Source organism: Apteryx mantelli, chromosome 7, assembly GCF_036417845.1.
Source record: "Apteryx mantelli isolate bAptMan1 chromosome 7, bAptMan1.hap1, whole genome shotgun sequence".
Classification (NCBI taxonomy): domain Eukaryota; kingdom Metazoa; phylum Chordata; class Aves; order Apterygiformes; family Apterygidae; genus Apteryx; species Apteryx mantelli.
Window position 1 is genome coordinate 21,662,695 of NC_089984.1, and position 288,358 is coordinate 21,951,052.

The following is a 288,358-nucleotide window of genomic DNA, read 5'->3' on the forward strand; positions in this document are numbered from 1 at the left end:
CCCCTGGGTGATATAGGAATATGTTGAGTAGTGTACAAAACCACCGAGCTCTATGGTGGGAGGAAAGGAAGGTGCAAACCAAGCCAGGACTGGGATATGGTCTGACAGCAGCGGCACTGGGGGTGAGATGGTAGTACTTCGCCCCCGAAACACCTCTGGCTGCTGACTGTGCTACTGAACTCATGCTCAGGCACCTGTAAATGACCTTTCAGCTGCTCTAATAATTCAGCACTCCGGCAGCATCGCTTTATCCTGGAAAGACCTAACATGCCCAAAACCTCTCGCCATATGAAATCTGGCACCGTTTGCCATGTGGGGCCAAAGAATGGCCTTTGGGAAATTTGCTAGAAATACAGAAGAGCACCAGATGCTTTATAAGCCATTGAGCTCTTCCTTTGCCACTCTCTTTTGAGTACTCCAGACCAGTTCATTAGCCACATCCATCCACAGCTCCTCAAAAGTAATGGCCTGTCTTCACTTGTTCCTATAAAATGGTCTCTAATCTAGGAGCACCCCAGGGTAGGACAGAAAGGAGGTTATCAAGGACAGGCCTAGCTCTACCCCTCCCCCAAACCACCTCGGCTGCGGCCGTTCCAGCTATTTGACCCAAGTGGCCCCTGCCCATGTGTGGGAGCGGGGCTTGGGCCTGGGGACGGCTGTGCCGTTCGCTGGGGACATACCAGGAAGCAACAGGGTGACGAGAGAGTGGGGAAAAGCAGCTGTGTGCCGGGGTGGGGTGTGCAGTGGGTCACCCCTTCCCTGGCCTGGGACTGACTCAGCATGAGAAACAGGGACCTCCTTCCCTGAGGGAATTTACGGGCTCCCATTCCTGCTGGCCCTGGGCACAACCCTCTTTGGCTTTCCCACAAACACAGGAGCAGGCGCTGGGTGCCCACTGAGCGCCTCGAGGGCTGCAAGGGTAGCGTTTCGGTGCTGCCCACAGACACGTTGTCCCACCGCAGCAGGAGGCAATGGGGACGGCACAATAAATCTCCCAGCACAGGAAGGAAGGATGCCTTCTGTTGGATGACAAGAGTTTAGGAACAAAAAAATAATAATTATATAGGAGAGCAACTGTGGGGGGGGGGAAGGGGCCAGTTAAATCGTTTGTTTTTAAACTGTAGCTGGTGCAAATTGGCAAGCTGCAGGGACTTGTACCAGGAGAAGTCAATTTGTCCCAGTGGATATCTGGCCTGTGGTGTTTGGTTCAGAGGTGTGGGACAAGAACCAGCATCCGGGTGAGCAGAGCTAGGGGCAGCTGGGCTGGATCTCCTCTGACAGCTCCCCTCCTGCCTGGTTTTCTCATGAATTTGTAGCAGGGCTAGATCGCTCTCGGGCCAGCTCTGAACAGATCCGACCCTGGGCAGCACCCACAGCCGGTCTGTGGTCTCCTCCGGGCCCCTGGTCCTGCGGACAGCTGAAGCCCATAGAGCTGGGCTGGTTTAACCAGCGGAGCAGCACATTTTCTCCTGACAGTGCTGAAGTCAGCAGGAGTCTGGATGGGAGACACGCAGGGACTGGCAATCTCTTGGCAAACAGACCGAGAGATCCCAGATAGGCTATCGGGCTGTGGGTTGGAGGGGGGTTGTATTGCTTAAACCTAGCCTGAGGGGCATTTCTTACCCACATGTGGAGAAGCACGTACACAGAGCATGGGCACAGCCAGCTCGCGGCACGGCACGGCCCCGGTGAGCGAGGCCATGGGCATGCCAGAGCCCTTCGTGCCTGGCCTGCGTGTTTACAGCTCACTCCAGCGGGGCAGCACCACAAACTTGCCCATGGGAGCTTGCGTTCAGCACAGTCCTGCCAGTTGCCCCTCACCCTTCTTACCCATAGCCTGCAGCCCCATTACAACCAAGGCAGAGTTTTACATTGCAAACACATTACTTGGGATTTAAATAGAGAAAGAAAGAAAGAAAAATCATTGCTCCACGCTCTCTCCTCCCCACCCAAAACATTCCAGCCTTTCCTTTCCTGCCACTTGAGAGGGGGGCTGTTTATTGACATTATGCAAGTGCTGAAATATTTTTCTTTTTCTTCGCGCCTGCCTTTTCTCTCTCTCTCTCTCAGGGGGTTGCAAAGGTAGTGCAAACCCCTCCCGTCATCCCATCTTATCAGCCGAAGGAGACGCATTCCTCAGCGCTGCTCCCTCCGCAGGTCCCGCTGGCCGGGCGCCCGCCGCCGCCTCCCGCCCGCCCGTGCCCCGGCGCCGCCCAGAGACGCCCGCCCGGGCGGGCAGCGGCGCGGGGCCGCCGCGATGGCCGCGCCGCCGCCGCGCCGCTGAGGGCGGCCGCCGCGATGCTGCCCCGGCGCAGGACCTTCGCCCTGGCGGCGCCCCGCGCCCGAGGTGAGTCCCGCCGCCGCCGCCGCCGCCCCGGGCCGCCCCCGCGGCGCTGCCCGCTCCCGCTCCCGCTCCCGGTCCCCTCCCCGCGGCCGCGGCCGCGCCCCCGCCGGGGCAGGGCTGCCGGCGCACAGGCTCCGCACCAGCCGGCAGGCAGCAGGGCACCGCTCCGCGCCCGCCCGCTTCAATGCTGCGCTCGCTGCTCGCCGGCTGCCTTTGTCCGCACCCAGGTAAGGGCTGGGCGGGCGGGACGGCGCTCCGCCGGCTGCCCGGGGCCGCTCGCCTAAGGCTTCGCTGTCGGCTCGTGCGCCTGGGGGGGCTGGCGGGCCGCGGGGGGAAAGGAGCGCGCGTTGCGAGGCGGGTTGCTTTCTCTTGAGAACAGGCTTGCTTTGCGTTAGTAAAAGTGGAAGGGCTTGGGAGAGAACGGCCGGAAAGACGGCAGCTCTGCGACTCCGAGCAATCTCTGTCTACGCGTGAAGGCAGGCAGACTATCTAGGATGAAAGCTTTAGGGGATTAGCACCTGAGCAGATGTCAATACAGTACCCACACTCACTGTCTCCCAGGGTATTGTCCTGGTTTTGACTAACGTGAGGCAGATCAGGCCTGTCCCTCAATGCTGCAATTTTGTCACTGTACGGGCAAGGATATAATACCACATTCCCTAGGCTGGTACATCCCCAACAAACAGAAATTATCCAGAGTTTGAGAGGTTTTAGTTTCTCTCCCTCCTGTTCAGTGAAGTTGAGGTGACCAAGGCAGGGAAGACAACTTTGAACCTGCAGCAGAATAGATGTAACTTTGGAAGTTTGTCATCAAAACAACCGGTGTGGCCCCACCTGTTTGGGTCTTTGCCGAGTCTGCCCTTTTCAGTTCTGATGAGTTTGGTATGTCTTATACCTTAACAAGTTCTGCAGGCTTCAAGACAGCAAGATCCAGGTAGCAGAACCCCCTTGTCAGCCTTGTTTTCCAGCAGCTTGGCTTGTACATAGGTCTGCGGTTTCTGTTCCTGTTGACAGCATTGCGCTGGATCAGTTTGCTTGGCCCAGAGGTGGCTACAGACGGAGTTTGCCAGGCTCTAAGTAGATTGGGCTGGGCAACAGTGGTATGGCTAAGATGCTGCAAAACATCTGCTGGAGCGATTTGTGCTGCCCAGGGTCTCAACTTCCTACCTGTAAGCTGACCCCTGTGTCTCTGGACTGTCGCAGTGCAGGCAGCTCCTTGGGCTGCCACAGGCTGCCGTGTCCATGGGCATGTGCTCAGTCACTCACTGCTGGGAGCACTCTTCCAGGCTCTTCCACTCAGGAGGTTTGGGGGAAGCTCAGTGTGAGCTAAAGTGTCTTACGTGCCCTCGTGGGTGACTACTGGGTGCTCTGCTAGCAAGGGTTGCTGAAGCTCATGGCTGTGCCTGGGTTTAGTTTGGAGACTGCATTTACCAACAGTACAAAGGGCTGGCTTGAAAAGCCACTCTAATGCGATGCTGCCAGGAGAGCACTCCAACCTTGCTGTAAGATGTGGAGTGTGTTTGAAGAGACGCTACCTTACAATATGGTGGGGAGAGCCTTTTTCTTTTTTCCTCCTCCTGGGGATAACCTGTCTCTGAACTTGTTTTCCCCCAGGCTATACAGCCTTACAGCAGGGTCAGACAGGAGGGGAGAGGAAGCTTGCTGTGCCACATGGCCGTGTCCCTCAGCACCCGGACAGAGTTACAGCCATAGGTGGAGGCTGTGGCAGGAGAATAAACACATCACACAGGGCATTAAAGAATCAGAAGAGAGAAATTAAGCGAGAGTTTCTCCAAGTAGGAGACCGGCAGGGAGCTTCGTAATCATCTTAGCTGCAAGAAGACATCAAATACTGTGTCCTGGCTTGGGCCATATCTTGGACTCAGAAAGAGCCAAGAACTTGCTTTTTCTTGCAAGTCTTGTGGCAAGGACTTTGAAGCTGCACCTCCAAATGCAGCTTGGGAGGGAGAATGCAAACCAGATGCTTCCTTAGCTCCTTGTGTCATCACTGCTTTGCTAATGAGCAACTCAGTAGCCAGGCACTGCAGGCTGAGAGGAAGCAAATGAGGAATGACGAGACGGAGAGACAGAGAGGGGAATGCAGCCCAGCAGCACAGGGGGAGAATCAAGTACTGAAGAGAGACAGAAAGGAAATTTGAAGGCTAAAACAGAAAGAGCAAAAGCAGGTACCCATGTGTTCCCCCTTACCCCCGTCTATCTCCTATCATGGGAGATCTAAGGAGGCCCTAGAGAATAGATACGGACTGGTCCAGCAATACTAGTGACCCCCTTCAAGTGGATATCATCAATGGCAAAACGGCTACCGCATAGCAAATGAACATTTTTGGAGTGGCAGATTTTAGTCACGGGTGTAGGCTGGATCTGGCCCTGTTTTCTACAACAGTTGTTGGAACAGAGGGTGTTGGGGTGGCAGGACACCTTGCTTCAGCAAGTTCAGTCTACTGCAGCAGCAGAGCTCTGCATCACCTACCCCTCCTTGTCATCCTACCGAGCACCTTGTATGACCCTAGGGAGGGCCATGAAGACAAGAATCCTCCCTGCTCTCATGGCCACCGTGAACAATTTCAGACCTACCCTCTGGGGAACTCCACCTGCCCACTGCCACCCTGTGCGACCTGAAGGCTCTCCAGGGTTTTGCCTGGGGACAGCAAAGACCGCATATAACAGGTTAACGGCTTGAGTGACCTCTCTGAAAGGATTCATGAGTTCCTTTGACTTCAGCAGAAGCACTGGGGTCTTAACTGCTTCAGTCTGTGGGGCTATAGGACAACTGTTTATCCAAGCTTATTATAGGCAATAAAACCTGAATTACTACATAGCTGTCATCCCTGGGGGGCAAGTTCCATCCCTGCTAAGTGCCTCCTGTCTGCTAATAAATTTCTGACTGAATGCTCCTGTGTGATATGACATGGCTTGCAAATCAGACCATCAAGGAAAGATCTTCTAAACTTGACAGTTTTGCTAAGGTGTGGAATATTTATTTCCATCACTTTCTGCTCAGGTGCATTAGCAAGCTGTGTACCAAGTGACCTCTGTGCTTTTGTACAGGGCTGATCATGAATTATGGAGAGAGAAATAACTATATAGATTCCTGCTGTAAAGATACCAGCTTACGTTTCTTTCTGCCACAGTCCCATGTAAAGGGGTGTATCAGCAGTTGTCACGGGTCTTCGAAATCAATGGGACAAAGGTAGTGACAACCAGTAAAGATCTCTCCCCTAGATTATAATACTTGGGGAAAATGCTGCCAAATACCCGATTCCTCTGTGGCACTTCATCCTTCCCGAGTTCTCTGTAAGCCAAAGGGAGTCCAGTGTTCTCCCGGTGAGTGCAGGTCTGTCCCCTCTCCAGCTCCGAGATGGCTTGTGGACAGAGACAGGGATCTCTCTAGAAGAGTTCCTGATCCATCTGCACAGGTCCAAGCATCAGCTGAGGTATGGAGTGACCTCAAGAACATGAAGTCTTGACCCATGCCTGTCTTCCCATGCCTGATGGGCTGAGTTCACCTTTCATGCTCAAAAAGGCCAAAGGAGGAGATTCCCCTGCTTGGAAGGGTTTGTGGGCAACACAGGTGGGGTTTCTGAATTCACTGACAGCTAACCTGCTTGTGTTTCCATAAAGGGAGGGCAACAACAGCACTGTGAGAAAAGTTCTAGGTAAAGGTTTATTTCTGTAGTATTCCCAGGCAAGGAGGCCAAAACACTTTTGCAAGTCTATTTCTTGTCATTTCATCTGGAAAGAGCTACTACCATCTCTGAACTTGCGATTATCCCAGCAGATCCTTGGGGGGGGGGGGGCAGTGCAGTGGCAAGGGCAACAACAACTCAGTCACCATTTCCTTTATTTAAGATTTTGAACCTTTCCCCTGAAGGAACATACAGGAATTACTTCCACAGAGAATGATTGTGAAGGACTTTAGTGAGAACCGTCATCTCTGGCAGTCTTAAAAAGAAGCATGGCAGGTGCCTGGCATAGCTGACGCTCCTGGGAACAGTTGTGTTGCAAAGTAGCCAGGACTTAGGTGCAATCCTAGTGTGCTGCAATGGCCCTTGGTCATGTTTTCCTTCTTAGTTATATATCTAAAGAAATAAGTTGCACAGTAGGTGCAGAAGGGAGTTGGTGCAGTTCTTTAGCTAGTGCTATGCACAGGGTCAGATGCTGGCTTTAAAACTGGTGACTGCCAGCATGCATAAGTAACTCAGATAAACCAGGTGATCTGTGGGGACCTGCTGTGCCCCAGGACTTTCTGCCAGAGGTCACTAATCTATCAGACCTGTCGCTCTGTTTCAAAAGCTTCACAGGTCACTTAGACTGAATGGAAGCAAGCTGTAAAAAATGTCAAGTGGCCTCTCTACTTGGAAAACCATTTCCTCTTTAGTTCACCCAACTATATCCATTTGTAAACAATCAATCTCCCTGTCATCCACTCATTGCTGCTAAAATGCCTGAAAACAGCTATCACTATCTCCTCTTCTAAAACGTACATATTTAAGCAATGAATGACTCTTCAGAGAGAGTCCTTGAACTCAGTTATCATTTGCTCAGCACCTATTTTATATGGATTTATCATTGCCTACTGCAGCTGTAAGGGGTCTATGGCATTTCTGGTCCCATTATATTATCAAACTATCATCCATAGGAACTTCACGCATTTACCAGTAGGAAGACTGGAAAGCACCTTGTAGCCAAAGGACCTGAGAACTTTGTGCTTTCTGTTTAAGGACCGTATGAGATTAAAGCTTTGTCATAATTATTCCTTTTCATTCAACATTTCAGTGATTCAAGCCATCTATGTACTCCCATGAAGTCCATGTGTTTTTCAGTTTCCTATCTGGAAAAATTGAAATTCTGAGAATCAGGTCTCTTGTGTAAATATTCACAGCCTCCACATGGGAGTGTGTTCCTCTACAAAAGTGAGGTTTAAAGTGACAGTTCCAGTAAACCCCATTTCTAGGACAGTGATTTTCACGTCTTCAAGTTTCTGCCCTTGTAGATGGAGGCTGTAACTTGTGCATTGAGAAGGGGCCATGAGACCCTTCCATAATGTCCCACAAAAACATATTGGGCTCAAAGTTGTCCTGACTGTTTAGGAGAAGTCCTTGCTCAGATGGGGCAGCTCAAGAGCCCCTGTATGCTGGGGCAGATTGGCATGGCTTTGGGAAAGCAGCCTGTCTGCAGAGCCTCGGTGCCAGCCAAGCAGCCTCCCAGCATCACCAGCGCCAGGTCTTCAGCAGGCCCATGAAACATCAGGAGACAGGGAAATCCTCATCCCATGCAAGTCAATGGCAAAGCTCTGTGGAGCTAGATTTCCTTCCCAGAGGAGCAGTCAGAGGGGTGGTTGCTGGTTTATTCGATGACATAAGAGTGATTTGATTCTCCCAAGTATTGGGGGTCCTGTCCATACAGCAACTCCCTGTGCCCATGGGACTATGCAAGGCACAACCATTGCCCCCCTAAGAAAACAACACAGCTCCTGCACACTGCATCAGGGCAGGTGATGGGCTAGCGCTGAGAACGAGGTGCTAACACAGCTCCATAACCCAGCCACACCTCTCAGCACATATGGTGGAAGAGTCAGCAGCAAAAAATGCCTATTGTTTCAGAAAGGAAGTGACCCTCTTTCTCTTAAATGGTGGGAAATTGAGACCTCATCATTGGCAAGAAAAATAATCCCCTCTTTTCAGTGAAAGGGAAATACCACCTGAGCTGTATTGCTGACAGTGTTAGAGAACACTTAGCAGGCGACAGAAATAAGGAGAGATGCTTTGTAAAGGAAGGAAGGAAAATGAGAGAATGCGAGGACTGAATGGCGGAGGCAGTCTTTCACTTCTAGGTCATCAGCTTGACTCCAGCATCCTAGTCACTGCTGCCTAATAATGCTTCAAAAGCCTATATAGGATGATCATCTTAATGTGCTCAATCCCATCACAGAACCTGTCCTGACAGCATAGGATTGAATCCTTAACACAACTGGAGCCGGGCAGGGTATGCCAGTCCTCTGCAGGGTCCCGAAAAACACCTTCTGGTGCTTAGCTAATGCATCTTGCTCCCATGCTCAAGATGAAGCATACTAGTAGGAACGAAGGGTTTGACTTGTCTTCCTTTGCAGGCAGCTGCACTTGCCTAGACATTCTCGTCTAGCAAAGTCACTGGTACTGCAGTGATGCAAGTCATCAGTGATACCCGCTCTCTTGTGCTCTGCCCCTGTGCCACACTACAGTTGTAGAGTACTGGAGTTAAGTTCAGAGGGTGCTGCATCTCCTGTGCTGCGCAGGAGCAGGGAGAGGAATGGGCTCTCTGAGCATCTTTGGACTGCTCACCTTGCGCCTCTGCCTGGGACTGCAGCCCTCGATAACCCTGCTGGCACCACACGCCATGGACAGGTTTGCTGCACACACGAACCTTGCAGCAGCCCTGGCGAAAAGCAGAGGGCTGCAACAGCTCCAATGCTTCCATCACACACTGGTATCACAAAGGCAGATAGAGACAAGCAGAGGTTTGGCTCTAACTGTGCCAGCCACTGTGCACACATTTGACACATACTTCCCATGCCAAACCACCTACAAATCAGGATGAACATTTTGAGAAAACAGGTGGACACATGGGACCGAAGCAGGGAGAGCAGCACAGGACAGCATTATTGCTGACATGATTAGCAGCATTTGTACTACACCAGCTGCTCACAAAGTACTGTGCTGCCACCGGCAGTGCCCATCATCCCGCTGCCAGCCTGGCCCCTTCCCATCAGCAGTACTGCCATTAGCCAGATACATCTAAATGCCCTGTGCAGTGATACACCCTCAAGTCAGTGTATCAGAGGCCAAGGCCCGCTCTTGGGAATCTAGCGGAGCTTAACAGGGCTTGCACAGAAAGAACAGCCAGTGAAATGCTGCTTAAGGCCTCTTCCCTCCCTCCTCACCAGGCATAGTTATGAAAGAAGAAGCTGGGCCTGGTTTTTGAATGCTCTGGAGCTTGGGGAATTGAATACAGGCCTTGGCTCCCTTCACTGGAAGGGTGGGAGCTTTTGCAGGAATTGGACCTGGGCAGGACTGGGAATGCCTGGGAGCTTGTTCAAGTGTCTCTTGCATAGAGCTTATTTGGAAGAAAGAAACTGCTTGAAAACAGTTTCATGCTTTTGACAACCATCCTCCTTCCTTAGGTCAGCAATCTCTCTATTAATGCACTAGGGTCTGCTCTGGCAGCTGCTGGTTACTGTGTAACAGGAAAAAGTGCACTTAGAAAAGGACATTTGAGATTTTAAAACAAGACTCCAAGGACAGGGAGGGAAGCCGTGGGACAGCAGCTGATGTGAGGATATCCACCTTTGAAATACTTAAGTGTCTCTGCCAGGCTTTGCTAACTGCCACCAGAGAAGCATCCTAGAAAGCAGTTTGGAAGTAAAGCAAAGAGAGGTTCTGGAGATTTAGCTGGGACACATCTATTACTTTCACTCCTTATTTGTTACCTTCAGCTATTAGCTAGGGCCCTGTTACCACCTCCCCATGAGATGGGAGGCAGTCTTACCCTCCAACACTACAGACACAGGAAGGCCAGCAACTTGCCCAAGGTTACACACATCCGTCACTGTCTGTTAGAGGCTTGCATTACAGCCCAGGGAGCCCTGTTTCTCTCTGCTGTGATTACAGAGCCATATAACCCCTTGAGACAGCTACTAAGCAAGTAGCACAAGTCAAACTGCAACAACACATGGCCTGGGCATGCATTTCCAGAGATACTGCAGGAAGCAACAGTGGTTCCTAAGCACGCACACACAGCTCCACTCCCTCCAGCACTGCCACACCAAGGTCCCAGCCAGCTGTTAGAAAGCTGCATCTTTTAGGTTTTTTTTTTTTTTTTTTTTTTTAAACAAAGCAAGAAAGATGTGGAAAGCCAACTCAGGAGAAGGGGTGGGGGGAAGGGGAGCCCTGGCTGATTTCCCAGGGAGCAGCAGTGTCAAACCTGGCTAGCCTCCAGCACAAGTAAATACATTCTACCAACCTTAATGCCACCCTTCAGCTCACTGAAGCTCTTCTTCACACCTTCTTTCAGAAGCCTCCACGCAGCACTGTAACCTTACCTCTGCAAGACACTCACTCCCACCCCACCTTTCCTGTTTTGCTATAAGCCCTCCAGTGTTGTTGTGCAAAGCACTTACAGGCCTATATCAGCTAGCATTAGCCAACACAACTCTAGTGGGTTCCCTGGAAATGAACTAATTTATAGCAGCTGAGGGCCTGGTCTGGCCCACTTGTTTTTGTAGCTGCACAGATGAGCTTTAATTGCACCCTTCTGGTGCTTGTTGGCAATGTGCTTGAAAGAGCGCTTGTGTGTGCCTGTTTTGAGATCTGTAACAGAACCGATCTGCTTGTTGGAAGAACCATGGTTTAGAGTCCATAACCCAGTTGATAAGAAGGAAGAAGAGACTATTCTTTTAGTGAGGTGAAACAAGAAGAACTTGTGTTTCAAGTCACTACCTTAATCATTGGAGGTCTCTCAGCTATAGTATAGGTGACCTCATTCACCATGGGAAAGTATCATTGAATGAATGAGATTGAGGTGCCTAAATGTGTTGCAAAACTCTGCTGTCCTTCGTGTCAATTCCAAACCTGTGGTAGGGGGATGATAATGTTTTGCATTATCACAGGGATCTGGGAGGATAAATCCCCAGAAATGCTCAAACACTGTGGTTACCAGGACCCGTCACTACCTCGGTCCATGGGTTGCAGCCTGTAACTGATGAGCAACCAACTACCGCGAAAGCATTCTGTGTTGCTAGTGGCCAAGGAGGTTGGGAGAGTGAAGGACCATGATTTCACAGCACAAAACTTTCTCAGTGCTGGAGTCAGTGGCATTTGGGGAACCCTCACATGAAGGGCCAGAGACTACATCTCCTCGTCTGTTTATTTTTCCTCCTCCCACCAAACTTTCTGGTACACATCTTGGCTTTTGTAGTCATCAAAAATATGAATTAAGGCACCTCACATCTCCTTCTGTAACCAGTGAGACCTCATTTTAATATGTCGCTTCCTGATTTCAGACAAAGAAATATTTGTGTAGGCCAAGGTGAAACCGGTTAAGCAAGAAAAAAAGGGGCAGATTGAAAGACAGTGAGAGAATCTCCAATGAAATGCAAGCATGGCATGATTAATAAATGAAGGCAATCAGATGTCTGTGGGAAAGGACTACCACTGCATATAGTAATTTCTGGTGAGAATGGCAGCTGCATCATTTGTTCTTAAAAAGAAAATGCAGCACAACAGCTGATTTCTAGCTGACTCCCAGTGGTTTTTTTAGTTTTATTGTGCCATTTGGGGTGGTGAGGCCATCAGAATAGCCTGTTAGGGTTTTATTTTTTCACGCAATTATGATGCTTTGTCTCTAGCTGCAGAGGTGTTGGAGGAGGTGTTTGAGGCTGGGGAGGTGACCCTTTTCACGCCAAATCAGTAAAAATGCCTCTCCACCTCCTCCCCCAGGCCCCTGGCATCACTGATGGTGTTTTGCTGTGCGGGAAGCAGCAAGCCCAGGCTCCTGATTGCTTGTCCACAGCTCAGGGACCAGCACCTTCATCCCAAGAGGACAAAGAGGGGCTGCCCAGCCCAGCGCAGGCAGCTCCTGACGAGTTTTCCCTGGCATTTCCACAGGGCAGTCTTTCTCTTGTCCTCATCACAGCTGTGCACTGCCATAGTGTTGCTACCTGCTGGCACTGACTGTCCCAAACATGGCTCCTCACAGTGGAGAGACACCTGCAGATGCTGCCAAGGGAAGCGGGCACAATTCTTTAAGTTGATAGAGGATGAAAAGCAGTATATATCCAAGTCTCATCAAAAGCCCATCAGATAGGATTCTTTATCTCCCTCAGCCCCTTTGCAAATCCAGTATAAAAGGCTAAACCTATGGCTGCCTATGAATGGTGAAGGGCATCTTTCAATGGTATCCTAAGAAGGTCTTAACATAAGATAGAAGGAATTTAAATGAAGGAGAAAATGGTTGTAATAGCTTGGCGACAGAGTCAGAAAATCTCCCTTGGCTGTGAACATTGCCATGAGTTAAAAATCTGGAGGAAGGAAGGCAGAGAAAGGGGTTATTTCAGAAATGGAGTTTTGTGGATTCAGCAAAAGGGGGCTGCACAACGGAGCTCCCTTTGCTTTACTTCCAGCTGCAGGTCCCCTCTCTACTGACTTGCAAACGGTTACATTTCCAGGAATGAATTTCCGAAGCAGCTGCTCATTTGATGTCAGGCAAAAAGGAAGGAAGGTAGGAGGAAGGGAATGAAAGGAAATAAAGAAGGAAGTAAGATATCCCAAAAAGCGAATGCACTGTAGCCCTTTGATGTGCTTTGGGTCAGGCAGTGAGGAAGGGAAAGATATTAGAGCAACAGAAGTTTTGTATAGCAGCAATTCGTGGTCCCAAGTCCTTGAACAGGTGGATTTGGATCTGAGATTTGCATTTTGCTAAGGAATGGATGCAAAGCTTTCACACTGGCTCTCTGTGAACCAGAAGTCTGGGCTGTGAAATGCTGGATTCAAAAAAAAAAAAAACCACTAAGGAAACCTGAGGTCTGATCTTCAACTCATGTAAATCAACCTTTCATCCAGAGACTGTTCTACAGATCATCCACATCATCACTGTGTGAAACAACTGTGATGGGGAAAAAAATTTACTTTGTCCATATGCAAAAAACCTCATGTACAAAGCTGCTCCCTTATCCTTTCTCTTTACAAGGAAGGTAGGACTTCATTTAAAGAAATGATTTCATAGTTAAAACCATACAGGCAGTAAAAAAGATCTACAGTGCCTGGTTTAATTTTCCTATGAGTACCTGCTTTTCATCACCTGCCTGTGTGCAGTGAACACTGCTAACTAAACAGTTTGCAAATTACTTGGTGCAACCCAAAATTTGCTTAAGTCTGCAGAAATCCAGGTTTAGTTTTGCCCTTTTCTGCTGTTTCACAATAAATTTAATCAGAGGAAATATTTTAGACTTAAATTAATGTTTATCAGGCTGAAACACCATGTGCCCCTCTGCATCTGTACACATGAAATCACTGAAAAGTCATTTGAATACATGTGTTGTTTTCTACCTATCTACTAAATCAGAACTCCTTGTGCGTTTATGCCTCCCTCTGAAGCAGTCTGGGTCTATGAAACACAACATTTCTGTTGTAGCACTTCTGTTGGTCTATAAGTTAGCTTCATATAGCTCAAGAAAAACAGATCAGGACTGCCCCCCCCTCCTACTTCCCTAGTATGGACAGTTTTACCTTTCACTATAGGACTGGCACTGTAGCACTATAGAATAGACTGAGTTTTGCAGTCTCTTGTGACTATTTGTTTCTTTTTAAACAGGTAAGAAGAGCCCACCTGCTGAGGACACTGTAGTGCTAACACATATGAAAATACTGAGCAATGAAGGAATTCAAAATCCAGGGTTAATACCCGAGCCTCCAGCTGAGACAGATGGCACAGAAAAATCCCATCTCCCTGGCGTCAACCTCCCACCAGCCTGCCACGGAAACCTGAATGCAGCAGCCACACCAGCAAATCCAGATTATGCAGATACTCCAGCGAGCACAGACTATGTAGCCACACTGCCTGACCTCAGCACCTTTGAGTCCAAATGCCGACTTCACAGATTCTCCAAATTTGAATCAGAGGACTCGGGGGTTGAACTGCCTAGTGGGGCTAATTCTCCATCAACGCCAACGGGTTCAGAGAAGAGCTTTGTGCTTCACAGCAGAGACTCATTTTGTGACTCTGGAGTGCTTAGCACCTCCTCTTCTCCAGAAATTGACCATCTGATAATAAGAACATGTAAAGAGCGGGCCAGAAAAGCTAGCCACCATGGCCCAGAGAGTGAAAAGCAAGCTGAGTACTACAGCCAGGAGGTAGACGCTGTGCAGGTTCCTACAGCTTCCCCTGGAGACTTCAATGTCCCTCAGGAAGGAGGAAGTCCCAAACAACATTTTGACCAAAGCAAAAGGCAATCTCTGGAAAAGCAACCTACCCAAGAGACGGACCTTCCCAGGGAAAACACACTTCCTACCCCCGCTCCTGTAGAAGAGATAAAGACAATTGCTGACCATTACCCAGAGACCTTTGGCAGCATGCAAGACCTTCAGATCCATGAACATCAGCTGAAGAAGTACCCCACAAGTGACAGTCTGGATGAATACATGGATGAATGCTGTAGACTGAGCGAGGTAAGAAAGGCACATAAACTGAATCTTATAGCTAGGCTTGTCCAAATAACTCACTCAGGTTCTATTGTCTGTCAGCAAATTAGGACGCATCTGAGTTATTCAAAAAATCTCCCCTGAAACTATTACTGAGCAGTAAATGGTTGCAATTGATTTTAAGAGCTCTTTTCATGGCAGTGAAATTCTGAAGTAATTCACATTTATTGTACTGGACGAGGATGACTAACAGCTCATGAGGATCTGATGTTTCATAGAGCCTTAGATTAGAGGATATAATTGCTTCTGCTGTTAAACACAAAGGTTGTGAAGTTAGTCATCTTGCAGAGTCACAGCATCTCTGATACATGGGATGGGGATCAGAACGTAGTGCCTTTTTTAAGGCCAAGTTATTCCTGTTCCTGGGAACAGCTGGAGAGTTGTTGGGGCTCAGAAGTTTGGAAGAACTTGTCTAAGGGCTAGCTCATTCCTGTTCCAGCCTGGAGTTGGCTCAAGGGCCTCTCTCTTGAATAGTGAGTAAGCAGGGAATTTATGCGCAAACTCCTATCTTTGCTGTGCTGGAGATGGAGATCCCATTTTAAATCACCCACACAACCGTGGTGGAAATCTGTATATTTTGAGGCTGACAAACAGAGGCTTTGCGTAACTGCAAAGACGTATCATTTTCAGCAGCTTGTCCTACTCTGAACTCTGTTTCCCCATTGCTGGGTGCACTGTGCAGCTGCTGAATCTGCCATGCAGCTACAGAATCGCTTCAGTCACTGACAGGCAAATGAAAAGCCCGTCTGTGCACCTGCTCCCATACTGAATGCTGGCAAACGCTCACTCCAGTATTTGCCTGAAGCCCCACACCGACTTGCTGACAGATTGCTGACTTGCTTACCTGCTGCCACGGCTTCCAAGAACCAGCAATGAAAAGATCTAACTGGGGAATTAATTCTTGAGAGAGAGGGAGACAGACAGACCAAAGAGCCCCATGAGCAAGGGGAAAGGACGGGGCAGGCTAGGTGAAGAGCTGTCACACAGACACACCAAACACATCGAGCAGTGCATAACGGGCAGTTCTTTTCAATAGACGCAGTGTGCTACTTTTCTCTCTGTTGTTCATCTCTCTAGTCATCAGAGCAGCAGGGCCTGCCACTCACATTCTCTTTTTTTCTTTAAGAGGGAAGAAAGAGGTCAGAAAGATGAGTGTATTGAAGTCTTGTATCTTAAAGACATTTATTTAGGCATCCTAGTTACTCCCTGTTTTAGAAGGAATTAAATGCCTGCACCTTTTACAGAGGTACTTCTGCTAACATTTCCTGAGTTTTGGGGAACTGTGGATTCTGATGGCTCAACATGAAATGTGCTACAGGGACGAGTTACCAGAAAGTGCTGGCCCCAAGACTCCTGAAAAGCAGGACCCTTCAAAGGTGCCACAGAGGGAATCACCTCAAATCACTGATCAGGTCTGGGAAAGAGCAGCCTAAAGTTATCAGTCTTTGGGGCTGTTTTGCCATCACATTCCCAGCCATCACTTCCCACTCGAGCCTTCATTGCTGTGATAGTGATGAATTAGGATGGGAGTCAGGGAGGAAGCCAAGTGACAAGTGCTGTGTGCTGTCCATAAAATAAACACGCTTCACTGTGACCTCTCCATCCGGCCCTGAGCCACCGAGCAATGGCCTTCTCCTCCAGCAGCCAAACCCTCCCGAGCAGCAAGGAAGGTCAAAGATGGACCCTGTAGGTCAGGCCCATCTCTGTTAATGTTATATATCTAGACAGAACAAACACTGTATGATCAAACTGAGCAGCCTCCTCCTCCTCAGAGCCATCTTGCACATGCCAGAAGTAAGACACGTTTTGGGCAATGGTTCCCAGAGAGACAGCGACCTAGCCTTTTGGCAGATAGCTGGGAAAAGGACTGGAGCAAGAGAGTTTGGACACAAGGAGACTTTATAAGAAGTTACCTAAATTCCATGTTGTGCTCTGGGGGGTTTGCAGCCAGGCTGACCTTGCCTGGCAGCTCCGGCTGCCTGACATTTCTTTAAATCCTTTGTGAAATGGAGTCTCAGTTTCCCAAAGCAAAGCATTTAAATAAACAAGAGAATAAATTAGAAAGAAGCTGAAGAGGAAATGAAGCTCTCAGTTGCTTATCTCCCCTTCTTTTTAATATCCTCACTGAGTGCTAAAGCTCTGTGCCCCAGAGCACTTTTCTTTGTTTGTTTTTCGAACCGTATAAATACAGCTGTGGCCTAGACGCTGGGGAAGTCTGCCCCTCTTAACAGAGCGTCTTCAGGCTGCCATATCTCAAGAGCAGCACTTTTCAGACTGCTGTGATGCCAGCTTATGCCCAAGCTGGCTGGAGTGACAAACACCTGTGGCTGCTGCACAGCCCTGTGGCTGCTCCATCCTACATGCCTGAGAGCGCAGGTACTGCTTATTGCAGCCCCAGAGCCTTGTCCCCTTGCTAAACCTGCACAAGTGTCCTCAGTGTCATAGAGCAGGGGCAGGACAGGGTGCAACCCTTTCAGAAACTGTGGCCCAGACAACCATCCAACCCTACAGCTGATGGATGCATCTTGGTTCACCTCAGCTGAGGTTCTGCTCCACACTTACATTGTGGTTTTCACATTTTCCTGAAACCTGTCCCAGATATAACATGGTCCTTAGGAGCCAATCTCTTGTCTGGCCTGATGTGGTCTCAGGGACTCAGATATCTCCCAAAATGCAATCAATGTTGTTTGAAAAACAGCAGGCCAATTCAGCATATTCCTGCTCTGTTTGGATAGCACGGCAAACCCAAACTGCCTCATCAAATTAATTCCTCTTGCATTAATGTCATGCTGATATAAACCAAAGTAGGCACTCTTGTAACTCTATTTAATGCCAGGATAAGCATATTATGGCTGATAGCAGCTTCCTCCATTCTGTTGCTGTCTTTGGAAGTACAGTTTTCAAATAACAGGAGGGCAGCTGGGTTTTCCCAGCCTGGCTGGCTGCGGTGCAGCTGCCGGCGCTGCACTTGCTGGCACACTGGCAGCTGAGGGGGATTCAGCCGCTGGATGGGGACAGACCTTGACGTCCTCCCAGTCACCTTCACTGATGAGGCCATGTCCTAGAGAACAGGAGGCTGTCAGAAAAACAAATGCTGAAAAAGAGAGTCTGGAAGGACCAAATGTTTGGACAATCTGGATTCATTTGGTGAAGGCTTTGGCTGAAAATATACATCACGTCATTTCAGTCTGGCATTTCTTAAACAAAACTTTTTGATCTTTTGTTTTGAACTGGCATTATTTTGAAATTCACCTACAGTTAAAAAGATGAAAGACAGTGGAAGCTGTTAACACATGAAAGATCTTTGAAGCCTAAAATAAAAGCATTTCCTTTTAAGCCACATTAAATGTTTTGGGTCAGTTTGAAGATATATAGTTTTTGATGCTTTTGCTTTGCAAACCCCTCCTCACCCTCCATAAAGTTTACATTTAAACTCAGCCCAAACCCCTAGAATAAGGAAGAGGGCGGGAGCAGCGTTGCCGTTAAATGAAAAAAATCATTATTCACACAGTGCTAATTACCCTTGCCCAAAGCAGTCAAAATACTTCTCTACAGAGAGTGCTAGGGTTCGGGGGAAGTACATGGCAACCTGTGACACTGTGCCTGTAGCCTGTGCGTGCCACTCGGAGGAAACTGGAAGTTATCAGCCAGCACGGCCATTCCTGGACAGCAGGGTGGAGCAGAAATTCAGAAATACGCAGCACGATCCCTCTCTTTCCTGTTATTCACAAGCCTTTTGGTGCTGTCAGCTTCCACTGAAAAATGTTTCCCACTCAGCCCATGACATCACTGATCAATTATTCCAAGCCCATGATGTGCGGAGTGTAGTTACGTCCCTCGGCTGTTGGCAGGGTTATTGCACTGCCTCCTCCCTGGCTGTGCAATAAGGCGACAGGAGCAAGCAGTGAGGGATTTATCTGAGCGTGGAGCATTGTATAACTCAATGCTATCCACAAGAGAAAGTGAAAAGCACGGCAAGAAGCGTGGCAACCTAAGTCACTGCAAGGAGCATAGGAGAGCTCTAGTCTGAATGAAGCAGAGCTTTGCCTCCAAACTAACTCTGCCTGCTGTCCTCGGCTCCTGCTGCCACATCCAGCCTGGAGTTTTCTAGTGAGCCCAACTGAAGAAAAGCCCATCATGTGCATCAAAGTAATAGCTTACAATTTAAATCTGGCAGGACAGAATGCTGGATAGATGATAAGAAATGCAGATTTTGATTATACCTCAATTGGGCAAGAGACCTGAAAATGACTGTCCTTGCAGCTCCCACTGAACTTTGAACCTTTGTAGCACTCAGACACTGCAGCAAGCACTGTTATACACGCACAGGGCCTGAGGGACAGATTCCCAGGTCTGCAACCCTGGTGATTTCAGAGGAAAAACATGATTTTACACCAGCCAAAATATTGACTAAAGGGCTCTAGATAAGAGGTAAATTCCCAGTGCAGATGTTGGTCCTGCATTTTTAGGCTGCCTAAGAAACCAATGGGACAGCAAAACTGAGCTGATTTATTGCTATCTGAGCTGGGCTCAGATGAGCTGGGCTACGTGCACTGAAAATCCGTCCCCAAAATTTAATCAGGTGAGCACTCACACAGGCAGAGATCTCTTCTCAGTTACACTGATGTAAAACCAGCTTAGTGCCCCTTAACACCACAGGGTCAAAACTTCAGTGGTGTAACTCAGCACAGTAGAGATGAAGACCCTGGCATCCTTTTTTTTTTTTCCGGCTGCAGGTCTGGTTCAATCATCTGATGTATCTGAAAGCAAAATCTGGCAGCTATTTATACATCAGGTTGTTACATTCTTACTGCAACTTTAACAGTCTGTTCTAAAATTGTGTGCCTGATCCTCTGCATCTCCACCTTCAAAACAGTGGATGAGATGCTTTTCCTGCTTTGTTGGTATCATCAGCTCAAAAATGGGTACATGGCTTTTGTTCCACACTATTCAACTATCTTCACATGGGGAACAGGAAAAATTTCAGTCCCATGGGTGAATGTTTTGAGAAGCTTCAATTGGGAGGACAGGGACTGGAAGGGCCTCATCATGGAAAATGTTTGTAGTTTTCCTATGGTTGCTACCCCCTCAACTGCTAGCAAAAAACTCTCTTAGGCGCTGAGAGGAAAATATTTAGACCAGAATGTCACAGAGCAGGTTCTACGCTGCATGTGGCATGAAGCATAAGATAGTGAATGCTGTTTAAATATTTCCAGTCTATTGAAAAGAAATTCCTGGAAGGGCCCCTGGAGAGGCACTCTCTGAGCAATCATCTGGGAGGCAACCTGCTGGATTACACAAGCTTTCTGTATTGGATGCCTGCCATCTCTGAGCAAAGCTGACCCTAATGGGCCTTGCGGCAGGGAGAGCAAGGTGAAGCATCCCCCTTAAAATCTCTTACCCTTGCATGTTGACCCCAGAGATGGCTGGCCCTGCAGGGCTGGGCAGGCACTGAAGACCTTGCCTGATTTGCCTTTTGCTCATTTGTCCTCACTAGGACTACTACAACAAAATGGAAATTAAGTCCCTATCAAATAGCTCAAACTGCCTGCCCTGAGCAGCCTCTGAAGGACGGCTGTCAAATGGGGACCTCCAGCGTACCAGTTATACTAGGTCCAGCCTGCAGTGTGCTTTAGGCTCTCCACAGGAGTAAATTCTCCTTGCCCCATGGCCTGGAGCAACTGCTCTACACCTTTTCCCTCTTCTCTTCTAGGGAGCTGTGTTCATTCTTAGTAGCTTGAATTTCTCTCTAACTTTTGATAAAAGCCAGATTTTCTCCATGGCTGCCCAAAACGTGCCTTTGCTTCCAAGAGCCTGCAGCCCTAGGTACAGACCATTGGAAATCAGAGCTACCTTCTGTTCTCCTCCACCTGCCTTTTTCACCCTATAAACCTAGCAGCCATGAATACAAAGTAGCATCTTACAGTAATAGGTGCTGGACAAACATGAAACAAAAAGGCAATCCCTGCCCAAAAGTCACAGTCAAATGTTTCATGTTTTCTCCCCATTCCTGAGATTATAGCCAAACATTTTAATGTATTCTTTTTTACAAGAACTCGCCCACCCCTTGTGGTCTTCTCTTGTGTTTCCACAGCTATCCAAGGGTCAGGTTTGTCTCTCTATAGGGCAGTATAGACCTGCAAGGCATCAGTGACTGCAATAGCAAACTGGCAGAACAGCGATTTGCTAAATGCGCAAAAAGAGGGAATAGAGTGGCAGAAAGCCTACATTTTCAAGGGGAATGAGGAATTTCTGACTGCCCATTTTGGGACAGCTTAGAAAGACCTGATTTTCAGAAGCTGTTACTCAGGTACTTTCTGAAAATCATGTTTCTGAAGCTAGACACACCAAAATCGCTAGCTGCTTTTGGACGTGTTGGCTGTAGTGCACAGATCCCAGCTCTTCCCAGCAGGCACCACTTGGGCTCTGCTCTCCCAGTGGGTCCTGGGGCTGTGCCCCCTCCTGCTGTACAGACACAGTAAGGAATCTTTTTTTTAATGGCTGAATAATCTTTATCCTGCCACCACTTCTACAGGCTCTGCCCAAGAAGAAAATAAAAACCATGAATGTGAATGACTGATTGGCGTGGAGTCATCATAATTTTTCATATGATTTCATGTGACCTATGTCCCAACCTCAGGCACAAAAGCATCTGGACATAATAATACCTATTTATAAATAACACTGTATCATCATTTGTTTAAAAAGAAGTAAATCCTAATGTTGATTATTTTTGAACACACCATGAGCTTTCTGACATAATGAAAAGACAGGAAGAGTCCCAAAGCTGGCATTTCCCCAAAAATGTCGATTGTTGTGGGAAAGGAGACAAAGTAAGCTTCCTGCTTTTGTGGAGGGAACTTATTTTTTGAAGTAAGATAAACTTAGAGCACTGCTTTTGTAAAGATTTAGGTTTATTTTACTTACTGATATCACATGCACATCAGCAGGCAGCGCCAAGGTGGAAGTGAGCTTCTGTAGGTATTTGTTAGCTGTGCGTTCCACTGAGTCCATTCACAGTGGAGAGAGGAGCACGCTTGTAACATGCATGGGAACATCCTGAGGCCAGAAACTGCGAGGCGCAGAGCAGGAGACTGGAAACACTGTTGTCCTTCCTCTGGTGCAGGATAACTGCTCTGCCTTGGCTGGGCAGCACAGCGGCGAGACTCTGCAGGGCCTGGATAGGGAGAGATCAGCAGTACAGTCTGGTCACAGCCCAAGTTATTTTGCTGATACATAAATACTGGGGGCACTTGTTCACAGGTAGCACAAAGGCAGTCCAAAAATCACATCATCTCCTAGTGCCCATTTCCCAAGTAGCTACTGTGTCTTGAGCACAACCTCCAAGCAGATGGATAAAGCTGAGAGCAAACCTTTTTCAAATGAGCAACACATGGTCTCAAAGAACCACTGCACAGTAAAACTCACAGCAATACAACATTTTCACCCTGTAGTGACTGTCTGTTCCCATGCTCCGAATAAAGGCATTTTAAGGTGATTTGTTGCTGCACTTGCACTTTCCTGACATAGCCAGACAGCAGGCTTGATCCTGCAGACTTTCTTCAAGTGTTTCTTGATGACTGAGAAAGTAGCAGCAGGGACTTAAGCTGGGATCTACTAAAGACCAATGGAAAAATGCTCTTTCACTTCAGCAGCTTGGTTGAGGTGCACATCCCTCCCACTGTCCCACTGGTGATGTGGCTCTAAGTTCAGGTGTGCCATAACTGTTGCACATTGCGAAAGGTAGACAAAATTTATCCCCAAGTTGGTCACAAAGTGGCAAATCACTGTAACCTGCATATATATGCCGTTGGGTATGAGCCAAACTCATCCCCAATACAAATTGTCTTACCTTGTACTGAAGGCTATGGGCTAAGTGAGTCACGGTGGGACTCCACTACTCCCAGCCACCTATACCATAGAGGGATACTATATGTGTTTGTAGGGATGCTGTAGCTGGTAACAATTGGAGTCCTATCTCCATGTCAGTAGACACCCAGCCAGATGCTGTAAATAGTATTTTGCAGGATGAGCATTACAAGGCTGGCTGAACCCACCTGATTGCTGTATTACTCCTTTTGCTTACCTCAGGCCCAGCAGGTGGAACTAGAAACAGGCTTTCATGAGGTTTTCCTTTGCTCCAGCTTGTGATCAGGCAGAAGAGTCCTTCTGATGGAGCATCTTGCTGGGTGATTTCAGAAAACAGCTGTGAGCAGAGAAGTTCTAGCTTGATTCCGGTTATAACCAAAGCCCCTCGTGAGAGGAAGCCTTGGTGGCTTTACTACAGCCCATGGCACTGTAAGGGGCAGGCTGGGTTCCAGCTGCTAGTAAGGATTGCTCTGCTCTCACTCTCTCGTCTAAGCTTTACTATCATTGCAGGTGAACCAAGGGAACAGCAAAGCCCTGGGATCTGGCCTGGGATACCTGGAACACATTTGCCAACTGATTGAGAAGATTGGGCAGCTACAGGAGCACAACCTGCGGCTCCAAAAGCAAGTGTGCAGCTTGCAGAAAGAGCAGAAGATGAGCCGAATAAAGGAGGTAAGCAGACACCATCGTATCTTTCATTAAATGATATATATACTCAAGGCCCAAGTGGAAAGGTCAAAGTGTTTCAGGCAGGGAAGATGAGAATTTACTTGACCCCATACCCACCAGGACTGGGTGTTCTGGTCTTCAGGGAGCCCTTGTCCAGCACAGCAGCCTCAGCTTCCCTTAGGGTGGGTTTGAGTTTCTATTCTTATTCAATTTTGTTTCCCAAATGTCCTAATTACCACGTGTTTGCTTCTGTGGATTTGAAAAGGGTCCCTCTCACCTTGTGAGAGAGATGGCCAGCTCAGAATCAGGAGCTTTGACTTGTCTGCAGTTGAAGATTTTCCCAACAACACATCTACCTTCGTCAATGTTATCAAAACAAAACATTTCCATGAACACCCCCCGAAGGCAGTTCTATTTTGAACTGAAGTCCATTTTGAGGCAAGTTGAAAGCTCTTTCTTTCCCTTCTGGTTCCAAACTATCAAAATCCCAGAATTTCCGCAAAAGAGACGAATGGGGAAAAGAAGCTGTGGTACAACTACCCAGTTCTCATTTTTCTCCTTCTCTTCCTGCCTTTCTGAAGTGAGCTGCCAAATGAAGAATCTCTAAAATGAAACATCTCAGTGTTCCCATTTGCCTTTCTTTATCAGCCAGTGCTAGCCGTGGAATTTGACTCAAATTTGCAATTCATTTCAGCTTCCTTTCAAACAGCATTTTTTAGCCTCTACATGTTTTGCTCAGCTCTACCCAACCTCTGGTTCTCAGGTTCTTTTCTTTGGCTACCACACCAGGTTTTCAGCTCTTTTCTTCCCCTCCCTTTCTCCTGTCTTCTTTTTATTTATTTATCACCCCCAAAGGAACAGAAGAGGTTTGTCACACTCAGCTGTTTTTTCTCAACCATGCTGTGGCGAGTCTTTTATTTTCCTGACAGCATCATCCCCCCCACCTGGTGCTGCTCTCCCACCTGCTGGGACTGGATCTGCAGTAGGTGACTGACTCCTTCTCAGAGCCAAAGCCAAGTTGTGAGTCAGGTTGCAAAGCAGCATAGCCCATCATTTCCATGTACCCATCCCTCACACTCAGAGGAATGCAGCCTCCTACACAGAGCCTGGGAATTGTTAACACATTTCCTGAAGCTCTACAACTGTGAGTCATTGCTCAAAGTAACTCTTCCAAGCTACAATCTCAGGGTCAAATCCTCATCTGGTGTATGTGCCCCCTCCTCCCTGGCTCCCACTGAAATGAAAGGCACTGTGCCTTCATTTAAATGTTTAAAACTTTGATCTTTTTGGTATTTTTCAAGAAGTCTCAGCAGAGCCTTTTCAGCTGCATGTCTCACACTGTTCAGTGGGGAATCCAACCCCCAGCTATAACATTCAGCACTCAGCACTTCCAGCACACTCTGCAAAACTGGGTGCTTCTCTCAGGTATGGCTGTGGTGCCTGTACCTCCTGTATCAGAACCTTCAGTCTCACAGCCCCTCTGTATACAAGAGAAACACTACTCCCCGTTTGCCAAGAGATATGGAGGGTATGGTCCACATGGCACCTTGGAGGGTGTCCTAAGGCTGCTTTCCAGACCGCATGCACTCTCCAAGCAGACCATGAGCGTGGAAAGATTTCCATGTCCCAGACACGGCTAGGGAACACACAACCCCCAGAGCAGAGAAGGTGTAGTTTGACGTTGCTCGTCAGAGCAGTACAGATGTCCCCATGAGGAATGATAACATTTCTGCAAGCACTCAGGTAATACAGGTTGCTGAAGACGATAGAGTTCTACTGATTGATTCCATACGGCCCCAGGCAGTTCACATCACAAGAAGCTGAACACACACCATAACTTACAGGACTGGCCTTACCCAAGCAGGATGATTGAAAACTTTGAACATTTGGGAAGCCTTCTTTTATCATAATTCTTCTAAGCAAGTCTTCCCCAGAGAAGTATTTAATCTTTGGCAAAATGTTGTGCTGTTGCAGAGCCCAGCTTTTGCCAGAGGGAGCACGGATTCCCCCCCACAAAAGTGAGGGACATATCCTTGCCTTCACTGCCTTTGCTGTGAATCTCATTGTCTTAATGACCTCCATCCTTATGAAGAGACCTCCCAGACATAACCACAGAAGGTGCTGCTGCATATGGTGTTGATCCTGGGACACATGAGGGACATGGTTACTCCACATCTGCTGCCTTGCAAGGAGATCTTTAATGACCAGGGCCAAAAGTATCACCTGTCATCAGATTTTCAAAGCACCCCCCAAAGCTATAGGTACTGCAAAGTGCCATGTTCATCATATTCAGATGAGATGTTACATTGAAACTGTCATTGCTTGTGGGTCTCCAAAGACGCTAAAATGGTGTTTGCCTGTCCTGGCTCCAACACCAATGAAGAGTTTGATTCCCTTTCCACTTCTGCTGGATAAGCCTTCCTTGCTCCCTGCCTTCCTAAACTCTTGTGCAACATGGTTGTACAAGGTAGAAAATTCCCCCCTCATCATGCCAGTTACAGGAGAAATGAACCATATTGTACTGAAATAAGAGAACTGCTCTTTAATAAACCCTAAAGAATGGAGAGATTTTTCAAAATGTAAAATCTTCATTGAATTCCAAATGCCCTTACACTGATAGATGAAACATCTTCATGTAAAGCCATTTAAAAGACACCAAAACATCACTGCTCTGGCAAATGACTGAAGTACCACATACAGTGTATCTGTTTGATAACATGTAAGCAGACTATGGCATCCCATCAATAAAAATACAAGATACTATTGTCTGTGCACGTTCCTAAACAAATAATATTATCTTAAAATGTGAGTCACTGTTATAACAGTTCTGTTTATTTACACAAATGCCTCAGTTGAGCAGCTGTGTGTTTAGAAACTTGTATTCAACTCCTTCTGGGAAGCAAATCCAAAAGATGCTGAGTATCAGGCAATTTAATTTAAACACCTAGGGGTTTTTAGCATGTCACTGATGCATGGAACATTAGTCGCTGCTCTCTGTGCTTCAGCTTCCCAGCCTTTAGCAGAAACCACAAGCTTCAGAGCACCCAGTGCAGTCTCCACCCTTTAGGGACCAGCTGGCTAACAAACTTATTTATTGAGGAAAGCCATTTTAGGGGTGCAGAACCCCAAATATATGAAATCATAACCCCCCAGATGACTGTTATAACTTGGCTATAAATGGTCAATGTAAACTAACATCTTCCAATTGAGATTGGTAGAGCTACTCCTATTTCTACTGGCCAAGGACCTCAATGTCCAAAGTTGGCACTTACAAAACCATCCCTGACTGAGAGGCACATCAGTGTCAGTGTTGTAAAGACAGTGTAGAATTCACCTCAAGCAGAAAAGGGACCAAAGAATCACATACAGAAACTATCAAGCTAAGACAGGAATTCACTAAAACACAGAAGCAGATGGGAAACAAAACAATTCATGTTTGCAGCAGTGGATTTAGAAGCTGAGAAAAACCTGGTCTCTCTTGAATTTTGGGGGTTACTACAGAAATGCTGAAATTACTGCTTGGTTCAAACTACAGCACTTGGATTTCATATATGGCATTCATTCGTGTTTGAGTTGCCCCACTGGAAAGAAATGCCTCATTTGTCAGATTCAATTTGATTGGAAACTCTTCTGATGTCTGGGCCTGCTTGCACACAGAGATTTGCTTCTGGCTCATTTCTGTTTGAATGCATCATCTGGGAACACTAGTGCCAGATTCTCAGTTGCTCTCAAAAGTTGGATGCAATCATTGATTTTTCTGATATCAGCAGAGCTCCAGAGTGCCACAATTACAAGGACTGCTATATGATCAGGCAGAGAATTCACACAGGCTCAAGACAACACGGAACTCAGCTTGTTAAATGTTTTCCTCTGCTGAATAGCTATTGCATGGTAAACAAGGAACTGCTTTACTACGTTCCTGCTCTAGCTTTATAGCTTTAAGAAAACTCTTTTGTTGCTGAAAACTTGCCCTTTGATTCTTGCTTAAAAAACTGAAAATGAACCAATGGAAAATCTACATTGCCACCTCCAGGCTGCTTGGCCATTTACAGAGTTAAATTATTTGTCTGGGTCCTGACAGGTCTTGGGATAAGGCTGGACATCCCTGGGCTGGAATGCTTGTAATCTGTCTGCACTGTCATACTGCCCAGTTACCTTGGGCTGTTGCAGCCTAACAGTCTGCATACTTTCTTCTTGTTTGGTGTAGGAGTATCTTTTGCAGCATTGCTCCTGTGGAGCTGCCAACGTCTTCCTCAACTCGTACCAAGAGGTGAAGACATTTTTTACTGGGAGGAGCAGACCTCACAGCCTCTTGGTTCAGACTGGAAATGCTTCAGATCTTTCCATCATCCCAGAAATAGGAGCGAACACTGAAAAGCTGAGCAGCTGCAGTGGTGAGTTTAAATACCTCCAGCCTGCCCTCATGCTTGTCACCAACTGGTGAAATAAGCTGACCAGCAACTTCATTTTCCCTAGGAAAGACAGATGGAAACAAAGCAAGGTGTTAGTTTCCCAGCTAAGGTTTAATTCCACTGAGAGATGCATTTTAAAATGCTTTAGCTATACTAGGATTTTAACACTTGCTTCTTTGCACATGTGAAGCAGGCCTTTTTGCCCAGTGAAGATGTGGCTACAGAGATTAGGACAAATGCATTATCAAACGTGTCTGTCTGGTGGAAACTTGGCATGGCTGAATGAGTGCATTAGCACAGCTCCTCCATGGGGCTTTGAGATCCCCCCAATCAAGATATGATTTGATCTAAGATGGAAAGCCTTAAGCCCATTATTAGTCTCCTACCATCTCAAGCAGGCAGAGAGCACATTCCTAGAGAATGACTTATTCTATAGACCAAGTGGAAATAAGCTCCAGCTGCAAAGCTTGGATCCAGAGACCAACTTTTCCAGAAAGCTGAGAAGGACTGGGCTCAGCCTGCTGATAATAAAGCCATCTGAAAAGTCTGGATCCAATTTTAGATGTGAACTAGCCCACTAAATGAGGCTGATTAGTTTATTTTGAACCTTGGGTCTGGGCCTGCCTCTAATACCTGGTGAAACGCACAGCAGCATCACACCTCCTGGTAGGATTCAGAGTGTAATAGCCTTTAGGATCTCTAGTGCAGAGGCTCAGAAATGCTCTTTCCTTTCCCTGCCACCTTTCCTGACAATTTCAGAACAGGCCTAGAAGAAAAATAAGATCATGAGGAAGCCATTAGAAAGTTTGCCCTCGTCAGACACTTGCTTGGGCCATTTGTCTTCTGCAGCAAAGCAAGGTAGAACCAGAGTGCAGTGTGGGGACACCCATCCTTAGGGGCCTCATCCCATCTGGAGTCACAGCTTGCTGGTGGCACTGCCCAGAGGCCATCCTAGCAGGCCACTGCCGAGAAATGTGAGCAAGCCCTTGCATTTCATTGCAGGAAATGAGAGATACCTGGAATCAGGAAACAGCCATCTGATGATAGGGCTCAGGAAGTCATCGAACAATAGGAGCAACAAGGAGAATGAGTTCAGAGAAGCCTGTGGCATGGCTGAGGGACAAGCTTTTCCATCAAAGGACTCCGCAGTAAAAAAGGTGAGTGACAAGCTTGAAGCCAGACAGAGTGGGATCTGTGGAATAAGCAGGGAGAAGTTCTGCTCAGGCAAATGTGGAGAGCGCGAAGCAGGGCTCCCAGGAGAACAAACTGGCCCTGTTTGCTACTGAGCAGGGCAGGAGTAGTGAGGGCAGGGGTAGCCTGTGCCTCCCTGGCCACCCTTAAATGAAGATGATGGCTATGTCTATGAGACAAGAAAGGTAACCATAGCACATGCCTGGCACAGGGGAGAACAGCATTGCAGACAGCAGTATTGGCTTTATCCCTTGCTAACTCCAGATACTTGATGCGTAAAGTGTCTTCACTACTGCTGCTAGTGAGATTAAAGCAAGGATACATTTATTAGCAGATGTGAACATCTTAGTGGGTTGACCCTTAGCTGGGAATACTTGCTGCTAGACTGGCAGTGTGTCAGTGTAATTAACTTCAACCCCCAAAGCCTGTTTCAGAGAAACCCTATCAATGAAATCCAAGGAAGCCAGGGTGAATGCTTTTCCTCTCCCTTTCCCATTGTTTGTGGCTGCCTCAGCACTTTCAGGTTCCTGTGGGGATCAGAAGTGCTGAAATACCAGGGCAGAGGCTGTAATCAGAGTATTCCCAGCCTTACAGGAAAGAGGAAGGAGTAGGTCTCTCACGGGAAAGACCTTCTCATGAAATTTCCACCCCGAAGTTGCAAATGGGTAGCAAGCATTTGGATGAACTTCAGAGACCCAATCAAGGCTGAATCCTGAAAGGTGCTTAGTGCTCTGGCTTGCATCCAGCAAAGTTCTTGAGTATGAGCATTATTTTAAGCACATGGGGAGCCCTGATGACTTCACAGGACTGCAGAATCAAGCTCCATACTCTTTAACCTAGATCCTAGTGCTCTCTTATTATACCACACCTTAGTACTGTCAGTCCTTCACTCTGTACTGTGAGCATGAAATATCCCATTTACTTTTACAACTGCAGGTACTGTATGGGAGTCCTGCCACACTAGTCCCTGGGTTACTAAGTGCTATATATGTGAACTGGCAGTCTAAATACAAAAGAAAGGCAAAAGGTGGAGGAAAGAGGGAATTATCATCCACATGTGAAAGACTTAACCATAAAGGGATATAGGATTTGACCAAGGCTGTGGGTGAACTCCAAGGCAAAGCTGAGAACAGAGCCCAGTCTGTTCCCAGCACTGTGAGATGGTCTCACTGGCATGTTATTTATCAGTTTATTTGTCTTTGTTTTTAGGGTCTGGACACCAGTAAGAACATTTCGGTAGGTACTACCTTGATGAATGTTTTTAATTTATATCTGCATTGTCATGGACCAAGCCCCTATAGTGCATTATACATGAATAAAAGAGGATCACTGACCCCCAAAGCTTACTGTCAAAGTAACAGCCCCACATATGTTCTTCTTATTATGCCTGACTGCATTTGACCCAATGTTCTCCCATCCTCACTGCAGACAACAGCTTGCTGGCTTACAGAAGCAAGCAACCACTCAGGCTTTCTGTGATATTAACAGTGTTTGCTTTTCTGGGGCAACCCCAGCAGAGTGAAGGACTAACTTTGTTGAGGCCTTCAAAACCTGTCTGCAGCATGCATTATTCTTAGTAATAAAAACAAAGGTTTGATATTTTCATGATTAAACAGTCTCACTTAAGAGCAATTAACTCAATAGCACTGAAACTAGTATTGCAGTTTTCAGCTGAGCCCATGACCTCATCTGAAGTTTTCAATTGAAAACTTAGTGGAGCTTAAAGAAGAATTACCACAGTACGTTCTCCCTGGGTTGGTGTGTGAGTTGCTGGGCAGCCGCCAGGTTCTGCTCCCAAGGTGGCCACAATTCACAGAGTGATCCCTTTGCTGCGTGGTGCAGTGGGGAAGGCACCTTGGGAGACGCAGAACAATGCTGCAAACGTGACGATGGTTCTGAGAACTTCACTAACACAGGCATCATTTCTGCCCATTAAGTTAGCCCTGGGAAATGTTCTTTTCGTTCAGCCATTACTTTAGGAAATTTATAACAATGTGGCAAAAAACATGACTTTTTTCTTTTTTAAACATGACTCCTTTGAACTCACCAGGATGAGTTCAGTCCTGGAGGAAACATTAGAGAAGGCCTTATGGGACTTCCTGATCTCCTGAAAATCACTATTAGCATTTCAAATGTAAGCGCCCAGTAGCTGTGGCTTACAGACATGATGGGGAAACAAAGTCTTGATCTTTTTTAATTCAGGGTCTACAAAATGCTGCCACCTTGAAAAGGGCTGATATCAACACACTTATGCCTGTCAGAAAGAAAAAGGGAGTTAAACTGCTTTTTTGGGTTGTTTTTGTTGTAAATGGCCCCTTGTGTGGATGTAAGTAGGTAGGAAACCAAATCATGCTCTTTTCTTTTCCTGTAATACGGTATAACAATAAGGTAAAATGTGCCTTTAGGCAGCTACTCAGCACTCACCAGCAAAGTGCTTTCATTCTCTGAAACATTAACTCAGAAAGAACAGCAGGGTCCTGGACATTGAAATGTTACCAGAGGCAAAATACAAAAGAGAAGGTGTTACTGATAGTCGATCCAGCCCATCTTACTGTGTAACTAAAAACAAAGTCCTCCCCATCTGCCCAAAACAAAAAACTCAAAGCAACAATTGGCATCATATGGGCTGGGGAGCTGCAAGGGAGTGGGGGAGTCACGGTCCTGTATTAGCTCTACCAGGAGTGAAGCTCTTGCTAGGACAGTATTTTGAGTGGAAAGCGCCTGTCTTCCCATCATCCTGGAGTACCCAAAGTGTCATATGCTGGCCAGGTGAGGTCTGCCAGTAACCAGCTTCTGGCCCTGCAAGTTGTGGTTTGGTTTTGCTCCCTAGGGTGAAAGCCATGCTTGGGGAAGAATGAGAGATCTTATGAGGAAGACACGGCTGAGAAACCAGAGCAAGCTGGGGCTGTCCTCTGCTGCTCTGAAGAGCTCCTGCCCACAGCTGTACAGGTAATGGAGAACTGTGGGAGGCTTTTACTTAGCATTGGGAGGAGGTGTTGAGAGATTTACCTGTGGTTGCTGCTGAGTCAAAAGACCCCTCCTTACTTACTTCCCATTGCATACTGGTGCTCCTGGCCAGCACTGCCTTTTGCTTCCTTAGTGTCCAGGTGCTTTAAGATCCCAAGAGGATAATGTTACCTGTGTGAGAAATAATGGAAAAACTAAGGTTCTTCCCTGCAAAGAAGGCATTCACACCCAGTAGGGCCAAGGGAAGTTCACGACCACCCAGAGCCATTCCATACCCCAACATTTTTTTCTTTTCAATCCCTCCTAAGCATTCCAGTCAAGTTTAATGCTCTTCCCCATCCTCCTTCACACCTTTCATCCAGGGGAATGGTAACCCATATTGCATCTGATGCATGACAGGGTGGGGCAGTCAGAATTGGCTGGAAGGTTTCCTCTCAGAGGAAGGGGAGATATGGTTTGCTGGGCATGTGCTCTTGAGTGGGTCCTGCTTGTTGCTATGGATGAATGGGGAAAGCACCAGGTCTCACTTCCATTCGGAGGCCTGTGCTGGTCCCTTGGATTAGTTTGTCTACCAGGCCAGTTCCAGCCTGGCCTATACCTGAGCTATCCTGTGCAGTGCACGTCTCTTCCCAAGGTGACGGCAGCACTGCCAGCTGCCCATTGCACAGGTATTCTCCACGTGCTTGCCCAGTGCTCACAGCTGGCCTGCTGAATTTGTGGTGGTTATGTATATAACAAGGTAATAGGAAGAGCCTGGGTATCTTACTCACTGGAGCAAGAGTATCACATGGAGCTGGGTACCTCCCTGTGTTTTTTCAGCTATGATCTTAGTAATCTTGACTGGAATAGCTCAAATGTGCTTAAGCCCTTCGCAGGTTTTAGTGTGGGTGATGGCTGGGAAACGGCAGTTGTTTAAGCACTCAGGAATGTCTCAGTTCCCCTTAGGTAGCCTGTACCTACATTACAAAATGCAAAAGGGAATGAGGAATCTTGTAGTTACAGCTGGAAAAACCTCTATAATTCACAGAGTGATTTTTCCAGCTGGGAAGAGCTTGGTTGGGGCCCAAACACACGTAACAGGCAAGCTTCCTCCCATTGTTTGGGAAACTGAAAGAAACACAAAGCAGAAAGAGATCAAACAGTCCCAGCTAAAATAGATGGTGAAGCAGCTGGGGAAAAAATACAAACTCTTGTGAACCTCCCTGCTAAATCTGAATAGACCCAAGCATTATTTGGGCTTCAGAAAAGTCCTGTCTCTGTAACCTCCTGCTTGGCCTTTTCTCTGTAGCACTAAGGATACTGCCAGTGCACCCTGCGTGAGAATTACAGGCTAGATCCTCATCTAGTTAAATCAGTGCAGCTCCACTGAAGGGCCAGCCCAATAGCTCCTAACAGAAATAGCTTTGCTACTTTTGTGTGGGTATTGGACCCAGCTACAACTGTCATGGAAATGTTGGAGAACAAGACCCTAGAGGGACAATTTCTGACCTGGCTGGAAGTGGAGAGCCCCAGAAATCTCACATGATGATTTTTCCAGACTGCTTTCTGTAGCTGCTAAAATGTCTTTCTCTTTCTCCACTAATGCTCTTCCTCCCACATATCTGCATACACCCCTTGCCCCTACCCATGCCCCATAACTCCCTCCAGTCTTCCTTCTCCCACTTCCTAGCTCTTGTTCCCCAGTCCTACCTCTATTTGCTCTCGCTCTCTTTACCCCACCTCCCTAGGTAACATTACATTGACATCGTCTTTTCACTGGTGCCTAGAAAAGCTGGGCACCCTACTCCTATGGCACTTTGGGCACCTAACTGCCTTCAGGCTCCTTTGAAATAAAAAGTTTGGCCTTAGGGATCAGTGAAAGCCCTGCAAATGCTGCTGGACAGAAAGCCAGGCTCTCCCCACAGCAGTACCATGATGGTAAAACAAGAAACTCTTGCTTGGCTGCAGTTCTTGACATGAGGAAACATTAAAGCTCTCAGCACTTAAAGCCACTGTCTTTGTTATAGTTTTTGAAACATGTTTGCCCTGACTGCTGGTCCCATTCATACATGCAGCATATGGGATTGGCTGGCTTTTGCTTAACCAGGCTTCCTTGGGCTCTGAGATCTCTCCCAAGGTCTTGAACTGAAACAGGCTGGAGCTGGCTGTCCTGTATTAACATATAACTCTGAAGGAAGCATGGATTTCTTGCTTTTGACATCCAGTCCCACTTGAGTCATTTGGGCAATTTGTTTTTGTAACTAGGTCAAAGCAAATCCCCTTTCATGCTCCCACTCTGCATACGATGAATGATCTGCTCCAGGGTGGTTGTTTTGTTTTTCTTTTTTGACTTTTTTTTTTTTAAAACAACCACAAAAGAATTCTCAGAGTAGAGAGAACTTGGTGCTTCCAGAAGGAGAAATGGGGGCCTGCCAAGGTAAACACACGGCACAAGACTCAGTGGTTTGTCATACATTGTTCTCAACAGGCTGAGTTTTTCATTTCATTTTCTTCTTCCTGGTAGTGCTTTTACTCCCACAAAGGAAAGTCTATTTCGTGCAAAGGGCCAGTACAGGCCAATGAATGAGTTGATTGCAGTGTTATGAACTTAAGCAGCACATGGACCTGGATCTGACCTATGGCAGAAAAGTAGATTTCTTCCCCAAATCACTGGGGAACGATCCCTCTGCCCAGAGCAAGGAACACCTCCAAGATGGCCCACAAGACAAGACCTTTTTGCCATTCCACTTTGACTTGGTTTTAGTGACTGAAAATTGTTCTCAAATGATAGCTGAACATCAAAAGGTCAAATATTTGCCCTAGATAAACAAATAAACAGTCTGATGCTAGTTTGAATAGTATGGAGAGAATCCAGTCTAGCCTGTGAAAGCTGGGCTGCAAATTCTGCAGGAATTTGCCTTAATAAAGTTATTGCCCATATATTGCCAGCCTGTCTGACATGATAAAATACATGGGAAGACATATCTGGCTAGATTGGTGTTGCTGCCTCCAAAACTCCAGGGTCAAGTAGGAGTGCAGAGCACCTTTTGTGTCGTTTTCCCTTATTCTTCTCCCGCTCCCTAGAGGACAAGCAGAACGGGATCACGGGCAGCCACTGCTTTCTGTGGCTGCTGTGGGGAAGCAGCCCTGCCCAGCAGTTGTTCTGGTGCTGGTAGAGATATAGAGGCAGCCATACCTGTGAAAGCAGCTGTACACAGGCGCTTTTCTGAAGCTATCCCCAACTCTTTCCTGGGGCAGGAGCTGAACGGGGAAGCTTTGGACAATCACAGCCTGGCATTCCTGCTCAGGCGCAGCTACCTACATATCTATGAGAGCTGCAGCTTTAATGTAGCTGTGTGGGAATAAGCTAACGTAAAGTTAGGGCATCTTTCATTGCTAGGCTGTTAGTTTCAATTTGACAGCTGCATGAAAGCTGGCTGCTGTATGATGGCTATGTTCTGGCTGGGGTGAAGTAAGTTAGGCAGGACAGTGCAGTTCCAGCACGGCAAAAGCCACGCTCAGAACAGTCTCGCACAAAGGCTGAGAAGTGCCCCAGAAGCAGAGCCCAAGAGCTTATGGACAGCCCAGAGTTTATGCAGCTCCGAATGCTGCACTTCATTGGGAAGCTACTACCAAGGGACATCTCCATTTGCCAGAGCTGTGGGGTAGCCAAAGAATTAGAGAATAGAAGTCCAGGCAGAAGTTTGATTATTTCATTGCATAAGCTGATGAAACAAAAATCATGCAACACTGAAATTAAAAAGAAAACCAAATAGTGGTTAGAAGAGAAAAAACAAGTCTGCACCACATCAAACATGGCTTCGATTTGAAAGTGTTATCAGTAGCTTTGAAATACTGCATTTTTTGAGAAAAACAGCTTTCCTTTTTTAAACAGCAACTGTTTAAAAAGATGTTCCAAAAGATTCTTCTGTCATTAGTCTGGAGGCCTGACCTAACAAAGCCATTAAAACCACACAGGACACACTACACTAATTTCAAATGGGGGTAATAAGCAGTGAACAAAAAAAAAATTAAGCTAGATATAGTCCAGAGCAGCTAGTTTAGTCTTGTTCTTCACAATGTCTCATTTCCTACTTACTGCTTCAGCCAGAATTTTAAACTTCCTCATGACGTTTATCCACTAGCCTGTCCCCCACCCTCACTTCCAGCTAGGCAGAAAATACTGGTTGTTCTCAACAGATGAACACAAATTTCATTTTCTTATGTTATGACTCCATGCCAAGTGATGAATTTTATAGCTCCATTTTTTGGATGCTGCCACAAATATTTGGACAGCATCTGTTTTGGAATTTCAGACTGGAGAGGAGGGAAATTATTACTCTGGGTGCAGCTTGGATGTTGGGTACATTTGCACAGCACATCAATGCTAAAAACAGCCATATATTCTGACCACTGTCAACTTTATTGCATTTTTCTATTTGTTAAGGCCAGATATAATGTCTTCGGAGCTGAGGAAAACTGAGAGGAACTCCATGATTGTTCTGGGGCAAAATACAAAGAATGAAAACATATGGCCTTTCTGATAACTCAAGTCAAATGGAACAAGGTAAAATAATTAAAGAACTGTATTTTGCTTGTTTCTTTTGCCTGCTCTCAGAACAGAAGTGACACAATCCTGTTCCTTCATCCAGACATGCTCCAACACGCAAAGACAGGAATAGGTCAGATTTTTGATGTTCAAATTATATGGGCTTTTGCCAGCTGAGGAGTGGCCCATACACTTCTTTTATTTTAGTAAGCCTCCTCTCCCCATCCCCTCCCCCCCCTTTTTTTTTTAAAAACACAGTTAATTTAAGGCCTCTGATCATTAAGGCTTCATCACACAGGCCATTTGCTTTGCACTCAGGAAGTGCAGCAGCAAATTCAGTTATCTGTGGTTTTAGTCAAAAGACTCTAAATAACAAGCCAACCATATACCTTGGGAGTAGACAGTTTGCCCATAATCAAAGCTAAGAGAAAAAACAGACTTAGCCTAATCTTCCATCTTTTCCAAGGTAAAAACCTCAGGCTGCTGGTTAAATGCAAAGAATCCCTTTCTAATCTCACATTCACTGTATGGTCTCGTTTCAGAAAGAAAAGAGCAGGAACACCAATGGACACAGAACTGGAAACGCCAGGGTTTCTTTGTGCAACCTGCATCCTACAGCTGTCAACAAGGCAACTCTGATTTGGTGTTGAAAGAGAAAGAGGGAGCAGGGAGGTTGAGAGAGGTTTGTGGAAAGATGTGTGCTCAGCTGTGCATGGCTTCACTCCCAACTCTGAAGAATACTTACAAAACCAAACCACATGAAAACTATAGTCAGTGTTTCAGCAACATAACCAATAGGGACTTTTAAATAAGATTTGGTAAATCTTTCTCTGCTCTGGGTTAGGAACAGAACTACCTGAAGTACTGAAGCTTTTAAATTATCATTGCTTTCTGGGGATCTTCTCCAGCTGAAAGAAGCTTAAGACTTACAGCAGACAGCAGTACCTGGAAAAGTGCCAAAGACTCCTTGTCTGGGGCAGCAAGAGTTGATGGGGAGAACAGCTTCCTCCCTCTAGGGAGGTTTGAGTTGCAGTCTGCTCACACCTACAGCAACTCCTGCCCTCAGAGCTGCTCCCAGCCAATGATGCAGGCTTGGTGGCATCCAACAGAAGAACCAAGTCTATGAAGCAAAGATATCCTAAGAGGCTGTTCCCAAATCCACCCTTCTCTTCTAATTCTGCAGGGGTGCTTCTTCTGTGAAGGCCCCTTGACTTCAGTACTGCCCCATGCAAAAATTGGGTTCAGTGTGGGCTCATTGCAGCAAGCAGAGCAAGGGGCACCATGGGAATCAATCTTTTGAGAGACCTGAGGGTGCATCGAAGACAGTACCCAGCTCTCTGGCAGGCTGACCTGTTAATCTCTCAGGGGACCAGGCTTGAATTCCCACTTTTAAGTTACAAGTTAAGGACCCCTGGAGGCTGCAGTGGCCACCTGATGGCGCATGCTGGACCTGCACTCCCTCTGCTAGAAAAGAGCACAGGGGAGAGCAAGACTGCAAGGAAGAGTTATTCAGCTATATGCATCCTTTCAAAGCTGCCTCTCTTCCCTCTTAAGGGTTATTCTTTCGGGTCTTAACTTCATAAAACTAGGGCCATATTTGGTGGCTGCCTTATTGTCCTGTGTTCACTAGTTTCAGACTCAGGCTACAGGCAGCATGTGCTTCTAGAAGTCCCATAGCTGCTTTGGTCTCTGCACACCAGCTCTTATTGGTACTAGCATTCATGCAAATGGAGTTAGAATTTAGACAAACCATCTTTGCCTCTTGTTATAAGGCTATTCTACCCATTAAACTATGATTTAATTGTATTAAAAAAAAAAGTCAAGTAACTGCAGTTTACCACCTCCCCCCCCCCCCCCCCCCAAGCACACACAAACATCCTTGCTTGCTTGGGAACTGAGATTTAAGAAGCCAGCAGGAACAGGCCAGCTTTAGCAGGCTCAGCTTTTGAGTAACAGATGCCTCCCCTATGCTCACCCAGATCAGCTGGAGACCCTGGAGTCCACAAACCAGGAGAACAGAATCTGAGATTCAGAATATCCCAATCCAGGAAGGTTGGGTTGATCTCAGTTCCAGTAACAAGCAACAGTGTGAGGTGAAAGAGCTACTATTGTTTGGAATGATGGGCCACACTGCCAGCATGGCTGCAGGCTCTGGGGGGTGACTGGAGGCAGCCCAGACCTCTTTCTCCAAGCGCAAGTGCTCAGAATGCTTTCAGGGAGGTTAAATATGACTGTTATTAACATCTCAGTGTTTGTGCTGATTCAGAGTTAGCACCTTGATGTAGGTGCTGTGTTCAGTATTTCAGTTGTCATTAGTTTTAGCTGCTGCAGGATTCAGATATACACTGTATATCTTGCTAGCTTCATCAAAAGCTAGAGATTTATAACTTGATTATTCTGTGAATAGTCAGCCTATCTCCATAAATACAGGGGGCTAAAATCCTACATTATCTTACACCCTCCATTAACCCTCCAGCTTTACAGGGACTGTAAGGAGTGTGAATCAGTGCAGGACTTAAAGTATTGTAAGACATAGCATCATAAACTGGTATTTTTATAACTACATTCCCCTTATATACAGATTTTTAAACTAGAATGAACTAGCATTCTTTTTTTACTACAGCATTATATGAAGTATATTCATGTATTTCCAGAAATATATTTATAACATGTAACATATTGTATAGTTCTTTACTCCAGGATGCATTGTAATACAAGCATAAAATTTAATAAAAAGCATCACTATTATGAAATAAATTTCCTTTGGAGGTTTATTAACAAACACCTATGCTGGGATATTGTAAGTGCTACACATCTAAAGGTTTCAGGTGAGCACAGCTAGTCAAGAAGAAAATTGTTGCCTCCAAACTTTTAAAGTACTTTAGCTCTGCAAAGAAGCAGATTTGTTCCTTTGAGACTGGTGCTGTTCTTGCTGTCCTCCCAGAGGGACAGGAGAGCCTTCAGAAAGGTCATTAGCGATGCCTGACAGTGGCTGTTTCTTTTGGACAGCTCTGTCTCTGGGAGCTGTTCCTGGACTTTGTTGTCTGCCCACTCTGCAGCTTTGCGCTGAGGGGCAACAGACAGCACTTGAGAAGGGTGAAGGCACCAGGCACACAGAATTAAGGGGTGTTTCCTGAAAGCCTGGATTCATTAGCAGTACTGCACAACAGCCCTTTCTACAAGAGGCTAAGATAGGGGACCCAACATTTGGGTGACTGATTTGGCAGATAGCAGTAGGTGCCCTATTCTGTGAGTTATCATCTCACTCCTAGACCCCTACCTCCCAAACCCAGCACCAGCCCCAGAGCCCATAAGCAGCCACAGCATGGCCCGAGCACAGCTGCCACATACATGCTGCTGCTCCCCAGTCTCTCCTGTCTGTATTCAGCTTTCTCCTGAGAGCTTCTGCAGACTTGTACAACCCCTTTAAAAATCTATTTCTCCCCAGGACTCCCAAAATGGCAAACAGGAGTTTGACATCACTGCTGCCTAGATTATCAGGGGAATTTGGCACTGCTGAACCTACACTTCCTACTGGCCCAGCTATACAGCCAAACTACAGGTGCTGTGGGTTGCTGTCAACATCAGTTTAGACTCCTTCAGGTGGAGGAAAGCTGCATGGTTCAGAAGGGTGGCATGGGCTGTAAATGAAGGAGAGGCTAAGGAAAAGCAGCCCTGAGACCAGCCAGTACGCGCATGTCATCCCATTAACAAGAAGCTAAAGATACTGACACAGGAGAAAACATGCACTCAAACCAGAAAACGGTAGAGGAGAAGGAGGTCAGTGAGACCATCTAAGGAGAGGAAAGGCCTGGGAGAAAGGCCAGGAATTTGCCTGGGAACATGGCAGGGGAAGATAGCCTTTTGCAGGAGGGAGGACTGCAGTGCAAAGAGGCAGTGAAAGGCACTAGCACACCCTAATGGAGGGAGGAGAGCAGACAGTCTGTGGGAAGAGGGGGGGATGAGGTGGCGCAGGAGGAAACCTCGGGGTTGCCAGCTTTTGCCAGAGGCAGTGCTTCACAGGGACAACTTGGCCCCACTGCTGTGCATGCCCTTCCCCTCCTGCTAGGTGCCAAGTAGCTGTCCTGTAAATATAGAAGGTTTCCCAGATAGGGGAAAAGGGAATTCAGTTTGCTTCCTTGCTCCCCCACCTCCACTTATCACAGTATGCACCTTATGTCCAGCAGCAGTCTGTTATCAAGAGCCAGCTCAGCACAGGAAGTGAGGGTCCCTGCAGGGATCTAGTGGGTCCCTGAGAACTGGCTGAATGGCAGAGCTCAGAGGGTTGTGATCAGTAGCACAGAGTCTAGTTGGAAGCCTGTAGCTAGCGGTGTCCCCCAGGGGTCAGTACTGGGTCCAGTCTTGTTCAACTTCTTCATCAATGACCTGGATGAGGGGACAGAGTGCACCCTCAGCAAGTTTGCTGACGATGCAAAACTGGGAGGAGTGGTGGATATGCCAGAGGGCTGTGCTGCCATTCAGAGGGACCTGGACAGGCTGGAGAGGTGGGCAGAGAGGAACCTCATGAAGTTCAACAAAGGGAAGTGCAGAGTCCTGCACCTAGGGAGGAATAACCCCATGCACCAGTACAGGTTGGGGGTTGACCTGCTGGAAAGCAGCTCTGCGGAGAAGGACCTGGGAGTGCTGGTGGACACCAAGTTAAGCATGAGGCAGCAATGTGCCCTTGTGGCCAAGAAGGCCAATGGTATCCTGGGGTGCATCAGGAAGAGTGTTGCCAGCAGGTCGAGGGAGGTGATTCTCCCCCTCTACTCAGCCCTGGTGAGGCCACATCTGGAGTACTGCATCCAGTTCTGGGCTCCCCAGTACAAGAGGGATGTGGCACTACTGCAGCAAGTCCAGCGAAGGGCCACAAAGATGATTAGGGGACTGGAGCATCTCTCTTATGAGGAAAGGCTGAGAGAGCTGGGCCTGTTTAGCCTGGAAAAGAGAAGGCTGAGAGGAGATCTTATCAATGTGTACAAGTATCTGAAGGGAGGGTGTCGAGAGGATGGGACCAGACTCTTTTCAGTGGTGCCGAGCGACAGGACACGAGGCAACGGGCACAAACTGAAACACAGACACTTCCATCTGAACATGAGGAAATACTTTTTCACTGTGAGGGTGACAGAGCACTGGAACAGGTTGCCCAGAGAGGTTGTGGAGCCTCCTTCTCTGGAGATATTCAAAATGCGCCTGGATGCAATCCTGTGCAATGTGCTCTAGGTGACCCTGCTTGAGCAGGGGGGTTGGACTAGATGATCTCCTGAGGTCCCTTCCAACCTCAGCGATTCTGTGATTCTGAGACTATGGCCCAGAGCTCCCCACTGCTTAGGGCTGCTGGGCAGCCTTGTCAGCAGGGACTCTGCCCTGGCCACGTCACCATACACACAAGTGGCTAACCTTTGTAGGTAGATATCTGTCTGCTTTACAAAAGCATGGGAAGGCTCCAGCAGCCATCCCTGAAATTTGTTGGAATAAGAAAAAAATTAAAAAGCAGTTTCTACCACCTGGAAACACCAATTTCACACAGTATGGCAGAAGCCAATTAAACTACACAATATCTGCTATATCAAGCAAGTTAGTATTCAGTTTGCTTTTAAGAATATAGCAGTTGTTCTCCCCCTTAAAAGGGAGATAAGCAGTATATTTAAAGAGATTCCCCTGCCTTTTTGCAGGGGGGGTTTCTAATCAGGCCTGTGAAAACAGCAAGTATTTTTCCTCCCCTCATAAGTCCTTGCTCAAGAATTACATCAATTAAAAAAAAAATTCTGAAGTACAAGAACCACAGCTCCTCAAGCCTGAAAAGGAAGGGGAACAGAGGCATCTGGTTTCCCTTCCAGGAAGGAGGTTTGCTAGACAATTTTGCCCAGGACATCAGGAAGTTTGGAATGATCCAGACATGAAGTTACTGTCCATCTGCTCAGCTGCTGTAACTGAGCACACCACAGAGAGACCTGCCCCTGCCAGTGCTCAAAGTTAGTTATTTCTCATCTCAAAAGCACCTTCATGAACTGTTATGCCAGTAGTGGTATCAAATAAGCTCCAATTTGAGAGCTTTGAGGACTACTCCTAACTGTCTGCTCATGAACTCATGTTCTCTGCTGAACATGAAGGTTCAGAGTTGGTCCTTAAACCCAATTTGAATCTGTTTCTGAAGTTCAGATCACCTAAGCCCTTTGATTCTCTTTGATTCTTTGTCAGCCGGGTTTGTTTCCCTTTTCTCTGCCTCAAGAAGTTTTTCACCTGCCCTGAAGAATGCAGGGCAGGAGAGGCAGGTTCACATACAACATCACTAGGTAGACCCAGCTGCAGAGTGCTTTGCTATCCCAACCTCTGAGTCTTGCCACAAGAGCACAGCCCCTGTTGCACTCAGGTGCTCTGGGTCAGGTAGAGGGACCCCCACAGACAAGGTAGGTTTAGGAGCCACTTTATTGCAGTACATTGATTTCATGTATTACAGGTGCCTTCCTTTGCCACAGCACAGCAGCCAAAAGCACCGCACACAGAAGTGCCCCGGTTGCCACTGCAGCAAAACCCAGAGCCCAAGGGGCTGCAGCATGCACAGCTGCTCCTGTGGGAGAGAGAGGCCTCAGTTAGGACTCCCTGGCCCTGAGGTTCTCTCTTTCCATAGGAAAGACTTATACAAACTCCTTTCCCCAGCCTGGATACAGTGGGCCTATACACTTACCAAGGCCATCCATGGCAGTTTCCCGTCTTAGCTGATCCTGGAGGAGAATCACAGGGCCTTTGCTGGCGACATGGGAGATGCCCTCCTGAAGGTGATGTTCAGCACTCCTTTTACCCCCTACAGAACAGCAGGAATTTTAGGTGAGATGTGTGGTCCTGAATATTATGTTAGGGAGAGACACCCTTGCCAACACCTGCTCTGGCACAGGGAGAAGACGCTCTGTATTCCCATTGCATGCCACATTTTGCCCAACTCAGCTTCTCAGACAGTCAAAACTTCAAAGCAGGTAAGAACAGGATTAAGAGCCTATGAAGGCCTCTGCTTCCTTGGCATGAGGGCAAGGAACCTTCCTCAGCAGAAAGGAGTGGAAAGTGCCCCCATAGAGCACTGTCAGCAGAACTAGTCAGTAGGATCTGTGTCCTCATCTCCCTTCCCTCCCCCCCCCCCCCCCCCCAGTTGGAGACCAGACCCTTGTTGTCCCTTTGGGTAGGGGAGCAGCAAGGACAGGGCACCTACTGGCTCCAGCAGGACAGGTGGTGGTGCAGGATTCCTTTATCGACTGGTGGCACATTGAGGCACTGCAGTGCAGGTACACCTAGAAAGAAGGGGCCATGGACTTGAATCAGAGATGTCTGTGGACAGGTGATGTGCTGGTCTCAAAAATGAGAAGGCAGTAAGACTGCTGTGGATTGCTTCACCTATGGGCTTTAGCCTGGGAACCCTCTGTTACCTGCTACCAGACAGCTTTGATACCTCTACCATAAAGACTTCAAACTAGGGTCAGCTCTGGAGTTACAGCACTTCTCCCTGACACCTGGGATTAGCACAGCTGTCCAAAAGCCACTACACTGACCACTGCCTAGGCAGAGCTGGAACCACCTTTAAGTACTGATCCCAGCAGCTCTGAGCAAGCAAGGAATGCATGGTGAACTTCATATGACTCCTGCTCAGAAGTTCCCAAGATTCAGAGCCCAGATGCTTCCTAGGTTCCAAGAGCTACTTCTAAAGAATTTTGGCCAAGAAATTGTTTAGAGAATACTTAGTGTGGCTAGACCATGCACCTTAAGCCAGTTCAACAGAACAGCTTAGGCAGGCAGCAATCTAGTACTTGTTCAGTCAGAGCCACCCTTTCAGTAGTTTCATTTTCTGCCACGCTCCTCTAAAAAGGCATCTTACCACTACTGCATTCATCTCAGATGAGTGAGAAGTTTTACATTAACCTCTGCCCCTTCCATTTCAAAAGGGGATCTTCCAAACCTTTAGGAGCCCCTAGAAGGCCAAGAGTCTCACAGGTAGAAAGCAGTTCTCATTGCTCACACTTGTTATTTGATCTCAAGAACATACTAGGCTCCCAGGACAGGATCTTACCAGCCCAGAGAGCATCTGTTGGGAAGTAGAGTCCACAAATGTGAATGTGTAGATGGTGAAACGCTGGTAATGAGAGGGGAACTGTAGTCCTGAGGCAGTACTGAGAGGCACCAGCTGTGTCTGGTAGTTGTCCCCTTTATAGGGGCACCTGGGAAGAAGAGACCAGCAGTGAAGAGGTGTCAGGTATTCTCCTAACCCAAAACTATCTACAAATCACTCACCCATCCACCAAAACTGGCCACTGTGGCTGTTGATGGGGGTGAATACTTGGAGTGGCCCAGCAGTGGTGCAGAACAAGAACCAGGTCTGGGTCCATCCTCTGGAGGATCTGCACCTCTGCATAGATGGGGTCTCTCAGAGCCTTCACCACAGGATAATCACTGTCAGTATAGTAGGATCTGTAGCTTTCATCTGGATCAAAAGAAATACACAAAAGTAATTTTAGATCAGGAATAGCAGTTAGAGACAGCCATGCCAGCAAGTCCCCAATGTGGCAGGTGAGAAGCAGTGCTAGAATTTGCCCATCAAGACTCCATTATCACCAGATAAGGAGACCAGAGCTCTGCCCCAAGAGTTGGTAGCAAGTCATGTGGCCCTCCTACCCAAGGCAATGCGCATCTCCAAGGATAGAGGACCAGGCTGGGACACAGCAGGAAGTGGTGGCAGTGTGAAGACCTGAACACTCAAGGGGATGAAGTTCCCACTGATGGAGTAACTACAGCGTACATGTAACCTGGTGAGACAAGAGAAGCCCAAGTCAGGCAGATGAGCCAAGGTCACTGACATCCCTTTTTCCAGCACCACAACCCACAATCTTCTTTGATTAGTCATATTGCTACAGCATTTCCAACACATGCTTTTAACTACTTGAACTTCTCTCCAGAGTGCAGACTTGCTGATCAGTTACACTTTGCAGACTCACCAGCTTTATTCACATTACCTGGAGATACACCAGTCCCTAGCCTATTCTAGTACCCCTGCTGCAAGTTCACAACTTGTGACAAGCAGGAATTCCTCCAGAGATGCTGGGCACAGTGGCATCTGGCAACACCAGCGCCAGAATATTACCTGAAAGTGCTGTCCCTAGTGATGGAGCCAAGGTTCCCAGTCTTCACATCTCTAGATGCCACCAACTCATTCTCATATATGCCCTGATCTCCAGCTACCTGCAATGACAAACCAGTCATTGAGGCTCCAGTAGAGTCAAGTTGAAGTACAGTGTTTGGCCTCTGGAAGTCTATAGGGTATCTGGAAGTTTCCAAGTTGTGGCACTAAATAGCCAAAGCAACTGTAGGTTGTTCCAGGTCTGCAAGCTCCTGCTATTCCAGCCTAGTGACCACTGTAGCTCTTACCTGAAAAGTAGTGCCACAGGCAGAGAGCGGGAATCGGTACACAACAAACACATTGTTCCTCACTACAGGAATGCAGCCAGTACCGTGTCCACTGGCCAGATGCACAGACTCCAGAATAATGGGTGGCAGAGTTACATCCCGAGAGACTGCAATGGAGAACTGGCCATCTGGCGTGCAGTGGGCTGTAACTGGAGGAAAATAGACAATTCAGTCTTGAGCTCAGGAAAAGAGCGGAAAGGAGGTTAGGTCTCAAGCACTGCAGGAAAGACAAAGGCAACAAGTATCTGCAAGTTCTCCTGCCCATAACCCCTAGAGCATGTGCTGTGCACAGCATGATATAGATGCAGCCAACTCTGACTCACATCCAGTAGTAACACTGTTGATTCTGGCCATAAACCCAGGTCTACTGCAATACAGGTTAAGAGGCTGTACATTTCAATGGGGCAGAGTATTCTCTACACCCAAAAATGCAGCCCTAAACCACCTGCATGACTGGTACACACCAGCCCTGCTCCACCAGGGAAGTGAGGTATTCCAGTCATCAGCTTCTCCAGGATGCTATTAGGATAATTACTCACAAACACTTACCTGTGTTACCATAGTAACAAGGCTTCACCCTGTCCCTAGGATTGTAACAACAGCCTCGCTCTTCACACTCTCCCCAGCTTATAGGCATGGAAGCACAGGGCAGCCGGTCTTGGCTGTCAACAGCAGAACAGACACTACTGCTTGGAGCATCTAGGGCTGGAAGAGACAGCAGGAGCTTACAGTAAGAGCACAGGAGTAGAGGAAGAAAGACACAGGGGACTTTGGGTGGAAAAGCATCCTGATGACTCTGCATACAAAGTAAGGAAAGGTTCATACACTCAGGTGAGGGGTCAAACTCATGGCATGGAGCTGGCCTGGAAGCCCACTGAGAGGCTACAGACTGGAGCATCATCTCCTCAGAAGCGACCCGCATTTCTCTGGAATAGGGAATCACCCTATAGTCATGTACAGGAGACATGACTTCAGGGCTCAGCCAAGAGAAGATGTTCTTGACTAACTGTGGTAGCTGGGAAAAGGACATTCTAGTACCTACAGCCTAATGGCTCAATCCATGGCCTTGCAGAGACTCCTGTGGTCAGAATATGTCCAGAAGATATCCACTTGCTCAGCCTGCAAGGTAAGCACAAGTCCCCAGCAAGCTGGTGGCTCCTATGTCTGAATACTTCTGAGGAGTCTTCTGTGCAGTACTAAGTCCTCTTTCCTTCCAACCTCCCCACTGTCTGTCTAGGAACAGCCACCCAAAGGGAAGGGCATTCACAGCCACCAGAAACAGACAGGTGACTAAAGAGATATGAGAGCCTTACCAGGAAGGTCCACAGGGCACCTGAGCAGCTTCTCTTCATGGAGAACCTTTTGCCCAGCAGCATCTGTCCCTTCAATACCAACCAGCATGAAGTAATTGCCTTCCTGGGGGAGAACCACAAAGGTCAGGTCAGTCAGAGCAGCAGTAGCTGCAGCCCCAGCAGGACTCCTAAGGTCACTCACCCATTCAAAGACATAACAGCCAGTATAGGAGATGAACACTTTCCTGGAGCCATCTGGTGTCCCAGATACCCAGAGACCACAGCTGGAGTCATTCTGCACAGCATGTGCCTTCCCCTCTGTATCTAGGGGTAGAAGAAACAGCAGGAAGGGCCTAAACATCCCACAGAGAGGACAGAAACAGCTACAGCCCCACCTTTCTGTAGAAGACAGGGTCCCAGCTAGCACTAGGGTCTGTGCCAGCAGAGAACTGTAAAGGAACAAGGCTTCCAAGACCATCCAGATGCAACACTCCACCCAGATGCTTGACTGCTGGGTCATATAGGCAGCCCCCAGTTACACAAGCACAGAAGCTGTTAGACAGCACTTCCCAGCAAAACCAGCCCCTTTCTCCTCATTTCAGCTATAGCTGGCACTATGCAAATATACAGCAATAAGAAAGTCTCTTGACATCATCCTCACTCACCCCAAGTCATCAGTACAAGGGAAGCATTTTTCTCCCAGCCTGGGGGCAGAGTGAGCTGTAGGTTTCCTTGACCACAAGCCAGCATGGTGGGATCAGCAAAAAAGCCACCCTGAACCTCCATGACCAAAGCAAGGGGGCCAAGCAACCCCCAGAAGAATACAGCACTAAACAAGGTCCCAGCCTGCCCTACTACACCCATCCTGCTTTCCTGCTAAGGACCATAAAGCATCTCTTCTTAGCCTAGCCCTTTTAAATTGTGGGGCCACCTGGCATCAGAAAGAGCCAAGGTAGAAAATCCTGAAGTGGCCAGGTGGACCCAGCCCAGCATTTTAACACCTCCATTGCCTTCACCTGGGCCTGGACCCATCACAGTCCTCTTGCATCCTTTAGAGAAAACCACAGATAAGAGCTGCGCTTATGTCAAGAGATGGGTCCATATTCATATCATAGAGATGAAAGGAGCTGTAGAAGGGACTTCAAGCCTTTTTTTCTGACTCAGAGTTCTCCCCATCTATGGCCCATCCAGGAGATCCACTTGCTTTTTCCCCATGCACCCTACTGGCTGCTCTGACTGCTCAGGAGGTGGCATGAGTGCAAAAAGCTGTGTGTCCATGTAAGATGTGGTGAGAGGAGAAGGGAAGGACAAAAGCACAAAAGGGAATGTGCTCCCCTCTGAAAGATACACTACATGTTCTTTATCTCTTTTTAAAGGTGCCACTGCTTCAAATGGTGCACAGAGTGCTATCACAGCTACCCCTCCACACCCCCATGTAAACTAGGGGACTCAGGGGGCTTTGCACAGGTAAAAGAAGGTGATTCCTATTAAACACTTCAGGTTGTGGACTACAAGCCTATTTGCAGTACAGGTTGCGTGGGGATAGCCACAGGGGCGCTGTTTCTCAACTTTTGCAGGCCTGGCTGTTAGGGATACGATCACATGCTCTGTGGGACTCTATTCTCCAAAAGCCTTTTGTGGCTGGTGTTTGAGCAGAGCTCATGAAGCAAATATGCTTTCCCCACTTCCCTCCTGGGCACCAGGCAGCCATGGTGGAGAGGTGCTGGGGAAAAACATTTGGACTCTGGCAGGGAGGCTCCATGTCTGTAGAAACTGAGAGCTGTGTCAGGAAAGATTGCTCAAATCTCACAGCCACTGTTAGACACTAAATGCTTTCTTTGACTCACTGCTACGTGTTGTTTATTGGGTAAAGAAAAACAAATAAATTAAGTACTTTGGAGTCTTTTTAGAGAGAGAGTTTACACTTTAACCTAGCAATTAACCTTTGCTTCTGCTGATAGGAAGAATGTCTACAAATACCAGAAGAATAACTGTGAAACAACATTGGGAGTGGTGCAGATTGACGACAGCAATACCTGTACTGACAAGTGTTTCATATAAGTGCTCTTTCTTCTCTACACACACACTTGACAGCTATGTTGGATGATGTGGAGATGGGAGGCAAGTGAAACGAGCCTGAAATTCATGAAGCTGAAATACTCTGTCTGGAAGAAACTGTTGTTAGAGGCAGTGGAAAGCAGCTTGGCTGAGAGGAAACATGCAGGCCTCTCTTTCTGACAAACCTTTTCCTTGTCCGTTTGTTAGTTATCACACATTACAATAATGACTGAATTGTAAGCATCAATTTAACTAGCACTCAAGACTACCACAAATAGAACATATACAGGATGAAGGCAGGCAGGCAAATATCTGTGTAGGCCACTAATCTGAAGCTGACCAAGGCTGCAACAAGCTAAAATCTTCCTGAGATGTCTATCAGGAAAATCCTCTCCTCCTAACAATTTTTTTCTTCAAAGCAATGAAAAGGGGTGAAAGAATATTGCCATAGTATTCATCACCATGGGGCCTCTGCCCAAGAAAGCCTTTGGGAACTCTCCCATTGCAGCTGAAAGAGAGGTTCACAATGCTGCCATATCCCCATGGTTTGAGAAACCAAGTCCCAGAGATAATCTCCTCACCTTCACTCTGAATAAGAGTCTTCCCCCAATCTCTTTGAAGACCGGAGCCAAGGTGGCTGAACAGGCCCAGCTCTCTCAGTCTTTCCTCATAGAAGAGATGCTCCAGTCCCCTCATCATCTTAGTAGCCCTCCGCTGGACTTGCTCCAGTAGTGCCATATCTCTCTTATACTGGGGAGCCCAGAATTGGACACAGTACTCAAATTATGGCCTCACCAGGGCTGAGCAGAGGGGGAGAATCACCTCCCTTGACCTACTGGCAATGCTCTGCCTAACACAGCCCAGGATACCATTGGCTGTCTTTGCCATGAGGGTACATTGTTGGCTCATGGTCAACTTGTTGTCCACCAGGATTCCCAGGTCCTTCTCCGCAGAGCTGCTTTCCAGCAGGTCAACCCCCAACCTGTACTGGTGCATGGGGTTATTCCTCCCTAGGTACAGGACTCTGCACTTCCCTTTGTTGAACTTCATGAGGTTCCTCTCCGCCCACCTCTCCAGCCTGTCCAGGTCTCTCTGAATGGCAGCACAGCCCTCTGGTGTATCAGCCACTCCTCCCAGTTTTGTATCGTCAGCAAATTTGCTGAGGGTGCACTCTAACCCTTCATCCAGGTCATTGATGAAGAAGTTGAACAAGACTGGACCCAGTACTGACCCTTGGGGGACACCACTAGCTACAGGCCTCCAACTAGACTCTGTGCCACTGATCACAACCCTCTGAGCTCTGCCATTCAGCCATTTCTCAGTCCACCTCACTGTCCACTCATCTAACCCACACTTCCTGAGCTTGTCTATGAGGATGCTATGGGAGACTGTGGAGGGTCATGACAGGGTTAAGTTGGAGGAAAGTTGCACACCATGGGAAAAGGGGAACAGGGGAAACTGTTGCTAGCTCGAACAAAGAAGGGTCTGAACAGGGGCAAGTATACCCAAGGACACCAGTGCAGCTGGGAATGATACATCTTGAGAAAGTACAGATAAACCAGCAAAAGCCAGTGGGAACCAAGGCTAAGAACAAGTCAGCGTTTCTCCAACAAAGAAGCAAACAAGACATGATCGCTGCGTGCGTGATCAGTGTAATGATTGGCTACTTGTGACATAATCTGCATAATGATTGGCTTAGCAAAGTGTATCTGTGAGTTGCTGAAGTAGCTAACTTTTTAGTATAAATATGTGTCAGAATAAACAATAAATGTCTCAGGACGCAAACCCTCCTGAGTCCGTGCCATTCATCCGCCACAGGAGACAGTGTCAAAAGCCTTGCTGAAGTCAAGGTAGACAACATCCACTGCTCTCCCCTCATCTACCCAGGCAGTCATTCCATCATAGAAGGCTATCAGATTGGTTAAGCATGATTTCCCCTTGGTGAATCCATGCTGACTACTCTTGATCACCTTCTTATCCTTCAAATGCTTGGAATTGGTATCCAAGATTATCTGCTACATCACCTTTCCAGGGATGGAGGTGAGGCTGACTGGCCTGTGGTTCTCTGGGGCCTCCTTCTTGCCCTTTTTGAAGACTGGAGTGACATTTGCTTTCTTCCAGTCCTCAGGCACCTCTCCTGATCTCCATAACCTTTCAAAGATGATTAAGAGTGGGCTTGCAATGGTATCTGCCACCTCCCTCAGCACTTGTGGGTGTATCCTATCAGGGTCCATGGACCTGTGTATGTCCAGTTTGCTTAAGTGATCCCTAACCCGATCCTCCACCACCAAGGGAAAGTGTTCCTTACTCCAAACTTTCTCCCTGGTACTTATCTATTACAAGTGAGTAATAACATGTATGGAGACCTTTCTGTCCTCACCAGGTGGATATTTAATGCTTTCCTCTCTTGTGAGGCCACACATCCCAAGAGAGAGAGACTGAGGCAATTGCTGTGCACACAGGACAACATACTAGTATATTCAGCCCATCGCAAATGGTGTGAACATCAGTAACAGTGTCAGAAGGACTTCAGGAACAATCAAGGATGGCTCACCCCACTGAATATATTATTCAGTATTGATCATATCAGTTCTCAGTGGGGTGAGTGGTCTTTGATTGTTCCTGAAGTCCTTCTGAACAATCAAGGATGACTCACCCCTCTGAAAACTGATACGATCAGTATTGAAGAACAGAAAATCCAAATGGCACTGAAGTATGTGGAAGATATTTCAACACCACTGAATTTTTTGAGAGCCCTTGGTAACTGGAATGCTGATCTCAAACTATGAACTCTTTAACCATGGCCTTTTCATGAAATAAATATACTCTGTTTTTTATATTTTATGAAGTCACTCAGTTCTCAACCTCTATTGACCTCTGCAATTGCTTGATACAAGGAACAGCTTTAATGACCAGTAAACACTTGAGAAAAGTTCAGTCCTGGTTTCATAACACAGGGCAAGCTAGCAAATAATTGACTCATAATATTGACTAACTCAGCCTGGTGTTAACACAGAATTCTTCAGTATATAAGCTCTGCAACCAGACTCACTCATTCCTGAGCCTCAGAAACCCTCCTCCACCTGGCAAATGGAGCTCCTGGGAGCATCAAGTGCTGTCCTCCTGGTTTGCATTGCTTGCCTGCTCTCCTTCACAGCATGGAGAAAGAGGTCTGGAAAGGGGAAGATGCCTCCTGGACCAGTTCCCCTTCCAATTCTAGGGAACATGCTGCAGGTGAAGCCAAAGGACTTGGCCAGAACCCTCCAGAAGGTAAGGCCACTTTCTTTTGCTCACTCACTTTCTTCTGCAGGCAGGAAACATGTGAACCCAGTGCACTGGGAGAACCAGTGGCCATAGCCTGATGAATGCTAACCCCAGAGGGGGAGAAAAGCTCTGGGTATCTCAGCTGCCACCCCATAGTGCTGTGACCCTTGTTTTTGAGTGCCTGATGGCTGCAAAACCTTTCCATACCCATATTTGTCATGGAAGGGCCAGATCTTGATATTCCTGGTCTCTGAGAACACATTGCCTGCAGAGGGATATGACAGCAAGGCCACTTTCTGACTCCTCCTGTCCACCTGCTCCATGGCCATGTTCTCTTTTGTGTTTTGACAGCTCAGTGAAAAGTATGGGCCAGTGTTCACAGTGTACCTGGGCTCAGAGCCTGTGGTGGTGCTCCAGGGACGTGATGTGGTGAAAGAAGCCTTGATTGATCGTGCGGACGAGTTTGCTGCCAGAGGACGCATGCCAATAGGAGACAGGGCTAACAATGGATTAGGTATATTTACTGGCCAAGTTCCTTTGGAGGAGAAGGGAAGGGCTGAGGACAAGACAGGCAGAGACAGGGGCTGGAGTGAACTGTGCACAAGGGGTGACTGAGGGAACTGGCTGGGTCTAGCCTGGGGAAGGAAAGGCAGAGTGAGGAGTAATTGCTGGCTTCCACTGCTTAGGGAGGGTAACAGAGAAATAGAGTCAGACTCCTCTGAGTGATGCACAGTGATAGAGCAAGGCAACAGCCACAGGTTGCAGCAAGGGAAAGTCTGTATGGTTACAAGGAATGACATGTTCACAATGAGGGTGGGTATGTGATGGAAAAGGTCAAAAACAGGAGGTTGAACCACATGACCTCCAGAGATCTCCTCCACACTGAAGTACTCTATGATGCTACTCTGTAGGCACTCTCCTGGAAGACAGGATTCACTGTCACTGTGAGCCTCAGTTCATCTCACGTCCAGCACACCCAGCCAGGCCTTCCCTCTTCCTTCTTCTTCTGTAGGCATTATTTTCAGCAACAACGAGGAGTGGTTACAAGTCCGGCGATTTGCTCTCAGCACTCTACGCAACTTTGGGATGGGGAAGAGGAGCATTGAGGAGAGGATCCAAGAGGAAGCTGAGTACTTGCTGGAAGAGATCGCCAAAACAAAGAGTACAGTTTATTCTTAATATACCTTATGTTTGCTAAGAAGGACTGCATTAAGCGAGCATTGCTGGTGCACAGTCAAATGCAGGAATTAAGGTTACTTATGTTCTTAGCTTGGAATTCAGGTTCCCATGCATTTGGTCCATGTAAGAAAGGCCCCTCATTGTAAAGAAACAAATAATTCCATGATTACTTACTACTGTTTTTGGAGGACCATTCTGTGTCACTCAGACTGTGATCTGATATTTCTGCTAACCCCCAGAGCTCAGGTTATCCACAGAAGCCATAGTTTTTGCTTTTTTATTTTTTGTAACTTTTGTGAACTCGTAGGAATGCCATTTGACCCGACCTCCATGCTGAGCTGTTCTGTCTCCAATGTCATATGCTCCATCATCTTTGGGAACCGATACGACTATAAAGACAAGAAGTTCCTGGCCCTGATGAGCAACATGAACAACATCTTTGAGATGATGAACTCCCACTGGGGACAGGTACATTCAGCAGCCATTTCACAGTGGTGGTATACTTCCAGGGGAGCAGGAGGCTTCTTTCCCAGTGAAGTCCCATTTAAGTCTTCAAACTAGGACCCAACAGTGCACACACCTTCTTTGCTCTACTGCACAGGAGGGAATTCACTCTAGAGCAAGAAGAGCCCTCACCAACCAAGCTGGCTTTGCCAGCTAGGTGCAGCCTATCCCTAGTCCTGACCACCCTTCTTTTCCAGTTCTGAGATTCCTACTAGTATTAAGCAAGCCCCCATCTCTCTGTCAGACTGCCCAGGCCTCACTACCCCTCTGACTGGCTCAGTTGAGAGGGTTGTGGCCTTTTGCTAATTCCAAATGATGGGGAAATGGTCACACTGAGTATCTTCCTGCTCTTTTCAGCTCTACCAGATGTTCCCAGAGATCCTGGATTACTTGCCTGGACCTCACAACAAAATATTCACAGAATTTGATACTCTAAAAGCCTTTGTGTCAGAGGAGGTGGAGAAGCACCAAGCTTCCCTAGATCCCAGCTCCCCTCAGGATTTTATTGACTGCTTCCTCAGCAAAATGCAGGAGGTAAGGAGACAGCATGCAGCCCAGTCTGATCCCCAAGCACACCTACACTGACCCCCTTTCCTCTCTCAAGTCACATAGACATTGGACTGACCCCTTCCCTGTGCTGGGCCCTGAAAGCTGGTCTGTGCACTGGGAAAACACCAACAACATCCCAGATGTCACCTCTGTTAGAGCACAGAGCTCTGGGTCTGCCCACTCACTGGCCACTACCTGCAGCTCCTTGGACATCAAGTCCCACATCTGCTTTCACCAAAGCACAGAGACATTTGCAGGCTGGTCTTGCAGTTCTTTGGCTGGAAAGCATTTGGCACAGTAAGGGCAAGTGGGCAGCTAGCTGTCACACGGTGCACGGCTTGAAAAAAGGCTGCTCTGGGGGTCTAGGTCACTACACAGAGACAGCACTGTAATGTTCCAGCTGACTGCTGCACCTCAGTAGAGAAACACAACAGCTCTGGGTGGAAAAGAAGGCCTGGACTGATACAAGAAAGAGCCATATTTCTCAGCTCAGCCAAAGAAACAGCCCAACCTTTTTCCTAGGAGAAGGAGCGTGCCAATTCCCATTTCCACTTGAAGAACCTGATAACCAGCACCTTTGACTTGTTCATTGCTGGAACTGAGACAACTAGCACCACCATAAGATATGGACTTCTGCTTCTTCTCAAAAACCCCAAAATACAAGGTACCAGTCTGTGACCTGCTCCCTTCCAGCCATTGCTCTGGGCTGGGCTCAGGTCTAACACCACTTTCTTCTCCACACTTTTCTCCTCTCTCTTTCATTCTCCACCCAAACAGGGAAAGTCCTTGCACCCTCATTCCCCAGGGTGGGCCTTAGTGGACCTCTCAGCTTCCCTGGCATCAACAGCAGCAGCACCCTTGGAGAGCCTGAGACTTGGTTCCATCCACATCTTTATCTTCCAGCACTCCTATTTAGCTGAGTCACCAGGAGGCCACTCTTTGCAATAGGCTGCAATGGAGCTGCATTGTGGGCAACACCAAAACCAATAACAGTGCTTCTGGGGGCTGTGATGTCCTAGTAAAGCAGTGGGGATCTGGACAACTTGGGGCAATCTCTTTGGCTGGGCTTGGTTTTATTCACCCATCTTATAGTCTGTGCCTTTCATGACAGAAAAAGTTCAGGAAGAAATCGACCGGGTGGTGGGACGATCACGAAAACCCTGTGTGGCTGACCGGACCCAGATGCCCTACACAGATGCTGTGGTCCATGAAATCCAGCGCTTCATCTCCCTCATCCCCTTGGGTCTTCCTCATACTGTGACCAAAGACACCCACCTCAGAGAGTATGTAATTCCTAAGGTTAGTTGATATGCTCCTTCTGGTTCCACAACAAGCTGGCAGCACACGCTCGCTCTCAGGCTGTCAGTTATGAGTCAGAAGATAGAAATAACATGGCCTGATCTTGTCCTCACCCAGACCTTCATGAAGGTATTACCCTAGGGCTCATGCAGCTGGCCTGAAATTCCTTGTTGCCACTCCCTGGATGATCTTGTATGAACACCTTTCAGTAGTTATAAAACAGAAACCAGGACCTCATGGACTGCTCTTCCATTAAGTGTGACAGGGAGCTAAAGGTTGCAGCACCAGCTCTGCTCAACACCTTTGCTCACTTACTCTGCAGATTGACCTACCAGTGGAAACATGGCAGGTTCACAATAAACCCAGAGCTGTGTTTCTTCACACAACATGCAGCAAAGTCACAGAACTGCTTGCCACTATCCAGTAGAGCCTGACCAAATCCTTGGAAGCAAAATCTGTTAGTTATTAAGCACAGAGAGAAACACTCAGATAGTCCCTGAGCCACAAAGTGCTGGAAACCAGGTTTGCATTCAAGAGAAAGAGTAAACCTGTTTGCACTATTCTTACTCACATCTCGAGGCAGTCACTGCTGGCCACTGCCAGAAGTAAGCTAATGGGCTACAGGAACCCATGGCCTGGCCTGGCCTGCTACAGTAGAGCTCATGGTATGTTACATCTTCTGGGTGACTGTACAGCAGGCAAAGAGCAACACACATGCTGTGAGGTGCTTTGATTTTCAGCTATCTGTGTAAAATGAAAAGGTAGGACTCAGGGAACTACTCAACTTTTAGCAGAGGGCTCTGTGTGATCAGCTCTGACTTATCCCACCCTGTTCAGAAAGGAGGAAGGAAGAGGATCATGGCAGGAGAAATTTGTCAGGAAAGAGGAAAAGCTTCATTTCCACAACTGTGTGGGCTTTTGCTTTTGGGGGCTGACAGAAAGGAAGGAACATAATCATTTGCAAGCTCATTATGGTGAAACACTAAGAAAGAGGAAGAAATAGGTGGGGTGGCCCAAAAGGTCAAGAGCTAGGAGAGCATACAAGGGATGAAACAGAGAGGGAATATTCCGGAAGAGCAGTCAGAACAACTGCCTTTGCTGAGAGATCTAGTAGACCATCCCTAAATCTGACCCAGGAGATGCTTGAAGGGAAATTGAAGGCATCGATAGCAATGTGTTGGAAATTTCATCCTTAACTGGGCAGGCAATCAGATTACAAGATGTAACTCACCTCCCCTTTACGTTCTGTTCTTCTTGTGTTACCGCAGGGGACCACAGTCTACCCCCTTCTCAGTTCTGTCCTCTACGACAGTAAAGAGTTTGCAAACCCAGAAGAGTTTAATCCTGGACATTTCTTGAATGAGAACGGCACCTTTAGGAAGAGCGAGTTCTTCATGCCATTCTCAGCAGGTAAAGCACATGCTTTCTCTTCTGATTCCTCTCTCAGAAGCTGCCAACCTCCTCCTCTGGGAATCAGCCTGCCTTTCCTCACACACGCACACTCCTTCCTCTCTCTCAGATTGGTCCCTCCAGAGCTTCCTCAGGACTCAAACCTTTCTGGATAACTCCTGGCTGCTCCCTTCCCCAGGTGCATCTCTCATCTTGCAGAGGGCCCAGTGGCTTCTCAAACCTCGCCCTGGGAGCTCCTGGTGTAATGATGTGAATGGTACACATTCCCACTTCTTAAAAAAAACTGTGTGCTACACAACCACTAACCTCTTTCTTGATCAATCTTTCTTTCTACGGTAACTCCACTTTTCCCAGCCCATCTTAAACACCTCTCAGGCTATATGCAACCACTCACCAATATCTCCAGCCCTCTGCTTTCTCACCTGCTCTTTATGTCACCTTGTTCCCTCTCATCCTGCCTCCTACAATGCCTCCTTTGAGCTCAAGGCTTCTCCTGCTCAGGTTCTTCTTTCACACACCCAAGCAAACTACCAGCTGGGGTCTAGTTTTTCTCCAACAAACTGTTCCCTTGCAAAAGTTCTCTGTAATCCTCACAGTCACATCGCCACCATGGCTGTATCTGATAAACAATGCTGTGTAACACATCTGCATAGTACAAACTCCAATCCACTCTGCAACATCTGTTCAGCAATACTTGTTGTTTCACTTCCAGGGAAGCGAATATGCCCTGGAGAGGGCCTGGCACGCATGGAGATATTCTTACTCATAGCCATCATCTTGCAGAACTTTACCTTGAAGCCTGTTGTCGATCCCCAGGAACTCAACATAACTCCAACACTGAGCGGAACAGGAAACGTACCTCCTGTTTACCAGCTCTGTGCTTTCCCTCGCTGAAGGATTCAAAACCTCTCTCCACTGTGTCCTGAGCTTGGCTATTCCCTTACATCTCCCTTACTAAAACCAATGGTAGGAACATTGGAACACCTTTCCAAAGCCTCCAGGAAGGTAACCCACAGATAAAATACCAGATAGTTCAAATACAAGTGCATGCACAGAATATACAGATGCTTTTAAAGACTCCTGGGATTACTCTAACACATCACAGGGAGGCTCCAGGCAACATTAGAGCCTATTGCAACAACGCACTGTCCACTTGCTCACTGAACACAGTGGCCACATCGAATAGCTGATTTGTTCAAGAATGTAGTTTCTGTGGCTGGCCATGACCTGCTTCTCCTGCAATATGTGTCCAACGAAGAGCAGTGTGCCCTGTAGACAGACGGTTCAACATCTGCTGTGCACATTAATGACTAAATAAAAAAAAATTCTCCTTGACAGGATTCAAGAGAGTACTTTCTTTGGGTTGGGGTGGCCCCTGCAGCTGCTGCTCCACTGTGGAGTGAGCCCATAGCTCCTGTGGCCAGAGCAATCCCCTAGTGTGCTGCAGGAAGGATTGTCACTCCCTCGGCAAGGGCCCTGCCTGGTTCAGCCACTGTGCCTACTGCTGCTGCCGGTAAGGAGCCCCCAGCCTGGTGCAGGGCACTACCATTCAGGTAGGCTCACAGTGTGCAAGGGGAAGGCTCTCCTGAGGCAAACTACCCTGGGGGCTTTTGGCAGCCTTGGCTGCCATCTTTGCGGCTAGCAGCATTTTGGGGCTGCAACTGCCGTTCCTGCTGCCCTTGGCCAGATGAACGATGGCTGCAGCCACCTCTCCTGGAGGAGAGCACTCCTTCCCAGTTCGGTGGCTGGAGCTCTGGTTCCCTTCAGTACTGCCTGCCTCAGTGGGACCTCAGGCTGCTCTTGGGGGCTGCTCTCATTTCTTGGGTGCTCTGTACCCCTAGTCTTTCCACAAATCCTGAGCACATTCCCTATTGCTTCTCTCCATCCTCCTCCCACCATCTCCTCTGTGCCTTCTGCTCTCGCTGAAGCATTTGCCAAAACAATCCTGCCTGTCACAGTGGCCACTCAGCACCTCCATATGAATCAACATGTGTGCTAGGACACGAAACCCTCAGCAACCAGTCTGTCACTGCAGCGACTCAAGGTGACCTCCTCAAAGCCAACATTTATTCATCTCCTGGAGAACAGTGCACTACCTCCCAAATGGGCACCAGCTCTCTCTCATCTTACCAAGGCATCTATCCTGATTCTTGGTCACTTCAGGTTCACACCTGGTGCCCCAAAGGAATGCCTTCCTGAGACTGCAGAGGTCATTTCTCTGGATAGTGTCTCTGCCAAAATCAAAAGAGGGTACTCCTACCCCACCTCACAGCTGAGATAGCTTTTATAGGGCACAGAGGAAAGAACAGCGTAAGTGAGAGACCTTTGTGGATAAAGAACAAGAGCTGAGGACTAAGGAGAACGGACATCACTATGGTTAAGGTCAGAAGGTGGAGTTTTATTCCTCCTCCATTTTTCTTGAGCATATCAGTTCATCTCAGCTGTGGTCTAGTCTCCATCTGTCAAATGAAAACAAGAAGCAGGCAGAAACAGTATCTGTGACTGCTTTTTTCTACCACTAGTTTCACTGCAAAGATTTACCTGCTCTTTATTAGATTGAATTAACCTAAATTTACTAGGACAGCAAAACCATCTCTCTGAGTTTCGGTACTCCTGGGGAGTCTCATTTTGCTTTTGTATCTCAAAGGCATCAGTTCAAACAGGTTCCTTCTTCATCCAATGTCTCTTTGTCCTGTCTTTTGTAGAAACACATGTATGCACAAAAAGAAAACTCTTTTGTCCATAAAATGCAGCCATGTGACCCTTGGTGACCAAGGAAATATTTCTGCCTGCTGTTTTTGTTCCCGGCCACTCCTTGGTGCTTTTCTTTCAGTTATAAGGTAGACGATTTTCATAAAAGGATTCCACTACAGGTGGTTCTCCTCTGGGCTTATTCATCCTTGTGAGTTTCGCTTGTGTTTGGATGTCTGTTTTGATATATTTTTCTTGATCTTCATTTACATAGATATTTGTTGTCCCCTCCATCATGGTTATATAAAAGTCCTAGAAGCAAAACATCATTTGGATGATGAACTAGGCTGATTGTCACAAAGTACTCTGGCTGCAAGAATTTCCTCCTCTCTTTGCAAACATTTTGCAGTATTTTGAAGAAAATAACACATTTGCTCACACAGCAGGTTCATCCCTCCTTCTCCCTCCATTTCTGCCCCTGCAGGATGCAGGTCTAATGTCTGTGTACTCTGAAACAATGGTAATCCATTGTTGGCCTCTCCCAGTCATCCGGGACTGCGGTCAAAAGGCAGACATACAACTAGAGACAGTAGTAATGTAGGAGCCACAAGCAAGTGTGGACTCTCTATTACTAGCCCAGCATTACCCTTAAATCCAGGCCTGTGTTTAGTAACTTACTCAGCAGCATGTGTGTTACATTAAAGATCAGTTAATAGATGACTTACTTCTGAAGGTCTGGGAGGGGATGATTCATATTCATGTTGTTCTTGCACATTGGGACTTTGGCTCTTCTGAAGCAGTAAACAAAACAGTGACACACAACACATGTTACAATTTACCAACAGCTGCATGAGAAGCACAGAGCACTGAGAAAATGTTCTGTTATTAAACAGTTTCAGAGCTGAGGACACACCCAAGGTATAAATAACCATGCAAGATGTGATATCCAACATATTCTAAGCCAGATCCCAAAATGTTCTTTCATTTGGCACAGTCCCAGAGGTCACTTGATGCCTGCCCAAGGGAATGATCTTGCAGAAGGGAAACCTCAATGCCTGAAAGTCACCTTCACTAGAACAACCAAAATCATCTGCTCCTTTAACACAGCAGAAAACCTTTACTTGCACATTTACATTCAGAAAAAATCCTGATGTTAACATGCAACAGCCAAAGGGAAATTACCTTTCCCAGTATGATTACAGAGGTAAGAAAATATAAAGACCCATGAAAGTACTAGAGGTGGTTAAAAACATCTGTGAAGTGGCAGGGAGGGAGAGGACTGTTTTACATAGAACCATTCACATTTTGCTGCCATGACACTTCACATTTTCTTCCTCCATGGGCAGGTTGACTCCCTCTTCAGTGATGTGAGTGCTTTTTCACCCAGAGGAAGGAAGTGAGGATAAATAAATAAATAAATGATAAATAAATCCACTAAAGAACAGTGGTGATATAATTTTTTGATTTTCTGCTAGTTAATAGCCCACTTGGGCCTGTTCCTCCTTATTTTCACATGAATTTCTCTTTTATCTTTATGGTCCTGTAAATCCTAAGCTGAGGTCCAGCCTTTCAGAGACTGAGCAGAGAGAGTTCAAGTGCCTCCAGATGTGGATCTGAACTTCCCGAGAGCTCCAGAGAGTTATGGATCAGGCTTCTGATGTGAAGGTCTATGCATGGAAATGAAAAGGTGCCCAGAAAATGAGAGGTAGTCACCTGCTTCCAGCTGCAGTTCGTCCCCTGGTGAACACAGACCAGTACCAAGATGACTACAAGGATGAAGACCAGTAAGGTTGGTATCCCTGCGGCAACTCCAACCACCCAGGGCTCATACTAACTCATAAAGAAAGAGAGCCAGGTCAAACACATGCAGTGGGATCCTTTAATTCTATACTTAGTAGCTGAGTGAGGGACTAGCATACAGCAAGAATAGCTAGTGCGCATATATCCTGTGAGGGACAAAAGCACAGCCTTGGATCACAGCAACGGCATCCAGCCCAGCAGTACTGCACACAGGGATGGATGGGGGAAGCAGAGATTTGATTTCAGAGGGAAAATGCTCTATAAGTGAGACTGTAATCAATCAGATTAAGTAACAAAACAAGCTCTCACCCCATAAGAACAATCTGCCTGAATGGTTGTGGCTCCAGATGTATTTGCGGAAGTCTAGAAATAAGACAGTTACGGATCATTTACAAAACATATTTTCTATAAAGCAAGGAAGGACAGAGGCTAGGTGAGCAGTTGCAATGCGTCTACAACAGCATGCCGTAGGTAACAAACAGAGCACCCAGCTGCACTCTAAGGTAGCTGTACTTGTTCGTTATAAGCAAGAACCTAAACTCTGATCCTTCCAACAGGAGCTCTGATCGAGTGGAAAGAATATACATTCTTCCTCAAAAAGGGGCTTGAGGCTGGGAGAAAACATACAGAAGAGAAAAGTACAAATGTATGCCAGAGAAAGCTGGATTCAGAAGGAAAAGCAGCACAAAGAGAGTGGGATGCCCCAAGGAAAGATGTGCTCTTACAACAGCTTGCACCTGCTCCCTGTCCTTGCCCTGATGCTGGAGACAGCTGCCTGCACTGCCTTGCCTGGAAGATCAATCAGCAGAGAGTGCCTTAGCTCATGCACAGAGTGCAGGGCATTGGCAAACCTGGCGCATCCCAAACCAGAACCATCTAGCTTTTTCTAGCCATTACAAGCTGTCACATCCAGCCCCAAATGACAAGGGAGCTGAGAAAGTCAATCACGTAAGCAGTGATGGCAGCACTTGTTATCCTCTCTCCCAGGCTGACCGACTACCTCAAGCCTGCAGCTCTCGCGCTGACATCCCCTCTGGCAGAGGGCCACAGGCTCCAGTGTCCATCCCAGAGGGCTGTGGGAGGGGCTTTGGGAACAGGCCACAGCGCAAGAGCTGTACATAGCTTCTCAAAGGTGACAGGTTGGCCATTTCTCCTCTGGTCCCTACAACTAGTAGATGCTCTGTTTATACAAGAAAAAAACCACAGAACAATACCCAAATCTATATTCATCTTTCAGTAACTAAGTAGCCATAAAAATTGCCCTTCCCTGAGGTAAGTTGTAGCTGGACTGATTGTCCTCAATACCTATAATTCAGCAGTAAAATGCATTTGATCCCTGACTGGATAATCCAGCAGTAAAATGCAAAACAACAAAGAGACTGCATGTTAGAACAGAGACCATGTTTTGAAGTACAGCAAGTGGGAAGACAAGCTTATAAAGGCCACATCTTTGCATGCCCAGAATCTTTTTTATGGGAAAGGAGAAGAAACACATGTCTTTTGGCTAAGAATTAGCATTGGTGTGCACTCTTATTGGGTGTCAGGACATTTAAAGAACCCTCTTATAACTGTTGTGATGGCTAATGGCCTGCTCCAGTCTTCATCTCCTTTCTCATCACAGGACAGAAATGACATTCAGGTTCCCTTTAGGAGCAGGAAGAAAGTTCAAGTGTATTATGGGCTTAGCAAACACACCTCATACTGCGTTTCTATATAAATGGGAAAACAGGCACAAAAAAAAAGAAAAGAAAAAAAATCTGGGTACTGTAAGCATCTCACTTGTCCTTAATGATACCATATAATATCGGTGGCATTAGGACAGTCTGTCACACAGGATCTCTATCAGCCAACCATCCATGAAACCAGCTTTTTCTATTCCAGAATCATGCACTCAGCTTCCACAGATAATATGATAGTGAGCAATCAGTTGATCTTAGCCCTATGCAGTGCACTTACCAAATTTACAGCTTTGTTGTAAAGAAGTGACAAAGAGGGTGTTGTCACCTGCAAAGAAAAAAAATAAAGAAAAACAGAACTGAGTATTAGCAATTGCAATGTGCTACTGGCCAAGGATGCAAGTGGGGAGGGATGTCTCTGAAGTGTCTGGAGATGGTGGCAGAAGAATATACCAGTTTGATCTCAACACAGAAGGCATGCTAGTTACTCCAGGGAAAACACAGAATATACCATCCTATTATTTAAGAAAATGATATAAGGCAGTATGGACTCATTTGCCTGAATTGCTTACACCATTCAGAGCATCTGAGCAGTCAGGGCCTTATCATTTAATGAATTTACCCTGACATCTCCCAGGTGAGAAGGGGCAGGCTGTTTATTCCCACTATGGCTTGGGAGCTAAAGGACAGAGGTGGCTTGTAAGATAGCAAAGATTTGCACCTGCAACCTTTGAGCCCCAAACTATCACACATGCCTGCTCCTGTTGGTTCAAGGGCAGCTGAAAATGATCTAGACACATTAACTCTTTCCTGACTGAATTGTTTACAGACACAGGAGGGGAAGTATCCAAAAGAGCTTCTGCTAGACACACTGTCTGCTCTGGATGCTGTGCTCTCTGTTTGTGGAGCAGCTGGATACATGGGCTTTGCCATCCTGGGAGGAATGAGGAAAGAGTTTGGAGGGAGTTAAAAACTTTCTGCCCCCTCAGAGTTTGCTTTCTTTCAGTATTATTTCCCAGTTATGGCACACACACACTCTAACCAGGGGCTGTGCAGAAATGCAGCATACGCTACCCAGGAGCTCTGGCTGCAATTACTCAGACCCGACTCTTAACTTCTATGCTGGTGTAGGTCTTACTGCTGGAAGCAATATTGGGTTCATCAAATGGCGAGCCCTGTGAACAGCTTGGGCTGCCTGTAGAGACTGGTGCTAGTGACTGCATTGGGAATAGCACTACAGAGAGGCTTAGCTTCAGAGGTAGCTAATCAGGAGAAGAGATGCAGTCCCCTCCCCTGTCCTATAATGCAGGGTCAAGTAGTACATATCTCTGTATGAAACAGCTCTTTTAAGACAGTTGGGTTCAGTGTGAATCCTGAACCTGAGCCAGTGCCAGGAACATGCAGGAATTAAATAAATGGGAGTGAAAGAGCAAAGCTGCTGAAGTCTCCATTTGAACTGAAACTCTGGTTAGGTGGCAGGTGACAGGAAAAGGCTGAAAGAGAGCATCACTTTGCACCCACAAAGAATCAGTAGAGAGAGAGACAGCAGACTCCCTCCCCAGACTTTTTCTGACTACAGTAGGTTCTGCTGCCATGCGCTGAATAAGGCCTGGTTATTGTAGCACAAGGAGGTCAGTGCAGAGAAAGCAAGTTGACAGAAGTCTGGATATTGCAGGTTATGGAGAAGGAGGGCTCATAAAGCTAGCAAGCTGTGAGAGATTTAGCTCTTCAGGCTTAGCTCAGTCTAAGTCCTGCAGTCTTAGAGAGGGGAATATCACTGGGTGTCAAAGATCAGAATCCAGAACAAAATCAAAGAGGAGAAGAGATTTTTGGAAGGTACAGAATTTATCCTCCCATCACAGACACCAACTGGAGGCTTGTTCAGAAGTGCTGCCTTTATATGCAAGCTGTGGACACTGTACTGGGAGTGTAACCTTTAGCTTAAAAGACAACAGATGTTGGGAAAAGCCTCTGAGCATGCAGATACATTTAGCGATTGGTCACTGAGTAAAAAGGATCTCTTTCAAACTCCCAAGGGGCACAGGTATTGCTGAACCCAGGCTACCTGCTGGGAATGAAATACAGTAGAGACATTTCTCACTTGAGTTTTCTACTGTGCATTCCTTGAACTTCCTGAATGAAACACGCCTTTCTGAACAGCTGACCTGTTAATGTTTACATTTTTATTTTCATATTTGCCTCTTCTCTGAAGCTGTAAATTTATTTTATTCCCTTCTTTTTGGTGCATGCAGGTTAAATAAAAGTCTAAATAAAAGGAACAACATAAACAACATGTGTTCACCTGTCTGTGCTCAAGTTATTCAGGAAACTATGTGATTTGTATGTGCAATTAAGTATTTACAACTATAAGTTACCAGCTAGGAACAGGTTTGTCTATTACTTGCAAATAACCCAATTGGTAGCTCTTGATTTGGGTAGAAACGTTTTTCCTAACTAATGTAATCTCCCTTCCAAACCATAAGTATTAAATTTCTTAAGGTGGTGCACTAGAGGACAGACTATATAAAGTAGGCCCTTATTTAAAGGAAAAGCCTGGTTCTGTACTTGAATCTCTAACAGGTGACTTGCAGGGCACTAGGCATTCATGCTCTTCTCTGAGCTGCCTTGACTTCCAAAAAGCAGGATTCAGTACATCTTACAGTCATATTTGGAAACTGAGGTCCCTAACCTCTTCTCAAGCACATACAGAAAGATGTAGCAACACATATAAAAATAGGTGTCTCATAGTCATACAGTAGTTTAAAACCACTGTCTCAAGCCACTTGCAAAAGTGGATCAGTATGGCTTGCAAATTTGTACATTGTACATTGTCAGGAGAGATAAGAATGGTCTCTTATGTAAACTATTATTAACTTCCTATTTGTTTACTTCAAAAATGAAAGAAGAGGATTCTTCTAATCCTCGTGGTTGAAACTCCTGCTCCCCCTGCCTCCATTTCTAAAATGGAAGTGAGTACAATTCAATATTGTGATGTCTTTCTTGATCCTCAGACAAATGTCTGCAGAGCCCCAGCTCTTCCTCATAGATTGCCCAAACTACTCCAAAGTGATGTCTGGAGCTGTGAGTGTCAATGATCCTGATGGGGGTCAGGTAGGTTTCCCAGCAGAATTAAGCACCACACTTACTACTGTCTGGGAAGAGCACATCTTGGAAGGGAGAAAGTCTTATACTGCAGCTGAAATCAAAAAAAAGTTGCACCCTTTCCATCTCCCTTTTCCCCATAACTCATAGCAGCCAACAGATGCAGAAACTGAAAGAGAGACCACAAGGAGACAGCCCTCTTTCCTCTCCAAAGTCAGCCTCACTGGGCCCCCGCAGCTCTGTACAGGAGAGCTGCTTGGTGAAGGGAGCAGAAGGGAGATGGACAAATGCAATCAACACACAAAACCAGGAATCAGATGCTCTGGATTTACTTTATAGCTCTACCATAGACACCTCCACCTCTCAGCATCAGCTCTCCAACATGTGGGTAATATTCCTTTCCTCCCAGCATTTCTCGAACTTGTTCAAATTGTGATTGTGCATGGGCAGGGACCATCTCCTCTTCCGTGCTTACACAGTCCCAGCTGTAACACCTGGCTGCCTCTTGGACAGAGCCAGCACAGACTACATCCCACTCATTGGGTAGGGCTGGGATTATTCCTGTAGAAGAGACACAGATGGAGATCCCACAGGGACCAATACAGGCACAGTGAAAAAGATCAACAAAGGTTAGAGAGAGTACAAATCTATCATTTCAGTTTGTGTGCAGTTAACAAGTAACTCTGTACTGTGCTCCATCAGTTCTGCAGTTGCTCCAAGATCCTTTGAGAACATACTTTCAGTGAATAGTCATGGAATTAATTCACTACTAAATTTCACAAGAGAATGTTGCTTTAGCCTTAGAACCAGCTAGCTGCCGGGAAAGAAATTTTCACTCCCAGCCATTCTCACCCATCCATTTCTAAATAGATGCTGTATGTGTTTCAACAGATCCAGCCTCACAGGACAGTAAATCTTCTCAAGATCTGTTATAAACATCCAGGGCACAATTTTCCTCTTTGCTGCAACCCCTTTAAGACCAGGTAGTACCTTCAGGACATAAAAGCTGGGATACGCACTAACATCAAAGTAGAAGTCTGAGGCCATTGGTTGCATTGCAGAGAAATGCAGAACTAACGAAAGGGCCAGTTTGATTGATTTGGTCAGGGCAGAGAATGGGAGGGTTGAACATTCACAGGGAGCATTTAATCTAACAGCTAAGTACTCCCATGGCCTCCCCTCTCTTGCACTCTGACTTCTCCCCTCCACTTCCATCCAAACAAGACTAAAGAGAGACACAACTCCCACTCACCATTTTGCTCTGCTTCCCAAGAAATCCTTGCACGTATTCACAGCTGACCAGCTGACTTCAGAGTTAGCGCTCCTCTTAGAATGAGTTTCTCTTTGTGTTAAAACACAAATTGCAGACCCACAAGAGGAAGAGACAATGACATTTCTCTCAGGGTGACTCAGACAACCTGGCTGGGTCCCAGCACACCTAATAGAGCAGTTCCTCAAACAGGATCCTGCCAGGGGCAGAGTTTGGCAAGTGCATGGAAAACTGGACTTCAGGGTACAAAGGACTCTGCCTCTTTCATATCTGCTTCATGTCAAATAAAATTGCTCCTGGCTCTGAGTATGTGTTTAATATACGCCACAGCTCAACGTTAGGTAAATTCTGCTTTCAGTTTCTAGGGCTGATGCCTTGACTACCAGAGCATGTTTACTGGGAATGCCAAGACAAAGTGGAGGATATCTACTGGCCTCTTTCATGCTTGATGCAGAGACCAATGGGCCTGCCACTAGGTACTCATGCTTTTAAACGTCAAAGAATCTCCTCTCAAACAACTAAAATCCCCTCCAGCATTTCATGCGCAAAGACTGGAAGGTCCTGGGGCACTCTCTGGAAAATTAAATACCGTTTCTAGCAATAGGCAGAGAAAATGAGAAACAGCCAAGTCACACAGCACTGGTGGCAGGCAACATTGAAAGAAATTAAGGGCAGAGGCTATTTGGGCAGCAGGGAAGATGTAAGCCTGTGAGAGATCTTTATAGATACAACAGGTAGATCCTGCACACAGCGAGAACTTGTCTTGCTGCTACCGCAAATGTCTGCGTATTTCTCTAACAGCTGTGACTCTTTCTTGTTCACATTCCATCTTCTATTTTACCTCCTATTTCCTGCTGGCTTCACTTGGGCTGCAACATTTCTAAAGTTTCAGCATCAGCTTGGAACATAACTCTAAGTAAGATTGGAGGCTTTCTGGCCCTCCATTTCAGAAATTATGTCCACCAAGTGACCCAACTGCCAGCTTCTGTGCTTATTCTAAGGTCATATTAGGCAATAACACTCTGGTGCAGGAAGCAGCATGGCGGCTGTGTGCTTATTCCTTCCTTCGGCTCTGTTGCTGCTTGTCTTTGGGAGCAGCTGGAAGAAAATTCTGTCACCGTGAAGTTTTGAGTGGCTATGACAAACAGCACAGGAACAGTACGGGTGGCAGGAGATGCACAAACTGTGTGTGTGTGGGCAGGGGGAAGGACACAGACATGATCCTTAAGAAGTGGGATAGGCATCAAGCAGAGAACAGAAAGAGGAAAAAAAGCATTTTAGATGCTGCCTGGCTACTAAACATTTGCTGCCACAGCGACAGTGCAGAGCACAAGGTTGCAGTAAGAACCCTCTCACTTTTAAAGGCTAAAACATAAGTTTCATGGAGCTCTGTATCAGACTGTCACAGATGCTTCAGGTTTGCATTGCTACTTTTCCTAGGAAATGGCTGTATGAATAGAAAAATTCTGCCTCACATTCATATCGCTGTCCTGCTTTGCATGGGAGTTTCATGTCCTGAGGTCTTTGCAACCCACTGCTGAAGGCCATATTCTGTAGTGCAGTAAATTGCCCCCCTCTTCTGAAGTCCACTTATGGACTAATTCCCAGATCTATGATGTTTATTGCTGTAGATCTGCATCTCAGCCAATTAAGGGATCAGTGCAGAACGAGACACAATGGTGTAGACCTTTTGGCTGACCATGCCATTCCTCTGCCCTATTTCCTAAACATGCTCTGGATTCTAAAATCCAAGGCAAAGGCACATGTGAAGGTCATTTTCTGCAGAGAGTAAATCCCAACTGGCATTAGTAGCAGACACAAACAATGGATGGCAGAACAAGCAATGTATTAAGAAATTTCCTCCCCTTGAAGAAACAGTAAATGCATGCATACAACAGAACGTGCAACTGAATCCACAGCCTTTAATGAATGCAGAGACTCGTTCTGGTCATAGGTACATTTGGGATTGCCCCCACATCCTCCTCTCTTCCCCCTCTTAAAAAATGATTTTATTCAGTGAAATGTAAAACCACAGAAAGACTGGAATATGGAGGCACACCTTAAAGAGCCTGACAATTTTTTCTTTTTTTTTTTAAGAAACTTTCACACATTCGAATTATTGACTGTTAAGCCTAGCCGGTACAGCAGAAATGTTCTACATAGATCATTGGTTGAAATGTAGAGTACAACAGTTGTGAATACACTGTCACGAGACATCTGTTTGAATGCTAACAAATGTAGCAGATCTGTCAAACCACATTGCAAGCATCTGCAGCGAACCAGAGTATACAATCCAAAGACCAAGCAAGATGAGAAATTATCAGAACATGAAACAAAGATGTTAAAGTACACAGGAAGCTTCTGAAGTAACTTCTCTCCAGAGTAATTACTCCCATTAGAGAGCCAGGAAATCTGAACGCTGCTTGCCAGTGAAACTTTCCTTCAGTTTCACAGGGAACATGAATGTCTTGATTCTATTTCTGGCCCTCTGTTACTCGGATTTTGCTTGAATGGGGGCAAGTAAGAGAGGGACAAAAGCAGACCCCATTTAGCAGAGCTCACTTCCTCAGACCTGTGTTGTCAAACAGCAAAAGATCAAAAGCCTTGCCAATAAAATGAAGGCTATAAAATTTTAAAAGAGAAACAAAACAGAACTAAAAAAAACCCAAGAAGTAATATGGTTTTGTACAGCCTGCAATAAAGCCATGGTCAGTGGTACAGTACTGTTCACATGACACTTATTAAGGCTTTGACTACTGGTCTTCTACATGCAGATTTTATATACATGTAATTTTGTGTGTGTGTGTGTGTGCGCGCGCACACACGTACATAAATTATTTTTCTTTTCTTGTTCTAAGCAAGAAAATATTTTCATGCATTTGCTTCCCCTAGTATTCACAATAATTGGATCATATTCTGTTTAAGGACTTGTGGAAAGGGCTGGGGTCTATTTATTAACCGTCCAGAAATGCCCTCATCTCTAAAAATGTCATTTGTACCTGACACTGGTGCTGCCCCACATTTTCCCACAGTCATACACTAGAGGAGGAGGTGTCACCCTGGGGCCTGACAGTACATTGGTTATGTAAACATAGTAATCCTTGAATTATAAATACTTTATTAAAGCTAACATACCTCAGCTTTTAGCTCATAATTGCCCATGAGTGCCTTAATGAAATGCCATTCAGAATAAAGCCTTTTTTTTTCTTTTTTTTCTTCCCATAACCAACAGCACAATTACAACAGTTCCCCAAAAGGTGCAGTTTCCCCTACTTTTTCCCCAAAGAAGTGCCAAGATAGCTGATAATTTTGCAAGCCCATGGCTTGGTAGCTTCCACATACATAAATAACTGTAACATACAGCATGTCTCAGCCTTAAAGCTCAAAGTGCTTAAGTCACCACCTTGCTTGCACATCTGGGTTACAGACTTGCAATCATGTCAAGAGACTGGGCCATGGCTCAGCAAAGACTGGGGAGAAAGCAGAAACCAGTGGAGCTCTCCTGTTCCTAGTCCCATGCCTTGGGCATGCACATGCTCAGCAGGTTCCCAGAGCTCACCAGAACTGACCTCTAGCACAGCCTGTGTCCCTCTACCTGAGGAACAGCCAGCAACACAGTGCTGAGATATTTTGACTAACTCTGACCTGGCATTTCCTTCTGCGAGATGCTCTGCTAGCTGATGTGGCAGAGAGCTCTGTGGTTGCTGTGGGGAACTCTGGGAAGAGCAGCTCAGGCAAGAGAAGGGAGGACTTAGGAGAGGTAGCACTAGGGAACAACAGAAGGGCGGGAAGGAAGGAGCATAAAGTAGGCTGGGAAAGCAAAGAGGGTGGAGTGATGAGGGAAGATTTTTTATTTAAGATAAGGCCTGGACTGTTGCCACAGTCATCTGAGCTGCCTTGTCGTGGCAGAGTAATGGGACCAGACTGTGAGTGCTCCAGTGGCTAAGTGTGCCCTGACCCCACCACAGCACTTCCCCATCATCCACAGCCTTTCCCTTGGCCACTGCATTGAAATGCTTCCATTCAACACCATGTACCATGACAATTACTGCAGATCAGGCACTGGGCACTTCTTGTTGATCCTGGTCCAAAGTAGACAGCAGCCCTAAAGAGACCCTCCCCATGTCCCTGCCTACCTGTCTACACACACAATAACCAAGACAATAAATAGATGGGACAGAAGGAGTCATGGAATCTGGAGTCACAGCCATCTGGTTGCTGACTTATTGCATGGAGTATTTTGGGCTGGTAGGGTACAGTGGGTGGCCCCAAAGATTCACCAAGAAAATCCTACTGGGTGGCTGCCCACATCATCTGCTCCAGAAGATGTGTTCAGACAGCTCATGTGTACAGGATGCTTAGGAAATGTCACCTAGAAATAGGATATGCACGAAACTAAGGCTTTTTTTCAGTTCAAACTCAGTCTTCACTCAGCCCATGGCAAGCTGTGCAAAATACAAAATTTATGCCCTGGCAGGTGTGATTAGAAGACAATTTTTGGTCCTGGGTATGTTAGCAAGAGAAAGGTCACACTAATTTTTTCAGAGGCAAACCATTGAACTGGATTTAGTTTTAGTTACAGAAAATACTGCACACTGCTTTTGGTCAGGTGTACAGGAGCTTTAAAAAAAAAAAAAAGATAAAGATCACAGTTCAATGTCTCAGTCTTCAGATGGGGAATGTCTGTGAGGAGCAGTCAAACTACTTTCTCATGTGCAGTGCATCCTGAAATTTGGTACTTATGTATCGGGCGTGAAAGCCTTTCTTGTTGATGGTGTCATCTGTGTGGAATCGAATCATGATGGAATCCCCTGCAGAGTAGATTTCTTCCAAAGGCTGCAGGAAAGAAAATAAGACAGCACAAAGTGGTGAAGTCTGCTTGCTAAATAGTTGTCTGCACAATGATGGCAAGGTTTAAGCTCACAGTGAAGACAGACTGGCCAGGAAACACGAATACTGAGCGTTCAGTATGTCCTGCCCTGCTTTGACTTCTTGAGCACATCACAAAGTAGAAGACCTCTTGTCAGGAAATCATGGTGCTAGGCACCAGATTTCTGTCAACTGTGGTTCAGGTCAAACTGATCCTCCCCCAGGGCTGGGACAGAGAAGATGACCTCGTGCATCCCCCTCCAGTCCTACTGCTTTCTGTGACTGCTCAAGAGGTCAATCAACCACTGTATCAATTCACCAGGTTGGCAGAGAGAAGCAGGGAAGCTTATGCAACCCTTGCCTTCATGCAGGGATTCTTTTGCTCTCCCAGAGCTCAGCAGTTGTTGATGCTTTTACTCCATACAGGTTGAGTACCTTGGTTAGAATCAAGCAGAAATAGAAGTGCTACCTTCAGACAAATTCAGTCCTACTGCTCTGGGCAGGTTGGCAGCAGCAGGCCTCCTAGAAAACAGGGCTGGAAGGCTCCCCAAGAAATCCTCCTCCTGCCCCAAAACAAGATCAGACTCACCAAAAACATTACTATCAGATGACTGCCCAACATGCTTTAAAAGTCACTTGCCATGGAGATCCTTCGTCTCCCAGACATCCATTCCAATGCTTTCCCATCCCCACCATCAGGAAGTTCTTCCTCACATATAACCTGGATCTCTCTTGCTGCAAATTTAAGCCCATTACTTCTCCGAACAATCCCTGTCCCAACTCAGTGGACACAGAGAACAGCTTGTTCCCTTGATCTTTACATGCTGGCATTTTATGTTTGAAGATCGATGCCAGTCCACTCTACAATCCCAGTTCTACCAATTGTTCTTTGTAAGTCACATTCATTGAACTCCTTGGTTATTCTTTTTCCAGTCTTCTGAGCTTGCTTTAAATGATTCTACTATTTTCAGGAAATGACACAATCCAAACTGGACCCTGTTTTGCAGCTGAGGCCCTCCCAGGGTCAAATAGTGGCAGAATAACTTACTGTATCTTACATGCAAAACTCCTGTTCTCTCCCCCACTGCTGAGTTGTGACCTGCTACAACCTGCGTGTGCTTCTCTGCAGAACTGATGCTTTCCCAGCCAATCTCCTTTTCATCCTTGTACTGGTGGATGATTTCTATCCTCTGCCCTGAACTTCTTCACATTGAGCTGCTCTGCCTCTGTTTATTTTCCAGACCATTTCCCCAGTTTGCCAGGACTGTTTCAACACTCTTTCTGCCTGGTTGTGTCTTTTAAAATTCAATAAGCATCTTCTCCATTTCAATACTGAAGTCTTAGGTAAATCAAACAGAGAACCTCTGGTTTTAAATACCACTCATTATTGCCTGCATTAACAGAATCACCTCTATTAATCAGGACATAGATAATGGTTTAGGAGACAACACACCACCCTGGAGCCAACAAGCAACTCTGCAAGTCTCTCCACAGCACGGCTGCAATGTCACCTTGCTTCAGGAAGAAAGCGACTAAGGATTAAACCGGCCTTTGGAAGCTGAGTTTCCCACAGTTACACAATGTTCTAACTGCAGTGCTGGGGCACAGCAGCAGGGCAGTGCCATGCTGCTTCTCACGGCTCTGAGCCAACAAGGGAAAGTCAATTGGCAAGGTTTCCAAACCAACTCTGCGTATCAAATAAAGTGGCTGTGATGTCTGGCCATAGGGGAGTAAGCAAAAATCAGCTACAAAAAGCATTCTCATCACCAGTTTGTGTCAGTTGCCCTCTCCAAAAAGAATATAAGAATACCCTTCTTTGCCACTTCCAGTTACCCCTAAGAAATCATCACCACCATGGCTTACCCCTGAGCCACAGAAACGTCCCAGGCGGGGTGCGGTGCTGTCGTAACCATCGTAGATCTCCATGTAGTCATACCCACAGTCAGCCTCCTCCTCGATCTCAAATGTCTGGAATATCAGCTCCACCCCATACCCATCTTCAGCTACAATCACCCAGTCACAGTTGGACTGTCCTGGGTAGTTGTTGTCCCCAAACTGAGCATGGGAATACAGCTCCTTAGTTTGTACTTCAGCCTTTAAGAGGCCACCACACTCTGAAGGAAAAAGAGGGTACATAATACAGTTTCCCCAGAGGCCCCACCTCACAACAGTGCTTGTATAAAACACATGCACTTTGGTGCAGAGTTTACCTGCAGCCAACCAGGAAGATGCCTCCTCAACAATCTACTCACACATACTCTACCACTCTTAGAATTTGTTTCATTTGTTTGCAGTTGCAGAGATTTCAGAAAACTGAACCTTGGGTAAAACTAAGGTTTCCAAGACCAGTCTGGGCTGCCACAAATAAAAGATTAAGCTTGTGTCTGCCCACAGCACATCTCTGCTTCCACCATAACCCATTTAATATGGACCTTTTCTGTGTGTGGGCCTATACACCTGAGAGGCAATCCCTTGTTGGGCTATGTGATATCACCTCATATTCTGATGACTGCTGAGGGAACAGAAGTGAGCTGCTCCTCAATCAAGCATCTCCAATTTAAATATGAGAAGATGAGCAGGAATGTCTGATATGAAGAGACTCCTCAGCTGAGAAGGAAACTGGCATGAATGGTATGGTGCAAACAACGCTCTGAAAGCTGATAGCACTATTTACAACCAGTTAAAACTCAAGCTACGCTCATTTTGGAGAAAAATCTGTCTGGTTTTGCCTGGCAAACACTACAATGAGAAACCTGATGACACCTCATCACACTGGGGTATTGTCAGGAAACACAGCTTACCTGTGCTGTGCTTTGCCTCGAAGCCTTTTCTTTGTACAGAAGCATCAGAGTAAAACCTGAGGAACATCTTGTTTGTAGAAGCCACCACAGGGTCTGGTTTCTTGCTGCCACAGAAACGGCCAAGGATAGGTGACTTGCTGTTGGGCCCATCATACATTTCTAAGTGGTCATAGGCACATTCCTGGTGCTGTTCAATCTCAAACTCATTGAAGGTCTGCAATAAGAATAGAATAAGGAGAATTAAGAAAGACACCTGTAAATCTGAGTAGCTGTTTAGCAGAGGATGAAATGCCCAGAAAGAAACAGGTCAGACAATATGTCTGTCCAACTCCTCACACACAAAAAAACCCAGAACCACTTGCTTTCAGATGAGACTGATCTCAGACTGGTGGAGCTCAGTTCATAAGTATGTCCTGTGTAGCCTTAGCTCTACTGCCTTGGATGCATGCATGACAATGGTCTTCAATTACAAGCCTTATACACTCTTATTTTGCTGCTGGGAATCCTGCCTAATGCACCGAATGGGCAATTGTTCCATATTACTTCCTCCAAGGACCCCTTTGGATCCAGGCATTATTTCCCCCAAGGGCATGGACTAGCTGCATAGCTTTGGGCATGTCCTGCCATATGTATCAGTCTGCACCATAAAATGGGGCTAATGCATCCTCCCCACAGGGGCTGAGAACTGGCACTGCCCTCACCTTATGTGAAGGTGGTCCCAACAGAGTGGCTCGCAAGGAGGGATAGGGAGGAGAGGGCATGATCCCAAGTGCCTGTTATACCTTCTGTTAACAGAGCAGGCAGTGCTCCACAGGCATCACCTCCTGGAGTCTCCTCTAAGCTGCTTCATCTTCTCATGTGCCTCTGAGACTTTCTGCCCATTCCTAGCCCAGAGGCAGCCTCCTGGGACCCCCTCCACCTAGCATCTCACATAGGGCCTGTGTGGATTAACCTTTCCTCTCACATGATGGCAGGGAGATATCACTTCAGCATGGCATTATCCAGCCTGCTTCTCCCCTCTCGCTCTTTGTTACTCACTACTTTCACTCGGTGGCCAGGTGTTGCAGAGATATTCCAGGTGCACTCTTTCCGGCTAGGGTACTTGTCAGGCCAGTTTGGACTGCTCATCATTCCCTCTGCGCTGCTCAGTTTGTGCTCGCAACCAGCTTGAGAGAGAGAGATCACAAGATGGAGGCATCGAGGCAGGTCTCACAAGGGAACTGTGTTGCTGTATTGTCCTACATGCTCCTCCCTGCCCACTGAAACCCTCAACAGGGCAGAAACAGGGAAGGTTTCAATCACTGAATACAGTCTTTTAGGATTACTGCATAGTTCTGGGTGGGTCTGTCCCTAGAAAGGTCTATACTTCTGATACCCCAGAGTGCAGCCAGACTAGGTGGTTGAGCTAATCAGAGAGCTGGTGAAATAGGTCATCTTACTTTCCTCTTCCTCCTCTCCTGTTCCTCCATCTCTTCTCCCCTGCTCCCAGTGACATGGTCTCCACTGTGTTGACTCTGGTGCTATCTGAGCCCTGTCTGAGCTGTTTGTTTTGCTGGCTCAGCAAGTTGAATCAGCTCATGAAGAAATCAGGCAAGCAGAGACCATACAAAGGCAGGCCATGGAAGCACATAGCCAGGGGTGGGGTGTAAAAAGAAAGAAATTTTTGAAAGCAGCGAACTGTTAGATCAGCTCAGTCTCTCTCTTCTGACTGAATCTAAGGCTTAAATGATAACAGGAGCAACAAGTCAACAACAAGGTGATGTTTCTGGTGTGCTTAATGGCTTCTTTTGCTAGCCCAGCTTCTTACTCCCACCCTGTCCATCCCCATGGCCATGTGGAGGGCCAGACTGGGGAACAGATCCAGCTAAAAAAAAACCCTCTTTTTGCTTTTGCTGGAGAGTTTTTCAGCTAAATCAGTGCTCCAGCCTGGTACACCACCCAGCTGTACAAACATGCTTCCAACATGGGGCAGGAAGCACTCTGGATCAAGAAGTGTTTGAGAATAAAGACAGCTTAACTTGCCTGGATGTAAGGAGTGGGGGTCTTACCTTCTTTGCAATCATGGCCGTTTTCATGCAACATGAACCCATTTCTGCAATGGCATACATAGCTCCCAAAAGTGTTCATACATTCGTGCTGGCAGCCACCATTATCTTTGGAGCATTCGTCCTTGTCTGGGCAGGATCAAACCAACAAATACTGAGTTGCCAGTGAGGGACAGGCTACTGCAGTTGCCAGCTGTGAGTCCCATATCCAAACTGGCAGATACCAAAGCAAACCTTAAATGTCTGCTGCTGGATTAGTCCAGTCACATTTTTAGCCTCAGGTACAATTCTTTCCAATTGTCTTTCATTCCATAAAATGCATCACAAATGTGTTTTATTAAATATTGTAGGCTTTGAATGATTAAATAGTCCTATCATTAACAGAAACCTAAGAGCAATGCCTCATTATTTTAGAATAGGGTTCAGGAGAAATATCACACAAATTTACCTGCCTAGGCAAAAAATCCACTGGCCCATCTTTAAATTTTCAAGTTCCTATATACTCTGATGAGCCCTCATCTTTAAATAGCTTTGTCTGAAAGCACAAGGAACCACACAGAAAAGAGGTTCTAAGGTATGAGCTGTTCTCTGAAGCTGCAATATGTCCCAGTGGATTTTCACTCCTCTGTGTTCAGCTCTATGCAGAAGCTACAGGGCCAAAGAAGGGCCTGTTTTTTTCACCCTTACGGGACAGTGGCACATGTAGGTAGCAGAGAAAAGGGAAGATCAGACACTTCTATTCCACCTTTTCCATGAGCAAATACAAGCAGTTTGGCTTAGAAAAATTCAGGCTTACAGTACAGGGAAAGGATCCAGAAAGCACAGTGAAAGTCACTTACTGTGGTTAGCACCCTCCCACTATCTACAGTTCCCTTCACAAACTGATCCAGCTGAAAAAAAAGTGGGATTTTGTCCCTACTGCTCTTCATGGCAGGTGTTCCTGAATCTCACTGCTCTGAGCATAGAATCTGTTCTCAATTTCCAGTCCAGTTTCATTTATGACCAGCTTATCTCCATTTTCTCTTGTGCCAGTGCTCTCCCTGGACTGCATTACCTTCCTCTGTCTCTTCACCCCCAAACATATTTCTAGATAAAACATACCCTACCTCATCCTTCCTCTTGTTAGACTTAATAAGCCAGTCCTCTTGCTCTGATTCTCCTCTGCATCTGCCTTAATTTGAGGTCATTTTGCCTGAGTAGCTGTAGATTGCTCTACTCAAAAATATTAATACTGATCTGCTTCTGCTGAAAATACAGCATGGAACTGAAATTCCACTTTCACATAATCTCTGTAAATGCCTGCCACAAGGTGCATCACTGAAGCAAAGAGCTATGAATGGTTCAGACCAGGGGATTAGAAACCTCCAATAGCATGCAAAGCTTAGAAGGAAGGATTGCAGTACAGAAGACTTCTGGAAATTTTCTAGCTCTTCTAGTTTCAGAGAGAAAGCTAGTCTCTAATGACTCCTGAGGCAGAAAGAACTTCTGGGATCAGGTTTCCCATTGCTTCCTACTGCAAGGGTCTGGGAGCATTGATGAAATCCATACACCTTTCTGACACCACACTGTGAAACTGGACCATACACTGTGCTGAGAAACAAAGATGAAAAAAGACACAGCACAGAACAACCATACTTTTTAGACGTAAATTACCATGTAATCCATTGCCTAATTTAACAGGAGCTTGAAGAAAATTCACCAAAAACAAGAGTTTCAGTCAGAGAAGACAGCCAAGCAACGGAGAGAAAACAGCCACATACCAGAGAAGAAGTGAACTTTGAACCCTTTCTTGGAGACTGTGTTGTCTGATTTGAACTCAAGCCTCATGTTGTTGCCGTATGATGTGATTACTTCAGGTTTCTCCGACCCACAGAATTTGCCGTGCAGTTTGGAGTCAGAAGCCAACCCACTGCGAACCTCAACATAGTCATATTTACAGACCTGTCAAGAAAGGAGGAGGTTTCTCAGCTCAATGGAGTCAGAACAGAGCATTTCAGAGGAAGGGGACAGAGGCTTGAGTGACAACGAAAGGAAACACCCTTATACTCAAGCATGCTCCTAATTTCCCCAAATTTTGTTCTGAGTGTCCTCACCCCCTTCCCTTGCCGCCCCAGTCTTACAGCATGGGTGTGTTTGTCAGAATAGCAGGGGTTCCATTTAATTTAGCTAAAATAATTACTTCCTCCTTATCTGAAAGCTTGACAGCCTTGACTGAACTTCAGCAGCCTGTTGAATTAGAGAAGAGCCACTGCTCCCATCTACAGTGGGGGAAGCAAGACCTGAATGCTTTGTTCAGAATCCACCCTTGGCAGGGCAGAGAACTCTATTTTATTTTGTTTATCCTGGACCAATGGAACTACCTCATTGTTCATTTCCAATGACCTCCCTACAAAAGCAGCCCAGGGGGGAAAACACCAAATAGGAAAACACCTACATTCAAAACTAGAGAGAAGATAGAGAAAAGAAGCCCATTTATAATAAAACAGCTTCAGTCCTTCCACTCGCTAGGGAAAACAGATCCAGACTTCAAGGAAAACAATTACTGCTAATGGCTCTCAATGGCTGGGAAACAACCAGAAGCTCCATCAGTGGGACACATAGTCTCTAATTCCTTGTACCCCAAAGACTTATTCAGTTCTGGGTTATCTAACAATTACACCTCCGAGACACAGGGACTGGTTACGTACATCATTGCCTTCCAGCTCAAACACTTCGAACTGCAGAGAGATCCGGTACTGGGCTGGAGCTACCACCTGCCAGACGCAGTTTTTGTTAGTAGGATATTCCTTGGGCCATCCAGGGCTAGTGATGGTCCCATTGAGCTTGGTGATGAAGCCCCCACAGGCAGCTGGAGAGGCAATAAATGAACACAAGGTTTACTTGGTTCTGTTCAGACAGAGTTTGGGCCACATTGTTAGCTAGAAAATGAATCAGACCCTGGTTGGTGACACATTTCAAATCCCAGCCTTCAGAACAACTGTTAAAATGGGGGGAGCTATGGAGAAGACAGAAACTTTACTTGCTATAAATTACAAATGAAGCACATACAGCCAGTCCATGGCCCTAAGAGCCACTTTAACTGTGTAAGATTGGTCTCCATTATACTCTGTGGCCTTGGGTTTACTGTGAATCAGCAGACTTGACGTACACAACACAGCTGGGAAGGCCAGCTTAGTAAGTTTACCCATATCTCTGATAGAATTCAAATGCCTGACCTTTGTACCCTCAAGCAAACAGTTGTAGCCCCAATCAAAAGCATGGAGAATGATGACACTGTCCTACCAACCTTTGAAGTTCACCAGCAATTGATTAACTAGAAGATAATGGAATCCTAGGGAAGACACCTTTGTCAGCTCTTTGGTAGCTTGTTACACGTGGGCAGCATCTTCACTAGGGAAAACTGATGACAGGGGAGAGACAGCTCTATTCTCCCATTTCCTTTAAAAATTCAAGACATTTCAGCTTCATCCTCCTGAGGGAGGACATGGCTTTTACATCAAAGGAATCAACCTCAGTTTGCTCTTTTGATGCAAAATTCTACCTGCGATGAAGCATTTTTTTCCTTGCTGTTTCCTGGTGGTAACGAGATAAGGCCAGATCCTCAAAATTCACAGCAATAAAATCTTCCTGTGTCTTGGTCCCAGTATCATTTTGCATTAAGAGAACTAACTAAAGCAGCGGGTGATTGTTGTGGGGGACTCCCTGCTACAGGGGACGGAGGCATCTATCTGTCGACCTGACCTCTTGTCTAGAGAGGTTTGTGGCCTGCCAGGGGCTCGTGTGAGAGATGTCATGCAAAGACTGCCTAGGCTCGTCCATTCTTCGGACTATTACCCACTGCTGCTCTTCCATGTGGGCGCCAATGACACCAAGGGCAAACTGGAGACCATCAAGCAGGATTTCAGAGCTCTGGGGATGGTGGTCAAGGGTCTGGGAGTCCAGGTCATCTTCTCCTCAATCCTGCCAGTGAGGGGGATGGATGAGAGGAGGAGGAGACGGACTTTCCAGGTTAACGACTGGCTGCGCCGCTGGTGTCAGCAACAGGGTTTTGGTTTCTACGACCATGGGACCCTGTTTGAAGATCGACAACTGATGGCGAGAGATGGGATCCACCTCACGAAGCGGGGCACGCGGGTCTTTGCCAACAGGTTGGCCAACCTGGTAAGGAGGGCTTTAAACTAGGAAAGATGGGGGAAGGGGAGAGTTATAGTGACAGGGTAGTTGGCAAAAGACTGCTCAAGTCAGGATGCCTCCAACAGGTGAATGCAGCCAGGGAAGTGCGCATGGGATGTGGCTATGGAGGACCCTCTTTTACCCCTCCTGGGAAACCTGCATGCTCGATCACCTCCCTGAAATGCCTGTACACCAATGCACACAGCATGGGGAACAAACAGGAAGAACTAGAGATGTGTGTGCAGTCGCAGGGCCATGATCTCATTGCCATTACAGAGACATGGTGGGATAGCTCGCATGACTGGAGTGCTGTCATGGATGGCTACGTGCTTTTTAGGAAAGACAGGCCAGGAAAGCGAGGTGGTGGAGTTGCTCTTTATGTGAGAGAGCAACTGGAATGTATTGAGCTGTGCCTAGGGGTGGATGAAGAGCGAGTCGAGAGCTTATGGGTAAGGATCAAAGGGCAGGCTAGCATGGGTGACACTGTTGTGGGTGTTTACTACAGGCCACCTGATCAGGATGAGGAAGTCGATGAGGCCTTCTACAGACAACTGGAAGTAGCCTCACGATCCCAGGCCCTGGTTCTCATGGGGGACTTCAACCACCCCGATATCTGCTGGAAAGACAACACAGCTAGGCACAAACAGTCCTGGAGGTTCCTGCAGAGCATTGGTGACAACTTCTTGACACAGGTGGTGGAGGAGCCAACAAGGAGAGGTGTGCTGCTGGACCTCGTACTAACAAACAAAGAAGGACTGGTGGAAGATGTGAAGGTCGGGGGCTGCCTTGGCTGCAGTGACCATGAGATGGTGGAGTTCAGGATCCTGCGAGGAGGCAGCAGGACACCAAGTAGGATCGCAACCCTGGACTTCAGGAGAGCAAACTTTGGCCTCTTCAGGGACCTACTTGGAGTAATCCCATGGGTGAGGGCCCTAGAAGGAAGGAGTGTTCAAGAGAGCTGGTTAATATTCAAACATCACTTCCTCCAGGCTCAAGAGCGGTGCATCCCTATGAGTAGGAAGTCAAGCAAAGGAGGCAGGAGACCTGCATGGATGAGCAAGGAGCTCCTGGCAAAACTCAACCAGAAGAAGGAAGTCTACAGAAAGTGGAAAGGGGGACAGGCCACTTGGGAGGAATATAGGAACGTTGTCAGAGTATGCAGGGATGCAACGAGGAAGGCTAAGGCCCGTTTGGAATTAAATCTGGCAAGGCATGTCAAGGACAGCAAGAATGGCTTCTTCAAATACGTCAGTAGCAAGAGGAAGACTAGGGAAAATGTGGGCCCTTTGCTGAATGGGGTGGGTGCCCTGGTGACGAAGGATACGGAGAAGGCAGAGTTACTGAATGACTTCTTGCTTCAGTCTTTACTGCTCAGGCCAGCCCTCAGGAACCCCAGATCCTGGAGGCAAGAGAGAAAGTCTGGAGAGAGGAAGACTTTCCCTTGGTGGAGGAGGAGTGGGTTAGAGATCATTTAAGCAAACTTGACACCCACAAATCCATGGGCCCTGATGGGATGCACCCACGAGTGCTGAGGGAGCTGGCGGACATTATTGCTAAGCCACTCTCCATCATCTTTGAAAGGTCATGGAGGACAGGAGAGGTGCCTGAAGACTGGAAGAAAGCCAATGTCACCCCAGTCTTTAAAAAGGGCAAGAAGGAGGACCCAGGGAACTACAGGCCAGTCAGCCTCACCTCCATCCCTGGAAAGGTGATGGAGCAGCTCATCCTGGAAGCCATCTCCAAGCATGTGGAGGAAAAGAAGGTGATCAGGAGTAGTCAGCATAGCTTCACCAAGGGGAAATCATGCCTAACCAATCTGATAGCCTTCTATGATGGAATGACTGGCTGGGTAGATGAGGGGAGAGCAGTGGATGTTGTCTACCTAGACTTCAGCAAGGCTTTTGACACTGTCTCCCATAGCATCCTCGTAGACAAGCTCAGGAAGTGTGGGTTAGATGAGTGGACAGTGAGGTGGATTGAGAACTGGCTGAATGGCAGAGCTCAGAGAGCTGTGATCAGTGGCACAGAGTCTAGTTGGAGGCCTGTAGCTAGCGGTGTCCCCCAGGGGTCAGTACTGGGTCCAGTCTTGTTCAACTTCTTCATCAATGACCTGGATGAAGGCACAGAGTGCACCCTCAGCAAGTTTGCTGACGATACAAAACTGGGAGGAGTGGCTGATACACCAGAGGGCTGTGCTGCCATTCAGAGGGACCTGGACAGGCTGGAGAGGTGGGCGGAGAGGAACCTCATGAAGTTCAACAAAGGGAAGTGCAGGGTCCTGCACCTAGGAAGGAATAACCCCATGCACCAGGACAGGTTGGGGGTTGACCTGCTGGAAAGCAGCTCTGCGGAGAAGGACCTGGGAATCCTGGTGGACAACAAGTCGACCATGAGCCAACAATGTACCCTCATGGCAAAGACAGCCAATGGTATGCTGGGGTGCATCAGAAAGAGTGTTGCCAGCAGGTCGAGGGAGGTGATTCTCCCCCTCTACTCAGCCCTGGTGAGGCCACATCTGGAGTACTGCGTCCAGTTCTGGGCTCCCCAGTACAAGAGGCATGTGGCACTACTGCAGCAAGTCCAGCAAAGGGCTACAAAGATGATTAGGGGACTGGAGCATCTCTCTTATGAGGAAAGGCTGAGAGAGCTTGGCCTGTTTAGCTTGGAGAAGAGAAGGCTGAGAGGAGATCTTATCAATGTGTACAAGTATCTGAAGGGAGGGTGTCGAGAGGATGGGACCAGACTCTTTTCAGTGGTGCCGAGCGACAGGACACGAGGCAACGGGCACAAACTGAAACACAGACACTTCCATCTGAACATGAGAAAAAACTTCTTCACTGTGAGGGTGACAGAGCACTGGAACAGGTTGCCCAGAGAGGTTGTGGAGTCTCCTTCTCTGGAGATATTCAAAACGCGCCTGGATGCAATCCTGTGCAATGTGCTCTAGGTGACCCTGCTTGAGCAGGGGGGTTGGACTAGATGATCTCCAGAGGTCCCTTCCAACCTCAGCGATTCTGTGATTTAAATAAATTTCTGTGAAACCCAAAGGAGCAGCTTCAACGCAAAAAGTGCAGTGAAGCTGCTTATTAACCACAAGTGTTTTAGGGCTGTGTTAAAGCACAAAGGGAAACATGACACCAAGGGTGTTGATGGTAGAGTCAAACAAAACAGACAAATGAAAACTGCACAAAGCATTTTGATTTTCACCCAAACTTTCCAATCCATTTGCTTATTACCTTTAGCACTTCACTAGTTTTACCAGAGCAAGAACAACCATTTCCTCCAGCGGGGCCTAGCTTTTATCTGAGAGACCAGATGGCTAAACTTACATCCCCCTGCATCAGGGTGAGCACAGCTGTCTGGGTTGGGGATTATTCAGCTATATGGACCATCCCTGTGTCACATGAGAGTAGGCAGCAGCAACACAAAGGGGAGTCACACAGTCCTTACCACAGATCTGTACCTCTAGCTGTCTGCTCAGTAACATAGACCTGCTCTATGCTGAAAAGGCAGGAGAGCACTAGATCTCCATCCTAAGGTATCAGACCAGGAGCTTTAGCCCCTTCATTCTTAGTCTGTGTCTCAAAGGAAGAAATTTTCCTGCAGTTTCCAGTGTAGGCCCCAAAACTAAAAATTGTGTCTGTGGCGTGCTCTCAGTATCCAGATGTAGTGCATTTTATCTTCACTATGCTGTTGCCTATTGCATTACATTTTGTATAGTAACACCTGGAGGAGCAAAAGCAATCAACTTTGATGTGCATCACTACAATTTCAAAGGCTACTCTCTCTGTACTGCCCACAAATGGAGTTTGAAATAGGAGGTTAAGAGTGAAGTCCAGAAAATGCCTGCCAGGTTACACCAACTGACTTGCTCGGAACTTCAAGAAATTATTTAAAAAATAAGGTATGGCTTCCAAAGGTCTTTTGCATGCACCTAATTGCTCCCACAAAGTCAACGTCACCTTTGCTCAACAGATTGGCAAAAGCAGAAGCCAGGGCAAACCAGGTCACTTTGAGAGTCCCGTTCACAGTGTGTGGAGTTCCCTAAACTATCTCAGCTGTCGGGGAAAAACTAAGAGATAAGACCAATGTGTGGATTTCACAACACTGGTAGCTGTACTGTTTGCGGAAGTAAACACTTGTTGCAAGAGACTGGTTGTATAACTACAGTGCTGACGGAAACAGCTTCTATCAAACAAGAAGGCTTTTTTCTTATCAAAAGACTGGAATTGACTCATTACCCATTTTGCATGGGTAAACATTGATATTTTAGTCTACAGTAAGAAGTACTTTAAAATTTTTCAGCCTTGGATTGAAATACTTTGATTCTGTAGTGCTGCTGTCATGCCATCTGGTAGTCAGAGTTACTGTCTTCTACTGGTTTCTCATCTGAGATTCACCTCCCAGGACACACTTGGACCACTCAACTGTCACAAGTTAATGGCCCCTCTCTATAGTGCATTTTGGGAGCTCTAATCAGACCATGGATCCCAGACCATAAAGGACAACAGGTTTAAGAGGGATTTAGGCAGCAGAGAATCAGAGTATTTTCAGTTCTTCGCTCCAAACCCGATTTAAATGGGAAATGTTGACAAAAGAAAATACTTAGTAGGGCAGGTACACAGAAACAAAGAAGATGGAGGGGAAAGGAAAATCATCTCCAAGCTAGTTCAATTTCATTATTAGCTGTAGTACCCATCCTAAAGACAGATGCCTCAATTTGTAGGCTACTCACCTTCACAGCTCTTCTTATCGGCAGTCAGCTCATAGCCAGGCTCACAGGTACACTTGTAGCTGCCCAGTGTATTCTCACAGAGCTGCTCACACCCACCATTGTCTGGCAGAGAACATTCATCCATTTCTGCCAGGAGAAAACAGAACAAGTCACACTTTCCAAGAACTCAAATCCCCTCACATTTTCTTAGGCAACACTTCTGGACAGAAAGACCAGAGCCCTGACTGACAAGTAGAGCCCATGGACCAGGCACTGCAGCAAACCTGACAAGTGCTAAAGCATTCCTGCCACCAAAAACTCAAAGGCTAAAAATTATTGTCATCAGCTGCAGGGTCCAACAGTGTTTTTTCTAGACAGAAGCAGGAAAACATGGTCTCCTGTAAAGACTTCACTGTATTTTGTTCTCATTTGCCTTTGTTTTTGTGTTTGTTTGTTTGTTTTTATTTTTTATTCCTCATGCTCTTGAGTGACTTGACGTATCAAAAACCAGCTCATTATAGTGCCCATGATAATGGAGCTGTGGATGGGAAGTCATACCCCACTGAAAAAAGCACAGCAAAGGAGCTGGGAGGACATGCAAATTGTTCTTCCTGTTTGTAGACATATTAGTTGCTATCCTTGACTTTGCAGTCAGGTTCTCCCAATCAGATCTCAACAATCCAAGCTGACATTTTAATATATAGCCAGCCAGATTTACTAGCTTCTCACCCTGGCTCCTGATCCCATGTGCATTCCTTAACAGACAGTTTTATGAACATGCTCCAGTAAAAGTTAATGCTATGTAGACCAAACGGGAACAGTCCTGATAGCACTGTCTTCCTCAAAGCCTTCCTACAGTCAGGAACTCTCTGCTGTAACAGTTCCAGTCCAAACAGATTTCATTCTCCTGTTTCTATTTGTGGACTTACTATTAAGAAAGCATTGCTTTGCTGCTCCATGCTTGGGCACATTACAATAGCTTCTAATATGGCTGTTGAATCATTTGCCAAGAGAAAAGAGAGGCTGCAGCTTCTACAATCATCAAAACCCCCCATCTTCACGAAGGTCTTCACCAAAAGAGGGACATAAATGCTGGTGTCCTGGCCTTGGGCAGTTATATTTTACAAAGTATTTTCTTTCCTCTAACATTTGCCATCAAGAAGAAAGGTACAATGTGAGTGTAAGACAAGCACATCACTAACATTTCAACCATATAGAGATCAGGCTTCAGTGATACAAACTATCTGTCACTAAAATTAAGATAAGTAATGAAGAATAGTCTTAGAGCTTTCTCTTGAGATATACATAGCAGGAGCGACATCAGATAATTGCTCCTCTTATCTTCATGACACTGTCGTCTTGGATCTGACCAAAGACTTACCCTCTGTGATCTGGCTGTTTGCAGGTTTATTTTCACTGAAAAGCTAGAAGTTAGCACTGCATGTTCTCACAGGGCACTAATTTCAGTTTGATCCTTAACTCTGTTTTCTTTAAGCTATTTTCTTTCCCAACATTGTAAGACATGTAATTGTAGCTCTGTACACAATTCATTAAGGCAAAGCTGCATCAATGCTCAGTCAGCTGAGGATGGCAGTCTGCAGGCTGCCTGCAGAGCCATCTAATTTGTTCATTTACTTCATTTATGGAGCAGCTGCCAGGCACAATCCCTCTGGATACAGCAGACTTCAGGTTCCAACTTGAAACTCCACATGGAGCGTGCAGGTATGTCTACACAGTTTTTGCAAATCGACATCAATAAGCTCTGCCCACAAGGCAACCTGGCTAGAAGCTGCATAGCTACAGCTACTGTGGTGCTTGGCCCAAGTGAATACACTTTGCCCCTCAGCTGGACTTACTAGCATGGACTCAGCAACACCATAAACATCCATGAGCTACAGCTGTGTGTCTGACCAGACGCTGCAAGATCTAGTCTGCCAGCAAAAACTGCATAGACAATACCTTTGTCTGATATTGCACTAGCAGTGCATGTTTATGCATTCCCCCCTCCCCCCCTCCCAAAAAAAATCAAAATCTATTTCTGGGCATCTTTATCCCAAGGAAACATCCCAGAGGCAGGTGTACTCTACAAACTTGCAGGAAAGCCTCATATTATACAAACTGACTTGCTACAGGCCAAGAAGTCTCTGGCTAGTGCTAGTCCCCAGAAGATGTCTGTGCCACACAGTCAGTCTTTCAGAGCTCCTGAAAGAGGCCAACACATCTTTGGGAAGAAGTACTAACTGTGTCTTTACGGAATCTGAGAAATTTAAAGAGGGGAATCCAAGCACTGTGAGAGCTGTCCAGCATCTGGAATGAAACATTACAGTATTTGCCAGTGATCTTTTAATCACCCTAAATGGAAGACAAAAGTTAAAGTAGAAGTAAAGAAAGGACTTATATAATCCAAATACTGGCATTGCAACTATTAGGTTCAGACACAGGTGTACAGAAATAAGAGAGAAACATGATTCTATCCACCTCACAGCAGCTCCAGCAAGTATTTTCCAAAGCAGCTAGATACTTGCTTCTTGCCTCTATTAAGCCACCAGAATGCTTGGAAAGGTCCAGCTCTTAAGCAAAACCTTTGTCTTGGCTCACATCTTACTGAAGAGGATCTCTGTTTAGGAACACATTTGTCTCCTAAAGCTCTCAAATTTTCCCTGGTATTCTACATGCATTCAAATTTTCCCTCTCTCCAAAGTTTTCTTTTGGCATATAACTTTAGACAGCTGTTTTCAACACTTTTTGTATAGTACTAGTAACCTTCTTTGAAAACGTCAGTGTCCCCTGGCATGGATAAATGGGGGTCACATGCTGTTCAGCTTTGAAATACAAGGTGTTAGTGCCTGTGCAGCTACTTACCTATAGATGAATTGCTAACATTTTTTGAGGCAGGCACTCTGTCTCATCAGGGAGGCAGTGTTCATGCCTCAGCATCAACCCCGTATACACTCTCAAAGCACTCTGCCTGTAAATTTGACATTGGCAGTTGTACAGACAAGACTAATAACTTTCAACTAAAAATAGATATAATGGTAACCAATCGCTTTGGTATGACAGTAGGTTAAGCAATGAATGATCCCTAACTTTGATCTTGAGAGGTACCAGATCACATACCTTTAAAGAAATTTGCTGCAAAGCCTGCTTTATTGATGGTTGCATCTGATGCAAACTTCATCCACACTTTATTTGAGCTGGATTTGACATCTTCTGGCTTCTCATAGCCACAGAAGTGGCCGATCAACGGGCTGTATTCAGTGAGGCCATCTCGAATCTCCAGGTAGTCATAAGAACATGCGTCATGCCATTCGATCTGCAAAGGGAAAGGGCTGTGCCTGTACCTCACTAGTATGAGTGCTCTGAGTCCTAGCTACTCAGACTTTGCTCACCAACCAGCTTCCAAAGAAGCATCCCAAACAACTGATCACAACTAGGCCCTTGCATCATGGTGTCATTGAACATTCCTGCAGCTGAAACCACATTCAAGCACAGGCACATGTCAGTTCTACTGCCATTTCATGGCTATCCCCCCATGAAACTTGATCCCTGACTATCTACAGGCTGCTTTGCCATAAGAAGCTGTAAGGGACAGAGTAGAACAACTACAAACAAAAAGGCTCAAGGAATAGCCCTGAAGTCACAGCTAGGAGGTAGTGGTGTCAGTCCTCTCCTGGACTGTACACAAGCCATAGTGTCCTGTGGGCTAGATGGGACTTACATATCAACCCAGATCCTGTCCACTCCTGTCTATGACTTATACATTAGTAGTCAGCAAACAGATCATAGGGCTTCTGGCCAAGGGTCTAATACATCCTATAAATTGCTGGCCTGAACCATGATGTTTCTTTGGAGAGTCACAAATATGCTGAAATATGCCAAGCCCCAGTGAGAGCAACAGCAATTTTTTGCCTGGGTTACAATCATTCAACTTCATTTGACCAGAGTGAAAGGACAGGGATTCATGCTCCCCTACTTAACACGATCAACTATTTTGTGCCCCTTCTAATTCCTCCTGTCTAGAGTAAAATTTTTCAAAAACTCATCATATTTTAACCTTGGCTTGAAAATCTCTGAGAAATCTTCTGGTGAGGAGAAATAATGTTCTGAACTATTCAGAAGACTTCTTTAAGCAAAACATGCTATTATTTAAATCACTTCCTTTTTAATTTTAAAGGACCTATAGAGCTGTAATAACCATTCAAGAGCTTACAATGACCCTTCTCACCTCAAAGGCTTGAAATGTGATTCCTATGTGAAAGCCTTCAGAAACTATGATCTTCCAGATGCACTCTTTGGAAGGTCTGTAGTCGTCTGGGTAATTGGGAGATTGGATTTGGCCAGCATCTTTGTGAATTTCTCCACCACAAATAGCTTCATAAAAAACAAACAGCAAAAACACAAGATTACAGGCTTTTCCTTAGCTAAAGCCTGCTCCAAACATGGCCGCCTTCTTCATTCAAATCTATATTGATAGCGCTTATTTCATAAAGGGAATACACAAGCCATGGAAGTTTTTACAAATCTAACGTTTTATCTTAGTGACTGTGTCTTCTGTTTTGCTGTACCAACCTCCTTAGAAGGTGAACAAATGGGGACAGAGAAGATTTATGTATTTGTGTGTTTCACAGCGCTGGTCACCTTCATAACTACTTAACACCTGGTATCAGCACTAAGGACCAAGAAAAGATGTAAAATAACAAATCAAAAAAAGTTGCAAATCTAATCCAGCCACACGATGGCAATATTAACAAGCACGAAGAGAGCGGTTCACCAGGAGACCATCAGGCTGGCTGCTGGGAATGAAAACTTAAGCTTTGTGGTAAATGCAGAAATTAATAGGTTTAAAGGCCAAGAACAGATAACTAAATATAAAATCTAGCTTAATACAAGAGTAGCAGAGACCTCAAAGACAATATCAGTTCTGCAGGACTGTATAACAGGTTAATACCTGTGTTACTCCACGGTCAAAGACACACACACACACACACAGAGTTAAAGGTGGCAAATGAATGTTTTGGCTGTGCTTAAAATCAAGCAAATGCAAACCACTGACGGAAAGTACAAGAGAAATGACCTTGCAATGGCACCTGTTGAACATCAGTCTCCCTCACACTCAGGATCTCCCCACAATGCATTATGTTAGCAGTTCAGCTGAGGGTCTCCCTACAATGTCCCAAAGAGTGCTTGTGTGAGGTTATGCTGTCTTGGTTTTGCCTGGTGAATTACTAACATTTAACAGTTACCTATTTAAAAGCACTCTTTTGCTGAGGCAGCGCTGATTTTTTTGCTGTAGAATACAGTGCTAAGGCCAAACACCATGAAATACCTTTAACTAAAATTTAGCTGCAGAACACAGTTTAGATTGTAGTTCAAGTTTATATATTCAGAGCTAGAAGTGGTGCCAAAAAAGAGCCACTGGGGGACTGTGCAAGGAACTGTCATGCCCACCTAACAGAAAGAGGACTACCAAAGCAAAGTAGAAGACAATTGTTTAACAGTCACAAAACTGTCAGCCAGCACACAGTATTTTCTCTATTCATTGCAGTAGCTCACACTGAAATTCAGCTGAGTAGCTAAAATACCAGAAGAATTTTACTGCAAAATGGAAATAACATCTGCTAACAGAGCCTGAGAAGCCAATAACCCTGACAAATTCAGGGTGTCTGGGCTTGTTGGCAGACCCCACTTCTGGACTTCAGAGCAGCTTCCGGAGACAGGTAATAGCAGCCCAGAGCAGAGCTATTTCCTACCGGCAGTGCTGCAAGGTAATACCACCAGCAATTTCTCCATCAAGTCATGAAATAAAGAGGAAAAGATTTTCTTGAATCTCATGAAAGAAAAGGAACAATATGACTGAACAGTGAGGACACTTTCACTATATTAATTTTCTGTTATTTAGTATCAAATAATCCTCCCATGATGGGGCTACTTGCTTCCACCTCTTTCCTCCCACCTATTTGAAACTTTAGGGTCAAGAACTGAAGAAAGCCACCCCAAAGATCAGTCCACATCCCAGAGGTCACAACAAAGTTCAGATGCACAGGAGTTTACACGCACTCTTGGTAAAGCAAAGGAAAGAGAAGTGGTAAAACCCATGTTTGCTTTTTAACACGTGAGGGAGAAGAGTTCTAAAGAAAAAGGGGAACTAACAGGAACACAGAGAGCTTTTGGACAAAAATCAATAGGTAGTTAAAGATTTCAGGATAGTCCCTCTTGGAAATAAAAGTTACCCTTATTGCTTGGACACAGAAGTCATTCAGCAGCTGAGAAAACTACCTGAAAATGAGGAAAGAAACAAGCCATTAACAGAGCTTGAATCAGAGGGAAATAGAGATTAAGAAAGATTTTTGGAAACACTCCCACTTCAGCAAACAAAATATTTAGAGAAATACAGATAATCTTAATAACTGCCCCTCCAACAAGAGGAGGCAGAGTTGTGAAAAGAGCTATGAAATGGGCTGTCACTGTTTCTTGGCACAAACTGGCTTCCATTAGTAACTCTCTGTGCTTGCTGTCAGGCTTAGCAATATATTTTATTAATATATATATATTTTTTTTTTCCCAAAGGGAAGCTTCTTGAGGGAAAGGGTTATGTAAAAAGCAAAAGCCTTGAAGAGGCAGGAAAATATGAACAGGGGGATGCAAAGTTCAACCACTAGATGCACAGTCCACTTCCATTTGCTCTCCTTGACAGTCAAGTGAAGCAAGTATGGCTCATTTTTACTGAACGTTTAGGGATCATTTATTAATCAACAGGAAATATGGAAAATTATCCAGAGAAAACAAAGTTTTGCAAACTGACTTTGGCACACAGCTAACGTCAAATAAATTTTCTTTCAGTATCATTTATCAATATGAAGCAAGATGCTATATTATCACACATGATGAAGAACAGAGAACTTGCTTTCCAAGAATATTCCTCAGCTTGCTTTTTTTTCTTTTTTTCCCCTCCCCAAAGTTAGACCAGATATCACTGGAGGGTAACCTACCGTAAAAATTAAGCTGAGTAGCCAACAGAAGCAACAAGCCAAAATAAAACAGTACAGACTATTACAGACACACTACTTTTGTCACTTATAATTCCAGCAAACTACCATAAAAGGGGCGTTACAAACAACATGGTCCAGGCAGCAGCTCCTTCTCTGGAGAGACATAAAAAATAAGGCAAGCTACCTCTGTCTCTGGGGTAACAATTCCTTTTGAAATCATATTTTTCTTGTAAGAAGGATTTGCTAGCCCTACACTGTCATAAAATCCTTGTATGTTTTATTTGCACTTCCCTAACAGTACTGTGTTTTCTTCACTTCCCTCTCTTAGTTTCATTATTCATGAGTATATTGGACATTCAGCATTGGGTTTCCAATGTCATGCTTGTCCTTGTGGCTGCAGAAAGATGTATCATTGGAACTAATACAGTCAACCTCAACACTGTTGACAACACTGGTACTTCTAAGAAAATGCTTCTTGCCCAGAGAACAACAAAGGCTTTTAATACGTTTTAGAACCATTATTGTCAAAACTAGGCATATCTGCAAAAGGGGTATTACTGATTCATAGTCACTTGGGCAGCACTGCTCCTCGTCTGAAGCAGTCTCAGCCTCCCAGTGCCATGCAAGCTTCTGAAGCATCTGAGAGGCAGAAGAAGTTACATGCTAATTTCCAAACTTCTGTAAGTAACCCACACAAGAGAGAAACCAAAGAAAAATCTTCTGCATTTGAATTAAGCAAACAACCCAAAATAAGATGCATTAAATGATATAAAATCTATGATCCCAAACAGAGCCTTGTCTGTTATGTTACTAACAGTAATCCTGTCTACACACAGCACTGCTGCTTGCAGGACCAGTTAGGGCAAACAACAGAACCATGGCCTATGAATGGAAGCCATTGCCCTGTGCTGCCAACCTATTCCTGAAAGCAAATGTGATGATCTAGTTTGTAGATCCAGGTCACGTCCCCTGAAACAGCCTGCAAATTCTGCCAGTTCCCTTCAGAACAAGAGTGGGGGCCATGTCTAACCACATGGTGAAGCAGAACTACTGACCCCATAAATCCCTGCATCCAGTTCTGAGTGTTCCATGCAATACGACAGAGTCCTTCTACCTAAGGGCCATACCTTCATAGACCACAAAGAAGCCTTTGCCTAGGATGTTACTGCTGCTCCGGAACTCGATCCACAGCCTGCTGTCTGTGGAAATAACCGGTTCGGGGATCTTGTCGCCACAAAATCTACCTAGAAGGCAGGAAAAAGACAATCAAGATTTCCCAGCTGACTGGCAGCACAGTGTAGCAGGCCCTGTGGTCCAAGAAGTGAAGAAAATATGTGGTTAAAGGAGCGGTGTTTGTGTAAAACATGCTTTCACTCCCACCATTCATGTTTTTGAATCATTTTCTCTTTTTTCACCCTTAATTCATATTCTCCTAAATTATTAAATTAATAAAGTTTTTTTTCCACCTGGGACCAGAATCCAGTATTCACAAATGCAGCCTCCATTGCCATGGTAAATTCAACAGGGCTCTTGTTTTGACCACTTGATTGGGCAGATGATGTGACAAGGGTAGGGAATCATTCCCTGCCCTCCTTGAGATGTGCCATTCTGATGAGAAAGAGGGTTACGCAGATTCCTCAGACCACCATCTAACACAGCTCATCCTATAACGAGTGCTACAGACCCTTTATCTCTTCTGCTCTTCCTCCCCCAGTAAATCTACCTCTTCCTAGTTAAGCCTCTGCAGTCATTCAATCTCTTAATCCTCAATAGCTTTGTGACCAAGGGCCCTTTTGCTCTATGGTTCAGCCAGCAAAGAGCTCTCTGGCATGCATCAGCACTGGTAAATATCTGAATCCTGTTAGCAAGGGAGAATCCTGAAACAGAGCAGCTGCAAACAGCAACTGCCAGAGTAGCCAGGACAACTGCAATAACCCTAATTCAGCCCTGGTTTTCCTCTACCTGTTCCAGCCAGAAGTTCCTCAGAGCACAAAGCAAACACTTCAGTATGTACTGAGAGCACGCAGTACAAACATGGTTCTTCCCTTCAGCTGACACCAGCAGGGCTGAATTCCACAAGGCCTGGGCACCTTGTCCAATTGAATCACCAGACCAGAGTCTTCTTCAAACAACCTCCACTAGGTAAAACTCCATTAATGCCTTACCTGCAAGACAGCACCTTAGTTCTCAGAAGCAGGCTGCATTAGTGACTCCCTACACTGGAAAAGGAGACAGACAGCTCAAGGCCTGCTGACTGTCAGGCAGAGAAGGCTGTTGTTTTTCCTATGTATGGGGGCAGAGGGGTTGGCATGAGTCCTGTGCATTAAAAGCCTAGAGCTCCCCTGCCTAGTCAGCTGCCCCCAAACACCTTTTTTCTCTGCCTTCCCCCTTTTTTCCTCTGTTGAACCCCCCATCCAAATATTAGTCCAGACCCTAGCTCTACTTGCCTCCTCCATTCTGAGTTCCTTGTACTCCAAAGCTGCCCAGCACTGCTTGGGCAGTGTGACAGGCCCACAGTGTAACAGCAGCATCTCCCATCTCCCCTTCCGAAAGGGATGCTAACAAATAGCATCAGCACTGCAAAGCTCCTTCCTCTAGGGTCACTGAGCAACTGCCTCCTGGATTTAGACTTGGAGGTTAACAAGGACGTCAGGGAGAGGAAATGCAGATGAGGAATTAGAATGAGCAAAATCCTCAGAGTATGATAAAGGGCCCATTCATAAAAAGTTATATGCCATTTAAAGGCTGGGTTTCCACACACTTCCCTGGGAAAATATGCAGTGCACATGTATTTTTTTTTTTCTCCACAAGAAGTCCATGCTTTCACAATTCACACTAATCCCCCTCCCCGCCCTCTGCTGAACTGCTGCCTGTCTGCCTCTTCCAAGCTAATTTCATGGGCTCAGCCCCTTGTGGGAGCTGTGGCCACTCATGCAGTCTCTCATTCCAGATGGAAACGCTCACAAGTCCACCTGCATTAGGGGGACAGAGAGGTGCTTCGCTTTTGAAATACCTTCCAATTACTTGGCAGAGAAACTAAATAATGAGGATGTAAGTTACAGCCGCTGGAGCAATGTTACCTGCTGCATGTGCTGCAGAAACCAGCAACAGCTTCTGCCAACCCTAAAGCAGGCAGGAAGCAGTAAAAACTGCTGCCAACTCCTGTATAGAAATACAGGCCCACAGAAGCCTCTAGAGAGCAGCACAGCTCCAACCTAAGAACTTCATCTGGCATTAAGGTTGGAATTTCCAAAGGGGCCAAGGTGAGCTGCGCACCTCTGTAGCCCCACTGACCATGCTGTCTGACTAGCCCAGATCTGTGCTGCAGCATCAGGCACAGCATCCCTAACACAGCTGGTGATGCTACACAAGCTGATTGTTGCCATCTTCCTTACCTTTTGGGGGGAGGGGCTGTTTGCACCATTTTACATACAGGGACATGTGAGATTAGGAGACAGGGTCAAGATCAGAGCCAGTAGCAAAGCTAGAAAAAGAAGCCAGGAATCCTCACTGCCCGCTCTGAGCTCTCCTTTCCCCATGGTCATGGGGAACTCACCAACTGCTGCACAGTCTAAGGGTACTGCCAGGTGTCTCGCAAGCTACCCCTGGCTCTCTGGACCAAGGTGGAGTCAGCAGCAGTGCAGGGTGGGAGAAGACTTGCAGTCTTCTGATAGCAGGAGGTGGAGGAATAGAGAGGACACCGAGGAGGAGCTGCATTTTCTTGAGATCTTTGGGAGCAGTAGTATGGTAGAGCCCTTGCACAATTGGCATCCTTGGCATGATCAGTAATCTCCTTGCCCAGAGGCAAGTTCCCAGATGGAAGTGCAGAGGCCCAAAGTACAAACTGCTCTGTATTTGTATTCTCAAGGAGAAATAATGGCAGGCCTTTGGGCGAGAAGGTGTACGGCTGCTTCATCCTGACTGCCTGACAGTTCCACTCAGGCCTTGTGGAAAAGTGGTTAAAGTGGTTAAAACTCCACAGACCACCTTTTTAATCCCAGCTATGCCCCTGACTCACTTTCCTTTGTGCCTCAGTTCTCAAGCTGGAAAAGGAAGGAATAAAGCTTTTGCTACTAAAGGACTTGGAGCTTGAATCATTTGGTACAAATACAACACTCTGACATCTCTAGGTGGAGACATTAACGGACACCAGAGCACTGGCTGGACATAGGCCCCTTAAAGGTAAAGGAAGGTTTTTGCAATAGGCCTCAAGAAGAACACACAAAATGCAAGTAAAACGAAATAGCCACTTACCCAGTAATGGAGCCTTCCTCCAGTAGCCATCACGCACCTCAACATAATCATACCAACAAAGGCGACTTTTAAACAGGTCCATCGATGTGAAGTTTAACATAATCTGCAAAGAGAAAGGACACAATTTGCAAAGGGAGCTACTTCAAAGAGAAGGCTCTACAGATTATGTACTTTATCTCTGCTATTATGCTACATAAGGGAGCGCACAGTAGAAGACAGCTGGACAGCTGGTTGGATTTTTTTAATCACCTTTCACCAAAAATAAAGGCTTCTCAAGGAGTTTTAACAGAACAATATAGTACATGATAGCAGATAGTACAAGTAACTTTATTGTCCATTCTGTAACTCACACAGTCACTGCTCCTCAATTAGTAAAAGGCTACTAAAAAAAAGCCCAATTTTGTTTCTTCAATTAAAAAATAGAATCCTTGGTTTTGATTAACATCAATAATATAGAGAAACACATTGCCCCAAACCACAGGTGTCTGGGGCTTATTCCTTACATAAATGACACTTCTTGCAAGAAATAGCTAATTTTGCTGACACATTTCCACATTCTGACAATTATGTTTGTGTGATTACTGTGATTCAACAGCGTTCAGTGGCTTTACAGAGCAGTATTTAGCTTGAAAATTTTATCCCTTTGGTCTCCTTCTTCCATAACAAGGATTATGGGCCTTGCTCTGGGCCTATGGAAGTCACTGCATGGCATATACTTGTGGCATTATGTTCTTGCAAGATTTGACCCATATAGTACATCTACTCCTTGCCAAAAGAATATTATTAGGTTAAAATAGATATTCTCTTCCCAAAGCAAAGTACCGGACCTGGCAGGATGTACAGAATGCTGGTAATGATGTCACTTACTTTGTTCAGACTTTTGCAATTCTCTGACTTTGGACAACAAAAGGAGATTCATCTGTTTCTATACAGATGAACACTACAACCAATATCTGTTCTGAGCTAGCGCCATTGCTGTGATACCACAATGTACCAATTACTGCATTTGTTTAAACATGGCAAAATAAGTAGAAGCACCTAATCTGAACTCGATCTATTTATTTTTTTTAATACTAGTGTTTCAGCATTTAGATGCTGGGTCATATCTGATGTAACTCTTCTAAAGAGGCTGAGGGACAAAGGGAGAAATTACAGTAGTTGAAGTAACATTTATACTGTAAAAGCCACACTGCAATTATTTCAGAGCCTGGACTATTCATGATATCTCTTCCCCTTGCAAAGCTCTCCCTGAAGTTAATGGTAGGGGTTCAGCACTGTATAGGACTGGGCCTGCAGGCAACAGAACTGAGTCCAAGAGCAAGATGACTGATGAAAAACAAGTGAACTCTGCCTTTCTTTCTTTGTTTGAGTCAGAGTCTTAAATGCTTCTCAAGGGTGGGCCTCAATGAAGTTGCTCTGCTGAGAAGCTCCAAAGCCAGGCTGCAATATGAAGAGTCTAAAGGGCTGGTATTAATGAATTAAGGAAAGATTTTATTTCTACAGGAGGATCAATAAAGCAAAAGGAGCTAGAAAGCAAGTGGATGGAATGGCTGATTGATCTGCACTAGGGCTCAGCATGACTCCCCTGACAGGGACGTTCTGCCTGTGTGACAGTGGCAAGTCACCAGTGTCACTCGACTCCTCCAGCTCTCTCCAGGACCCCATCTTGTTGGCACATTTTATGCAACTCATCTGACTGACAGCAGGCTTTGAAAGGTCACTTCCTCAGCTCTCAGCTCAGTCAGCTAGCACGTGGCAAGCTGAGTATGTGAGGAAACTATCCAGGAAGGGTTTTGCCTTGAACTGAGAGGAGTGAGTTCAGAGATCAACACATGGTCGCAAACTGTAGGGGGTTTCTACTCCCACATTACCTCTCCTGTCCTCAGGAACAAGTATTCCTGACCCCTGGGACTCTTTCCCTGAAGGCAGGTGAGTCTCTGGGAGGACAAAGATGTTGCTCAGGAGTGTTTTCAGGCTCCCACTCTGCACTCTAGACATGCAGAGGTCTAGAGCATGCTGCCAGCTGCTAACACTGTTGTCACAGGCAAAGATACTTGTCAGGGAAATGCAGAGCACACCTTGAGCTGGTGTCACGCCTACCTTCTCCCCTGGGGTCACTGAGATTCTCCAGACACAGTGGGAATAGGAGGGGTAACCGTTTGGAAAGCCAGGGGCTGAGAAATTCCCTGTTGTGTCCTGCAAGGTCTCACCACAAGCTGCAAGAGAAGAAAAAAAGACAGCAGCAAGGAGTTACCCTCTGAAAGGCATCAGGGTCTGTTAAAGTGTTTGCATCTGGCTGCCGTATGCAGGTTGGTGGCTTGTACTCTAAGGATGCTCATTCAGTCTCGCCTGGCAGTGGCCAAAGGCGCCATTTACCATCTGAGACCTCACCAAAGGGGGTGATGTGAAACTTGCCAGGATTACCAGGTAAAAGTTTATAAGCTCAAGGACAGGGAAACAGCCTCTGAAAAAGGCACCCTTCTCCCTCTCCCCTCCTTCCACATGCCAGCACATTTAGGTTTTAACCCTGTTGAGGAATATCTTATCCATTGATCAAATACAAAATATTAATCCCTCCACAACCACAAGACTGCTGCCAGCAAATTTGTTTTCCCTTTATTACATGCTGCTCAATAAAGTTCTCCTTAGTTACCATTGTTAATTGCCCTTTTTTGGTTAAAACAATGTAACCAAAGCAGGGCAAGCTCTCTTGTGCCTAGGCTCTGGCTGTCCAGCATCCACCCTGCTTTCCCACTGCGCAGGGTAAAATGTGAACGCTACAGCTTCCTCTGCTCTCCACCTTGCCTTTTTTGTGGCCAGCTGCAGTTGATGAAAGGTAAAACCCAGAATGACTTTTGGGAAGCAAATAATATGCGCAAGCACATGTTTCTTTAGGGAATGGCAGCTTCCAACATCTGGGAAAGCAGCCACTACTGTAGTTCCTGTTCTCTGAGCCAGGAGGACTGAGCTGGAACAAGGAAAGAGTATGCACATGTGCAGAGCAGCTGACTGGCTAGGTCAGAGGATCACACATATCAAAGCTCCCATTTCCTTGAGAACGCTCACCAGACACATGCAAATACCCATCCCACGGAGCAGGGACCTTGGCTCTCTTGCTTTCCAGTTGTTTTTTTAATTTCATAAACCACTGATGTTATAAAGCTGCCCTTGACCTGCAACTTGGTTTCCTCAGTGACAGCAAGGCAGCCCCCAAAAATCCCTCATTAAGCAGCAGTGCTTTGAAAGATCTGACAAGACCGAACATCTGGCTCCCTTTCTCATGGAAATGCCAGTGGATGCTCCTCTACCTGATGCTATCACACACTCATTAATTTTTCAGCCATGGTCACATTTAGATTCACAGGTCGGAAGTTGGAGGTGAAAAGAGACCAGTCCCATTCAAGAAGTTTAATATCTTCCAAAAGGGGAGAGGGAGTCACCTAGGACAGAAATTCTTAACTTCCCTGAAGTACTTTGACCCACAGCTTGACAGGTCAGACAAGATGAACAATAGGCAGGGACACAAAAAAAGGGTTTTGCTCAACCAAACAGCTCCTAGGGGTGCTCTGGAAGGTGGAGTCACTACAAGGAATGAGTTGCACATATTTCAAGGCACAGCTCAGCACAGACTCTGGCAAAGTGATTCCTGCCAGGAAAGGCAAAGGTATTTAAAAACTGCTAGAAAGAAGCACCACTGAACAAAACAGGTAGGAGAATGCATGCACCTGCCCTAGAGGTGTAAAGCAAAAAATTAGAGTTTAAAACCTCCACGCTGCTCCCTCCTTCTCAAAGGAACAGTTTTGAGCCCTGAGAACACCCCTTACCATTATGCAACTACAAAGGAGCATTGCACAGGAAGTTTTAGTATCTGCAGAAACAGCCAATCTCCAGCCTCTCCCAACATGTTTGGCAGGTGATGATGTCTGTATTCTTCACATTGGCAGAGAGAGGTGCTGGTAAAAGGTGATGGCCTGCACATACTGGAAAAGAAGCCTGAAGACTACTATCACAGAACAAATACACTTTATTCCTTTCCACCTCTTGCAAAGATGCCTTGACTTGTTATCTGTGGTACAATCTGTTAGGATAATTCCAGCTTCACAATGCAGGATGCTCCTAGGACCCTCAACCAGGAAATGCATGGGGCCCAGCAGATGAACACTGCAAAGAAGCTGAATCCCAGCCGTACTTATTCTGAGGGCAGTAAGCCATTTTTCAGCCGCTTCTCTGGCATCACCATAGGCAATGCAAGGTCTGGAGTGGCCATCGGCCTAGGATGACTCTAGGAATGCAGGCATGTGGCAAGGTGTCCTAGTAGAGAGGGGATTCCAATCTATAACTTGCCAAAGTATATGAACATTCTCTTTCTTTGCTCAAAAATCTATGTGAATGAAGCTGCCCCCATGAAACGATAAGGAAAGCCTAAATCACTGGGAACACATACTACATCACCACAGTTACACAGGATAAAGAGCATTACTGCTCTCCACTGAACCACAGTGCCAGTTACGGACAGCCCAGATCTAATTCTCCTAAGTGTAATTACACAGTAATCGGCAAGACTTTATAATAATGGAGCAGGTACTAAGGCATCTAACAGCAAAAACTACTCTGCTAAAATGTCAGAAAGGAGACCTGCAAAGGAAACTCTACTATAAGGATCCGTCTGGCTTTTCATAGTTGAAGAGAGTGATTGCCTGCATGTGCAGAGGGTAACAGGATATTAACGAGCAATGCATGTGCACTTGTAGAGCACAATCTCTCACAGCACATCAGTATGCAATACAAATGTACTCCACTTAGTAGCAAGGCAGTCAACAGGTCTAGTGAGAAGAGTGTTTGGTGCTTCTGGGGTCCAAGAGACTGAACCGAGGTGGTCTTGGCACACGGTGAAGAAGCTGCTGCACACTTAAGCTGCTGGAAAGGAACAGAAGTGAAAATCAAGGCAGAAGAAGCAATAAATGCTTCAGAAGTCATTTTCAAGTGATGTAGCTGAGGGACAGGCATTTACTATTCATCAGTTGGTTACCTATATGTTACACTGTGTCAAAACTGCACTGGGTACTGGATGGGATGACATAATGCAGGACCACTCCCAATTTAAAGTTTAACTATTCCTGCGCAGTTAGCACTGCCATGCAGGCCTCTTAGCTTTTGCACAGCACAAGAGAATGCGACAAACCATTTTAAAGTCTTTTGCAGAGACTATACCCATCAAATCATCAACCATGTAGCCACATCAAATCTAGCATTTACCACTATGCAGCAGAAGGCATCTCGCCTTCCAAAAAGTCCTTCAGCAAATTTCATCTGGCTTCTCCTGGCTTGGCACTAACTTTTACCCAGCAGGTGTAAGCTTTGGGGAATTAAGAGCAGTTTAAAACAGCAGGGTTTTAGAACAGAAAAGCTAAGGCACAAAAGCTCCAGTCTAATGACTTGGAGAGTCCTGTCTCTTACAACAAATACAGCAGTCATTCTGGCAAGCACCAACACACACTAACTCATCTTCCATCACACTGTCTTGCAGGAGGATTCTCAGGCACTCTCAGATGGGCAGTCTCTTTCAAAAAGGGAAACCATCTGCCATTCAACTTCTGGAATATGTTGCTGTGCTTTTTAAAAATTCACAGCTTGACTACTGAACAAAGTTGTCCTCAATCAAAGGTTTCATTCAAACTCTGCTTTGAACAGATAACTAATGTCCCTTGGTCTTGAACTCCTAAGCTTTGCATTTTGGAGAAGTTGTTACAGGCCTTTTTCAAAACTACAGATTCAAATAGCAGCTGCAAATGTCCAAGTCATTAAATATATTGCACCTTTTCTCCTCAAATGCAGCCTGTATATAAATTTTCATGGAAAGCAAAAACCAAAACCAAATAATAGATATTGAAAAAATCTGGTTTAGTAGGCTCAGAGCTCTGATCATTCTGCTGTTAAGTGTTCTGAAGTGGAATAATCTCTGCTAAAGCTTTGTGGCATAAACAAGGAGTAGAGAAGTTCTACTGGGCAAGTAGAAAACCTGAGACTCAGAAGAGTCCTCATTTTAAAGAAAATTGCTTTGTAGCTTTTAATTTGCCTTTAACCTCAGATCAATATTGGCTTTTTAGCTCACCTTGAGAAATCTGAAGCTTTAGTGGAATGTTTCCAGCTAAGTGAATGGAAAGTCTGATTGGATTAACTCTGGCTCAAACAAAAATATGGTGCAAGACATTCTTTTTTTTTTTTTTTTTTGAGTATCCAAATGACTCAATCCCTAAAAAATCTGTGAGATAATTTTCCAAGAGCCACATCTTGTATGAGGCCAGATAAGGCAGATTTCAATGAAAAAGGAGTTTGTTCGAGAAGATTACAAGTAATTAAAAGACAAAATTGTTAGGACTTGCACATCTAAGAAAGTGATACCAATATATGCTAAAGCAGTGATCCCCAAATATCATGGACCCTGAAGTGCTGCTCATCCTCACAATTTATCCTGGACCATTATGAACCCAAACTGTCTGACCTGTAGCTGGATACCCAGAAGGGTATTTGCACACCAGCTATGGACCATTTTCCACAGCCTCATGAATGGTTCACAGACCAGTGCTAGCCAGTCACTGAGTTAATATGTGACTCTCTGTATACTGATAAAACCTACCTCTCCTCCCCACTTTCTCCCCTCTCCCTGTTATGTGCTTATTCCAAGTGGATTGGGCCTTTGTCCTGTTTAGCAAACGCTGATTCAGGAAAGGTTTAAGATCAATCAAAGACACTCTTAACTGGACCAATATGCTGGCCAGACCAACTGATTTAGATAAACCATTGGGCCATGACTGCACAAGTCCTTTTTTTATTTTCTGCACTATTACTAATGTTACAAAGTCATTCTGCAAAATCAGGGAAACTCCCTCATTCTCTGGTATCTTCCTATGGATGTTTCACTACCAGCAGAAATGCAGCAAAGCTTGTTAAACTTTCTCCCTCCCAGCATCACATCTTCCCTACTATCTCCCTTCTTGGTTGCTGCAGTCCATGCCACAGTCCCCAGACTGGGTGCCGTCTTCACTTGAGGTTTTTCTTTACATCCTCACAGTCAAACTCCCCTTAAATCTGGTAGATTCCTTATCTGAAATCTGGTTTTCCCTATTAATCTAGTCAGCTAAAACTATTGCACAAACTTTTCCTGATATCTCCATTTTAATGGGATCTTTTTGCTCTGATGGGTAAATTTATTTTTTTCCCAATCATATCTGTGACCCTGAAGCTCTTTTTGTGAACCTTTGCAAACTCTGGATAGGGCAGGAATCAGACTAACGGTCTTTAGTATGTCACACATATGTAGATGGGATCTCTTTCAAAGCTCTTTCCAATCTATCACTCCTTTAGCAGCAAAAGGAGTGATGCAAACCTCCTCTGAACAGCCCAACGCACCATCTTCCAGCTCCTGGTTGTTTTACAAATCACCATCTTTGAGCTTTATTCCATGTTACCCTCCCAAGCCTCAGCACAGCACACCAGAACCATTCATGGAGACACCCCATGGGTCTCCCTAAGGCTCTCCCTTGGGACAATGTCTATAGAAATAACTCAAGAGAAGTTTGATGGCTGGTGTGCAAAGACCCCCACCACTGTCATCCTTCTGCCACTTTGCTAACTCCTCGTCCCCACCCTGTCCATGGTCTTGTATGTCATTTCTATGCTCTGTAAACAGAGCCTACACCCCTAGTTCTATTTTGGACAGTGTATTTATACAAAAACAACAAAATACAAGTCATATCCTAACCCCTCTCCTCAGCCTGCTCTCCAGCTCCTCTTACTTGGTTTCACAAGAGTCTAGATAACTTAAACCCTAAAACAAACAGGAATACTGGCAAAGTACTAATAAGAGACACATGTTAGGCAAGTTCAGTTCTCCCACAGCTCCATCTTGAAGCATTTAATGGTCTATATTTCCTGAGTCATCTCATCAAAGGGATCGTTAAGGTGCTCTGGAACTCCAGTGCCTTCCAGATAAACCATGCACCTAGCATAAAGCTGGAATCATCTCCACAAGCCATATTTACCTGGGCACTTGTACAACTTCCTCGCCTGAGCGATGTCTCCCTGACTCAGGCGAATACGCTGACCAATAGTTGGCCGGACCCCGTTATCATCACGACGGGGGAGGATGGTGTCGAGGAAAACCCCTCTAAAGGGAAGAACAGAGAAAAAGAGCAGTGAAGTAGGGAAAGTGGCATGATGCACAGAGAGTCATCTTGGTAAAAGACGGGCCTCCCACACCATCCCCTTGATCATGTATCCCATGCTAACACGTAAGGGTAAAGCAGTCTGTGATAACTGTATGTCTTGAGGTACCCATCTCCCTATAGCAGATAGCTTCCAAATGTACAGGCAAATCTGCCAAGCCAGTAAATTTTGCTTTGGATCTATCAATCAGGATTGCTGTCTCTGTTTCAGCATAGACACATTCCTTGCCATAAATCAGAAAAAGCAAAAATATATCCTTGCAGAAGGTTCATGGCACATCTGGCTCAGCAGGAGTGCAGATTGGACACTTAGGCCAAATGAGCAGAGGGGAGGGGAGTTTGTTCAGCAGCAGATGAGGTTGGGCTGGCAGTTTCCACAGACAAGAGAAAAAGATCCAGCACTCTACCTTTGTTCTGCATGACTTTCCAGTCTGTCTCTGCCTCTTTCTTGTGCTACTTTTTCTTCCATGTGGTCCCTAATACTCGGGAGTTCTCTACTGCACTTCTGATCTCACTCCAGTAAAGGATTTAAGCTCAGGCCTCACTTCCAGCAAAATGCAAAGTCAGTGCATCCAAGTGCAAGAGTTCGCATGCAAAAGAGACCCAAAGGCAGCATTAAGACTGCAGAGCTAAAGTAGGAGGAAGGAATCAGAAAACAGAACTCCAGGTTGTCAAAAACCGTGCTCTTGTAGCCAGGCTATCAAGTCCATAGGAATCATTTCACTCTATCCCAGAGTGTCTTACTGACATCATGCTGCAAATCCTAATTGTGAGGTTAAAACTTGGGCATCAGCTCTGTGAGGCAGACTCTTCTTTTTGAAGGGAACAATACAGCTGTGTGTAGAGTCTGAAGGGAAAGTCAGGGCAGAGGCAATAATTTCAGTGCTGCCTAGACCTGATACAAGAGTCTTTAAGTCTGGGTTAAACATTAAGAATACAAGTAATTCTGTTCATAGGGCTACTCAGGTGTGTAAGAGCCTTGGAAAGGAGTCTGAGAGAGATTTTGCTTTCATTCAATTTTAAATAAATACTGTAAGCAGAGTATTTGGAACAGAGCTGGCCAGAGATGCAGTCAGTGTTCTTGAACAGAAAATATAATTTGATTAAATGTATTTTGTGGGAAAAATTCTCTTGTAAATATTCAAATTAAAGGAAGAAATGGAGGAGGAGGAGTAGAATCTGTTTAAGAACCTAGAATCAACTCCTGCAGAGAAGACATTTTGGTCAATTTCGGTGGGTGGAAAATTCCTGATCAGCACTAAAATCAATTCTTACAAGTTCTGAGGTAAGTCCATCAAACCTTGATTGACAAATTCAGGCTGGCATTCTCCATGCCAGCTGCATGCCTGGGGCTGAATTTATGTAAGAGGTTTGATCAAAAATAGATTCTCCATGTCCAGAAACAACATGAACAGAGTAACAGGTCGTTTTGCTGGCAGTAAATTTTCAAGCCTCCTTGGGAATTCAAGGAATAACTTTGCATTTGGCAGGGAGATACTTCTGTGGACAGTGAAATGTTTTTTGCTGATCTCCAGGCTCAGCAAACAGGGACAAATGACAAAATTTAATAGAGAAACCACCATTTGCACATGCTAACCCTTTATTCTTTTGACCAACCCAATCCTCACAACCATGTACTCCTAATCTCAAACCTCCCCCACACAGTACACATTTAAGGCATTGCCCAAACAATGCAAATGACCCACAACACAGAATTACTTTGTGCTGCCTTATTACCTGCTAAGTATATTTTCTTCTACAAGGATGTGCCCAAGGTTGGGGCAGTGAGATTTCTGTTCTCGCTTTTTCCACTAATTGAATTGTGTACTCCCTTCACAAGCTTTGCTAAAGAAGGCTCCATATTGCGCTAAGTATAGTTTCTCTCATTTTACAAGTAAAGGAACTGAGAAGGGAGGAGAGTCTTCCTGGCTGAAATCACAGGTCCCACACGAATCATGCTGCCCACCCAATCACCATTCTCTAAGCAACACTGATGATGTTATGTGTTATGCATGTTTGGTGAGCGTCTATACTTCAGCTCACAAATTAATAAACATCGAGCAGACATCATTAAACAGAGAAGCTCAGGCACTCTAACACCAGACCTGTTCTTGAACAAGAGACCTAACCTCTCCTCCCAGAAGTAGGAAGAAAACCCAAGAATCCTGGATGCTCTATTTTTCTGCTGTCCAGGGATGGGCAGAGCATGCATTGCCTGCCCAATGCAGTGGTAAGTGGTCAAGCACAACAACCCACTGTTGCCACCAGCTAACAATGACTGAGTTTGAGCAGAGATGCTCTCAGGAGTCATTAGCATCTTCACAGTGCTCTGAATGTGTGAAGTGTTTTGCAAACATTTCCAATTCAAACAATTTTCAAAAGAACCCGTGGAAGCAATTGCCATTGCTAGGACACAATGTGTCTCTGAAAAACTGTCCCCTTCTGTTCTGGGCACAAAGTTTAGAATAAAAAGGGCCTAGGGTGTGCAGCAGTATTTGACCATGGCAAACACCATATGATTTGCTATCATCAGTATGCACCAGGAGTAACAAGGAACAAGGTTGTGCTGAGTGCTACATAGGAGCTGCTTGAAGACAACAAGTCACAAACACAGCTCTAGAGCCTCTTGTGCCAGATGATTCATAATTTCTCCATCTTTCCTCACTCACAACCAGGCAGCCAGAGGGATTCAGAGGAAGCAAAGTTATTAGCATGAACAAGGCAAGTAGTAAACAAGGCTATACACCCATCTGCTCTTTTTTGTGTAACACCCTGTAGTTCCTGGGAGGTTAGTGTGCCACCAACCCAAGGGGTTAAATCTTTCACTCATCTGGCAAAGATATAGAGGTGCACAGAGCAAGAGGGAGATATCCACTGACAATATCCTTTCAACAGCTAGATCCATCTGGACTGTGGTCAGCCAAGGCTGGGACACAGACTGATGGAGCTTTGAGTTCACCCTGATCTCAAGGGAACACAGTCATATGAATACAAAGCTCAAACAATAAATAGTCTATTAAAAAATTACACCTGTGCATCATTTTGGAAGGGAATAAACCAAATGCCAGACAAGTAGAACAGACACAGAAACTTTGTGCATACTTCACAGATACCCATGCAAATGGTGTGGCTGCATGAAAACCTACTAGCTAGAACAAGCTCAAAAATACAGGGAGGTATCTGAAATGAAGATATGAAAAATAGCAGAGAATCCACAACAGGAATCACTCTGGCCACAACTAAGACAAAGACACATCCAGTGAGAAGTGGGACAACTTTCCTGTCATGCAGAACAGCACCAGATGACACCTATGGGCAGGATGAGATCAGGGAATCCAAATCAGAATGGAGAGGAGAGACAGAGGTGCAGGAGGCACTTATGTATCCTGGAAGAGGTTCAGTGCACCAGCCCCAGCACATATTCTTGAAAACAATGCAGTCCTGGCACTCCACTGGGTCTGGTCCAACACTACAGCATAAGCAGGGGCCAGATAATCCACTGAAGCAGGCCACGGTCTCCAGATGGGGATGGTGCTTTACCACTCCATGCCTGGAGTGCCAACCTGCAGGCAAGAGGCAAGATCCACTTTGCCACCACTGCCCCATCAATACCAGTCTTGGCAGAGAATCAGCTGGCCAGGCTTAGTGCTGAATAGCAAGCAGCTCCCAAAGCCCAGTTACCTGAGGAATCTCATTTCATGGCTGGATTCTCTGATGTTACCCAAGCTACACACTGTATCTCCACTGGTGGGGTGCTCATACCATCCTTTTTCTGTGTGGTCTTTCTGGAGTCTGAGAATGTATTAACTCACTTGCTGCAGCCTTTCCATTAGCAGGGTCACTCAGGAACTCTCTCCCATACCTGGCCACTAATCTTCATGAAACTCGTAGGAACTTATTACCTTCAAGGGCTCTATGTCTCTGTCAGTTTGGGTTGTAATTGGCCAGCAGGTACAAAACTCCATAAGGTGGGAAAGATGTGTGCACACATTCGCAAATTTACATTCATGCAGACCAGTCACCTAAGTCTCATTCCCTTAGGGAAACAGACCAAGACACGTCTTGATAAAGTAAGTCTGTTCCCAGTGCTGCTTACTTACAGTGAGAGCACAGTCAACCCACAGAGGCACTTAGTGCTCAGTTCATTTACTGCACAAAGACTGCTGCTGGGGTGAGGGTGGGTCACAGACACAAAAGGCTTAAAGAAAACAGATTTTAAAATCCTATTAAGCACCGATTTAAATGTAGAAAAACTCTTGCCATTTTTATCCCTTTTTGGCCTAGCAGTGCTCTGAAGAATCCTGGTTTTCAAGACAGACTCAAAGGCATCTGCAATGTAAACGGAGGTAATAACTTAATCCTGCTTTTGTGCACAGCAATTCCAACCATTAGAGTCCAGCAATACTGGAAGGACCTAACAGATGCCCCAAAGGAAGAAAAATTCTCTGCTTTGGGTATCTGATCCAAACACATCTCTGAAGGCTGCAAAGCAACCTTGCCCACCCTACCACCTCTCTCTGCCAGGGCAACCAGCACTCCAATAAACCTGATAATTTTCCCCTAGTTGATGTGAACAGAAACAAAAGAGAAAAACAATAGGCTTTGCACTCCCACACAACTGGGGAGAAGGAAAATAAAAATAACCCCCAAAACATATTTAATTTTAGCAACAAAGTTCCTCAAAACGTGCATACCTACAGTATGTAGTGATGAAAGCTCTTAGGAGGGAGCAGTAGTGGGATTTATAGAAGAACTTTCAAATAATGCAGAAAGACAGAGCTGGTCATCCAGCAACTCTCATCCCAAATCTGGAACATAAATAACTATGCCCATTTCACCTCTCTAAAAGTGCCTGTCCAGTAGAGCTCTCTGCTCAGAAAATGAGCTCCAGCTGGAGGGCTAAGATGGGAGTCAAGGGCATATGGCCCACACAAAGATCAGCCAGTTAACTAGGACAGCAACAGGACTGAAAACTTCTCCATGAAGAACCCAACCACAGAGAATCACAAGGCTGCAGAGACTGCAATTTAGAGCACATGCACAGATGATTAAAAAAACAATCAAACAAAAAAAACCCAAAAAGCAACAAGCAAGAATCCTTAAGATCATGATCTAGAGTTTCAAGTCTCCTTGGCAGAGTGGCTGGGGACTGTGAAGGCAATATTTTGATTCCAAAGAATGAGCTGGACAACCAAGATACTCAAAGCTTATCTTAGTATTACTCCCCTTGCAGGTAGGCAGATACATACATACATACATACATGCTGGCTGGGAAGGAGCAGAGCATGCTAACATGGCTTTGGAAGGTCCCTGAGGTATATTCACCCCATGCTCGGTGGAGGGGAAAACAGGAGTCCATCACACTTCTCTTCACTCATCTTGCTTTTGCAAATATTTTCCAGGCTCTGCAATGCATTAGAGCTCAATGCAACTGCCACATACCTCTGCAATAGACCATGGGTCTCCTTTTAGGTTCCACGTACCATATGGAGCCAACCACAACTGCTGAATGTAGCTCTAAGGAGATGTGACCTGGCATTCTCACCTTGAGAACGTGTTCCTAGCATAGTGCATGATGCTGTCAAAGTCATAGGTCTCTCCCAGAGAATTCACTTCCCCAGCTTCCATCTTTAAAAAGTTGTATTCCTGACCTGTGATGCAAGACACAATTAAACAGAAAAAACAAATCTCTCTCTCTCTCTGTCAACCCTCCCCCCCCCCCAAAACATGGTATGAAAGGGCCATGATCCTACCTTCCAACAATTCCAGTTGCACGTCCAAATCTCTGTTCACCCAACTATTTCGGCCCTTTCTTTAGGCAAGGACTAGCAATATTTTTTCTTTTTCATATTAGATCACAGACCGCAAGGAAGATTTCCACCCACCCAAAAGCAGGTGGAGTAAGCTCAAGGGCTATTTTACCTTGCTGTATGTTCTCTCTGATGATTGTGACATGCTGGTCCCTGTCAGGCCGTGTGTGCTCATGCCAGAAACCAACCACGTGACCCAGCTCATGAGCCACAATACCAAACTTGTCACAGTTCTTTCCAATGGATATGGCCTGAGGGCCCCCTCCTCGGCGACCCACATACGAGCAGCATCTGAAAAAAAAAAAACTCATGCAGCACATCAGAAAATTGGATAAGTCTGAGGCACAGGGACAGGGGATTGCAACTGGAAGGGTCTGGGACAGGTCAGAAAGTACATACCTTATGTTCTTTAAAAAATATATATATATATATATGCATTTGGATTTATACATATATACACATATATAAGTTTATATACAGTATATATACGTATACGTGTGTGTGTGCATGTATGTGTGTGTCTACGCATAAAAATATATATAAGTTTGTGTATATAAAAAATGCATATATACACTTAAGTGTTATCCCTACAAAAGAGCCCAGAAAGGCCTGGCATCCTCTTGTGAGCTCATACTAAATTATCCTGGCAATCCTTACAGGAAGTGACCAGAGGTGTCTCAGCAACAGATCTCCCATGTGACTATTAGCTTATTCTGAGCAGAGGTAGATTTACAATGCCATTTATCAATGACAGGAATGTCTGCAACACAGCTAGCTGCAGAGGGTGTGTGTATCACTTACCCACATGTTCTGTACGTGAATACAATGAAACTCTCTTCATCAGTTCTCTCCACAAATGTCACACAGGTGTGCTTCTCCCAGTGCCTCATAGCTTGCTTAAAGATAGCTCTTTGGATTCCTGAAAAAGAAACCCAAGAAGAGCAAACAGGGAAGGCGTGGCTTTCAGGAAGATCTCTATTGGGCTTCATCTGGAGAGGGGGACAGTCAAGCCCTCCAACAATTGACCCTGTATCTGAAGACAATCTGGGGCCTACTTCCTACTACAGCACTGATTTACTGTATCATGCTTTACTCTCTTTACACTTGATGAATTAATTGCTCTACTTAAACAGACAACTTCTGCATATAAGAAAAACCACCCCACCAGGCAGAGTTCATTCTGGCAGAGTTGCTGGGTGCCCTGATCTGTGCACCAGTTACTCAGTGTTGTGCCACATTTGCTCTCATGCTACAACATAACATGACCACAGAGTTTTCAAGGAGCAGGAATCTCACATTAGTGCTACACATGTGCTCCTCCAAGCTAAGGCAAAACTGTTGCCAGATAGTTGTCTTTGATATTAGAAGCAAAAACTGCACAGCAGCTAGAGAGAGTGGTCTCAGGGCAGTGTTAGAAGGTGCAGAGATTCACTGCTGCTCTGTGCTTGACCCAAGGGACAGTTCAGAGCCTGAACAGAGAGACACCTGAAAAGTAGGGGATTATTCCTGGCTCACTCCAGAAAGAAGACAGGCCATAGGACTTTGCTTCCTCAGGGAGCCGGCTGTCTGCAGTGCTCACTCTGCAGTAAGAATAGCCCTAAAGACAGCTGGAAAGTGATGCCCCGGAGTGGTACATGGCTCCAGAAAGACTCCCTCCAGTACTGCCTTTCCAATATACCCTGTGACACACACAGGGCGGCAGAGCAAGCTGCCACACTGAAGAGGGACTAGAGAGGGAGAAAAGGCCAGAAGTACTTCAGTGAGGCACAAGGAATACAGAGAGGAGCTCCAGGATGGGATTAAGCTGGGGTAAAACACCAAGCTGAATGCAAGAGAAAAACTGCGCTATAGCAAGAGCTGCTTCTCACATGGTCACCCCAAATGGAGGGATGATGTTATGTAGTCTGGACTAGGCAGGGCTGTGGAGCACACATCATATAGAGGAGACTCTCATCAGACCGTGAGGAATAGGGATGGCTGTTCTCCGACGAATGCCCAGGGCAGCTGTGGCTGGCAGACTGCTCAATATGCTGCAAGGTTGCATGAGCCTCTCTGTTCATAGGAGGTGAATGGACCCTTCCACTGGGGCTTCACAGGCTCCTGGCAGCACCGCAGGTGACAGGATGAGACAGGGTCTGAGTGAACATGTTAAAGAGGTCTTGAGGATTACTGGCATGGGAGGCAGGACCAGGGAGGAAAACCTACACTCCAGAGGAATGGTTCCCAAACTACCTTTTGTTGCTCGGACAAAGTACATCACAGTCTAACATAGACCCCAGGGAACAGGGTTTGCTGGATCCAAGTGACAGATTGTGGCTGTCTGAGGGAGATAGGGAACAGGAAGGAGCTAGCTCCAGCAAGCACAGAACATTTCTCCTCCAAGACTCAGCCATGACTCAACCCCATGGGGAACTACTCAGCTAGAGAGAGGTGGCCTCAGAGCAAGTTGGCTGTCTGCTCTGCAAGAGAGACTTGCAAGAGATCCGCTCCCCCCAGAGATGTTTTAGTTTGGGCATTGCCCAAGAGATGCTATATAGGATGCTTTGAAGAGCTCCTCACCCACCAAGGGATCCAGCTCCCTATTTGTTCCCTTCCCACACCCAGAGGAGACTCTGAAGTTTGGTGCCCAAAAAACAGCAGATCAGGAAGCAGAGAGCACAGGGAAAGTTCCCTGAATGGTAATTCAGAAAGCAACCCAGAACACTTCTGCTCCTGTTCTTCTAGCAGCAGAGAGGATCCCTTTCTGTAAATGCAAGGTGTGAGTCAGCTTGCAGGTGCTGATCCATGAAGCAACCAAGAGCCACATGATATTGCTTGAACTTCAAGAGAAGCACCATCTCTCCTCACACTTCAGGCTTCGGCTTCCACAGTGCACAGTTCCTTGTGCAACCATATGCCCATCCCACCTCAGGAGAGAGGCTCCCAAAGATCTGAATCACGTGTGGGAAAACTCTGCTCCTGAGATCTCCCGCACATTCTGAGACACTCCCCCAAGCAACAAACAGGGAGCAATGTCTTCACTACTGACCAGTGAAATTTCCTCCGATCACATAGGGGATGACCCCCCCTGGCCAGATCCTCTCAGCCCTGGATGTGGTTGCCCTGCGTACTCTGGGAGAGGAGCGTGTATCCATTCCAGACTCATCATTATACTCCTTCTTCTTCGGTCTCCTCACAAGCGTTGCATTCTGCCTGCCGTCTGCAAGACAGAGTGGCAACACTGTTTAAATCCTCTTTGGCTCCATGTGCAGCCCTTGGGTAATAACCTGGAGCCTCGGAGAAAGCAAAACAGAACAAGGCAAGATGTTAATCTGAACCAGAAATCACAGCCAGATCTACAAGTGGATTATTCGGGACTTGCAGACAGTTAATCTGTAGCAACCTGGCCCTTCTTGTCTTTAATTTTCCCTTTGCCCTGTGCCAAACCTTCTCTGCTAGCAAGGTGGAGAGGTACAGCCCCTCTGTCTCTATTCACCCACTGTCTCAAACAGCAACTTTATAGACAGGGACACAGTATTTAAACAAGGAGAATGGGAGATGGGAGGTTGAACAACCCCAAACTTCACTGTGATGTGTATTTTAAACCCACACAGCTCATCTAGATCTGGAGAGAGAGTTTTATCCTGCCAGGGCTAGCTTCACAAGGGGAAGAATAACTCATCTGAGCTAGCCTTGGAAGCAGAGGACAGGCCCCTTAGACTGAAACCTACACTCAAGGCTGAGAAGTATAATGTATAAGTGTTTTCGCATGTCAGCTCTCAGGTGGTTTGGAAACATCTACATATCAGACAACTTCTGCTGGAGGAGGGAGGTTCAGGGTGGAAAGCTGAGACATGCCATACTTAGCACAAATCTCCATGCTGAATCTCTTTATTTTAATGAAAAGAAGCAAAAAATGTAAAAGGAAAAACAGAACATGTACCCCCTTTCTTGCTAAATAGGCAGTCATATTTTTCCGGAGACTGTCAACTCTGACCCAGGCCACTCCTGCCAAGGAAGGGCAGGCTCACATTGACTCCTGCAGCCCACATAGACCTATCTCACCTGTCCACAGGCTGAAGGTCTATTAGCAGAGGACCCCTAGCTGTGTGGTGCTCCATGCTGGCCATGAAACCTGCCTGAGGATTCGTTCAGGCTCCCAGGCAGGCCCTACAACTTGCCCTGCACCTGTGCTGCTGCAGCTGCACTTAGATACTGGTTTTGCCTACAAGAATTGCACTTTTAATGCGGTATGGGTCTGACCCAGTTGAAAATTTCCTCTATTCAGAGTTTTCTGGCTGTTCACCTCCTATTTGTTGTGTCATTTGTAGCCCCAATCTTCAAGGCAGTCTTATTCCAGTTGTGTTTTTTTCTGTTAGTATGTGTAAGCGCTGTGTGGGCCTATGTTCTCACATAAGCTGCCTGTATCGCAGAGCCAAGCCATTAGCTAGGCTTGGGCAAAGGAGTAACAGAGTACAGGACTCACTACACTGGTAGAGAGCAGAGCCTGAAGGGATGCACATAAGGGAACTCCCTTCTCACATCAAGAGGTAACACTGCTGGCAGTGGCTCCTCAGTGCCGGCAGGCCTCTCTGAAACTCCAAGATGAGGCCTCTAAGCTCTATTTGCAGTGTTGCGATTCATATGGAAATCAGAGTAAGGCTGGTTACAGCTTTGCTTCCCAAGTCAGGGGCATGGGCTGGACATTTAAAGCTCAGTTATGAAAAAAATGCAAGCCTCACTGAGCCCTTCCTCTTGAGATCAGAGGTGCTGCTGAGAGCCTCCTCTCCCATTCATCCCTCCAGCGGAAGCACAGGCAAGCAAACCACTATTGTCAAGGCTGAGGGGACCAAAACAATGGGAAGGAAATTAAGACAGCCTATAGAGGGATGGAAGGAATGAACTTTAAACCTTCTCTCCTGCTTCATCAGATCCAGCCCTTCCAGCTGGAGGCCCTGCTCTGAGCTGCAGGCCCAGCTGCAGGACAAAGCCTGGAATTTGCCTTTTGTTCCATTTTGTCCTGAGCAGCTCCCCAGCAAAGCCAGGTGTGCCAGGCATTTCAGAAGCTGCCTCATCCCCAAATCAGCTGCCAGATCCTGCAGTCAAATGCCCTAATGTTGGGGGGTTCCCACAATGAAATATGAACTACCCTCACCCTCTTTGCATACTTCCATCCCACAAAGGTACCACTGGAGCATTAGAATGGCCACAGCTGGAAGAAGGGAGAGACTTTTGAGAGAGAAGCAGCCTTATGGATATCTGCCTCCACACTCTACTCCTGGGGCTGCTAAAAAAACTCTGAATTTACAGACAGACAACTCCTGCCAGCAAAGCTGAATGAGGATTCCTCTGACCCGTGCTCTTCTGCTCCAGCACCTGGTGCAGTAGTAGCTCTGCACAGGGGATCCCAGACCCACACTTCTGCTCCATGAACACTTCCATTCCTCACTGCCAACACACCTTCTCGGGCAAGTTCTTGGCAATAGTCCCAGAACATCTCTTGGCCCCTCCATGCTAAGATTTTCTGCCTTGACAACTTACATTTGCAGCAGGCCCTCAGAGAGGCCTGACGCTTCCTTCCAAACAGCAGCGAAACTAAGGGAAAGCAGGTAGCAGAAGCAACATAACCAGGGGATACAAAAAATCTGGATGGAATGTTTTAAAAAAAGACTTCACTTAACCTCCCTCACACACTGACTAGTACTAGTGCTAAGCCTGGAACAATCGTGATCCTTTCTAGAACCCCCCTTCTTCTGTGCTGAGGAGCACCAACCTGGGAGGTTTCCACACACCAGCCGTGAGTGGGACACTCCTTACACTGTCCACAGCCCAGGCAGCATCCTAGATCTGGGACATGCTGCGTAACAGTCCCTGCCACTCTCTGAAACTCACTCAGGGGTCTCCCAGACTCATCTGGCCAGCAGAGATAGCTCAGCTTTACCCCAGACAGCAGCACCAGCCCATCTCTAAGGGGAAGCAGGCAGAGAGAGGCACCAACACAGTTTTGCAAACAGGAGCATCATCCTCAACCTCTCCTGCCCACTGCTAGCAGGTCTGAGGTAGCGGAGCAGTTCAGAAGATATGGGCAGCTCCGATGAGGGAACACAGCACTGGGCTATGAACCAGGCAGTCACAAGTACAAATGTCCCCCCCCATAGCCTGATGTGCTATGTGGTCTCTCTGCCTCAGCAACTCCATCCGTAAAGGAGAAACAACAGTCCCTCCTGCACACAGGGGCTGCAAATGCCTTGCACAGAGCAGGGAAATCCTGTGAAAATGCCCATACGATTGTAGGCCTGGATGGATCCTATAAGCAGTACCTTACCTACATGGGTAGGAGGAACCAACTGCTGAACTCAGCATGGGTGATAGCCCTGCTTCAGGGGAACAGAACCTTAAACTGGCTCAGCTGTAACATCTCCAGCAGGAAGGGGCCAGCTAGCATTATACTCTCTGCTTTAGGGCAAAATGCTGTTGCTGTCCCAGTGACACCTACAAGTAAACTATACAAGGCAAACATATCCTTGCAGAGAGTCCACCAAGGGCAACAAATGCAGATGTCAGGGCAAGGCTGGTCTCCTAGGCATGGAGACACACACACACACACACGGATACACAGGACAAAACATTCTTTTACAAGGCATAAAAGAATAAATAAAAGATACCCAAAGGTCTGGGTGGGGTACCACATTACCCTTTTTAACTGCTTTGCTACTACGATCCATGGAAGTGGTGTTCTCACTTGGCACAAGAGACTGCTCTCCCAGACCTCCTGCAAAGGAAGAAGAGCAGAAACTCCTGGTGAGTAGGCTGGCAGAGCTCTATTACAGGAAGGACAGTGGCTGTCAATGATGCTGTTTGTGGGACTGCTGGCCACAGAAACTGCCTGCTCCCTTTGCACAGAGAGCAGGGACTGAGAGCCTGATAAAACTGGGCTTTTCCTGGATCTGTTCCTAGCCTACGGTGGCACCTCACAACCTGCATTACTGCCCTGGGCTTTAGTTCCCCCATATACTGAATAAGCAGAAAGTCTCTTCAAGAGAAGGCTAGTTCCACTGATATTTACCGAGGATAGGAGCTATACAAGGAGGGTGGTAGCAATTATAAGTACCACTATTAAATCTCAAGTTAAAAAAGGCACACTGTCAAGACAAAGAATCATCTACATTCAGATCAAGATACTCTATCAAGTCATATCCATCTGGCCTGAATTCAGCTTCATCTGAAAATAAAAGTCCCTCTCTGCGCTGCTAATGCCCGCTGGCTATCAGAGCAGGAAGAACTGTACAGTGTTAGCTCCTGGGTATTTCTTGTGCTTCATCCAGTGCCAGCTGCCCCTCCCTCTTGGTACAGCACTGCCAGGCACAGAGAGGTCCCAACCTTGGCCTGGGAGGTGGCTCCCTCCAGCTCAGGCACCAAAAGAAAACTGACTGGTCCCGCTCAGGACTTCTCCCTGCCTGGCTTTCCTATTTCCACCAGGGAAAATGTGACTCATGATGTTCCAGTTATGGGCAAGACACCAACCCAAAAGGGGAGGGTGATTTGGCTGCTTGATATCGCAGTTATTTAACACTGAAACTACAGCAGTACCATGGTATCTTGGTACCAGTCCAGTGCCTAACTCCTTGCTTTCCTCCAGACAGCACTGCTGCTTCCTCTTCCCACCCGAGTGCTATAGCGGAGCTTTCCTGGCAGCGGGGTGCAGGGGCTGCAAAAAGCAACTCCACCAGGTTAGGACATCCTGCACACAAAGGGGGCTGAGGAGGCCCAGTACACCCAACACCCTCTACTGTAAGATGAAAACTCTCAGGGAGACATCCTAGCTCCCCAGAATGGTCACATCACTGGGGAATGGAGAGAGACTCCTGTTGGTAACCCCTATAAAGCCTCACTGGTCTCTTACCCAAAAGATTTTAAGGTACCATGATACTTGGCTGTAGCCTACTACTTGATTTTAGCTTCACTGAGGTATGACATAAAATAGGATCTTCCCTCAGTATTAGGCCCATACTGCCACAAAAAAAGATTTAAAATGTCACCCAGTACCAGAAAGTGATATAAAACAAAGACTAACAAGCTGTAGGGTGCTTTACACTTCTACTTCAGACAACTTCAGAATAGTTCGGCTCACTATAAAGGGAAATCTCAGCCTTGCAAACTTGCCTGTACTGCAGGAGCCAGAATGGTATCTCCCTCTCTTACATAATGAGAGATTAAAATCTGATTCTATAAGTACAGTTATGTCCACCCTGATACCTACAACCGTGAGGCTCACAGACAACCCTCCCACGAGCAGTAGGTGAAAGACAATTATAACCAAGTAATACAGGAGGAGGAATGAGATCCATTTTATGCTCACAGATAACTCATGGATAAGTGTTTCAATCAAAGCAGTTTTCAGAGCATTGGAAAGCCCCTGGATTGTGCATCTTCTTTCTTGATTTTCAAATTAGCTTCTTCTGTTCACAAGATATTTTCTAATCTTTCTCCTCCCACCACCATCTTCAACTTTAGTTTCCCCTAAAAAGCCTATTTCTAGATAACTCTCCCAACACTAGCTGGTAAAGTCAAAAAAATTCAGAGAGGCCAAAAATTTCAAAATGGGCAAAGAAGCAGAGGCGTTTTCTCAATGTTGTTTTTCTATAGTATTTTTCAGCTTCTTAAAAATGTGTAAAGGAAAAAGAAATTCAGAGTACCTAATGATTTTGCATCCTACCATAAAATCTACACAGAGATTTGATTTTCCCATCAAGTGTGCATGTGTGGTGGGGGAGGGAATCGCCATTGTAATGTGCACCATTCGGTGTACTCCAAAGGCATTCAGGCTTGTTTGGATGTCTCCAGTCTGTGTGCAAAATAATAGATTTGATTTTCCAAAATCAGCACGTAGATATTTCAGTATATGAAAATCTTTACAGTTTAAACCAGAATGTTGCAAGGAAGGGGTTTGGGATGTTTCACACTGACTCAGTGTACCTGCATCAGCCTCCTGTTACATTAGTTATCTGAGATATGTCAAATCCAATCTTCCAGGATGCATTTAAAGTTCCCGGGATAGTTTTCAGGTTCTGGTCATCTATCAAGCAGGCTGGCAAACAATCATACAGTCTTGTGATGTGAATAGTATATAGTACCAGCAGCTGCTAAATGCTAAGAGAGAGGGAGCAGCAAGAGATCACCCAGTAGCAAGAGAACCTTCAGGAGAGAGACAAGGGAAGAAAAATGTAGTGAAGGGGACAGAAAAATGAGAATGGGGGAGAGGGAGGAACAAAGGTCCTCTGTAGCTGTCTGTCTTCCAGGTTTCCCAGCCTTCCCATTCTGCAAGGTCCAACTTGGGAACATCACAGAAGCCAAAGAGCATCTATACGGACACTAGAAACCTGTGCAGTGAGCCACTGAACAGTCAATAGTCTCAATACAGAAAACCCACCCAGCACCTCTTTGGCAGAAAAGCTCTCCACAGCGACTGGAGCAGGAGGGTATGTGGAGCGAGAGAGAGCAAGACATGCAAGACAGCAAGATGTATAACGGATAAATAAAACATGCTTTGGGACTACATTCACAGCCTTAAGAAGGTGGTTGTGACACTATCATCCCCCACCCGAAAGTCTGGTTTTTCAGGTCCCCTGTGAGCAGAAGGGAGGCTGAATGGGCTGATCTCTGAAGAGGTATTATAAAGAGCAAGTCTGCACAGTCTGGGTGGCAAGGTAAAGCAGGAAGAGCATGATCTACCACCTTATGCAGAGACAGAGATACTGTTAGTCATACAGCAGTGCTGGATGCTGTGTGGACGCCTCAGGAGAGAAGCTCCACTTCTGAGAGTGCTGGACATCTTCCAGCGCTTGAAACAGTCTTGCTTTGCCAGCTGGAAAACTCCCCTTTCTCCCTGGGGCTGGCTTCTCCTTGCAAACCCTCCTCCAGCCTCTCCAAGGTGGCAAGGGGGGGGAGGGAGGAGAAAAGGTACATCGCTGACACGGTGGAGGAGGGCAGAGAGGATGGTGTCAAATTTCTCCTCTCAACTGTTATAATACGAAAACTAATTAGAATACCAGGAAGGAGGTGATGGAAAACAGCAATAAAATGAACCAGAAGAGAATAAAATACCCAAACCCTCAGCTGACTACAGGTTAAAGCTTCCTGGTCCAAGAGACGCATTAAATCAGGGAATTGTCTCCCAAAGGAAGTGCCATAATTTAACAGAGCTTGACTGGACAAAAGCCACTAGATGTGTGAACAGGAACAAGCCTGATTCAACAAGATGGATTGCCCTGAACTCCATCACTCTTTTCCAGCCCCAGTGTCCCATCCTAAAATTTCCCTTTGTTTTCTTTCATCCTCAGTCCTCGTCACTTCCTTAAGCCAAAGCTCAACAAAAGTTCCTCTTCTCAGTTAAATATTACAGCCCCAGGACTTTTCATCCTCCCAAAGTCTGCTATTCTTCACAGAACATCCCATTCCATTTAAAGGAAATCCCAATCAGCCATTCACTACCAGAGTTATTAAGGCATGTGGTCTTTGCTGTAGCAAAGAATAATTTTGTATTTCTAAATAAATGCAGCTTGCTTCCAGTCACAAACAGATTGCTTCTTAATTGAACTTGGGAGGCGAATTATATGGTGAATTAGGAAAAAAGAACAACTCTGCATTTAGTGAATTGTTCCCCTAAAAGGGGACTGTATGGGATTGAATTGCAAATGACGGCACCAACCCTACAGTCGGGCCCCTTCTCCCGCACCCAGGCTGGTGACCTCTGCCGTGTTGCTGTGTCATTTGCACAGACTGCTTTTCCAAGCCGTGAGCACATTCTTTCCCAGAGATCAGTGCAAGCCTAGGTTTCTTATGCAAAGGAGATGTTTGAATAAAGTAGTGTGACTAATGAAATCTACAACATCTTTGCATATTTTGTCTCATTGTAGCCCATGAAAAGGGGGAGCATGATACAAAAGCCAGATACGGGTATGCAGATATACTGGATATTTTCAAACTTTACTAATCTTGCTAGTACACACAGGGAACACCCACCCCCTTCTCTCCCACAAGGGTTTTCTCGAATCATACATGAGAATTTTGGAAGATCTTGTTCTGATACACTTGAGCTTTTAGACTTTGCCTATCCTTATGAGACCTAGATACATCCAAAAGATTAAAACAGCTTGACAGACATCTAGTGCTCCCTCCCAATTCCTCCCAAGAGAAGGATAATGCATGATTCCAGGAAGACAAAGAAAGGTAACTGAAGTGCTTTTATCAATAAATAAGAAGGCCAAGAAATGCACCTTGCATTTGGAACCAGCTGCACAAAGACTGTAACAATTTTCAGGTCGTCTGGTCTCTTCTACAAGTCCCCTGAGTTGTACCTTTCTGTTGGACTATCCTGTTACATCAGAGAGCAGAGTGGATTACAGCTGTTACTTCTCCAGAGCATAACATGCTCACTTAATTAGAAACACTGAACAGGATAGTAAAGATTTTCAGTTTGACACAATGCTCTGTGGGAAGCCAATGTAGCAATAAGAAGGCAGCCTTGATGTACTTACAGTTATCTGTAATGAAAAGAGCAAAGCAGAACTGATTTTTCTGTTTTTAATGTATATCCAAAAGTTAACAAGCCCTTCAGAATCACTTTGACCCTCAGTACTTTCCACCTGCTGCTGTGCCAGATCAGCCATCACCTTTTTCTAGCCTGATTTTTTAAGATTTGTCTGCTCTCCCATAACCAGGGATGATGTAGGTGTGTTTGATGGCACCTCTGTGCAAGGAGCTCGACTAGATCTCCTAAGGTCTTTCCACTCCCACATTTTTATGAACCTATCCTGCTTGGGAATTTGTGGTATTTAACAGCTACAGCCACAGCAGGGCATTGCTGGACTGCTGTGCTAGATAACTTGCGTTTCTGTGTGCAGCCTGACAGAGAACACACAAAAGATTCTCCACCAAGTCGGGGTTTGTAAAATATCCTCACCAAGAGCACACTTGTACAGCTCATTTTTCTGTTCCCCACAGCCCAGCACTGCCAAGGGACTTTGGCTAACTGAAAGCAACTTCCAGTAGCTTAAATGCACCATAAATCTGGGCTAAATCCACCATGCTTGCAGCCCTGGCTGAAGAACAGGTATCTAAATTGTCTGCAGAAACTACAGAGGGAGCCTGGAGTGATATGTAAGGGCCCAGTGAAGCAGAAAGCTCTGTCATTGGTGGGAAGAAAGCAGTTTCTCCCTCTCTTCCAGCAGAGGAAAATCAAAACCCAATTTTGTTAAAAGAATGTCCAAGTTGCTCAGCTGGGACCAAAAGAAAAGGTAGCAGATTAAGAGAGAGAGAGAGCACGAAGTATGCCAAGAGTCAGAACAAAACTGTACTGTTTGCAGTTCCCTTGTGCCACTAGTGTAGGTTAAGAGATGTGTAACCTGAGGGAAGAGTGGGAAGCAGAATCCTTATAGTACCCATAATTCCTACAAGATAGGGTGGAACAAGGAGAGGAACACCTTAGTAATTTATAGAACCTGTAAATTTGTATTCTACAAAATGCAAGTTAAGGTGGAGGGTATTTATTGTTGTGTGTGATGTGCTTTTTTTTTTTTTTTTTTTAAAACCCAAATAGTCTGAACTACCAAAGAGGTGGCAATCAAATAGCTTACTAAATAAAATTTCTGTGCATGCTTCCACTTGATTACAAACACTAGGGACTTCTTATCTAAAAAAGAGAAAAAAACAGGCAAAGCAGCTAAGCAGTCTGTCAGTGACTTGGGACACATGTATTGGACCTGGAAATGCACCCTCCTGTCGCCACCCTCTGACACTGAGTAAGGTCCCATAACACCGCAGAACTGTTTGAGAGGCAGCTGACTTCTAAAACACCATAAAAGCACTTGTTTTCTAGTTTTTACCTGAAATCACTACTCTGAGGCCAGATGAGTTACCACTTGAAAGCAAAGGAGAAACATCACTCTATCCTGAGATACTTCAAGCTCAATTTGCAGACTATGCCTATCTGAAATTTAAGTCCAAATTCAACTATTGCCAATAAGAGTTGCAGGTGTCTGAAAATCTGATCTGACAAAAGTCTAGTCAACAAAAATCTGACCTGACAAGTCTACAAAATCTGAGGAGAAAATCCCCAGAAAACTGAGAACACAAAATATTCCTACATGGGAAGTTGTCTGGGATGAAGTTTGCAACATCTCGTTCTCCTCCGAGGTGGAAGAACAGATGACATGAAAATCAAAACCTTCCATCTTCGGTGTGATTCCAAGTCAGGATAATTTTCCCTCTCCAGGTCAATGAATGTCCTTTCCACATTTGCTGGACCTCCTGTTCCTGGTTGCTGCTTGCACAGGAGAAGGTCTCCACAGCTGAACTTGGAAGGTGGCTCCAACCACTGCACTTGTCACCTTCCTTGAAGACCAAGGAGTCCCCAGTGGGCCCTGGGGACTTTCCTAGGTTCTCCTATTTGTAATTCAGCAGGGAATGGCTTGACTACACACATAATTAGCTGGTCTTACATGGATCAAACCTCATCAAGACCTTTTCTTATGTTTTATGGTGAAGGGAAGTGCATTTCAGAGCTAGGATACAGCCAGAGAAAAAAGCATCTGAAAATAAATTGCAAAAATGATTAACCATTCCATATTCCCTGCCCATGCTTTAAAATACCTCACTTAAATAGTTTCATTCTATATACATGCTAGTCACATGCCACAGTTCAGAGATCTGATTTCAAACAGAGGCTACAATGAAGGATCAACAAAAACATGAAATACAGGTAAGACTAAACACCCATCACTGTTCATTGTGTCAGTTCAGGTAAACTCTATCATATTATGTCCATCAAAGAAGCTTCTGGAAGGACAGTATAAGTCAAACTTGATGTTACATACTGCTTTTTAATTTCCCTAATAAACAGTGATCAACAACTTTTTAGGGTAGAGAAAAGACTTCCTTGTACCAGATTTTCCAACCACAGGGAAAGTGATGATTTTATTAAAACAAGCTCTACTGGGAAAATGCAGTCAGAAAGGGGAACAGATGTTTCCCAGAGTTAGTGGAGAGTCTACAGCAAAAACCTTGCATAAACCCCATCGCCCTGGAGATCTGACTAAATGATTTGAGACAGATCCTTTAGCATTTCCTGTCAGTGGAATAGCTGAAGTCCCCTCAAATTACTTAAAGAAAAATATACTAAAAAGGAGGTGAATTCTGAACTCCAAGTTCCCTCCCAGAATCTGTTTTTCATATTCAGAGTAAGCTGGCTAGCTGCAGTAACTCAGAAGAGTCCTAGGGTCCAGATTAGTAGGAAAAAAAAAAAAAAAAAGACAGGCTGCTTGACAAGCAGACGTGTCATCTCCACATCAGCTCTGCAAATGCTTGGGCAGGAATCGAACACTGGCATCCCAGGAAAGTTCACAAGAAGAGGAAGGTGAACACAGCTAAGCAAATACAGACCTGTCACAGATGTGAGCTGCAAAGCACTTAATACACCTTCTGCTGGCCTCTGTGGCATGTTTGTACCAGCAGAACTGTAGGCAACACCATTCCCCAACACCCTGCATTTTCCTTGGGCACTCCCCAGTTTTCCAGAAGTGGCTGTGTCACTTCTGTACTGTGATGAAGCTTCTATTTAAGGAAGCTGTTGCAAAAAATTGGGAGAACCTGACCCAACCTCTCCACCAGTCTTTTGATGGGGAGTCAGTGATTAAGGGAGCAATACTCTCTGAAGACAGGCAAGGACTGAGAAGACTGGAAAATAGCCTGCAGGGCAAGGCCCTCAACAACCACCTCTGTCCTGGGAGGAAGAGACCAAGGGGAGGAAGGGAGGAAGGGAAAGGAGGGAGGGGAGGAGAGGGAGGGAGAGAGGGGAGGAAAGCTACTGACAACTTGTGTCATGTTACTGGTTTCTTCCAGTGAGAAAGAGATCTGTTAACACCCTGGCTTATACTGCTTTTACTCAGGCAAATGCCAGCTAAAAGCTAAAACGAGTCCACAAGTACTCTGACTATGTGTTTATCTTTGCTGTATGGCCAGGTTCCCACACACAGTGTGAGACTTCTCCTCTTCCAGTACATCAAAGCAGTAACATGTAACACCCACTACTCCTGTTTTGCACTAGATTCCCCGTGAACCCAACAGGTCAAAATCTAGTTCTAACAGCATGTCTGCCTCTCTCTCACACACCCCTCTTAATTCACAATAATCCTCCCCCTTCCCAGTCTCTCCTTTGAAAGGAAGAAAAAACAGAAAAGAAATGAATTTTCAGGTGATAATGAAACTGTAAGAGCTGGATTGGGTTCATCCACTGCTGTTCTAGCAGGCAATACAAACCTTCCTGGCCCCCCTCGGCTAACATCCCCTGCTTTTGACCTGCCAAGTCTAATTGCTTCAGCCTCAGTCTACTCTGGGGCCTCTCCAGGCACAGCTATGCACAGCTTACTGTGCTACCTTGCAGCATTCCCCTGCTCCATTCCAGCTCTGGGCTCCCAGGCATGGCTGGCCAACTCCATGCAGCCTGGCCAGACCACTCCTCCCACTGAGCCTTTCTAATCCCTTTGTTTTCCTCTTCCCTCATTTATAGTGGATAAAAATTAACACAAATGAAAACATTACACTGGAAGCTAAATTATGTTTGGATGCAATTAAACTCCTTCCATGGGGAGTGCATGGTGCCAGCATGGAGACCTTTCTTCCAATTTGCTTTTGACTGGATTTTCAGACACTTCCATCCTTTGGAAGGGAGAACCTGGAGCCTCTTGAGAGTTTTGGTGCCTTCTCACTCCCTAGGAGCCTGTGCCATGTTTGACAGCCAGGTGAACATCCCAAGTAGACACAGCAGAGACATCCCATCTGCCCTGTTAACTGCCAGCTCTACCACAGCTCATTTAAAGGACACCCCAACTGACTACTAACAACACAGGCTAACATCAGGGAAACTAAGGCAAGAGCTAGCACTGAGGTGACAGAGGCAAGTGGGGCCTAGCGCGGGGCTTAAAAAGCCTTTGGGAGCAGAAGCCAAATCTGGTCACGGCTGGGATTACCTCAGGGCAACTCCAGCCCCAAGGCCCAGGAGGCCCCTGCCTCCACACCTTCTGTGAGGTGTGGTGGCCGAGACCTGCTCAGCCACGACAGCCACTCAGCCCTCCCACTGTGCATGCTGGGAGGCCCTGCAGTTGGCCAAGGGCAACAAAACCATGGCAGGCAGCAAGCAGAGCACTGGGGCAATGCAGAAGCTAGCAATACCATCCCAGTTCCCAGGGTGTTGGAGGGGATCCAGAGCAGATGGTTCAAGTTTCAGCTATTGCCATTGAGAGCCTTTCCCTCTAGGCTCCCAAAGGGAAGGCAGGGGTCTTTAACTGCACATGGGTTAAACCATGCCTCAGCACATCAAACACCTCCCCTTCCTCACAGAGAGCCATGACAAAGCAGGTGGTCACCCCTCACCCTCCAGGAGAAGGTAACAGGACTCCACACAACAGACTCCTTCCTCCCAGCATCAGTTCTCCTCCTGCTTTTTCCCAGGGCACTCCCCAAATCACTCCCTGGACAAGTGTCATGGAGATAAACAAGCCCAACCAAGGTCTGGACCTGAGCAAGAGCTTCCCTGAGCATATGGCTAGCTAGGAGGGCGGTGATGGAGGCATGGGTTTCTGTTGTAGTCACAGGGCTGGGAGCCGGGATTGCAGCAGGTCACAGTCCAGCCAGCCCTGAGATAGCCAACAGCCAGTGAGGACACAGAGCACTGGAGAAGGCGGCTCTGCTTGGGAGCAGAAGCCTTCAGTTCCACAGTGGACCAGTGCTCCAGCATGATGCCACCCTGCTCCAGGTGCCATCTCTCAGCTCCTTAGCCAAACAGATGCCTGAATCATTTGCAGTCATTAAAGAAACAGCAGGGGAGTTGCAGTATGAGTGGCAGAGCGAGCTTTCTTCACTACAGTTAACTGCTTCTCTGAGAGTTCCTGGCAGAGAAGCTGCCCGATCCAACCCAGGCACAGCTGCAATTCAGTCGGGGAGTTTTTTTCAGTGGAAAAGGAAATCTCAAACCTTATCTCTGCCACAAACTGACTCTAGGATTCAGCAACACCATCAATTTCAAGAATAGTGCAGCTAATTACCCCACAGACACAGCTTTATAAATCTCACACTATCTTCTCTGTAGGACATCTCTAGGAAGTGAAACAGCAAAATAATTTGAATATTTCCTTTTGCTCCTGATCTTTGCCCCGGAGAAACTTCCCCAGGGCTGTCCAAGTCACCATCTGGCCCCAAAACTACAGCAGCAAACACAATATGGCATTTCAGCCTAAAACTAATTTGCTTTCTTTCCCCACTTGACAGCTGAATAAATACTTTGTCCTTGCCATTTTGAAAGGGGGAGCTGCAGTGAAGTTTTTTTTTGTCCACTGTAGCTACAAATGTCAGCCCTCTTTCCAAATTAGGCTTGAACAAGCAACTCGAAGTGAACACATTTATTCCACAAATGTAACCCCTTTCTGTTCACAATTGACCGTGAGCGGTTTACAACTTTAACTTATTTGTTGTTTGCCATTATTCACCAAGTCATTTTGGCCACTGATTGTTTCTTGGACCTGCAAACACTTTACTGCCAGCCACCAGCTATTTCACTGAATGAGGTAAGCAACTTTTATTTTGTGGGCACAGTAACATCCCTGCTTGAAAGGAGAGCCTGAAGATCAAGGCATCCAAGGCAAGCCTCCCAGAGTTACCATCCTGCAATAACTGCTCTCATAGCTTATTAGATCTTGCTCTTTCACTGATCATTTCTGCTTCCAAATTCATTTGCTAAAACACTCTCGGAAATGAAAAGGCAGCCTACACAGTTGAGGCAAATTCAATTTTTCATTTAAGCAAGTATTCAAGGAAATTAGGCATTTGTCCAGCTCTGAAACAAATGCATGATTTAGGCAATTCCACACTTATTGGCTAAGCACTGCCGAATTTTACAATTAGGGTAATGGATTTAACTTCTGATGTAATTTCCATATGGATAAACTGATCTCCTCAAGTACATTTGCCCATGCACTCCTTGCATCACAGTTAATTAATATAAAGCTATTTAATAACCTCCACTTAAACACAAAAGACTATTCAGACACTTCTGGCATCAGTAAAAGGAACAGCCTCCCAGTGTGTCACACCAGCTGTAGATGAGAGCTAAAGAAAATTTAATTAAGAGCGATCAAGAACAAGACAGTTGCAAACAGGAATCAGATGCTATAAGTGTTCTACACGCTGACTACCTTAGCTTGTTGAAGGGTTAATAATGCCATTTTGCACCATCTTCTAGGTGACTGAGATCTATCCAAAAGAATAATTTAGGGATGGGGGAAAGCAGTGTGGCTGGGAGCCAAAGGCAGGCAAAGCCAAGCAGGGAGCAACAGGGATTCAGCTTGCACTGTCTGTGCAGCCACTGTGCTGCTGCAACCACTGCTCTAATTTGCAGCTGCGCCCAAGTCTGATGATGGCACCATGTTGAGTAAGAAGCAGCTATAGAAACCGGCTGTTTGTAAGCAGCTTGGACTGTGGCATCAACGTATACAAGTTTTTGCAGTTGTCTTCAGATGCTTAAAGAAAGTTAATTGCTCATTACCAAAATCCAAGCAGATTAATCTCTAATGTGCACCATTTGACAAAAATGATACGAAGTTATTATCTTCCCATTTTATTTCCAAAAGAAGTATATGAATTGGACTCCTAGGATAAACACCAGTAAGTTTCCACTAAGAATGGATAGATGGCAAAGTGTGAAATAGCTGGGAATTTTTGTTACAATGGAGAAAGTTTTATTGCTTGTGTGGATTAACTTGAGCAATACTGCAGAGCTCATAAAATCACTAAAGGAAAAACTACCTAAGGCTGAATATTGGCTGCAAAGGAGAAATAAAACCACTTATTTTGACAGGCAGAAGACCACCACCTAGAAAACTTGATTTCAGAGAACAGTGTGTTTCCAGAACAAACTTTGCAGTGCACGTGACCAGCTTCCATTGGAAACCCAGGCAGAAGAAAAAAAACACATCTTACTCCAAGGGGAACACAGAAGAAGTAGCAGGGTTGTGTCATTCACTCTGTGCTCTGGCAAGGGCCAAATGGTGCATTCACCTATTGCTTGGAGCTTTCTTTCACCTGCGCTGCAAGGATATTTATCACGAACAAAGGTGAGAGAGGAAATGGACTTATTTCTCTCACGGTGAGTGAAGCATTTCTCTGCTGATCACAAGCTAAATTTGGAACACCACATCCCACTGCATCAGGGAAAACTGCAAGCTCCACTGGTCCCAATGGGTTTTGGAGCAATATACCATACTGGAAAGTCCCTAGTCAAAAGAAAACCAGAGCCTGCGTACCTTTTGGTGTGACAGGTGGAGAAAAGACTGGCACCTCCTGTTACTGCTTACACACATCACAAGTGGCAACTCACTGCCTGGGGAGGCAGTGGACAGTCTTCCATTAACATCTGATGTCGACTCAAATGTTATTCTAGCACTCAAGGACCACTCTCTCTCCCCCATTATACTTCAAGGTCACATGTGCTAGGGGCTGTACAAAATGGTCTAAAAGCAGAGCAAAGATAGGAACAAAAAACACACTGGGAAGCAGGTGTAAGAAAACAGCAAGACTGTATTCGTCAGCATGTGACACCGCTCTCCATAGGTATCACATGAGGGAGAGTTCTGAGAAGGCAACTAAAGAGAAGAATGACTTGTCTTAGGTGAATACAGGAAGGGAGAAATGGTTGGACACACAGAACCCTCACTGGGAAGGGAGGAAGGTGAAACTGCCTCCTAAGGGAGGAGAATACAGCACTCAGGGCAAAGATGGAATGGGTTATGGGGAACTCAAGGAAAACAGGGAATCTCTAAAGCAGGACAGATGAGTGTGCAACACACAGGAGGTGATGGAGTGAGGAAATCAAAAGGATCCCTAGCACATTCAAAGGCGAGAGCAAAGAAACAAGCTGCTGCTCTGCATCTCTCTCGTGCTCCCACATTAAACAACTAGTGGAAGTCTTTCTTGCTGGAAACAAGCAGCGTAGAAAGAGCAAAACAGCACAGCCAAAAGCACAAAGCTGGCCAGTGCTGTGCATTTGGAGGTGTAAGCTGCAATGCCTTCCACTGCAGAACACCTGCCTGTGAACTGAGCTGCAGCTCACTTGCCAGGCAAGCACATTTGCCATGCAGCATATACCCAGGCTCTGGACCCAGAGCCTGTGGGATCACCCTGCACACGCTGTCAGACCTAGGCAAAGCCTCAAGGAATCCAGTAAGTGGTGGTAGTGGCAGAACATACAGTGGGCAGCAGAGAAGGGGCAACACAAGCCTGACAAATGGAGTTCCCAGCCATTGGCAGCCATGGAACAGGGTGATTCAGGGCTCTATTTCCAATCCGGCAAGGGAGCCTCTCTAGGGTATCCGGCCTCTTTGCACATATATACACCTCCCACACTTCTGCTCCCTGGCTTGATCCCCTTCTCCTCTCCACATTACTGTTAGGCACAAGACAGGCAGACTCTGTTCCTGTGAACAGCAGAAGGGAATCCCTAAGAGCAGCAATTACAGAGAAAAATCCCTCTCAACATGTCCCTGAAGGGACTTAAAGCTGGCACTCAGGAATCAAAGAAAAAGGAAAAGCATTTGGAGTTAAAATAGCAGCCTTAAAGATCAGCATTTGCTGACAGGACAGCCTTAACTGCAGGAGGATTTAGAGGGTTCCTCAGCAACCTGCAGGGGTCATGGGCTTTCTGGGCGATTATCTTGACACTGGAGAAAATCAGGCAGGTCTGACAAGACTGCAATAGGAGGACTGCAAGACTCTGAGCTGGAAGGAAAAAACACAATGTCTGCCTTTCTGCAAAGAGAGGACCACTGGCTTATTGCACAGAAATGTGAAAGTGGGAAAGGGGGTAATCAAAAAAAAAAAAGTCTGAAGAAGAGCGCTCTGAGTCCTAGACCACTTATCCAGTACTTCCAAAAGGGACCACTTGCCTTGCCTTAGTAAGCTACAGAACTACGGGAAATTCATTTCATGGTTGTCTGCTTTGGTAAAACCCCTGACTGAATGGATACAAAAAGGTAAACATTGGGGCTGGTCCTGGGAAAATCATTTGATGCAGCTAAACACACTTCACCACCAGACCAAGTGTCTGGGCATTTGGCACCTGCCTCCCTGCAGAATGGGCTGAGGCTCCTCTTCCTGTAAAGAGCTTACACGGACTGCAAAGAGAAAACCCTAGAGCGCGCATCAGGTGTTATAACAAACTGACAAGAGTTATGCAAACAGACATATAAAGCCGTCAGACTGGCCTCTTGGAACAATGATGTTCTTTCATCCACACTGGAGGAAGCAACATTCACTAAAGATTTCCCAGAGGAAGAGCAGACCTCTGTACAGAGTTCACAAATGCAGGTTGTTTTACAACATGTATGTAGTGATCTGCCCTGCTCCTGGCCAGTCATGATCAGCACCACTCAGAATAAGTTAGCATGGCCCATAGAAACGCTCTAAGCCTAAGTGAAGTACAGCTTGTGCCCTGGGCAGCTCTGAATCCAGCAGTACAATGTTGAACTCCACCCATTCTACCCTGAACCAAGCACCACTGCAGCTGAGCACCAAACATGAGTCACATGGGAAAAACAGCTCTGAGCTTGGCTTACTTGTGTCAAATCAGCTGAATTTAACTGGCTCTCCTTCAAATCCATAAATCAGATCTTCCCTGGAATCTTAGTCAACCATGTCCTAAAATCCCTTTTTGGAATTTTTTGGAAGGACATCTTGCACTATTCAAAGTTTCACTAGAAACACACCAGTAGCATCAAAGAGGACTTGAAAGTAATGTGAAGCATTACGACTGGCCACAGCTCCTGGACTGTGAAATCTCCCCCAAAGTGAAGCAGCAGAAGCTCTGCTTGTGACTGCTTCAAGCAGCTTAAGCAGTCAAAAGGTCTTACTCTCCAGCCTGAGGCTAGACAATACAGCTCTGAGCAAGAGAGCCACAGTCTAGCAATCTGTCCTGCAAGCAATCCCAGCTCATGTGAGGGTTAATGTCTTACTTCAGTAATGTAACCAGAGAGCAGTGGAACGTGTTTTAGGGGCTGAGAGCCCACCAGAGCTGCCATGCAATTCGATAAGCACTGTGGTCATACCCTCTGCACCAGACAGACTTTCCAGACATGCACTCGCACAGTAGTGCATATTCTTCTGTTCCCTTCCAGATCTCTTCAAGGTTTGCCTCAACACCCCAAAGCATCTAAATCAGTGATTCTGGGCTGTCATGCTGCAAAAAAAGCTGTGAGCAAGCTCTGAAACAGGAAGAGTCCTGTGAAACAGTGACCAAGGGCACCTCAAAACAACAAAAAGAAAAACAGGTTGCTGTAATCATGGGCCTTGTGCAGTCCCAGTGAACCAGCAGAATAGCTGCCTGCCTTTTCCCAACATGCTTGAGATCAGTGGAGTTGTGCAAGAAGGCTCCCATGTGCCAACAAACCAACTCCCTGCTCTTATTGAGGGAAGGTTTAATGCAGAACTCCTCTCTGCTCTATTTGCCAGAGAATGACTGGCTTCCATTACGCTAATGAATCTGATGCCATATCTGGCAGCCTCTGTCCCCACATCAGCTGTTAAATACCTAATGTGGTTCAAAACCGTTTCTCATTCACATTTCAGTAGAAACCCTGAGATCAAACGTAACATAAAGTTCTAACTGCACTGATATCTGTAGAATTACTTCCTCTAGCTAGTCAGGATACTCTGCAAACCCTTCCTGCCATTGATCTCTTCAAGTGTGAAAGACTTGTCAAGGTCTTCAGGCCACGAGCCTAAAACCCCTCAGTATCAAAGGAAAATAAAACCCATTCTGAGTGTTCTTGAAAAGCATTCTTGGCTGCAGTGGGACACAGAGTCACTACCTCAGCAGCAAGTCCAACACAGCATGGTTTCAGTAAGGGCAGTCAGACTCCTGTGTCTTCTGATCTGCTGAAGCCAAAGCCAGAACACATGAGACAAACTTACAAACTTGTTTTTCTTACTCAGAGATGCCTTCCAGGACTGGAAACCGTCTCAACTATACAAAAATCAGGAAAAGTAGTAATATTTCAGAAAATTCCTCCTAATCTCCAAGCTGTCTGACAAAACTTAAATGAAGCCCTTTAGGATTAAATATGCATATTCTTCATACAGGCACAGTAAGAAAAGAAAAGGCCTTCCTTCCTTCTTCCTCTGTGGCTCATGCTTCAGTAAACGAAGCAATAAAGCAAAGACAGTTACCTTGCACCGCTGGACCCAGGGGCTGCTCCTCACTTAGGTCCAACAGAAAAGTGACACTAGGCAGTTTCACAGCCTCCTGGTGGATCTTCTCGTCTCCCCACATTTCCAGGTTGTCAGGGGGATCTCAGCAGCACAGGAATTTTCAGAGCTTTGTCTCAAGCTTCTTCCAAAAAAGAGATATTTTGTAAAAGCACATATTTTCAATAAACTTTAAAAAAAAATCTATGAGAAACCTTTGAAAAATGTAAGTTTTTTTTCAAAGAACTTTTATCAAAGTGACTAGGAGTTGGCTAAGAGTTGCCTTACTGAGGATAGCACTCACTGACAGATCTCTGGGTATCTGATTTGTCTCATCATGTTTTGAACCACTATTGTAACTATACTGGGCCAAATCCTAAGGGTATCCACTTCAGCACTGCTTCATGAGAATGACTGATTTGCATCAAAACCTCAAAACCTGATCTCACAAAAATGATTTGAGAGAGAAAGAGAGAGAGAGAGAGAGAGAGAGAGAATGGAAGCTAACTCAAACATTTTAAATGCAAAGCACTTTCATTTTAATAACATGTCTTATTGTTTTTCCCCGCTAGCTGTACAACACTGAGGGGGAGGGGGGCATTTCCTCTTTGGCAGAATTTTAGATGGCATTGCAGATGGTAATAATAGGATGAGAGGGTGAGATGGAGGGTATAATTTGGCCTGCAGAATCTCTACTAATATAAAAAGCAGCAAACAAAAAGAACACAGGCAATTCTCAGAGCACAGCACACAGGTTCAAAGAGCAGCAACTAATGAGTAAAAAGGCAAGCATTTTTTTCTGGCTTGGAAAATTAGAAAATTTTCTTGACTTAAGGAAAGGTCAAATGTGTAATAGGTGTTTTACCAGATCACCGATGAGAGTAAAACCAAGCAGAGCTGAGGCCGAGAGATGTGTGAAAGGAGCACAGAAGTCTTATTACTGAAATGATTTAAAATTGGGTTGGAGGAAAGCACTTTGGAATAAATCTTCAGGGAAATCCTGAAAGGGTCTGGATGAGAAATGAACCAGTTGGTAGTTTGGAGTCCTGTTGTAAGAGCACATCTCCTGGCATTCACTCAGACTTCATCTATACTGTTTGCAAATACTCTCTACTAACTCAGATCTCAGAGTTCTAACTTGGCTGACAGAGACCAGCATGCAGCACCTAAGAACTACTTGATTAAATGGACTACACTTAGCTGCAGACTGCTGTCATGCCTGCCTTTCCCTCAGCAGAGTCTGAAGAAAACCCCACTGCTACAAATAGATGAGAATGATGGTTTGCATGCAAGATGCTATTGCAAAACCTTCTGCAGTTTCCAGCTGCTCAACCTGTGCTCTCCCTGACAAATCCTTGGAAAGGAAGCTCCTTTGGAGCAAAGGAGACTGCTCGCATGAGTAACAACAACCAGATCATGTCTGGCACTCCAAAAGGCTTTAAGTATACAGAACAAGTGATGCAATTTCCTGTGTAATGCCAATTCCCGATGTGACCATGCCGACAAGAGGATCCAGGCACACTGGAAGGAGACATCCAGAAAAGGCAGAAGAGAGCCATCGTTGCTGGAGTTCTGAAGCAGAGTACCAAGCTGGGGAGACACAAGTCAGGGCCGTTCCAAAAGGCAGGAGCTGTGGAGGGGAACCCACCCCTAACTCTTCAATCAGAACCCACCAGAATGTGTGAGGGGAGAAGAGGCAGAGTTATATGAACAGAGAATTGAAAAGGCTAAAGAACACCTGGGAAAGACATCAGTGTCTTCCAAAGTAAGCATGGAGATAGCTAAACCCAGCTGTAAACCACATATGAGCCTCCTTCAAAGGGATCCCCAAAGGGCTCTGAGCCAACGTGCCTCAGAGGGAAGGGACTGCTACCCTACTTGGAGGTTCCCAGCTCTGTGACTTCACCAGGAAGATGATGCTACTTGGGCCACTACTTAAAGTCCCAGATAGTGGGAATGAAACACTAGCTCTGATACTTGCCAAAAAAATGGCAATACTTGGAAACACTGAATTTCAAGGCACCCTTTCTCCTACAAGCCAAACCGAGGGCATAGTTGCTTTAGCAAAACAAAAGGCATCACACTACTTCAGAGTAGGCTCACAAATGCTGAGGGCCTGAATAGTGATTTTGGCATTTCTGCAAGCAGGAAATTTAGGCAGGAACCAAGCTCTGACCACATCCATGCTGTGAAACTGAACTCAGCACAGAGATCTGTGGCAGAATCCAGGCTGTTCTGAGATCAGATTCCCTGCTTACCGCTCAAGGTCCTAGAGAAGGGCATAGCTATCTTTCTAGGCAGGAGATTGGAAGAAACTGGAAAAAGGGCAGTTGGAATGGGAAAACTTTAAATATCTGACAGAGTTTCAGCCCTCATCAGCCAAGCCACAACTTTTACTAAAACAGTTATCTCCAATTGTACCTAGGTTCACTGAAGAACCATGTCCCCATCAGTCCCAGGAATGTGGAAACTGCATTTTTCCTCCAGAGCCTGACTGCTAGCTAGAGATACTCCACACAAGCTAAAAGAACGTACACCTAAAAACAGCCCAAGAGTGTCAAATGGCACAATTTTAACCCCTTCCCCCACTCTTCCCAACCATACAACATTTTCTGTGCACAAGGAAACAACACAGGGAAAGAAGAATGCCTGACCTGATAGTTTGTTCAGAACTGCACCTCCCAGATAAGAAGAGCCTGTGAGTCTGTATATACATATTAAGTACTTCTTTCCTCCCCTATACAACTAATCCAATTAACAGCTTTAGGAAACTTTGAAATGTTATAATTCAAGGGGTCCCATTCATAAAAGGTCTTGGGCTGTTTCTGTACAGAGGTTGCATTCTTCCCATTGCAAATAAAAAAGCAGAGAGCAGGACTTTCCACCAGGGAAGAATGGGTCCCAGTCCCCACCATGCTGAAGTGGACCACCCTCTTGCGACTCACATCAGTGGCAAGCAAACCCCACAGGAGAAGAATCAACCCTTCTCACCCCTGTAGGGGCCCCTTGCAGGGCAGGTGAGTACAGACAACCCTCTACACATGCTCCACAGAAAGCTAAGCCCACTATGATGGTCACAGGGGCTGGCCATTTATCAGCTTGTATTTACAGGAGTTGAAACTGGGGGGATGAATGAAGCCTGTGGGAGATGTGGATGTGGCCATCACCATCTCCCTAATGTAGAGCATTGCATGGCATATCAGCCTCACCTCAATCAATAAAAGGCATCAGGAGGAGTCTAGTTCAATCACACAATGTGAGTCATGGTTGTAAGAGAACAATGCCTGCATTACACAATATGAACACGGATTACAAAATTCAGTTTATCAGATGGTGTGGATCTGAAAACTGACTGCAAAAATGTGCAGGATTTGACAACTAAAAAAGCCACCACTGAAAACTGACACAATCAAATACTGTTTGGCTTTGCTTCCCCAGCAATCTCCTCATCTAATTTCAGGAGCAGGTAAAGGGATATGGAGTAGACAAATGCTGCTTGGCCCACCTACTCAGTCCTTATTTTCTGACTCACCTTCTGCCCTGAAGTCAACATACTCCAAATAACCTGTAGCTTGAGAGTGACAGCAGCCTGAAACACAGCCTACAACATGACATGAATAAGCTAAGATACATGACAGCCCAGGATAATGGCATTTCTGGGGGGCAAGCAGTAATCTGAAGAACTGGACAGCCCTTATCTGCCCAGAAGTTCAGCATCAGCATGAATTTATCAGATACATCGACATCAAAAGCATGCATCTGCATTGGGAGATAGATGTGTCATTATTCACACTCATCCCAACAGCAAGCTAGAGCGGTGATACCAGAACAGGACCTGCATGGGGCTCAGATATCTGAGACCAAGGCCAAGGCAGTCACAAGGATACAGAAGTGGCCATACATCCTTACAAATGATGCAAAATGAGCTGAGAGGCACAGGGGGTCAGGTGAACATGATGTCCCACTGATTTCACTCTCCACTCAACTTTTCACCCCACCTAAGAGCACAACACAAGGCAGAGAAAAAAGCGCACTCCAATCTGCTGTCTCTGCTACCTCTGGTTTCTCCCAGAGTTCCAACAATTTCCTTCTTTGCCAGTATAAAAGTGGAATAGAGACAGTGATACTACACAGAGCCCTTCAAGCCCTCCCAGTCAGTCACACAGTGTTTCAGACACTGTTAGAGGTGGAGTCAAATCAGAGCTCCTCACTCAAAAAACAACTCTGGTCTGGCACAAGACTGGGCATATGTAATAGCTGTGTAGGGGGAACAACTGGTCAAGTTACCTTGGTCAGAACAGCCCACTTAAATTATCTTATCAGATGTGACCCCATTTATTGCCTTTATAGAAAATCACAATGATTGGTAAGCTATTTTTATTACAACATGACTTCACATAGCCTGTACTTAAGATTTCAGTGGGTATTACCTAGGTGGACAGCTGAAAAAGTGCATTATTCCATACATGACATTTATTGTCCCCTCCATTTTCCAATGTGAGTCAAAACTAATGCCAAACTGAGTGTCCCTATTTCAAACACATTTCCTTTCAGATTTGCGGAAACGTAGTTCCTCATAGGAAGAGACACCAGTGTTGTAAATTTGAAACTATTTTCTCTCAGACCAGATGAGAGGCTGCATGGCTGCCCTCTGTGCAAATCGCACTTCCATTTTGATGAACAAAGTTCAGAGTTGGATCCCACCCCCAGCCACATATCCAGGTTTCCATGCCCTTCCCTGGCTGTGGGACATCAGGAGTAACAGGGAACTCCTTCCTCCCTAGCAATAAAACCAGAAGAAAGAAGGCATTGCCATCTCCGGGCTGCCCTTACCTGATGTGTGTCTTGAGTTGCCATCTGAGTGCTTTGTTAAGTCAACAGTTCTGTCTATTTGAAACAGCTTCAAATCATCTTCATCTAAAGCGATATCTCCCCAAAAGGCAGCTGGAGAGAAACAAATTGCAATTAGTTTATCTCTCTTTTGGAAGGAAAGTACAATTCCTATGTGGCCCATATCACACCTGAAAGGCAATTACTCCATGGACCAGGAAAAGGACATACACAATAGCAGTTTATAAAGTACAGATGGAGCAGACATTGGTGGAGAAGAGGTGACAGTATTTAAATTGAGCCACTGTGCAATCTCTTCATTGAGATTCCTCATGTTACTCTTTGGTTTAGGTTTGGCTCCTGACCAGGGGCTAAGGTGGTAATATTTACTCTTCATTAAAGCCTAAAAGGGTGATAACTTACTGGCATTTTCCTAGTTAGTATGAAGGAGTTAGCTAGGTTGCAGCTCAGATTCTGACTGAGATGTTGCATCTGCACCATCCTTAGGCTAACAATTTGCAAAAGACACGAGGAGAACAGTGAAGCATTCAAGCACATCAGTGTATGTCTAAAGGCTACAGCATCAGTCTGCAGGATCTAATACACACAGTTAGCTCTCAGACACACACTGCATTGGTCTAAATCCAATCTGTGAGCCAGCCAACCATTTCCACTTCACTGCAGAAATGCCGGTTATTTGTCCCCTTGTGGATCAGTTACCCCGATTTAAGTTTGCAGAGTTTTTAATTTTGGAAAAATCCTTGAGTTTCAGCCAGAAGCCATGAAAATAAAGTAAACAAACCAATACCTCAACATTCACAAGTCAGAGAAATAGACTGGAAACCCTTCAAGTGGAAAAAATTATATCCCTGGAGTATCCTGACTGAGTTGACTCTGCACAGTGTATAGTTACCATATTTGGAATTTGAACAAAATAAACACAGATGATGAAGCAGTTGACCAAACACAACACTCTTCAGAGATAACAAATAGGTTATGAACAGAGCTGTTAAAACCCGTATGTGAAGCCTGTGTAAGCCGATAAAATGAAAAACAGAGGAAATTAGTGTCTGGCGTAGTTCAAGAGAACTCAGTCACCAAAGGAGCAACGCTGAGTTGCTGCCTGCAACAGTGACCAGGCATGATGGAATCTTTTTTTTTCTTATTGAGTCAACAACACTTACATTCGGGGGGGGGGGGGGGGGGAAATGTCTCATTGCCACACCAGCAGCATCACTGACCAAACATGTTTGGCCTGAAGAACCAATGGATTTTACTCACCACTCCACTTTTGCTGCCAAGACCAGACAAAATAGTGACCTTTGCCTGAACATCACAAACCAGCAACTGGACCTATGGCAATTTAATAATGAAGAGTTAACTCAGAAAGGGATGTTTTTTCTGATACGTCATGGCACTGGGAGACTGAGTTCTGATGCAGCACTTTTGCCTCCTCTATTCTGCATCCCAGCACCTCAGTCTGTTCAATAGCATTTACCAGCATCACTGTTCTGGGACACAGGAACTACAGAGTCTTTGCACACTTCTGGGCACATCCCAGCTGGCACACAGTACCCCAGCCAAGAGCTGCTATGAGCACTGTAGCCCTGGGGTGAGCGAAGACGAGTTCAGCTGCTTTCTCCTTTTCCTGGAAGCAGGCTCTGTCCCCCTCTGCTTATCTAGCCACAGGAGCAGAATGGGAATTGGGACTCCAGGTTCTCTGGTACTGCTTGTGACTTGCTGCCATTGCTCTCGCTCCTCACCAGCTCAGCAGAATGCTTGCTTCACTGTGGTCTCCTTAGAACAACACAGATTTTAAAGACACAGCAGGTCAGTACCTCACCCCTGTCGAAGTCAAGTCTTGCTTATTTCCTCATTGAAACTCTCTTTCCAGGAGCAGCTAGGTGTTTTTACCTAACGTCCATGGCCTGCTTTTGAAGGCACTGGTGAGACCAGATCTGTCCTGCCCTCATCCTGTGACATACAGCAGGTTTTGGTCCTACTCCTCACCTTCAGTCCCCTGCTTCAGGAAGATCTTCTCAGCTTTTAGATCCTGCTCACCTCCCAGCCTGCACAGGACCAGCTCTGGCTTTTTGGCTGGGAGTCCTTAACAGTACCACTGAAACCCACCGTACAGAAATAAAGCAACAGCTCCAGAAGAGGCCATAGTCTGTGTAAACAAATCTACACACAGGCTGACATCAACTATAAGTAGGACAGAACCTCAGGAGTCCCAGAATTAAACCAGGGCTTCTCCAGGCTGAGTGCTACACAAACACTCAACTCAGACAGGATCTCCCCAACTTCTTGGCAACCCAAGTCCGCAAGCAAAAGAGTCACAGAGAAGAAACTAAAACACTGTCAAATACCCACCAGCTAACAATTCTATTAGCATAGCCAAGAGGTAAGCTGGTTGAGAATGGCCTGTGGAAGAAAGCAGTGACGTATGCGCCTGTGGCTGAAGTTCAAAGAAAAGTAATTTTCTTTTTTCAGACTGAGAAGTGACTTGCTCAAGGCAATGAAGCATTCAAGGGGCCCAGATGAAAACAGCACCCCATGCCCTCTGACACCTTCCCCAGCCACGTCTGGTAACTAACTATTATACTGGCCAAACAGATATCCCTTCCCTACCGTCCCTTGCTACCAAACCAATAGCCCCTTTTCAGCCCCAAATTAATTTTCACCACCCTGGTCTCTCAGAGGCTCTTTTCCATTAGTATTACATCGTTTATTTTTCAGGATGAGGTAGCCCATGCCAAAGCACAGCTTTCAAGGCAAGGCTGCAGTATGGATTTACATAAGCGGTATTGTTACATATTCATTCCCAGTGGAAGGCAACAGTTTTCTCCAGCCATGGCAAAGGAATCTGTGTCTGTTACAAAGCCATACATCATCCTGAAAGATAGCCCACAACAAAAGCTGATTTTTTCTAGCATTTATTTAAAGCTCTCTGCAGTCCCAGCATGCTTCAGGGGAGCCATGATTTATCACAGTCCTGAACCAGCTGAACAACTGTCCTCACTGGAAGTCCCAACTGAAAACACTGCACTGCAACTTCTCCTGTGCTGTCAAAGGCTCCTTCCTAAAGACAGACAAGCCTGAAAGAGGCTTGCTTCCACTCTGAGGGAGCTGTCTCACCAGAAGACCAAGTACTTTATTATAAGAGGTCACAAGTTCAGAGACTGCTGGCAAATGAAGCATCTCAAAACATCCCTTCTGACTTCCTTAACCAAAGTCTCCTTTTTAATTTAATGTAGGAGGGTTTCCAAAAGACAAAACAAAAACAAACAAAAAATTAAAATCTCTGAACAGCAGGCTAACAAACTTGGAAACCAGCATTTCTCTTGGCAGAACTCTGTCTGCAGTATACGGCCAGGTGCAAGCTCTAACACTCAGCAGAACAGCACACCATCTTTTGTTTAGGAAGATATATTAATTGCTTTGGATAATCAGAACAGAGCAGCTCTTACTGAGATTCACACAGCCAATATGAGAGTTTGTCTCCATTCTGGACTAGTAATCTGCACCTAACACCTCTTAACCCCAGAACATTTAACCTCACCACCTCCCAACATATATGCAAGTGGACAGCATTTGTCTGCTGGGTTGGAGGCGAAGGACAACTGGATGCTGGGTTTGTTTGTTAAATGCAGTTTGCTATAATTCACCCTCAAGAAAACAGTCCACACACTAGTGTTTGCATTGCATGCTAAGCACAGAGGTACCATGACACCCAGAAGGTACGGCAAACTGCACCAGGAAGGAAAATATCTCCTCCTAGTCAGAAAAAAGGCTGAACAGTTTCTGAGTTTCACTTACAGACACATAGTCCAAACCCACCAGTGCCTTCACAGTCCTTCCTTTTCCACAGTAACTTGTTTGGTGGGTTCTGGCATACTCCCACTCCAAAGCAAAGTGATGATCCAAAGTGGCTTCTTTCTTTCACTCCTGCTTGCATTTCTCTGTGCCCTAGTTCTGAGTTGCGCAATCTGATTTCAAGAGGGAAAAAATGATTTTGATGCCTCTAGTGAGAATTCAATACAAAAAAATGTTCATGATAGCTTAAAATATTCCTTTTCTCTGAAACAATGTTTCATCTAGGTCTTTCAGGCAAATTATGTTCCTCTCAATTTATTTATTTTCAAAGAAAACAAGTACAAAAATCACCAAGAAAAGCTTCTGATATTCAGCACAGAAAATCTACTAATAACATCACTCGTAAAGATAAACTTCAAAACAAAATATAATACCGTGATTTATTAAAAGCAGGCTGATCTCAGCACTTCAAAACAAATACCTGGAGACGGGTCTCCTTCCCCTTCACCACAGTCAGCTCCAAGTTTAAGCAAGTATTTGAAAGCCACTTGAGTTGGCAGAACTATATATGTGTGTGTGTGTGTGTGTGTGTGTGTGTGTACACATATATACATATGTATGGGTATATAAAACCCCATGCTTGAAAAACTTCACCCAAAGTCTATATTTGAACTGATCTCCAATAATCAAGCACGACTGGGAGCAAACCTGTCACCCATTTGCTTACCATGGCCCCTTGCCAGGAAGCCCCCATTCACTTTAGGCCATAGATACACCCCGATGACAGGGATCTACAGAGCAGTCGGTCTCTGGACACTACGGGAGACCACAGCAATTTTCATTGTAGCAACCATCAGGAACAGCTGTGAGAGAGATGCACAGCAAAAGAGGCCTGGGGTATAGGCAAACCCTCCCTGCCAGGAAAGCTCCCTCCATCCCATTCCAGCACAAATATAGACTCTTTCACTGACAGGAGCTTTTATTAAGAAATGGCAGGTTTTAGGGGCTGAATGGGAGCTGAAACTAGATTGAGGGCTATGCCCTACAACTTGACCAAAGGAGCCCTCCTTCTGTGAGGACAGAGCCATGTTAAGCTAGTGTATGTCATCATCTCCAGGATCTTGTCTGAACTTGGAGCCAGCTGGCATGACTCATGCTGACAGACTTCATTTCAGATCTTCCAGTGTGGTTTTAGCACAGTTTTGTTGGAAGGACTTCACTCTTGCCCAACAGATTTCTCACAGTACAGTACAGCACAGCAATGAGTACGGAAAATAAACAGCAATGCGAACCCAAAAAGATGCATCAGACTCATTTCAGCAATACTCATGTCTCAAACACAGTTTCTCCTAGGGTTCACCACCTCTGTGTGTAGATGGTGTTTGGGTTCCCAAAAAGAGATGCCTCATGACCATTCCTGTATGTGGGTGCCAGTGCAAAACATCCAAGGAAGAAGTATTTGCAAAATTAATCTTGGCATCTCCAATATTGTGACAGATGCCACTTTCAGGCAACCAGGTAGCAGACTCAGCTGTGCCACTCAAGTGATGAGCTGCACTGGCTGTATGTGGATCACAGTGCACTCAAAGGATATGCTCTGAACCCACCTAAACCTACGGGATCAATCACACATGTAATTGCAAGGGGGGAAAAAAAAAAAAAAAAAAATCTATCTCCACTGTGTTCTCCATCATTTGTGTTACTGAAATACCCAGCACCAGCTTCTGTTGTCCCAAAGGTGTCTGCACCATAGCAGAATAGTACAAGGGAAAAGCAGTGTCCTACCTTGGCAACACCCTGGCCTGTGTATATAAGGAGCGCTGGGCATGGATATGCACACACAGGCAGGTAATAACGAGTGCCATCTCCTGGCAAACAGCAATATGACTGTTGATGTGCTGGCCGAAACAAGCAAGTTATTTTTGAGTATTTGCTGATGGTTCCCAACCTGACAGCTCTGAGCACTTGGAGATTTAATTTTCAGGGCTGGTCACACTTTCATTAGGGCTAACACTCTTCAGTCTAACAATAAATAAATAAACCAACACATCAGAGAGAGTTCCCAGTGTCTGCATTTTTCTTTTTTCTTGTGCATGGGCCCCATGCAGGAAGACAAGTCTGCTGCTGCTGCTGACCTGCCTGCTGACACAAGAACAGGTAGAAAAATATTCTGAAGTATGCTGAAAAAGATCCATACCTTGAGAAAGAAAAAAACCAACACATTTTTGGGGGCAAAAAATCCCAAATAGATGCTGTAAAAATAGGGCCATATCCTGAGTGTTGAATGTTGCCTGAACCAAAGGAGACTGGGAAACAAGCAGCAGCAGTGGTCAAGAGAAAAGCATCAACACTGACACATTCAGCCCTTTTGTTTTAATCTGTATCAGTTTGTTTCTCCTCAGCAGGGATGATCAGAAATTTCCCATTAGCCAGCTTTGGGAATAAGCTGACCTGAAGACTCTGGCAGTAAACCAGTCCACACAGCAAGGGTGCCTAAGGCAGAGCTACTGTCTGGCATGAGTGTGGTTTCCTGGCAATAGAGACTCAACAATCTCAGCCAGCAGGAGTTTCCCTGCCCAGGGACCACATTTCATTTCCGAAACAAGTCTCAGTTTGTGGAAGAATGTCTAACAACACAGTCCAGTTTTAAATTGCAACAGATATTTCAAGAATATCAAAATGTGCTGGGAACCAGAGTCTGAATCGCTGTTCAGGCTTCTTCAGAAACCTGAGTGGCCAAAATTCCTATACATAGCCCTCCTGCAGTACTCTCGCTTGTAAAGTTATTTGCAGGAGACAGAATTAGGCCATGAATTCATATTCATTCCAGTTCATGTTCATTAAAAGCCTTCCCTGGAAGGTAATGATATATTAATGAACAAACATCTTAGCCTTGGGCTTGTGAATGTGCATGTAAGCCTATGCAATGACCAACTTTAAGAAACAATACCTGCTCTCTCTTCATTGAATGCTGTGTTATTTTAACAGAGGACCAAACCACTCAGTGGCAGGGATCATACTGTCTGCCATAATTAGGTTAAAAGAAAGATCTTCTTTTAATATTCATAACTCTCCTGCTGCTGGTTGCTTCCTCACACAAGGCCTTCAACTTTTTCACATCTGCATGGCAATGAATCCAGTCCAGTGATCTAATCCATTCCTGGTACAATTAGCAATGCATGAGGTCATATGTGAACACAGAGCAAAGTCCATGCTGCAGGCAGCAAAGCAGCTCCCTCTACGGGCTCTTAAATGGTTAAACACCTGCCCTCTCGCCTCTCACCTCTTCATAAGAAAACATTGCAAGGGGATGTCCACTGCCTATCACTTCAGAGGGCCTTACAGGGTTAAGGATGCTATCTCCCTTTAATTGGGTGTGCAAAACCCAAGGGACTGGCTTAACCTTTCATGTTTCTGCGGAAGGTAAATTGAGCTATGTTAGCTTAATAAAATGCACATCTTTTCTGCTCTAGGTGACTATGCATGTCCTATGACAATACTGGTAAGAGACAGGGCTTTGGCTGTACATCTTTAAATTGTTTTCCATGAAAGTTGTACACAGCATGTGGTGTGCCTCTTGGCCACATTTCACATGTAGGCAATCAACTGACTTTAAAAAAAGCCATCACGGGCACACAAATGTATGTATTTTCATCTCTCCCCCTCAACAGAGACAGACATGCACAGAGCCACCCTGTAGACAATTACACTCACTTAGACACCTCACTCGTGTGCAAGTGATATCAAGCTCTGCAGCACTTGCTGTGCCCGCAGACTCCCTACGACTGAGGGCTGTCCTTCCGCCCAGATAACTCTGAGGCTCCTGCTGCTGGCTGAGAGATGCAGCTATCCTTCCCTGCTCCTGTCCAACTCCAGCATGGCCACAGTGGCTCCATTCTGCTGAGGAGGGGCTGAATTTCAGCACCCTCTTTCCTCACAAGCCAGGAATGGCTTTCAGACCCAGTTTGTTCCCTAGGGCAAGCAGCATCCCACCACCCTGTTCCACCATCTCAAAGTGAGATTCTTCTTTTGCCTCTTCTGCCAGCTCAGCATCTCTTCCCTCCACCCTAGTGATGTCTCTCTATCCCTCAGCTGAATATAACCCCCTACTCCTTGCCTGGACATCTCTCCATTTGTTATTATTCAGTGTTTGAGGGAGCAGTCTGCAAATATGGCAGACTAGAAAAAATGTATTATTGCACTGAGCTAATGAACTGTGAAACAACAATCTCTCTTTAGAGCATCCAGTGCTGATCAGAAACTACATATTTTATATCTTCAGCTACAAACAACCATGAGCTGGGCCACTGACACCTTCCCAGCCTGTAAGAAAGAGTGTAGGCTAATTGCTTTGAAACAGGACTAGTGTTCACGGGTCTGTTCTCCAAGCTACAAAGTTCAGGGCCAAATAGGAGAAAAGTCAACGGTGATTCAGAAAAGACCTGACATCTTCTCTTTAAGCCAACAGCCTGGCAAGTTGCCCCTGCCATAAACAAAACAAAACAAAACCCTTGATTTGCCAACTTAGTGTAATTTAACCAGCTGAGCCATTGTTTCTTTCATCCTAGCTGCTATAAGAAGTGCCAAAACCAGCATTTCCATTAAGAGGTGATTACCTTTTCTCTTCCTGGTCTAGTCAGTTACATTTGATCTTAGAAACATTTAGTGCTGGCCTTCCATCAAGAGCCTGTTATAACAAAAATTTTATATATACATATGTATGTGTGAGTATGTATACACATGTGTGTGTATATACATATGTATGTGTGTGTGTGTGTATATACATACATATATACATAGATATATAAAGTTCTTTTCTGCAATATCCCACAGTCAGGCACTATCACTCACCCATCATTGTAATAATGCAAAACAAACAGAACTTGGGTATGGCCATGGTGCCAATATCGCCAATGCAGACTGGAGCTGCTGTATCCAATTCATCTAAAGCCTCAGCCTGCTCTATATCTCTCAGCCCTGCACTAATGGAGATATTTAGAATTTATTATGGAAATCAGCAGAGGAAACAAGCCTCTAGGACTTCCAGCCCTTGGACTGCTAGGCAGGCACCAGAGCCTATTATAACAGCATGGTATGTTGATACTCTCTCTTGCACTGTGAGGTGTTTAAATACCCTCAGAGAGAAATGACACAGCTCCCTTTCAGAAGGGCAAGAGCAGGAAGCTTCATACCCTGCCAGAATCAAGAGAAGCTTTGGCATCAAGCCAAGCAAAGATCCTCAAGGGAGAATTTGGGAGGAAATGTTATAATCACAGATAGATAGAACCTGGCAGTCCAGGTTGCATTTCAATTTATAGCAGTTGGCTTCTTCCGAAACTCCATCACAGAGGCAAAGCCCTGGTGCATCCAAATCCTGCTGCAGAGATGTAGAGAGAAAGTAATAGACAACAGCTCCAAAAAGCAACCAGTGCAAGTGGGAAAGGCCTGTCACAAAGATAGCACAGATCAGGAGCAGCTTTTCAATGAAAAGAAAGAAGACACACACATGACAGCTTGATCATGCCAACAGGGAAAAGGAAGCCATATCCACTTCTCTATTTGAACATCAGCAAGTGGTCCAGACAGTCCTGGCCTCTTGCGACTTCTCAAGTCACCTCACAAAGCTGGAGGCAGCTTTGTCACACCCCACTGAGAAGCTATTCCAACCAAATAAACGTGGAAAAGGCCAGACAGAGACAAGAGATCTAGGCTCCAGCTATCACCATCCCCCACCAACATTCACACTTTGTGGTGCACACAGCTCTCAGCCACAAGGGCAGTGGGAATCCAAAATGCAGGCAGATAAAAACATTTTGTGGTCTGATCATAAATGATAGGGCCCATAATAGGTGCAAAGCCTACTGGACAGAGGCAGCACCTTTCCCATCCATCCCTGCTTTACCTTACCCCAAGTGCATATGAGATGTTCCTCATCAGCTCACCCTGCAAGGCAGCAGCACTGGTTTGGAAAACCAGCATCGCTTCACCTGCTCTTTAAGAGCAGGAGATGGCAAGGTTCTGGGTAATGAAATCCAAGGATGTGTTTGTCAATTAATTATGGAAAAAGCTGTACCACACAAGTCCCGTCTCACTCCCTCCATCATTTTTGCAGCTCAATATAACTTTAATTAATCTTTCCTTTGGCAATTTGAAGGAAGGGTGAGCACGCTGCAAACACCCACTGAGTATTAAATTGATTTCCTCTTTTATAGTTCTCCTTCCCTCCCTATTGGCCCTGTGATGATTTGTGGCCCTTCACTTGGAGGCATTTTTTCCATGCTAATATAATCCAAAGCCCCAAGCAACAATCACATCCAGAAAAGTAACACTGTGCACAGCTGATTGCTTCAGCTCAGCCTCTGCCAACACCGAGCAGATCCTCTCTTGTCTCCTTTCTCTCCCTCCACCACAGGAATTCAAATTAATCACCTTACCTCCATATTTTTAGTATTTTTACCAAAAGAAGTGGCAACACTTTGGCTCTAAGTAACTAAACAGTTCAGTTCTTACAGTTTCCTGCCTCTCATTTGCAGCACATCTTAATTAACAAAGCAATAAAGCAAAGCACATTCCACTTGCAAATGTGACCCCCTGGCTGAGACACTAGGCTGCTCTTATACTCTGGATATCTGAACTTAAACCAGAAGGAAGGAACATCATGTTCAGTTGGGCTCCCCAGTAGTTCCAGCTACCCTCAGGGAAAGACATCATCCCATCTTGGGCTGGTGGGCCTGAAAACAAGGTCTTTAGAGGCAAGCACACCCCACTCTGCATGCCAAGTCTGTGTTAGACAGGAAAAACAAGACAACCAAGTGCAGTTCAGCTATGCAGCAATGAAACCAGCTCTTTTCAAAGCAACCTTCCCCTCTGCCCTGGGGAGGATATAGGCCCTGATTTTCAGGAGTGATTCAGCTGCCAACCATTTAAGAGCTTCCCATACTTGTCAAGCATCATTCACAAGATTCATGAATTCTCCTCACTCAGCATGGGCCCCCACCTGCTAGACACGTGTCCCTCCTGCTCTAGGACCCACACACCAGAGGCTATAAGTTGCCTGCTGGGTGCATTTGTCACAGGGCAGGAGAAAGACCCCAGCACACACAGGCCTAGGTGCTCAGAACTACTTGGAGAGAAGCCCTGCTCAGAAGGCACCCTTGCCTCACTCTGCAGTCTCTCATCTCTGGCCTAGCATGTGGCATCTTGCCAGCTAGGTCAGAAGCAAGCTGTAAGGCCTGGCTGCTGTGGGACGTGTCCAAGGATGCCCTTGAGCTCCCTGGAGAAGACATGAACAGGGTGGAGAGTTAAGTGTAGAGGACTTGCCTTCACAGTCAAGAATGCTTGGCCTTTCCCTCAGTCTGAAGATGAACTCAGAAACAGCCTGTGGGCTGGCCCAGGCTGAGGGGAGTCAGGGATCACCCTCTCACTCCAGTGTCACCTCAAAGACAGGACTGGCCATGGGTAGTTTCTTTCTCAGGCACTCAGATATGACAATATGACAGCTACAGGAAACAGAGGCTGGGATCACAGTCCCCATCTGACAGATGAGTTGCTGTCTCAAGGTTCAGCTCCTTGTTCAACAATCCATTCTCAGTATCATGGGTTAGGACACCTTGACCCAAAATGATGCATCCCACTTGCTGGATGTCCCACAAGAGAAACTCTCTGAGCCTTCTGGCCATCAGCACATCCTGCGGAAAGAGACAATCCAGGTCAGCCTTCCTCCTCAGGTAACTGCCACACCATGAGACTTGACCTGGATTTATTCCTCAAAATTAAGTTGAGGAATAATAACCTTAGAGATGGCAGAAGAAAATTTTAAAATTAAAACTGCTGCAGCCCTAAACTTCATTTGGGATAATACAGTGCTTGAGCACATTCCCCATGTTAAGCTTATTTCACCAGCCATGCCCATAATGCAAAATGAACAATTACAGCTTATTTAACTGCATCATTCAGGGAGGGATGCTTTTCCTTCAAATGGCAGCTTCCTTTGAAAAAACTGTCCCTTTTTCCTGACACACTAGGTTTCAAAAGCTCAGTGTTTTCACCCGCTTGTAGCCCCCAGTAATGCAGCAGGGGAAGAGGTGCTCCCAAACAGACAGGTAGAAAATTCACTGGCAACTGTCCACCCACAGAAAAAATTGTCTCATTGCAGACAAACAGATGCTGAGCCATTAGCCAAGCTACATCCTCAGGAAAGGACAGTAACAACTTAGGTCAGCTTGGAGCAAACCTTAAGGTACACTGACAATTTAAAATCACATAGTCATGGATGAAAGAGGGCAGTTCATGATAAATCACATCCATTCAAGGGCCAGACATGGAAAGCAAACATAGGTTCATTTTACTCATTGTTTCTTATCCACCCACACCAGGAGAGGACTGTTGCAGCATTGATGGAAGATTGAAAAGAAATGGACAGCAGGCAGGAAAGAAATGGGAGCTATTTACGGCCGATAGCTAATTTGAGCTGTTTACAAACTTCCTCTCTGCGAGCCGGGGATGGGAAGGTGGCAGGGGGGTGGTTTCAGCCATTAAAAATACAACATGAGAATCCATTAATTTTCCATAGAAACAATGTCGTCATAGAAGCGAGACAAATCCGATCAGTCATGCAAATGTGCTGATGTTAAATTCTCAGGCCTGGGTGGAGAATTTTGGTTGCCAAAAATGGAACAATGAAGAGATCAGGAGATTAGCAGCAGTGGATAGCATGGTGGGGGCATGGGATGTAACTGAAGATCCCCTCACACACCATAGTGGGGTTTGTGCCCTAAGCTGGGCATAGGTGTGCCAGCAAAACAGACAAAAAAATTGTTCTCCTTATATGAGATCCTGGAAACTGTGCAAATACCACATTCCTGCTGCACAAACCAGCAAGACCACTGAGTACACCGCAGGGGTATAAAAGCCTCAGTGCCCCATGAGAATGGGGCGCTCTCAAGCTGTGAAATCCCCACGTCAAGGAAAAGCCAGAGGTGATAGCACAGGCAACAGGTGAGCATGTCTCAAAGCACAACATAGCAAGGCATTACGCAACACAGGTTTAGGTGAGAAACCCAGGAAGCAGGTTGTCCACTCAAGACACGAGCACTGCCCCTGGGCACATGCCAAGGTGTGATGCAATGTGAAAAGTGGCATTAATGTTGCGTTAAGGGGCAAAATGCAGAAAAGTATTTTTCCCCTCCCCACCAAAAAAATCCCAAAGGAAACAGCAGGTTTTGTCTCCTCTCCTTCCTCTCCCTCTAAAAATCAAACTTTACAAACATTCCCCAGAAGAAGATAATATCCATGGAAAATTTTAGCAGCACCCCGAACAGAAAGAGTGGAAATCACTCACCCTGGCAGCAGAGCGTAGCCCTTCACGAAGAATCAAGCCACCATCCTGGACTAGCCTCATCACAAGTATTTAGGAGTTAAAAATAACCTTGTGAAATGAAGCGCTCCACCCCCTGCTGTACGCAAAATATTACTAGAGTAACACATGTGACAAGGATGCTTCCGGGTAAGTCTCACCACTGGCAAAAACAGTTCAAAGAAACATATGAACAAAAAAAAAAGGAGAGGTCAAAATACATCCCAAGCAGTTTTTCACCTAAGTCTGTCCATAAGCCAAAATATCAAAATTTGTCACAGAGATGATGTCAGAAAAGGCTGTTTGGTTCACCTCTTAAGTTTAAAAAACATTTTGGTTTTACATTTGAACGTGTTTACCATTTATGCTGCAGTGAAGTCAAGGCACCTGCTTACAGATCCTCTGTCCAGCCAGGGCTAGGCTGAACTCAAGGGGGGGCAGGTGAGCACATGAAAGCTTTCTTCACGCTACCAACAACTCTATTGGAAAGGTGCAACAGCTGGCCTCACTGCGATAGCACTCAGCCCATCCCCAACACACACCTTGGTCACACTCCAGAGCACACAGCACAGCAGTGACAACAAATGAGTAACATTTACACCATCGTATATCACTGTGGTTCACGGAGCTCAGCACAGGAACAGCTGTCCTCCTAAACAGCCTACATTTAAGACCGAGGATGAAAGAGAAGAAAGTCAGAGACAGCAGTGACTCACCTAAGACCACAAAAAGTGCCACCGGCAGAGCTATGAATGAATACAAGTCTCCTGCAACCCTGCCCAGTACCCTACCCACTGGACCTTGCTGTCTCTGAAAGCTGAAGTATTTATTTGTAGGTATTTCAACCTCTGTCCTGGCTGAAGCAGTCTTTGATGCTTAAGCAAAGGGAGTCTCTCCACACAGTGGGCGGTAGGGTGGGCTGGGTGGGCTCGGGGGGAAGGGGTCAGCCCATCAGTGTCTCTGAAGGGGCACTAGCACCTGCACTATCCACCTCAGAGACACTCTCCAGACCACCACTTTGCCCAGGGCAGGCGCTGGCTAAGTAACTCACCTTGATCACAGACTGACTTCTGGTACCATGTAATCCAAAGAGGTGTTTTTCACAGAAAAGGCCAACCCCACAGGATACAGAAATGCCCCAGATAGAAGCTGTGCTGCTAGCTCAGTGTGACATGGCCCAGAGCACAGGCTGCTACAGGGGATACTCAGATAAGGGAGACAACTACAGCTCTTTAAAATATCCCATATATCCTCTCCGGTAATTTCCTGCCTGTTTTAAACTCCCACAAAAAAGCTTGAAAGAACAGTGATCGTCTTTTCTCACCATGTGTATAGAGTAAACAGGATCTCCCGCTTCCCCTCTCACAGCTCATAAGTCTTGTCAGCAGCCTGTTCAAATACCTCCCCAGATTTGCACCTTTAGACACCCATGTGGCAATGGATCCAGTCAGCCAGACCCAGCAGACACTCTTCAAGTGTGCTTTTTGAATGGCCAGTGTTACAAGGCTGTCATCCACACACATACATACAAAAACTTCACTGTACAGACATCCCTGTGTGGCACACGAAAATCAGAGTGTTGCCCTTGTAGGAGCGATTCACATCCTGCCAGAGCCTTCCTTGGTTCCTTCTGAAGCCCCCAAACCTACTTCCTTTTCACTCAGCCCCATCAGCACTGGCTGCAGAGCTCTTCTCTCATTGCTTCCTCACCTTTTTCCATGCCTTTTCTGAGCCCTATTACCATAAGCTCTCCAATCTTGTCTTTCAGTGTTACTGTCCCACATCACTTTGGACTAGTGGCTAAACTCAGCCAGTCAAGCATTCACAACACCCATCAGTGTGGTCTCAGCAACTCCCACCTTGTCTATTTCTGCACAGTTGGCACTTACAGAGTCAATGGTGTTAATGTTCAAGGCCATTCTGTATTATCCCAGCCATACACACCATCCTGAGCATCTAGGACCCTGCAGCAACATAATCCCTGCAGAGTACAGAGCTCCAGAGGGATTTAATGTTCAGAGACTGCCACAGCTCCAGTTACACAGGCATCAGTTCTGGGTGCAATCTCCCCCCATACAAAATTCCTCTCAAGATTCACACCCAAACGCCACAGCAGACACAATGTTCTGCTTTCTTTAACAAGGTCTCATGTCCCTCTAATTACTAATATTGTTCAAACCATGTGGAATTGTGTTCTGATCAAGCCTCTGAGCTTTAAACTAGGGGCGTGATGGTATACTAGTGTACAAGTGGAGGATGTGGGTAAGAGAGCCATGGACCATGCAGTGTTCTGTTCACACAACTGATCCTGTAGTGACAGCAGTGAGCAATCAGGAGAGCAGTCAAGGGTTAAGTGTCATTACATATATCCATCTTATTTTGCAGTAGGCACCCATGAAAAGTTGGTCTTTATTAACAGACATCCTGTAATGTTCTGGTTCTCTGTTTCACTCCAAGCAGTTAACTACATCTGGGTGAGGACATGCTCCCCACTTCCCAAGCCAGCTGCACCCTTTACTCGCTCAAGCATAAATGACAAAAGCCTGCTCAAGAATATGCATCTGTTTCACGTATGGCTCATATGGCTAATTTAAACAGCTTCCATATGTTGCCAAAAAACTGTGACTGAATGCCACTTACATATAAATGGGGAGATTGTCTGGCTTCCACCAAGAAAGGTTTCATCCTGGAGCTTGGAGCAACGGCTCCTTCTTTCCCAGGTCTGTCTGAGCTTTCCCAAAGCCTTCCGCTGTCAGATTGTGCTGACTGGTTTAAATGCTGCCTCCTGCCGGGATCACAGCACTATCACAACATGCTTTAGAAACTGCAGTGAAAAGATCTTGGAAAAGACCCATGATGAATGGCTCAACAGGTAAAAAGATTTATCAGGTCACACAGTGCATCCATCCCCTGCACTTGGTTCCAGAAAAGTTATTTACTCACAAGACGGACATGCTTTTTGCCCTGGGCCTCACCCAGATGTCACTATCAGATGCTAAGCTGTAGCTCTTAGAACTCCCCAAAGCATGTGAAGGCTTCCCTCAGGGGTACTGTTCTCCAAAGGGTACATCTAGGCAGCAAAACAGACAATGAAGCTACTTGGAAATGCAGCAGAAGCCATTAGAAGGATTTAAAAGTTCAAGGGGGAAAAATACAGGGGTGCCACGACTTGTCTGTCAATAATGGCAAGTTACACTTGCCCACCCAGGAAGTACAGTGCAGAATCTGTGTCCACTGGAACAGGTCCTGCACAGTAAAACCTGCCTCATCTCTTTAGATAAAGCTTGCTGGAGGAGGGACCAAAGAGATGTCCCAAAGAGACATCCAAAGACATGTTCCTCAGGATGTTCTGAAGAAGCAAAGCAATTTTTTCAGTCACAGAATAGAGGTAGAGTTGGATGTCCCAACTCCCCAGCTCAGTGCTCCATCCATCAGACAGACCTTCTGCTGTTGTCCAACACCTAGATGTTGAGGTTACCTTCCCTTTCTTGAGGCTGAAGGGTTTCAAATCCTTGCCATTTCACAAGGGAGTTGCACAACAGAAAGGGCAGTCAGACCAAGAAAAAGATGAGGGCATTCATCTCCACAGTTCACTTGTACACAGAGCTGTTCCTCACCGCCCAGGGCAGGAGGATTCACATTCGTGAAAGCTATGTTACTCCTACACCTAGTGGCCAACTTGCAGCATCTCCCCTGCTCTTTGGGGAAGCTGTTGGGGACCACAGACACAGCTAAGCAGAAGTCCCCCCTGAATCTGCCGCAGGGTGAAACACATGAAAAATTACTCACACAATTGCTTCACATGGTTTCCATAGTTCCTAAATTCTTATACATAAAGGGGAAGCATCAGATTTATACATGATGGATCCAGACAGCTGCAGATTGCCATAGGCACTAACTGCCCGGAGGTAGAAGCCACTCCTCACATAATCCTGTTAAACAGCTGGAATGAATGAAAATGCTGTGTGATTTAGCATGTTAATGGCAGCCCACCTCTGCTTCCTCCGCTGATAGTGCAGAATCCTCTTCAGTTCGGCCTCTCCCCTTAGGTCCAAATTACAGGAGTAATTTGAAGCTGAACCCTGCAGCAAGCCTGAACCCCTGAACCCTGCAGCAAGCCTGGAGCTTATGCAACTAGGAGGCTACAGTAATGGAAGGCTGCCCTCAGAGAGCATTAGGAACACATCCAGGCTATCCATTGCCGTGTCTCACCATGGGAAGATGTAGCTTTTGGGGCAACTACTGCAGAACACACAAGTCTTCTCAATAGTGGAAATCAGCATACTGGAGATTTTATATAGAAGGAAAATCAACAGATGGCCATCTCCAAAGTCAAGGTGGAATTTAGATAATATATAATGATAGATGATGTAGATGATATAGACTGGAATCAAAAGCTCTGAAATCATAAGGATCTCATGTGGAAGCTGTTTAAAGACCCTTCACAGCAAAGAACATTGTATCACACCACAGCAGAAGCGAAGAATCAGCATAAAACCAGTGTTAAGTAGTTTGAAAGAGGCACTGATAATCCTTCATCTCCTAGGGAATACCAGAGAGGCACCAGCATAATTTAGCTCTGTCCCCTCATGCAGCAAGACTGTCTTAAATCATTCAGCAGAAGATGACATTCAGTAAGGCTTATGCCTCATGCAAACATGGTCTACCTTCCACACCTCCATAAACTGCTAACTCATTCTTAGGCCTTTTCAGTCACATTTGATCACTACTACATTAAATTTCCTACAATTCAGTGGAAATTAGAGGGTGTCTCAGTGAAGATCAACTCCTATAGCTGTGACTGTCCAGACAAGTGAGCACAAGACGAACATATGCACAACAGAAATACCATTTCGCTGCGCATGCAGCTTGCGGAACTACCGGTTTGCACTCCCTGAGGCAGCTGTTTTTATCTCAGAAGGCATGATCCCACTCTTTTCTCCCCTTCCTCCTTTCCAGCAACTTGTTCCTACAGCCACTCCTGTGCTACCATAAGCATTCACAGGGCTGGGCAGCTATGCAGATCAGAAAACCAATCTGAGTGAAAAACAATTCAGTAAAAATCAGTTTGTTCTCAACCAGATTGGTCCTCAGTTGTGCCCCCATCCCACAGTTCACTGATACTGGCACTAGGATTGAGGCAGATGAGAGGGAAGATTGTCCTTCTCAGCAGAGCCCAGACTTATGCCAGAATAAGGTGGTCACAACTGCAGCCTCAGTCGACAGAGAGAAAAGTCACAGTAAAATAGATATTATGTTGGCCATTGAAGGACAGGGCAAAGTATGTAAGTATAGCAGAGAAGAAATAACGTGGCTCCAATTTGGGAAACTACTGAACATGCAGAGCTACAGACTAGTGTTCATAACTGGAAATCCTCCCTATTTCCCTCCAGTAGTATTAACCAACTGGTTTTATTCTGGCCTGACAATGAGAGGTTGGATCATTCATGCCAAACCTCAAAGCAGCACAAATGATTTCAGAAATGAGGGGAGTGTTCAGAAAGGTTTCCTTTACAAGCCCCAATTTCCAGGCAGTGACAGAGCAAGGGAGAAAATGCAACGCTGAAATAGCCCCCAGACACACTGAGCTCGTTCAAGGCTTCCAGCAGGGGGATTTAGCCAAAGCTTAAAGCAGTTCTCTGTGACTCTTTGTCATAGGAGTGCAGGTACAAACAAACAGGAGCTTGGAAAAGGGGAGTCAACACACATTTTATTAGTAAAAAGTTAATCAGCTTAAAGTGTGCAACTAAATAAGCAAAGCTTACATTAAAGTGACCGGCAAATAAAAGATGCCATGGAAATAAAGTTATAGGAAATACAATATAGTCTCTATGTTCCTTTGTAATCCAACATGATAAATATTCATGATTCTGGGTTAATGGGGTACCCAGCTCTCAGCCACCACAATAGTTTTTTGTTTATTCTCAAGACCATGAACTTTGGAACCATGAACCTAAATTTCAGGACTTTGCATTCATGCATGTTAGCAAAACCCAGGGTAAGGCAGGGGGATGGAGACAAAGACAGGAGCTTGGCTTGTGACAATGTAGCAGAGGTTGCTGTCAGGTTTTTGATAATGAGTAACAAGAGCCCCAGGACGCACAGGACTTCCTGCATATCTGTCTCCCCCTCCGCCTCACCATCAGCAGAAGAAAGGGAGAAGAGGTACCAACAGCAGCACAGCCCTACTCCTCATCTCCAGGCTCTCCAGGACATGGCTGATTCCAGAGTTTACCTCTCCAGAGGATGACAGCATCCTTGGGCCAGGCCATGAGGAAGCAGTGGCTACCCTCATCACACAGCAGCACCATGGAGCTGAGGAGAGGACCGTTCCTCACATAGGAAAAAAGACCTCTACAGCCCTAAGCACACTCCCTCAAGCCTTCACATTAATTAAAAGGGCATTTTGGCAGTCTGAAAACAGCCCTGCAGGGAGGGGTCTCCAAGCTCCAGCCCAGTATTCACACTGGAAAGCAAGTGTCCTTCCAAAGCATACTTTAAAGGGTACCAAACCCCATTAGCCAGCCCAGTGTTCAACTGCTGCTTTGGTTATGTCTTGTTCTGCTGGTACCAACATTGCCAGCTTTCCCCATTTTGCTATGAGGCCTTCCAGTGTCTCTCTCTTAAGGTCTCTTCTCTCAGAGTCATGTTAACATGCACAAATTACTGTTCTCCTTTCTAAGGTAGGTTAGCAGCCTTTGGGGTTAATGAAGGATAGAAGGAAGCTTTAAAAAAAACACAGAACCTGAAAGTTCAAAGCCTTGAAGGCAATATGAGGAAAACAACTTAAAATACTGAATCTAATGCATTTTAAGCCTCTTGAGTTTGTTTGTTTCCCCATATTCACTCACACCTAAAGGAAAAGCCAGGATCCCATAAGGTCTTCAGGAGCTTCCCAGTTCATTTCACCCACCAGAGCATCCACCCTCATTTACTACAAAAACTCCCCATTAGCTTTCCCCTCTTCTCCCATCCAACATACTGATGGGGGAAGCAGGCCTTCAAACAGCCTGACACTGAACAGCCAGGCCCCAGTTTTGCTGAGAGGTAGGAGCACAGCTCTCCACTCCATCTCACTGTGAATCAGTTTCTTTAGTCTGCAGACAGAGCTCAGATCCCCCACTGACCCCTTAGGGTTCCCTACAGCAGTATTTTCCTACAGCTGACCCTGGCGGCAACTGGCTCCAGCTTAGGCAACAACTCTTTCCACACAGGTGAGCGCAAAAGTCAGATAATGCCATCAAGATCCTTCGGAGAGATTCATTTGGCAGAGCCTTGGCACACACAAACATCCTGGGTCATATATCCATGTTCTCTCACTACATACAGCCCACAGAGCACTTTTGAAAGATGACTGGGATCTTCTTTGTGAGACAACCCTCAAAATACAATGAAATGTGTTCCTATAGTGGCAGAGATGTCACTTCAAACTGGATTATTTTAAACTTTCCAGCAGGCTTTTATGACCATCTCTAGGGGTCATATGCCCACATAGGACAGATGAACGGATCACCATAAATAGAACACCATGGAGGAGCAGTGTGCTACATGGCATTAACTGCACTCACCCCTCTTTCAAACCCTCTAACAATACCTGCTCCAACTGCCACCAAGGCACCTATGTGATTTATTTTACACACCCATTCCTTACCTCCAATTCACTCACTCACCCTCCCTTCCTAAAGGGAAACTGCTCAACAGCAACCTTAACTCCATTTCACATATCACTTCCTTCTCTGAAGACAGCCCTTTTCTACGCACATGCACACACACACATGCTCTCTCACTTAACTCATCTGCAATCTTATTACTCCACACACATGGACAAAGATAATATCCAAGGGGCTGGGAATTATTCTGGGCCAGGTTAAAGCTTGCGACTTCCTGGAGCATTCTGGACAAGTTCCACTTACAGCCTGGACTCATGGGCAACATCATATACTTCAGAGTGGGTGGAAGAAAACACACAACAGATGGAAGTCTGTCTTCCAAAGGCAAGTTGCACCTTGTCAGGCTCTCACGCACAGTTCAAAAATACCAATCACACAGCAGGTTGGGGACTTTTGGTCACAAGCACTTCCATGAATCAAATCCTATACCACATTGTTTTTCTCCAATTAAACATTCTCCTTTGTTGACAGAAGTCTTCAGCCATACTGCATGCAAGGCTGGTCATTAATAAAATGCTTTCTTGTACTACAGAGAAACCGCCTTCAAATTAGCTAGTGTTAATGTATTTTTAATTGGTTATTTTAGGGGATGTGCAGGCTAAGATTTTTAAATTAACAGAAACTGTTCTTCACTCATCTTTCTTTAGGACAACCTGCATGACAAACCTTGCCATAGCTAGCTTTATTTCTGCCTCTGGATAGAACCCCTCATTCTGATAAGGTGAACCTGAGCAGCAGTAGGATATGCCATATAAAGGCTTTCTTATAAAGGTCTTTCTTCAGAATAAGGCTTCTTGTAACAATACAAAAGTTTAAAAGAAACAGCAACACTCCCTTAGATTTTAAGTCTTTGCCACTTCAGCTGCAATACTTCTACACAAGACTGCCATAAAATATTCATACATAAAGAAGATGAGTTTAGCAAGAACCATGAAAGCTGCAAAATTAATAGGACAGGTGAAAATATACATTTGGAGGGGAAAATATTTCTCCAGTTAATTACTTTATAGTGAAATACAGGGTCCTGCACCTAGGGAGGAATAATCACATGCACCAGTACAGGTTGGGGGTTGATCTGCTGGAAAGCAGCTCTGAGGAGAAGGACCTGGGAGTGCTGGTGGACACCAAGTTAAGCACGAGCCAGCAGTGTGCCCTTGTGGCCAAGAAGGCCAATGGTATCCTGGGGTGCATCAGGAAGAGTGTTGCCAGCAGGTCGAGGGAGGTGATCCTCCCCCTCTACTCAGCCCTGGTGAGGCCACATCTGGAGTACTGCGTCCAGTTCTGGGCTCCCCAGTACAAGAGGGATGTGGCACTACTGCAGCAAGTCCAGCGAAGGGCTACAAAGATGATTAGGGGACTGGAGCATCTCTCTTATGAGGAAAGGCTGAGAGAGCTGGGCCTGTTTAGCCTGGAGAAGAGAAGACCGAGAGGAGATCTTATCAACGTGTACAAGTATCTGAAGGGAAGGTGTCAAGAGGATGGGGCCAGACTCTCTTCAGTGGTGCCCAGTGACAGGACACGAGGCAACGGGCACAAACTGAAACACAGGAAGCTCCATCTGAATATGAGGAAAACTTCTTCTTTACTGTGAGGGTGACAGAGCACTGGAACAGGTTGCCCAGAGAGGTTGTGGAGTCTCCTTCTCTGGAGATATTCAAAACACGCCTGGACGTGATCCTGTGCAACGTGCTCTAGGTGACCCTGCTTGAGCAGGGGGTTGGACTAGATGATCTCCAGAGGTTCCTTCCAACCTCAACCATTCTGTGATTCTGTGAAATATCATCTATCAGTCTGCCTTGTATCACAGAAAGGCTTTGGCTAAAATAAAATACCTTAGTAAATAGCAACAGCCTTCTCGAAACAGAGGCAACCTGCCCAGGGGCATATAGCTAGGATTTACCTTTGTAATGCTTTATCTTTATATCTGCATTAGTATAAAGATGACTTTCCAGTGGAAGAAATATACAGATGTACATAAGAGGGGGGAACTTTTGGAGAAGAAAACATTTTCCACATTCCTGTATGCTCAGTGTCAGTAATCACTGGATAAAAAAAAAACAAGCCCTGCCGCTGCAGCCTGCGGCTGAGAGAGAAGAGGTGCAAGCACAGCACTGGTGCACCCTATACCACATGTGCTTCTGGCACCACAGATGTATCGGGAACCAATGGTCAGCAGGGCCCAGGAGGACAGAACGAGCAGGAGCAGTTGATTGTTTTAGAGTCTCTGTTTTACACATGCTTGCAAACCCCATGGCAAACCCCATACCTCTACCAGGAAATGAATAATTATACAACAGGCAAAGAGGACAAAAGGACAGAAAATGCTCATTAATGTCAAGGAAAAAGAGGGCAGCCAGGAGGCTGTACTCCTAATGCCAATGTCCAATTACCTAACAGCAGTTCACCTTAATAACAAAGCTTTCCAAGAAAAGACAGAGGCTTGGGCATTTCAACAACAGCCTTAGGAGATCCCAGCTCTCTGTCCAGGAAACAACAAAAACCCAGTATATCACATATCACCTTCTTACTGAAGCATAGCAAAAAAGAGACTATATGGCATAAGAGGCCAAAGAGAGGAAAACCAAAAATCAATAGGATCTAACAGAGCATGACGGAAAATCACCTCCCCCATAAAAAGAGGTTACTTACCAGGTTAATTAATCTTTTCTGTATTGTACTTAGACACCCAGGAAATGGACAGGGTCATAGGAGCGGTGTAGGTGGGAATGCAACCCTCAGAACATGCTTTCAGGAACAACCAAAGGTTAGAGATTAAATCCAGGCAGTGTTCAACTGCACAACACATCAGCAACTTGACATAGGGGCCAGCTGCAGCTCAGAGTGTCACGGAACAAAACACACTTCCAATATCAACAATACAGCAGTAACAGGCTTCTCTTCCATCGCAAAACCAACCCAACAGCCCTCTCCAGCCCCTCAGAGTGTGAGCCCCAAGAACTGGAGCACCTCTGCCTTCCCAGGTAAGCAGTGCCAGCAGAGACAGAAGATGCTGGACTATCAGCCTCTAAGCTGCATAACTGCAATACTACCACAAAATCCAGCCCACAAAACTCTCACATGTAAACATTGTGCAAATAACTCAGAAAGCTCCCAACCCAGCAGCCACTTCTTGGGAAAGGGTTATGCCTTTCTCTTGTTGTGAATGCACAGGTAAACCAACAGAGAAGTGCCTGGAGAATGGCAGGGTAGGAGGTTTGGTAGCCCCAGAAGCCTAAATTAGCCCTCTGGAGTATCAAATACTTTGATACTCCAAAGTCAGGTGCATATAACTGAACTACAATTTCTAGTGACTGGAGCCCTACTGATGGGCTCCATAAAAGAATTGCAGACCCTTGCTGTTTTACAGTTCCTCTGTCCACATGACACCACATGAGGGGTTCTTGAGCTACTGATAGCAGGCCACCCAGGCAATAGCCCTACGTAGGTCCAGGATACTCGGTAAGGGACATGCAGGTGCATGATTCCCATCCGTTTCAAGATCACCTCTCCAACTCATAGGTCACTATATTAAGATCCCCCACTGGTTGCCTTGGCCTGGCAGGACTGTTTACAAACTGCTGCTTCTCAGTCTGGGACTTTTTGACTCCAGTACAGCTCTCAAGTGACTTTGCCATGCAGCTATCCTAGCTCTTCCTGCAATAATTGCCTCAGTTGCTATCCACTACTCAATCTCTGCAACAGAGGAGCTTGGACAATGCTGCCATCAGTCCCCTTCATTACCCAGCCTCAACACACCCTCAGAGTAGACACATCACACAGGAGTGCTTTGCAAGAGAAGCTGAGTTCCTGATCACATCACTCAAGATTACTGTCATGCCCAAGGAGCTACACTACAAGCTCCAAGGTGGTCTTAAATCTGACATTTCTGCAGGTAGAAGTTTTGACTCTGCAGTGCTACTGTGTCTAACCCACCTTTTTTTATTTCTCAAATATTTTTTAATCGGGGGATTTTTTTGACCGAAACCAATGCCTTACTGAACAAATACCTTAAAATGAAAACATAGTCAATTAGGCAATGCTAACTGCAGGCAATGCTATCTAAGTTCAAAGTCATGCTGACAAGGCATGGGAGAGTGGCAACACCCATGACATGAGAATTAGAGAAAAGCAATTCTCAGTTCCCTCCAGGACTGTACCAATCAACTCCTAATAAGCAGGAGGGACTCACCTGTACTTCGACATAAATTCTGAACAGAAGGAAATAAAATACACATCAGTCTTGAACTTCTGCCTTAAAACACTGTGGTATGGCTTGCTCTGTAAATAACTTTGGGGTTTGTGGATGGGAAGGTTAAGCAGATGCTTTTTACTTGGGTGCTGACATTTGCACAAATACAAAATGACTTGAGAGGATGTGAATTTCTGCTTGGGACTTAAACTGAGCTGATTCATGGACCGGCAGCTGCTGCAGATCTCTGACAATTTATATCAGTCGAACCACAGAGTGATTTACCAGTGGCTGGGGTTTTGTGTGGGCTTTCTTCTCAACATGCAATTAAACATTTCTCTGCATTCTAAGCTTGGCTGACACAAACTGGCCAAGAAAGAGCAATCAATCATTGAGAGTTCTTTAATCAAGAGCTTCCTTGCACAGTTAAGTGACTTCTATTGACAGGGAACCTTCCTGTTCAGGAAGTGCTAGAGTGGATCTGAACACCACAGTAGGTGTGCCCTTGGAGATCAGTGTTTTCTGGGAGCTCAGCTATAATGGGAGGAAAAAAGCAGAAGAATTAACTACTTACAACAAAACAACAGCCAGTTCCTACTCAATCATCCATCCTTTCTGAGCAGTGAAAGCATATTTCAGCACTAGCTGAAAGCAGCTTTATTGCAGGTCGGTATGTATAATGCTCATGATCAAGGACGACAAGGTGGTTTGATATCAAAGGTATTTCCTTCCTTCCAAGGTCATCTGTCTCCAAAAAGAGCATATGGACCTCCCCATCAGGTCAGCATTCTCCCCAGTCCCAGCACCGTCTTCTTGGTACAGGCAGGTCTGGACTCTGATTTACAGAAGCAGGCTCCATTATTTCCCTCTGGGTTCCTGAGGGAAAGGGGAGATTGGCAAAGCAGCCCTCATATTACAGCAAACAGCCTGTTCCGCAGAAAAGTGCTTCAAGTGCAACACAACAGGCAAATGCAAACCATAGTACAGGGCTGCTGTTCAGGTGATAAAGGACAAAATAATCTAATGACGACCAGGAAAATGGCACAAGTCACTGCTGGGAGAGGAGAGAGAGGGTAGACCACAGGCACAAACGGAGGGAGAAAAAAATCTCAGAGTACCTGAGACACAAAGGAGAGAAGGATTTGAACAGCTGCTCCAAGCAGGGACTGAGAAGAGCTTCAGGAATAGGGAGACAGGGACATCAGAAACAAATCTGTAGGGAACACAGGGGAGCAGGCAGAGACAGCACAGGGGACTCTGCAGCACAGCCAACATGAAAAGAAGGAAGTGGACATATTGAAGAAAGGAGGCTGGAAAATCCAGCACATCAGACACACTCCCCCATTCAAACTGGGCAGCAGCTGCCCACCTGGGAAACACCCATGGACACAGATTTAGCAGTGAGAAAGAGGTGGCTTACCAGTAAAATGCAGCCAGTTCTTGAGTTAAGCATTCAGCAAGGCATAGACATACCATGCATCAGATTAGGACAGGAGGAGAAGAATAAAATCTCCAAGCAAGACTGCAAAGGCAGAATATAATTATACAAATGCAAAGTGCCTTGAACCAAGACCCTTCGTTTTGTGGACTTTTGAAGTCTGGAAGACAGACAGCACAGTTTCTAAATTCCTTTGTTTGGGGCTCTGTGACTTACAAATCTTACACTATACAACACCTGGGGAATGAACAGTCTTCACTGACCAAACCTGTGACTACAGCAGAAATGGGAACACCACTGCAATTCTCACAATGTCAGCTCTGTTTCCACAGATCATAGCCTGTCAAGGCTATATATTTATGAACTGCATTGAGACTACAAACAAAAGTTCTACAAGGTCTTTGCAAAGAAGCATCTATGACAACTCCAGCCAGCCAGCTTTCTTTAAGGAAGTAAAAGCTCCACATCCAAAGTTTGCCCATCCCTTGTCCTGTCCATTGGTAAATCCCAAAGTCTAGATATAGCACTGAGTGTTAAATCTCACACGGGACAAACAGATTCAACAAATCCTAAGAGGGGTCGAAGATCAAGCATGTCTTTGTCACATCCCAAGGAGACAGCTAAACACTGGGAGGACTTCAAACACAGATCTTAAAAGCATCTTTTCCCAGTGATCATAAAGTTTTGCTCTCAAATTCTCCAGGACAAGGGATTCTGTACCTGGAAATTTCAAGCTGCAAAAAAATGCTTCGTGTTTTTTTTTTCTTTAAGTCACAGTCATTGGTTTGTGCCTGCCTAGGATTATAATAAAAGACACCTTAAATCTTCACTTTAAGGAAGGAGTTTCTGCTGAAGCTCTATCTCACTGCAAAATACAGGCTCTCCAATGGCAAATGGGCCACAACATTGTTGCATGCACATAAAGACAGAGTGTCTCCAGTAGTCTTCACCCACCTGTTTTCCTTTCTTTAACTGCTGTCACCTCCCCAAAGCAGGTAAATTAAAGACTGAATAGTCTGTTCTCTTATTCTTTCCCAGACCACCCAAAGAGACTCAGTCAACTCCCTCTGTGAGCATTTAACCCCTCCTGCAACCTAGTGGGGAAAAAAATGTGAGAGGAAGGGTTGGTTGCGAGGACTTTCTCCTTCCTCTCTAAGTGCCTGCACTGCCATCAAGTAATCCATAGGCTGGGTTATGTTGCAGACTTCCCTCAAAGCACATGTGCAAACATTGGTGTCAAAGAAAGGAAGAAGGAAATTTTCTTTCTGGAAGCCCATAAGTCTTCTAATGTAAGGAGACCTGGATTCAGCTCCCAGCGCCGCCACCACGATATTGACTGCCTTTGGGTAATCTGCTGGCTCCCACCGTCTTCTACAATCCAGATCCCCATGTCAGAAACAAGAGTACCTCCGCTACAACTGCACTGCAGCTTGCCTAGCTTCCCACACTAGCTCAGAGACTTCAAAGCTTTACAGAAAAACAGTGAGATGCAAATGAGATTCCTCCACAGGAATCTGGGATTCTCAACCAAACGGCAGGCTGGCAAATGCCCTGCCAATGCTCACACCCTTGCCAGACCAAAAGGGACATCCTGCAAGATGGCAGAGCAAGAGCCAGGCTTATGCTCAGAGCTCTCTCTCCAGGCCCTGCAGGACTCCCAAGCTGAGTGGGCTGGCTCCACAGCGCAGCCTGGGAAGAACTTATAAAGTTTCCCTGCTAATGTGATGGATCAGTGCTTCCAAGGGAGAAAGCAGCACCTGTGTCACTTAAAACCTGAGCAATATTAGTGATCCAGACCTCATGGACCTCACCACTCCTTTTCTCTTGTTTGATTAGTCCCCCAAGGCTTTCAGTTCCTAACAGCAAATTCTTCAGCTTCCCACAGAAATTTCTGCATGTGACTTCAAATGTTTATACTGCAACCCAACTGAAACTCACTGCCTCTGGAACAAAAGGCACTGTGCCTCTACAGAGGGAGAGCTAGGAGGAGCAGAATGAAAGAGAAGTACAATTTATGTCTCCCTCTGAGAACTTCTCTGCATGGCAAAATCGCTGTGGCCAGAACAGCACTCCATCAGGGCTTAAGACCTCTGGTGTGGGACATTCGAACCAGGTGGACCAAATCAGCAGGTGGAACAGGGACAGGCATGCATAGTGGTGTCCTACCACTGGGCAAACAGCATCCATGTTTGAAGGGGCAGCGGTTTGGCAGGAAAAGCTGCTCTATCATGGCCAAACTGCTTCTCTAACATTTCTATTGCTGAAGAAACAGGGGAGGTCAGGGTCATTGTTAGGTTCCTTACCTGGACCCCACACACCTCTTGTCTCTTTTCTTTCCATTTAGAGCTCACAAGCCCAGTGCTCTGCAAAATCTCAGGGGATCAGCTCACTTTTCTGGTGCCATTTTTCTGCCAGAGTCCAGCTCCTGTTTTGCAGTGTCCCCACACCAGGCTCTAATCATTCAGAAGCACTGCAAGTAATGACCCAGAGCAAAATCCATCTCTGTAATCACAAAGTCCTATAGAAAAAACCTAGACTTACTTGCAAAGGCCATTTGCACTTATACACAACTCATCCTCAGCATGGCTCTACTCTGCAAGGCCCTCCTGAAGGGTACTTGAGAAATACACAGGCAGCAGGAGTCCCAGACCCTTTTGACCTCTGTCTCAGAAGGACATGGCTAAGCAGGCAGGTCTGCCTGTCTCCTAACACAAAGATATGCACAGAGTCCATTGCCTGTTTGGTCTGGGAGTCAGGACTTACAGGTTGGCCCACATCTGGATTTGGTCAGCCCATAGACAGGACTGATGTCACATGAGAACAAACTGCCCAGCCAAAGCAGAGAGAAGCGTATCAAGAAACAGGGGGACTCCAACACAGGATATCCCCTATGGGCCCCAGCCTGCAAGATGAACTACCCAGAGAATATGTCAAGCCTCAGAAAGCAAGACTGCACCTCCCAGCACATGAAGGGCAGAAGTCACCTTAGCAGGAGCCAAAGTACCAAGGAACCAAGATGCTAGGACCAAACTGCAACTTTTTCTCCTCACCTGCTAATTCACCAAGTGAAAAAAGAGCCTCACAGGCTCATTTCTGGAGAGAAGGGGTTACTGAGCTTGCAAATACTCAGGGAAAAGACTACTCAGGGCCCAGCTCTCCCACCTATTTATGTCTCCCACCTCCCCTTGCTGACTTAAGTTGGACTACACAATCTCCAGACGTCACTTCCAACCTCAACAATTCCCTTTTAGCTGCAAATTAAGGTTCCTATAAGCTTGCAACAAAATAATTACAAGAATGAATTACAGCCTATTTAATTCCTTTGGTTCCAGTATGCCTGAGGCCCTCCAGAAGGATGTGCTTGTCTTGTTTACCAGGCATCCACTCTCCTGTTACCTCTCACTCAGGCAGCCTCACTCAGGTCCGCACCCCTTTCTGGGTATTTTCAGTTGGATCCTCTGAGTGGCAGGTCTATCCTAAGCACATGCCAAGCTTATGATATTTCCCATCTACAACAGAGCAGATGTGTGCAGGAACCTTTACACCATTCCCTTTGGAAAGCTCTAGTGACCTGACACAATACTCAACAAAAACCACCAGGCAGAGTCAGCACTGTGGCCTCCCCCAGCATTTTGAATCAAGCAACTGCTCAGCCCTGCCTCGCCTCCCCCTTTATGATTCAGACACTTTACCCTCTCTGACAACCCTAAAAAGACAGGTAAACAGCCACAGATTATGAGAAGGAAATTAGGGACTGAGCAGCAGTAGAGTTACGGCACATCAGCTGAGCCCTGGTAACTGGACACATGCTTTTACTATCAGCTGAGCAGTTGCCGTGATTTAAGAGGTTATTGCACTGTGCTGTTTGTCCTGCCTTGCTGTTGGAAATTATTATGTCCTTAGCTAACGCAACAGAGAGGAACACGTGCCAAGTATTTTGCTCCCAGTCTGGTATATCAGCAGTCGACAGCCTGCACTCAACCTCAGGGCATGAACTGCAGGGCTGAGCAATCGGCTAGCTTTCTCTTCTTAACCTGCCAAATCTAAATCCATCAGGGTCTGTGGGTCCCAGCCATTAGCCTGCAGCAAAAGAGTAGTAAAGCACTGTAGTTTTAACAGCTCTGGAAAACATTTTAGCAGAGTAGCACCTTGCTTTTGCTATGGGCTAACAGTCTGCATACAATCTGTAGCCACAAGACCATACACTGGAACCTGTGACTACAGCAGAAATGGGAACACCACTGCAATTCTCACAACATCAGCTCTGTTTCCACAGATCATCAAAAACTGGCCCTCAAAAAAATATATCAGGCATCTGAGCTTTTCACAGCAGGATCTCCAATCATTGACCACTCATCAGTCATGCTTCTAGACAAATATTGACACTATTTCACCAGCAGAGAAATTCAGGCCCAGGGAAATTTAGCAGATTTGTCACTGCTATAGCAAATCAGGAACAGAGCTCAAGAGACTTCCTATACAGCCATGAGACGACAGCCCCTACATAGCCCGTCTTAGAGGTCCAATTCCATTAAAGGTGTCTTCACCTCATCTCATTAGCAGAAAGCGAGCTCTTCACTCATAAAACTTAGCTGGATGTAGCCTTTGGGATATCATCTTCATTACTGAATATCTGCTTAGCTCTGTTAATGGCCTAATATTGGAAGAAGAAGGATGTGAATAGCAAGGGTCCATGTGGTAAAAATCCTACTTTCCTTGTTTTTGAGCTGACCTTAAAAACTGAAGACATTCTGGGATGCATAGAGGTAGGTACACAGGCTGCAAAATACTCCTTACATGCTAAGTGCTCTGCATTGCATTTTTGGTTGATGCGGCACACGTGGAGAGAAACTGGAAAAGAGAGCCAGAAAGCACAGTCTGTCAGGACAGATTGAAAGAGCTGGAGTCATATGGTCTACAGAAAACAAAGGCAAAACACGAGAAAAATGATAACAGTGCTCAGTAGTGAAAAAGCAAAGGGGAAGGCACTGTATTGTCCTCCACACGCATGCAGATTGGGTAAGAAGAGACAGACTTAAAGTGCAGTACTGAAACCTCAGGTCAGACAACAGGAAAGCCAGAACAGCACTGGGCTAGGCTGCTTGGGAGCCTCCACCACAGACAGATATTTGCCAGCACTGTCACAAATACTAGCCTGCTTTTGGGCTCAAGAAAAGGACCAAGTGATCTCCAGAGGTCTTGTGCACTCCTTCCTTTCTATTGGAAAGATGATATTGAAAACATATTAGAGACAACACTGAGAAGTCAGGATATAAAAATCACTTTTGAAAGTAATCCTGGTTGAACTGAATTGACAGGAATAATACACATATGGTTCTTCTGCCTGACAAAGGAGAGGAAGCAAGGACGTGCAATGAAGGGCAGCTGCTGTTTGCAGTCCAGGCTCTTCTCTGTGTACGTACAGAAGCAAGAGGTGGACAGCCTGGAAGATGGGTGGACTGCAAGAGAAAGGAAGGGTCTCACAGCTAAGGCAGGTAGATGGCAAGTTGGGAAATAATTTTTTCTTTTTTTTTTTTTCTTCTTCTCCTGCTGCAGGTTTCTTGTGTGATGTAGCTAAGTCACTAAAAGTAAATGTTCTCCATGTGGTCCTTAAAGGAGCATTCCTCATCTTCTGCATATCTGACCTGATGCACCTTGAGGCAGGCTGGCAGTAATGCTGAACAGTCCCAGGTACAAAGGAGGCAGACTGGAAATGATGTCGTATTTTGGGAGAAAAGGCAAAGATAATGCATTTTCAGATGGGATCAGCCAAAGCTACTGTATCTTCAGCTCTCCAGGTTACAGTAATAGCTGTATCACTAACACCTAGTTTCACAGGGAAGAAAGACAGATGAATTCATTACCATTTAGGAAGTAGAGACACAAATAGGGCAAAAGTATGTTTGGGCGGACTGGATCCTACACTGAATGAAAAAGATAAAAAAACAAACATCAAATCACAGCTGACTCACTGAACAAGGGCATGTTTTTGAAACAGCACTGTGTGGTGGGAAGAGGACTGAACTGAATTTTGAAATAAAATCCACAACTCACAACACATACCACATACAACACCAGTTAAACAATTTGCTATATGGATAGACAGACTCTGATAGATGTTGTCTGGATGGAGCTTTGCATATGTGAGCAGATATGGCTGCTAATACCCTAAAAGCAAGCAGGAGATAGATGATAACATGGGAAGCTACTGTCAAGAAACGGTAAGGAATAGCTAAGAGACCATTTCTTGGACAAAGTCCTAACTGAAAAAAGAGACCAAGAACATCGCACACAAATAAATTTCTTCCTTTTTTTGGTTCCTTACAGTTTTAAGAAAATAGGACTTTGCACAGAGTTATCTGTAAATAAAACTAGGCTGACAAGAAATATTGATTGCCAGTTTCTTAGAAGAGAAGCAGTTCATAGGTCCAAAACATTAGCTGATACGTAGAAAAAAAAGGAATAAGTTACATCAAGAGCATCACCAGTTTCCAAAGAGAAAATGGGAGTTCATATTCCTAACAAATTAAGACAAGATAGAATGATAGAAGCTCTTGGAGAAATCTAAATGCTTAAGAGTTAGCACAAGATCAGAAACAATTGAGTGTAACCTAGCACAGGAATGGAAAACTTTGAAAAAGGAACAAAGGCAGCAACTGGAAGCTTCCCAGAGAGGATGCAGTATCTTTGATGGAAGCAGTAACTGCAAAGTATCTGGATATGGAGGGAGGCTTGGCTAGTGCCTCTGGAGCTGGTGCTGGTTTAATCAGCTCTCTCCCTCCGTTCCCTCTCCCTCGCTGGGGAGCACCAGGACAGCCTGCGTGCCAGCAGTTAGAGCCGCAGCGAGAAAGGCAGCCTGGAAGGTACTCGAGTTCTGCCTCTTCAGGGCACGCACCAGAACTTTGGGGAGACAGAGGCAGACACTGGGACAAGTTCAAACAGCTGCCAACACGCTGCAAAAATGCACAGAAAAAGCGTATACGGGAGCATAAATGCAAACTACTGCTGCACATTTCAGCAGCTTTGTAGAGAAGATCTGACCTGGGAGGGGTCGCTGACAGGTGGGAGAGGGACGAGACCGGGTGAAAATGTCATGATTTTTTTTAAGAACATGCAGGTATCCTCATACACGGGGCTGCAACTCGCAGACAGCAGCAGCGGCAGCGGAGGAGCAGCGGCGGGGCTCTGCCCACGGCTGCCGGCTCCGGGGCAGGGGGAGCCCCGGGCACGGTGCCGGGCGCCGGCGCCAGCGGCTCCTCCGCGGCCCTCCGCTCGGGCCCGGAGCACGGCGGGCGCCGGGAGCCGAGGAGGGCCCGCGGGAGGGCGGGCGGGCGGGCGGGCGGGCGGGCAGCCCGGGGCCCCGCCGCGGCCAGGTGCGCGCGCGCTGCGGCGGCCCCGCGCGGCACCTGCCGCTGCCCGGAGCGGCGGCGCGGGAGGGGCGCTCGGCCCCGCCGCTCGCGCCGGCCGCCACCGCCGCGCCGGCAAACTTCTCCGGGAGTTAGAGCCCGCCCGGCCGCCCGCACCCCTACCGGCTTTGCAGGGGTCGCGGTACTCCATCTGCTCCTCCGCCGTCTCCGGCTCCGGGGCCGCCAGCGCGGCCGCCCGGCCGCCCGGCCCCGCGGCGGGCAGAAGTAGGAGCGAGAGCAGCAGGCGGCGGAGCGGGGCAGCCCCGCTGCCCATGGCGGCGGCGGCCGGCGGAGCGGGGCGGCGCGGCGCGGCTGCCCGGGCTGCGGCACTGCACGGCGCCAGGAGCCCCGCGCGCCGCCCCTGCCCGCCCGCCGCCGCTGCCGCCGCCGCCGCCGCCGCGGGGCCGCTCCTGCCGCGGGGGGGCCGCCGCCCGCCCGCCCCCGCCCCGGCTGGCCCCCGCCCCCGTCACTCAGGGCCCCGAGAGCCAATGGCGCCCGCGCCCGCGCCGCCGCCCCGCCCCCGCGGGCCGAGGTGTCGGGGGGCGGGGAGCCGCCGTGTGTGTGTTGGGGGGGGGGTCGGGGGGTCCCGCCCCCGGGCGCCCACTCGCCCCCGAGCGCCCGCTCGGACCCTCCGCCGCGGCTGTGCGGGGGCTGCGGAGGCCGGCGGCGGAGGCGGCCTGGGGCCGGGCAGCGCTGCGGGGCAGCCGCGGCAACCTGCGCTCACCTCAGCCTCCCCGAGCCCCTGCGCCGCGGCCCCTCGCGCGGCCCCTGCCGCCAACGGCCGCGCCGCGCGCCCAACGGCCGCGCCGCGGATTCTGAACAGCAAAGGCTCGGCGCAGCCTCCGCCGCGGTACACCTTCCCTGAAACAGTTCACACTCTTGGAGGAGAAGAGAAATAGCTTGTCCTATGCCGCGTGTAGCTGTGAGAAAAAAAGTTAGGTGAGAGTTGACATTACCATCTTAGAGTCTATGTATTTCCTGTTACGAAGAGGTAATTGGATTTACAAGACCATTAGCGGAAGAAAAGATAGAACAGCAGCTGCATCTGTCCCCCTCCCTTTCCTCTTCTAAGCAAATTACAACAGCTAAGATGGTTTTGGCTGCAACTGGACTATTTTACTGCCCTGGAAAGTTGGGCTTTGCGCTGACCCTTCCTGGAAAACCAGGAAGGTAGCTCACTCTGTGAGATGCATAAAGTCTTAAGCTGCATCAAGATCTATGCCCATAGTATTTGACATGACAGACTCCAGCAACCAGAGTTTGTACTTTATCTCTGACATTTTTAATGGTAGAGTGTGGAATAATGCATTAGAAAGCATGACACTTCAGGGCTGCTGCCTTGTGATGGAGGTAGTTTCCAGAGGCACGATTTCTCTACTATTTACACAGAGATCCCATAAGGAAATGTCAGATGCCCCAAGCTCAGCAACCCCAATATGTGCTCAGGAGTCTCATGATAGTCTTGCAATGGCCAGGTGCTTCAGTTTGAATTCAACACTTCTGCAGGCAGCCTCTGCTCATACAAGACATTATGGTCTCCAGTTGTACCAAAATTTATCTGTCACATTACTCCAGCTCTCACCCTATTCTCATGTCACTCATGAGAATGAGCCTTAGGCAAAGACAACACAGATGCTGTACTGGTGAGCAGAGAAAAGCTGAGAAGTTTCAAGCTCAGTGCAGGATCCTTGGGCTGAAACACATACTACAATCTCCCTATGCTACAAATTCCAAACTCCAATAGCAGTATATGCAAACAGTGTTTCCTATTACAGCATCAGCTCCAAACCTTTCCTTTCACTCAGGCAGACGATGGCTTGGCATCAGTTATACATAAATTTGCCACTTCTCATCTAGTCTACAGCAATGAATAATACCCGAGTATGAAAAAGCACAACATGATTCAGGCATCTACTCAGCAGCAACAGAGTCTACTGCAAACCATTCCTCCCCCCCAAACCCCATTTAATATTGGCTTCCCAGAAAACATCCAGTCAGGATATGTATATCCTATCCAAACCTTCAGACAGGCCAAAAAGATTACGTCCAACCCTGTCATGAAGACCATGGTCAATAAGCTCTGCTGATCAAACACACTAGAGTTTTCTACAACCGGTGAAAAGCCCATCAGCACAGAAGACAAACAGCTGGCTGGAGACCATGGAAGACACTCCCATAGGAAGGAGAAGCTATCACAAGCCCCCCAGTTTCTACTCCAAGCATCAGGTTCTTCACCTATCTTCTGTAACATGCAGCACTAAGGAGACATAGACCACCACCGAAACAACACACCACTACATGCACAGTCTTCCCAGGGGGAGAGGTCAAGAAAGATTAAAAAACAAAACACAACAGATGTCATGTAAACAACTACCAGGAAGCGCTCAGACATTTCAGTGATGAAAGCATCTTCCACTTCTTTGCTGTACCAATCTGGGCAAGACAGGAGGTGAAAACAAGTATAACAGAAAGATACTTCAATGGACTAGCCAAGGTTATGACTAGGACTTGTTGCTAATTCAGGATAATGAAACAGCTGCCTGTCCATTTACTTTCACTTAGGATGCTCATTACAAAGTCACAGGCCTTCACTCCTCTCTGATCATCACCAAATCGGTGCTGGAACACCAAATCCACCTGTTGAGATCTAGCCTGGAGAATAAGGCCACTCTGCATAGGAACCCTAAATGAGTACATGTCATCAAACTCATGAGGATTTTAAATGCAGCTGACCCTTCAGCGATGAACATCCTGAACAGAACCAACGAAGAAAAATGGTAATTTTGGAAACTAACCTAGCACTGGAGGCCTTACATGCACAGAAGCATTTTGCTGCTGCTCTTAGCTATCTCAGCAGAAGATTACTGAGGGCATTAGGGACAATTCTGGAAGACCTGAGGCTGAGAGCTTAAAGGAGGGAAGAAGGGATGCCCAATAGCCATCTTAAAATATGTAAAGGAAGAATAAGCATTGGCTGCACCAAGAGGATTTTGGTTTCAGGCAAGCTTGCTAGCAGTAAGAACCAGGAAACCTTGAAGCAGATTGTCATGAGGAAGGGAGGGAGTTTCCATCATTGTAGGTTTTTAAAGAGGAGGGTAGACAAATATCCAGTAGAATAAACTTAGTAAAATACCTAGACCTCCCCACCCCCATTTCCTGAGTTTTATACTGCTCATATACCTGCTAACAACCCTTACTCTTTCTGTATTAGCCTGCTACTTTCTGACTTTGTCAAAGAGCAGAGCCTAAGAGTTAGAGTTACCTTAAAAGGAAAGCCTGATTCTCCTCTGTGCTTCAGAAGAACTCCTGATTCCCATGAAATAAAAGCACTAGCTGCACCTTTCTCTCTTCTTCATAGAGAAGGTCCTGGCAGCATTATTCTCTTTCACTGATGGTGTGGGAAGTAGGAAAATAAAGTCTTGGACACTTCAAAAGGGTGAGTAAACAGCTTCTCTGATTAACACCATGGATCAGCAGAGCGAGCAGTGCACTTTTCAGCAGTGTGGAGATTTGGGCTGTCACCCACTAAGAACAAAGTCTTTTGACCACAAGGAAATTGTTTGATAATCTCCTCCAGGATGGCAACCTACGCTGGGGAGCAGGAGCTGTTCTGCAGATAGAAGGTGTACTGTAGATGCAGCTATTCAAGAGGACATCCTGCAGCTTGGAAAGAGGGGGAAGGGAACAAAATGTGGTTGTGCAATTAGAATGAGCCCATGAGGGAGTTCAAAGCAGTTTATTACTACTATCTACACACAAATGAAAAAGCTCCCCCACTACAGCAAACTCTCCTCCTGGAAGTCCATTCCCTAGCAAGAGAGCAACTTGACCTTTCTAGAAATGCTGACAGAGTCCCAGATCATGCCATTCTGCAAGCAGCATCCAAAGCAGCATGTGCAGAGTAATGGCTTCTTCTTCTCAGTATTGAGAAAAAGATTAGTTCATGTCATCTTGATAGGCAGGTGTCCCATCAGTGGAAATAAGGAACATAAAAGAAAAAAAAAGAAAAGATACTTTCATAAGAGTTTTTAAATATGAGCTGCTAAAACAGTCAGTGAAGTTTCACACAGGCAGTGCAAATCCTGACAGTAACAGTTAAAAACTGGAAGCAAAACAATCTATATCCATTGCTGTCAAAGGGAGACTTTTCCAGGCAGAATCTCCCTGCTATCCCTTCCCCCTCCCCACCCAAAACATATGCAAACAAAATCTGCTGTCTTTTCAAGCCTCACTGAGCAAGTATGCACGCAGCTCTTCTGAACGGCATCCATGAGCAAAGCTATGCAGAAACTACTTATCGCTGATGGAATAATCCTGCACACATGTCCTGAGGCCAGAATATACACACAAGTGTGCTATTCTTCCACAAGACCTGCTTCTTACTGCTTGCCAGCTCCTGGGACCATCAAATCTTATAACAAAGTGACTAAAGCACCACCGCTTTGGAGCCTGCCCCACTGCTGAGTCCTCAGCTTTCTCCAGGTTTACAAGCTGAGACTTCCTTTCCTGGTCTCAGCTTCCCAAACACGCAAAGATTTTTCTACCTTCATTTTTACTACCATCACAAGGGCAGATGGAGCACATCTCTGCATCCATAGCATTTTCTCTTCTCTTCCCTCTACATTTCCAGTACCTCGCACTTCTGCTAAGACTTATTTCATTGCCTCCTATTTCATTGCCCCCTTTTTGGCAGAAAACAACCACTGCTGTAACTTTAACCCAATGTACTATGCAGCACTTCCTACTGGCACTGCTGGGCACACTGCACAGGCACCATTTTTCTCTCTGCTTCATGACACTGTCTCAAAGGCTCTGCTAACACCTTTATGGGTTTCCCCACCCTGACAAAGCCCCTTACTTTTACCTTATTTCCTCTGGCCCTTTTCTTCCACGTGGTTTTACCCAGCAATCTATTGTTCTAGACTCTGCTTGCCACTTCTAGAGTTTGCCCCTCCTAGGGCACTTCTTTCAGCCGAGTTTGACCAGTGTCATTGACAAATACAGGTGACAAATGAAATCAGTATGAACGAATCATTACTGATCCCTGCTATCTCTTCTGTCCTTCCTTCTATAACCCATTTCTTGCCACTGCTGCAAGAGGTTAGTGGGGTTTGGGTGTACTGTTTTTGTTGTTCTTGGGATTAACACTTAAGTTAAAATGATTCACTGCCCAAAATCTTTAAAGGAGCTGACACATCTGTGCTTAAATGTGTTCTGAGGGTTCTTAAATCTGCTGTAAAGATAGCTCACTGCAATCACAGGCACATTCATATGTGCATTAACAAATCAACAAACTTAAAAACGTAGTCCTGGTATATACAAGTAGCAACACTTCTTCAGCAACCTAGCAATAGGTAACTGATGTTTGGAAAATTCCTTCCAGGTCACCAGAGAAGTAACAGGCAGGATTTTAAGTTATTCCATCTAAAAAAACAAAAACAAAACAAACAAAAAAAACCACACACACAAAAAAACCCCCACCCACCAAACAATATTGCTCTTTCATTACTGCAACCTTTAAATTATGTGAGGAAAAGCAATCTACTTTACCTTGTGTGGTATTTTTGAGTTGTACTCAAAAACAAGCTGTGAGTTGGGGGAAAGACCTCTCAAATTTGGAAGTACGAATTGTGACTTGATCACAGGTTCCCAACCTGGAGGTATGTGAAGCTGATATTTCGTTAATTCACTTAAAATCCATTTTCAGAGCTCATACAGGAGTCTGGCCTGTTTGGAAATTGTTGAGCAAAGCAAGTGTTTTTGGTGATCTCTGCTGCAAGGCTAAACAGAAAGGCACAAAACGCCTTTGGAAACACAGCTGTTGAGTTCAGAATTCTGAAAAATGCATCCATTGGTCTTTCCAAAGAATGGTGCATGTTTCGCCATAGAAAAACTTCTGTGTTAAGTAACCTTTTTTTTCTCCTTCCCCAAAGGGATGAATCTGTAAAGTAACAGCATTTCCCAACGCCTCTGCTATCAGACAAAGATGGGATGGTTCCACTTACCTGTTAACCTGCAAGGAATCCTTTACTGAGTGACAGTGTATGCTACCTGAATTCAGAGTGATTCACAACAGTAGTTAGAATTTAATGAATTAGTCAAAAAAAGTCTAGGTACTGCTTCATGGAGAACTGCCCTAGAGAAGTTTCCCCATTGTTGTTTCAGCACCAGATTTGTGTACATGGATATATCTGTGAAATATATTCTTCCGCATCATGCACCTGGCTATCGTATAGAACACACAGATATTTCATCTCATGAGGCAAACAGTATTTTAAATCTGGTTTATCTTGCATGTAATGCTTTAGATCACTAAAACCTGGAATAGTCATTTCCTTTTCCATTATTTAGCTATATATATCATGTATAAAAAATGTAGTCCATTTCAGGTTCAGACAATGCAGCAGCGTTTGCATTGTAATCATTCTGATAGAAAAACAGAAAAAAAGATCTCAGCAAAACCAACTTCCAGATAAGGGATTCAAATTACTACTTAAAACAACTTTGCAGAGTCAAAGTGCAGACCTTAGGTCACCAAACTGCATCTCTTCAATATTGTATTAGAAGACAGCCACTTGACAGAGCATCATCTCCAACTCTTGCACGTGAATGGGTGCCTGTCTCTGTAAGACTGTCAGATTTTTTTTAATACAAATAGTAGACAATGCTCACTGGTTCACCTGCCAACTTCTAGCCAGACATTAGAGGGGAAAACGAGGAGAAAGTTTCCATCCCATTCTTGCAGCAGTCCTCTGAACCAAAGCAAGAAAAGCCTTATGCTAAGCTAGGAATACACAATCCAACAAGTAGGATATATGATTTTCTCAGCAAAGTGATATGGCTAAACCAAGGCTGTAGTGACTCAGAATGAAAAATTGCACAAAATGAACTCAAAGGGAGTGTTATGTCTTTAGTAGGCCAGAAAACATACATACCTTGTCTAATGCTTTAGTTCACTACAAAAATCCAGAAATTTCTGAGACAAACCTTCAGGAAACAGAAGCATGATCATCCACAAACAAAAGCTTCCTCAAGTTTGGTACTGAATGATGTTCTCAGTCATGTTTGGAAGCTTCTCAGAAACAGTTACCATAGTTTGTGAAAGGTTTTGAGAGCTAAGTAACAGTTTGCCACTCTAAGCCTTCAGAAAAATTTCCCTTAGTGCTCTTCCTCATCATAGCATTTTTTTCTAGTTTGGTCAGTTTGTTAGCAGAACTACTAGTGATTCAACTTTTTGGTCCAGACCCAGCACAGCATTTCAAGTCTACAGGTCTTAAGTGTACATTTTGGTGAACTGGATTCTATTAAGATAGCCTATTTTAACTGCTGTGTCATACAGCTCAACAGGCCTAACAATATTAGAAGAAAGCTTATTTTTAAGTTAGGGCTATTCTGTAATAGAAAAAAAATACTAGAGTGACAGTTCTGTTTGATCAGGTATTACACAAACTCAGAATTCTAAAAATGCATGCATTTCTGCATTTTTGCATTTGTCATGCAAAGCAATCTGAAGAAGTATAAACTTGAATAGTTGGTATGTTTTGGAAAGCTCCAATCCCAAGGTCTTGAATGAAATCTTCAGTCTAGAATGTGAAGAAAGTTTGTTTTCCATGAGAAATGAAGCCCCAACACAGTAGAACCTCCAGATCTATTTGACATATAGTTCTGTATTGTGTCACTAGGAATCAGTTAGAAAATTAACCTTCCCACAAGCCAAAAATGCTTGTTAACAACTAACAACTTCCCCCTTGCTCACGATAGATGAACCTTTGCAATTTATTGCAAAAGCCTTGCTCGATGGTTAATACACTGATGAAAATGAAAAGGCCTTAATCAATTTGGGGCTGAGGGGAAGTGATACCTTAACTGCAAATTTGTCTCCAGAGTCTCGCCTTTGAAATAGGCTAGGCTATCAGATAAAACCATATGATGATATCTTGCAGAACTGGACAACTTTTTCTTATCCTTTTCCCAGTTGAGTTTCTGCCCTTTAAAGTGATTCTCTCCAAGAACTGCTTTAATTCATTGGAACTGCAGTAAGCTTCCCAGATTCATGGGTTCTCACATCTTCCCCCCCCCCCCCATATGCCACAACCCAAAAATTGAAGAGTTTCAGAATCACTTATCTAGTCATAAAAGTAATTTCTTTAACACCCTTTCCTCCAAACTGAAACCACCTCCTGGATAAAACTGCCAGATGTGAAGAACACTAGCGCTACTTGTAGAATTTGCATGCAGATGTCTCCTCAGAATATTGGGAGAATTTTCTCTGATTTTATCAAAAAGGAAATGTTCTTTTGCAAGATTAATTTCTATACTTCTGCATTTGGAAAAGGAATGGAACCAAAACATTTTTTTTGGAGAAAGGATGCTCCTTAGGAATGCAAGCCATAAATAATGTTGCTTTTAAGTTTTAAAGTGTGGGTTTATTCCAGAGCTCTAACAACAGCAGTGGCTTTTGTGACTTAAATCTTAATGCTGTTGAGAGAGATTTGTTTCAGATTGCTGCCTCTTCTGGTTCAGCTGTAGTATTAATAGCCATAGCAAGGCTGCTGCTACCACAGTGGATTTAGCTAGAACATGACAAGAGTGGATCCAGGAGATGGAATCCTTGTCTAACCTATAGCTCCCACTGACTCTTACAATGAACCCCAAGCTGCACAAAGAATTCAAGACAGATGGACCCTTCCAGTGACTCTAGATCCAACTATTCTAGATCCAGCTATTCATTTTACTTGCACTTTTCTTCCAGCTGCAGTCCACAGGCTGGGGAGGAGGCTTGTTTTTTTTTCTGGGCTTATGCTTTTCCGATGCATTCCAGTGGACTAATTACTGACTCAGTCACAGTTGGGCAATTTTGCTGTCTTCAGTAAAGCTGCCTACACATACTTCACTGGGCAGATAAATTTGGCTAGATATTAGTGCTAAAGCCAGAGCAAAATTCAGCTTTATCATTTCCATGTTACCTCTGCAGTAATGGTAATAATTAAAATGAAAATCTTTACAGAAGCTAGTGGATGCCACCGCACAGAGATTTTATAAGCATGCTATCAATTTTAACCCGGTTGAGCACCAAAAATGTAATTCAACAGTATGTGCAAGTTTCAGGTAAAAAGCTATCTAAAAAATTACACCTACACTATTGTATAGAAAACAGTTTGTCTTGTGTGTACCCTCTACATACCCTGGAAGGTAAATTTGGACAGGAATTAACAGCTACTGTTGCTTCGAAGCATTCAGACATCAAAAAGAGAGCATAATGTAATGTTTATTTGCAGCCCTCATTATCTCCAATCCAGTGTTCACCACTTCTCATACAGAATGTACCAGAGCTGCTTTCTATAGGCACTCTGCCTCAGTTTAATAGATTCACAATTGCATTCATCTAAAGCATTTGCTCAAGACTGGCTACTGCTACAGAACTATTTATTGAATTCTCTGGCCTCTGTACCAGAAATAGGAAGAGAAGCACTGAATGGCCAACTGAAAAGTTATCAAAAAGCTTTAATTCGAGAACCACAAACTCCTAAGAAACAACAATGGAAAGAGGAGTGTTGGCTGAAAGATCTTTATTTCTTCCATAAAAGAGGAAGGACTACATCATCTAAGAAGAGCGCTTCCAAATTCTTTTAAGCAAGATGGTTCAAAATATATCCACAGTTTTTTGGGGACAAATAAATAGCCTTGCCTCAAACAGCAACCATAAGGAAAAGCTGTTCAAAACTGGTCACATTTTGCACTCCTTCAAAGGCTGAAAGGAAGACGAAAAACAAAGCAAAACCCCAGCTTATTCATGCGCTAGGGTAGAAGTATAAAAATGTCAATTATTTAAACACACAGTACTTCTTCAGAGGAACGTCCTTGCAGAAACAAAAGCAATGGCTGTGCTATAAGTATCTTTTCAATGTCACTTTAAAAGCTACACAATCCTATCTGGATATGCAAAAGCTAACAATGCCAGAGGATAGAGAAAGCAAGTAGGCAGCCCACCATTCTGTGGCATTAAAAAGTGATTAAATGAAATTCACAAATGGTTTAGTGACATTTCTGATAGACTAATCACATAGCAGTGCTCTAAATAGAGAAACAGACCCATTATCAAAATATTCCCTTTAAAAAACTTGTATCTCAGAGGAGTACTTAATGTATTTATTGTGTGGAGATAATGGCTTCTCACTTCAGATTTAGAAGAACATGGATGAAAAGAGGGCTTCCCACAGCTGTGTGCACTAGCAAGAACAAGTACAAAACTCAAAGTCTCCATGCTTTGACACAAAGGAAAACTAACTGTTGACCCAGTTTATGAGCCCATCTTAAAATCAGCCTGTACTGTAAAAGAAGAGTTATCTCCTCTTAAATGGCAGAACATTCAGCCACAGACACCGACCACTCACTTGAAGCAAAACTCAATTCTTTTCTGACAGATTGGTTAAATTGGCCAAGAGAATCACAGCTGAAAGCTCAAATATTTTGTACAAGTCATATACAGGATGTACTGTTTCCCAATATTACCTGTAACCTTAGTTTCCCCCCCGCAGCCCCCAAGAAGCAGAACTGTTTCACATCTTAGCCACTGCATTATCAGTACTTTCTATATAGCGGCAGTACAGTGCTAACCAGTACAAATACTTCGTTCATTTCTTAAATTCAGCAAGTTGTCTTTTCTGGGGCAGGGCTCTATTGCAAACAGCCACACTGATGAAAGCATCCCTACATGGCAGATGCCAAAAAAGTCTCAAGCCGACTGGATCTTAAATCTGTTACAGAAACACATTTAGAATCTTTCTAGCTAAGCACAGTGCATAATTAACACTCATCTGTCTTAGACTTAACTTTTATTTGCCCATTCATTTTAGTCTGTGCTTACCTCCATTTTTCCTCAGTACACTAGCTGGATCAAGGAACAAGATTTCTCCACTAACAGCTCAGCCAAGAGCAACCTGTTTTTGGCTGTCATCCACTTTGGAGCTGTACTGTACAATACAGTTGTAAGCAAACTCGAGTATTGCCTTTTTAAACAGACGTTTTCAACTGCAAACTCATCTATTTTCACAATCAGAACATTTTTGTCCGAAAAGTTTATTTTAGTTTTCTGAACACTCTAAAGCAACTGCTTTTGATGTTACACAAGTGTCCAGATAGGATTAACAAAAATTAAAATGTTCTAAATTACAAATTTAATTCCTGTAAGAGCTTCAGAAAAGAAACAGAACAGAAGAGCATGACATACACACATTGTGAAGAAACCCCAACTTTTCATGCAATGGCAGGCAAGATGTAAAAAGCCACCCAATTCACACATTTGTACACCGAATCATCAGAAAAGTACTCTGTAGTAAATCTGTACATCCAAATACATTTGGGATCTACGCCTAAGTTACATTATTTAATGTTATATACATTTATTACCCCTGTATAATGTCTAAAGGAAAACCTTCATTCAAACCCAAACAAAAAAAAACAAAACAAAAAAACCCCAAGACTAACTTGGAAAAAAGGAGAATCACTTTAGACATTCAGTTAAAATGTTCATTTTGTTTTAATCTAGACCTCAATGTTTATTAAAAACAAAATCCTCTTCATTTAAGATTTTGCTTTCTAACTGTACAGTAAATTGCATTGCAGAGAACACATCCTGTTTTCAGACTATTTTCTTTGGATGGATTTAAGATGTAGCTGGATTATTTTAAAGATAAATAAAGGGAAGTTGGTCCAACTAGAATGATAGCTGATATATTACATGCATGTGGGGTTTTTTTTAATATATTTTTAAATTACTTTTTTAAACAAATGAGTGTAGGGTATAGTTGATATTGCAAATAAACCAAAAAGCACCTGGAGTCAAAATATAAAACATACCTCCTTATCCTGACAATGGCAGTAAAAATCAGAAAAGTAATCTTTCTGGAACAGCATTTTTACATAATTTAGAAATGTTAAGTACCAGGAAGACTACTAATCAAGTAGTTTTAGCAGCCAAGTTTCCCTCTTTTTATTGAATGGAACAAATGCTTTAAATAAACCGTTTGTCCTCTTCACTGAAGAGAGCTAGTCTATTCATCTTTAATGAGCTAGTTTTTTTTCTTTTTTTGGGAAGATTAGCCACGTACTGTAGTAATGCCTACTGCATATAATCCAAGCATTTGCTGTGAACAGTTGGAGAAAGCAGTCAGTAAGAACCTAGGATCAATGAAATAGATGTTACTTAAGCCATCCACAAAACGGAGACCCATATAGTGCCCAGTGTTAAAACCCAAATCTCTTCTTGCGCTTTTTGCTGTGCAAGTTCATCCCCATGAAAACAGAAACTGATCCATAGTTCAATTTTCTTATTTCCTTAGTCAATTTTCACATTAGTGTAGATTTTACGAACAAAGGCACTTGTTCCCATGTAACCAATAGCTCCTGCAAAATAAACACAAAATGTTTAATATTAGAGCTGATCATCAAAATAAAGCAGAAATATAAACCAAACACACTTTAAACAGAGAAAGTCATAAATCATGCACTCTGCAAAGAAAATTATTTACCAGTGATACTTACTCTCAAACTCTAATTATCCATGCTCCCAGTGAATGTCTGCCACAAACTGGCCTAGTCTAGCGATCTAAATCCATTAAGCCATCTTACCAAGAGGCCATGCTCACTTGGCCTTGATAAACATAGCAGCCCCCCTACTGCTGCCAATAACCGGGTCCTTCTTTCTGAACAGAGGGTAGAAAACATACAATCCCCAACTCTGCAGGGAAGGAGGATGGGAGGGCGGGTTTTTATTATAAGTTACATGCCTTCTGGATGAGTGTTTTATTGACAGATGGCTTTTTCCTCACCACAAGGAACAAATAATAATAGATCCCCATCCCAGGAGTTTTAAACTCCAAGGAGGTCTGTACAAAAAGATTAAACTAGTAGCAGTTAGTAGTTAAAGGAAATTGCAACCTGTGGTTTTCAAATTAGTAAGAGTCATGAGCAGAGTATGTATTGTCACAGCAGTAATAAAAGAACAGGTCACTGGGTTTTTGATAGGGGCAACATAAACTCTAAAATATTGCAGGACTGAGGACACCTGGAGAGATGACAGAACTGCACAGGACCAAGACAGATCCAGAACTCTTCTCAAACAGGGATTCAGCAACTTACCTGGACAAACCCACAAGCTCAGCTTCGCCAGGCTGAGTAAACAGTGTTGTCTTATGATACCCACAGGAAGTACCTTATTGGGTGTTCTTCATCGCTTGCAAGCAGAATAAGACTAAATCAGCCTTCTGGAAGTCAGTTTGGCTAACTCAGATTAGAAATGAAATTGAAAACAAAGCAAGAAGCAGAGAGAACTGCTGTCAGACAGCTACAATAACACATCATAAAATATCGAAAGAAGAGGATGCAGAAGTCAGAGCCTGTCACTCACTACAGATAAAGAGAACTCTCAACACCAAACATTTGGATGTTCAGTAACTCTAAATAGAAGAGAGATTTTTGTTTCCCTGGAGTAATGCAGAAAATGCCAGGACGAAGCATGAAACAACATTTTGGTGAAGTGATCTGGGATGCACCAGACTTGCAGGAGATGAGTTAAATACAAAAGCCTAACCATCATTAAGAAAATTCAACAAAAGCTTTCTTTTCCAATGCAAACAGAAAAGTTTTTTTTTTTCCCTTTACAAAATCTCTGCATAATCTCTGTATCCACTGAATGAATCCTTACTAACCAAAAACTGGATGAAAGACTAATTCTACTCTAAGTAAAAAGACTGCACTTCTGTTACTGCGCAGAAGCAGCTCAGGGACAAGGAAATGGGAGGATAAGGGAAGAAGCGATGCTAGAGACAAAAAATAATATCAGAATGCCTGGAATTGGGACACCTAGAAAAGCAAAAGCTTCAGAAGAAAAAGATGTCTATGCACCCATATGGGACAAAAAGGTTTACAGAGTATTTATTTCTCTTCTACAGAATATTTATTTAGGTCACAATTTCGGCTTCCAAGAGAGTCATAATAGCAATGGGAATAGATGATGGGTATACATGAAGTTTTTTGCTAAGGGAAGAGAAAGAATGGTGTCCATCACTGCTCCAGTCTGCATGTTTATGTAAAGCACAGCAAGCAGCATTCACAAGGACAGTCAGGTAACCTCAAAATCTGTACTCTTCTCATTCATCTGTTGGCAACTTTAAATCCTACTTAGAACAAACTATCAACACTAGTTTTTTTTAAAACCAGTTATAAAAGCAGCCAAGTGCACTTTGTGGGACACAGTACCCAGCTCCACATGAGTCTGTCTCCGAGTATGTGAGATTCTGTAGCCTCTGCAGGGAGAGGCAGCGCGGCTGTATCACATATTCTATCTAGTCTGGATGGTTTGCTATGAACCATGACAACGCTAGCATCATACTAGAAGTGGCAAAAGAGTTTTGTTAAAATATGATAAAACACTGCTTCAAGGAGTGAGTTTTCTTAAATGAAGGGAAAGTTTATACCTTTTCTACATTGCTACATTTAAGTGTAGTATAGATACATTAATACCAGACATAAAGGCAATAGCAGTGATTGCCCTGATCAAACTTAAATGGCATGCTGTAACAGCTATTTAACAGTCTTTCTCCAGTAAGCGGAATTGTCCCGAACAATTACCTGGTCACAAAACAATGTCTCCAAAGTCCGTCCTAGTAAACAGGTGGAGAATAAAACCTTTTATCTGTGAACAGTTACACCTTTTATTTTCCATGGAAATTTGACTTTCCTATGGTTGGGGGGGGGGGGGAATCTTCCTTGTCATACAACCAACCACCCAAAAGGAAAAGTTTGGTAAGATTTTCCAAATTAAGACCTTGCAGACCTACATGATGCATGAAATTTGTATGTCTGTGGAAAGGCAAGTAGCATCAATGCCCATGGATTTATTCAGAACCCAGGGAGCTCTTTAAATCCTGAGAACTGCTCAGGTAATTCATGAGCCCAGCTATTAATCTCACATGTAATTCTGTTTTTTAAGACCCTAAAAGAACAACACTCATGTGCAATCAGGCAACCTGCGCTCAGCAAACCTGATGCATCATTCCAATGCCATTAGAATAGTAAAAAGCCTAGAGAGTCAGCCTCTGCTGCGCGGCATTTCAAGCAGTCTAAATATCATGACAACCATTCCACCGGCCAGGAGACAAAGCAGTTACACTACTAGCTTGGACAAAGTAAGTCTGATTAAAATGAACACAGCACACAGGCAGATCAGGTTGTTAACTGCAAGCATTAAGTGGGCTAAGGATGCAGCAGAGAGAGGGCCTGGCAGTTTCAGGAGAGACTAGTAAAACCTCCTCACAGACTGAGCATGTGCTGTGCAGAGAAGGGAATCATGAGCTCAAACAGGAGCACCAGCAGCTTTTTCTGCCACCTGTCAAGAACCTCATCTTCCGCCTTATGTAGTAAACGGCCAAAGTAAGGGCACTGAACTCCTGCCTTAAGATGCATGGTGCTTTGGCTCTACAAAGTAGGCAATGCCACCAGATCAAACACCCATTTTAGTCACTCAACTCAGATGCATTCCAGCAAACTTGTTTTTTGAGGGTTTCTCTAGTGATGTGATGCCAGATATCACAGAGGTCTAGGAGAACAAAGCCCTAATTGTGTTTCATTTGGACCTAGAGAATGTGTGCATGACAGGGAATTGGGGAAAGGGGGGAGGAGGAGCAGAGAGTAGCGGTCACACCAGAGCACAGCTCTCAATCACACAAACAAGTCACGGTCCATTCTGAATCATGGCAGCCTTATCCATGAAGGGTCACTAATGGCAGTACCCAAGGCAGGGGTTAAGCCTCAAGACAGGCATTGAATAAAACACAGGAAAAAACAAAAAAGACAGATGACAACGACGACAACGACAACAACAAAAGAAGATCCTCCTGAGTTGGCTCATTTAAATAAAAGAGGGCATGGTAAAGAAAATGATTCTTTTTATTTATAAATATCACTTCATAAGGTGTTTAACTGGGTCCTGGCCTGTACTAGTTTAGCTGAATAGGCTGTAATCGTATCTTAGCAGAACAACAAGCCTTTAAATAAACAAAGCTCAAAGGAATCCAAATAGCCAGGCAGAGCAGCCACAAAACAGTAAAATATTGATTCCTTTCTCTTACTTCCAACCAATTAACACTCATTACAGATGTGGTTTTGTAAGCACAAAAATTTAAAAAAAAAACCCAAACCAAAAAAACTACCTTCAACCATACTTACAGTATTTATCTGGATGTGGAAGTATGGCATTGCAGGAGAGCACCATACCACCTAGCTCTTATGCCATCTACTGAGCTGGCAAATAAGTTTTATCCTTCTCTATCACTAAGAGGGAAGTATGAGGAGCTCAGAAGATTTGCAAGTTCTCATGGGCTCCCTACTGTCCAGTCCCAGATCTCAGATGCTCTGCAGAGGGCAGCGGACTTTGAGGATCAAAGCATCCCACCACATGTGGGATTTGAGTTCGTTAAGTCTAGTCAGGAGCACTAAAACAGAGCTAGATGATACCAGCCTACAGAGATTTTCCCTGTGGCTGCTCTGGATCCTAACTAGTTCATATGGTACCCGACTGTGTGTTACTGAACATACCCATTTGCATGAGCATCAAAAACAGCTCTACACACTTTTCACAGGAGATGTACAGTCAGTAGCATGCACATTGCACAATTCTCTAACACAAATGTCTTTGTTAGCCTTCAATGGCAGCCAGTTCCTTGGACAAATGCTTTTTGACAGGGGATTTCCACATCCCCCCCTCACCATGCTGAAAATAGGAGTCCTCAGTAAAAAGGAATCTCACAGCTTCTCTCCCAACACACAGTTAAAAAGACACAAAAAAATCTCAGTAGGGCTGTGGGAATACATGTAAAACAAGTATTTTCTGATTCTGAAAAAATTTAGACTTTGCTCTAACGTTCCATCAAGTAATGTCCCATCATGAGAGGAAAACATCTGACAATCTTCCTTTTCAATGTTTTAAAAAAATAATTACAGAAACTTATGGGCACGCTTAGCTTCTGCATTACAGACATTTTAATCAATACCAGCCTGAACACTTTAAAAAGAAGAGATTAGAGCTGAAAAGTATAAGCTGAAAAGTATAAAAATGTATAAGCTGAAAAGTATAAATATAAAGAAAAAAAATGGCTGCAAGACTACCAGAATAGCAGGAAAATCTTGAAATGTGCCAAGAACTTGATGAGGTAAGATTAGATTTCATGAGGGAGAAAGAAAACAGGTACTCAGCAGTTAGAAATGATTTTCTCCCCTTTTTATGAAGCACTGTGAAATTACCTTCTTGGAATTTCAAGAAATCTACACTTTATAGAAAGTCCAGTCCTGTAAGACATCATGGGTCTCAAATCTCTAACTCACAGAAAGCTTTCCATTATAGTCTATAGGTCTATTCATTCACCGACAGAAAAAAGGTGTTAAATAAGGATCATGCATAAAAAGCAAAGCACGTCATAGAAAAGTGCAGAAGAGCCATACAGCACTTTCTGGAAGTCAAAGTGAAGGATGAAAATAAAACTAACAGGTGGACAAGTATACTTGACAGCCTTCATAGAGAGTACTGTTTTTTTCTTTAAACATCTGTCAAAACAACATCTTAACAAGCAATGAAATCCAGTTGACACAAAAGAGCATCTGTTCTCTCCTCATCTGTGAATATTTCAATACTTATTTCTCAAACACTATCCTGAAGTTTCAGTTCTTTCTGTACTGCTCACCTTCACAGACACACGCCACAAGATACAGATGGTAGCATCATCAAGATGGGATACCACTGATGCTTTAACAAGTGTATCTAGCTCTTCGTACTGGGACAAAAGGTAAAAAACTCTGAACTAAAACTTTTACAAGGGCTCAGCTTAACTTGAAATTTATTTTGTAGAATTTAGTGTGTTGAAAATGCATCTGTTACTGTATTCTGATCCAACACCGAGTCTTCCAGCCTTGCGCTAAGGCTGAAATTCTTGGCACAGTACATAAAAATTATTTCTTATCTGAAGAAACAATCCATAGAAACCTCCCATGCTAGTAATAGGAATCAAGTATAACCAGAGAACTGTAAGATTATTTTCAAAGACTGTAAGGTTTGTTTAGCAGACCTGACACACATGCATACTCCCTACCAACACCACAGAATTAAAATCAGAAACATGACAGTCTGATGAGTTCTGACAGCAAATTTTCAATATATTTGAAACTTACCACACATAATCCCCAAAGCTGTGCTAAATACTGCCATATAACCAAAGTAAAATGATGTTTGAAACAAGCCATACATCCTGAAAAAAGAAAAAAAAATAAAATGAATTTTTGCCAGGTTATTTTCCCATTCTTCCTCAATATGAATTATTCTACATTCTAAAGCATGCTAAAAAAACTTCCTTGGCATTATGGCAATCTGATAGTCAAGCAAGAAAACTACCACTTACTTTGTCTTGAAAAAGTAGTAGTAAAAGGAGTACATGTAAACATATATCGCAGTTGATGCAGCAGAAAGAAAGCTTGTCCATTGCCTGAAAGTAAACAGATGTGTCCATCACAAAACTAACCAAAATAGATGCACAACGGGCTAAAATAATCTACCTTGAGAACTGTACTGATTCTATAGACTTATTTAACAAAATCTATAGGTAGTCTGCTTCAAGTGACAAAAGCTTCTAAGGCAGCAGCCATTATCGGTATCAAGTGATGAACCTTCTTGATATTCCTGTGAGCATCTATTTATTTATTTTTTTTTAATATGTACATACACACATGCACAGCTCCTGTATAGAAAGAATCCAAGAACCAGGAAGAACCAGGCACGCGTAAGCAAGTTCTACCTTCTTTTATCCCTTAGAGCTGAAATCAAGACATGGGACACTTTGAAAAGACCCATTTAGGCTGAAGAACCAGTACTTTCATAGAAAACACTCCTGATCTGGTTAACTATGCAAAAATTACAATACTTACCACCTGTAATCCTCTGCATTTAGCAGGAAATATGTACAAACGATAGTCACGCAAACTGTCACAATGCAGAGGATAACCAGAACCAACATCATAAAGCCATAAACATAGTAGATCTTGTAAGCCCAGAATGAAGTAAAAATGAAATACCTGAAGAGAATAAACAAAATATGCAGATGACATTGTAATAAGACTTAAATTATTAGCAGTTTGAATTAACTGCACAAATAGCTGACAAACTCACATTTCAATAAAAATCGATCCAAAAGGGAGGATTCCACCTAGGCAAACAATAACAGCTGGTTCCATGAACCTGAAAGATATTAAGATTTGTTTAGGGACAATTTTAATCTTTCATTTATAAACATATGTTAAGACAAAAAGACCAGATAATTAATGTAGCAAGAATATATCTAAAAGGCATGCCAATGAGAACTTTTCTGTCTCATACCAGTATGTCAGAAAGAAAATTCTCCCAGAGATGTCAGGTGTACAGAGAGGAAAAGTTATTCTTGGGGAACCCAAACCAAAACCTAAGTTCACGCCCATTTCTAGAAATAAGGTTATGAATCTAACCAGCCTTAAAGGTTACAGAAGTAATCCCCTCTTTTCCAAAAAGAGCCTAACCATCAAATCCCTTAACATTCACCAGCCTTGAATGAGGTCTGTGAAAACTCAATGCTGTTGATGGCCACACATCTAATAGCGCAAAAAAAAAAAAAATTTAGAGAGTAATGGTCATATAATTAAGAATCACTGTGTATTTTTAGTGCTATACTGAGCCAGTGTATCATGAGCACATGGCCAAAAATTAATACTCAGCTACCTGTAGATGATACTATTACTTACTAAAGGTGACCTCTTTGTAGTACTCACAATGATACCAAATCTAGCTAGCAGTGATTTAATTTGCAGCTTCTTTAATTATTTACAGGGAGACTTGTCTAAGTTGACAGTGTGTAATTTCAGCTTCATGAAAAGTATCTTATTTCTTTTTATCTGTCATCCTGATCCAGCAAAAAGCATCAGTTTCCCATGATACAGGCCACACTATAAACCAAATCCTAGCTTCTCAGCTGCGCAACCTGCCACTAACAAGAGACTAAGTGTGCTGTACTTCCTGGATATTGTGAGTGTACATGTTTCAGTGCCCCCTTTACCCAGTCTGTTCCATTCCTCTGAACTGGGAAGGCAAGAAAAATCTATTAAAAAAATCCTCTGAGGATATTATTTCCATAGCTTGCTGCTTCCATCTCAAAATGAAATTAATAGGAAAAAGCGATTGCATTTGCAATACTCCAAAAAGCTAAGCCTACTTAGGCCAGGCATCCATATACACTCACTTCAAAAATAATTAAGGCTTATTCATGATGCAAACTGTGTACTTGGCTCTGTGCCATCCAAAAAGGTGCAGAAGAGGAAACAGTATTGCAAACTTCTCCCCCCCATCACCCTGCAAATGTGTCTCAGCCTGAACATGGAGACCATTAAGCAGAACAGTTCTGCCTCCAAGGCACATTCAATCCTAAATCTGTCAGAGGCATTAACTAAAGAGGAGAGGTTTAATTTCAAGATAGCCATACAGGAACTGGGTTGGGACCATCCCTTTTGCATAAGAGACTGAACGGCAATTCAGGCCAAATGTAAATTAGTGATCCAGGACTATAAAAGCTGCTACAATTATTAACCATTAATTGTACTTGGTATTTTTATTCAAGAGAAAAAGACAAATTCAATCTAAACCTAAAGGTTACACTAAAAAAAACTTTTAGCGATCACATCTGAAAAGTCATTTTAAATATCCTGAAGTGAATACATCTAGTTTATATGCACTTGTCTTTACCATTTTTTCTCTGGTATGGGACGAGGAACAGCATTGACACGACATGGAAAATTAGGCTGTCCTGACAAATTTCGGCCAAGAATCGTGCCAACCAGGTTCAATGGAAGAATAACAAAGAAGCAGATACAGCACACTGCCACCTGTAAATTAAAAAATGGGGATGAGAAGACAGAAAAGGATATGACCAACCCACCCCATATACATTAGTGCTTAGTAGCAATCACTGTAGAACCATACTCCTCATTATGAAGCATTAGACAATATGCACCTACTTTATCAAGAGAAGTATTTAGTTCCTGAGAAACTTATTAATAAATATTAGAAAAAAGTTTTAATATAGGATAGAGCATTTTCTTGCATCAATTCAGAGAACAGAAGTATCACAAATTTTTTTTACTGTTTTCTTCTAATCGCTATACTTGATTTATTGCAAAGACATGAAATGGAATTCTTCATGTTGCTTCATTACAGAGCATTTTGTTGGTTTCTCCTCAAGTTTTGCAGAGTATGTTATCCCTGGGAATTAACATCTAGCTGTTAGCCCATTACATACAAAAATATCACAAATACTACTGGCTACAAAATTCTTAATCCAGTAAGGCCATCCAAAAAAAGGAACCCAAACAAGAATTTTGAAGCCGTGTCAGAATGCTACAAATCAAAACTTTGGGCTTAAGTTTCTCAACTACCCACAAACTAGATAATTAAGAACACAGATGCCAAAGACACAAATGGGCATGCACGGATACTCAGTTTACAAGCACAGTGACCCTATTTAAACATACAGATTAGGTTTATGCACAATGCAGCCAACTCGGACCCACATTCGAGCTCTTCCCGGTGGAGCACCCTCCAAAAAACTTTACCATCAATCATCTTTCATGCAATACATGCATGTAGTACTACTTTCGCTGTTCATGGAAGGCAATACATTCTTATCTTCCAAAATAGGAAATTTTAAGTGTTTAGCAAGATGTTCTCTACTGGTAAATCTTTGACAAAAATGAATGAGCACTACACAGCTTGATACATTTTTGATATTGATAATTAAAGACCGAACAATTTCCTGTAATGCAATAACCATAACTGCTCTGAATGTTGGCAGTGTGAACCTCCCTATACAAACATATGAAAAACGGCCTTTTAAAGAGCACTGTTGCCTGAGGCTCTGCGCATGTCCCATACCTTGCCCCTGCACCTCCTGAGCAAGGACAAAGCTGCTACATTCCTCTTTCATCCCATCATGACACAAGGCCCACGGCAGCAGATTAATCCAAAACAAGGGAGAGAGGACCATACTGACATGTATAAGAAACAGTTACTCCATGATAAATGAAGGCTCTTCACATACATTATATCTATGGAAACCTACTGCAGGCAGCTGACAAGCAAGAACCCCTAGGCTTTATGGGAAAAGGAGTTGCACTACATTAGCTTGATAGAAATCTGGCATCAAGTCTATTACACAAGTTTAAGGCAACATCTGACAAAAGTGAGTCTATTACTGACTTACACACCATTACTAGCTTGGGTCAGATGTGGATGAAAAATGTTGCCTGGGGTTGGATGGAGCAAGTGTTGATACTTCTTCACAGAAGAGATACACCAAGTAGATGGGCAACAAGCAGAAGCACTGTCCAAACTGCTTTACAGTTCTTTAAGAGGAGATTAATTAAGCATTAATACCATAAGCCACTAAAACTTGAAGCTTCAGCTGTAAATAAAACAACACTAAGTAGTTTTTACATCTGACAACACTAATAAAGCAGAGCTCGCTACACATTTAGTATCTCCCATCTATTTTCTTCCAGTACAGGAAAAACACTGGTAAGCAAGCAGAGTGGTTTAGGGAGGACTTTGAGGTCACCTAAGAATGATTTTCAGAGGAAGTGTATAACTACTTAGCTCTCGCTTAATGGATGCAGGTTCAGCTACTTTGCTCTTGAAAGCTGCTCAACTTGGATAAAAGAATGAGCAGGTAAGAATTTTCAGAGTAAAATGCAAAAAAGTATCTGAAACACCAAAGAACAGCATCTTGAGTCCCACATTTATTAAAATCCTTTAAAAATCCTTCAACATCACAGGACGAGATAAGAAGCATCACCACGAAGGCAAATAACAAACTGAAATCCTCCTAAATAGACTTAAGCAGTTCCCAGCTTGTTCAAGGTGCAGTGGGTAGAAAAGATGTTCAAGAATCAAGGCCTGGGCAGGATCAAAAGAACTTTGGGCCTGACCATATTGAAAGCCATTTCTATTTGAAAGAACAGCTTGCTTTGTTGGAGCTGCTTCCTAACTGTACAAGGATTTCTGGGTGTCATGGGCCATCCCTGTCCACAGTCTCAGTCAGGCTCTTGTAGGCAGGTTTCAAAGCTGGCTGAAATGGGGAGATCAGTGTGAAAGGGCATCCCTGCTACTCATCCACACCCAACAGTTATAGTGCAGAGTCGTCATGATGTTTGTGGCTTCATTTCTTGATCTCAGAAATTACCTCGGATTAGGTAGAGTGATAGTGAATTCACTGCTTTACTGCAGAAAGGAAGTGTCTAGCAACAGCCTCAGAGTCTGAGCTCACCTGGAACAAAATCTGTAATTTCATAATTGTCTACCTTGCAAAACAAGTCCATCATGGAAAATCCTCATGGAGGGGATATAGCCTCAGACAAGGAACCACACAAGGATCATCCAGTGCTACTTACTGATTAGACAGCAAACTCCTAGATGAGGAAAGGCAGGCAAAGGCAGGCAGTATCATCTCATTCTAGTGACACCAAATGCAGAGATGAATGGCTTCAAATCAGGCACACAAGGAGTAGGCCCCACTTGCTTCTGCAGAGCATAGCTGTTGTGTCATCTGGGAGACTGACCCACCAACAGCTTTGAATTCTAAAATGTTTATCTGTATAAAATATGCTGAGACAGACCAAGGTTCCTTGAATAATGGCCTCAGTAAGTAATGCCAACCTGTCCCCAGTATGTCTGTCACTAGCATCCATCAAAAAACCTGCACACTTGTGATTTCATTATCAGATCAGCCAAGCCATGACTGATGATGCTGTAAGATCTTCCATTCTTTTAACCATCTGGCTAAAAAATAAACTGGTCTCAGCCAGAACCGCTAGAATCTTAGGCAAAATCTAATAAGTAACATTAGGTAAAGGCAACACATTGTTAAAAAATGTGCCACCTGTCTTAATGCTGTGCTACCTTCCAAAGGCAGCTGGAATAGGAATGTGTTTTTCTTTTTTTTTTTTCCTGGAGCCATTCAAGAGTCTACAAATTACCTGAGATGATTTTTGCAGTGCAATGAGAAGCCCAACTAAATGAGCAAGGAGAGACCATATTGCAGGCTCAGGAATGCCTCCCACTTCCACCTGCCTCTGATACACTGTCCAAGCCGAGAGACATGAATGTTCTGTCTTCTGGAATAGCTGGCCGCTCTCAGTAGGCCAAGCGACACGACTGGTGCTGGTCAGAATCAGCACACACTGTGCTGACATTAATAGTGTCTTCTTTCCTGCTCTCAACTTACTGTCTGACCCCAAGTAAGTCTACTTGTTCAGACTGATGCATGCTGAAAATTATTTTTTTCCATTCTTGGCAGCAGTAGTTTTCTCTGGATGCAAGGTGGAGGTGACTGGCTTTTCTAGCTTGTGCCATTTCAGCCATGTTCTTCTTATTTTCAGAGTCCTTAAAGCAAAGGATCTGAGCAGAAGACACCACTTTCTCCCAAACTGAACAGGTATCACCTCTTGTCACAGATCACAGGGGTGATCGCAGTGATGATACAGGCTGGGCGATGTTTAAACCTAGAGAGTTTAAACTCAATTTGAAGCAAACACAGGACACTAGGGCACACATCTTAATTAAAAGAAGGGATGAAGTTGGGAGATTTCTGCCTACAGGTTTCAAAGAATGACATTACAGTGGTAAAAGAAGTATCTCAGGCACATACTGGCCTCCATATCACCATCACAGACGGTAAGAGGAAATGAAGACAGGATCAACAGACTTGTGCTCTGCTCTTGCACAGAAGCTCCAGGATGGCATCAGGCACTTCTCATGGACCTCCACTTAGAGGTCACCAGTAACATACTCAAAAAAAGCTGCCTGACTTCAGTATCGTCTGAACAGTAACAGCTTCTGCATTACCAGTAGAGATATCAGAATTAGATCCTAGCAAGCCTTTTAAGAGAATTATTACTGTAACATCACCCAAAAGAAATTCAGAGAACAGTTTTAACTATCAATTTAGAGAAGACGAATTTACAAAAACACAGGCAAATCTACATCTGCAAATCCAGTTTTTCATCATGCAAACATGCTCCAGAATCAATATCATATAGTACATACTACAATATTCTGAAATATCACATTTACACATGAACATCTGATTTAGTTTGCAATTTCAGTTGCCACAGGACAGATCATCTCTCCCACCAAGCCTGCATTCTTTCTAGCCCTTTTTTTGAGGAGAAAAGAATATTCTATTGCCCTTGACTGAACATGTAGAATGCAGTTTTCCTTATTTGAAAGGAAACATTGTTGAGAGGGATATAATTTATGTTCTACCACCATGTGTTTCACATTTGCTGACAACTGTAGATTAAACTTCATTCAAAGGTGATAATTAAAATTTTTATGAGCATATCTACTATTAAACAGCTACTGGCAGGCTGCAGTGCCTTGACTGCTTAATGCACAAGGTAGAAATGCAATAAAAATTAACTGTCAAAACAGCAGCAGAAGCTTGATCTTTCCTGTCAGCTACCAAAACTGCACCCTCAGACAGCATGAGGCTCTCCAATATAGAGGGTACTGAATCTGTACAGTGAAACACCTTCACACACTTAATCTGTTCGAACATCACACAGAACAAGAAAAGAACACAAAGCTTCAAAATAAAGTGTTATTTATATCATTACAATTAAATTGCCAATCTATGGTGCTGCTTTGAGAAATAAGTTGAACTGCTGAAAATTTAGCCAGAAGAGTTAAAATATGTCTACTTCTGGATAAGCAAGGTTTTTGACAAAGGTCTCAATCACTTTCAAGCAACCCAAGGAAGCACTCTGCTGAAAGTATATATAGATTTTTTTTCTTTTTTGGCCAGGTATACTTCAGCCAGATCACTTCCTGATCCAGCTCACTGCATGAAAACCTGTGCTGCTACGTTTTTCAGTGGTAGCCCATACTCCTGTCAACTTGCAGCCATTGGGGATGGCTGCAGTCTGAATTAAGCTATCTGTTGGAGTGAACACCACCTTTTTTTTTTTTTTTTAAACTTAGACAAGGTATAATGGATGCAAACACTAAGGTCTTGATCTGAAGAGAAATTAGATGCGCATAACCCTATTTAATGAAATCACTAAAAATGCATACTGGAAATATTAGCACAAGAACTCACTGTTCAAACAAAATAGAAATGGTATGTTTTAAGCAGTTTAATACAAGCTGCTTAGATTCTGCAATTAGAATATAACATTAGCCATACTAAGGTAAGTCTTAATGGAAATCCTTAAGGTATGTATTATGCACAGAACAACATAAGCAGTCATAAGTTGCAAAATACCAGAATTAAGATGGTCTCTTTAAATTCAATTGTGCTCTACTCCGCAGAAACACTGCATTACTTAATAAGCATTTTTTGCATTGAACCACTACAACACTCCTGAAGGTGTGCAGCCAGCTCACTTTACTTGCCATCATTTGAAATTCTTTTTACAACTGTTCCATGCTCCATTTGCTGCTTATAATTCAAACTCAACAGAATACAAACATAATAGGTAATATCATAATACCGAACATAATACCGAAAAGTCTGACTTAAAATAGCAAAAGGTAAGCCAATGTGTACTACACCTTCAGAAGAACTCTTATGTTCACTGGTAAGAGGACATAATAAATAAAAAACCAAAACTAACAAATTCGGGCTCCAAAAGAGCAAAGAATCAAACAGCACCCATTGCATTTCTATGAAGATGAAGAGATGATGGGGAAATCAGACTTTTATATCTCCTTCATATGCTTAGGTGAAATTAAGCACTGTGGTTGAAAGCTTTAAACCATTAAGTTTTAAAAAGCTCTCATATTTGAGTAAAATCTGTCACATTCATTATTACATTTTGAAGGGAAGGGCAGCTGAAAAATATCCCAGGGAAGATATTAAGCCCTTGTTCAGGCTTACCATGTATTTCGCTACATAAGGCTCGTCACATTGTAGGCAGAGGACTTGCATGTAAATCCAAAAGGGCTAAAGGCAGAGCCACAAGGCTGAAGAATGATTAGAGACACAAACTAAACTATCTTCCCTGTCCCTGCTGCCACAGCTCCAGTGAGATCCCAGACATCAGGAATGAGATGGACAAGGTGAAAGAAGCTTTGAAATTCAAAACAGACTGAAGTGACAGTGAGGTATATGATGGTCCTGAAGGGCCCAATCAGTTTGAGCATTTAAACACCCAGTGCTGAAGAGCAGATGACAGGCAGATCAAAGGTGCAGCAATTGCATGTTAGTTTGGATGTCTTCCCTGTGACCGTGCCCTTCCCAAATTCAACAGAAAACCTCTCTGGAGGGAAGAACGAAGACACAGAAGGGAGACTGAGCCTAGTGGTTCACTGGAAATTGGGTATGCGAATTGGGCAAAGTATGGATGCCATATTTAAGCATAGTCTCTTAGCAACCTTTCTGCTCAGTGATTCTTCTCAGCAGCTCAGTTTCTGCTTTTTCCAGATTTACATGACTCAAGAATAAGTGGTAATTCTTGCTAGCAATTTAAATCAAGGAGAGTGTTTCCAGACATTCCAGGGTAAAGGAAGTCATCTCTGAGTTCTGGTGTATTCAGATGGCAGAGATCTTATTTCCCCAAGAAAGCAGCAGCAAGTTTGCACTAGAGAATTCTGGAGGCTTCTCTACATTGGAAACAAGGGTGGATAAACACAAAGAGACAGTCTTCTACATAAAGATAGAGGGCTTCTCAGGGACATTAAGCACAACATGGTTAAGTTTCAAACAATTCTCGTTTCCTTCTACAAACCAGCTTCATTAATTGATTAGAATTCATTAAAGCGTTGATTATTCTGATGAAGTTTCCTATCCACAGCCTGCTCCTACTACAAGTCTGTTAACTCCACTGAAGGTTTATTACCACAGTCATAATGATTCAAACACATTCATAAAACCTTGAGAACATTAAAATCACTGTGAATAAAGAGTCCTAACACCCCGATTAAGTGACCCTTGAAGATTTATATGCTCATTTGCTTTTGTACATACATGTTTCCATGATCTTAAAATACAAATTAGTTGAACAGAATTACAAGACAAATTTCAATACAGGTGAAATTCCCTTCCGTCAGCATTCCTGAACTCCACATGGGAATACAAGAAAGAAATGTGATATCATAAATGCTTGCTCAGCAGTAAAACAGAGCCTCTTTACACATGTCAGAGATTAATGTCGTAAACCTTTCTGACAGTATTGTATATGGTCACTAGCTTAGGAAAGAAAAACTAATACAATATTCCTATTGGGCAAAGACTGATTAATACAGACAGAGCCGAAGTTTGAATTTCAGTCTAACTTCTTGAAGAAGAGAACCACAAAAATTAAGTGACCAGTTTATAAACATGTTTGACTTGATACTATATTTAGTGGTCTTATAATTCAATGTAAAAAGTGGTATTTAGGTGAGCACTGAAAATACTAATAACAGGGAGGTGACTATAATCAGCAATGTACATATCAAGTGATTTCTTTTCTATTATCTTCTGTGATTTCTACCACATTCATTAACAATGTGTTTTTAAATATTTTCAGTCACATACTGATTTTGATTATATCCCTAATATTAAAATTCATAAGACAGATGTTGTGATACCAAGCTTCATTTTGTAGTAGATTTAAACTAAGCAGAAATACAAGACTTCTCAAGTATCTCTGAAGAGACTGAATGATTTAACATGTCATAAAAATCTGCATGCAAAGAGGGGGGCTACAAAAGAATTAAATCTCAAGATTTACTACAGGTATTGCAGAGAAAACAAGCCTTCCTTTAATATGAAACCTCTCTCTCTCTCTCATTTAAGTTAGCAGTGCTACTGAATAAAATCACAAAAAAGGGCAGTTTCACGAATACTTTCAAAAAAAATTTTGCTCTCACAAATACTATCTCTTATAAGGTCAAACAGAAACTTTATCTGAGGGCCAAGCAGTTATTTCCTAAATTATATTCACAGGGTTACTTGAGCTTGCTTGCAAGGGCCAGGAAAGCAAACAAAATTCTAACAAAAGCCATGAGATACAGGAAAAGTCATTTTGATTAATTAAGGAAGTAATCCAACCAGCATTCTTCAAGTGACATGGTTAAAGCACAGGCAGAAGACTATAACCAGACACTAAACATCACTTCAGAATGTGAAAAGAGTGATTCCTTTTTCTAAGGCCAGAACTGCTCAAGGCTTCTCATCTCAAACTGTTGGCTGATTTTGTTAATTTTAATTTTTACTACTTAACTGCAATGATTTGGAAGTGGCTTTCGACTGGATTGCTTCTGTACTGCATTTTAGCTTACAACCAGTTTGCATTGGCCATTCAGAAGAAAACTAAAGTTGCTAACTTCCCATTTTATTCTTAAGGTTGTTATAACATGAGGCTTGAATACACAGCAGAAGTGCCATTTTAAGAAGAGAGAAGACTGCTGTCGGCATCCAGCAGCTGTTGTTACTGTGAGTAAAACAAATCTTGCTTAAAGCACCTGAAAATCCCACCAGAATAGTCTTCTAACTAGGAAACTGAAGCTATGACTCACAATTGTATTTAGATTAAAAGGTAGTTTTCCTGTGTCTGCAATGCTGTCTAAATTCTCCATTAAAATGACTCACCATTGTTCCAAAGGGTATAGCTCTTGAAGCGTGATAATAGATGGCAATGAAGTTAATGAAGAAGGCAGTGCCACACACCTTTGCTGGAATAAGGAAAGCCCCAATGAACATCTGCTTTATCCATCGCCTTCCTGTAAAAAAGGACATTCCAATACAACTGATAAGATGGGCGGTATTTTGTTCAGAAGTTACCAGCAAGTTCTCCAGAATTTGCGTTTGGTTTCTTTTCCTCCGAAAAGGGAAGAGATGAGTAAGAACATACTACACACATACGAGAGTCAACTAAGAGTTTTATTTGGCTCCTGGAAATTCACAGGATGAAGGACATTGAGCAATTTATTTGGCCAGAGGAGAAGACAAGGAAAGGGGATATAGTGCGAGCAGGTTCTGGCCCAAGCAACAGCATATGCTGACTAGCTGATGAAGGAAACATGGGAACAAAACCTGAGCACGTATCTAGGCTGCGGATTAGCACTGACAGAGGTACAAGAGCGAGCTCTGTGCAGTGCCTGCTCACAGCCCGTTATCACGGCAGCACTGCATGAGAGCTCTGTGCTGCTCCCCGGGCCAGCTCGGCACTACAGCTGCTTTCAGGCAGCACTTGCTCCCAGTTACCGTGACCAAACTAAGCTGGCTCCATACCTTCAGGATGCTTTAAGAAAATGGCTATATATGGTATAAAGCATGATACCACAGTTTTTAATACACAACAGAAAAGGAAGAAGGAAAATGATTTCCAAAACCCAGACAGTAAGGGGAACAACAACATAAGGCAGCATTTATTATGTCTAGAGCTCCCTAAGTAGCTCAGGAAAAAAAAAAAGAAAAAAAAAAAAAAAACCTCTTGGACAATATCTTAAGTGTTTCACTACCTGCATTGCCTTGACTTTCTAAGCTCTTAAATACTGTATTTATTTAAATATAATGCAGATGCAGCTTATGTCCTAAGTAGAAAACAGCCAGAAAACCCAGCATATGTTTTCAAGACAATCATATATATTTTTTATCATGAGCCACATAAGCAGCAATTCAGAGCTTATTGCATGTTTGATCTGTAGACAAAATGCAAAATTGGCATAACTATATAGCAAGGGTCATTGAAGCGGTACGACATTTTTAGATCAGTAACTCCAAGTTACCTAGATTTGTATTTCTACAAATCACTTTACATGAGTTGATACACAAGCCACAAAAAAAGAGATGCCTGACCTCCAAACTCTGCCACAGGGACTGAATACTAATCGATATTTCTTGTTAAAAGGACACAAATTTTCCTTTGCAAGCTCACCAAAACTAATTTTCTTAAAGCACTGTAGAAGATGACAGATACTGATGGCTCCCTGATTGCAGCACAGGGGATAGATGAAGCTTGTGGAACTGCAAGGCTGTAACCGGTCGTAACTCAGATGCACTGCAGGGAGCACTTGAAGACAGCCTGTCCAAATACCTCATGCCCATTTTATTGGGCTTCTGTTCTCTGCTGATGCTCATTTTTAATTTGGTAAGTACAAAGCAGAGTGCACAACGAAAAGGAGAATAAACTTCTTTGAAAAAGATTCTATGAACAGTTTTCTCGATCCATGATATCCATGATTAACGGCCTAGTAGATACTGCAGACCCTTTCTTTTAGTGTTGGTAAAAATAACCCCCCCCCCCTAATCCTTATAGGGGAGGACCATGTGGGAATCATCTGGAGCAGATGATATGAACTGTTTAACAGCATATTCTACAGAACAGGGAGAGTCTATTAGACCCTCTGTATGTCATCAGACACACATAACTATATACAAGAGTATAACATGCAGTTCCTAAAGGATACAACTGTTAATAGCTCTTTACTTCTTATCACTTTTAAATTAGCCAAAGACTTCAGCTATCTTCAGTTAGAAAATGCAGCCAATACTGAAGAGGAAATAACATGACAGTTAAATATACTCAAAATATTTTATGTTGATTAAGAATTTAATTCCATCTGGATGTCCTGACTCCATAAGGACACTTCTACAGTAGTGTAGATGAGAAAATAGTAACTTTTCCACTTAACAGTATAATTAAAACACTGAAACATAAAAACAATTTACCTCCTTGTCTAGCATAAAGGCTTCCTCCAAAATATCCATTCACTGGGGATGTTGCAGCATAAACAAATATAGCTGTACTAAGCATTGATCCTCTCCTACAAAAAGTGATTTTTTGTAAATAAAATAGAAAAGTGAACAGCATAAAAGTAAAAGATTGCAGTAAAATGTGCAAAGTTAGCAGCAGTCATTTAATAATTTTAGCTAATGTAAAAATTAAAGAGAAACAGAGTTTAAATTTTAACATCTGCATAAGAATGAGAATTGTTTTTATTCCAAGTCTAATTCAATCTGGACAAAAAAAGAGTTCTGACATACTACATTCTTTCCTAATGTGCATTTATATTCAGTGGAATTAGGCACAAGATATCACCTTTGACCAAAATATTCTGACATTTGCATGTGTGTACCTTGTGTAAGAACTGAACTATTTAATTGACACACATTAAGCATAAGACTCAACTATCGCAGATAAAAGGTACTCTTAGGCAAACAGAGGCCAATATTAACAAAAATATACTAGGATTGTGAATGATGTTTCTGCCGTCTCTCAGAAATTAACTTTTAAGATGAAGTGTTCCTCTTACAGGAGATTAGAAAACCTGATTTAGATACTATAATTGCTATAATGAAGCTACAAATCAGGGTAGAGGAGTCAAATCATAAGAGTCTGGTCATTTTTAAATTATCACCTCATTAAATATAGGAGTATTCATCTTGGAGTATTTTCTGAAAATTCATAGGCAAAGCTAATAATTTTAAATCATAAAAGCAATCCCAAAATACATTTTTAATCCATATCTAATAATAGCAAGATATAAATGTTGCTCATGAATAGAGCTGCTTCCCCACTTCCCCTTCAATACAACTGACTCTTCTGTAGCTGTATGCAATATAAGGATTTCAGCCAGTTTGCTGAACTCTCTCTAAATCAATTGCTCTGAGAGATTCTGGGCTCTTGGCATTTTGACTTTTGATGGACAAACACTGGATGCCTGCCCTACTTAAAGCAGTTGTCTTTGGTATAAACTGGCTTCCATGACCGAAAGGCCTGAATTAAGCAAATATGCCTGTTGGTCTCCCACACACACACACTAAAGTATCAGCATGCTAACATTTGTTTATTAAAAATAAGCAATACTTCTGTTTTAGAAAGCCGCTTGTTAGATAGAAACCAAACTTTAATAGCCCTCTTCATTTGAGCCAATTTAGAAGCATATATAAAAAACCTACAAGACTACACAGAGTCTGAAGTGATACAGGTTATTTGTAACATGACCAGCAGATGCTAATTTGAAATGATCTCAAAATGTCTTATTCTCAAGCTTACTCAATTATGTTCCAAATGTTCTAAAGGGAAATGTTCTCAAAACACAACCCAACATGAATAAATTAACAGCTGCCATGATCAAATGTCACTGAGAGACTTTTACTTGATGTCAGCTCTGTGGTCCTTAAGAGTTTTACAGGACTGAAGAACACTGATGGATGATGACTCTGACAATTCTGGCTTACAATCTTCTTCACTCCTCTTTATTTTCCTCAACATAAGAATTTTCTGTACTAGATTTGGTCAACTGTTCAGTTGCGTACCCAGAATTAAACTCAATTTGAGAGTAATATAAAGTTCTATTGCAATAAAGGCCACAGCACGCATTTTAAAAGCACTGTTCTGACATATTTTACAATTGCTGTTATGAACTTATAGCTGCGCTGCAGTGTGCAAACATTCTGAAATAGTTTCAGTCCGTACCTTAAAGAGCTGACATGCTGTCCAACTAGAAACATGTATATAAGTCTCTCCAGAAATGTAAACACTGGAGGGAGGGAGGAGGGAAACACCACCATACGACAAGTGAAAGTATACCATGATATTGGTACCACCGAGTGGATTTTTAGACCCACTGCACTACAGGACAGTTAAATTCAAAAGCAAGAGTTCTCTCTAGTGGCAGGCCACGAGTACTGCAACCTGCTAAAATCCATAGAATTACAGGATACACAAGGGAAAGTGAAAACAGAATGCAGATTTGGCATTTTAGTCATTGCTTAGAACTAAGCACTTATAAAATTACTTGTTACAGTACCCAAAATATCGTCACTACAGAAATAGGGGAAGTTCATTTTTCCTCCAGAAGACCAAAGTCTCAAAAAGAGAGAGATAAAAGGTAAGGAATGGTGGGTTGTGGGTTATATTTAAACTAGAATACCATTTGTTTGCTTTAAATTAATTCTCTTCAGTCAGGGCTACAGCCCAACTACTGCTAGAGGTTTTAGTGCAACACCTGCTGGGGAGTGTCTATTCTAAAGAATATAAAGTCCCCAATCCTGAGAAGATGCATAGATAAACTTGACTTAAATGCATTGGAAGCAGTGAACAGGACTATTCACGACATACTAAACTCACACTGAAGTCTTTACAGGATGGGGGGGAGGGCAGGGGAAAGGTCAGAAATGGTAAGATCTTGTCACTCCATATGAAACCAGGAGTGAAATCTGTGCCTTTTAACACTTCTTTATTTCCCACATAATCCACCAGCAATGCTGCAGAAAAACAAACCACAATTTCTTAATATATCATGTAAAAAGCAAGGAATAAAAAAAAATGCAAGTTTAAAGGAGACAGTCACATGGTAATAGTAGGACAAAATTTCATTACAATTTAGAAAAAAAAACTTCTTTAAATACTACATCTGATTGTAGACTCTCAAACACAATTTTTCAGACCACAGTTAGAACATTCAGTTTTGTAATGATTTAGTTCATTTATGTATTTATATGTGGAAGACATGGCACAATCACACTTACTCTGTGTATAAATCCTCTATCATCGCAACAACAATGACTATGAGAGACACAGCAAAAATTTGACAACCAGAACCAATAAGCGATGAAAATATTAAAGGATGACTGGATGGTCTAAAAACATCTCCATGGACCTGCTTCCACCCGTACTCATCACCTAGATCTCTGTCCTAGGAACAACAACAAAAAAAGTTTTAGGTCTAGTCACCACAATTAATGACAGAAATACACATGCTAGGCATAAATTAAAGATTTGATTTAGTAAAGTAACTTCAAGGGTAAGCATGTCTTCGAATGCAGCAATCTAGGAGAAAAGTTTGCTCTTCAGATGCTTACTAAGACAATAAAAATTGCTACCTGAATGCATTATGTACCAAAATCTACTAGACTCACTCCCTATCCCTAACGTCCTCCGAAGGGCTTAGGAAACTGTGTTTTACACAGACTTTTATTGCACACTCAGCAGAAGGGGTTTCATTTAACTGAAGTGTGGATACGAACATCAGCGCAGCTACCACAGACAGCATTCTAGGTTGCAACCTAGGAGCAAGAGGCTCCTAAAAGACAACAGGTGGCACAGATTTTATGTGCCAGTTCAGCCCATAGTACGCTGCTGTTCAACACTAGCAGGAAGTTATACTCTTGGATTCTCATATATGAAAGCCCTATGTTACAAAGAAATCCAGCAACACTTTCAAAACAAACATATGGCAGTTTTCTGTCCAAGTGAAGAATGCAATTCAGAGATTCTAACACAATGAACATATGAAAAGAAAACAATAAGTCTTACAAAAATCAACACATGAATAGAGATCTTACCATATCGTCCATTTCTTCCTCTTTACTGTATCTTGCATAATCTTTTCGCAAAGTTCTCATTAATATCATAGACACTAGGCCAACCAGAAAGATCACCATCATGAAAGAATTGAAAATTGAAAACCAGTGAATCTACAAAGAGAAAACACTCAAATTTCAGAACTGTAAATATTTCTCATGTGCTTCAATATGGATATATTATTACTTAGCACCATAGCAGGTCAGTCCAAGTTATCGCACTAAGTAACAATATATTCATTTTGTAAGTAACAGTATATTTGTACAAAGTCACACTAAAAAAGGCCAGTGAAATAGCATACCTAGTCTTGAGCAAATCTTGCTGTTGACAGTATAAATTAGTCAAGCACCAGCAGAATTCAAACAACTGTCTGTACATGTTCTCTTAACCAAGGGCAAAGGAAAAGCAACATGATGTAGGGCTGCCTTCCTAAAGAGAATGCATTTTGGCTAGTAAAAGATATGCTCATAGTCAAAAACCAAAAGAGTTGGGAGCCACTGCTTTGTACAAGACCAAAACATTTGCCTCTGATAAGCACATCCTCTCGTTTTCACTGAATTCCAAACAGCATCTTGTACCTCTAATTTGAGAAAGAAATACAGCTCAGTATACTATCCTTAAGGAGATTATAACTACAGGTACAAACCATCACAAATGTTACCACAAACTGGCTTAGGCTTTTTGCTCTGCAGTTACTTAGGTCAGAAGTATACATATTGCCAGTTACAGTTATTCCACTAACAAGCAAGTACAGTTGTGCTCCTGAAACTCCATTGCTTCTGAGCATATAAATGTATCTACTTGAATTACCTTGCATTTGCTGCGGGCTTGAGGCATGCACACAGACATTTACTGAAGTACACTAAAAAAAAAAAGAGGAGTCATCCTACTTGAGCAACAGAAGTGTTGCTTAAAACCTAAAGTGCCAGAGCTGTCTGCCTCATTGCTCCAGAACAGCTCACTGCTAGAACAGCAATAGCAGCAGGCTCCACGTTGCACCACACTAACTAGAGCTGAATTTCACAAGACTGAGTGAAAAGAGAGGAACTTTTCTTTGCCAGTTGCTGAATGACATGAAAACCTCACAGATTTACAGACCAGATCAAAAATGTGAGGCATAATAAACAGAAATGATTAATCAGAAGAATTATCATTTTTTTAAATGCCCTTTCATTGTCTAGTAGCTCTATCCCATCTCAACTAAGATTTAGCCAATGCACATAAACTATTGCTGCGGTCCTGGATTCTGAGCAGAAAGTCTTTACATTGTTTACTGTACTACAATTGAAGTACTGCAGAGCTACTGCAATTAAGTTATTTTTTTAATTCTCAAGGAGTTTATAATGCAGCAATTTTGAGCTTTAGGAGTCCAGCATGCTTTAGCTTTTTGCAGCTTCACTTTATGATTGGGTGCAATTGTTCAAGCTTACGTTAGTAAAAAAAACAAACACACACCAAAAACCGCTAGTTTTCCAACCCTGACTGTGCCATGTGAACACCATTTCAGAAGTTTGTATAAAAGGGAAAAGAGGCAGAAGATGGCTTGCCAGAACAGGCAACAGGTCAGTGATTTAAAGAAGAAGAAAAAAACAAAACAAAACAACCCCCCCAAATACTGATACCTGAAATTGTATACTGCCTTTTGGCCTGAAATTCAAAACAGCAAAGTGATGGGTGATTTCAGTAACTTTAACAATACAATGCATGATGGAACCTATCTATTTCAATAAAAAGGAAAACTTACAAGCCCAAAATTAGAAAGATTACAATATTTTAAAATCCAATTAACAAAATACCACCAAGGAATTGAGGAGACAAGTGAAAAGTGCAGAGATTAATTAGACACCAATCACCTGCAAATACCCTACTCTTTTCAAAAGAAACTTAACAGAAACAGCCTAGAAAAATGCTGAACTAAAGCATCCATTTCAAAGGGACATTTTGTAAGGTTGTCTTAGAACAGTACATACTCTGTGTTGAAAGAATGATGGGTCAAGGTACTTGTCAAATCGGTCTTCAAACTTCACATCTGACTTTTTCCATTTCACCTAAAGAGGAGAAGGTTTACACTTGAAACTCATTCATTACACACACTCAGCTACACACACACACACAGACACCCAGAACTTTTTCATACCATCCACTTCAGATTTCTCTTCAAATGTAATACAAAGTCTATCAAAAATAATGGACTGATGCTCCTAAAGACTGATATCTACAGATCAGACAGAATGAACATCAGCCACCTTGCCTCATGGATCTAATCTTCTCTCTGTATATGTTTAGGAACAAGGAAAAGTCAGTCTTGCATTCCTCTGTTGTCAGTGTCTCTACTAGATTAATCAAATATGCAAACTTCCAGCTGTCAAATACAACAAACTCATTTCATGATTACAGAAGGAGCTGATACTCTTACTGAAGGTGCCAAACAAAATCTCCAGCAAACAACCCCATTTTCAGTTGTCAAACTAATAGTTCAGGGAGGATGTTTTTCACAGCAGATGCTTGTGCAGTGAAGAGTTTTCTTAAATCATCATTTCTAAGAGTGCATTTAGTAAAACAAACAGCCTCCCCCCCAAAAAACTTAAAAGCGCATTCATATAGAACTTCTATTGAGAGTAGACAGCTTAATGTATATAGTGCACTCTTGTAGAAGCCCTTTGAAGAATCCAGCCTAATTTGTCCAAGATTTCATAACATGTGTTAAGAAAATAAAGTATTTCTAGATATGCTTAAGAAAGATGTGCTAGACAGCAGTGGAATTTTTCCAAGCACTTTGTCAGCAGTGAGTAGACCTCTTTTCTCACCATTTCCACATGCTAACACGATTGTGTGGAAACGGGTGTAAGGAGAATATTATCAGTGTTTCATAGACTGAGCGTAACTTCCTCTACTGCTGCTCCCCCATTGCAGCTGATGTCTGTTTTGCTGCCATGCAGTGACATCTGTACTCACATTGTCCAAATACAGTGCCCAAGAAAAAGAAAAGGAAGCAGCCCAGCAGAAGTGAGGTAGATGAAAAGAAATAAGGAGATTTAAAAGACAAGATTTTAAACAGACACTACAGGAAAGATAAGAGCATAAACTGAGATACAAGCTGGCTAGAAGGGAACTGCATAAAAAGGATCGGGCTGAACCCTAAAAGACGGGCATTAAAATTTTAAAAGCTACAAGCTAAAAGCTGTAGCCTGAAAACCGTAAGACCATGGGATTCTGCAATCTATACACTTCCATTGCCAATAAGCAACTCTGAAATCTTCTGGAAAAGTATGCATTTGTTCCCGTAGTATCAGCTTATTACTGCTCTCAGTTACTCCATTAGCTCCACAGAGAACTGCTTTGGACTTGCAAGCTGTAACAGTACTGATGAACAATACAGTACTAATATGGTAGCACAAAGTTCAGAATTTTTGCAAGTTTGCTTTCACTTGAATTTTTAAATGCAGTTTCAGAAATTAAATAAAAATCTACACTGAAAAGAGACCGCATTTTTCAAAAGCATTCCAATATTAGGAAATATCAGAACTTTTACTTATCATGAAGCTAGTGCAGTCCCACTTTGGCATACCTTATTTAAATACATGATCACAAACTATCTTTTCCAGCAGGATGCTCTCTCACTCAGAATAGAAGAAAGCTTTTAAGCATAGACCGAGTACTCCTATCAGTCACCATAGCCCTGAGACAGATTAAAATCCCAAGACTCAAATAATACACTCAATGTTAGGTGTAATATTAATGTTATTCAGTCCAAATTACAGGCTTGTTCAAGATTAACAGCTCAAAACATGAATAACTTTCAACATTGTTTTAAACAGACACATTTCTAATTAGAGCATCTGCCACTAAGAGCACTGCTTAGAACAAGTCCACCAGAGACAATCTGTGAATTAAACATCACACACACATCAGCCCAGCAACTGCCCAGTGGTGCCAACAGAGATAGAAAGTAAAATCTTGAGCACTGTATGCTGAAAATATTTAAAGGGAATATCTAACGTTAATTTCTTACAGCTACTCAGTACTGTCCACCGCAAAATACACAGAGCAAATGGACTCCACAATGCTGGTGGGATTTGAAATAGAAAAACAAAACAAGTGCCACTACCATTTTTGCAGTAGAAATAGGGAGAGTAGTGTAAACATAATTCTAGAAAGCACAGATGAAAACAGCTACCTGCACTTCAAACCTTATGACTTACTCAGCATAAGACAGATAATGGTGACAAGAATATCGTCTGAAATAAAGTCTTATGCTGACACCTACTCCTAACAGATTGTAAGAAAACCAATGGATTAAGAACTAGGGTGTGTATACAAGCCTTGTAAACATATGAGAAATGATCTGTTACATGAAGGTAATAACAAAAATAAATAGGAGGTTAAAAATAGTAACAATCCAACATCCCACATTAACAGATGTGTTTATTACATTTTATCATAGCAATTCAACATAAAAGCAGAAGACTTCAGAGAAAATCTTATAAATAAAGCTATATAAATAAGACAATTTTCTACTGGAATTGCAAAAACAAAATAAATATTAATACTAACAGACTGCAAAGTACAAAGGCTTACAGCGGGTTTTGCTCCTTGTTCCAGTTCAAATCAAGGAGGGAGTGGGGGGAAGTGATACCATCTGCTATGTTATCTATGATGCAAACGTCACTGCTCTGAAGATTGAGAAAACATCCAGTTACTGTGGGGACCTCGATACTTCTAGCCTCCATACCTTTTTAGATATCTTCTTTTCCTAACTAAACATTTCTCTGTAGATTGTAGAAGCTCCAGTTTGTTTGAAGTGTTTCAAAAATAATCATTTTACATTTACTCCTGATAAACCTAGCAACCCAGTAATGAGAAAATTTTTGAAAGAGCGAGGAGGCATCTTCCTCTAATATACCCTGACATATCAATTCATAGACAGAATATACAAGTCTAACTATTTTTGAGATATTTTACCATGTAGAGCTGCTTATTACACTACACACATCACCAAATTACTTACTGAATATGACATCTGGATTTTTGTATTTGGTACCAATTTCACCTTTCCTTCACTGGTCAGGTTCACATCCACAATTCTATTTCCATTGTAACCAATTTCAAGTTTTTTGTAAGTCCAAAGATAATAATCTTCCCCATTTTCATCTGCTTCTCCAACAATACCTATACAGAAAATAAATCATGTTTAAAACGTAAGCATCAGTTGCAGGCATGCTTTTCAAATATTCTGTGATCATTTTAAAAAATATGCTTATTTTACAACAGTTTTAGCAGCTAAAAAAGCAACATAGCTATAGTAGAAGAGAACACAGCAGACTTCACGTTCTTTTCAACTATGATACCTAGACTACACCTTTAATCCATAGGTATCTGCAAGAAGCATTCTGTAACGTCATCAAAAAAAAAAAAGGATGCAGCCACTAATGCTTTGGAAGAAGCAGAAGTAACAATATTTTGTCTAATTTCATATAAATTTTGTATCAGACAACCAACTAGCCAAATACAGATTTAAATTCTATGAACTCTTAGCCCCTGACCTCCATATTTTTCCATCTCCTTGTTCCATCTATTATCCCTTCACTCATTTTTCTTCCTCTTCAAAACTATTCACTTTCATTCTGTATTCCACATTAGTTGATTCCCCAAGACCACACTTTTCGCTCTCATTTGCTCATGTGTTTATGATGCTTGCCAAGAATCATACATAGTTCTCAACCACTCTATGCGTTTCTTTTACTAAAAAATTCAGAAAGATATTATGTACATGAGGATGCTGACTACATCCATGACGGGAAACTGCTCAGATGCTCCTGGAGCATCAGAGTTCAGTTAACTGAACTCAGAATTAGCTCATGATTAAATTCTTACTTTTTAATAACTTACTGAAAAATGTTTATGTTTAAGCTACAGAAAAATTCCAGATAATGTAGTATGTGGCGGGGGGAGACAGGGGAAGAAACCAAGTGTAGCAGTCAGAGTTCACAGGCCACCAGCATTATCTTTTGTTATGTCAAGACCATCACACAGTGATGGCTCGCAAGATGGAAAGCCACTATTAAAGCAGGACCCATAATATGCAAAGATGGTGGAAGGAGAACAAGCAGGTGAAGGACATGAAAGAGGGTACCACAAAGGAGCAGGTATGGGAAGGAAACACTGATGTATTATCTGTGCTTTTTAATTTTCAAGGAGGTATTTTTTGGTCACTTTTTTTTAGCCACGTTCATCTGTCAGAACTGCCTTATGCAATCCTCCAAGCAGGAGAGAAAGTTGCCAGTCCGTGGCTCTGCCGTGCAGCCTAGCAGCTGGCCTACCATCTGTTCCCATGGTGTTAGCCAACACGATGGCAATCCAGACTTCTACACTGCTTAAAGGGCATTCTGATCAATCACTACCCAAAAGAGTGAATTAAAGCAATGTTCCATATACTTAATGTGCTAAAACAAAGACGGTCAAGCCTAAACACTTCGCTGTGGACTAGCAATTCTGGAGAAAAACAAAAATGGAATCATTTTACCTGAATGCACTTAAACAGATTTGCTTGCCTTTTTAAGCTCAGGAAATAAAGTGCAATCCTTCCAACAGCAGTTTGAAGTCATTACTTTTACTTATTAACAGTCAAAATAGGTATTTTACGCCTGGACTTTACTGAAAGTAGAGCACTCATTACTGGATATTTTGAGGAATTCCTAAGGAGAATTTCAAATATTAATGGTTGCATGCATGTCATTTGACTGTAACATTTTAGTAAGCCATACCCTGGTGGAAAGCCACAAAGAACATAAAACATGAACATAACTGAAGTTTGCCAGACAAGAGGAGCAGTGCCACAAATCCATCCGTATGAGTCCTCAAGATCAGTTACCAGTTATCGAGAGAAGTGGTCTGCTTTTAAGAAAAAAACTAAGCACAAGTTGCCTAGAGTTCTCAGCAAACAGTAACACCATCTGAATCCTTTTCTTGCAGAGAATACCTGCTTTCTTTTGATAACACAAAAGAGGACTTTATCCATTTAGGGACAAAGTTTTAGTTTATCCAGCTATGAAATACAAACCAACAATAAAAAAAATTTAAAAAAAAAAGGTGGATTAGATGACATGGTACATATATTATACGCTTGCTAGTGTGCTTGCTAGCGGACAGATAACCCAAATGAAGTGAATCAGTATGACAACTTACACATAATAATGAAAAGAACAATTCAATACAAGACACCTTTTATGGTAACTGAAGGTAAGCAGTTCTGGACATCATCTTGAACATCACAAACAACTTCTCAGTATTCAAAGTCAGGTACACTATCATTATTACTAAAGTTCTTATCCCTCTGTATTTTAGGAAGTCCTAATATTTTTCATTACAGTTAGTGACATTAATGACTATGCAACAGTACATCATGCAGAAGACACCAGTTTTCACTAGTATTTCTACCACATTAGCTGGTACTAAACAAGGTTATATAATAAAGTCAAAAATACTAACAAGTTGGAGGAGCCATGTCAACCACATCACTCATACTGTTCTTATACAGAATTACTTACAACAGAAAATGTTCAGGGAGCAGCAAATCTCAGAATCAAATTTTAGGCAGCGCTCAGACCAAAACACTCCTGCTGCTGAACAGAGATGCAGCCAAACGAGGACTGACACAGATAAGCCATTGCCATCATCTTCCAAACTGTAATTGAACCCACAGCTCAAAGTTCTGACATGCAGATAAACACTTCTGATTGGCTCGGGTACATCCACTCCACTCCCAGTCCTTCATCAAGAACTGGTGGATGTTGTGGCATAAAATCCAGGCTAATGTGCACTGACCAACCTGCAGTCCCTTTAGTTCTAACTAGCCCTCAGGAGTCATAGAGCAAAATCATCAGCACTACTTGCTTCTATATGTGATGTCAAAGATTATATTTTTGCATCTATTACCAGTACTTTAGATGCCACATTCATCTATTAATTATCAGAACACAAGGTCCTGGTTCCAAACAAAACCGGCTTCTTATGCCACACAGAACAGATACAGAGTCTACATGTTTGTCAGCTCTAGGAATGACTTCTCGTGCATACAAAGCACACTACTGGAGAACATTAAAGACAACAGAATCACAGTAAAACTGATTTTTCAGCCCAGAGCATAAAAGGTAGTCAATGGGTAAAAGATTCAGTAATTAAATCTGTTCTTCAGTATTTGAGGTGAGACACAAAATCTTCCCAAACGAGATTAGAAAAATCAGTTGTAAAGAATCTCCAGTACTAACTAGCACAGACAGGATACTGAAGTAGTCAACTAAGCATGCATCGACCTTGTGCAGTCTAAAGGCTACATAGCTGCTGCTAGTGTAGAAAAATTACTCATGGGTCTTTCTCTGAGAGGCCAAAAGCATAAAAAAAATTGTAGCAATAACTGTCACTCATGGATGCTTTCAAAAAGCCTATCAGCATTTGCAGTAGTAGTATAGTAAAGGCCACACAGATGAAATAGGGTCTACTCCCAGCTCTGCCACAAAGCTGTTATGCACACTAAACAAATCAACGAATAAAAACTAATGCAATACAAGCGTACTTCTCCCACCAAACATTATAACATATTCCTTGAAAACAGATATGTAAAACAAAGAAAAAATAAGGAAGCAAGAGCCTTCCTTCCTAACAGATACAACCCAACAGCTCATTTCTGGCTGAGGTTCATCTTTCAGCAGCAAGTTACTTTCCAAGAACAGCTAAAATTATAAGAAAGAGGTAAAAAAAATTCTGTCAGAATGAAAGAGTGATGGGCAGCATCATTCAGCATATTACGTATCAAAGGACTCCTGGCAAGTGGCTTGAACTGTAATTTTGTAGATATTCTGGGGTTTTGTGTATTTGGGGTTTTATACCTCTTTCTCAGAACACAGGCAAAGAGCTTATATGAACACAAGATTTTGTGGCGCTGTTCCTTTCCTTTCAATTTGCACCTAGTTCTACAACAGAGAGGTTAGGATCTGAGGGGTTTGTTTAGTATCAGCCCGAAGTGCAATCTGCGGAACATTCATATTAGATATACGATTACAGGGTACAAAGGAGTGACAAAAGCCACAGAGAGGATAGAGGACTACTGTGATAAGGACATTTTTGATTCAAAATACAAGCATTTTTAGATCAGATTAGTAATACTCAGCAAGAGCAAATTTCTAAAGTAATTTTAAGAACTGTATAGGAATAAGTAAAATAAAACTACTGGGTAAAATGACAGACTATACATGCAGAAACATTAAAAGACACTGAGTTACCATAAAAGTAAATCAGAAGGCCTTTGTGTTATTAATAAACTCAAAAACTAGCATTGTAAAGCTGAAACAATGAAAGAGGCTTACCAAGATTTTAGTCATGAACACATTAACATAGACCTTATATCTGACCTCCTGTACCTAATTATCACTTACTTGAACATTTAAAAGAATAATTTAACCCTAAGAACTTAGTATTATTAAAATCAATCCTTGAGAAACAAAAAAGGTTTTCTCTGTTTTTGTATTTCAGTAGTACAAGTCATCCAACTGTTCTTTCAACACAATAATCCTTCAAGTTATTTCTATTATTTGCTTACATAAGTTCCACATACATACTTTTAAGATTCTTCTAAGGAAGTGTAGTCATTAAATGAAGTGAATTCATGAAACCATAAGCACGGCCACCCCTGTGATTTGTGATCAGTCAAGTTGTTAACGTGCACCATCACTCACCCCATATCGGCAAGTCATCGATATACATCTGGTACCAATAGTGATTTTTGATAGCGTACACAAATGCGTCTCTTCTTCCTTTGTCCAAGTCAACTTCACAGTAAGTGGTCTGCATTACATCGTCTGCAAGAAATTAAAGCACTGTTAATCATTTATTAATGAGTCGGCTCTAAATGAACACAAACTAAGGGGTAGCATACATTTCTGGAGTCTTTAACCCCTCTTGGATCTACATCTTCAAGTAGGTAACAGAAAGGGACACTCTGGAAAGGAACCACTACAGCAACTTATTGTTCCTGTAATTCTGCCCTCCGGTATGCAGAAACTTCCCAGGTACTTGACAGGAAGGGCTTCAAAGTATCCTTTTGCTACTCCACCCACAGAAGTTTAAGATCCATTTGCTGAAGGTAGCTTTATCTGGACAGCCTAAGTGAGGACCCATTTAAAGTCAGTGACAAGCTGATACTAGCAGCTGTTTGCGAAGCCCATCCGCTCTTAGAAACATTTGCAGACCATGAGAACTCTTATGTTGACAAGAGGTATGAAATTATTAGCAAAATATATAAAATTGCATATGATATTAACTCTCCATCTTAGTATTTCCAGGCTCACTGACTGTCCCTGTTGTCAACAGGAATACTATTCTCCTTAAAAAACAAACCAAAACCCCACTTTTTAAAGTTCTGAGCAATTCTCAAGAAACAAGCATAAAGGAGGAAACAAAACATACAGAACAAAGAAGGAAGACAGAAGTAGGAACAATGCAAAGAAGGCACAAAAGGCTGCATTTGAAAATAAAATAAATCTGCCTCTTCAAGCCAGACAGCTATTTTTCCCCCATCAACAACTCATAAGTAATGCAGTTAGCAGACATGTATTCGTACCCAATTTCATTGCCTTATGTTTCCTTTTCAAATGAAACAAGACAAAAGGACACATATGAAAAAAATAAATAAAAAGAGCAGCAATAGCTTTAGATAAAAAAAATCCACTTAATGAGTGAATGTTTTCAGTCTCCAAACAACGAGTAAAGTGAACACAAAAAAAATCCACCTTCTCCTTCCCTATTCCTATTTATCATCACCGAGAACTGCGACTCATTTCTAGTAGACAGCATTAATTTGTGCTCCATGTACAGCTCCAATTTGTGCCCAAATTCAGCTTACTTGAACTTTTTCTACACATTAATATAATTCTAAAGCTTAAAAAGAAAATGAAATGGCCTGCAGAGAAAAAGCACAGGTAAGCAGAACATTTCCAACACAAAACATTCTCTTTCTGATAACTTTTTTTTTTCCTCAACATGAAAATATGCACACAATCTCTGGTTAAGCAAAACTAAAATAGAGCCCAGTGAAGCAAGAGAGTAGGAAACCCATCAAAAGCAGTCTTGCATAGCTGGAGTGATTTCCTATAGCCCTAGAGTGGATGCATCTCTTATTTCCTACAAAAAACTTCAATTTCTTTTTTTTTTCCCCCCCTTGAAGACCTAATGAAAGCACACTAAGCTTCATTTTCACTAAAAAAGAATAAAAAATAAAAAAATCATTTTCCAGATTGACTTCCTAGGCAATAAACATTTTGCTGTTCTGAAGTCACTTGGAGTCTGGGAAGAGAGAAAAACCAAAACCATTCAAGTCAATATCCTGAAGGGTCCTGAGAAGGCAATTAGACCACAGACTACATTTTCAAGATCTGTACTGGTCCAGTCAAGAGATGAAAGGCAATAAAGTTGGCACCACCATTGAAACAAATACTTACAAACCCAGGCCTCAGTTGCATCCATTCATGCCTGTGCTGAACTGGATCCTATATGTTCTGGAGTATGCTCACAAGAAATGCCTCTACTTTCTCGCCTTAACAGATTTGAATCATCTTGGCATTAATTAAAAAAAAAAAAGAAGGAAAAAAAAAGGCAACTGAAGCCCCTGCCTTCTGGATTTGTTGCTAAGCAGGGAATTAACTCTTTCCCAAATACTTGGCACTTCATTACCATTCTTTGCCGGTTTCATACTATACTCAAATAACGAATAATGCCTTTCTAACATTAAGACGTTTACTCGTGAAGGATGCTTCAACACACAGAGGTCAAGCTAAATAAATATATTGTGAATTAAAATAGTAGTAAAAGAAAGAAGATAACCTTGTAGAATCTGTTAAATGAAGCATTATATTCTGGCACAGCACAAAAGTCTGGTCTGGAGGGAGGCAACGACATGGGCTGCCAGGTCAGTTTTCACTGGATCTCTCCTGACTTGTTTACTATGCAGCTACACAAACAGCAGTACGAGCACAACTGAGGGACAACACAGGGATAGGAGCAAGTGCTTCTACTAAATGGAAAATCACTCAAACCACACAAATATTCTCCATTTAGAGACCCTTTCCCATTTTACTCAGAATAGAGCAGCCTTTGTTTGTATTTATCTAAAACAAATTTGTTATTAGACTATAACTGGTTTCCAAGTACCTCCGTGGGTTTTCAGACCCCTGGAATTTGCTTTTTTCGCTAACTGAAACAAGCCATTCTGCATCTAATGCTGCAGGATGTAAGCGCTGGCTCTTGCTGCTATAAAAAAAGAGACTTTGAAAAACTATTTGAAGGGGCACAACTGCCGTCATGTCTGAGTCAGGCTGCAGATTGCTGCATGCCACCACAAGCTGCCTTCATCCATTTTTATGGATTTTACTTTTGGCATTCAGAACATCACAAGACCTCACAATATCATGATCAACTGAGTAAAAGTCACTCAAGTGCATATACACAAAAAGCCAGTAAACTCAAAGCATGATTTTACTTAATTTACATGATTTCACCCATAGCCATTCTACACCACAAACAGGTCAGCCAGGACCTCGGGCAAGGGGAACAAAGAGAAGTGCTCCTTCCTCTAGCCACTGGCAATGCTGAAGCCGTGGTTTAGTTACAGGGCAGAAATTCTTATTAGCTGGTTAAGCTCAAGTCTGTTGTGTTAACTGATTGAGTGAAAGTAGCTTAGAACAGCATTCATTGGCTGGGGAAGCTGGAGACTGTACTTCATTACAGCATTACTAGATCTGAAATTTTGCATGTTTTAGACATGACCATAACCTGGATAAAAAGTAAGGTGGGTGGAGTTAGAAATACATACTGTGGAGTGTCTGCATCACTTAACGCTGAAGAGGCAATGTCTGGTATATAACATAGCCTCAGTAACATCAGTAGCACATTAAGAAAGTTTTAAAATAGCATGAACATGAGACTCATTACAAAAGGAGGTGCAATTATGCCAGATTTTGAACTTCCTATGAACAGTTAGATCAGCTTGATTTTACTCAGATATATAAACCACATCCCTCATTACGGTATCTGCCCATCTCTTAGTATGACATGCAGCATCAGTCTGAATGGCTGTCACATTTTCTAGAAGCACTGCAGAAGTCTTACACAAGGAGTTTCCTTTTTCCTTTCAAATTCATCTTCTCTAATTGGTATTGTACTAATGGCAATGTCAAAAAATCATTCTCTCACTGAAGTTGCTATGATGCCAATGTTCAACGTGCTTAATCATTCACTAGGACTTAGGTGCAACACTCACAGGATGTCAATACAAATGCTTGAATAAAGAACGTGACATATTACATGAAAGCATCATTATTATAGATTTAGCTTGTCAAGAGAATTAAGCCAAATAAAACCTAAAGTTATAAGAGTATATTAATAATTCCCTAACTTTTTCACAAAGGTATTTTTACAGGTTTGAGACCCGTGATATAATAACAACACTGTCCATAGTCATAACAAATGGGAAATGCAGCTATCCTATAGGGTCACAGGTATCCTTTCACACAACATGTTTTTAAAACTCAACTGGAAACACTACTTCATGGGTTCATGAATATATTGCAGATTTGTCCCACCAGTCACCACAACAAGCATCCAAGCACAGAGCTCCATTTTTGGCAAGATAAATTTCTACAAAGTCATAATTTTGTAGGTTCTTACCCTATTTCAGAAACACAGGCAAGCTCCACTGATTAAACTGCCAGAAGGGAATTTTTTTTTTTTTTTTAAACTGCAGAAGCTAATCTGTTAGAACAATTTACACACACACACACACACACACACACACACAGAGAGAGAGAGAGAGAGAGAGAAAGTATATGTATATATAGAGAGAGTATATATATAGAGAGAGAAAGAATTCCTGAGCTCAATCTGTGTTTGCCCTGACTGCAGTATTTTTGCAGGGATAGTCAGTCAGTCTAGCAACTTCTATAAGCACAGAAGTAGCATCTAATCCCCCTTTCCTCATTCCAAAGGATAAAAAACAGAGTACAAATTCGGAAACTAATTCAGTTTGACAAATTCTTAAAACACCAATTTAAAGAGGAAAAGTATCTGTAGCTGTTAGCCCCAAACACTTTAGGAAAGACATGAGTCTGTTAACTCAGAACTTAGATCTGGTTTACATATTCATAAAGGAAATCTGCACAAGTCTTTCAGATGGTCATGCCAACCTTTTGCATATGAGCTCCCTATAGTTAGGTTCTTCATTGCATATTTAAGTATCTAGAAGTTTATCAAAAGGTACTTGATTGGTTCTTAATTATTTCAGCTGCAGATATTAGATATTCAGCATTCCTTGAAAATATGCCCTTTACTTCAAAACAATGTAAAATACAAGTTTCCATTTAAGAAACAAAAATTAGAGAAAAAAATCACCAATAACTTTGTTTCAATTTCAATTTCACTGCAGCAATTTCTGAGCCACTGGTGGGGGAGGGGGGAGGAAACTGGGATGGATCAATCACAACAACAAGATAAAATCTAGCCTTTAAAAAAATTCAATTTCTGCAATTTAAGTCAACTACATTGTAAAACAAAAACAACCCCTCCCCCCAAAACAGTGAACACCACCACTTCAGTCAAGAACAAAACCTACCATTAAAATGTCACCAAAAAGCCAACATTTAAACAAACAAATCAGAAAAGAAACAGTCTGAGAAGTGTTTATATAAATTCTAAATCTTGACGGCTGGTCTATGAAACTTAAATTTTCCCATATGCAGGGGATATAAATTGTGCTGGTTTTATGATAACTTCTAAACCTGTAAAAAAAAAAAAAAAAACAAATCTCAGGTAGCAGACTTTTGTTCTGTGTTTTTACTCTAAAGAAACCATATAACTAAGATGACTTGGATTTCAGCAAATTTTACATAGTCTTATATTAAATAAGTACTAATAACTATTGCTACATTTAATTTATGCTTGTTGTGCTGAAATTTGAAAAAAGGATATTTTAATACCTTTAATATCAGGTCAAACACAGTAAAACAGAGTTGAGCCACTTTCAAAGTTCATTTCATAGATCCAGTGCTAGAAGTACTCAATCACCTCCTGATGCAGAAGCTGCTGGAAACCAGCTAGCAGCAAGGAGATTGTTGTCTGCCATCTTTTATCATCAGGACACAGATTGTAAGGGACAAATTAGAAACACACGTGGACAGCTTCCCAGTTCATGGACACATATTTAGTCATCAACCAGCTACTATGCACCATCTGCTTTCTAGAAAATATCAGACCTGCACCAGCTTCCATTAAGAATTAAATTCACTGCTGGACCAGTACTGATCAACAATCTACATCAAGGAGTACCAATATCTTAATTAAAAAAAAAAAAAAAAAAAAGCAACAAAGAACACAGGTGAAGAGGAAGACACTAATGGGTAGTATAAGATGTACGCGCTTGGTTCACAAACCTATCAGTTTCACTATCCCTACCATATGAAAGCCAAAACTACTAAATACACATTATTTCATTTATTTTGTTTGGGATCTCAAGTATTTCCTCTAGATGATGTGCTCATTTAGACATTCTAGATCCCCCCAAAAATCTCTGTTCAGGTTACAGATATGCCATCTTGCAATTATTCCTGATTTAAGTTCAAGAACATTACTTAAATCTGACCCAAAGCAGACTAAGATAGATGTGACTTCACCTCCAGAAACAAACAAGAAAAATCACATCTTAATGCTTCTCCAGGGAGGGACTGCAATAGGTAATTTTGTAAGCTCTATTATTTTCTTTCGCAGTACAGCAAACAAGTCAAAGTGCCTCCTTGGTGCTCGGAGGACAGTACATTCCCCTTGCATGCTCATTCCGTGCTCCAGTGTGGTTCTTACCACCTTAGCTAACTTCATGAGCTACAGGTCAGGCACCTTCACATATTCCAGGGGTAGGAAGCAAGTTACATATTATGACTTGAAGGAAAGTAACGGCTTAACCAACATGAACTCTCTCAACAGTGGCATCTATGCTGTTTTAAGAAAAAGCAGAACTTCGTATTTATCTAACTATAAAACAGTACATTACTTTCAAATACCTTACATGCAAAGCTTCACTAGCTTACTAATTCACAGTGCTCTTGATAACAACAGTATTCATTCCCCTGGGCTACAATTTTTTTTAACTGACAAAAACACTAAAATTAGAAACCATGGGAATTCCTGTATCATTTTTAGCTTTTAGTTCATGCAGACAGGTACAAAATTAAGCCAAGTACTTCCACCAACGCTGTCGTAACGCAGGCTTACCCATGAAGGAACTGGACTACTACTTTCTCCACACAATGATCCCGTACTGCAATGGCATGATTTTTTGCACCCCTCCCCACTAACCATAAAGGAGAGGGGACACTGCAGCTTGCACAGATCTGCCTCCAGTTCCCTTGGTAACTCCCACACAGGAAACAACATGCTAAAGACTGGATATAACATCCTTCTCTAGGGCCATTAGTACACAGGTTTCAGAGCAGTAATGGACCAGGCAAAATTCAGCCTAATACTTTCAAAAGAATTAAAAACCTTGATATTGTGTATTGGGAAATGTATTAACACTTCCATCACTTAAAAATTGACACGTCCTAGACACCTGATTCTTTCGGAAATCTCTACTCTCTGTACCCATACAAAGACTATTTTGATTGATAGCATGTGCAGTCTGTTTGGAAGAATACGCCCCAGCATAGCAACTAGGTATCTGGTATGCACCGGCAAAGCAATTAGAGGTACAAAAAGGCACCTGTAAAATATGGGCAGACTAGACCTCAAGCCCTGGACAAACTGCACTCAGCTGTCACAACAAAAATCATTTGTAAAACAGAAAATCTAAAGTTTTGTGTGACAAACCATCACCACAAACATTTGTGAACCACAACTTGAAGCTCCTCAACTCAAAGCAAAACATAACTTAAGGGAAACAGGTTTACCCATTAAGAACTACAAAAGACACAAGTATACTGATCTGGCAGGGATATAATCAAACCAAAACAGTCACACAAGGAACAGTAACCACAGCACTTTTTCTTTTCTTAATTCTTGTTAGTCTGGAAATTGCTTTGTCTTCCAACAGTTCTGAATTGCAAAAGACTTCTCTTAACCAAATAGGAATGTGCCAATTTTTATGTACTGAAGATCTGGAGGCTCAGAGTTGCATGTATTTTTACACAAGAAAACAGGTGCTATGCATTTCTTTTCCTGAGTGTTAGTCAAAAGAATTACAGAAACAGCAACAAATTTCTCTATCATCAAAGCATTTTTACAGGAGTACTTGAGAGGGTATGCAAAGAAGAATGGATTTGTCTATGTTCTACTGCATTATTTCCCTCAGAAACAGCAGGGAATGGTCTGGAAAAAATAAACTACATAAGACTAAACTATAAAGTGATCATGAGAGGGGACAAAAGACAGAAACTGAAAGTTTTACCTACTTCACCTGTTCTCTGAGGAAGAACACGCTTCACAGATCTAAACCAGCCTGACAACTGCATGTACTTCTGATACAGCTGAGGCTCTAGCCTTTTTGTGCCTCTAAAAATGAAATGTTTTCAAGCATTTCAGCCAGCTGCTGATGTTGAGCCAGTCCACTTCCTTGCCTTGATATCATCTCGACACTTTCATTATAAACAGATTACTAAGTCGCCACCTGCACCTCACGAAGGAAAACGACAGTTCTGAGAGGACAGAAAGTCGCAGGTTGGAAGCGACGAGCAGTCAGCTACAGAACAGCACAACCACCTCAAGTACTCCCATTCACAAAGTGAAAGACTTGCTCTAGCAAAAAATTGGTATGGTAGGGGAATACATTTACTGTGGCTAATGTTCGGGAAATAAATTGGGGGAAGGGGAAGAGGAGATTAAAATGCTGAAAGAACAAGGAAGGAGAGAGTGCCATAATTCACAGCAATAACCATTGTCTCCAAAATTCCACTCTTTTCCAGCCTGGTGCTGCACCTAAGGCATACACTTGTCACTCAAATAACACACAATCTCTCTGCAGGAATGTGGCAATTAAAAGAAGTCTAAACCACACATATAACTGGCTGTAAAAGAAATAAGATATTTATCATAGTCCGACAATAAAAGTTTTGCTTAATCTTTACAGTCACATTGAACTTCTGCCACTTGCCTTCTCCGTTCTTTCCACTTTGTTTCCAAGCACATTCTATGAGGTTTGCCGGAAAACTATGCCCCTCATAGTCAATAAAGTTTTCAACAAGACACAAGTCTTTCAAATCAGTAATAGGATTTTTTCCCAGTGTTAGCGCCAATATAGTTCACTTCTTAAAGGAAAGCGGCATCTCCAAATTCATTTTAACACAAACATGCTAGCCTTGATGCAACTTCAAAATTTTATGAAGAATTTATGGTTTTAACAAATATTTCATTTATCCTGCTTATAACAAAAGCATAACCAAGTCTCTTATTTCAGAGATGTCCAATTTTTGTTAAATTTTAATAACTTACAGAAACTAAGTTCCATCTGACAGCAAATGCTCAAACGAGATACTATTTTTAAATTCTTCATGCAATTAAGTACTGGTAGCCCTCAAGCAAAAAAAAAATATATATATATATAGACACCAAATTGGACTAAGTAAATGAACGAATGTTAAATTCAATATAGACAAAAAGAATCTGTTATTATTTGAAGCCCTATAATTACCAGTTACAGACAGGTAGACTCTGGGTACTGATGAATAAACTCCAGAGAAATTCTGCAGTAGAAGTCTCATTCCCTAACACCAAGAAACATATTTACAAAAGTAGTTAAACATCATCTCTGAAATAGTACAGAAGTGGGGAGAGGGGCAGGGAACAAGAGTGAAAACAGACCAGGTTTCTCCTGACTGGCATACGATGAGCGAGGGGGCACCTCTTTTAGAACCAACAGAGTAAGAAAAAAAAAGTACATCAATATCCTCCACATCCATTGACATCCTCCCCCAAGTACTGTAAGATAAGAGAGTTTTCCTGTATCCTCATGACCCCAAAATTCTTAGCTGCTCCAATTACGGGTTCCTCAGTATTGGCCTACACAGTTCCATGTGAACCATCTCCTGAAGCTTTTCCAAAAGCAGCAAGAGAACATGATTTTTGCAGTTTCATTAGTGCCATACAGGTTATAATGAGGAGCAACTAAACTGACTAGGCTTGGTTGTTTCATTTGCAGAAGTCTGACTAGGCTTAACTCTATTAGATATTAGTATCTGACAGCAGATGTAAGATGCAATGCTATCTGTATTTATATTTGGTATAGTACTTTCTTTCACAACTCTTAGAAATATTCTGGCTGCTAAAAGCTTCATTCTACTGACCTCGATAGCTTTGCTTCTCAAACAGAGAGCTTCCTCAGCAAAAAGAGCCATGTATATTTTAAAAGAACACAAAGAATTTCTAACCAAGCATACACATACTAGCTATTACAGTAGTTGAAAGGAAAATCATAGAAATTTGTCAAATTAAACCCCCAAACTTGCTACTTATGAAGTAGGGAGATGTGTATAAAAATTGCACCTCTTGCAACTTCTTGAAATTATAAATTCACATAAATTTCCTCTAATTTTATTTTAATCATCTTTCAGAAAAGGCATGGAGTAATACTAAGAATATGAAACATATGTTCCCAAGATGGCTTACAGCTGTATGACTTTTTTTTATATTACCAAATAATACTAAGACACATTAACATGTGGTTCATCAAGCATTCAAAGGCCCATTCTCCCATCAGCCAGAATAAGTTGCCCACCTCCTACCACTGAGGTATGCATTTTCCTTTGCTCATCATCTGCTTTAAAGTTGATTTCTATTCACTTCACGTACAGGAATCAAAACTTACTTGTTAACTTTAAGTCATTTCTTTGGCTTTATTCATATTTATGACATCCAAAATTGGAAAAAAATAAAGGTTGGAGTAACATACATAAAAGCAAATTAAGAGCAGCAGTGTTTTCATTCTGAATTCTTAAAAAAAAAAAAGCTGCTTTTTGTACAGTGCATTTTAATAACTTCATTAAAAAGCAAAAGAATTTAAACTACAGAACATTCAAAACTAGACAGGAGAGAAAAGAATACAATGAATACAATAATATTGTCTTAGGGTACTACTTTGAGATGTTGAGCACTTGCTACTTGTTCTAACTACAGAGGATCTGCAAATATTCAACATCACAGAAAAAAATTACATCTTCATAATTGATAATTACAGAGTGTACATTTTGGGGTTGCAAGAGATCTGAAAAATGGTCAAATACTTTCACCACCTTCAACTACATCTCATTTTTCACAAACATAACAGATTCACATACAAATAGATTTACTCTAATGAAACAGACTCAGGTTTTTTAAAACATTATCAAAATAAACATATGCCATATTCTATGAAACAAGTTTTCATATTAAAAAAAATCACTTCATCATTTTATGGTAAGACTTTCTGAGAGAAGATGTGGATAGAGTTACACATCTTAGTGACTACTTCCCACATTATAAAAAAAGAAATGTTCATTCTATTGATGTTTCCATGTAATATTATTTACTGATTTGAGCAATCATTCAGCACACACTACAGATATGACACACGTGTTATGGGTCAAAGATTTTGGCTGGCAAATATACTTTAATCACTCAATACTCAGAAAGCTCAGTTTTACTCTACAAAAAGTAATGATAATCAGTTTTCAGGAGTATATATCCACTGCAAACATCTTTCTTAAGGGACATATACATGAAAGCTTAGCATATTTAAAAGTCAGCTGTATTAGGTAACTGTACAGAGAGTTTCAAGCAACAGTATGAAAAATACTCAGTAGCTGGCAGAAGTAAACTTTCATTTCTTCTAATTAAGAAAAAAAAGTGACCAAACGCGCTTTCAATTGCTTACCTTTAAATTTTATGTCAAGGCCACTGAATTCCAATTCAACTCCTTGAAGCGCTTCTCCTAGGGTTTCATGGTAATGGCTGATACTTTTTTTTGATCCCACACAGAAAGGAAGAGAGAAGTATTTGTATGTCTCTTGGCGATTGTGGTAAGGTCCTACTGTATTCATCCATAAAACAACTTCTTCTTTATCTTGGTACTGAAAGATAAAGTTACTGAGTTAGATGAGAAGCCCAGGAGAATTAAACGAAGAGTATCTCTCATTCATATTAACTAGCGAGGCAGGAGTGTTTAATCATAAGCAGCAGTTACATTTAAAGACAGTCTGGTGTTTCTGCCTTTTAGGTGGCAGGGGTTCTAAGACAAGATTTTCAGCCTGCCTTCCTACGAAAAATGTTTTAGCTGATCATACAGTTTCTTAGAGTCTATCACTGAAGTAACACAAGAGGAGGACTGGTCATGGAAATTAGATAAAGCAGCAGAAGAAACAACAGAAGTGGAAAAAAAGCAGAAGTCTCAACAATGTTTTTGCAAATTTTGTGAAAATGCACTCCAGCTAAAAGCAAAACTCTGCAAGTACCTCCACTGAGAGGAAGGAAATACCATGAACTAACATCTTGTTAGACAAGATCTTATCAAACAAATCAGACAATTGCCCGTGAGAGAGATCTTACAGATGAGCCAATCATTCGAAAGACATGAGTTTATATTGTTTTAGACACCATTATAAATCAATCAAACAGGATTCAAAGTCTGTAGGAAGTGAGGCTTCCTTAGTTCCAGTGATCACAGGTATATTGTATTTTCCTAAAATGCAACTCTTTCTGTAACGATCCAAAGCAAGAGCGACCTTTTACATTCAAAATTCCCAGAAGAAAGCAATGCCTTACAGAGAGTACTAAAATTCAACTGTGGCATACCTACAGTAGCCAAGAGACAAAAACGTCAGACAGAAGGGCTGCATTTTGATGTATTTCCAACATTCTCACAGCGAAAAACCAGAATAGCAAAAAGTCTGGTGGTTGCCATCAAATTCTTTGGAGGAACATTCACCCTTGAACTTTCCACAGCTGCTGTCAGCCAGCAAAACTTAGTCCTCGGCTAGGAGCCAAAAACTTTTTTTTCAAGCCTGTATAACTTTTAACAAACACAGTCTTTAGACCTGTTTGTCCATCAGTATACAAGTATTGCCTGAATTCAGAAGAATGAACTGACCCAAAATCATTATTTGCACTATATCTGAATGTATCTGGATGACGTAAAAGGTTAACAGGGTTAACTGACAGGTTAACTCAGAAATGATTAGCTACATGTGGAATGCATAAAACTTGATATGAGGTGTTCAAAAGTTAAATTCATGGATTTAAATAAGCATGTTTTAGGAGGTATTTTAATCCCTTTATCTCGACATGTCACTTCAAGTAGGAGCCTAATCTCCTTTGTTTACATTGTTGCACAAGGGTCTTTCCTGCATCTTACCTGAGCTATCTCCAACAGGAAAATTTCACTCTGAGCAGCAGCAAAGATCAAATACTTATCAGTTTCACAAACCTGCCTGAGAAAGGAGCACACACTCTGGAACCACTCTGAAGGGTAAAAACCATCAATGAGGAAGCAAAGTAAACAACACAGCAAGAGAAAGTAGACATTCCTTCTCTCTGCCAGCAGCCAAGAAGGTTATACCAGTGCGGCACAGCTGTCTAACGTCCAAAGAAAGTTGAGAGAGAAAAAAATTACAGTTCCGGCCCCTCAGCAGCAGAAGCAGGTAGCACAATCCTCACTACCACACCGCCTCCAGCTCTCGCCAAAGCAGCAAGGAACAAATTGGTCCTTACTTCTTTCTATTCTGCCATGCCTAGCCTGTCTTTTGTTCCTTCCTCTATTAGCTACAGAATATTTTCAGCCCTTTCTCAAAATGATCTTAACCTGTTGATACCCCAGTTTAGCATTATTTCTTCTAATGCAGCAGCTTTCACATAAACCAAGCTATACCTCCATACAACCTTCAGGAATGGATTATGACAACATTCCTAGACTTGTGAACTTGTCTTAGTGACTGAAAAAAGAACGGGTTGCCTACTGTTTTACTTAGCTACTTGTTTGTGACTTCCTTCATACTGAGTTGGGACGTCTACATTTTTTGGAACTATGACAGATCACCTTCAAGTGAGAGGAAGAACATACCTCTATACATACAACTACTGAAAGAGAGCACATTATTCAAAATCTTGTTTCTTGTTCAGATCTAATTATGCAACTACATTATAATTACATCAGCTGCAAAAATAACTTTGGTCTTTGCCTGTCTCTTATCTGCATGATGCTTAGACCTCTTTCCAGGCCTCCTCGAATCTAATTCAATACAAGGGAGAAGAGAAATATGACAGCAAAAGGATGCATTTTTTTCCCCATTGACTCCAAGATGCCATCAAATCTGCACTGGAGAGAAAAGGGACCAAACCAAACATAACCAAAGAATTCACTCCGTTTTTATTACTTTCTCCTTTCTCACAACCATCACAGCAAAATATCTAAAGGAAAAACTGTTCAGAACTGCTATATAAAATAACAGGGTTCCTTGGCACTACCAGGCTATGCCTCACTCATAATTAGCAGGTCTCTAGTTATAGCAATTTGCAATCCATTAAGTACACACTTGTTGCATTTTGATCATTCTCAATTATATGGATGGACTTTCAGGTTTAAAAGTGTTTCCCTGTCAGTTCCTATAACTTCATTTAAACAAAGTGTGCAAGGACAGGTAACAGTATAGTACAGCATGTCTTCAAACCTAGAAGCTGAAGTGTCTAGTTGTAGGCAGTGAACTTTCCTCTAGAGGGAAAAAAAAATACAGAAGTAATCACTAGATACAAGAATGAACACATCTCTACCTTGTTCAAGAAAGTCCGGGATTTAGGCATCCAAAACATCCTATGTTATAATGGCTAACTAAGCCTTCACAGAGCAATATAATCAGAAGAGGAAAGCTACAACCATTTCAGTAAGAAATAATTTCTGGATTGCTATCACATTCCCATACAGTGAAGAACCTAACACAAAGAGTATTCAAAGACCTGCACCTCACCAATTCGTAACACTTTTGGAAAGAGAATTCCCTATTTTCAAGAACAGTATCTTAAATGGAGCTTTTCAGACCAATTCCCTGTGGGGAGATACTCTCTCTTATCTACGCACTGCCATACATTCACAGATTATTGTAAATTTACGTGCAAAATGTTACAACCTTGCAACTGAGACATCTGTCACTATCTTTCTTCACACCATTAAAAAGTATCAGGAAAATTTATTTACAGCAAGCCAAAGAAACTGCTTCCTTTTTTAATTTCACAAATTGGTTAAGTTCCTATCATTATTTAAGCCCTTAGAAAAAGAGTGATGTGTTAAAAATCTTTAGAAATTTCTCTAAATTTAGAAATGTTCCCATAACTACTAATACATACACAGACATATTAACACACTTTGAAGTACTAACTACAATGTAAATGTCATTCTTCCAACACAGGCCTGCAAGAGGTTGTATACTGTTATCCACTACAGCGAGCAAAAGCACTGTTGGAGCTGTGACTGCAATGAAATAAAGTATAGTGACATATAAATTGGCTTTAAAGTCCCTTCACACAGAAAGCCTATGAAGAAATGACTCCAAAAATTGAGGACAGAAAGCCATACAAACCACCCTGAAAACCAAATTTGAAAGGACAGAAAGAAGCCACTAAAAATCTGCATTTCTGCGAACATGTTAGAACTGAACAGTTAAGTGCACTCATAACAATACAGCTACTAGTTATGTCAAACTTGCTGCCTTTGGAAGGAAAATTCATGTCACTGCTACCTACGAGGCGAAAGGTACTTCTCCAGAATAGCACTGCCCACACAAATGGCAGTAAACCCTTCTCACTGGACAGAAAACACCAGCCTGAACGGCTTCTAATAGGAAGCAGACTCCCAAAGATCTAGTGTCCTGGAAATCTGTTACATGGTATAACTTCTCATTAGCTTTGGGAAAGACATCTATTTCCTCAAAGCAAACCCTCTAATTGCTGCCTCTACTCCCTTTGCAGTCTTCAGACATCTACAGATTGGAACCGAGAGGTGAGCATGACTCTGTCACGCCGTATTTTGCCCTGGGGCCTGAAGAGCAAAGCTGACCACAGCCTGCAGTTATTTTCTATCTTCTGGTAAGTGTGGAGAGGAGCTCAGTTGCTTTCCCACATCAGAAAGTTGTATATTCATTTTTCTATGCAATGTATATTTCTGCCAACCCTCCTCATTCAATTTCTTAAAACTTTCTTCTTTATAGTTTCCTTCATATAAAACTTACCTTTGCCTTGGCTGCTGAGTCCCGCACAACTAAGGGGCAGGGCAGTCACAAAACCATTTGGTGCACCCCACTGAAGCCCAGTATCACTTTTTCACTCTTTAAAAAAATGTCAAAAGATGGAAGAACAAGATACATCAAAGGCTGGTATTACTACCCCTTTTTTTTTTTTTTTTTACTGGTAGGGTAATTTGGTGGCAAGGAGCTCAGTGCTGTCAAAGAGTTCAAGTATTTTCTTGCATTACTGCCTTCTCAGTATCAAAGTGTTTACAACAAACAACAGCCAATGGTAATGTGAAACAATTACAGAAGAAAATTCTTATTGAGGCAAGATAAAGAACTACAGTATCTTCTGGGCCTCTTCTGTCACCTCCACATGAGGATTTCTAGATTTGGAGAATGCTAATGTACAAGGGATCTTACAGCAAACGTCCACGCTGTGAAAGAGAGATCACATAAGACAAATTGCTAAAGAGCGACGGGTTCCAACAGGGCCACGGCAGTCAGGCACACTCTGTCAGCTCCAGTAAGATTTTGGTCAGCCCACTCATTAACAGTCTTGCAGTGGTTTCAACTACTGCATGTTCCTTTATATATTCTTTCAGGGCATTTGGAGCCTCCTACAGACTGTGGAGATCTAGGGGCCATAGAATATAGGAAGAAAGTTTCGGCTCAAGTTTCAGCTCAATAGCACCATTTCTTATTCTCAGCAGAAAAAAACATACTGAAAAACTATTCTCATTTCATTAGAAAGTGATCAGCTTTAAACACACTGGACAAAATTACAAAACAGAATCCTGAATTTTTACTTTTTCCTATTGTGATACTGGCTGATAAGCAACTGCTCAGTTTTACCCTGTGAGCTTTGAATGCAATAGAACAAATCAAAATCCTACTGACTTCTGTTAACCTTAACAGTCAAGTCAGCAAGACCTCATAGTCAAAACCAGCACAGAATAAAATATGACATGAAGAAGTCCAATGGTCTCTTTTAAAAACTGCTATACAGCAATATAAAACTTCCTTGTGCAAACAACTGAAAGAGCGTGATGTTTTCCTTCTCTTCCTCTTCCCTTCTTCTACATAATCAGCAAGCAAAATACTTGGATTCAATGACAGATTCCTCCAAATTCCAGGAAAAAAAATAAAAAAGAAATGAAACAAAAAGTAGTTTCAAGACCTCCCTATCAAGGTAGGCAACAAAAGAAAGTCAGCTACAATGTCCAATAATATCCACGTCAAATGTCTAGCGAGTTAAATTCTACAGTTGCTTCATCTAGAGTAGCTGGCCCCTTAACAATCTAAATAGAAATTTCCTGTTCTCATTACATATACAGTGATAAAGGTTTTGAGTCACTATTTGACCCATCATTGCTATAGGACTTTTAGAAAAGAAACAAGTACATTCCTATTTCAGCTGTATCAGAACTACTGAGGGCTGCAACAGGGGCTTCATTACTACAAGTAGCTATGAAATAACATGCCAAATGGTAAAATAATTTGAAGTAACAGTCTGCAGAGTAAACTCCAGATTATTTGAATGACTTAAAGTTACACTTATGCATCAATGCAATTTAAATTTATCCATTTTGAACACAAACACCAATCATCTTCCTAGTACGAAGGATGGTTATTTCGCTGTAGTGAGGTAGAGCCATTTCAGAAACTCCTTTTTGTTCGTCATTCTCTTTCCAGCCTACTTTGCACAGAATTAGATGGTGCAAAGGCAGTTTTTCAGATGCCAGAAGATGGACACCAGTGTTCTATTAAAAATATAGTTACTGACAGGACAGCTGAGCAGATGCCACTGAGTCAAAAGAGATGAACGAGTAAGATGCTGCAACCTCCACGCTGCTAATTTCTTCTGGTTTTGCTTCATATAAAGGGACAATATCCTGCATATAGTTCAGAGAGCCTATATGAATGATATGAAAAGGATATACAATGATACAGGCCCAAGTGTGGACTTCCATTAGCTGACAATACAGACAACTACTGAACGCAGGTCTGTGTGCCACTCTGAAGCTCAGTGCAAAGACCATCCCCATATATCTATATGGTTTAGAAATAATTCAAGTATAAAAATATTGAGACTATCTTTATCACGGGATATCTCTATCTTTCCTTCCTGTTACCCCATAGTACACTCATGTGAAATGGAACACAATTTAATGTTCTCTTTATAATAACTGTATACATTATATTATACTATATATTATAACTGTAGAAATTAGCATGGCAGCCCTGGAAATAAGCTATTTACCCTACAAGACAATTAAGGCTAGATTAAGTCATTAAGCAAAAGGCTGCAGAAAAGGACGCGAGACTGGTAGGGGAGAGGTTTTTGGTATTCTTTTTCAACCATGAAAAACACTTTGCAAAATGCGTCAGAGACACTGATAGAGAGCATTACAACTACCATATCTTAAGTGTTAATTCAGCGAAACAATTTCGAATCAAGATAACTCCTTTCAGACGCTTTGTAATTCTACTCCTTTATTCAAACCAAAGTTTGGAGTGAAGCTTTCCAGAATGTAGTCCCTTAAACACCAACATATATCTCATAGAAAAAAGGTCTAACATCTTTCAATGGCAGAGCAAAACTGCAGAAGCGGGACAGGAAATAGTAAAGAAGTAACAGGAGCAGCAAGTATCTAGTCCCCAGTATCTTACGGACATTCTGTCTATTGAGCATTGTGATAATGCTCAATTATTGCAGCTTATATCCACAGTCTATTTAACTGTTAATTTCAACCTCATGTTCTCATTTGGGTAGAGCAGGTTATTTCTAGTAACATCTCTACATTTCTTGCTGAATTTTAGGCCTGGTCAAAACATGGCTACAACTGTACCAGTAGCACAGTTCACGCTGTTGTACAAACAAGTCTTTTACTTCTACACTTTCCAGACGCGAGAGGCTGCTCAGGCGTACCAAGTCCAGCTTCTGTGACATTTACTTCACCTCTTCAAAATGTAACTGCAAGAACTCCAAAAGGAATTAGGTTACTTGTCTGCACACAATTTCGTATTAAAAGATGTATTTTATCTGCCCTGAAGTGTTTTCTATAGTCTTTCTCTAACTGACATTTTACAGATACCATACAGATTTCATGGTATTGTTATGTACTAATTTTAATCAAGTTTCATATTTTAATGTACTACATCAGGTTAGAAGTCCATTAAAAACACTCTTCTCAATCATATTACGAATTAGAAATTCCGATACCCATTACAGGCAGGTTTTATTTTTTAACATCCGTCATGTACTTCCACACTTACTCAGCATTGATAACTAAAAGCAGCATTAGAATTAAAATGCTACCCACTCCTTAAACCTTTCTTTCCCCTGCAACAGAAATACCACAGTATTTCAGAGTATTTTTACTGTTTGTCTATTTTATCTTCAACCCCACCAAGTCTAACAACAGAAAACGTGAGAGCAAGGACCTGGCACAGGTGCACCAACCCTAAAACACCGCCCTGCTTCTGTAAGATCAGATTAAATTGTGATAAGGCAACCTGTAACTCATCTATACTATGACCTCCGTAAGTCCACAGCCAACGGTCAAATGGTACAATTACGAGAGCGCAGGCAAAAAGCAAGTACATAACGCTCTTTGAAGGAACAAAATAAGTTAAGGAATCAGCAGAAAAGTTTTCAGTTCGTTTCTGATAAATTGTTCTGTCACTGTCTGAAATTATGCTGCTGCGTTGTTTTTTTAATAATGAATATTTTAAATGTCAAATCCCAATTTCTCTTCATTTACTGTTGATTTTAAATACCTAAATCCTCATCTTGTGATCACATTGATACTGTTCTTTCCCTAAGAAAATGCAGACACTTCAAATTTAGGATATTCTTTTTCTCAAAACATTACCTATTGATCTGATAAACCTATCCACACCTAATGCCACAAGAAACACTAATATTTGTAATTCTAGAGTTTGATTTTCAGTCCTTTCTCCCCACAATTACCTTTTTATAATATTTGCTTATGCAGTCCTACTGTTATAAAACAAAAGATAAAAATAAAACATTAACAGCCAGTTTGTAGTAGTTATTATAGTTGCAGGAAACAAATTAAAAATTAACTTGCTAACACTGAGCAAAATACGGTATTTTCAAATACTGTGCATGTTGCATGTAGGTAAAATACTACACACCTGCAGCTAAAAAACTGGCAAGATATAATGATACTCCTTCACCCCCACACAGCTAGATACATTTGAACACGAAGTTGCACAGTAGAAGTATTAATAAGGGAATAGCAGTGCATAATACATAATATTCCTATGAATAGGACTCAGTCTTAAAGTCAGTGAAGATTTAGGGTCTAAAGTTACTCAAAACAAGCATTCCTAAATCAGTGTACTGTTTTTCCCCTTCACTTCCCAGAATGTGAGCAGAGTTTTCAAAATGTAACAAAACATTAAGGATGCAGAAAGATTCACCTTCCAACCACATCAGTTTCAAAACCGAAAACTTATTGAAGGAGCATTTCCGTAAGTCTTAATATCGGACTCAGTGTACTACTTAAAAAAAAAAACTGTTCACATTTTATCTACATGATTAATGCTTACTTCCAATCACCTGTATAATATTATAGTATCAAAACATCTAAATAAGGAGACAGCCTTCCAAATAAAGGTAATTGTCTTATGTCAACCCCTTCTAGTCTATCACATGGTATTACTAGTGATCATCATGTGTACTGGAATAATAAGCCTTAAAGACAGAGTTACAATTTTAAAGATTTGAGTAATTTATATCAAAAAAATAACATGTCTTAACAAAAAAAATTTTTTTTTTCCACTGGTAATTGTTTAGGTAATTATTCAAAAGACCTGAAAATCACCAGAAGAATTCACTTTTGAAGAGAAAACTATTAAAACTCCATGACAGGTTTACAAAATACTTTTCTCCCCAGAGGACTACCAATATTAAATGAATAACTAGGAATCCCACAAGTCAAATAGCCTTAAAAAAATACAAGGCTATGCTGAAAACTGTCTCACCTCAGCAAAGACTTGATTCTAAAAAAACAGATTCAGCTACCAAACCAGGACAGCTAAAAGAATACCTGCTCCCTGCTCAATATTGGCTCAACATTTCTGTCATTAACTGCAACAGCAGTAAATCCATCAGCTTCAAATAAAATAAAAACAATCCTAAGCAGTTTTCAAAAGCCTCATAAATGCATAGAATTATTCAGCTTTCTAATTAAGCATTGCTTAGGCAAAAAATATCTGTTTATCTGTTCTATTAAAAACACTTCTTAAGCCTGCCATACCTTGGAAAAACTACAGTAAGAAACTGAGCAAGCATTCATCACCTAAGTTGCCCAAGAATATAAAAAAGCTCTAACAGACTTATACTGTATTTAATCAGACACACTCTAATCCATTCCACTGTTGAGGAAACACGGAAGGTTTTCAACCAAGTCTTGTTCCAACATCCCATCTCAGCTTATAGCGCAAACATCCACCCTTCCACCCCCAAATCATGGGAAACAGCACTTAGGTGTGAAATCAAAAACTGAATAAGCAATACCACTTACTCTGCGGAGATTTTTTCCAGCTATTGCAAGCTTTTGGGAACAATTATCGACTCAATACCAGACGGGCACTCGAGTCAACAGCGTTTTATGAACGCATTTTCTGTAGGGACCCGTGTCCGCGCCCACGCCAGGCAGCCCCCGGGCCTGCTCTGCCCCTCGGTTCGCACCCGCCAGGACACGTTTGCTCCCCTGCCGGGAGCTGCCCCGCTGCAGCCCGTTCCGGCGGGCGCGCAAGGGCAGCCCCTCGACCCGGCTCGCCCGCTAACGCCCTCCCGGAAGCAGCCGGCGCTCAGGCAGAGCGCGGGCAAACACAGCCCGGGCCTCCCTGCACCAAGGCGGCGCCCCCGCGCCGGCGCCCGCTGCGCCGGGAAAAGGCGGACGCGGCGCCACGGGCGCAGCGCGCACCGGCCCGCCGCCGCGGCTCCCCCGCTGCCGCGCAGCGCCAGGAGACCGCGCTGGCGGAGAGCAGCCCGGGGGCGCCCGAGCGCGCCGCGCCCGGCAGGCCCGGGGCGCCGCCGGGACGGGACGGGACGCGCCGCGCCCGCGGCGAAGCCGCCGCCCCGCTCCCTCCGTCAGGCGGCCGCGCCGCGCCGGGCCGGGCCGCGGCCGAGCCACCACCCACCGTGTGCTCGTGCTCGTCAGCGCGGGCGCGCAGCGGCAGGCGGAGCAGGAGCAGCGCGGCGGCGGCCGCGCACAGCAGCAGGCCGGGCGCCGCCATCTCGGCCCTGGGCGTCCCCGCGCACGCAGCAGGCCCCGCCGCCGAGCCGGCCCGCGCCCCGCCGCCAACGCCGACCAGCCGACGCCACTTCCGCTCCCCCCGGCCACGTCATCCGGCCGCACACCGGAAGCGCGGCGCCTACGGCGGCCCCGAGGAGCCAAGCGCGGCGGCGGCGGCGGCGCGGGGCCGCCCAGGAGGCCGAGAGGCGGTGCGGGCCGCGGCCGGGCCGGGCGGCGCGGGCTGCTCCGCCCCGCGGCCCGGGGAGGGAGAGCGGTGCCTCCTGCGTGGCCAGAGGGGAAGGGAGCAGGGCCGGTGCAGGGCTGCCGCCCCGCAGGCGCAGCTCGCCCCCGCGGACACTGCACAGGGCAGTGCTGTGCGGAGAAACACTGCCAGATAATTAGATCTTTGCGAGACCCCGTAACGTTTTTCAGTACAGGAAAAACATGCTTACAAAGAGATTTTCAGTACTGACATGCATGTGCAATACCTGAGATTTGAACAAGAGCAAAGACTATGAGAAATTGAAAGTCAATATCTAAAATCCAGAGAAACGCCACAGGCTTTTAAAAAACTGTTGCATTAATTTATTGAAGCACAATTTATGTTTTAATTGATTGATAAGACCATTTTAAATCATAAGAGTGCAAACTGACACAGAGAAAACTGTGCCACAGGGCAATGCTCAAATATAGTCAAAACAACAAAAAAGGTGGTACAGTTTTCCAAAATACTTGTATAAGCATAACAAATTCATGAACATAAGTCTGAAGTGCAAAAAGCTATATACCTGTAAGGACAGCATGTACTCACGAGGGGGACAAAACTGGAAAAAATTGTATGTTTTCTGTCAGTACTGGCTAAGATGGAGTCTGCAAACCTGTATGTTTGTTTAAAAGTATCTCAAGTTATAAGTCCAAGGCTAAAGGAAAAACCACAAACCTCACAGTATTAAGCATCCATTGATCAGACAATTTTTAAACAGAAAGAATACAAAAGCAATCCTTAGAAGTTATCAGATGTAGTATTCTCCCCCAAAATATGGGCTACATCATCTTCTCAAATATTGCACAGGCCAACAAATAAATACACAGATATTAAGAGACATCAGCTGAATGTGAGGATTCCTCCATGCCTTGTGTTATATGCTATTCATGCTTTGTGCAAAAGATTATAAAACAAATTTGTCTGTTTACCACTGACCACATACCTACTGTAAGAGCTTTTCCCCTTGTGGTCTTATGCATTCGAGCTCTATTCCCCTAAAATATTTTAGCAAACTAAGTTTATATGAACACTTTTCCAGATAGGACATTCACAATCTCCTGCTGATTTCAGAAGAAGCAAGGTCCCTTTGGAGAGAAATACTTGTCATAAACCATTCAAGAACCCTGTTTACATTAAAAAACTAGACAACTTTGATAATACCATATGTTTCTTTCTCATCATTGCATCTCAGTCCAAAACCAAGTAGCTTACCCTTGGGAGACAGAGAGGAGGCTTCAGCTTCTTCAGTTTATTCAGTACTTAAGTCTCTCAGTCAACAACGGGGCCAGCCAGAGCCATCTGCTGTAGAGGGGGTTACGATGCATGCTATGCAAAGAGCAAACACTTCTCCTGCACCAGCCAGCTGCCATCTGAGCTGGCTCGACGCGGCTCAACTGGTCAATGACCCTACAGGTGTAAAGGCTGGTACTTTTTACAAGGAATTTTATTATCTATCTTCTCTGTTCTTGGGCTCTAATCTTAGACAGAAACATTTCATTTCCCCCCCCCCACACACACACAGTCTTGAGCAACCAACAATTTGGTTGCATGTAGTTTTCTTCTCTGGTCTCCTCTGAGCTTTAATTTCAGTACACTTCTCATCTTAGGCGGAGGCAATACATTCTGTATGCTCATCCAGCACAGTTGGTGTCTACAGATACAAGGACTCTATACACTGAGCCATAAGAGGTTTACAGCAATTAGGTGAAATCAAACCAATTTGGAACACGTTTTGGCAGCTAAGATGCAGACCAACAGAGACGTAAGCAGCTTGAGAGCCATGCCTGCATCTCAGTTATTTACCTGCATTTAACAGAGAAACCATTTTAGTGCTTTTCCTTTTCTCCTTGATAGAGTGATAGTTTTGTTGTGACTGCTGGTCAGTGAGATTCCTAACTAATCCAGGGGAAGTTACAAACAGAAAATGAGTAGGGAATAGCCTGAGGCTCCAGCCACATCTTGAGTAGATGGGGAAGCAGATAAATTCTTCTTATCACATCACAACTCCAAGGCTCTGGAGCAGAACTGCAGTTAGGACTGAAGAGATGGGAAACCTTTGAGCAAAACCAGGGAGCTGTGTACAAAACAAAGCACATGTGACAGCTAAAGACAATCAAACCCTTGAGTTACAGCTTTTAGTTTATTTCTTTTAACACCATTTCCTTCGCTTACCCACAGTACCATCTTCCTCCTTCTTTCAGCACCAAGACCTCTTTCCTCACTTCCCATTGACCAAACAGTGCTGGGAACTTTGTTCTGATCCAAGAAGGGCACATGAAGGCAATTCCCATCTCACCCTCCCCCTGGCTACAGTGACCACAGAGTGAACTGTCAGTGGGAGCCTGTAGTGTCAGAGTCAGTGGAAGAGGCATGGAGGTCCTTAAAAAAAAAAAAAAAAGTGCAACCTCCAGCCAAAGGAGCACAGCCTGCATCCCCGAGGACAAAATCACTGCATCTAAAGGGCAGGCTATATGAACTTTGGGTCAGACCCTATAAGTTTAATGTGTACATGACATTTAGCTTGCACCTATCCCCATGAGAGCAGCAGGGGCTCCTCCACCTTTGTTCAATGCTGCCTGAGTCACAGTTGCCCTCTGTCACTCCTGCAACTCCCTGCATTAGCTTTGCTGCACTGCAAGAGAGAGGGGCTACAACTTTAGCTCCCGTTCAGGTCCAGAGCAGGGGGAGCCTACATGATGGGTTCTCACTGAACCTGAGGTTCATGTAACACAGATGTCTCTCTCTGGGCTGGAAGTGGGAGAATGGCTTGGAAACCAAGTAGCTAATGCTCCTTAATTCTCTGTCCTGAATGTTATCTTACAAAACTCCCAGCTGTGTCACTCATGGACAACCTCATACTTGTCCCCCAAGGGCCAGGGTATACATGGAAGATTGCAAGGCCTAAAGAAAACAACACTTCAACCATCCCAGTCCCTTGAAATGAAGAATCAGAATTAATTTCTGCTTTATGTGCTCTCTATACCTGGCACAAAGACAACCCAACCGGGAAGCTCTTCTTCAGCTTGCAAGCCCTCAGGCAGAAGAAAGGCTGGACACAGCTGCTGCACATTCACATTGCTAGAAAGCAAGGGTATAGCAGGCAAAGCCCAGGCCCCAGGCAGGATGCTTATCTCCAATGCAGCAGGCTAACCATGCAGCTGGTATTTGTGAGATGTGTGCATGTATAATTGGAGAGTGGCTATGCTATCCCAAATCATGAAGTGAAAAACCTTCATATCACTGCTACAATGAACACACAGAAACGAGACAGAAGGTCAAAGCATTGCTGCTCATTCCCTCCCCTAATTCAAGAGGTCAGTCATGTGATTTGAAGTAACAACCCCCCCTAAAAGGTTTCAGTACAGCTGTTTTGTGACATAGCAAGTCCCCTACCAGCTGTTATGGGAATTTTCATGGCAAACGCAGCACAGACAGCACCTTGTTAATGTCTGTCATCTTCAGAGAGGGACGAGGAAGGGGAAAGAAGCTTTCAAGGCTACATACAAAACATTCTCAAATAAAGACTACTTCTCATCCTCTGATGGTTTAATGATTGCTGGAGGGAGATTCTACACCCTCTGAAAGTTCAATGTGTCCATATCCAGAATGTTACACCAAACAGCAGTACATTCACCTAATCCTGCTGTAATGAGTGTTCTTCAAAGTAAGTCTTTAGAAGGATTTTCTTTTCTTTTTTAAAGCACGTTTTCCTGTAAAGCCCTTGTAAGTTATATTGAGGTTTTTGGTGACAATGCTTATCAAGATTTAGTTTCTAAAAAGACACGTTCTTGGTCAAAGGGAAACTCCAACCATGTCGGTGCGGGGCTGCCAAAAGACACATCAGCATTCTCCTTCCCAACCTTGATACTTTTCCTTAAAATCCCAAAGCACCAAAATTCTTCCAAACAAAAAAGTTATAGAAGGCAGAGAAGTCTAAATAAAACATCATGGGAAAGGTCACCAGAGCTTTATGGTGGAGGAAGGGGAAGAAAACATTTGGCTCCCACTTATAAATAATTTAAAACAACCCAAAGATATCTGTACAAACACATCCAAACAGAAAATTTTCATATTCCACAGATGTTGAGAGATTCAGCGACCTCTTGGGGGCACAGGTGGAGGATAAAAGCCTTCACTGCTTACAGGCCTATAAAAAAGACACAGAATAAGAATGAATTAAAAAAATAAAAACAAAACAAAAACAAAAAAACAGAATAGGATTCTGAAACAACACATTGCACACAATAAAATCGCATCTAAGAATGCTGTACACACAAGTTATTCAAGAAGAGCAGCACATACTGATGGCTACCAAAAATAGGTTATCAGTGATTCAGCAACAAGCGCAGATACCAAGATGCCAGATCCCTGTTCCTGGCCAAGTTGTTTTTTCTTTTGCTTCTCCATTTACAATACTACTACTGTTCCCAGAAGGAGATGCTATAATACTTGGAGTAAAATTTTGACAGTATAGTAGCTCTCTTCTGAAGATTAGATGAGGAGCAATGGGAAGACATCCAATGCTTAATTTTTTTTTTTTTTTTTAAACACTAACTACATATAATTCCAGCTATACTCTTGCCACAGTCAAGTCCACACACCGAACTCACTGCCTCAACACATCAGGAACTGCTATTTTAGCAGTTGGAGAATTTTATTAACATCTGTACTTATGTGAGCCTCCAGGACCTGTACTTCATACATTTGCACTGGTCAGAATAAAGGATGTTTATAAGTTACTCAAGTTTACAGTGGTCTGATCAAATCAATGCACAAAACCTCACACCTTTTATCAAACTAGTGCAATTCTTACTTTGAGGCAAATTGCACACATCAACAAATCTGCTTTGGAGAGATCTGAAATTTGCTGAAGTTCAAACAAACAAACAAACACCAAAGGAATGCCTAAAGGGAATTCCTTCTGCATTGCATTTGGTGTCTTGTGAGAGAATCTTTTCAGAAGAATCAGGTACTGAATCTCTGCCACAGGCAGGATGCTATTTTAGCTGGGTCAATCTAACTTATTATAGCAAGTGTTGTATTTCAGTAGTGCTGCCTCTTCCACTGTGTGAAACACAGTAATAGTATTGCAATAGGCAGGTTACCAGCTAGGAAACCAACTCCACCAAGTACTACAGATGAGTAGGAAGGATCCTACAATTAATAGCAGCGTTTGTATATAGATAATAGTCTGGTAATAGTCTTATTGAAGGGAGACATTCACTTCCTGCCTTGCTCTCTGCCCAGTGCAACCATGCTGATCCAATGAAAGCTTATGGGTGAGCTCCATTACAGCTTTACCTGCTTGCGCCTCGGGGAGGCACTCTGGGAGGCCTTTCAGGCAGCGTGAGAGGCAGCCTCTCTGCTTGGTGGGCAACAGGGCTGTGGCTTCTAGCAGCTTCTGGGACTTCGTTGTCCTACAAAATAAAAAAAGGGTACATCAGGATCCAAGTGCTTCGGAAATACTTCTTCACCCCTAATGCACACGTCTCCCTCATTGCTGATCCTGGTACATGGTTTCTGGACTTAACTCATTGGCATCTGTAAATACAAGCACAAGTGCAATGGAGAAAGCAGACTGATGTGCTATTAGTGATGTGGTGTCTGTGTGCTAAGTGTTTTGTGAAGTGAGATTACAAACAAAGCTTGACTACCTGGCTAAAGCTTGTGAGCCACCTAGGCAGTTAAATTTTGAACTGGTTTGCACTAGTGGCACAGACTGGTGGTTCAGATGTTTCTGAACTGCACTAGCGAGGACAGAAGCAGCAGCAGAGGACTGTGCAGAAGGGGCTACATACAGCAGAATTCAGTTCTTGCCGGCTTCACGACATAAATGGCTACATTTTGCTATCTCTGCAAATGCAATGTCAGCCCTGAGCTCTTTTTCATGAAAACAAAGCCATGTACTAAAGGCCAGTGGACATATATAACAAAGATGAGGGCTTACCTCACTGTCCCCTTCCATCCCACTGCTGACACTCAATATGCTCCGAGTGCTGGAGCGGTTACTTGCGCTACCTGGGGTTAGTAAGCAAGAAAAACAAACTGGTTATTAAATCCTGGTGATGTAACTGTGATTCACTAACTCAGGACTCCTTCTAATCTCATGCTTATGCCTTTCACACACCATTTAATGCTTGTTTAGATGGATTTATTTTCATCATTATTTTTTACATGTTCATGATCTGATCCCAACAACTACATTTCACACAACCCATACCACAAGGCTAAACCATTCAGTTTTCTTTCCTTTCAACAGATTTCTCCCCTATCTAGGTCCAGAGTTATGTTTGAATATCCATGACCATAATCTAGCTGAAAAAGAGTCCAGTGCCAATATCAGCTTGCAAGTCAGATAAATATTTTCACAACTGTTAGACACCCAAGTTTTATGTATATTTAAACTGTCAATCCCCAGGCTGTTAACAGCTACATGGAGGTAGGTGGCTCAGAACATTGTCACACATTCATTACTGGAATAGCTGTGACTGTATGAGAGGTTATCATTCCCACTGGCTGTTCACTACCTCCTCCCACAAAGATCCCTGCTCATCATAGGAATGTTTCCTAGGCCATTTCAGGGCTAAAAATGACAGATGTTTTCAAACAGTCTTCAGCAACCATTTAAGCAAACCCATTTAACTTGCATAGATTCAGACTAGGGAATGGTTTTGTGATCAGTCATGTCAGCTCTGAAGGGGACAGCAACTCAAACATATCTTCAACAGCTATTAGGTCTGGTTTTAGCCATAAATATACTATGTTCTATAGGGCTGTGCAATATTGGGGCATCACTCTAATGTTCAGAAACCATACATGGTAATGGAGGCTAGAGGGTTTCTTGGAAGATGCAGTACCTCCCCAGCCTGGGTGTGGTAGCTTTCATTGCTAATTGGTACAAGCAACAATTATAGAGAGCTAAATACTGTGTTAGTGTCTGTTCTCACAATCATGCCACGAGAAAATGAGCCAAGCTGCACACAGTGAACTCTGCAGGCAGTTTAACATCTCCCTCTTATAAGCAAGTTACTGGCTCAGTCAGCTGCCTCTGACTCCTACCTCAAATGTGTGGCAGCTATATCCTCCCAAGAGCCACAAAGGTAGTAACCTCACTGGGACTCAGTTTTCTCTTCAGAGGACCAAAACAATCTTAATTTCTATGAGAGTTGCTCAGTCTGCAGTAACAATGAGAATTCAGGGATTTAATTTGCACAAATTAAACTTAATAAAAGACAAAGATAATAAAAATGGCTAGAGTGTCCAAGTCACTCAAGAGTTTAGGTCCCACAGACAGTCACTGAAGAAAAATGCTGTCCTTCATCTGTAAAGTTGAAGTGGCATGTAGAGACTGGTTCTCAGCCTGCAATACAGCTAGGCCCTTCAGATCAGAACAGCACACTGCCTCCTGGGAATCACAGTAAGGGATCATCCTCTTTTCTATGAGAGTAGCTGCTATCTACTTTTAAGAACTGACGAGTAGGGACATGCCCTCCCTGGGAAGGTTCAAGGAAGTCTTTCACTTAGCTTTCAGGTTTTCCTCCTGCAGAGATGGAGATGCACACAAGATGCATGCCAAGAGCTCTTGATGTACCTGAAGTTGCTTTTAAAGTTTTAAGAACAGTCAACCTGAGGTATGCAGGATTCAGGGTGGTAGTGTCAGCACTGGGGATTCAGGAATGGAAGTCCCGTTCCCTGAGCTGACTCCAGAGTCAGGCTGAGAAAATCTTTTCCATTCAGCTTTCCTGTAGAGAGGGGTGACACCCAGGATTTGCTTACTTGTTGTGCTTGATGTGCTTTCTGTTTTCCAGTCTCCTCGCTTTATTTCCTTTCTTGGTGGGAAAAGGTTTTTCCTGGGGGCATATTCATATATGCCACATTCTGGTTTCCCCAGAGTGTTATGAGAATGCCGAATGGGCACAGTTATTTCCAAATCTGGAAGGGAAAATCAAAATGAACACCTCAAAAGGGCCCATGCAAGTCTAGCCTCTGTGAGATAGCTTTGAATCCCAACACAAAGCTAAACACAATCATGTAACGGAGATCATAACTGTACACATATGAATTATGGTTCACTCCACTGACGTGGGCATCCTTTCCTCAGTCTGGGAAACTGAGGAGTACGGCAGCCTCCCCACATTTTAGCCAACAGACATTTTCTGTGTGCTTTTTGACATGGATGTGAATACTAACACATCACGTAACAAATACACTACACAGACACATATCTGCCTGAAGAACCTATTAATGTTGTCAGCTGCTTCATTACCAGAGAATGGCAGTCAGAGACTGTTACCTGCATTTTTGCCTGTTTTTTGCTTCTCCATTTGCCTCCGCGTTATGCTGTCTCGTAGCCGTTTCAGATTTTCCTAAAAACATCAAAAGATACTCTCTTCAGGGCTTCAGATAAATGAGGCTGAGCAGCTCTCTAACAATGCCAATAACATATTTCAGCTAACTTTGCAACAAAGCTGCAACAAAGTCTGCTAGACCTGGCTGAAGTCCAAACCATGTCAAAGGATTTTAATCTATTCCCTTCAGAAATCCATGTGCGCCTTTCAGAAGCCAAGTTTTTTCAGATGTTCATTGTTTATGTTCAGGTCAAGTTCACAGACTCACTGGTATTTGCAGATAGGCAGAACATTTGGTTTAGAACTCACTCTATTTTCCGTCTCCACTGTTAGTGACACTGGCAGAGAAACAGGACTCATGTTCAAGTCACTGCACAGTCCTTTTTGTACTTACGAACAGGTAAATCTGAGTGCAGGGGCAGAGAAAGCTGCTACACAACCCAGAGTGTGAGGGACAGTTCAGAGAGAATTCAGGATGTTCCCACTGAAGCAAGAGGGGAAACCTGGAAATGTAACTGGTAACAGTCTCTTCACCATTGTGTGGCATCATACTGCATCTTACAGTAAGGAAGGGGGTGGAAAGACCTTTTCAGCAGACAAATATGTACATATGTAGAAGGGGGAACCCCTGGAAAGGTGGAGAAGTAGAAAGAGCAATTGCTGTAACATAAGGCAACATTTTGAGCAGAGGCTTTGAACGATGCTCACAGGATGGAGGTTCAAGTGCAGGAGGAGGTGACATGAACCTTAAGAGCTGCCTTTGAGCTATTAGAGAGTGGGAATCCACAGAGCACAGGAGTTTCTCTCTGCCACAGACACCTGCTAGAACAGTGTTGCCTTCTTTATTTACAGAGGAAAGGATTCCCATGAATACTTTCTGGAGAGAGAGGACCCTTCCAGGGGAGTATCAGGAGAAGAAAAGTCTTGGTTTTGTCCTGACTGCTCCCAAAACAGAGTCTCAAAAACCTCAAGTGTCAGGGCAGACTTTTCCACAGCATGAACAGGAGCTCCAGAAGAAGTCATTTGAAGTGGGAACCCCGCTCTAACTTGAGAATGGGGACTTTAAACTATGGCTACTGGTTCCGCTGATGATCGTGTTGCTGCTGCCAACACAGTGATTCCCTCATTTAGCTGAGCCACCCAAACCCTGCTCCAACAGTGAAAGAAATGCACCCACACTGAACTGCTTATGATATACATAGAGAGGCAGCTGTATTTCTTAAACAATGGAAGCAGCCTGTACCTGCTGGAACCGGAATGATTCTGATCTCTTTTTCTGGTTCAGTTGCCACTCCTTAAAATGAAGTACAGCTTCATCAACGTTGAGTATTCCCATCTTCACTTGTTCTTGTAATGTAATCAGCTGCCGTTGACCTGGGGTTTTCATTCCAGCAAATGGATCGTATATGCTTGATTGAGACAGGTCCCTTACAGGCCTGACTGCTGGCTCTGAGGAGAGAAGAACACTCAAAACATTACTGAACTAGTGGCACCTGTCCTTCTCACTGAATACAAAGAAATTTAAGCAACCTTGATGTAGCAGAGATGCCAAAAAATTAATATCATGGATTGAATGTTTCCCTAAGCACAAGTCTTCTGTCCTTGTGACATCCAACTCTTTGACAGGGCTAAAAGTCCCAGCTGAGAGGTAGCATTGTGTGCAAATGTGTCCTAAAGATAATCTCTTCTTAAAGGCATAATTTACATGAACAGCACAAAATGTACTCCTTAAAGTGCTCTGTTTCATCGCTGCAAAAGTCTCTCCTCAGCAATCCATTAAACAGCTCCACTTCAGCAATCACAAAACTAGACTTCCTAGATAATCTAATGCAGTGTAACTCCAGAAACTGAAAGGTGAAAACTCATCCTATTGATGCTGGGTCTTTGTAACTCATTTGCAACATAGGGAGGAGTTCCCAGCATGTGATATCAAAGCTAGGATGTGGATTCTAGCATCTGATAGTGCACAGGACAAGAGGTTAAAGAAATAAGGACACAGTGTGGAAACAGAGATCAATGGAAAGCAGTTCACTAACAGTTATATTCCAGCAAATAGCGATTGACGGGCAGTAACTATATCCAGAAGATCAAAAGTGGAACATTCCTCTGTAAAGTAATATGGGTCACCATATAAAAAGGGACTTCAAAGATCATTACAGTACTGTCTTAGGATAAACTCCAAGAGAGGAGACATAAGTACAAGATGCGATAAAAGAGTATCACTCACAATCTGCAGACATAAACAGGCTCCAATGTCACACAAGGTCATAAAGGTTCTAATAGGGTCATTCATATAAGACTATTATCCCCAGTCTTGTAAAACTATCCCATATGCTTTTCACATAAATGAAACTACTTCAGCAGATTTGGTCTTGGATTACTGGTAACATTTTGGGGGCAAACTTCTGACTTACCTTTCTTAATCTTTCCTCTAGAGACATAGAGGTTCTCAGGTCTTTGAGCTTTCTGTGCAAAAACTGTAAAACAAACACTCTTTAGACACTGAAACACATCTCGGGAAGATAGAAATAGCAAGGCTGAACATGTGAAATTCTGCACCTCATTACAGCTTATGCTGCTTCATGGAAGTCCATGGGAGAAAACAGGATAAGGAGTTGTATAGTAGAACTCCCTTTCAATTGACCTCAAAGCATTTAACTCAGCCATCTCTAAGAGAGATCTGGATGTGCTTTTTCACAGTCCTGTCATGTTCCCCCATGGGAGTGTGGGCGGGGAGCACTGAAATGGTATTCCCACACTTGACTGGAATTGTTGTTAGCACGCTTGTGAAATATTATGACCAAGTTTTCCAAAACTGCCTAGGAACCAAGAGGTATAATTTTCTTTAATTCCAATTAAACCCTGTCTCAGAGGGAGGGATTGAGGTAGAGAACTATGTCCTATACAAATGCTATTGAATCAATGACACCATTATATAGCAGCAATGTCTCAACTTGCTAGGTCAATTGTGACCTTACAATATCAGGATCTTTCCCATTTAGTTAGATTTGTTCATACTGGCTGAAGGAAATCTGTCATCCTACCACTTTCATTAAGAGGAAGCTCAGGTCAAGACCTCAGGATACAACATTCCCCACACTTTCAGAGTAGGTAGAAGAAAAACAGATCTGAACCTGGATCCCAAAGGTAATCCAGCTCTTACAGGCTGAGAAAGACTCCAGAGCCAAATAATTCACAGGTCTCAAACCACACACAGATTTTCTTGATTGTCATTTGACACCTAGAGCCAAAGTCAGGCCATTTCTACAATTGACTCCAGTCTGCAGTTTAGGTCCTGCTACCCAACTCACTTTTGGAGATGTACAGCTCATTGTCTGGCTGTGGAGAGCTGGATTCAGGTCTTGGAACAGGAACTGGAGGTCTGCTAGCCATTTCCTGCGGAATGGTATTTTGTTCCACTGTATAGTAGAGATCTCCCTCACCACACCGCTGGTATGCTCCTTCCTCTGAATCTGGCACGTCCACGCTACTGCCTACAAACAAGTAAAGTTTGTAAGAAGCACAAACTGACCACATTCCTCCACTCTTTGCCCAGATGCACTGTGTACCACATTCTTACCAAGCTGGCCATTTCACAGGCAAAAACTTCCATTTTTGCAGTGAGTTAAAGTACCAAAGCCCTTGAAGACAGGACTTGAAAAAGTCATTAACATCTAATAGCACATAAGTGTTAGCCGCTAAGCCTGTACCATCTGTTTTGGTGAAGAAACTACAGAGAAAAAAAATCTCTTAACTTTTTTTTAAGAACTAACACCAGGAACATCCTAAATTCCAGTTAATTAACATAACACAGCAGCTAACAAACCAAACAGAGCACTGGATTCCAAAAGCTACTTGTAGCATCTAAGGAACTCTACAGGGAATTACTCCTTTGTCTGAAACAAGCAATGGCCAAGAGCTGACAGTATATTTAATCTCAGACCAATGTGTCTCAGGGGGAGCCAGATGTGTGCCTTTGTACTTACAAGGCCCAGCTATGCTTACACCACCTCATCATCTCTATTCTTCTCTCTTCTCCTAACATGCCTGCAAAGTCACAAAGGCTAGTTTTCCTCTGCCTGCATGCTGGTAAATGACTGACTCAAGGTCACAGAAAGAAATAAGAGCCCCTGAACTAACTGCCTATTCTGTTACCAAGTCACAAGGGAATGCCCTAACCACTGGACTTTCTTTGATTTAGTTATGTGATGTTGTAACACCTAGTTGAGTCAATGCAACAGGGCTGCTAGAGCACCAGTGTTGGCAGGGGAAACAGAGCAATCTTGCTCCGAGTACAGCTAGGTCATCCATGGAAAAGTGAATCCGAATCCTAAGAAACCTGGAGAGTCAGAAAAAGCCTCGGATACCCCAGCCATGCTCAGGGAGGCAGCACAGACCTGAGGCCTGACTCTGGTCAGAGAAGGCAAAGGAAACAGTGGAGAGGGCACAGGTTTGGGATCCAGCAGGGCTGTACATGGCAGAGGGCTGGATGATGAGTTTGGCCAGGTCCAAGAACATAAACTGGACAACAAACTAGCTTCTCTTCCCTCCTGCCACAAGAGTCACAGTGTCGCGTAACACCTGCTAAAACACCTGGACAAGCCACTTCCTCTTACATTGAGGTGGACATAATTCCGATGGAAGTGGGGGAAGGAAACAATATCATGGGGACAGGTACAGTCCCCAGAGCCCAGACCCAGGAGAGACAGCACTGGCTAGAGTCCAAGGTCCACCTGCAGCCCCAACATACTACTAGAGCCCTACCTTCTTATTTGCAAGCCACTTCCCTGCTGCTGAGAATGAGAAGTGCAAGTGCTGCAGTTTCATGGGGCTGTGCTGAGAAATCAGCTACTGTCAACTTTGGCAGGGATCAAAGCAATTTTATGCCATCCCTAAATCCATAATCAGCAGCTTCATCTGACAACCAGTTCTTGTATTAGGCCCGGGTTCTACACCCTGCCACTCACAGGGGCAGGGGGCAGCAGGCTTTGCTTACACTACAGCCAGACCTGTCCTGACCAAGCTTCCCTGGGACCAGCAGAGCTCAGCATATGGGTTCAGTAACCCAAATAAGCTACAGAGATACACTGACAAAAGCAGTATGCAGCAGTCTGTTGACTGCACTGCACCTGTTACACGCAATTTGCCCTAAAAAATATATTTTTCTACTCTAACCTCCAACACCAGCTGCTATGGAGATAGCGGCCTGGTAAATTCACAGTTGTCTCCATGATGTGCTTGCTGGCGTAGGGCATGACAGAAAAGAGGACATCATCCTAGCTGCCAAAGACCAGTGGCAGAAATTAATCCTGATATCTATTGAAGAGACCAAACTAAGGCTAATATCTGCACAGTCATTAAGGTTTTCCCTGCACCTGCATCCTTGTGCAGTCCTTCTTCTCCTTCCAAGCTGCTGTTTTCAATGGATGGACTTCTGCATACAGCATTTGCATTAAAACTCATTACTAGCTTGCGCTGCTCCACTTTACCATCAGACCCTGCCCATAAGGAGGGCTTGCACCAGAATCAAGACACCAGAATTAAATCCCATCGCAAAGATAGTGATGAAGACAGCCATTCCTGAGTCGATACCAGCTGTGTGCTTGCACTTGCTAGTAAGCAGGGACTAGAATGAGAAATCACTCTTCATCCTTGGTAAGAAAGTAAAGGCATTTGTGAGATCACCTCACAAGCTTCACAGGCTACTTCTTCTGTTTTGCCAGGTCTGTACTCCCTAAGGCAAGGCTGTCCATGTCAAATGATGTGGGCTGGCTCCTATCCTTACAGATCAAGGAGAAATCTCAAGTTGTATTTAATTAACTGTGCTGTTCTCCCCTCATGTCTCCAAACAGGTCTCACCTTCTAAAAACTTGCGGAGCATCGAGTCTTTTGTAGTTAGAGAAACTTCATCTCTGTCAATTGGAGTGTCTGGTTTGGACTGAAGCATCTCTACATCTAGGAGAAAAAAAAAAAACAAAAACACAAAGGATGAACCTGTTGATTATGCCCTTAAACAAGCAGAAGCCTAATATAACCAGATGGTATGATATTTCTGACTGGACCTTTGGTCTATGGTGAGAACCAAAGCAGAAGCCAGACAACCGACTACATGTTTGCCTCAAAAAAGGCTCATGAGTTGCTAAGTTCAGTCCACCCTGCACAAATCTTTGCCAGCTATCTGATGATCACACTTGAGGGAGACAGACATGATTAGCATTGCTTAGTGAGAAGTTCAGACAAGGCTCCAAGCAGACCCTGAGTGTTAGTTATCGCTTTGAGAGTGCTGGTCAGGTGAGTGTTTTGCCTGCTGCATAGGGTTCCTCAGAGGCCAAAAAGGATGGAAATTTTGTGGACTGGCAAAACAAGACATTAAGAGCAATTTGCCTATGATGCAGATGATGGCATTTGTTTTGTTTATTGGATAAAACTCAAAACAGCTGGATGTGTTAATTAGACTAGAAGGTGTTTAGAGTGAAGGATAATTTAGTATTGAGCAAGGAGCAACAACAAGCAATAAGGTACTTCATGAAATCACTGTTTTGACATGAAGGATTCTTATTAAAAAAAATAAAGCAATAGTTGAAGCATACTGTAAAATATCTGTTAATATGTAAATTAGATGGTTTGGGTTACTTGAGAGAATATTTAACAAATAGCTCTCTATAAATTTATGAGAGTTTTTTTTTTAATATCTGCTTATCTGCTGACCCTTTTTTTCCCCTGCAAAGCTGAAGAGAGTGCAAGTGAAAAAGGAATAACAATATGTTAGCAAGATTTTGCTTTATTATAATGTTTTTTTAAGGAATAATTGTCAAAGAACCCACTGAAGGTCATGTGAACGCACCCAAGTTAGCTTTAATCTCAGACGTACACTTCCAGTATAGCCACAGCAATACAGCATACTGCATGGCTTCACCACTCCAGTATCTCCATCACACTGCAGCCCATGGCAAGTTACCTGCTGCTGCAGCCAATTCGCTCACCACCAACCTAACTGGAAGTTCAATTGGGTATCACTACACTACATGGAAGCAGAGATTTTCCCTTCGAGCATCTTAAAGGATCAGCATTACAGACTCTGTATTTTTCTGTAGAGTGATTTTTCCACCTTGTGGCAAATAGGATTATTTTTAACATAGCTCTTAGAAATGAGCCCTGAGCAATTACAGGCCCTCCACATAACCACTACTTTATGGATTTGTGGGCAAAACAGAATGTGAGAGGTGTGGAAAGTTCCTTTCCTTCTCTGTGGAGGGAACACTATTTTCCCATTTTTTGCTGTGCTCCACAGGATTACTAAACCAGCAGAGCAACAGGATGCTGAAGGGCTTGTTTGCTATCACACAGTCGATGTAGTTAAACTTCTCATCTAATTAATTTTCCTTAGTAGACATGATTGCCACCTTACTGCCCTCTGGCACATAGGCCTGTTTTGCATACAGATGAGACCTAACATCTCACCCATTTATCAAAATTGAAGAAACATTCTGGATTTCTTCAGTGACACCTTCTGTTCCACTTGCTGCAAAAACAGGATATTGAGACAGAAGTGACATGGAGAAGGTGCCCAAGCTGTGTATCACAGCCGGGTTCCCAGATTTTCTTGAAACTATTGGGGAAAGCTGTTCTGAAGGGTTAGTTGGAGAGGGGTAGATACAGAGTTTTCAGGTGTCAGTCTGCACCAAATTTAGTAACTTAAAAGATATTTCTTCAAAGAGACTTTTAGTTTCCCTTTGCAAGGTTTAAGACTTAAGAAAGGAGGTCAACCAACTTGCAAAGAGATCTACAGAAGACAAATTATGACCTACCGATCTTTCACAAGAGCTAAAATATGCATGTATGGGGACCCTTTAGAAAGTAACAACACTTTTCTCCTTCAAACATTCATAAACACCGACTGCCAGGTATTCCTGCACATGATGAAAGCTACCTCTTTACCGAGATCAGTTCTTCATTATGTAAGACAAAGGCTTCAATATATTGCTGTAAATCACATCCCAGAACTTTAAAAGAAGTTACATTTTTGTGCACAATTCCTTCATTTTGCTGAAAGAAAACAAGGAGGCTGCTGTTTCTTGTATTAACTAAGAGGGGGGGAAAAAAAAGAAAACCAACAAGCACAGTGTTGAAAGATTTGTTGCAACAGAACAAATATGGTGGGAAAGAGAGAGGATACGCCGGGGAGTAGATTAAGGGCATCACAGTTTGCTTATATGTGAGCTACCATCCACTCTTCAGGTGTTGGAGGTTCTCTAACAGCCTTAAGATCCTATGATCTGCAAATCACAGGACAGCAGACTTTACTCAGCTGAGACTCTCTAGGATAAAGGATCTCTGCACGGAACTTGCACTCTCTAGGTCTGAGTGTCCACACAGTTCATAGATCAGAAACAGTGCTAAGAGTCAGGCTTTCTTCCACCAATCCTTTGCCATTGCCCATGTCTGACCTTGGATAGAGGAAATACAACTTGGCTGTTTCCCCAAGTAAAATGGCGTAATACCTCCCAAGATGACTTTAAGGCTGAACTCTTAAGTGTATTGAAGTCAAGGAAGAATATTCAACCTTGGAAGTTGAAAAAAAGAATTCAAAAGGGGCTTTATAATTTCAGTCAGAAGAACCAGGATTAGCAAATGATAGTGTAAACCTGAGAAATACTGAAGAGGGAAGAAATGCATTTTTCTTCTCTGAAAGAGGAGAAACCCCCGAGACTGAAACATGACCTGTATCAAAAACCACAGGGTTCCTATCAGTGCCTCCTACTACACTTTTGCTTTGGTGACTTAACGAAAAGGGCAAAAAGGACTGGATGAAAAAGTAAATCTGGAATTTAGGAATTAGGATTAAAGAAAAGACCACAATAGCAACAATGATGCTGTTTGCAGAATTTGGACAGGTCTGAAGTGTAGGGGGTGGTGTCATCCCCTGCTGTCTACAGGGCTCCTTTTGCTCTTGCTGCTCAGGTACTTCACTGTTCTCTGCATGTACACACATATGTACACACACACATTGCGCTCCTTGCCCACCAACTCAGCAGCTTAACTATCACAGATCAAAAAGGTTTCCAGCACTCTTCAGGAGTCCTTGCTGTCTGAGCCCCTCCTGCACACAGCTCTAGCCTGCCCATAATGCTCTGTTGTGTGAAAATCGGCAGGAGGTGCTGGTGAGAGGAGAGAAGAAAAAGCAAAGCACTTCTTTTGATGCTGTATAGTTCATACTACCAGACTGGTATGACAGAAATAACTCTCCCTTCACACTATTCAGCTGCTGTTTGTTAGTGTGCAAGTGACTCAGCTAAATGAAATTTACCTTCAGCCTGCACCAACCTGGAGCAAATTCCATAAGTTCTTTGGAAAATTGTGTTTGACTTTAAAAATACTTGAAAAGTGTAATAAAAGGGAAGTGCTCTTCTGGAGTGGGGAACAATTACAGTTAACGATAAGAAATTAAATAAATTATTTAACTTCATCATTAAAACCAGCAAACATGCTAACAGCAGGTGCTAGCAAATTCATGCTGATTTGGCTAGAGGAAGCGCTTTACGATTTGTACTGCTCAGGGCATGAAGAGCTACCTGGGAAAGAGCACTCCCTTCCAGTAGAGGGGGAGGCAGCATTTTGTAGATAAACAAAATCTTTTCCAGTTTTGTCTCAAAACTTACAGGGACAATTAGCAACTTCGCACAGCTGTATGCAACTATGACGCTGCATCAGTTTATATAATATTGGTCCTTGTACAGCTTCTCCACTTTCCCTGTAAAAGTTTCCCCAGGACCAAAAGAAGAGAGGAAAAAAATGCGTAGAAGTACATTGGAAAAACAGACAAAGAATGAAGAATACAAAAAATGGCATAGCGCTCAGGTACCTAAATATTTGATACTACTTTTAATTCATTACAATGGCTCCAATCCTGTGTTACCTTGTTCCCAGACCAATTGCTGCCAGACAAACTGACTCTATGGTGCCCAGCCTTCCTTTGATCAGTTCTCTGAAAACCTGTGACAGAAGCACATTCTGATTGCAATAAATGGGCACCCTGCCACCATGGCTACACTTAAAATAACCCAGGTATTGTTCTCAATACCACAGCCGTAACCACTCACATAAGGGCTACTCTGACCTGGAAAGTACCTCAGCAGGAGTTATTTATGATTTCCTAGGGAGTTTTTCATCCCTCAAAAGCTTTAAGTTGGTGCAAAAGCTTGAAGTAGTTATTTGTGATGGTAGTCCTAACCCAGCCAGCACTCCCACCAATTTTAATGAGGGCTTGTTTTTACACTGCTATCTTCAGTATTAAAAAAGTACCTTCACTTTGAGAGAACCAATCTTTGTGAAGCATTGTGCCAATTTAACTTCACCTGTTACAATACAGATAGATTTTAAAGCACTGTCCAGACAAGTCATATATGTTGTGCAGGCAAACAGTAACAGACTAGGTTAGAAATACAGAGATTTTCAGTAAAAGATGCCTGGATGGAAGGTGACAGATATATGTGCACAGGAGCAATAGACAAAGGGAACTCTAGAATAAGGAGGGAACACTCCTTGCTGAGGTGTTACAGATAAGCCATATGGAGTGTCTGTCCAATAAGGAGAAAACACATTTTAAAACACAGACTCATTCAGCTCTGCTTTTGAGTAAAGAAATCAGAAATACCTACATTAGGGTCAGTTTGGGCTTTTACCTTTCCAGCCCTACTAGCCCTGCAGAGCCTGCAGTGCCTTTGCACACCAGGACAACTGTCTGATGCTGATCCCAGAGACCTCTGCCACCCTGCTGAAGTGGCTGCACTTGCAGAAGGCACCCCTGAAGTGCAGAGGCCTGCAGGGCCTTCAGTACTGAGGCAGCTGGAGGACAGCAGGCTGACTCAGGCTGCAGACGCACCACCTTTCCCCTCACCAGGCAACCATTCCCAGCTGCTCATCTCCATACCCCATCAGCCAAGCAGCCTCTGTTTCACTTACTCCATTCAAAACGCAGGCCAAGCTTCTTCCTGAGTTCTGTCAGTCAGAATAAGTTGGGTAGGAAAACATGTCTACTTGAAATGCTTAACTTAACACAGCTTGTTTGACTGAAATGGGCAAAGGGACATGCACACAAGCATCTCAGGCAGCAGATTGAGGGAGGTGATCTTCAGCGGGAAAGAAGAAATAAGCATCTCAGAGCAATTAGCTCTTCTGTTAACAGTTCACAGGGCTGCCCCCCCCCTTTTTTTTTTTTTTTGGACAGTGAGCAATTCTGATCTAAATCTGAACAAATATGGAGATGCTTTGATATTATTTTCAGAGCAGCTTTCCAGAGCCCATTTCAGAAATGGTAAGTTATGGGGAGCTTGATTTGCATCCATGAAAGAGAGGAATATGCCCTGCATGGTTTCTGGGACATCTAGACATTTCAGGAGTGGAAGAAAACAAGTTGGGATTAGTGGTTTTAAGCATGACTTTCCCTCTCCCCAGTCTTAGTCAATCAACCTCATTCAGAGGCTCCTGGCAGAGCTTCCAAACATCTAGATACCCCCACCCCCATTACAGGCAACAACAGTAGCTTTGTTCCTTAAGAGTCCAATCAGCCTTACCGCTTATTCTACCTTCAGGTGAAGAATAATCCTGGTTTTGGTAGCAACAAAAAACTTCAGAAAAGGGTTTATGATTTCAGGTAGAGAACTGACAAGAAAGGCTCCTGGACTGCACAAGCAACAGAAGTGTGTTTCATAGTGTCATTTAATCAAAAATGGGGGAAAACCAGCCCAGGACAGATATAGTCTATAAGCAAAGGCTTTTCAGTATGAAAACTTGTCTCCTGAGGCAGCATACTTAAAACTTCAGAAACGCTAGAAGCCTTATGCAGGTATTAAATTATAATAAAGCTAGGTTCTCCGCTCATCCAGGAAACCATAAAATACACCTGTGGGATGAAGCCAGACCAAGTAGGAAGATAAATAAGAACAGCAAATTTGCAATTGCTTAACATAGGTACTTAACTTTACATTTGCAGTCAGCCTCACTGAATATTAATGAGATAGAGAAAAAAGTTAAACATCTGCATATTTACCAGAACTAGCTCTACATTGTTAGCAATAAACAAGGAGGATTAGAACAATGATTTTTCAGTTTTAATCTTTTTGGTACATGCACTTCCAGATCTCACTTTCTTTTGTTCTTAAGCTACTGAGGTACAAGTTCAGCTCTTGTTTCTGTTTGAATTTCCACGCTGTTAGTAAAATCATGTCTTGTGTAGAGTTCTTTTCCACTAATTTCTATAATTCAAACGTTCATCTTCATATTTAGACCAGTGTCAATTATGAATTAGCATTAATGCACAGGAAAATGTTATTAAGTGTACAACTGCTTTTGCAGTTAAAACCAACAGAAGTGCTGACCTCCCTGCTATTCAACTGAGATGGTATGACACTGATACGGGAGCTTTCACTCTCTTGCAGCAGAGGTAAAACACAACTGAGGCACTCTAGCCTCATTGATTGTAATCAGCCATGTTTCTGGAAGAAGGGCATTTATAATTTAGTACCTACAAATTTTTAAGTAAAATTACAATTGTACAGAAAGCACAGAAAGTTAGGTTGAAGCTTTCACTGAACTGTGTTTACAGGCTTCCTTTTTTAATATACACTATGTTCAAACAAGACCAGTAACTTGGAAGAAGGCAGCTGAAATTTCAAAGGAAAAACAGATTTGTGGAATTATGACAGAACATTCTGCATCACTGGTGTGATTATAGCACTACAGCTGCCAAATCTAACCCTATCCCAAACCTCAGTCATCTTCATTGTCTGTCAGACCTTATCACTTCTAATCAGCATCTGGAAATAACAAATGCTCACCTGGTCACTATACAGAGTGCCCCAACGTCCCTGGATCTCAGGAATGAGGCAGGGCACATGCTAGAAAATTCAGTCTCTTCCAAATGCTACCTCACTTGCTCAGAGTTGAGGGAGTCCTCAAAGTAACAAGAAAACAGTTCCTGACCTTGTACCCTGGCAATTATAGAAAGCCAGAAGCAATCCCAGGTCTCTCTTGGGAACAGACTTCTGGTCTTCCTCCTTCACATCATAGTGCACAGCCTATACTTGCAATAAGCAGCCACCCTCTTTTCATCAAAGTTTCAACTTAGGAGCAAGTTTAATAATCCACTTGCATCCCTCCGTCCCTCCCACACACCAAGTACGCTGTTGTATCTTCTGGCATTCACAGTACTCCAAAAACCATCAGTTTCTATTCCTGTCTTCACAGGATGTAGCTTCATCTTTCATTAGGAGGACAATCCTCTTCCCTCTATTAATAAAGTCTTAAGGACATCTGAATGCCACAGAAGCATGTTGGTAAATACAGGTAATAAATCTGGGCATATCAACCATCCAGCCAGTGGTATGTGGTCACTTTTCAAGGGAGTGCCCACATGGAACTTTGTTTGCCATTGGTTGCCAAGCTGCATGCCACCATCTTGCTTCACAACATTTCTTACCATGGCCAGTGTCAGTATAGCTCTGCCAGCAGTTGTGTCACCACAGGCAGGATCCCTGGCACATAGCAGGTGTTGTGGCTCAGGCCATCTCTGAGCAAAGCCAAGCTGTACAGCAGCTCTCTTCTAATCCTTTCTAAACTCAATCTATAGCACCACTATTAGCAAAGGCGTTAAGTTTCACAAAAGCTGGGGGATACTACCATGGCTTCTCCTCCACCTGCACATCAGTTTGGAGTGCATTGGTTTTGCTTAGAGTGACCAAGCCTGACAACCTAAGGTGTGCCCATTTCACACTGGGAATGGTCTGTTACTAGGAGTGTGGGTTACTAAGCTTTGGCACAAGTTATGGTAAAGCTAAGGTAACTCAGTCTTTTACCAGCCAACATGAGAACTGAAACATGGCTTCCTTGGAGTGAGAGCAGAAATGCTACAATCAGCCCTCACTCTAAAACTCAATGAGGGCACTGCTATGCGCATGAGACAGTGCAGCTGAGGCCTCTAAGTCTGGCCTAACACAAAGATTATACGTACAAAGGTCTTCTGGGGCACCAGGGACAAAGCCAGCCATGGATTCATAGAGCTCTTCGTCAGAGCCAGGATTCAGGGAACATTTCATTAACAGGTCAGTGGACAGGTGAGCCATGGACTCATAAACAGACTCATCCTCTTCGCCTTGCATCAGCTCTTCCTTAATGTGACTCTTCAGCATATCCGCAGTTTCCTGGAGAGGAAGGAGTGCAAGAAAAAATGTTCAAGTCTCCTTCAAATTAAGAATCTGGAGAATTTAAGAAAAGCAGGAGACCTCTCTCCCATCACTGATGGAAAAAACTTCCAAAAGCAGCCCATTCCCAAAGACTATGGCTTTTCAAATAAATTAAATCCCCATTACAGCTGTCTGGGCACAGCTTTCAGGATCTACATTGAAATAATAGATAATGAGACTTTGTGACCACAGCACAGGTAACCCGGTGCTTCTACCAGTACCAGGATCTGAACAAGAGCCACTGACTCCCACCACAGGGATCCACAATGCAAGACAGGTGGTGGAAGAATAGTCAGCCCCTGATACAAAATGGCCTTTGAGAAACAAGACATCACACGCTGCCTCCCTCATTTAACTTCACGTGCACAGTGACTGTAGACACAGCAAGTGCTAGGGTTTATGGGCTGGGAAGAGATCCAGATTCCCATAATCAATACAATATTAACAACTAATATTGCTATGATATTAACCACCACGGCAAGTCCCCAGGTTTACCTTGGGAAGGTGAAACAAGGAGGTGCCGACACATTCTGAGCAGCCATTACTGCCTCCCTCCCCCTCAATTTTGTTTCCTGCCCGCTACCTGCAAGCTCCTGGAACATAAGCAAAGCTCATTCTGAACATACAAGGCTTGTGAAAGGCTATTTCTGGGAGAGCGTAGCTGACCATGATGAGAAACCTTGCCACATGTGGAGCACTTACAAGAAAGCAAACTTTTAGCTTTGCTCTGGATTCAGTTTCAGTTTCTTGGCAATAGCAGCAGCACGCAACACCCATAGTGGGAGTACACAGACCCCCTTCACTGAGAGTCTGACAGGAAACCTCATAGCAGGCAGCTATTCTCGTAATGCAGGCAACTTTATTTGCAGGATAGTGGAGCTCTTTCTCATACATTTGCCACATGAGAGAGGTGCTGGTCTTCAAAGTCAAACAAGAAAGCAAGGTAAAAAGCTTCACTCTTCGCCAAGCTCCAACTATGCCATGAACACAGCTATCTTAGCTGGTTGTGGTACAGCAAGTTATTCCTTTCCATCCACACCTCTCACCTCATGGGCCTTCATCCACAGGGCATCTGTGTCAATGTTTTCACGCACGTTTCCCTCCACAGTCAAAATGGGTCAAGCATTTGACATGCCATGCTTTAGGGAGGTGCAGAGGAACTTATCTCAGAGAGAAAATGGGGTAGGACGGTTTACCGGGATTTCCAGATATCTGTGCTAGTATGCCACTAAATACATAGTGCTTCCAGTCACTACCCTGCAGTAGACACACTACTTGTGTGGTCTGGCACTAAGCTGCACAGATAGCTTGATGGTTAACACACCTTTGCCACAGTTTTGGGGGAGAGGAGAGCAGGGGAGAAGCACAGCACAGTCATGAGAGACTGGCAAGATTTCCTAAGCATCTCACACTTCCCCTAACGAAAAGATTTTTATCACACTGACAATCTACAGTTTTTCAGCCATCCTGATCTCAGCTGTAATTAGCTCTGATATATAGCCCCAAATTCATCCTTGTGTCAAGAAGCAAGCCCCACATCTAAGAACCATCTGTGTCTCCTAAATAGGGCTTAAACACTAATGTAATAGGGTGGCAGAACCACACTAAAGCTGGCAGATCTATCACCCATCATTCAGACAACTGTTAGAGACAGTTATACACAATTTTCCACTAAAAAATTAAGGCAAATAAAATCTGCTCAAGAATCATGTGATCCGAGCAGAGGAGCTGCTCATTACTGTGAAGTGTGTAGGCTGAAAACAAGTCAAGTGGAAAAGAAAGGTTAGACCCCACACACACCTAACAACCAGAAACAAGTGCCTGATGCAGCTGTCCACTTTGTAATCTGGAAGAAGTCAGAGGGCTGATTTCTGGAGATGAGGTTGGCTCAAAGAGAACTGAATTGTGAATTGGGCCTCCCACAGAGAAAGCAAGTAGGGATGGACCACTATCCTAACACAAGAACTGGATTTCAAGTGGAACAGGCAGACTGCATAGATCAGGTTGTAAATGAGCTAATAATCAATCCAGATTGTACTATGACTAATCAAAGAGCATCTGGGGCTGCACCTACCCAACTGTACTCATTTTCCTGTACTACTCCCTAAAGCAAGTGGGATGAAGGGGCTGTATTTTTGCCAAGATCAGGGGTTAGAAAAGCCTCACACCAGGTACCAAATTCCTGCAGAAGCATCATTAGATGGGTGGGTGATAAGGAAACCAAGCATGGCAGGCTCTGCTTCCTTCTTTTTTGCTCCATCCAGAAGCCCTAAGAACTTCTCTGGCTTCAGAGATGAACCCAACCCTCCAGCATGGAAGCTTTCATGATGGCTGGACATCTGCCTTCTACACCCTTCTATACCCTACCACACCACATTGTGCCCTTTGCTACCCCAGCATTCCTGCTCCCACAGCACTTTCAATGCCAGGCTTGGTACTGCTACCCACACCTGCCGTGGGGCAGCACGAAGGACCATTGCTCCCTCTTACCACGTATTCATCAATGAACTGGCGGAGGTCTTTAAAGCCATGCTTTTCTGCTATGGTGTTCGGATAGTGGCCGTATTTGTTGGCTACACTGTAGGCCTGCAGTGCTCCGGGGCATGTAAGCAGCAGGGCGGTGAGATTCTTCAGCCCGTATCTTGCAGAAAAGTGAAGCAACGTTGGCAACTCTTCATCCCTCTGATCTGTGAGAACAAAGGCCCTTTAAAATCTAAGCTTCTCTCTAGCAGGAACAGAGCCAGTAGGTGAGAAACAGACTTCCTAGCAAAGACACAGACCAAAGCAGGTATGAAAGCCCTGAAAAGTATATATACCATTTCAAAATGGAGCTAGCTCTGCACAAATGAACTATCAGAGGTAACTAGTGCATCTCCAGGTTTGAGTCCTACAACCTTTAGTGGGAAATCTTGCACTGTAATAGCTGAAGATATGTAGGATCACAGGATTGGAAGGACCTCCCCTAAATCATCATTCCAGCAGGAACCAGCTGGTGTAAGGTACGCATGTCATGGTGCCACACTCATCCAACTAGTAAGCGCCCATTCTGCACATTAGAGCAGAGCCATGCAGTTGGGGAGAAATGCCACACAACTGGGAGGAGGACAAGGGAGAAGATATGGGAGACATTTCGGGGGGCACCGTCTTTTCATTTTGGTTGTTTGAAGCTGTCCATGTGGCTCTATCTGTCACAATGCAAGCACATGAAACTGATGCATGTAGTAAAAAGGGACACTCAAACCAAAGAGCAGTCCCCCTTCTATAGCTATCATCAGAATTTTAGCTTCCTGGCTGAGATCCAACGTTTCAAGACAGCCTGTGTATGTACTATGTACTGCAGTGTTAAGGAGCTCTAAGGTACCTTCAAGGAAGACAACTGTTACAGAGGAAGTTTAAAAAAAAAAAAAAAAGCTTTCAACTTACTTGTTGTCATATCTTCTTCTTCCAGCTGGTTGATTCCAAACAGGTGTAAGCCACTGGCAGGAATGTTCTTCTTCAGTGACTCAGTCAGCAGTTTGTCCAGTGCTTCTATGCTGTACGGCACAATTTTAAAGGCCTAGAGGTAAAGGGAAAGTGATTTTATTTGGGGAAGTTTGAAAATTCAGTTAAGCAGAGATCTATAAGGTGATTTAGCAAGGCTTATTTAATGTGCATCAGAAAATACTAGACAAATACAGATGATGCCAATGTTCAGATCAAGCAAGAAACATGCACAGCTTCTTGGTCCAGAAATAGAGTATCATTGATCTGAACAGATGAGATTTTATACTCTAAAGGCAGCCTGAAAAGCACAACAAGCAAGACAGAATGCAAGGAGAAAGTCAGTCACGTAACTGGAAGCAGGGAGGACAATTACTTCCTACTTCCTCGATTAGTATCATCTCACTTCTGAAACTGTGCCAATGAAGGGTAATTCCTGCTCTAAGCAGGATCTAGCTCATTGTGAATTACTCTGGCGTACACTCTGGGTTTGGCTTTTGGAACCAATTTTTAAATCAAAGACTGTGAAGCATGCCTGTTTCCCAAGTAGAGGCACAGTCCAGTACCAACTGCTCCATAACTTGAACTAAAAAGGAAAGGGAGAAGAGACTTGTCAGCCCTGACTATGCTGGTGACTATCAATACTCTGCAGGCTTCTGCTTTGTGGCTGATCAGGGGCATGTAAAAAGGCAGCAAAGGCTACAGAGCTAGAGAACTTGCTCATGAAAGCTTTACCCCTCTAGCAGTGTTCAGGTACCCTAAGTGTTCAAAATATGCCATGAGAACTCAGGACTGTCTTTAAAAATAGGTATTAAGAATAAATTCAGTTACTTTCATTTTACTCTATTCCATTCAGCTAGTCAGAATCTTTGCTACCTTTTCACATTTCCAACCAACCTATTTCTTCGTGTACTTCTGTTGATATCAAGTTCTGTCATTCCAATTTTTCTAGTCATGCTTTTGCTAAAAGAGGATGTTGTTAGGCTACCCCCAAAATAACCTTTCATTTCTTCTTTTCAGAAGAGCTATCTCATACCAGGCGTTTTTGCTTGTGTCCACTTGTCTGCCATCTGAAACAGCTGGTTTCCAAAGCAGCTGTTTGCTAGAGTCATTACCTGGCACATGAACTGCACTGGATTAGCTGCATTAGCCAACAGACTGCTGATTTCCTCCATATCAGTATGATAGATGATGCTTGTTTCTCCCACCATCAAGTCCCCTGAATATATCTGCATAGGCACTGTCCCAGAGGTTAAATCTTTGAAAAGAAAGAGAAGAAATCACCATTAAGAATAAACAATGGGAATGAGTCTTCATCAAGTGACCTGAGGATAGGAGAGGTGTGGAGATGCCAACTGGATACCAAGAGAGTTTATGTTGTGAATTCATGAAAAGCCATGAAAAAGATGATGTTGGTCTGAACACTAGGCAGGAAAGTACTTTGGAAGCACCTTCTTCAGAGCCATGTTAATGCACATCACCACTGACCCGCTGGGTCCTCTACTAACCCTAGTCTGGCCCCCTAATGTTAACAGCACACCACCCCAAATTACAGAACCTCACAACCTCCCTAGTCCTGGCTTTCACTGGAGCAGTCTCCAAACCATGCCGTAGAATATGGGAGCTGGGGAAGAGGTGGGGAGGAACTGGAAAAGTCGCTAGAAATTTTGCATCCCTCTCAGCCTCACCAGCCTCTGTGAATGAAATCAACTTAAAAGAACTCCAGTTCTGCAACTTTACCCAGGCACAGGAATTATCTCCTATAGGTGCCTTGGGAGCTTGTTGATTTTATGCCCAGAGTGCACTCATGCGTCTGTTTTTTCCTCTCTGAAACACAAGTATTTTGAATCCAACTGAAATTAATCTTTCCCTGTATGTATGCCTGATTGTAACAAGTCAGGAAACCACTGGAAGAGTAACTCTGTCACACGTGTAAGGAATTACAGATTTATTTCTCTTACTGTTAGAAACTGCAGGGTTAACACACTTGGAGACTCCATCAACATGAAGTTCATATTTATAATACAAAGTGCAAGTTAGTTTCCAGGTCCGTGTTTAAATTAGAGGTCTTGATTTAAAACAGATTAAGCTGATCTTTTTAATGTGGCTGAGATCATCTCTCTTAAATCCATCCACCTCCCTGACTTTATGGGAGTTGCTATAATGACTATTGGTGTCTGTTTCTAGAACTGGCACATTGACTCTTCAAGAGGACAGATTAAAGTGGACTAAATAAAACCATCCTGGGACTCTACTATAAATCTATAAGACTCTTCTGAAATCTTTCCCTTAGACTTTAGTGAACCTAAAGCTCAGACAACCTAAACTTCTGTAAATGTAAGTATCTACAATGACTGAACAACTCTGATTTAAAAGGCAAGCTAGGATAAACAGTTTCAGCTCCGATCTCACACAGTTCTTCACACATTAAGTATGTACTGTTATAATCATGAAATTATTTACTGGCATTTAACCTTCTCTTGGCACCCTGCCAATACTAACATGGTGGTGGTAAAAACACACAGTGCTTTACAAATTGTAATCTGCCCTCTGAACTCCCTGAGGGGCAAACTAGAGACCCCAAGCAGCAATTTCTCTCAGTTCCACACCACAAAAGTATCACAGATGGGAATACACGTTCAAGATTTCCTGGCCTCTGATTTTCCTGTGTTACAATCCCTACCTTGTACCCCTCTGTCACTTTTCACAATAGGTATGTTAGGAGAGAAAGGAAGCAAAGGGGTGGACAACAAAGCCTCAACCCAGCTTACTTGGAGCCTCCACAGAGATTGTGTACTCATTCTCCATCTCGGCCAGTACACGCACAGATGATGCATTCTTTGGAGAGAATTCGACTTCGGTTTTCACTTTGCCATCTAGTTTACATTTCATGATAATATAAACTGTTGTCTGCACCTAAGAGCAAAGGCATTAGTTCACAGTGTAAGAACATTTACTTTGTTGAAGTCCCCTTTCCAAGGATTTTGTTGTCATTGCAACTACCACATAAATTATCATCAATTTCCATGGTCCTGAATAGTTTTCAGGAGCTTCTTCCAGTGATGGAGTAACTAAGGCAGCTGGTTTCTTGTTGCAAGCTTGCACCAGCACAGATGCAGGCATTAAGCTGATAAATTCTGTGACACCAGAAACTCTCCGACTTGCCATGTAGTTTGAACTACATCAGCCTCTTTCCTCAAACAGCACACCCCCATTCCAACCAGAAAAAAGGAAGGAACTTCGAATTCAAATGAGCATATTTCAGAGATGAAAGGGTTTGCAGCAGTTTCCTGAGATTATCCTTATTTTATCTATTTGTCTTTAGCCAGGGCTTTGTTTAAAAGGCAAAAATTTCAGTTTGTAATAGCAGGGCCAGTGAGAATTTCAAACAAATCAGCTATTACATTAACTTTTACATTTTATTGAGTCCTTCACTATGGCCTGAGACTTTGTCTAATTTCTACTTAGTTGAATTATGAAGGTGAATTTCTGGATCAGACTCTCAGTTCTGGAAACCAGGAGACTTCTGGGCCGCATTTTGTGGTACCTGTCCATGCTGCAAGTGTCGTACTGCTCAGCTCTCATCCGATCAGAATTTTAAAGACCACTAAGACCTGGGTTGCGGCTGCTTACATGGCTTACAACACTACATACTTTAATAACTAATCTGAGAGAAACCTGAAGAGACTTTCACACCCATAATCTTATGCCGAACATAATCATTGCCTGGGCCAATGGAAGCAGCCCACCAGCTGTAGATAACTCAAATGTTTCTGAGCATCCTAGGATCTCCTCAGTCCTGGACCTTCTATAGCTCTATCATAAGTTCTGGACTCCATTCCTATACACTCCTTGCCATGCTGTAGTTAATGCATTTATCCTTGACTTAAAACACAGACAAGCCAAGGCAAAACAGTTTTACTTACCTCACAGTCACTGTAAAGCATATTTTGTTAATATCTGTCAGCTTATAGCACTGGAGAAATTCCTCCAGCAAGGAAGTCAAGATATCAAGATATGCAACCAACTCTTGGAAACAGGTGAAGTGAATGCAGTAACAGATGCCCAGTAAATACACAGGGATACAACACTATTCCCCTGGACAGGCAAATAGAGTTGACAGGAAAAAAAATTCAGATAGATCCACTTTTCTCTCTTTTAAGTCAACAGTTCTGTAAGAGCTTGAAGCAATCCAGCAGTTTGCTGACTTCTCAAACAAACCCTTGCTGGGGTCAGGTCTCAAGCCAAACATACACCAAAGAGGGAACACAGAAGCTCAGGTAAAGATACTTCCTAAAATGTCAGTTCCTTTCAGTCCTCCCTCCTCACTGACAGAATGCTATTCCAATCCAAAAGTAGAATATGTCCATGTTCTGAGGCACATATTCAGAAACTACCAAATAGCCCAGCACTACACAGCCATGACTCTTGCCACAGGCTGAAATGCAGTACACACCTAGCAGGCTGCAGGGCAGTCACTTCAGCTGCACAATAAACCCATGTACCTGGCTACAGGAATTGCAGCATCACTTTTATCATGCTCAGCACCTGCCAAGGCAGAAGGAAAAGTTCTAAAAGCTGTTTTCAGGCTTGTTACTCTCTGGTCTTTCCCTGCAGGGGAGTGTGTGCTGTTTACTTCTAGTCTAACTTAAGAGTATGGCCAATAGCATTCCAGAGTTCCTTTACAAAATCACAAATGAGGCAGGCTGTTGTTTTGAATTTGAGCCTTTTGTTTCATTTTTTCAAGCTTCTGCACAGCATGAAGATCAGGCTTTAAGTAAAAGCAGAGGTTCCCAGAATCACATGATTCCTTTAAGTTGGTGCTTTAAGAAAAAGCACCAAGAGAAATTTAAAATCCCATGAACTAGCAAAACTGATACAAGTAAGGGAAAAAATATCCAACATTGTCTCAGTGCACTGGAGCTTGAATCTGCCCCTACCACAGTCATATGAGGAGGAAATAATGTAAAATGGCAGTCACGCTTCAGTGAACCTTTGTTGAACTGTTAGCTTTGACATTTCCTCTGACAACCAGTCCCTCCCACACTAGCGCTTCACACCTCAAAACTATGCAATGAAAGTCCAAGCTACACTGATTGGAAAGTACACCACAGAGGAGGTGAAGCTAGTCATGCCATACGCTTTTCTCCTGGCATGTGGTATTACAGTTTTTCTGTCTGAGGAGATACTACACTAGGAAATGCTGTTTTTCAGACAGGAAGCCATGATCCAAGCTCTTTACAGGCACTTGCAGGACAGAACTGTTGTATTAGACTGCATCCAGTTTCTGGAGTTAATTGGTTCATTACAATCCCCTTGCTCCACTTTGTGCCCCAAAATCTCACCAGATGGGGATTCAAGAGTGTGAACCTGCCTCACAAAACACAAGACAAGCAGTGAAGTTAATAAGACTGTCAAGAAATGACATTGCAGCCTAGGCACTGGGCAGTGCATGTCACCTAGCTATTTTCTCAGCCTAGGGAAGTGAGCTCATGAAACAGACACCGAAGACAGGTGGCTGTGAGTGAAGGTGGCAGAAAAGGAATTAGGGACTACTCTCCAGCCCAGTAAAGCTGTGCATTAAAGATGCACATAAGGTATTGCATCAGCCCACAACAAGAACACTGTCAAGGAGCGGACATACAGTACCCCGCAACGTATGTGGTCAGGCTGCACCACCAGATGGTCCCCCATGCTCTTGAATGACCCATGCTCTTCATTCATGGCAAGTCTGGAGGAATAAACTGGGTTCTTCTCGTCTTCTGCCTCTGTATCAGTCACAGAGTCACAGCCCGAGTCTAAAATAAAGCATACAGAGTCCTGTTACATCATTCTCATTTGCTGAAAATGCATGGACACATCATACACATCCTGAGAAACAGCCTAGAAGAGAACATTGGGGGGGGAGGAGAGAAAACGGGACTTGCTGCATTTCTCAAAGTAATGCTCAGAAAAGGGGATCTAGTTGAAAAAGGGAAACTACAGAGTTTCCTTATTTATTCCCTTAAGGGGTTTGCTGGGGGACATTTGCAAAGACACAGAAGTGCTGGAGTAGCACTGAATATGCTTATGCAACACAAAGCCACTCTTTGTTGAGACGGGCAGTCCCTTCCTCATAATAGACAGGAAAATTAGTATGTCGGCATCTAATATAAGAATGATTGATCAGCAACTGAAGTCATCTGACTCCAGCTGTGCTTGGAGTGCATGGTGGGAGAATGAGCAGCAGCCTTCAGAGTCCTCCTCTCCTAAAGTAAATGAAGGAAAACAATTCTTTAATTTCAGCAGTGTCTAAGTTTCTGGGTCCTGCTTGAATTGCTTGCTGCATCTTCTGGGTTCACAGTTTTGTCTAGAAAGTACATCATCAGGCAGTACTCTGCAGGGAACCTGCTCCTAAAGCGAGAACTGTAAACACCTATATCTATATGAGAGTGAACTCGCAACATACCAAAGCCTTTGGGTGGAAGAATCACAGTACTCTACTCAAACAGGCCCAAGAGGAAAGCAAAATACATGCAACCCTACAGTCTGTGTACAGAATAATGGTCTCACTCCTGTTTCCCAAGAACAGTATTTATTTTGATGAAAGAGCAAATTGAATCAGTATCACTGGTTACAAAGAAAGTAACAAGAATTAAGATAGTTACATAGATTAAGTTCTCCTATCACAGCTAGAAATTACTTTTCCTGAATAGTTAAAATAAAGGACAGCCAATTTTGTATCCATTTAGCAGACAGAATTTTTATCTAATTTCTACCTCTTCATACCATTTTTCACATCTGCTAAAAAAATAGGGTGAAAGTCACTGACTTCCGTTGTTATAAGACTGGCACGAATGCTTAAAACTGCATCTCCCACGGCCAAAATTTTCCATTCAAACTTCAGAAAACTGCAGAGCAGTCAAAGATTTAAGACAACATTTGGGAAGTTACTTTTTAATTTGTTATTTACCATAAAACACACCTGTAAAGAGCAGTACAAATTATTCACTACATAAAATCTCAGATTTGGACTAGCAGAGGTTTTATATTAGTAAGAAGTTCTGTATTTAAAATGCTTAGGCATGATGAGAAAGTCTTAAGAGACTCTCTAGCATCTGCACTGTCTAATCTGTGGTATTCATATAGTGAAGAAGCCAACAGGCCAGGCTTTACACAAAATTATCCCAGCTTCCAAGTACATCAAGCTTTCACAAATAAAGAGAGCCAAAGTGATTAAAGTGGGCTTCCATTAGGAATTCAGGTTCTGCTAGTTTCAGGGAACTCAGAAATCAGTTAGGAATTTAAATCTAAATGTCTTCATTATTATTACTAATAAAGATTTAAGATTTGAATATCCTAAATCCTCTGTTTTTGTTGCATGCAATTTTTTAAATATTTTCTAGACCTTTAAATAGGATTTTATGGATTACACAGACGGAATTTTGTTTTCAGGAGACAGGTTTTATGCCACAAAAGTTTAGCAAATTATTCAGCTGAAAACTTTGTCAAATAGTGGTACACACACTTAACTTTAAGCATACAAATCACTCCACACAGCAAGTAAGCTTACTCACATGAATACAACTACATTGTTGCTTAAATGTTTGCTGTAGGAAGAGTAGAGACAAAAATCTGCAGCTCTAAAGTTCTAGTAAGGCATCACTGCCAGCATCAACGTTTCTTAAACCTACAAAAGCACTTGTAATTTAGCAAATAGATTTCAAAGCTGCACCAACACAAATATACAGATCTGACTAAGAAAAAAAAAAGTACTTTGACATGGGGCTACATGTTGAAGGTGGTGTTTTAATTTTCAGGCAGTGGTACTAAGTATTACTGAAAATGGACTGAGGCTTTCAATTCCTTAACTTAATATTTTAATTGATACTGTCCAAAGTCTTCAGCTGCAAGAGCCAGATCCCAGTTTTGGGAACCCTTCTCTTGGGGAAAGGTGCACTGCTCCCATCTCAGAGTGCCAGGCTGTCCAGTTGCACAGGAGGAAATAAAGTGCTGGTCCCACATCCTCCACAGTACCTCTCGCTTCAAGCGTTTGGTATAGGCACACCAAGACAGCACAGCCATTTGAGAGGAGGAAAAGAGGCAACTGTTACTGGAACAGACTCTCTGTAATCTCTTTTAGTCATTTCCAGCGTGACTAAATCAGAAAGAGTAAGCCCACTGCAGATATGAGAGCCAGCACTGACTAAATCACAGCAAAGCATTAACATTCCTGAAACTCTTGCATGAACTGACACTTGCATATATGTTGATACTAAATGCATCGTCCCCCACTCCATAACATGGAATTGTCAGTGTGGTAATTTGTACCTAACTTGCCTAATGTATGCTCCATTTCAGAGGAGAACAAAACCTAAAGCTGTGGACCTCAGATAAATCATCCTTAGTAACCAAGGATAAGAGGGAAGCAAGTAGTTACAAATCAGCAGATGAAGGAGAATTAGAGGAATCTGTACTTGAGCTTTTAAGAAGTTCCAGCATTGCTTGATCCTGTCCTGCACTTCTGCATTATTGTAACAGAGCTGATTGCCTGGGGGTCATGCAAGAACAGAACTGTTAGGTAATACGGGAAGAAACAAATGATGTTATTCAGTTATTGGATTAACAGCTGATGGAACAGGCATTCAGAGTTTCACACATGAATCATTCAGCTGTTTTCTCTCAGAAAATTCTGAAAGTGCAGATTACCAGCTTCCCCTATAAGCAGCCAAATGATGCTGTAGAAGACATCTTGCAAGTTCCATTCACGTTACCAATTTGTGAACATGCAAGCATCAGATGAGGAAACCACCTCATTACTTTTGATAATACTTGTAACTCTAAAGTGACATGTGTTATTAGATCAGGGCTCCCACTCACAAAGACACTTGAGAAATGAAGCACATTTGCATATACACATCCAGCAATTATATTGCTGGACTGTCATAATGACACCCAGGTTAGAGAGGCCATCACTGAGGAAATTAGACTCATCAGAAAGTTAAGAGAATACCTGAATTGAGCTTCTCCATCAGCAGCTGCTGTAGGTCAACAACTCTTGTTATAAATGGCTCTGTCTGCACAGAAAGGCCTTTCTGTTCCCCTTTAAATGAAGGCTATCTCAGGCCACGCCTGACACTGAAACATTCGTGAGAATAGCAGCTAGGCGAGGAGATGCGGTCCAAGAAACCCAACCACATTTCACTTTGAAGAACGTGCCTCCCTCCAGGAAGTATGAGTAGCTGAGTTACAGAGAGCAACTCTACACAGGCCCCTTCTCGTCTCTCCTGCCTGGCTCCCCAGAGAGCTGCCCTGCTGGCTGCAGAAACTCACCCCAGGAAAAATCCCAATGAAAGCATAGGACTGGCCACATGCTTCTTGAGACATTTAGCAGCTTTAGAAAACGATATGAAGCAGACAGTTATTTTAATCTGCTGTTCTACAGAGCATACAGCTTGCTGTCATCCATTTCCTCCTGGCTAAGCTGGCTGACTATCTGCATGGAGCTGGCAGCTGTGGTTTCTCAACACTCACAGCTCAGCTCTTACACCACAGGACACGTGAACTCTCGGAAGGAGTCAGCGGCTTGTCCAGAGTACTTCGTCATCTAGATATTAATGCAAACAGCGTGACTGAGCAATAACCTGTTCTCCATGTGTGGACTACCTCCTTGCTGGCATCTTTGAACACTTCCATTTTTTCCATTGACCAACTCTCTAGAAACAAGTAGCTTCCACAAGGCCTCAGACTCTCACCTCTGTGCACCCAGAGCAAGAGAGAAGGCCCTCAAAGAGAGCTCTTGCTATCGCCTGAGGCTCACAGCTGGCCAGCCTCCTTTCGCAAGTGTGAACAAGGACATTAGGTCTCCGTGAGTAACTCCAGCTGCATTTGCTGGAAGTAAGCAAAGTACTGATAAAGAACTCTGAGGAGATGGGAAAGTTATCTTTCATCATGCTGACCTCAACACCCCTGCTTTACCAAAGAGATACACACACAGCAATGAAACACCTCATGATAATCCCTCTAACTGGTACTGTAGCAACACTATTATTTCCCTTTTCAACAGAAGGGGAAAAAAAGCATGTAGGAAAGCAGCAGATGAGAAGAAAAAACACAGGAAAATGTAAGATCTTCTAAAACTGTCTTTACAGAACAAATAAGGTATAGAACGTCTCACCCTCCTTTCCACCACTACTACCCCCTCCCCCTAATCCTGCATCCCAAGCAGCTTGCTTTTGGCACTATGTTTATGGATTTAAGTGATGAATATTCAGTTCTACAAAGCAATGGCCACATTTTATTTGTCCTGTAAAAGTGATTTTGGAAGTTACAATAAACTAGTTTTCATCTTCCATCAAGTAAGCAAGCTGTATTTTACTAGGCCAAGTTTTGCTTGAGTGAATGTGTTTGTGCACACGTGTGTGTCTCTTAGGGAAGTTGTATTCTTATGAAGAACACAACTGGGTTACTAAGAGATCTGTCGTCAGAACCAGAGTTTCAACAAGTTGTGAGAAGCTGGAAGGTACAGCTGCGTTTACCTTTGTAACCTACTAAGACGATACAGATCCTTAAAACTCAAAAACATACATTACTCCACAGTTCCTCTATAAACTACATCCCATCCTAAAGAGATTGTTTTCTTTTGTTATATTTTAGAATTACAAACATGTAACTGAAAGGAGAAAAATGTCTTTGCAGTAGAGTGCAAAAGGCTTTCATGACCATCATTAAAATTTAACCCAAGTGAATGAATCTGTTCATTTTTCCTAGCTCAGTGTTTCCAGACTCTGCTTCCAAGTTATTTTTTAGTTTCATCTTCAAAATGAACAAGTATTTGAAGTTGAGTCACCAAAAGTTGTTTACACTACGCCAAGGGCAACTCCAAGTCACTCCTGTAAATATTAGCACTACAGATAAGAAAATGGCTAAAAAATACCATGCTTTTGCTGTAGGAACAGGAAGCCTAGCACGTAGTTCTGAGAACAGTGAGGTTAAGAAAAGAAAACCAGAAAAGCCACAGTGATGGAGAGGACAGAGAAGGGAAAACACGGACAAAACTTTGAAACGATACTAGATGCTAGAAGAGAGAGTGATAAAGTAAAACCCTCAAGTAGCTGGGGAAGCAGCAGAGAACAGAAAAGTAACCATGGGATCAAAGGCACTTTCTGTGGCAGTATTCCAGTTTAGAGACAAACGTTACCAGCAGTTTCGGCTGCTCGGGCCGGGCTCAGTTTTTAATTATTTACCAAAATCCAGCACTAACTAGTAAATTATGGGTTTATGTTATGGTCCTGACCTTGATCCTATTGTACGAGATGCAACAAACACAAAGTCCATTGCTTCTCCCTTCCAAACATTACAATCAAACCCCAAGTCTAGACAGACAAAGGCATGAGGCTGCATGGCCCTCATTAATACACCAGATAACTAGGACTAGAGGAGGCAAAGTCAGCAGTGAAACAACTGTGATCAGACTGATTGCACCTCACATGACACCTCCTATGCAGAAGCACAAGACAGAATACCAAATGGGAAGTCCTTCCCGCATTAGCAATGGATGGAAACAGGAACTAGATTAACACGCCACTGGGATTCTTGTCATGGATCCAATGCCACACAGGTAACAGCTGGGAAACTGCCTACCACACATCATCTGCCCCAACAACACTCCTCAGCCTGCTCTGCTTTGACTGCACACGGCTGCAGGAAAGGGGTCTTCTAGTTCAGTTCAGGTTTGCTGGCTTGTAGTCCCCTCTCTCTCAGCAGCTCAGGAAGGAACACTCTTGGTCTGAAACGTTGCACATTGTGTGAAGCAACCATCCACAAAGATCCAAGTGCAAGCAAGTTTCACAGAAGCTCAGCAATTTCTCCAGGATGATAAGGGAACTCTAAGTGATCCTACCACAGAATAAAGAGGAAATTGCAATTCATGACCTTCTGCAAAACTCTTTCAAACGTACAGCTCTTGTTCATTCACTAGCAGCCCTGAGCTAAGAGCAGGACCTTTAATGGAAAGGACTGGATGCACCTGAGATGACAGTGATTCTTCCAGTTGCAACGTGCAAGACCTCAGGGAACGTACGTAGTCTGAATCCAGCAAGGGTTTCCCTCCAACCCCAGCAACAGGCAGATGTTCCACGAAGTATGGGTCTCAGAACAATATTTCAAGGGACCAACTGATAAGTTCTGCTGTTAGAAATCTCATCAGATAACCTTGCATAGTCCTAGAGAAGAATATCTTATTCCATCACCTAATAAAGCACATGAGCAGCAACACTCCCCCTACAGAGCTGTTACTTGTCCAAAAAAGATTCTGCTTCAGCTCAAACACACAGCTCACTCCAAAGACTTATAATGGCTTAATGAGTCAGCTGAGCTGCAAAAGTGATCTGCGCACTTGACTGGGGGCAGATGTTCACAACATAAAGAGCTGTAGCAGTTTAAAACACTACTGTCCCCATCACTGCCCTCCTCTCCCACCCTGCTTCCCCTTCTGTCTTTACTTGCACCAGAGGCTTCAGCCCACGCAGCAGAACCAGTAGAGAAGAACGTGTGTTTGGCTGCCTCAGTGAAATGACCAAAAGCTTTGCTTGAGCTGCTGACAACAGGGAGGTTAAGCTAAGCTGACAGTCCCTGAACTTCAAGATGAGGACAAACATTTATACATTTCACTCATCACTACTGCAAAGTCAGTAACTGCCAGATCAGGGGTGAAATGCACAGTCCTCCTTATAACACACAGAAGACATGTCCACCATAGCTTGTATGACCATGTCTAGGGCCTCCTACAAAGGATACTTAGTTTACAGTTCTTTCATGAAGGTACAAGCATGTTTTTCATATTGCATCCGCCTCAAGCTAAAAGCGTGCCTGGCTACAATGGTTCAGCACTTGCAAGCTAGCTCACTAAATTTTATGAGCTCTCAGTTAGCCTTAGGGTCTTAGGGAGCTTCTGAAGAAGGTACAGGGTTCTGGCCACCTCTGTAGATGCCAAACACTTTATGTGCCTTATCAAAATCTCAAGAAAGAGGAGCTAGAATGGTTCACTTCAACCACTTATGCCAGGAGGAAACAATACTGAAAAAATGCAGGCCTGGCTGAGGATTTTTAAGGGTCCTGAAAATCAAATTACATCAGTCACTGATTCAAGTCTTTCTGAGCAAACACATGAGAGAAACAGGAAAATTCAACTTGCTGATTAACTGTCTCCCATCTATGCAAGATGCCCTTGCTTCAGTTTGTCAGCGCAATGCACATCCCTTGCACAACAGAAAAGGCCGTCCACATAAAAGTTCACAAAGCTGAAATTCCACCTAAGACAGCTGGGCATGTGTTTTAGAAATGTCCTACTAGGAAGTCACTGTTTGACTGAGGGTGCAGTTCTACAAGCGGCCTCAGTAGATCTAAACACACATTACTACTGAAAGAGGCAGTCCTGCCCTCCCTCTCCTTCACAGTCTCCCTTGGCGTACCACTCCTGCAGTCCTGTGCCCAATCAGACCATCGAGCTGTTTAACCAGATTAAAGCCAGAGAATGAGGTCACAGACTACTCTTTTTTGCAGCGGTCCTGGCTAAGATTAGCCTACGCCACTGACGAAACCTCTTCCTGAGAAACTCAGGGTACACTGATATTCTCAGGCCACTTTTGAAAAAAAATGTGTCCAAAGTTTTCTGTGGTAATGATGAATAGCCATCAGAATCCTAGGAAGTGCAACCCTAGAAACAAAGCAGCTTTCCAAGTGCACAACAATCTTTGTCTTTCAAACAACCTATCTGCCCCACACTTGTTTGTAAAGCATATGTTTTGACCAAGAACTTCTGCAAAAATCTTGCAGAAATTACTTCAATTGTTCCAAATTTGGAAGAAGCTATCAGTGATGGTCCCTGGCCTCTTTGCTTAGCCTTTTATACAAGTGTTTTAAAGCCTTGCAGTTTACTTAGGCAGATGTTTAAAATTAGGCCTAGTCACTACCCTTACGCAGCTTGTGGGGAGATTATCAAAAACGTAAACTGCAAATAAATATTTTTAGTATTTGTGATGTGCATGAAGCCTATTATAACCTGATACTTTCTAACCACAAGATTTTCTGTACTTTCCAAGTTCTGAGCTACCGTTTCATTACATCAGTCTAAAAAGGTAGCATGCAGCTATTCTAGCTTTACTTGAATCTTATATAGTCATGGAAGACAAACAGTGAAGTATCACTTTTAATTTGCATAAACTGGGAGTTTATGAGGGACCTTGATGGCAAACAATGCCTCCATCCTGCAACTGGGAAGACTATTTCAACTGCTTGATCCTGTTTGCTACAGATGGATAAGGATGTTTGTGCATTTCTCTAAACATCTCCTGGGGGCTTAGTTAAGGTTTCTCTAATTGCTTTAGCCAGCTCTCCAAAGTCTCCACCATCAGTCATTTATAGCCACACTAGTGTCTATAAGGAAGGGCATGCCACCAGTATGTTCTCTCAACCGTAACTCCTGTGTAAGAATGTCGAAGTTTCCTCTCCTTGAGGGGCACTGAGAGCCAGCCAGGCTGCAGAGCTCCCATACAGTGAAACAGGCTCTCACGGCACCCAGAAGGCTAACACATCACCTGTTTCTGTTCAAAGAACCATATCTTCTGTTTCAACACAATACAACAGAGAAAATGTTTTTGAGAATTCACTTAAATTTGCCCCTTCAGAGAAGAAAAGAGAGAGTGAGTTAGGGAGAGAGGACTGTAATGCAACAGATAGAGCCAGAAGTAAACACAAATGGTCCTCAGCCAGCTTCACATCTCCCTGTCCTTTTAAGTCTGTACATCAATTCCTGTCCTTTCCTATCTCCAGCTTGCTTCCTTTTGTCCATTTCCAATATCTAAACAGCCTTTGGAGATGCAAGCAGAGATCACAAACTCAGCACAGACATCTATGTCTGATCTACAGTTCCTAGAATCTCCTAAGCGCCAAAACGGTTCCTGCAGAGAGTGGCAACTGCATGCTGGGGACTGGCATCTCTGCAGGGACCTTGTGAGGATGGGAGAGCACAGTGTGGTGGCTTGACGAGATCTGCTGGTGAGGTAAATCCAATGCAAGGATCTAGCACAGGCAAGCAGAGACACTCCAGCAGGCCAACAGGAGCACTGCACCAGTTTAGAGCTGCATGAGCTGAGATCTGCTGACAAGTTGGAGCCTCAGAGATACAGTATTAGCTCTCTAGCAATATAACAGTTCCCAAAGCATGATTCTCTTTAGGGCCAAAGATTAAGGAGGTATTTTCAGAGAGGTACTGATCTGACAGATGGCTTTGCATTTTCTCTTTAAGTGGAAGACCAGGTATGCCAAATCAACTCATAGATATCTTTTTGGCCACTTTGTTTCCAGATTTTATCCTTTTAGGGGGTGGCACGATCTCCCACAAAGTACTCAGCCATGTCATGCCTCTTCCTAGCAAGATTCCTTTGTGCATCCAATGTCGCTGAACACGAGGCTTGATGGCCATGTCTTACACAGCATAAAAGCCAGCATATGGAAGAGCTGCTACACAACTCAGGTCTTGTACTGCCTCCACACGCAACAGCAAGCTCCACAGGCACTTAAAATCACAGTACAGCACTTCTTGTAGGAGCATGTTCCCATACAGGACAGAATGGATCTGTGAGAAGGGAGGCTGCAATTTCCAGTTCATAGCATATGTACTGTCCTGTAAGCTCAACACCCTCCACACTGCCCTACCAGCAAGCCTGAATGTTAGGCTGACAGAGTGGTCCTGAGTGAAGTGCCACACAAATACATGCCAGACACAGACGTAATGCAATAGACATACAGCAGCTGCTGTTAGAGAAATAGTTACCAGCTCCACTGTGTAGCAGAGAGCCCCAACACCTGGTAAATGGTTGTAATAGGCACCTGAGATAAGATCACCACTGTCCTATGCTGAACTGTGCAGCTTTGTTACTAGTTAGTGACTTTTGTGGGTTTTGGTGAAAAGTTGCCCTTAAAAGCATTCAATTTGAGTTAACATATTTCTAAGGGAGGAAGAAGAGAAATGGTGTTCAAATTCATCCACAAGAGCCACAGACTAGTCTTCTAGGTTATTTGCTTTGCTGTTCCACAGGACATCTTAAGTACAGCAGTATCACATCAGATAACACTGGGTTTTACTGCATCTGTCATGAAAAAGTTACCAGGCAGAAGATCATAAGTGCACCAAGGCATAACACAAGAGCAAGCTTGCCAGAGCAATCAAAGGAACAAATGCTTACACTGTTCCACAGAGAGACTGTTGGCCAATGAGCTACTCCGGGGGCACCTACATTTAAACCAAGAGGTTTGCAGAAGACCAAAGGCGAAAATACAAGTAAAAAGTAAAATCCTGACCAATCATTTGATGAGTCATGTTATACCACCACCAAGAATCCATAACACATCTTGCAGATGTACAGGGAACAGCAAATGCACTCCTGACCTCCCTACTGACAGTGAGGTCATGTTTGAGGCACAAGAATATTCATGGGATCATTGGATAATTCAGGCTGGAAAGGGACGTCAGGAACTTTCCAACCTCCCGCCCCAAGCAGCATCAGCTGTGAGGTCAGACCAAATTACTCAGGGCTTTATTCAGTTTGGCTATTATTATTATTATGGTTATTACTACTATTATTTCCTGCTCTGCAGTTTACTGAAGACACACATCAGTTGCCATGATGCGATTATATCTTCAATTACTTTCCTTGCAACAACAAGATTCACAAATCAGGGGCAGTTTGTGCTTTTTACTGCCTTCTTAAGTCATTTGCAATCATAATTAGCTTGCTCGATGGATTTCAAGTAGCCTTCAGCATAAGTCAGACCAATACTTCTTCAAAGGTTACCATAAATCAGAATTGGACTTTTTTTGTGGTAGTGATGTCCAGAACTCAGCAATTAAAGAATGACAGAACTGTTGGGCTGAAGTGAATCTCACCAGTTGAACTAGTTCATCCCCTGGGTTGATACACACATAAGAATATCTTATGCATCTGTCCAGCTTGATGTCAAACCCTGAGTAGCCTATCCCAAGGTTTCTTTATCCCAAAAGGTTGAAAAATGTTCTTAATTCCAATGAGAGTTTCTCTTGCTGCAAATTAAGCAGTTACATGAGAACAGGAAGAACAACTAATGGCCATCTCTTTCAGAAAAACCCTTAATACAGCTGTCCCCATTTAACCTTCTCTTTTCTATCCCAGATAAACCAAATTCATCAAACAGTTTATTAAATTCCTCAAACCTATACTTACTTTTTGATGAGTCACTAAGCCTAATGCCCAGTTCTGGATCCAAGACTCCAGCTGAGTCCTCAATGCACCAAACTGAATATTCACCTCCTGCATCTTAAATGTGAGACTCCTGTTCCAAAACAACCCTTGCCTTTTTTCCAGAATTTGTGATCAATTATAACCCTCCAGCTCCTTCCTACAATCCTCCAACCTACTTAGTTGTTCTACTTGATACTTTCTACAGTTTAGGCAGACAGTGACTTTTTAAACTTTGCTCTAGCAGGAACACCTTGTTTCTGGCACAAGGAATATGAAGTATAAGACATTCCTGTGCTAGAGACAGAGGCAGTTCAATGTGGAACCATGATGTTACTAACAGAGAAAGGAATGGAGAGAAAATGAAGGAAAATCTTGGTGCTCAGTTTGCTTCGGCCTGGCTTAGAGCTGTAGAGACAGACAAATTTGTATGACCGGAGCAAGGTGTTGCCATTTCTTGCTCAAAAAATATTTTTGTATTTGCATGGTGAACCCAACACTCCAAGATTAAGAGTGCAAAGGGCCGACAACTCTGGCAACGAGCTTGGGTTGGTGTTCTTAGAAAAATGGGCTCCAGGGACATGGTTTTCCCTCCTCTTGCAGTTCCTTCTCCCCGCTCTATAGATTGAAGGTAATACCTTGCATTGCCTTCTAGTGACCTCCGGCTGTGCCTGGAAACAGTAGCAGTGACTACCAAAGAGCTCAGATGAGCAGCTTCCTTGGCAAGACAGCACATACAGATTGAGGGACTCCATTTTTGACACCTGGGGCCTTATGCTGCCTCATCAGGAACATCTATTGAGCTAGAAAAAGGAGCAATCACTCTGTCATTTATCATCTCTGTTAACTAACAGCCCACAAAAAACCAGCAGTAAATTGGGTGGAAGCAGACAGAAGATAAACCCTGAAGTTCAAATCCACTTCTTTGATTGCAACTAGATAAGGGCACTTCAGCTAGTCAGTTGCCAGTGTGAATGAGATGGATGTGTAAGTGTGAACGGGTAAGCAGTGCTGAATACTCATGAATAAAAGCTATTCTACACGCACTAAAAAGATAAAAACTATTTGCTTCAATAAAAGCCCACAAGAGCAGGATCCTTAGATGAACCACATACTACGTAACATTTTATTGCCATTAATTTTAACCAGGTTGCTCTCAAAGGCAGGTCCCTTTCCTTTTGTTCAAGAAAGCTAGAGAAATGAATCACCCTTTATTGCACATAAAGCCAAGCAATGGGGGGGAAAAAAAAAAAAATCACTAATCAGATGGAACTTGGTAACATCCTAAGAGTTAGACTCCCACACATTTGGATTTGCAGTATATGTCCTCAAATTTCATTCATAGCTTTACCAGTACAACAGAAGAAAACCAGGAAGTTAGTTCAATACCTTGTCATGTGCAAGAAGGAGAATGACAACAGCTTATACGGTTTCTCTTATGCTGTTTCCCTCCAACAGATAAATCAGCCCATTTATAGCATCTTTCTTTCTTTCCTGTAATGCCAGACCAGAAGTCCTTTGGCAGGCAAATAGCTTCTGCATGTTAGACTTTTCATAGACTTAATGAAGGTGCAACAAGCCCAGTACTGAAAAAGCTGCTGTTACATGACCACATGTTAAGAATGTCACAAGCCTTGTCCCCCCCACAACTTTCAGACTGGCACAGATGGGGTTCTACCCTGATAGTCCATACTCTACTCCTCCTTTAAGGCATATCATTCATTCATTGTGGTGTTATCAAAGCTCACTGCCTTGGCCTGTGGGTGCGCCGATCAGCCCCTCACTAAGCAGAATAAGAGGCTTCAGAAAAATTCTCAACTTCCTGCATTTCCTCCAGCTTACTAGCTCCTTCTAGCTGCCCACTGTCCTTCATACCCACTACACCCTTCCTTACACCCACTTTCAAATCTTCTTTCTTGCAAAAAGTCTGTTGGTACTGATCTTCCTCTCTTGTCCATCTCATTGCATCAGAAGTCTGCTCTCCAAGGCTAAAGCTGTCCTTCAGCAGCATGGCTGCAGCTGCTGTTCCATTCAGGAATCACCTTAGCATTCTCTGGCAGATGTTGACTTCCCTGGGTTTTCCCTTGAAAGAATTTGCTCAAGTACAGAAAGTTCAAAGCCACCGATTAATTAGTAAAACCTTTGGAAATGTGGACTTTGAAAGCAGGAAAACTGAAACTACTCAAGACAACAAAAGTAGGGGGTGAAATAAACTGGATAAACCTAAACGTAGGTAATGCAAAACAGATGCCAACTGAGTTATGGGAAAACAGAAAGAAGAGAAAGGTCACTCATTCCAACTGTGAGGAACAAATTCCCAGCTAGCGCTGGCCCAAGCTGCCCAATGCACACAGCACAGCGTGGTGCGGTATCATAAGGCCCGAAAATGGCTCAGGAGGTAGGCTGCCCCTGCACCCTAATGACTACCCCTTCTAGACCTTAGCTGGCTTGTACAGAACCATCTTAAGCATTTCCATAGCCTTAGCACAGTTAGTCCAGAACCTGGATAATTTCCCCAGGTAACAAGAACTGCCTGCAAATAAAAACCTTCAAGCCTTCTGTAGTCTGCCATGACTGAGAAGCTGTAGAGTTTAAAACTGCCCCATCTACAAGAGAGCAAGGGTCAGTGGCAGCACATAGTTTGCTCTCAGCAAAGCTACATGAGAGCTTCCTCATTTCTGATTTTGTGCTAAACTAATAGTAGTTAAAATAGCTTTCTGTGTGTGATGTCTGGGGGCGGCATGTTCCCATGATGCACTAAACAAACCACAGCCTAACAGCTGCGCTAGAGGCAATAGCATAGCCTGAACAAGGACAGCACGCAGGCTCTGGAGTGGTATTTGCCCCCACTGTGCCATGTCATATGCTCCACTCACTCAGGATTCAGCTATTAGGAAGCTGAAGCTCTCTCATTTTTGCATTGGTTTTATTTTTTTCCACTCTGTGCTGATACTGCTGTTAGGAGTGTTGGCAAATGCATGCAGATAGAAATATTTCCACAGAAAGACCAAGATACACAGTATGACCATGTTGGAAATAATGTAAGTGCCGTACGAATTGAGGAGTGCCTTCCTCAGAAAGGTTCAGTCTGCTATAAAGAGTGGACTTAACTCAGACCTCTTAAGAGCTCCAAACTTCAAAGCCTTCATCTCAAAACATAACAACAAAGTACTGGGAGCACCGCACCAGCTGTGTTTCTCTGTGGGAGAGGTCAACTGTCACAAACACTCTTAAAGTCACTCATCCCAAAGTTGGCTGCAATGAAACTATAAGGCAGATGCTGATTTTTTAGTACCAGACAAGAGGAAAGTTTTCACAGTTTCACCCAAAAAAGAGAACTATGTACACCTGGGGTTGTCTTCCCTTCAGAGGAAGCAGCAGAGCATTTGCATTTGAGGTCATTCACAAAACTTGGTCTGTAAAATCACAGGACAGAAGAGGTCACCTAGGCCCTTTCTCCATGCTGAGGCAGGATCAGCTACATTCATCCAAACACTTCTGCCCTGAAATAAGCCTATCTTGAGTAAATTCTTCCTTCACAAGAGTCAGAGTGACAGGGAACTGCTTGCCTAGAGAACTGCTCGCCTAGAGAACTGCTCTGATGCGCATGATGAAACAGCCTGACATTGCCCAATTCTTATGTATGGCTTAGAGCTCACATCAGGTAGGACTTCTGTAACAGTAAGAGAAGTCCAGCAATTCTAAATCTATGTGTACAAAACTGTTTGAAGAATGCTAAAGACGACTCCATGGCAAATGGGAGTTTATTTTTCTCATTTTTTCCTATGCCAAATATTGCCTAGATCTCATAAAGCCAATTTGAGATACATGCATTCTTGTTCAAGTGAGAAAACAGAAAATAAACTGAACTATTTTTTAATTACATAAAAACAACAGAACAAAAATCCAAAGCACAGTCCTCTTAAAAACCACCATTTATGTGTAGCTAAAGCACAAATACCAATTTTTTCAGTGCATACTAACCTTCAACAGATAGGACACCTCTGGAGAAGGACTCTAAGATGGACTGTGAGAAAGTCGAACTCCTACTGCCTTACCCCAAAGAAGTTTTGCCAGAGATGTATGGCAGCCAGGCCACCACACAGCCACGTGCACAACACAACAGTTTGCTGGCTGCTCAGACAGATAGCGTAGTGCTGCTGGTAAGACTCATCTCTGCCA

At 43.8% G+C, this 288,358-nt stretch overlaps 6 protein-coding genes and 1 long non-coding RNA gene across 12 annotated transcripts in view; 2 read left to right on the forward strand and 5 right to left on the reverse strand.

Moving 5' to 3' along the window:
- Window positions 1–2,273: 2,273 nt before the first annotated feature.
- LOC106498955 (uncharacterized) lies at window positions 2,274–38,991 on the forward strand. 3 transcript variants are annotated; one of them, XM_067299960.1, is made up of 8 exons: window positions 2,274–2,347; window positions 13,712–14,565; window positions 22,978–23,139; window positions 27,344–27,530; window positions 28,551–28,705; window positions 29,949–29,975; window positions 31,570–31,688; window positions 36,777–38,991. In XM_067299960.1, the coding sequence occupies exons 1-8, from the start codon at window positions 2,299–2,301 to the stop codon at window positions 36,871–36,873; spliced, it is 1,650 nt and encodes a 549-aa protein (XP_067156061.1). In that variant the 5' UTR covers window positions 2,274–2,298; the 3' UTR covers window positions 36,874–38,991. The 3 variants fall into 3 exon arrangements, with proteins under 3 accessions (XP_067156061.1, XP_067156060.1, XP_067156062.1); XM_067299959.1 differs by lacking the exon at window positions 36,777–38,991 and adding an exon at window positions 36,133–36,252; XM_067299961.1 differs by lacking the exons at window positions 2,274–2,347; window positions 36,777–38,991 and adding exons at window positions 2,507–2,571; window positions 36,133–36,252.
- A 3,671-nt stretch (window positions 38,992–42,662) lies between these two features.
- Window positions 42,663–47,837, reverse strand: ZP4 (zona pellucida glycoprotein 4). Its single transcript, XM_067299598.1, has 12 exons — window positions 47,639–47,837; window positions 47,176–47,297; window positions 46,995–47,097; window positions 46,231–46,386; window positions 45,643–45,830; window positions 45,359–45,456; window positions 44,893–45,023; window positions 44,512–44,701; window positions 44,291–44,438; window positions 43,439–43,517; window positions 42,923–43,039; window positions 42,663–42,805 (listed from the first exon to the last, which is right to left on the reverse strand). The coding sequence occupies exons 1-12, from the start codon at window positions 47,835–47,837 to the stop codon at window positions 42,663–42,665; spliced, it is 1,674 nt and encodes a 557-aa protein (XP_067155699.1).
- A 4,284-nt stretch (window positions 47,838–52,121) lies between these two features.
- On the forward strand, window positions 52,122–58,558 carry LOC106498947 (cytochrome P450 2C19-like). The gene is made up of 9 exons (XM_013960290.2): window positions 52,122–52,301; window positions 52,647–52,809; window positions 53,308–53,457; window positions 53,782–53,942; window positions 54,336–54,512; window positions 55,050–55,191; window positions 55,639–55,826; window positions 57,095–57,236; window positions 57,949–58,558. Exons 1-9 carry the CDS (start codon window positions 52,122–52,124, stop codon window positions 58,128–58,130), a joined length of 1,485 nt encoding a protein of 494 aa, XP_013815744.1. The 3' UTR covers window positions 58,131–58,558.
- Window positions 58,559–61,646: 3,088 nt separating this feature from the next.
- Window positions 61,647–63,716, reverse strand: LOC136992460 (uncharacterized). Its single transcript, XR_010884728.1, has 3 exons — window positions 63,684–63,716; window positions 62,037–62,090; window positions 61,647–61,757 (listed from the first exon to the last, which is right to left on the reverse strand). It is a non-coding gene; the product is annotated as an uncharacterized lncRNA (long non-coding RNA).
- Window positions 63,717–69,688: 5,972 nt separating this feature from the next.
- On the reverse strand, window positions 69,689–111,522 carry TLL2 (tolloid like 2). Of its 2 annotated transcripts, none has more exons than XM_067299957.1 (15): window positions 111,391–111,522; window positions 105,663–105,787; window positions 99,721–99,836; window positions 97,621–97,723; window positions 94,494–94,610; window positions 90,603–90,748; window positions 89,495–89,690; window positions 86,399–86,524; window positions 80,178–80,338; window positions 79,251–79,431; window positions 77,494–77,619; window positions 76,484–76,611; window positions 75,446–75,659; window positions 74,508–74,758; window positions 69,689–72,611 (listed from the first exon to the last, which is right to left on the reverse strand). In XM_067299957.1, exons 1-15 carry the CDS (start codon window positions 111,471–111,473, stop codon window positions 72,477–72,479), a joined length of 2,208 nt encoding a protein of 735 aa, XP_067156058.1. In that variant the 5' UTR covers window positions 111,474–111,522; the 3' UTR covers window positions 69,689–72,476. The 2 variants fall into 2 exon arrangements, with proteins under 2 accessions (XP_067156058.1, XP_067156059.1); XM_067299958.1 differs by having other exon boundaries at window positions 111,378–111,436.
- Window positions 111,523–183,176: 71,654 nt separating this feature from the next.
- On the reverse strand, window positions 183,177–240,646 carry TM9SF3 (transmembrane 9 superfamily member 3). The gene is made up of 15 exons (XM_067299963.1): window positions 240,494–240,646; window positions 229,978–230,173; window positions 218,774–218,896; window positions 214,051–214,211; window positions 211,013–211,090; window positions 209,024–209,155; window positions 208,208–208,374; window positions 205,403–205,497; window positions 203,321–203,451; window positions 194,437–194,576; window positions 192,838–192,906; window positions 192,597–192,743; window positions 192,074–192,157; window positions 191,847–191,923; window positions 183,177–186,029 (listed from the first exon to the last, which is right to left on the reverse strand). Exons 1-15 carry the CDS (start codon window positions 240,587–240,589, stop codon window positions 185,962–185,964), a joined length of 1,764 nt encoding a protein of 587 aa, XP_067156064.1. The 5' UTR covers window positions 240,590–240,646; the 3' UTR covers window positions 183,177–185,961.
- Window positions 240,647–241,176: 530 nt separating this feature from the next.
- The window catches only part of PIK3AP1 (phosphoinositide-3-kinase adaptor protein 1), a 64,907-nt gene continuing 17,725 nt past the window's right edge, over window positions 241,177–288,358 (reverse strand). For all 3 annotated transcript variants that reach the window (XM_013960298.2, XM_013960296.2, XM_067299964.1), the window contains 15 exons: window positions 272,571–272,719; window positions 269,693–269,837; window positions 268,037–268,179; window positions 266,865–266,997; window positions 265,932–266,128; window positions 263,210–263,399; window positions 255,061–255,156; window positions 252,513–252,695; window positions 251,616–251,678; window positions 250,445–250,650; window positions 249,147–249,219; window positions 248,630–248,785; window positions 246,801–246,871; window positions 246,155–246,270; window positions 241,177–245,000 (listed from right to left, as the gene is read on the reverse strand). In XM_013960298.2, the coding sequence (XP_013815752.1) occupies window positions 244,946–245,000; window positions 246,155–246,270; window positions 246,801–246,871; window positions 248,630–248,785; window positions 249,147–249,219; window positions 250,445–250,650; window positions 251,616–251,678; window positions 252,513–252,695; window positions 255,061–255,156; window positions 263,210–263,399; window positions 265,932–266,128; window positions 266,865–266,997; window positions 268,037–268,179; window positions 269,693–269,837; window positions 272,571–272,645 (1,902 nt within the window). In that variant the 5' untranslated portion in view covers window positions 272,646–272,719 and the 3' untranslated portion in view covers window positions 241,177–244,945. The remainder of the gene's footprint in view (window positions 245,001–246,154; window positions 246,271–246,800; window positions 246,872–248,629; window positions 248,786–249,146; window positions 249,220–250,444; window positions 250,651–251,615; window positions 251,679–252,512; window positions 252,696–255,060; window positions 255,157–263,209; window positions 263,400–265,931; window positions 266,129–266,864; window positions 266,998–268,036; window positions 268,180–269,692; window positions 269,838–272,570; window positions 272,720–288,358) is intronic.

Coding starts and splice junctions, on each gene's coding strand:
- TLL2 (XM_067299957.1), bottom strand. CDS start 111,473: ATGGAAGCTGGGGAAGTGAATTCTCTGGGAGAGACCTATGACTTTGAC. Junction 99,837..105,662: donor GAAGTTGTACAAGTGCCCAG/GTAAATATGGCT, acceptor CTTCTCTTGCAG/CTTGTGGTGAGACCTTGCAG. Junction 74,759..75,445: donor CGAGGCAAAGCACAGCACAG/GTAAGCTGTGTT, acceptor TTTTTCCTTCAG/AGTGTGGTGGCCTCTTAAAG.
- LOC106498947 (XM_013960290.2), top strand. CDS start 52,122: ATGGAGCTCCTGGGAGCATCAAGTGCTGTCCTCCTGGTTTGCATTGCT. Junction 55,192..55,638: donor CAAAAACCCCAAAATACAAG/GTACCAGTCTGT, acceptor CTTTCATGACAG/AAAAAGTTCAGGAAGAAATC. Junction 57,237..57,948: donor CTTCATGCCATTCTCAGCAG/GTAAAGCACATG, acceptor TTTCACTTCCAG/GGAAGCGAATATGCCCTGGA.
- LOC106498955 (XM_067299960.1), top strand. CDS start 2,299: ATGCTGCCCCGGCGCAGGACCTTCGCCCTGGCGGCGCCCCGCGCCCGA. Junction 14,566..22,977: donor AATGCTGTAGACTGAGCGAG/GTAAGAAAGGCA, acceptor CTATCATTGCAG/GTGAACCAAGGGAACAGCAA. Junction 28,706..29,948: donor AGGACTCCGCAGTAAAAAAG/GTGAGTGACAAG, acceptor CTTTGTTTTTAG/GGTCTGGACACCAGTAAGAA.
- ZP4 (XM_067299598.1), bottom strand. CDS start 47,837: ATGGGTGTAGTAGGGCAGGCTGGGACCTTGTTTAGTGCTGTATTCTTC. Junction 45,457..45,642: donor CCTGTGGCACTACTTTTCAG/GTAAGAGCTACA, acceptor TTGTCATTGCAG/GTAGCTGGAGATCAGGGCAT. Junction 43,040..43,438: donor CACCTGTCCTGCTGGAGCCA/GTAGGTGCCCTG, acceptor GCTGTTCTGTAG/GGGGTAAAAGGAGTGCTGAA.
- TM9SF3 (XM_067299963.1), bottom strand. CDS start 240,589: ATGGCGGCGCCCGGCCTGCTGCTGTGCGCGGCCGCCGCCGCGCTGCTC. Junction 208,375..209,023: donor AGGAAGAAATGGACGATATG/GTAAGATCTCTA, acceptor TGTTGTTCCTAG/GACAGAGATCTAGGTGATGA. Junction 194,577..203,320: donor CTATACCCTTTGGAACAATG/GTGAGTCATTTT, acceptor TTTAATTTACAG/GTGGCAGTGTGCTGTATCTG.